Here is a 288,358-nt window from a genome sequence, read left to right as displayed (position 1 = left end):
CCTATGATTAGTAAATGGAGAGCGTGGACTTGAACCCTAGTTTTCCGATGCTTCTCATGCATCATGCTGGGCTAGGTGAGATTAATTGATTTCAAAGGTTGCTTCCTACTCTAAACTCTTTGAGAAAAAAGACTGAAGAAACTACATATAACAAGAAAACATGCATGTTTCCCCAGCAGGACCCAGGCAAACTCTAGCCTGGAAAGGCTGACCCCAGTGAACCTCCTCCAGGAAATTCTTGCCACAAAGGTCAGTGCTGAGAAAGTGATTTCATCAGGGACACATGAACCTGGTCCCGTGACTATGTGGCTGGGCCAAGCCAGAGGTCCCACCCCATGGCACACCTGATCAGGCAGGTATAAAACAGGGAACCAGCCTCAGCACTCACAGCATCTTTTCTCTGGCATCATGCATTACAGTGGCCTCTTCTCCCTTCTGCTGCTCCTGGTCCTTGGGACCCTGGTGTCTGAGGCCTGGAAAGGTTAGTCAAGGTGGTGGGCATGGGAAAAGGCAGACCTGGATGGTGTGGAGGTGGGGAGGAGTTCTAAGAAGTCAACTAAACCTAACTAGGGGCCTGACAGGGAAGTTAAGCTAGGGAGAGGCAAAAGAGTAAGTTTAGAGACAAAACATTGGGGGTAGGGAAGGAGAGGGGAAGTGATTTGACCAAACTCAAACAGGTAGTAAGTAATAGAATTAGATCCTCTGACATCAAAAGTAATACTTTTTTCTACTATCCTGCCTTACTAGGCCAGATTCCCAGCTCCTTTCTCTGGGCAGGCGAAACTATCAAAAGCTTCAGAGGAGGGAAATGATTTACTCAAGGTCACATGGATAGCAAGGGGCAAAGCTGGGATTTGAACCCAGGTCTTTAGGCTATTGTATTTTATTACTGTAACCTGCCTAGACTTTTACTATTACCCTAAATTGCCTTTTAACTCTGAGTCCTTTCAGAATAGGACCTGCCCTAGAGGTCTCCAAACCCTCCAGGTCTATGACCTAACCGCCTGGAAACAGACCTAGCTGGTGATAATCTTTCTGTCTTCCTTGCTCCTTCTCAGGTCCCTCATCTTGGAGGCCTTGGGTGTCTTTGTGGGAAGTAACTGGCATGGGATGGGGGGGATAAGAACTGGCAGGTGAAGGCAGCAATCTAAATGTGGGGCATTTCTTTCCCTTAAGGTACAACCCCTTCTAAAGGGCATCTTGATCATTACCCAGCCAAAATTCAAGTCACGAAGAGCCTCCCCACCAAGTCTCTTCGTATGGCTAAGATGCCTTCTTCAATCAAGCAATATGGTCCAAATAAAATGTATTCTTCTTCAACCAAGATGCTTCCTGTATCCAAAGGCTTAGTTTCTTGGAAGTCAGGTACTGACCTTCATGCTATCATCTGCTGTTTTATACCTAATCCCACCTCCATGCCCCTCAAAATGCCAAAAGAACTCTGGCTATCCTTGGTAGAAGAAGGGCTGCTGGAGATGAAGACCTAGTGAGGGAGAGGGGAGATTTGTGCAGGGAATATGGACAGGCATAATGCCCTACTCTCCAAGGAGAAAACAAAGAGAAAGGTGGTTGGAGACAGGAGATGGCCAGAACAGAGCAGGCTATAGCTGAGGAGGGCTAGGCGAAGAGACCTCTCCTTGAAATAAGCTTGGCTCTGCTACTTACTGCTTAGATATCCTTGGACAACCATGCCCCCAATCTGGGCCTCAGTTCTCTCTTTTGTAATATGAGGGGGTTGGGCTGCATGATTTCTAAGGTCTTTTCCAGTGCTAAATCCTTAATTGTGCGATCCTGCTACTAACAAGCTATACGAGTTTGAGTTAAAAGATTTCTCTCTGATCCTGTTGATTAATTCAACAAACATTTAAGGCCCCAGAGGATAGAACTAAGAACAGGTGGAAGATTTCACTGGGAGGCAGATTCGGGTTTAATACAGGGAATAACTTTTTGCTTGTTTTTGTGAAGGATTGGGGTTAAATGACTGCCTAGGGTCACACAGCTAGGGAATAACTTCTTAACAGTTATCTGTGTGAAAATGGAATGGGCTACCTTGCCAGGTGGTGAGTTCCCTGTAAGTGAAGGTGTTTAAATAAAGGCTGGATTATTCCCTCTCAGGGACTCTCTGTAGACACTTCCTTCTTCAGGTAGGAAGTGGATTAGATAAACTCTGAGGTCTCTTTCAGTTCTAAAGTGCTATGATTCTATGATTCTGGGATCTCCTTTGAACCTTCACAACAGCCCTGTGAACTGCATCACAATAAGGATTATTTTTCTCCTTGCTGGAGGCAGGGAAATTGTGGCTTAGTAAGAGTGAATGACTCGAACAGGGTCACATGGCAAAAATCATCAGTTTTCTGACTCCTGGCTCAGTGTTCTTAGAGGACTGAGCCTGGAGTCAAGGAAGACTTGAGTTCAAATCCAGCTTCAGACCCTTATTACCCATGCCTGGGCAAATCATTTAACTTCTGTCTGCCTCAGTTTCCTCAACTATGAAATATGATCATAGTAGCACCTACCTCCCAGGGTTGTTATGAGGATCAAATAATCAAACAACATTTAGAAAGCACTTAATAAATGCTCTTACCCTGCCCTTTCCTTTCCATTCTTCCTCCTGGACAGTAACATCTCTGGGAAAAGGCTAAGCCCTTGAAATTGGGCCAGGGACAAGGTGGGCAGCTCTTTCAGGGTTTGTGTATGTGGGTGGTGCTTTTTACAGCAGGACTCACTGGGTCTGGCCCCAGCGCTGTGTCCCTGGACTAATCTTTTTATCTCTCCTCAGAATAAATTCTTATATGAAGACCATGGAGTGCTAGAGCTGAAGTGCTCGTCCTTCCCTCAAGTCCCTGCCCTGAGATTTCTCCTTTGGACCTCTGAGTGGGAAAGATCGTCTCCCTTCCTGGGTTTTTTTCCTTCTAATCACCAATAAAGACATAATATCCCTCTGCATTTCTGTTCTGTGTTTTGTGACTAGGGAGGGGGTTTCCTAGGAAGTAGGATGGAGGGTGGGAAGGAGAGGAAGCCCCAGGGCAGCCCCTAAAAGCTTTTCTTGGGAATAATTTGAAATGAAGGCACAATTTTAGGGAGTAACACATTAGCCCTTCCCCCCCCAACCCAAAGAAAGGGAATATGGCACAGTTGAATGGGCACTGGCTTAGGAATCAGATGACCTGGGTTCAAGTCCTTGCTTTGACATTAAGGGGCATTATTATTATAGTTAGGGTTTGGGTTCAAAGCTCAATATTAATCCCCGCCCCAGTTGTCTTCCAGCTTTTGTGACCAAATCTCTCCTTTGTCTTAGAACCAGCAGTAAGGTCTTTCACACAAGTTCCTACCAGTTCCCAGCCAGGTCTCCACCTATTTCTCTTGTGAGCCCTTCCCTCGAACATCTTATTCCCCAGTACCCTTTCCCAGCTCTCTTGTAGAGAGGAGTCACCCCTGAGGGACCCCACAGTCCCCTTCTACTATTGTCCCCTGGTCCTTCACTTCAAGGTGACCTCATCTTTTAGCACAGGGGTGGGGAACCTCCTGTTTTAGCAGATGATCTTTGAAACGTGCAGGGAACACCACTCTCCATAACCTCTCTGCCAGGGATGGTTAAAATTCCTTTGTCAGCACTTAAAGGATCATAGGGTTACAGCTCTGGAGCTAGAAAAGGACCTTAGAGACCATATAGTCTGTCTCATTTTACTGATGAGGAAACTGAGGTCTAAGGAGGTTAAATAACATGCCCACAGTTCTTTGGGTTGAACATCTGCCCTCCTGGATCCTCTGCCACAATGTAGATCCCAGGGGAGTAGAGAACAGATGTCATATTCAATCCCTTGACATAATGATGAGAATGAGTTTATAAGAAGAAGAATATCTCAGTTTATATCAGGTGAATTTGTTTTGAAAAAAATACTTTGGGGACAGCTAGGTGGCACAGTGAATAGTTCACTGGCCCTGGAGTCGGGAGGACCTGGGTTCAAATCCGACCTCAAACACTTGACACATTTACTAGATGTGTGACCTTGGCAAGTCACTTAACCCCAATTGCCCTGATTCCCTTCCTGCAAAAAAAAATATTTTGACAATTGTATTTCAACATAACTGGTTTTCTTTGCAATTCCATGTATTTTATTTTATGTATCTTAAAGCTGCCTTCCCAGAAGGGGTCTATAGGCTTCACCAGACTGTCCAAGGAGTCCATGACACCCACGAAGCACTAAGATGCTCTAGTTAAGCAGGTTTCAGAGAGGTAAAGTAAGTTGTCCTAGGTCACATAGTTAGTAAGTAGAGGAATGGGGAAGTATGAAGTTGAGTACTAAAAGGAGGGGAAATGCATAGAAAAGGAAATCGAGCACACATTTTTCTGATTTTACTATTTTGCTGAAGCTTCTGTCTGCTCCTCCAATCTGGTTGAAAGAGAATTCTCAGGTAAGCCGACTGCCCCTGTACGAGCAAGGCAGTACTGTGCTATGAAAAGAGCAGGTGTCTGGAAATCAAGAGATTTGGATTGTTCTCTTTGGTGTGCAGCCTAATCAGTTCCTAAGTATTGATCAAGTGTCTCCCAGGTGCCAGGCACTGGCTGTGCTTGGGACCAGAGATACAAAGATAAAGAAGGATGAAACAATCCCTGCCCCAACTGTGAGACTTTGAACAATTCAATTAAACAAATATTTGTTGAGGAGCTACTACTGAGGACTTATGAGAAGTAAAGATGTAACATCTCAGGCTTCTAGGTGACTCTCCAAGACTCTAAATTGTAGAGAAAGTGCTGACCTGCATCTGTCCAAGGAGTCTCCTCATCAGAGAGTTCCCTATTCCAATGAAATCCCAGGTTTAGTTCCTATCACTATTCAAAGTCAACATGGTAGGAGTAGCTTATCTCTGACCCCTCCTGAACTGCCTTCTTCCCTCTTCTGTCTGTTTTTGAAATGTTTCGTTGACATTCTTTTCTTCCCTTTTTTATATGATTATCATTACCCCCCACTCCCGCCCGTAACTCCCCCTATCCCCAGCAAAAACCATCTCTGAATCAAAGAAATATATTCAAGCAAAACAAATTCCCACATTGATGATGCCTGAAAATGCAAGTCCCATTTCCTACCCTGAGTCTTCCCTAAGACTCAAAGTTACAGCACCCTTCTTCATTAGTAAAACGAATTTCTTTACTGGGAGTTCCCTATGCCAAAGAAATCAGAGGTCAGCCTCCACTCTGCCCCACAATGGCTAAGACCCTGTGCTAGGTTCTGGGAATATAAAGACAAAAAATCAACAATTCCGGGCCTCCAGAAATCTTTTTAAATTATTTTTTTCAGTCACTGAAAATTCACTTTCTCTCCCCTCCCCCATTAGAAAGAAAAATAAAATCCCTGTTACAACATGCATAGTCAAGCAAAACAAATTCCTTAATTGAGCATATCCAAAAAGAAAATTCCTCAGTCTACACTCTGAGTCCATCGTCTCTCTATGAGGAGGTAGGTAGCATGGCTCATCATGAGTCCTTTGGAATTTCTAGTTTTATCTCCAAAAATTCGCAGTTTGCTGGGGGTAGGGGAGGGATATGACAAACACAAATAATTGTTACAGGGTTACTGGTTATGAGTATAATACAATTCAGTATCTGATGGAGACAAAGTAATACTCCAGACAAAGTGTCCTTCTAGTGAGGATCAGTTTGCTCAACTGTAAAATGAGGGTTTTGGACTCAATGATTTCTAAAGTGCTTTCTTGCTTCAAGATCCTATGGTCTTCATCCTAATGGCCCTTCCAATGTTGGCATTCTATGTCATATCATTTTATTAATTACAATATTCTATGTTCTAAGGTCCCTTACAAACTGTTACATTTTGTTTTCTATTTTAGGCTCCAAAATTTACTACCATCTCATGTGACTCTTAGTATCTTCTCTTTAATGAGAGAAAGCTGCCTATTTATAACTACCGAGCTAGATATCATCAAAAGATGCAGTTTCAATACAGAAAGAATGACAGGAGGCATGCTTAGTAATTGGGACTGGGGGAGGGAGAGAGGGCAGTCCCCTCTGTGATATTATTGGTGTGGGAATGCTCTCCAATGCTAATGATCAATTCCTTTGAAACTTTACAATTTGGGGGATCATTAATGTACTATTGGTGGAGCTATGAATTGGTCTAGCCATTCTGGAGAGCAATTTAGAACTATGCCTTAAAGTCACTGAACTGTGTATGCCCTTTACTCAGCTATACCTCTACACTTCTTGGGCCTAAATTCCAAAGAGATCAAAGAGACAGGAAATGCACAATATATACAAAAGGCATCTTATACACAGGAGGAATGAGAAGTATGTATAGAAATACAAAAAAGAAATATGTACAGAAATATTGATAACAGCTCTTTTGGTAGTAGCAAAGAGCCCAAAACAAAGGGAATACTACCTATGAAGAATGGCTAAGCAAATTATGGTATGAATGTAATGGAATGTGATTGTGATATAAGAATGATGAAATGGATGGTATCAAAGAAACTTGGGAAGACTTGTATGAACTGATACAGAGTGATGTTAGCAGAACCAGGAAAACAATCTACATAGTAACAAAAACATTATAAAGAAATAATTTTGGAAGACTTGAGAACTCCATTCAATGCAATGGCCAACAACAGTTGCAGAGGATTGATGATGAAGCATGCTACCCACCTCTTGATATAAAGATGATGAACATAAAATGCAGGAAAAAAATATCCATTTTTGTACATAGCCAGTGTGGGGAAAAGTTTTGCTGATTTTGTATATTTGTTGGGGGGGGGCGGGGTTTGTTGTTGTTGTTGTGTTCTTTCTGATGGGAAGATGAGGGGCATGAGAGAAAAGTTGGAAGAAAGAAAGAAAAAAGAAAGAGAGAGAAGGCAGGAGTAAGGAAGAATGGAAGGGAGAGAGAAAAAAAGGAAGGAAGAGAAGAGGAGGAAAAGAAGGGGACAAAGAGAGGAAGAAAGGGAAAGAGAAAGCCAGAAGAGAAAAAAAAAGAAAAAGAGAGGAACAGAGGAAGATGAAGAAAGAAAAAGAGGGAGGAAAGGAGGAAAAAGGAAAGAAGGGAGAAAGGGGGGAGGAAAGAAGGAAAAGAAAGAGACAGAAAGAGAAAGAAATAGAACAAATGGAATGAAAGAAAGGAAGGAAGGAAGGAAGAAGGAAAGAAAAAGGAAAGAGTCATAGAGGCATCTTTTTTTATGCAGAAAACAGGACAGAAAAAAATCACAGATAAGCATGCTGTTCATAATAGACTTGCAGTTTCATATACAATCCTCTTTTTCGGTTGAACTGTGTATATAAAAAGGCTGATTTTCTTGGTGTTTGTTAAGTTCATAATAAAAATACGTTTAGAAAAAAGAAACTCTATGGTATTTCCAGAGCACTAAGAGGCTAAGAGTCTCATCAATGGTCCTATAGATAATCAATGGTGAAAGTAGAGCCTGAACACGAGTCTTTCTGACTTGAAGGTCAGGCCTCTATTCATTATATTGTACTGGCTGCCTCTTACTCAATCATTATAGAATAATAGAGCTGAAAAAGATTTCAAAATGCCATCCAAACCTCTCATTTTATAGGCTAGAAAAGGAAATGTGACTTGCCTAATGTCCTATAGAGGCAGAGCCAAGATGTGAACCCAGGTCCTCTGGAGCCAAGTTGGAATTCTTCTCACTAACCCTACAGTCTCTCTGCTATAATGGGAAGCAAACCCAGGAAAGGGATCAGCAAGAAAACTCATCACTTCAAGCTCTAGACAGATGCACAAAGAATGGGAACAGCAAAGTGAACTAGAGATTCTAAAGCAAGGAAGCAAGTTTGAGATCTGATGGGATGGAACTGGAACGTGGCTCTGCAAGGCTGCGCTTCATTCAAAAGGAAGAGAATATGTGAAAAGAGGCGGAGTAGAGAAGCATCGTGTATGACAAAGATCTATTCATGTGAAGAAATTGATCTTGTAAAGCAGGGCTGTCCAAAATGCAGCCCACGGGCCACGTGCAGCCTGCCTACAAACATAGAGATTTACATAAATTCTTTAGTAAACGAAGCTGAGCTACAGCAGAACTCTCCCTAGAATGGCAAATCAAAATATACTGTCTATTGTCTCAATAAAAACCTAAGGTTGGACAGCCCTGTTGTAAAGAAAGGGATCTTTTGACTGGAAAGGAATGGGGAGCTGAAACTCTAAGTAAGGAGATAGTAATAATGTTGGCAAAGTGCTTTACATATGTTCTCTAATTTTATCTTCGCAGTAGCCCCGTGGTGGGTCCTAAGGTATTGTTACTCTCATTTTACAGATGAGGAAACTGAGGCTTAGAAAGCTAGGTGACTTGTTCATGATGACACAGTGTCAGACTGTAGAAACTATCCAGGTCAACCCTCTCATATAGATGAAATAATATTATAGATGGGGAAACGCCACCACAGAAGCGACAGCTAGTAAATGTCTGAGGTGAGATTTGGGCATTAAAGGCTCCATGCCAACTTGGGGAGCTGTCTACAGGAGCTCATTAGAAATTTCATTTCATTAGAAATGACATTAGTAAATGATACAAAGCTGTGAGGGATGGATAGCATGTTGGATAACAGAGTCAGGATCTAAAAAATTTTAACAGACAAGATAAGTTAAATCTAAAAAGATGAAATTTAACAGAGTTCAATGTAAAGTCTTACGCTCAAGTTCAGAAGATCAACTTCATCTGTACACAACGAGGGGTGTGTAGCTATGCTGATAAAAGGTAAGAGGTGACAATAGATTGTGTGAAAAAGACTGGGAGTTTTAGTAGATTGCAAGCTCACTGTGGCTCGACAGTCTGTAATCAGAGTGAAAATATTCCTAATGCAATCTTAGGCTGCATGAAGAGAAGACTGGTGCCAAGGGTCAGGGTGGTGAGAGTCCTGCTATCCTCTGACTTGAACAGATGTTTTTTAGATTGTAAACTCCTCCATTAGATTGTAAGCTCCTTGAGGGCAGGGACTGTCTTTTACCTCTTTTTGTATCCCCAGCACTTAACACGGTGTCCAGCACATGGAAGGTATTTATTAAATGTCTATTAGTTGATTGAAGATACCACTTTTAGGACAGACATTAAGAAGTCTAGAGAAAGGCAAAGAAAGGGCCTTTGAGACCATGTCATATGGGGATAAGTTGAGGGAACAGGAAAAGTTTAGCCTAGAGAAAAGTCAAGAAGGACATGGAAACTGCCTTCAAGTATCTGTAGGCATTTTACAGAGAAAAAAAAAGATTAGATTTATTTTTCTGGGTGCTAGGGATAAGAATTAGGAGTAATGTATGTTGTAGAGAGGCAGATTTAGACATGGTAAAACTTGGTAGCAATTAGAGATATTCCAAAGTGTTGTGGTAGTACAGTGGATAGAGTGCCAGGCCTGGAGTCAAGAAGCACTGAATTCAAATCTGGACTCATACGCTAGTTTTGTGACCCCGGGCAAGTCACTTAACCCTGTTTGCCTCAGTTTCCTCATCTGTAAAATGAGCCAGAGACAGAAATGGCAAATTACTCCAGTATCTTTGCCAAGGAAACCCCAAATGAGGTCACAAAGAGTCGGACACAACTGAAGCAACTGAACAAAAAGGGATATGGGCTGCCTTGGGAAGGAGTGGGTTCTGTCCTCTCTCATTGAAGGGCTTCAAACAAAGATTAGATCATAGCTGGTGGTGATATTGCATAGAGGATATACAGCTTGGATTCATCTGTTCTGTGGATGTCTGTCTCCCAGAACCTCAATTTGAACAAAAAGGAGATTCAGTTCAGTTCAACAAGCAGGTTTTAAGCCTGTGCCTGGGCTGTCAACAACACCTGGAATGTTCTCCCTACTTTCCTCTGCCTCTTGGAGTCTCTAGCTTCTTAAGACTGTGAAAAATATTATACTATTTTATATGATTTTCTAATTTCAATCAGACCCAGAGCCTGAATTAATGAGTAACTGGATGAAGATCCAGGACCTGGGCTTCTTTGTTCTCTCTCAAAGTTTGCTCAGGAAATACCCTTACCTCTGTCAACAAGGCCAGATCATTAAGGACATTACCCTAACCCCAAGAGAGATTACCTTGCTTAATATTCTACAGGTATGTACTATGTTATGGAATGTAATGAGACACAGAGACGCTGGGCTGTAGTTTCAACTGACTTTTGTCAACATCCTTTACAACTCTATTCCATTAAGGAAAATCCTCTTCTTGTATCATGGTTAAACATACATGGTGGTCATAAAAATGAGGTCATACAGGCTTGCCAGCTCTGCTAAAATAACGTATATAAGTTTTCTCATTGCTCTGTTCAGGCAGCCAGAGTTTATGCTCTGACTCCTTGCACGTACAAGTAAGCTAGCTCCGCTATGCTTTAAGGGAAAATAATAAACAACATGGATTTTTCTATCACCTAGCTCTGTTGTTTCCTTCAACCAAATTTTCAGGTTTAACAGACTCAGATCAAGAACAAACTCCTTCTTCCCATCCCCAGTTATGGTTCTCCCCTGCCGAATCATTTTAGATTTCTTTTTACAGTTTTTGTATTCATTTATCCACATACATGTTCTCTCCCTGTTATTAAGTTCTGCGAGGGAAGGAATGATGTCATTTTGTCTTTGTATCCTCATTGCCTAGAGTAGTACTTGGCAGATAATAGGAACTTAATAAATGCTTGTTGACTTGAATCTAATTTAAGATCATGGAGCTAGCCCAGTCGCGGATGATGGTGGTATCTAAGATGTGACCATCTTGATGAGGGGTTGAGGGGAAGGGAAGAAGATATAGGTCTTTGGTATTGAGGAGGCTGATCAGCTTGGAGCCCAGGGTGTATGAATGGACATCAATGCTTATATTGAAATAGCCCTATATAAGGGCTGGGGTTGGAGATAGGGAAGAAGACTGTGAGCCAGGAAATGAGAAAAGAGGGAGAAGGCCTTGGAGGATGGTAGATGACTAAGACAAGGAGCTAGGCTGGATGGTATAGATGGATGGAGAGAACCTTAGAGGAGTAGGAGGGGTTGCTGAATGAATGGTGATGACTCAGGCATAATTTGCCCATGACAATGAGATGTGAAGAATATACCTATTCCTCTTCCCTCCCCACCCCCAGGGTGAAGGATCCCTGTTACCAGGGATACAGTGTTTTCTGGGAGGAGTTAGGTTTCCACTAGCACCAGAAGACAGAAAGAGAGAGAGGTTAAAAGGTCTAGAATGAAGGGGAGTTTATCAACAATATGACTGGAGTTCCAGATAACACAATGGAACAGCAAGGCAGGGAAGGATATGGGTCACACCCTCCAGCTAAGGAAGACTGGGATAGTGACATGGGGAGAGTTCTCAAAGGAAGGGTTGCCTTAGGAGATGATGACTCTGAATCAAAGGGATACAGGGAGCAGGAGATTTCATTCAATAAGCAATTATTAAGCACCAGTCAGTGTGACGTGTATTACCGATTTTTAAAAAGCGAAAAATGGGGGCAGCTAGGTGGCACAGTGAGTAGAGCACCGGCCCTGGAGTCAGGAGGACCTGAGTTCAAATCCGGCCTCAGACACTTGATACATGTACTAGCTGTGTGACCTTGGGCAAGTCACTTAACCCCAATTGCCCTGCCTTCTCCCTCTCTAAAAGTTAATTAATTAATTAATTAATTAATTAATTAGAAAAATGGGACTACCCTTGCCTTCAAAGAGCTTATATTCTACTGGATAAGGGAGGAAATACAACACAGATAAATAAATACAAGATATATACAAAATACTAAAAAGCAATCTGCTTGGCATTTAAAGTTCTTCCCAGTCAGGGTCCAGGTTATCCTTCTAGCCTGATGACACATTACTTTCCTTCCCTTTATGCATTCAGTGCTCCAGCCAAACTGGCCTCCTTGCTTTTCCACATATATGATACCTCATTTCCTGCCTCCATGCTTTTGCCCAAGCTGTCCCCCAGGCCTGGAATGTTCTTCCTACTCTTAGAACCTTCAAGCTCCCTTCAGGGCCCTGCACAAATGCTACCTCCTTCCAAGGGCCTTTCCTGAGTTAGAGTCACTACCTCTCCTCTCCCCAACCCCACCTAATCACTATGTATCCTGCAAATGTTAAATATTTACTTATCTATGAACATGTTGTATCCTCTCTGTTCTTTCTCCACCCCACCCCGCTCCCCACAAACCTCAGTAAAGTGCCTGGAACATAATAGGTTCTTAATATAGGTACTTGTTTCAATTTAGTAAGTCAACAAGTATTTATTAAATGCTTACTATGAGCCAAGCACTATGTTAAGTACTTGCTATAGAAAGAAAAACCCAAATATGTTCCCTGCCCTTAAGGAGTTCACATTATAATGGAGGAGATGACCCTAGTAAATAAAAAGATAACTATAATTTATATAGAAGGTAAGGGCAGCAAGATGGAGTAGAAAATAGAGTACTGGACCTGGGGTCAGGAAGACCTGAGTTCAAATTCAGCCTCAGACACTTACTAGCTGTGACCCTGGGCAAGTGACTTAACCTTGTTTGCCTCCATTTCCTCATCTGTAAAATGACCTGGAGATGGAAATGGCAAACCATTATATAGCACCTTCGCCAAGAAAACTCCAAAAAGGGGTCACAAAGAGTCAGACAGGACTGAAAAAAATCTTAAAGAAAGCCAGCAGGCAGAGGTGAAGGAAGAAGAACATTACAGGCTTAGGCACAGGGGACAGCCAATGCAAAGGTATGGAGGCGGGAGATGGAGCATTAGCAAGTAGGTCAGCGTAGGGGGATCATGGAGAGCATGGAGCGGATTTAACATAAGAAAACTGGAAAGGCAAGAAGGTGCCCTATTGGGAAGGTTTTTAAAGGTCAGACTGAAGAGTTTCTATTTGATCCCAGAGGGTCGCTAGAGTTTAGGGGGCAGCTAGGCGGGGCAGCAGATAGAGGGCTGGGTCTAGAATCAGACAGACTCATCTTCATGAGTACAGATCTGGCCTCATATTCCTCCTAGCTGTGTGACCCTGGGCAAGTCACTTCACCCTGCTTGCCTCAGTTTCCCCATCTATAAAATAAACTGGAGAAGGAAATGGCAAACCACTCCAGGATCTTTGTCAGGAAAACCCCAGCTGGGGTCATGAAGAGTCAGACAAGGCTGAACAGCCAGAGTTTATTTGGTTTGGAGTGCAGGGTGTTGACACAAACCTGTACTTTTGGAAAATTACTTTGGCAGCTGAGTTGGAGGATGAATTAAAGGGAAAAGAGACTTGAGGCAAGGAGACCAGTTAGAAGGCCATTGCAAAAGTCCAGGCACGAGGTGATGCGGCTATGTGAGTGGAAAGAAAGGGATATATCCAAGGCACACAGTGAAGGCAGAAATGACAAGGCTCAGCAATGGATTAAGTATGTAGGTTGAGTGTAGAAATTTTAAGGTCATCATATGCAAAACTTTACTCATTATCTTTCCCCCCCCAAACTCCTGCCCCTTCTAAATTTCCTGTTACTGTTGGGGACACTATCATCCTCCCAGCCCAGAAACCTAGGTGTCATCCTCCACTCCTTGCTATCTCCCACTTCCTCTCTCCCATATCTAATCTGCTGCCAAGACCTATCTATCCCCTTCTCTCCTCTGAGACTGCCGCCATGCTGGTGCAGACCCTCATCTTCTCAAGCCTGGACTATTACAATGGCCTGCTGGTTGACCTGCCTGTCATTCCCACTCAGTTCATCCTCCATTCAGATGTCAAATTGATCCTCCTACATATTAAGTTTTGCCATGATATCCCTCACCCCTCTCAATAAACCCAATGATTCTATATCAACCCCAGAATCAAATTCAAAATCCCCTGTTTGGTGTTTGAAACCCTTCATAACCTAGTCCCTCCTCCTTCCATTTTTCCAGTCTTCTTAGAACTTATATCAGCTCCCCAGTCCCTACCGTGCTCTCTCTGATGTAGTGACACTGGCCTTTTGGCTGTTCCTTGGACACACTGTCTCTGGCCCCAGGCGTTTTCAATGGCTGTCCCTCATGCTTGGAATGCTCTCCTTCACTTCCGCCTCCTAGTTTCCTTCAAGTCCCAGATAAAATCCCACCTTCTAGAGAAAGCTTTTCCCAATCCCTCTTAATTCTAGGGCTTTCTCTCTGTTGAGTGTCTCTAATCTAACCAGAATATAGCTTGTTTGTACATAGCCATTTGCATGTTGTCTCACCCATTAGATTATGAGCTCCTTGAGAGCAGGGATTGCCTTTTGTCTTTGTATCTCCCACAATTAGCACAGTACCTGGTACATTGAAGGCACATTATAAATGCTTACTGACTGACTGATTATGAGAGAAGAGTTAAGAATGACAATGAGATTGGGAACCAGGATGACTGGAGTCATTGGCACCCTTAGCAGTAGTAGAGGAGTTTGGAAAAGGAGAGGATTTTTCTTGGGGGAGTAGGGAGGTAGGTAACATGTTCTATTTTGGACACATTGAGTTTGAGGTGCCTAGTGGAATACATTTCAAGACATCCAAAAGTTAGGTGGCGGTATGCTACTATTCCTCAGGAGAGAGATTAGGGTTAGGTGTCTAGATATAGGAACCATCTGCACAGAAATAATAATTGAATCCGTTTAGCTGATGAGAACGCCAAGTTAGATAATATAGGGAATAAATGAAAGAGGGCCCAGGATAGACCCTAGGAAGATACTACAGGTGGTGGTTCTGACGTGGATGAAGATCCAGTGAAGGAACAAGGAGTTGCCAGGTAGAAGAAGAAACAGCAGAGATCAGTGTCAAGTAAACCTAGAAATAGAATATACAATGTCAAATGCTGCAGAAAGGTCAAGAAGGATGGGGATGAAGAAAAGCCAATGAGATTTGGCTGGATAGGAGATGAAGAGGAGGAGAAGTCTGCTGGAGAGGTCAGGAGGGGATGCAATCCAGGGTGCATGTAGAGGGTTCGGGTTTGGGTTTGGCAGGGAGAAGGGCCATCTTTTCATGTGAGATGGGGTGGAGGATGAGATAGTTGGGAAAGATGATCTGAATGATTAAGGGGAAAGGAAAAGAGGGAGCTCTTGATGAATAACCTCAGTTTTTTCAGGGAAATAGAAGTCAAAGTCCTCAGTTGAAAAGGTTGAGGTGGGAAAGTGTCATGGAAGGCTTGAGGAGGGATGAAAAGCTATGGAATAGCATCTGTAGTGAGTGAGAGATTGAATCCATTAAGGAGGTTAAAAGGATTGCCTTTCTGCAGTGAGGGCCCATCTGAGCTCATGTAACAAATTTTTAATGGTCCCATTTGTCATGATTCTGTGACTTCCTCCAGTTCTGTTCAGCAGCATATGAATACTGAGGAAAGATGGTGGGGGTAATCTAAGGTTGGAATTTGGCAAGGCATGATTGGCAATAGGACAAGGGGGCAAGGGATTTGCATGTGGATCAGAGCATTGGATTGAGTTGATTCACCAAGGACATACAGGGAATAATAATGATTTTTGTGGTTGTTCAGTTGTTTAAGTCATGTCCCACTCTTTGTGACCCCATTTGGGGTTTTCTTGGCAAAGATACAGGAGTGGTTTTGCCATTTCCTTCTCCAGCTCATTTTACAGATGAGGAAACTGAGGCAAGCAGGATTAAGTGACTTGCCCAGCTAGTAAGAGTCTGAGACCAGATTTGAACTCAAGTCTTCCTGACTCCACACTGTGGCACTCTATCCACTGCTCCACTTTCCCATATAATAATAATGGCTAGCATTTATATCACATTTAGGTTTGCAAAGTGCTTTACATATGTTAATCCTCACCACAACTCTGGGAGGTAGGAGCTATTATTATCTTCATTTTACAGATGAGCCAACCAAGGTTGTGAGAAGTTATGACTGGCCCAAGAGTCAAAGAACTAGGAAGTGTCTGAGGCTGGATTATAAACTCAGGTCTGGAGGAGGCAGAGCCAAGATGGCGGCTGGAAAGCAGGGACTTGCATGAGGTCCCCGCCAGGTTCCCTCCAAAAACCTATAAAAAATGGCTCTGAACAAATTCTAGAACTGCAGAACCCACAAAATAGCAGAGGGAAGCAGGGCTTCAGCCCAGGACAGCCTGAATGGTCTCTGGATGAGGTCTATCGGGCACAGAGCAGAAGGGAGCAGAGTGGCAGCAGGACCAACCAGACCAGGAGCCGGGCAGAACAGCCGCTAGCACCCTGAATCAGTGAGCTGTGGCAGTTACCAGACTTCTCAACCCACAAACAGCAAAGACAACAGAGAAGGTTAGTGGGAAAAGCTTCAGGGGACCGAGTGAAAAGAGTTCGCAGTTTGGCCACCGCCCTGGGGGCAGTGGGGTTGGTGCAGCTACAGAACTAGAGCTGCAGTTTCTTCTGTCCCCAGGCTCACTTGGTGGGAGGAATTAAGTAGCAGGTCAGAGCAGGAGTGCACAGCCTGCTTAAGATTTGTCTCTGGTCGGGGTTGGCGGTTCTTGGGGAAGGAGGAGTGCTGGTGTGGCAGAGCTGGCTGTATAGAAATAACTCTGAAATCAACGGCACATCCCCTCAAGCTTGGAACAAAGTACTCTTTGCTTTACAAGCAGTCATACCCTGCTGAAATACTCAAGGGTCAAGTAAGTTGGCTGGGAACATGGCCAGGCAGCGAAAACGCACTCAGATTCAGTCTCAGACTTTGGAATCTTTCTTTGGTGACAAAGAAGACCAAAACATACAGCCAGAAGAAGTCAACAAAGTCAAAGAGCCTACATCAAAAGCCTCCAAGAAAAACATGAACTGGTCTCAGGCCATGGAAGAGCTCAAAAAAGATTTGGAAAAGCAAGTTAGAGAAGTAGAGGAAAAATTGGGAAGAGAAATGAGAAGGATACAAGAAAACTATGAAAAACAAGTCAATGAATTGCTAAAGGAAACCCCAAAAAATACTGAAAACAATATTGAAGAAAACAACACCTTAAAAAATACACTAACTCAAATGGCAAAAGAGCTCCAAAAAGCCAATGAGGAGAAGAATGCCTTGAAAGGTAGAATTAGTCAAATGGAAAAGGAGAGCCAAAAGACCACTGAAGAAAATACTACCTTAAAAATTAGATTGGACTAAGTAGAAGCTAGCGACTTTATGAGAAATCAAGACATTATCAAACAGAACCAAAGGAATGAAAAAGTGGAAGACAATGTGAAATATCTCATTGGAAAAACCACTGACCTGGAAAACAGATCCAGGAGAGATAATTTAAAAATTACTGGACTACCTGAAAGCCATGATCAAAAAAAGAGCCTAGATATCATCTTTCAAGAAATCATCAAGGAGAACTTCCCTGATATTCTAGAGCCAGAGGGTAAAATAGAAATTGAAAAAATCCACAGATCACCTCCTCAAAAAGATCCCAAAAAGAAAACTCCTAGGAATATTGTCACCAAATTCCAGAGCTCCCAGGTCAAGGAGAAAATACTGCAAGTAGTCAGAAAGAAACAATTTGAGTATTGTGGAAAAACAATCAGGATAACACAGGATCTAGCAGCTTCCACATTAAGGGACCAAAGGGCTTGGAATACGATATTCCGGAGATCAATGGAGCTAGGATTAAAACCAAGAATCACCTACCCAGCAAAACTGAGTATCATGCTCCAAGGCAAATAATGAACTTTCAACAAAATAGAGGACTTTCAACTTTCTCAGTGAAAAGACCAGAGCTGAATAGAAAATTGGACTTTCAAACACAAGAATCAAGAGAAGCATGAAAAGGTAAACAAGAAAGAGAAATCATAAGGGACTTACTAAAGTTGAACTGTTTTGTTTACATTCCTACATGGAAAGATGATGTGTATGATTCATGAGACCTCAGTATCATAGTAGCTGAAAGGAATATGCATATATATATGTGTATGTATATATATATATACATATGTGAGTGTCTATGTATGTATATATGTAGGTGTGTATATACATACACACACACATATATATATACATATATATATAATATGTATATATAGACAGAGGGCACAGGGTGAATTAAAGATGAAGGGAAGATATCTAAAAAAAATAAAATCAAATTAAGGGATAAGAGAGGAATATATTGAGAGAGGGAGAAAGGGATAGATAGAATGGGGTAAATTATCTCGCATAAAAGTGGCAGGAAAAAGCAGTTCTGTTAGGAAGGGAAGAGGGGGCAGGTGAGGAAGAATGAATAAATCTTGCTGTCATCGGATTTGACCTGAGGAGAGAATACCATACACACTCAACTGGGTATCTTACCCCACAGGAAAGACGGAGGAAGAAGATAAAAGGGGGGGGGACAATAGAAGGGAGGGCAGACAGGGGGAGGAGGTAATCAAAAACAAACACTTTCAAAAAGGGACAGGGTCAAGGGAGCAAATTCAATAAAGGGGGATAGGTTAGGAACGAGCAAAACATAGTCAATCTTTCACAACATGAGTATTTTCACAACATGGAATGATACACATGTGGCCTGTGTTGAATTGCTTGCCTTCTTAGGGAGGGTGGGAGGGGAGGGAAGAGGGGAAAGAATTTGGAACTCAAAGTTTTAAAAACAGATGTTCAAAAACAAAAAAAAAGTTTTTGCATGCAACTAGGAAATAAGATACACAGGCAATGGGGTGTAGAAATCTATCTTGCCCTACAAGAGAAGAAGGAAAACAGGGATGGGAGGGGAGTGGGATGACAGAAGGGAGGGCTGACTGAGGAACAGGGCAACCAGAATATATGCCATCTTGGAGTGGGCAGGAGGGTAGAAATGGGGAGAAAATTGGTAATTCAAACTGTTGTGAAAATCAATGCTGAAAACTAAATATATTAAATAAATTCGATAAAATAAAAATAAATAAATAACCAAAAAAAATAAACTTAGGTCTACCTGACTCCAGTTCAGAGCTCTATCCACTGGGCCACCTAGTTGTCTAAGGGAGAAGAGAACGGCCAGTTCTGGGGTGTTGCTTAGGAAAGAACAGAGTGGGTAAAGATACTGCAAGCAATTGTGAGGACAAAAAACCAGGTAAGGCAGAGAGAAATATCAAGATAAAGGATTTGGATCAGGTAGAAGATTTGGGAGTTCCTAAATATGGAAGTAGAATGTTTGTAGTTGATGACAATATCAAGGATGTAACCATCTGTGTACAGCTGAGGTGGAGTGGGCTGTGATTGATATGGGGCCCCCGGGTGGCAATGGCTAGCACATTGGTGAAGATTCAGGACTGGAACTCAGGAGACAGCTGGTAATTTACTAGCCATAGCATGAGGGAAGAACCAACTGAATGGGACCCCCATAGATAAAATGAGTGATTTTGGTGCCAGGACCCCAGAAACAAAAAATGTGCTTGTATCCAAATGCATATCAGCATCCTTCTTAAGCTGTGGTTTGCAAACCTGAATGCAATGCTCCAGATGAGATCTGGCAGGGCAGATGTGAATTTCTTACTTTCCTGTTCCTGGAAGCTGTGCTCCTTTTAATGCAATCCCAAATCACATTAGTTTTTTTGGCTGCCACATCGCACTGCTGATTCATCTTGAATTTGCAATCCACTAAACACTCCAGATCTTAAAAAAAAAAATTCAGAGTAGACACAGTTAGAGCTATAGCTAGGAATTCTAGGCTCTGGGGAAAATTCAGTGGAGGGTGTGTACTCTAGGCTGCAGCTGACTTGAAATAGTCCCTTGGCAGGTCATACCCGGTACTGGAACAAAATGAAACACTCATAGTTAATTCAACAGTAAAGGTAAGAAAATTTACTTAGCCATCACATGGGAAAGATACTCAATGAGGACACTGTGAGATGATTCAGCTAGGCAAAGCTCCTCTGCCTCCGAGTCGCCAGGGTGGTCTACCAGCCAGCTATCAGAGATTCTCTCGAGTTCCTCATGGTTGTTTTGCGTTCGGGTGATGAGGAAGTGATATCAATAGCCAAAATCTCTGGTTCACTGGAGCCCTACCTCAGGACCATCACCATTGTTGGACTATCTTCCGGGGCAAATCTTTCATGATATCTTCCCTGCCTTCTCTCTCTCTCTGACAAACCTTTCATGATATCTTCTTGCCTTCTCTCTCTCTCCTCCTCCTCCAGGACAATAAAGGTACTCTAGTCTCCTGATTGGGTTCTTGCCTTCGCATGCTCTGGCCTGTGTGAGGTGGGCCTCTTGGGGTCTCACAGGACAAAGTATAGCCATCTGCCAGGAAGTTGAATCTCAAGGGAGGACCTTAAACAATCTAATCTCATGCCTCCCTCAGCAGATCTCTTTCCAACCAGTGATATTCTTCCTGGACTCACTCCTCAGTGGTTAGAATACTCATGAAGAGTCAAACACAACTGAAATGACTGAACAACAACACTCTTCTCTTCCATCTTAGATACACAGAGAGATGGTTTTATCCTGGATCTTGCCATCACCCATACATGTTCCACTTTCTTGTTCACAAACTTGGAAATCCTATGATCTAATTATAACAATTTATAATTCAATCTTTCCCTATGTCTTATGACCCATAACCCTGGTCCTCATCCTCAGAGTTACCTCCATTCTCTCCACTCCTCTATTAATTCCCAGACCATCACCTCTGTCTCCTCTCTGCTCTCCTCCCTTCCCTGCCTTGATTCCTTGAGTAACAAAATGCAATTCTACACTATCTTTTTCTCTCCAATCCCTTATCCCCTCGTCCTACCACCAATCCCAACTTGCCAAATACCATCCCTTTCATTCCCACCATCCACCTCCTTCACAACATCTCTTATACAGTATATATCTCCTTCTCTCCATTCACACAGCCACCACCTATTTCAGGCCCTTGTCGCCTTTCACCTGGACTATTGTGATAATCTAATTGGTCTCCCTTTCTCAAATCTCTTCCCACTCCAATCCATTCTCCACTTGGTGTCCAAGTGATTTCCCTAACGTGCAGTTCAGATCATGTCACCTATTCTCCTCTACTCAATAAACTCCAGTGTCTTCCTATTAGCTCTAGGGTAAAACAAAAATTCCTTTGTTTAGCATTTAAAGCTATTCCTAACCTGGTCCCTTCCTACCTTTAGTCTTCTTACACTCAACATCCCCCTGTGCTCTCTCTGTTTCACCTCACTGGCTCACTTGTAAGTTCTTTGATGGTGACATTCCCTCTCCCATCCTTGGCAATGGCCGTCCTCCATTCCTGGAATACTCTTCCTCCTTATTTCTGCCTTTTAGTTTCCCTGGCCATCTTCAAGACTTAGCTTAAGTCCTACCTTTTGCAAGAAGTTCCAATGCCCCCAGCTGTTGGTACCTTCCTCTCACCAACTACTTAGTATAGATTCTTGTATGTGCCTTATTATTTACGTGTTATCTTCCCATTAGAATGTATTCTCCCAGAGGGCAGGCTTTATTTTTGCCTTTCTTTGTATCCCAAGCACTTAGACAGTGTCTGTCATATAGTGAGCACTTAATAAACGCTTACTGACTACCTGACTGTAGGTGACAGACAGGGAGAGAGGCCAGCCTGGTCAGTGGGTGCTTCCTTTGCCACTGATCCCCACAGTCTAGCTGAGCCTTGGGGGGTCCCAGGTAGAATAGATTCCAAGGCCAAGTAGTGAAAGTTGGATGAGAGACAGCCAGCTTCAATCTGGTGGGATCTCAAGGGCATGAAGGTCGTGGGACCCAGGGGAGTTTCGGTCTGAGTGAGGAAAAGGGATAGGGATTGTTGGGTGGCCAATATTGGGTGAAGAAATGCAACCCTGCCTCCAATCCCAAGAGAAAAAAATCCTAATCTCTGGGAACAGGATATTGGTGTTTGAAGTGAAAATATACACCCTCTGGGGTAGGGACAAGGAGGAGATGAGCTGAGATGTGGTAGTATGGGAAAGGAAGTCATTTGGTAGCTTCTGATTTTAACTAATTATTCTTGCTAATTAGGTGCTAAACTAAATTGTTTCTGGATTACTGAAGGAGCGGAAGTGCTATTAGTGCCTTCTAATTTTCTGTGCCCTTGGGCAAAGCCCCAGACAGCATTGCTATGGCTCCACCTGATATCCTGGGGTATATAATGACTGAGATTGGTGAGGGGATAATGACAGTTTTACCATCAAAGGGGAGCCATGGGAATTAGTGGAGGATAGAGGCAGCTGGAAATTCTGCTTGGGTCAGCAAATAACTCCAGGCTGTGCTGAATGCACACTGGGCCCCAGTCCCTTAGTCTTATCCCAATATGGCAGAGAATAAAGAACCTTTAGAAGGTACCCTGCATGTGGATCTCGGTCTTAGTTCCCAGTCTCTGAGTCCTGGGATACAAAGGTTTTCTAGCAACTTTGGTGTCACAAGGTACCCTTGATGGATCTACTCAGGTTCTCAGATGCATGTGGATCCCCTTTATCAGGGGTGGGGAACCTTTGGCCTCAAGGCCACATGTGGCCCTCTAGGTCCTCAAGTGGAGCCCTTTGACTGAATCCAAACCTCACAGAACAAATCCCCTTAATAAAAGGACATGTTCTGTAAAACCTGGACTCAGTCAAAGGGCTGCACCTAAGGACCTAGAAAGTCACATGTGACCGAGGCCACATGTTCCCCAACCCTGGAACAGACCCCCTGAGACCTCTTGATAAGACTTACCCTATACTTTCCTCACAGGTTTGTTGTGAAGAAAGCGCTTTGTAAAGCTAGAATTTATAAATTTACAGCATTACCAAAAGGTGAGTGAGTTATTGTTACTGTCTCCTAGTTTTGGTATTCTGTGTGCCCAGATGTCTTACAACTCCAAGGAAGGCAGCAATTGTGTTAATGCTAGGAATGCAGGATAAAAATTTCCCAGGTCTCCCTCCTCCACCTTCTTTTGATCTTGCTAAGTGAAGTTCTCGGGGGATCTGCATGGCCTACAAGGGGCAAGATGGGAGCTGGAAAGAATCAAAAGGAATTTTTCCAACCCAAATCTGATGGTAGACTAGTATCAGAGGATGGCGGAGGCACAAACAAAGGAGTTTTAAAAGGCAGACTTAACATGAAACCAGGCATTTCTCCTGGCTTTTTCTGACTGTCCGTCTGAAGGCAGGTGTGGGCCAGAACTCATTAAAAAAAAAAAAAAAGGAAAGCTGAAATAGCTCAAGGCTATAGCTAGAAGCCCAAAGGCCCCTCCCTGTGGTTAAGGAGCCACCACACAAGTGAAGTTCAGCAGAATCCCAGCAGAGAGCAGCAGACAACCTGGAGAGAGCAGCCCAGTGGAGAGAACCCTGTGGGAGATGCTTTGAGCAGCTTGCCACACACCAGCCTGCTTCTAGAGGGCATGACTAGAGCAAATGATGCATCAGCAGCCATCGGCCAGGGTCCATGTCAGAGACAGAGGTGTGGTTTGCAGGAGATGCTATCAGAAGAGTGTGTTCCCATGGCTTTGCATGATCCTAGAGCAAGGCTCAAGGCCATATGTGGCCCTCTGGGTCCTCAAGTTCGGCCCTTTAACCAAATCCAAACTTTACAGAACAAATCCTGGATTCAGTCAAAGGCTGAATGTGGCCTCAGGGCCACACGTGACACTCTGGGTCCTCAAGTGCAGCCCTTTAACCAAATCCAAACTTCACAGAACAAATCCTGGATTCAGTCAAAGGGCTGCACTTGAGGACCTAGAGGGCCACATGTGTCCTTGAGGCCTCAGGTTCCCTACCCCTGTCCTAGACAATGTCTGTTACCTTTCGGGCAGCTAGGTGGTGCAGTGGATAGAATGCTGAGCCTGGAGTCAGGAAGACCTACATTCAGATCCAGCCTCAGACACTACTAGCTGTGTGACCTTGGGCAAGTCACTTAACCTCAGTTTACTCATCTGTAAGACAGGGGTAATGGAGCACCCACTTCTAAGGGGTTTTTGAAGATCAAATGAGATAATATTTGTAAAGGGTTTAGCACAGTCCCTGGCACATGGGAAATGCTATATAGATATTAGTCGTTATGCATCTTCTCAAGACATGTCACTGTGGCCATACTTGTTCTGCACATATGTTCCTGTTCACACCAGTGGTATAATCTGGGGGGGTGGGGGTGGGGGGAGAGCACACCCTTGTATGTATAATTCTACTTGTTATTTGGCTATTCTGTTTTAATTACTTTTTCTTTGAAATAAAGTGCCTTTTGCTAGAGATAGCTATGTGGCATAGTAGGTAGATCATTGGGAGTCAGGAAGATCTGAGTTCAAATCCAGCCACAGACACTTGCTAGCTGTATGACCTTGAGCAAGTCACTTAACCTCTATCTGTCTCAGTTTTTCCCCCCATTTTTCAAAATGGGGATCATAAGAGCACCTACCTCACAGGGTTATTGTGAAGATCCAATTAAATAATGTTTGTATAGTGCTTAGAACAGTGTCTGGTGCATAGTAGGTACTTATTAATGCTTATTCCCTTTCCGGTAAAAGGAACATTAATAGGGTATTGGAGCTACCCCAGATTTCTGCCGATCTACAAAGTGCCTTGTATGCATTTCATCATTTGATCCTTACTATAGCCCTGAGAGGTGGATAGTGCAAATAGTTACCTTCGTGGAGCATGGAGGCTTATGGAGATAAGGTGACTTGTTGGAGTTATGAAATGGCAGAGCTGGGACCCAGGGCCTCTGATTCCAAATCCAGTGCTTCTTTTGTTACAGGATGCTACATTCTAAGACACTTCCAGCTTTAGGGTTCTAGAAAGCAAGGCTTCTCCCCACCCAGCTCCACTCCCTGAATGCCCGAAAACCCTTCATTCCTGGACTAGGCTGAGAGACACCATCATGCTGCCAAGAGAGGAAAGGCTACACCCAGAAAATGAGGACAATCTGAATCTTACTCATCCTCACACCCCTCAGGAAGCATGCCCTGATTTATGATACAGTGGGGAAAAGATCCAGTTCTGAAATCAGAGGAACTGATGCAAACGTCATTTCTGAAGGTGATTACTATCCATGTGAACTTGGACAAGTCACCTAATCTCTCATTGTTACCTGCACAACTTCAGGCAAGCTGAGTAATCTCTCTGGGCTTTTGTTTCCTCCTCTCTAAAATGTGAGGGTTGGGCTAGATTGCCTCTGAGGTCCCTTCTAGCCCCTGATCCAGGGATTCCCTTGGGCCCTGTTTTACAGCTCCTCAGACAGATGTTAAGTGACTTGCCCGGGGTCAATGTCTGAGGCTGGATTTGAACTTGGGCCCTCCTGACTCTAGGTCCACTGTGCCACCTAGATGCCTCGGAGGAATCTCAGACCCCCAAGGAGAAAGCCAAGGGGACCCCATTGTTCTTTCCATACAAACTTCTTATTCTCTGACCCCTTATCCACACTGGACCAACAACTTATCATTTGAAGGGAAGGTTGGCTTATTTCTTATTTGTTTATAATTCATCTTGAGAGGGAGCCGAGGAAAGCTAGTAGAAGGATTATTGGTCTGGTAGGAGTCAGGAGACCTGGGTTTAAGACCTGGTCAGACCTTAAAGCCCTATGTAAATGTCAGCGATATTTACACACACACACACACACACACACACACACACACACACACACAGCCTTTATATCTCCCTTGTAGTTATAAAAACTACGATCCATGATTCAAACGTCAAGGCACAATATCTGTGTGAGTCATTGTGTGAGGTTGGGCAAAGTGACTTCCAATGGGACTGAAATTCCTCATCTGTGAAACAGGGGAGGAAGTTGGGCTGGATGATCTCTCTTCTGTCCTGTCATCTAAGGTTCTTTCCAGCTCTAAAACTCTGACTCAGTTCAGTCTAGGAGGTCAACAAACCTTAAATGCTCACGATATACAAGGGACTGTGCTCAGGAGCTAGAGACAAAAATGAGAAACAATCTCTGTCATCAGGGAGCTTAAATTCTACAACAATCTAGAGATAATCATTCTTCGGATGAGGAAACTGAGGACCAGAAAAGTTAAGTGTCTTCCCCAAGACTCTAAGCAGCTGGGATAGGCTTTGAACAGGTCCTCTAAACTCTAAATCCAGATTTGTTTTCCTATCTTGGCCCCAAAGGATATTTCAGCACTCTAACCTCCTATAGTCCTGCATGGGTGTACCCCTTATTGGGCATTTGTCCTTTATACTGAGGTTGTTGGTGCTCTTTCTGTGTATAAGTTTTTTGTCTTCAAAAACAGTCCCAGGGCAGCTAGGTGGTACAGTGGATAGAGCACCAGCCCCGGAGTCAGGAGGACCTGAGTTCAAATCCGGCCTCAGACACCACTTGACACACTTACTAGCTGTGTGACCTTGGGCAAGCCACTTAACCCCAATTTCCCTGCCTTCACCCCTCCAAAAACAGGCCCTTTCCTTCACCATCCTAATAGGAGGCATCCCTGACCACCAGGGAGAGGTCTTATCTTTAGCTCTGAACAATGGTGGAACACCTAGCAGGCACTTAGGTGGTACCGTCCAGCAGGTTGGTACTGTCCAACAGGTTTGGTCAGGTACCAGGCTGCCACCAGAGCCTCTGTTTCCTTAACCCTTTCTGTCTGGGTTAAAACACTGCCTTCATTACTTCGTTCCCCTGTATAACATTGGGCAAGTCACTTAGATTTTCCGGGCCTCAGTTTCTTCATGTGTAAAATGAAGAGGTCAGACTAGCTGGCCTCTGAGGCCTGTCTCTCCTAGCTCCAAGTCTATTGCGCTCTGATTCGGGCTTTCTCAGGGCTCTAGACCCTCTCTCTGCCTGATGGGGCTGATTTCTATCACTCCTCTCCCTTCTTCCCCCACTTTGGGGCCAGCACCTTTATCCCAAGGGAGAGCCCAGCGCAGGACAGCCAACTAGAACTTTGATATGAAGGATTTTTCAAAGTTAAAATATCAGAGCTGTAAGGAACCTTAGAATATAGAATGTTCCTAGCAGACACCTATAACATCCACAACGCAAAATGTGTGTATAGTAGCCTAAAGAGGGATCTTCACATGTGTTCATCTTTGAGTGATGTCCCTGGTTCAAAGCCTATTTGGGGGTATGCCACTACTAAAAACTGTAACCCACAATGCTCTATTAATAGTCCTTTTACTCAAGGTTAAGTGACTTGTCCAGGGTCACACAGCTCATAAGTATCTGAAATAGGATTCAAACTCTGGTCTTCCTGACTCCAAGTCGATCTGTACCCTTAGCTTCTCACTTGAGAGAAATAGTAGTCAGGAGGATATGAGTTCAAATCCAGTCTCAGAAGCTTACTAGCTGTGTGACCCTGGGCAAGTCACTTAACCCTGACTGCCACTCCCCCCTTCAAATATGTGTGTGTGTGTGTGTGTGTGTGTGTGTGTGTGTGTGTATGTAAAGTGCTTTACAAACTTTCAACTGCTATATAAATGCTAGCTAATATGATTATCTGAGATCCTGGGGGCTCCAGGTCTGGTGGTGAAAGTAAATTTTTCTTTTCAGGATCCTTTGGTATCTAAGGAAGGGATCCCAAGGGGAGGATGAGAGGCAGCCTTACTTGTCATCATCAGAGCCCAGGCTTGTTGACACTCATAAAACCTCTAAGGTTGGGGCACCTGAGCCCCACATGCATAATGGAAATGATCCTAATCTCATGTGTCCTTGGGAGAGCTGGTCCAGAAAGAAGGCATTTCAGGGTCACCTCTGTTGGCTACCACTTGGCGTGGCCTTAAGGTCAAGATCTCTAAGACGGGGAGGGAGCTGGAAGGTGATGGGGCTATGGATACAGTGGAATTCTCACTTCCCATTCTCTTGGCAGGTGGAGGTAGGTAAAGGATCTACCTCCTACAGCCCAGGAAGGAGGGGAGAATTCCAGAGCTTTGTCTCATTCACTCATTCAAGTCTAGCAGAAGTCAGTGTCGGGAAGTCCCACCTGTGGTCTAACCTGAATTTCTCGTAGTGCCATCTAATGGCTCACAATGACATATATAATATTTTAAAGTCTAGATCATATGTCATAGGACTTATAAATAGAAGGGAGACAAATACATATGTGTACATGACCATGATATATTAACAGCCCTTTGAGGCACAGATATTATTTCCACCCCTTTTTACAGGGGAGGAAATTGAGTCTCGGAGGGAATTGCCCATAGTTACACAGCTAGAAAGTGTCACTGGCAAGATTCAAATTCATATCTGCCTGATTCCAAGGGCTCACTATCCACCAGAGGGTCCTATACTATATTTAACAACCAGCTCTCTACAAAAAAAAAATGTAAACACGTCATACTTTTAAATTTTAATCTGCATTACCAACATTTTCTTAAGTCTAGGCAACCAATAAAACAATAAATCAAGCCCTGATTTATAGTGTTTGCTACAGATGTTCATGCTGAAGATTTAACAATCGACCCTCGTGAGCTGGGTAAGAGCCAGCTCCTAACATGTCATGGAGTCCAACCTTCTTATTTTGTAGGCACAACCTCACCCAGCTAGAAAATAACAACTTGAAATTCAAACCCAGGCTCTCTGACTCTACAAATATGACTACTCTTATTTTATAAAGGAGGAAACTGGGTCCTGCCTAATTGTCACCTAGCTAAAATGTATCAGAATCTAAATGGGAACAGGAGCCTGCTGAACTCGAGCCTAGCACACTTCCTGCTGTACAAATTACCTTAAGCTCCTCTACTAACGTCTTTCAATTGTGTCCTCTGGACAGATGGATAAAGGGACAAGGTGGCCACCTCCTTTGGCTTCCAAACCTCTGGGGTCTGCTCTCTTTTGGCAGAGATTGGGGGTAGTAACAATGGCGACAGAAGCAGAGAATGACAGAGGTGGAGGGGACAGAAGAGGTCATCTGGCCCAATCCTTTGTTTTACAGATGAGGAGAAAGAGGAAACAAAGCCCAGAGATAGTAGGTGACATGGTCGGACTGTGTAGCCCAGGGCCCCTGACCCTTGATCCAGAGTTCTTTCCAGGAGGCCAGACTAAGAACCCTCTTCTGCTCACATTCCCCTTTTCTTCCTTATTTCACTGTGCCCCCTCCTAAAGGCTTTCTCTTCCAAGCTGAAAATCTGGGTCTCAGGCAGGTAAGAGGTAGCTCTGGGGAAGCCCTGGAAGGGGTGGAGTTGGGACCGAGCTGCCCCTGGCCACATTCCCAAAGGCTTGTGTAAGTCCCTACTCTCCTGGAGGCCCAATATTGATCTCAGGTTTGGGGGTGAGGTGGGGCAGGGTGTGTCCCAGAAGGAGGAAGGTGGTATGTGCCCTTCTTCCCACTCCCCCTCCCTTGACTCAGCCACAAATCTAGACCTAAAGTTCTTTATTACCAGACACCCCAGGCTTTGCTTGACTCAGGCTGGCTCCCAGAGGGCAGCATGAGGGCCCAAGGCCTTCTTCTCTTGGCAGCCCTGTTGACCCTAGGCAGCCAGCTGCCTGGTACAGTAGGCTGGAAGAAGTATGGTAAGTCTGGGCAGCTGGGGGGTGGGGGAGGTGGTAGAGGAAGGGGCCATGCCCAGCTTTACCCCCATTTGCCTTCCCAGCCCTAGTCTTTGGGCTTCGATGGCTTACATTGGGCTACAAGACAAAGTGGCACTTGTCCCCTTAAGTGGAGGCCATGCCAGGGTATGTGCACATTTGGGTGTCAACTCATTGTGGTCCTATGTATTTTTGTACGTGATTGTATCTTTGTGTGTGTCTGTACATGGGGCCTGTACATATTGATTGATGTATACGTAGATCTGTGTTCCTCTGGGCCCTTCTGTCTGTGCTTGGACTTATATGTTTCCATGTGTTAGGGCACATATGTGAATGTCTGTAGATCTGGAGATGGAAGGGGGAGATAGAGACATGGGGGGACCTCAGGCCAGAGACACTTTTCCAGAATGCTTGGTGGTAGGGGGAGAGGAGAGACTGCCCTTGCTGGTGGAAATGGGCCAAGGAGGGGGAACCTTGGATTCCTTTATCAGATCCTGATCTGTGCCCGGGGGGCTCTCACAGGATTAATCATGTAGCTCTGGCTGGTGTCCGGTAGGGGGGAATATGGGATATTCTGTGGCTCTTGTAGGTTTCAGGGAGATCAGTCTAGGGGGTGTGGGGGCATCAACAATTCATCAGTGATTCTGTTTGGGGGTTGTGAGAAACTGAAGGATGTTGAGGAAGGCTGTGGGAGAATCGGGGACTCCGTTTGCCAACTCAGGAATCTTTTGAAGCTATGGGGTATGTCCCAGAGGTGAGGATAGAGGAATCTGAAGGCTGGGGGCAAATTAGATGGTTCTGTCTAGGGCCTGGGAGGGAAGGGTGGGAAACTCTGTTTGGGGATGATGATCTGGGGACTCTGGCTGGTGGAAGGCAAGAGGTGAGGAAGCTTTCCCTGGGGACATCAGGAAAATCATGGCTGAAAATTGATGGAGGCTGTGAAAGGAGATTTGAGTACTCGATCTGAGGCCTACTCTGGGGATTAGGAAGTGGGGGAAGATTAGGCTGAAGGCTGCAGGGTCCAGTCAGTACCTAGACCAGACAGGGCACTCAGCACAGCTAGCTGCCAAGACTTTTGGGGTCAGGGGAGTTGCTTGGTAGGTGACTCCCTCTCTGTGTAAAGGTTGGTATCCAAAGCTTTCCACACCCTCTTAGGATATTTTGACCTATATCAGAGGCTCCTAGAGCCTGAGCAGCACAAAGCCAAGTTTAGCCCCTTCCCCACTAGGCCAGGGAACCCTGCACAATTGGTGACTGGAGTGGGGGGAAGGGAGGTACTTCACTGAAGGGGACAGAAAAGCTCAGAAACTGAATGGCCGATACCCAGTGACTGATGAATTAGGTCATTCTCTAGGGTTGTGAGGAGCCCAAGGGATGGGACATGGCATCCCTAATGGGGATGACCCGTCTAGCAACCCTCTAAATCATTTGTGGCATCTGGGATATCCCTAGAGAGTAGAGGATGGAGCTTGGGGCTCTCCTAAGGTATATGAGGAGCCTTGAAGTAATAGGAGACTGCAGCCATGGCCAGCTTCTTCCTTGGTCCCCTCAGCAGACTGAGTGACTTTGGATGCCTGGATCCTCATCCTTACCCTGGATGAGTATGGGAGAAGGATGGAAGGGAGAGGATACGGTCTAAGGCTGAGTACCATTGAGTAGTGTCTAAGTGTGGAGTAATCATAATTAGGACAAACCTCAATGGCAGCCAGCTCTTCTTGGAAGGCAGGTCTGGTGCAGCATTAAAAACAGAACCAGGGACAGTGCAGGCTGACTGACTGAGCTTAGGCTACTTAGTGCCCTGGAAACAAATTTTGTCCTGGACATCTGTCTCTTCACTGTCATCTGTCTCACTCCCATACCTGTTAATGCAGTCAAACTACTCCAAAACAATGTTTGCATTCCCTCAGGAATCTCTGAAAGAACTAAAGGAATGTATTTCTAATGATGAAATGCCAAGCACTACCACAGGCCAGTGGGGGAGAATTTTGTCCAAGGTTCTCTGTCCAAGGTCCCTAACATCCTACTGCACAGACCATGGTATATATGTGTCTGTGGTTGTATATTATAATAATCTTCTAGTTGGTCCCCTTGCCTTCTCTGGTCCATCCTTCATGTGTCTGTCAAAACAACCCTAATTAACAAATCTGACTGCTCCAAAACCACCAGCAACTCACTATTGCTTTTAGAATCAAATAAAAACTCCTCAGCCTGGTATTTAGTGCATTCCATGATTTAGCTCCAACCTAATTGTACAGACTCAACTCACTCTATTCTCCTTCATACTCTTTTTTCCAGTCAAATTGAACTATTTGCTTGTCCCTAAACTCAGCCTGTATGTTGCATCTTGGTGCTTCCTCTCTAGCCACTCTCCATGCCTAGAATGCACTCCCTCCTCATTTTTGTCTTTTGAAATCTTCTCCTCCTTCAAAGTCCAGTTCAAATGCCACTTTCTTCATGAGGCTTTCCCCTATGCCTCCCAGATGAAAGGGATTGCTCTCTCAAATTTTCCCAGAGCATTCTGTCTGGATCTCTCCTTTGCTCCTAGTACCCCTAGGTCACAATTAAAGTGAGTTCAAATAAAGCAAAATTAAATTTAGCATGAATTATAAAATGATATCAGGCCACATTCAATGCAAACCAAAACAAATTCAACTAACTTGAGCTGGTTGAGGGTTTCAACACATCAATTTGTGCTTGCCTATCCGCCAGTATGGGTGTGGTGTGCTGCTGCATGCCATCTTACCAACAGTTATGTTAATTTTTTTTCAAAAATAACCCTAAACTCGTGATGAAAAATGCCATCCATCTCCAGAAAAAGAACTGGTGGAATCTGAATGCAGATCATAGCATATTAATTTTTACTTTTTTTTTCATTCTTCTCAGGGGGAGGGTGTCTGTGTATCCTTTGACAACATGACTAATATGGAAATGTTTTGCATGATTGCATATGCATAATCTATATCAAATTGCCTACTGTCTCAGGGAGAAGAGAGGGAAGGAGACAATTTGGGACTCAAAGTTTTTTTTTAAAAGAATGTTAAAAATTGTTTTGCATGGAATTGGGGAAATATTAATATTTTTAAAAATAACTTAATAAAATGGACAAAAGGAAGAAAAACTCAGATGGAAACATTGCCAGTGCAAAAAAGAAGAGGCTCATTATTACATTAGAACAAAAATTTTATGTAATTGAACAGCATGGACATGGTCATAGTAACTCTAAAATAGAATGAGATGTCAGAATTCCTGAATGTACAGTAAGGAATATTATAAAACACATGGGCAAAATAAAAGAAAAAAGGTAAAGTTCCATCAGCTTCTTGTGGTTTGCAAACAACCATGAGGAAGAGAAGTGCTATTTCAATGATAGAAATGGAGGTCTTTTCACTGTATGGATTGGAGGTCACAATAAAAATGCATTCCTTTTAGCAGAGCAACCATCAAACAAAACCTTTAAGTTTATTTAAGTGAAAGAGACTGGTAGTGAATTGGATAATGAAGAAACTTTCACTGAAGGCACTGATTAGTCTGATCACCTTAAAAATAAATTTTAATTGCCTAACATTAAAATTTACTGGGGCAGCTAGGTGGTGCAGTGAATAGAGCACTGGCCCTAGAGTCAGGAGGACCTGAGTTCAAATTTGGCCTCAGACACTTGACACATGTACTAGCTGTGTGACCTTGGGCAAGTCACTTAACCCCAATTGCCCTGCCAAAAAAAAACAAAAAAAATTACTGGGGCAGCTAGGTGGCACAGTGAATAGAACACTGGCCCTGGAGTCAGGAGGACCTGAGTTCAAATACCACCTCAGACACTTGACACTTACTAACTGTGTGAGTTTGGGCAAGTCACTTAACCCCACTTGACTTGCCTTCCCCCCTCCAAAAAAAATTACTAGAGAAGTGCCCAGTGCAGATGAGGATGAACTAGCTAAGTATCTAGATGTTCTGAAGACAATAATCAAAGAAGGTGGATACACTGATCGGGGGATTTTTAATGTGGATGAAACAGGCTCACTCTGGGAAAAGATGCTTTCCAGAATTTACATTTCAAACCAAAAAAAGCTCAACCTGAATTTAGTGTCACCTAACACTTAAATTGGGAAGTAATGGAGAAGGGGATTCAAAGTTTCAAAAAATGCTTGTTTGTTCTCAAAATCCTCCCACTTTGAGAGGCTACAACCTTCTAGTTCTTTGGTGGCTGACTACAAATAATAGCATGGCTGACTACAGCTGTTTTTGAAGACTGGTTTTTAGTTTATTTTAGTCTAGCTCACAAAAAAATCATAAGTACAACAACATCACATTTAAAACATTTAAAATAATGCCTCAGGTTGTCCAACTGTACTGGGTTCATTGTGTGAGAATGGCAGTATGCTCTCCAAGGTGTAAGCAGCTAATTATCAGTTGTTTCTGTCATGTCTGACTCCCTGGGACCCCATTTAGGATTTCCTTGGAAAAGATACTGGAGTGGTTTGCCATTTCCTTTTCCAGTTCATTTTACAGATGAGGAAACTGAGTCAAACAGGATTAAGTGACTTGCCCAGGGTCATACAGCTAGGAAGTGTCTGAGGTCAAATTTGAATGCAGGAAGAGGAGTCTTTCCTTGAGAATAGGGACTATAATTTTTTACCTTTGCATACTCAATCAATCAGAAAACATTTATTGAGCCCTTACTCTGTGCTAAGAACTGTGTTAGATGCCAGAGATACAAAGTCAAAAATGTAACAGTCCCTGCCCACAAGGAGCTTACATTCTATAGGATGTGACATGTACCTATACAAAGACTATATATGCAGAGGGTTTGGCAAAAGCAGGTGCTTGATGTTCATTAAAGAAAATGTGTTTATGTATATATGAGACTGAACACTGAACCCGTATGCGCATGTGCATGTCTATAGAGACAGCATGGTGTAGTAGAAACAGCAAAGAGTTTAAAATCAAAGTTCCTGGGTTCAAATCCTCATTCAGCCACTTGCTGCCTCTGTCACCTTGGGCAAGTCATTTAACCCTCTGGGACTGTACATAGGGATGAACTTTTGTGTGCCTGTTGCATATGGCTCCTCAGTCAGACCAAGGCTGTGTGATGTTGAGCGGCTCTTTCCTTCTCTGGGACTGTTTCCTATATGGTTAGATGTGAAGACCAAACTAAGTGACCTCTAAGGATCACACTCTTCACCACTTCTATCTAGCTATAATTGTCTGTGATTCTCTTGCAGAGAAACTAGGGGGCTGCCCACCAGATGATGAGCCATGCCTTCAAGCCATCCCAGACCAGTGCAAGATAGACTCTCACTGCCCATTCGGGAAAAAGTGCTGCTCTCAGGGCTGCTTCCTCCGGTGTCTGCCTAAAGTCATGGGTATTTCTGCCCTCTGCCTTCTTTTGATCCCCTCCCTCTCCTTGTTCCCCTGTTTGGCCTGGCTCGTTAGCTCAGGTCTCTCTCTCTGTTGTGTTTCAGTAAAGGCGGGCCGGTGCCCCCTAGATCCAATGGAGTGCCACAGCCGCATCTGGCACGTGTGCAGTTTGGACAAGGAATGTTCTGGCAACAGACGATGCTGTCTCACAGCCTGCGGCCGAGACTGCAGGAGCCCGGTCAGAGGTGCCTACCCCACCCCATAGGGGAGAAGGGGTTCTTTGCCTGGTTACTCCTTGTGAGAGCTGTTAACAATGGCTGGCCCAATATGGTAGCAAGGATAAATTTTCTCGCAGTCTGGGTGGGGGGGAGGGAGGGAGCAGTGGTGGGGAGTGGGATTTCTCTTGGGGGCAACGAGACCCATGTCCAGAAGCCTGGGGTAGGGGAACCTGAGCTATTAGCCATCAATGAAGCCATAGCTTGAGTTCCTGGGCCCTCTTATGGTGGAACAGGCATGTTGGGTGGATTGTTTAAGTTCTCTTAGACTCATTTCACCTTCTTTTTCTGAAAAATGAGAGGGTTGGATTAAATAGATTGCTAGAGTCCCTTCTAGTTCTGACATCCTGGAGCTCTGCCAATTGCAGATGGGTCCTGCCTACTGGGGGGTCAGGGCTAGATTTTGCTTCAACTCAAGTTACCTAACTTTTAATGAATAGCCATTATAGGTGGGACCCTATGCTAGGCACTTGATGGGGAAGAATGAAGGCAGGGTGCTATAGTAGGCACTGGATTTAGAGTCAGAGGATCTAGACCCTGCTAATTCTTAGCTGGATATTATTGGTCAAGTCAGTTTTTCTCAGTTTCCCCATCTGTGAAATGAGAAGGTTGAACCAGATGACATAAAGCCCCTTCTTGTCCTAAAATGCTATGTCAAGTGTGTGTGATGCCCATGTAATATGTGCATGTCCATATGGACTGTCTAAATGCAGCTTGTGGAGAGGCTTGGCTAGATAACTCAGGGATCTGGCCTACACCTCTCCAAGGGAGCCTTTGATTCCTGACTGGAGAGGAACAGCAAAGGGCTGGCTGCTCAGCTTTCCTCTGGGGGTGGGGGGCGTGGTGCAGTACTGGACATCTATCCTGTTGGTCTGGCTTCAAAAGGAGCAAAGCCGCTGACTTCATTGGTTGCTAATGCTTAAAGGAGGGTAACACAAATATACATGTGCAGGCTTAATTCTTTTCGACCAAATGCTAGTTAAATAAATAGTGAATAGTGAGTAACCCTATTTATCCAAGTAGATAGCAAACAGAAACAGAACTTCTATAGATCAGAATATACCTTATCAGAATAGACCTTAGATTGGAGAAAACAGATATCTCACTCAACCAAGAGAGAGGCCCTGGTCTCATCCAAGGGGAAATTCTTTGAAGTCTCTAGGGAGGCAGGCTGGAAATCAAAGCTATTTTGAGGGGTCAGCTTCCCCTGTGTTTTACACTTTCAAAGTCATTTTTCTCTCTCCTTCCCATAGTTGGTCCCAAAGAGATTCTGGAACCATATGTCCTCCCTCAAAGCAGGAATGAAGAGTCTCCTCTCCAAAATGATTATCCCAGCCCCTCCCCGTTCATCTCCCCCAGCATTGAGTCACCATTCTCTCTGTCAATTAGGAGGATCTCATACAAAGTGCACCAGGCTTGAAATATGCATTCCAACTCTGAAATTTGTGTGATCCTATGTTCTCAGAAAGTCATATCATACATACTTATTTACTTATATGTCCCATTATTCCCCCACCCCCCACATACATACTAGATTATAAATTCCCTGAGGGCAGGTACTATATTATTTTTCATTTTTATATGCCCGGTGATGAAAACAGAACCCTGTATGATAATAATTACTTTGGACTACTATGGATTTTTGCCACTGTGGATATTTGTTGAGTAGTCTGAAAGAGGCATATATGTGAGGTATATAACTGTGGCACAAGTCAGAATGTAATAAGTGCATAAAAAAAGACCCAAAGTCCAGATGAGATTCAGAGGAGAGAATGATCCAATAGGAGGATCAGGAAAGGCTTCATGCAGGAAGTGGTATTACTAGGGCTCATCTTGGAGAAAATCCAGAGTCACATAGAGTTATAGAATGACAGAAGGAAGTTCAGAACACAGAATGCTAGAGATGAAAGAGTCCTTAGAACAAAGAATGTTGAAAAGTTAGGAAAGACCTTAGAACAGGGGTGTGGATACCTGAGGCCTCAAGGCCCCATGTGGCTCTCTAGGTCCTCAAGTGTAGCCCTGTGACTGAATCCAAACTTCACAGAACAAATCCCCTTAATAAAAGGATTTGTTCTGTAAAACTTGGACTAGATGTGAAGACCTTGAGGCCTGCAGGTTCCCCACCCTTGCCTTAGAACATAGACTGTTAGAACTAGAAAGAACCTTATAGCATCTATTGTTATACCTGGAAGGCAACTTAGAACATAGAACATAGCATGTCAAAGTTGGAAGGAACCTTAGAACATAGAATATCACCCCTACTTAATTTCAGTCTTAGAACATAGAATGTCAGAATTAGAAGGGCCCTTAGAAATCCTCTAGATAAACCCCTTTCTTTTTATAAAGAAGAAAGTGGAGGCCTTGAGTCTTGGGCTCTTTCCCCAGATTTCCCAGTCACCTTGAACTAGCTATGTAATCCTGGGCATTTTATCAAACCTTTCTGGCATTTAGGGTCCTCCTCTGAGAGATGGCTAGAGCTGGTCTGATTATGGCCAGTTCTGTTGAGGCTACCCGTATTCTATTCAGTGACTAACTCCTTCTTTATTTCCTCAGGCTAACTCCTACTCCTTCTCAGGACTTCAGGACTGGGCTCGAGGCAGGACCGAAAGCAGGGTATGCTCAGCCCCTCCCTCAGCACTGCTAGGATCAGACAGCAGCTGCCCTGGGCATTCTTCCCCAGGGCCTCCCTGTATGCCACCTCTCCTGGGAGTGGAGGGACCCATCACTTGGGATCACTTACCATCTTCTGAGATGGAGCTGCCATTTTTTATACCCTTAAGTGGCTCCCTGATGAGTAGTGGGAGAACTAAAAGGATCCAGAACAGGGAATGGAAGGTTGTCTTCCCAACCCTCCCTGTAAACTCTGGGGCAAGTCCCCTAACCTCACTGAGGCCTAGTTTTCTCCGCTGGAAGATGGGAAAATTCTTTCCTCTGTCCACTGCTACAGTCTTGGGGCAGCGGGTATGTGTGTGGAGGTTTGAGGGCTTTTTAACCTGCCAATACTGTGAACTCAATAAATTCTGGCACTGTTTGTATCTCTGACCACAGATAACAAGATTCGATTAAGAACCTGTAAGTGGAATGATGGTGAAGAGGTGGGAGGCTGTGGGGGGCGGGGATGAACCCTGAAATTAGGAGTCAAGAGACCTTGCTTCCAGGCCCACCTCAGCCACTGATTACCTGCATGACTTTGGGCAAAAAATAACAATAATAGACAGCACTTAGGCTATGCTATCAAAGCGCTTTAAGGTTTGCAAAGCGCTCTAGATAGGTCATCTGATTTGACCCTCAAAACAACCCTGTGAGACAGGTGCTATTATCAGGAAAACAGGGCTCAGAGAAAATTAGACTTGCACAGGGAGAGGTTTTCAGCTCTGACTTTCCCACCTCCTCTTCTAGTGTTCTATCGATTCTGCCACCTCACTTTCTTTCCTTCTTTGGGCCTTGGTTTCTTGATCTGTAAAAACGAGGGCCTAGGTCCCTAAGACTGAGATTCGCAAAGAAGGTGACAGGAGAGAGGAGGGGGCTGGCACTGGGGCTGGGACTGAAATCTAGGGCTTTGACCCACCTCTCTTCCTGCTATCCCTTGACAAGGAGAGCCAGATGACACTTCATCATGGCACATTCCCCCCACACCTCTCCCACTGCCCTTGGAGGTGAGAAGGTATGTATGTAGTTTTGCCAGCTCTCTTTTTAGTCAGGATTTAGCCAGGGAGTCATCTAATAAAACACAGCATAGTATGCAATAGCAGATTAGAATCATCTGCTCCAACCCTCCCATTGTACAGATACTAAAACTGAGGCCCAGGAGAGGGGATATGTTGGGACTAGAACTTGGGGCTTCTGCTTACCTGGCCAGAGTGCTCTCTTCCTGGCATCTTGCTGCCTTTTTTCCCTCTCCTGGTCTTCTCTAGGGCCCAGCAGATAGATAAACAGATGCTCAAACCCTGCACACCAGGAAAGAGGATGCCCAGTGAATGCTGCCTATCTTCCCTCAGCCTCCTAGGCCTGGGATGTCCACAGCAGGCATAAGGGCGAGTGGGAGGATGAGAGACTGAAGCTGGGAGTGGACAGAGAGGCAGGGTGTGCTGGAGCCAGCTTCTAAAAGCTGTTAAATTTGGGCTGTGGATATTTATACCTCGGATATCAGCAAAACATAAATCAAGGTTTGATTGTTTTAGTGATTGTTTAAACTTGAGAAAGTAATGGAGAAAATACCAATGTTGTGGATTAAACCAGAGAGCCAGTTGTTAAACGTTTTCCAGTACATCCCATCAAAGTGGCCCTCCTTGGGTTTGGGGGGATCCCTGATGCTTACTATTTTGGTAACCTTGAGCAACCCACTTAACTTCTCTGGGCCTCAGTTACTTCATGTGTAAAATGAGGTGGCTGGACTAGAGGACCTCTGAAGTCCTTTCCAGCTTTAAATTCTATTAATCTACTCAAGGTCCAAGAATCTCTCCCACTAACCAGGCCTCCACAAATCAAGGCTCCCTCCACATTAGGCCAAGACACGCTCCAACTAATTCAGTTAAAAACTGGTTAAATGCCTAAGATATACAGAGGACTAACCATGCCCCTAGGACACACACACACACACACACACACACACACACATATATATGTAAAATACATATAATAGCGTATATGATATTAAATTATAATATATACCTATATGCATACACACATCCATCCATATTTGTGTCCATATGTGTGTGCGTGTGTATATATACATACATGTATATAATACACATATACACACATATCTATCTCTCTATTTATCTATACATATAAATATACAGGTATAGATGGATAGATAGAAAGAGAGAGAGAAAGATAGATGGACAGATAGGAAAAGAAAAAGAAAGATAGAGATGATAGACAGATATAGATGATAGACAGAGAGACAGAGACAGACAGATAGATAGATAGATAGATAGATAGATAGACAGATATACAGATAGATAGGCTGAAGCATTGAACAGTTAAATCCTGCTCAGGGATGCGGACATAGTTTGTTCTTGAAGGCTAGAATTGTTCTCTTATTGTTACAAGAGACCTCTCACAGAAGGGGAGGGGTTAATCTACAAATATTTGTAATATAAAAGCAAACCATCAATAAACAAAAAAAGAAAAAATAAATTGCGTCTGTGTAAAAGATAAGTTAGAATCCCGCTTCAAACATTTTCTAGCTATGTGACCCTGAGTGAGTCCCTTGAGTCCTCTGGGCCTCAGTTGCCTTATCCGTTAAATGAATGGGTTGGACTCCATGGTCTCTCAGGTCCCTTTCAACATTGAGTCTAGGATCTCGTGACTCCAAGCGTGATGCTGGAAGCAGAAGGTTCTCCCGGCAGAACTGGAAGAGTCAGAGGGGACATACCAGTTATGCTTGTCCTGGGGACTGGGCTTCTTATAAGGACATGGCACATCCCGGGGCTAGGATGGACCAGGCCAGAAGAGCCAAGAGTCTTGATAGCCTTGTCTACACTGCTAAGGCCAGTGAATCATTGGGTCCTGCATCCTTCTCCACCATCCCGCCTCCCACCCCTAGTCTCTCACCTCAATTGACTCATCTCTCTTCTGGGCTCCCTGTGTCAGCCACTGTCTGCAAATGCCAGTCATGACTCAGCAGCCAAGACATGTCCTCCTCTTTTCTGATGGCCAGCTGCTCCATTTGGTTCCCTCTTCCCACTGCTACCTCTCAGGGTGGTGTCTAGTTCTCAGCTCTGTCCCTCCTTCCCTGAAGGCCTTGGGGCTAGTATCTTGTAGACTCCCAGAGCTCTCTGAGGAGTGACCGTGGTTCTATGCAAACTAGGAGACCAGGCCCTGACACCAATCTCCTGTGACCTGTGAGGATTCAGCCGATAACTCACTTGGTGACTCTGAGCAAATCACCTCTCCTTCCCTGACCTCCCCATCAATCAAGTGAGGTTTAAAAGATTTCTAAGTTCCCTTCCTGCACTGAAAATCTAGCCCAATGCTACTGCATGTTTTGGGAGTGGGGAGAGAGTCTAGACCTGTGATTCCATTGGTGTGGGGAACCCTCATTGTAGAAAACTCTCTCTCCATTGCAAAATAGCAACTCAATTATTCTGCATTGATTTCTTTCCACCCCTCTCCCCCTAACCCCACCCTAGCAGCTCCCAACTCCGGAACCTGTGATCTCACTGATAGAGGGAACTCCCAGATAAGGAAATTCACTCTAGTAGTGCAGGTCAGCACCTTTTCGAGAGCTGTCTAGAAGATTTTCAAGTTAAGTAGTTCATCCAGGGTAACAGAGCTAGTAGGGGCAGCTAGGTGGCACCTAGAGTACTAGGCCTTAATTCAGGAAGAATCTAGGGCACTGAGACTTGTCCAAGGTCACATACCTGTATCAAAGGCTGATTTTTAAATCAGGTCTACTGCATTTCAAAGGCAGATGTTTATCCAATATGTCTTGCTACTTTGCATATAGTAAGCATTTAATGAATGACTGGATTTTAAATTGGATTGAGTCCTAAGTTCTCTCCCAGCTCTAACATTCTATGACTTATGTTCTCAGGTCCTTTCCAGATTGTTCTAACAATCTTAGAGTTTTTTCTTTCTAATTTTAAATTCTTTTTTTAAATTTAAATAGCATTTTATTTTCCCCCATTACATATTAAGAAAAATTTTTAGCATTCATTTTTACAAGATTTTGAGTTCCAAATTTTTCTCCCTCCCTCCTCTCCCCTCTTCTGAAGATGGTAAGCAGTTTGATATAGTTTATACATGTGCTATCATGTAAAACATATTTCCATATTCATCACAGTTGTGGGAGAAGAAATAGATCAAAAGGAAATAAAACCATGAGAAAGAATAAAGTAAGTGAAAAAAACATGCTTCTATCTGCTGAGTCCATTAGTTCTTTTTCTGGATGTAGATAGCATTTTTTCTTCATGAGTCCTTTGTACTTCTCTTGGATCATCATATTGCTGAGAAGAGCTGAGTCAATCATAGCTGATCATTACACAATGTTGCTAATATTATGTACAACGTTTTCCTGGTTCTGCTCATTTTGCTTTGCATCAGTTCATATGAGTCTTTCCAAGTTTTTTCTGAGATCTGCCTGTTCATCATTTCTTATTGTACAATAGTATTACATTACATTCATATACCACAGCTTATTTAGCCATTCCCCAATTGATGGATATCCCCTCAATTTCTAATATTTTTCCACCATGAATAGGGCTGCTATAAATATTTTTGCACATGCAGGTCCTTTCCCCTTTTTTATGACCTTTTGGGGTACAGACCTAGTACCTAGACCTAGCCCACCCTCCCATCTTTCCCTCCACTGTAACAGGTCTTTCTCACCTCTTCATGTGAGATAATTTACCCCCATTCTCCTTCCTTCTGTATACTTTGTACTCCGCTTTCTCATCCTTTAATTTTTTTATGTCATTCTCTCAAATTCATTGTATATCCATACCATTTGTCTATGTATATTCCTTTCACATGTACTGTTAGTGACATGATTTTTAAGAGTTACCAATATTGTTTTCCTGTGTAGTGATGTAAACAGTTTGGCTCTACTGAATCTCTTATGTTTTCTTTTCCCTTTTTACCTGTTCATGCTTCTCTTGGGTTTTGATACTGGAGGTCAAATTTTTGGTTTAATTCTGGCCTTCTCCTTTTCAAGGCTTGAAATCCTTCTATTTCATTGAATGACCATTTTTTTATCTTGATGTCTTATGCCTAATTTTGCCAGGTGAGTGATTCTTGGTTGCAGCCCTAGATCCTTTGCCCTCCAGAATATCATGTTCCATGGTCTCCAATCCTTTAATGCTGTAGCTGCCGAGTCCTGTGTGATCCTGATTGTGACTCCCTGATATTTGAATTGCTACTTTCTGGCCACTTGTAGTATTTTTTCCTTGACCTGATAGTTCTGAAATTTGACCGTAATATTCCTTGGAGTTTTTATTTTGGTATCTCTTTCCTGAGGTGATTGGTGTATTCTTTCAATGCCTATTTTGCCTTCTGGTTCCAGGACATCAGGGCAGTTTTCTTTGGTTATTTCTTGAAAGATGCTGTCCAAGTTCTCCTTTTGATTATGGCTTTCAGGTAGTCCAATGATTCTGATATTGCCTCTCCTGGATCTATTTTCCAGATCAGCTGTTTTTCCCATGATGTATTTTGACATTTTCTTCTATTTTTTCATTCTTTTGAATTTGTTTGATTGATTCGTGATGTCTCATAGAGTCATCAGCTTCCACTTGCTCAATTCTAGCCTTTAGGGTGTTGTTTTCCTTGATTAGCTTTTGTACTTTCTGTTCCATTTGGCCAGTTGTACTCTTTAAGGAGCTATTTTCTTCAGTAGATTTTTGTATCTCCTTTTCCATTTGGCCAATTCTACTTTTTAAGCAGTTTTCCAGGCTGTTGACTTTTTTTCCCCATAATTCTCTTGTATCACTCTCATTGCTTTTCCCAATTTTTCTTCTAGCTCTGTTATATGATTTTTAAGCTCCTTTTTGAGCTCTTCCATGAGATCTTTCTGGGCTTGAGACCACTTCCCGTTTTTCTTTGCGGTTTTGCCTGTAGGTGTTTTGACATCGTTGTCTTTTTCTGAGTTTGTATCTTGGTCTTCCCGGTCACCGTAATGACTTTCTATGATCAGGTTCTTTTTTATATTGCTGTTTTCTACTCATCTTTTTTATTTTTTGGCCTTTTTTCTTTCTTTTATATTTGAGCTCTGCTCCCAGGGTAGAAAGTGCACTGTCTCCGAATGCTTGTGCTGGTAGCTGCAGACCCTGACTGTTTACTTGGCGCTGCACTGATGTTGCCCTGATGAGGCCCACAGGGACCCTCACATCTGGTGCTATGCTTTGGGTAGGATGGGGGTTGGTTAGTGTTGCTGGAGGCTGTAGGGGTCTGGCAGCTTACCTGGTGCTGAGCTGGGGTCCTAGTGGTGGTGTCTGGTGTGTGCTGGGGTGCATTGGGGTGTTTCTGTGTTTCCCAGTGGTTACACTGAAGCACTTGCAGTCAGGCCTCTGGAAGTTGCCTGTTTGCCCTGAGTTATGCTGAAGCATGGTGGGATGGTGTTGGCTGGCAGCTGCCTGTTTGCTTACAAACCCGTACAGTTGGCATCTACCCATTTGGCTTGGGCTGTGCTGGAGCACGTGGAGGTCTGGCCTCTGGAGGCTGCCTGTTTACCTGGGGCTATGCTGAAGCATGGCAGGGCAGGACAGTGTGGGCTGGCAGCCACTGTTTGCTTAGGCACCCATATAGTTGGCATCTACCTGTTTGGCCCAGGCTGTGCTAAAGCATGTGGAGGTCTGGCCAGTGGAAGTTGACTGTTTGCCAGGAGCCATGCTGAAGTTCCCAGTAGCTTTTGGAGCTGGAGTCTTCTGGTTCCCTAGGCTCTGCTAAGGCATGTGGGAGTTCCCACATGGAGGGTGAAGCATTTGCCTGTTCTACCACACCGGGCTCAGGATCTCCCACTGATTTGTTGAGTTAGGGCTTGCTGCTGTCTCAGTGGGAAGCTTCCTGGGCTGCATTCCCTTTTCACCCAAGTGAGATGGACCTTTCTTGTGGATCCTCTAAGTTTCTTGGGCTAAAAGATTGTTTGACCCCATCTTTTTGCTGGTTCTGCTGTTCCAGGATTTGTTTTGGGGCTCTATTTTATGGTTGTTTGGAGGTGAGTATGGGAGAGTTGCAGCAGTTTACTATTTACTCTGCCATCTTGGCTCCCAGAAGTTCTCCCAGCTCTAACAATCTCGGAAAGGATAGGGACTACACCTGTGATTTCATTAGTGCAGGAAACTCTCTGGTGAATTTCTATTTGATTCTTTACTGATATTAGATGCAATCTTCTTTGCAACTTAATATTGCAACTTCTGTATCATTTAGAGAGTTGCCTAAAGCATAAGAAACAGCACTTGAACCTGGTTCTTCCTGGCTTCAAGACTGGAGCTCTCTCTCTCTCTCTCTCTCTTTCTCCCTCTGGTAGATGCCCTGCTGCTTCTTAGCAGTCTTGAAAAGAGGACTTAAGTCAGGAGGTAAGGATTTTACCCCTGACTTTGTTACCAATCTGTGAAGGCAGTGTTGGAGAGCCTTTCTTTTGTCATTTTCCAGACTGTTCATAAGCTACCCTTCACAGACAGTATCCTAGGTGTCTGTACCATGGTCATTCACCAGTAGACTGTGGGTCCTAAAGCTGAGGGTGGGTACTCAGGAATATTCTTCCACTGTGTATGGAGGGGTGATGGACAGGGCAGGCCTGGTCTCTCTTCTAATGCTCCAGGTTCTGTCAAAGAGGTAGTGTCCTTGCACAGGCCAACCCTCCCCAGCCTCCACCATTTGGGCCCTTGATCCTATCTCCTCTCATATCCTTTGAGCTCGCTCCTTCATTCAGTCAGCCTCTCTCTCCCTCCCTCTCTCTCTCTCTCTCTCTCTCTCTCTCTCTCTTTCCGCATCTCTATCTCCTGGCTTCTCCTTTGATGCCTACAAACACGGCCAGGTCTCTCCTATCCTCACAAAACCTTCACTTGACTTTGCCTTCCTCTCCAGCTGTCTTCCTATATCACTCCTACCCAATTCCAAGAAAAAAGATATCTATGCTCACAGCCTCCACTTCCTCACCTCCCACTCACTTCTCAACCACTTTCAATCTAGTTCCCAGCCCCATCACTAGGCTGAAACTGCCCTCTCCAAGGTTGACAGGGTCTTTTTAAGTGCTAAATCTCATGGGCTTTTCTCAGTTCTCATCCTTATTGACCTCCAGGCAGCTTTGGATGCTGTTAACTGCCTCCTTCCTAGATATTCTCTTCCCCTAGTTTCCAAGATGCTGTTGGTTCTCCCTTTGGACTGCCTTCCCTTCAGTCTCCCTTGTTCGAATCACTAGCAGTGGGTGTCTCCAGAGTCCTATCCTGGGCCCTCTTCTCTCTACATCCTCTTTCAGTGAGATCATCCACTCTCTGAGGTTCAGTTATCATTGCTATACAGATTAATAATAATAATAATAATAATGATAATAGTTTATGTGGCACTCTGAGGTTTGTAAAGCACTTTACATGTTATCTCATGTAATCCTCATAGTCTCAAGAGGTAGCTGTCATTACTATCCCCATTTTTACAGATGAAGAAACTGAGGTAAATGACTTGCCCACAGTCACACAGCTAGCATCTGAGGCAGGACTTGAACCCAGGTTTCCCTAACTCCAACTCTAGGCTCTTATTCACTATGCCATCCAGTTGCCTGAGTCTCTATATTCAGCCCTAATTTCATTGCTTAACTCCTGGTCTGTTTTGTCAGCTGCCTGCCCAACTGCTGTACCCAAACATTCATGGCAGCTCAAACTCAACAGGTCCAAACTAGAATTCATTATCCTTACCCTAAACTCACACATTCTTCAGACTTCCCTATTTCTTCTGAGGGTACCACCACCCCTCCAGTTATCCAGTTTCAAAAACACCTCTGACAGGTTCTATGATCTAAGGTCTCTCCCAGATCTAACATGTTCTAAGGTCCCTTCCAGCTCTGACATGATATGCTCTGGCCTTCCCCTTCCCCAGTCAATTGCCTAGTCTCATTAAATCTACCTTCATATTTCTCCCATAACTCCTTCTCTCTACCTACACAGCCTTCATCCCAGTCCAAGTTCAACCAGTCAGCAAATATTTATTAACACAAATTTATTATATGCTTACCACCATGTACCAGGCATCAAAATAGGTGTTGGGACACCAACAATGCAATACACAAACACAATACATAAAACAATGTCTACTCACAAGGAGCTGACATTTTAACCCAAGAGACAAGGACATACAAAAAATATGTGCAAGATATATGCAAGGAGGATAAATACAAAATAGTTAACCACAGGATGGTTTGAGAGGAATGGCATTAGCAGTTGAGGGGTGTAGGAAAGTCTCATGGAGAAGGTGGTCTTAAAGGAAGAGAGGTCTCCGTGAGATGGGGGCCAGGAGGCGGCAAATTCCAGACATGTGCAAAGGTATGGAAGTGGGAGATGTTGTGTCCAATGGGAGATACTGAGAAAGACAATCTGGATGAACTGAAAAATGCAAGACGGGAAATAACGTACAATGAGGCTGGGAAGATGGGTTAGGACAGTTGTGAAGGGCTTTAAAAGCTCAATTGAAGAGTTTATATTTGATTCCAGATGCAATAGGAGCCACTGAAGTTTATAGATGAAGGGAGTGACAAGGTGCAATCTGCCCTTATGGAAAATCACTTTGCCAGCAGTGTAGAAGAAAGACTGGAGTGGAGAAAAACCTGAGGCAATCAGGAAGCCATACTAGGCAAAAAGTGATGAGAGTCTCATCTAAGGTGGTAGCTGTGTCACTCAAGAAGGGGTCAGACTCAAGAGAATGTGGAAGAAGAAACTAATTGACAACTAATTGGATATGGGAGATGAGGGAAAATGAGAGGTCAAGGAGAATAACAAGGCAATGAACCCTTGAGACTGGGGAAATGGGTGCTGCCCGTAATAGAAACAAGGACATTTCAAAGAGGGGAGAATTTGGGGAGGAAAGATAATAAGTTCAGTTTTGGACACGTTGAGTTTGAGTTTGTCTCTAGGTTATCTAGCTTGAAATAGCCAATGGGCAATTGGTGACACGAGATTAAATATAGGAAAAGGCAGGCTGGATATATAGGTTTATGAGTCATCTGCACAGAGGTGCTAATTAATCCTATGGGAACTGATGAGGGCACTGAGAGAGAATGCAAAAACAGAATAGGGGACCTAGGCAGAGGCTTGGGAAATACTCACATTTAGGAAGGAAAGAAAGAAGGGAAGAAGAAAACAGGCATTTTTTGAGTACCTACTGCATGCCAGGAACTGTGTTAGGGCATTTTATAAATATTATCTCATTTGATCCTCATTATTCCCATTTTACAATTGAGGAAATGGAAACAAACAGAGCTTAAATGATTTACCCAAGGTCACCCAGCTAGTAAGTATTGGAGGCCAGAGTTGAAGTTGGGTCTTCCTGACTCTAGGCCCAATGCTCTGTCCACTGTGCCACTCGGCTGATTAGGAGAGCTTAATCTGCATGATGAACTGGCAAGGGAAAATGAGGTGCAGGTAGACAGGCAGGAGGAGAACCAGCAGAGACTAGTGTCATGACAGCCCAGAGAATGGAACCTATGAGAACAGGGTGGTCAATAACATTCAATGAAACAGATATGTCAAGAAGAGTGAGTATTGTAAAGAGACCATCAGATCTGGCAATTAAAAGAACATTGGAAACTTTAGAGAGAGCTGTATCAGTTGAGTGATGAGGTATGAAGTCAGACTATCAAGGCTTGAGGAAAGGAGAAATAGAGGTAGAGAAGGCAGACAGCTTTTTTTTTTCTAGTTTGGCTCAGAAAGGGAGGAGAGATCTAATATGATGGGTTGTGGTAAGGTCTAGTTAAGGTTTTCTTTTTAAAAGACTGGGAATATTTGGATATATTTGAAAGCCTTAGGGAAAGAAACAGCAAATTGGGAAAGACAGAAGATTAGTAAGAAGGGACAGCTAAAGTTAGTCTGCTGAAAAAGATAGGAGAGGGTGAAATCAAGGGTACACATGGGGGGGGTGTCATCTCATTGTCAGAGAAAGGAAGAGAGTTGGGAATAGGGTTAAGGGGTTTTGAGATGAAGAGAAGAAGCAGTTCACATTGAACAGCTTCATTTTTCTCTGTAAAGTAGGAGGTGAAGAGAGGGATGAAGGTGGAGAGTTTGAAGAGAGAAGAGGTTTGGACAAGCTTTTGTCAAGAACGACACAGATAAACAATGAGGAAGGAATACCAGGATGGCTTTGCTGCAATGAGGGCTCCATTGAAGTTGGATTGTATGCATTTATAATGTACCCAGTAGGCACAGTGTTGCAACTTCCTTCCGCCCTACTTAGAAGCACACGAATTGGAGAGAAGTTGGGAGTAATCCAGGGTGGAGGTTGCAATACCTTCCTAATTGGTCTTCTTAGCTGCCAAACTGACATTCCCAAGATACAGGTCAAACAATGTCACACCCCTGCTTGAAAATCTTTGTGGTTCTGTTGCCTTTAAGATAAAATAGGAATTACTCAGCATTGGATCCAAAGCCTTCCACAATGTGGCCCTAGCCTACCTTTCCAAACTCATTTCCCATTGCTCCCCTTCACGAACTGTACATTCCAGCCAAATAAGCTGATTTGCTGTTCCCTGAACTCCACATTCTATTTTCTCCCTCCACAACTTTGCACGGGCTCGCCTCCAATTTTTAGAATCCTTTGCTTTCTCCCAATCACCCCAGGGGTTACTTCCTTCCCCTTTAAAATACCTTGTATTTACTTCAATGCGTATGCTGCACTCCCTGGAAGAATATAAGCTCCTAGAAGGAAGAGACTATTTTCTTATCTCCGGTGCACAACCCAGTGTCTTGTATAGAAAAGGTGCATACTAAGTGTTAATTGAATTGAATAAATTTCTCTCTTTTTTTATAACCTAGACAATGTTCTTTGAGCTCTAACTGTGGACTGCCACAGTCCAAATCATTCTTTCTCAGGTTTCCCTTCAAATAGATTCATGGCTTAGAACTAAAAGGTGACATTATAAACAAATCATAAAAAGGAGGAAGAAACTACCTTCTGGATCTAAGAAAGGGGGAAGAATTCATGACTAAACAAGGGAGAGGATCAAAGAAGGCAAAACATACAAATTCTATTATATAAAACTTGAGTTTCTGCACACCAAAAAAACCAATGAAGTTATAATTAGAACAGCAAACTGGGTGGGTGGGAGAGTGTGTGTAAATCTTTGTAGCAAGTTTCTCTGCTAAAGGTTTCATATCCAAGATTATATATGGAACTGATTCGAATTTGTAAGAACAAGCGGTCATTCCCTAATGGATAAAATGGTCAAAGGATATGAACAGGAGGTTTTCAAAGGACGAAATCCAAGCTATGCTTAGCTTGGGAGGGTAAAAATTGGGAAGGGTCCCTGGAAAGCTAGCCATACTGTAGTGGATAGAGCCCTGGACTTGGGGTTTGGGAGGCTGTTCTCTATTTACTAGCCTTGTGACCCTGACAAAGCCATTTCCCCTCTGTAAGCCTGTTTCCTGTTATCTGTAAAATGGGGATAAAAATACTTGGACTACTTACCTCCTAGGGCTGTTACAAGGAAAGTGCTTTGTAAATTGTAACAAGCTATAGAAGTGAGCTATTATTCTCCTATGGAGGGTACAGAGTGTGTTCTGGGTCTGCCTGATGCCTCACCCACGTCAGGAGGGAGCCTTGGCCAGATTTTCTAGCCCCTGGCCGAGGATCTTCATCATGGGTAAATTGCCCTGAATTTTGCATCCTGGATCTAAGGGGGTCCCTGACCGTCGGATTTCCCAGTCACAGACATTGGGCAGGAGGTGTTGGTCAAAGTGAGCATCCTCCTGAAGCCAGGACTCCTTTCAGCCCCGGCCAAATCAGAAATAGAAGCCGCCTGCCTTCCTCCTGTCATCTCTTCCTTCCCCCGCAGCTTCTTAACCAGCAGCGATCGATGCGGCCCCGGCGCGGGCTGCCCTTCCCCTCCCACTCCCCCTTTCCCTCCTTGCTGCCCGGTTGGGGGGGGGGGGCGTGGGGGGCGCGGTTTACGCAGCGGCCGAAGAGTCCATTAAGAAGGCGAGCTTGGCTTCCCGGCTTGGGGAGGCGGGGCTCGAGCTCGGCTCAACCCAGGGAAAAGGCTGAAGCAGCCCCAGCCAGAACGCACAAGGAGGCACCCGGCATCCCATCTCCCCTTTGCAAAGTCAGGGTGCCCTCACCTCGCCGAGAGCATACAGTAAACAGGGAGGTCAGGGTCCGGTTTAAGCATCTTGGAACCAGTCAAAGGAGAGGGCACTGCACGCTGCTCTGGGGAAGTTCCCAATGTCAAGGGCGAGGCTGTGAGGCGCGTGCTCCGGTTTGGACAGCGGTAAGGGGTGCCGGCTTCAGCAACTGGGGCAGCACTCAGGGAGGTGGCTTGCCCCAGGCTAAGTCGCCTCATCCCATGGGGTTCAAGGGTGCAGGGGAGATACGGCCCAAGGTCTTGGGGCCACACAGCGCCTGTGCGGTTATAAAAAAAATCCCCGACGGCACAGGTGGAGCGCCTGGAAGGGGGCGGTGGCCAGAGCTGCAGTGCGAAGTTTGACTCCCTGGGGCTTCAGTTCCTTTCGGCTCAGAAACTCCTTTCCCTCTTCCAGTAGCCCCGACTTCTGGGGAAAGCCCTTGGAATTTGATTTCTAGGGTGAGGGAAGAGTGATGGACGCCCTGGCCTCCAGATCTCCTTTGCCGCGGGCGCCCAGCTTTCCTCCAACCGGCAGCTTCCCATTAAGGGAAGAGCTCTAATCACGGCTCTGACACCAGTTATCTAACCTTGGGCAAACCTCTCCGGGACTCAGTTTTCCCATCTGTAAAACTTTGAAAGAGTCGAACAAGACAACCTTGAAGGTCCTGTTCAGTACTAGCTCCTATAATCCCAAGCAAGGATGTAGGAAGTGGGGGCCAACTTGCCCATGGAAGGCTCTGTATGGGAGGTGGGGGTGGAGAAAAGCCCCTCGGGTGGGGAGTGTTGGGAGCGCGGCTGCGTCCTGGAACGTTTTCTTCCCCAGACTCAGGCTTTCTTTCTCTTTCCTCCGACTCCAGGCGCACGCGGCAGTACGTTCAGGGGCCACCATGGTCAGCGAATCTCCCGGAGGCCTCTGGAGGCCAGGGCTCCCCGGCGGGGCGCTCAACGTGAATGTGGGCGGCGTGCGGCGCCGGCTAAGCCCGCGGGCGCTGGCTCAGTTCCCCGACACGCGGCTGGGCCGCCTGCAGGCCGCTGCATCGGAGGAGCAGGCCCGTCAGCTGTGCGACGACTACGACCCCAGCAAGCGAGAGTTCTACTTTGACCGGCACCCGGGCTTCTTCCTGTGCCTGCTGCACTTCTACCGCACCGGGCGGCTGCACGTGCTGGAGGAGCTGTGCGTCTTCGCCTTTGGCCAGGAGGCCGAGTACTGGGGGCTAGGCGACTGCTTCCTGGCCGCCTGCTGCAGCGGCCGTTACCACGAGCGGCGCCTCGAGCGCCACCGGCGTAGTTGGGACGAGGAGAGCGACGTGAGCAGCGTGGACACGTCCCCCGACGAGATCTCCGACTTCAACCAGGACCTGCAGCGCTACCGCGCGGTGCGCTGCGGCCAGCTGCGTAAGCGCCTCTGGCTGACCATGGAGAACCCTGGCTACTCCCTGCCGAGCAAGCTCTTCAGCTGCGTCTCCATCGGCGTCGTGCTCGTCTCCATCGCGGCCATGTGCATCCACAGCCTGCCGGAGTACCAGGAAAAGGACGAGGACGTGGCCGTGGCCCACCCGCTCTTGTTGCGACTCGAATACTTCTGCATCGCCTGGTTTAGCTTCGAAGTGGCCTCCCGCCTGATGCTGGCCCCGAGCCTGCCCCGCTTCTTCCGGCATCCTCTCAACCTCATCGACATTGTCTCCGTGCTCCCCTTCTACCTCACGCTGCTTGTGAGTGTCATGCTGGGCCGGTCCTCGAAGCTGGGCAGTCTGGGCAAGGTGGTGCAGGTCTTCAGGCTCATGCGCATCTTCCGGGTGCTCAAACTGGCCCGCCACTCCACCGGGCTTCGATCGCTGGGGGCCACACTCAAGGTAATATTAATGTTATAATTAGCTAGAGGCAGCCCGGGGTGCTGAATAGGCGTGGACTTGGAGTCAGCCTTCAGCCTTGACACTAGCTACATGTGATCAAAGGCAAAGCCTGTGACACCTCACTTTTGAAGTCCCATAAATGAATGAGTTGTATCAGGTGTGGGATAAATAACACAGATGGGCCTTAATGTGTTGACATAATAGGATTTAGCACTGGAAGGAACCTTAGGAATTTATTTCAACAAAGTTGAATTTCTTTCTACTACACACAAGGCATTGTGCTAAAGAAAGGTACTGGACCTATGATTTCACTGAGATGGGGAACTCCGAGGTGAGGAAACTGACTCCACCAAAGCAGGTCAGTAACCTCTGTAATTAGGAGTTGCTTGGAGCACTGAGACATTACTTTGACTTGCCTAGGGATACACAGCTAGCATGTAACAGAGGTAGGACTTGAACCCAAGGCTTCAGGGCTGGCTCTGTAGCCACTAGATGAGGAGACAAAAAATGCAAATAGTCCCTGCTCTAAAAGAGCTTACTTTATATTGGAGTATATTGTTTAGTCGTTTTCGATGTGTCTGACTTGTACCCCTTTAGGGGTTTTCTTGGCAAAGATACAGGAGTGGTTTGTCATTTTCTTCGCCAGCTCTTTTACAGATGAGGAAACTGAGGCAAACGGGGTTAAATGATTTGCCCAGGGTCCCACAGCTACTAAGTGTCTGAGGCTAGATCTGAATTCAGGTCTTCTGGCCTCCATGCCTGGCACTCTATCCACTTCACCACCTAGCTGCCCTACACTGGGGTATATCCAAGGGTAATTAAGGAGAGGATAATAAGGAAGGAGAGAGCACTGACAGTTTAGGGGGGCCAAGAAAGACATCCTGTTGCAAACAGCATCTGAGCCTTGAAGGAACTTGCAAGGATGGTGGTGCCACAGTAGCAGAGGAAAGAGTGTTCCCTTACAGACATGGTGAACTCGAGATGCCAATGGCACATCCAAGTGGAGATGCCCAGCAGGAAGTTGGTGATGTTGGGCCAGGGAGCATAGTGAAAACAGGGTTGGATATATGGATTTGAGGGTCATCTGCTTAATGATGAGAATAGAATCCATGGGATTGGTTCAGATCACAGAGAAGATAGAAAGAAAAGAGAAAAAAAGGCTTTGGGGACCCCCCTGGGTAGGAGGTAGGAAATGCATAATGATCCTAATGAGAAGGAGCAGTCAGACCAAAAAACCAGGAGAGTATTCTGGAAGAGGAGATGGAGGGGGGAAAGCTGCCTATTAGTCTGAGAAAAGACTATCCCATTTAAGAATTCAGAGGCCACTGGTAACCTCAAAGAGAGCAGTTTTATTTGGTTGGAGAGAGGGGTCAGAATCCAGATTGTTGGGAGTTGGTGAAGTGAGTGGAGGTAGTGAACAGAGGTGCCTTTTTCTAGGATTCTAGATCTATTAGAGAGGACCTTGAAGCCAAGATGTTGGGTTCAAGTCCCATGTCTGCCATATACTAGCCGTGCAGGGTCAAGCAAGTCACCTTATCTCTCAGTGTTCTGTGAAATTTGCCAAGACTAAGTTGCAGAAAAGTCACTTGCCTGCATTAGTAAAGTGAGTTTCCTCATCTGGGGATTCCCTATGCCAATGAAATCAGAGGTTCAGTCCCTGACTCTTGGTTTTTTTGTTGTTGTTCTTCAGTTGTTTCAGTCATGTCTGATTCTTCATGACCCCATTTGTGTTTTTGTTTTGTTTTGTTTTGTTTTTGGCAAACATACTAGAGATACTCCAGCTCATTTTACAAATGAGGAAACTAGGCAAATAGGGTTAAGTGACTTGCCCAGGGTCACACAGCCAGCAAGTGTCTGAGGACAGATTTGAACTTGGGTCTTCCAGGCTCCAGACTCTATCCACTGTACCACCTAGCTGCCCTGTTTTTTGTTGTTGTTGTTGTTTTGTTTTAGGGAGAGTGAACATAATGATAGCTTGAGGAGATAGTGGGGTCAAGTGAAGATTTTTTAAAGGAAGGAGAAAACTGGGTCACTTTTCCAAGCCGCAGGGAAGGAAAGAAATAGGGAATGGAAAGAAGCATTTATTAAACATCTGCCATGTGACAGGCACTGTGAAAGAAGAGATTGAAAATGAGAGAGAAAAGGGATGAAAGAAAGAATAAACTTCTGGAGCAGATGGGAGGGGATAGAATAAAAGGCCTAAGTAGAGGTGTCTGCCTTGGCAAGGAGAAGGGTGACTTCTCCATCAGAGATCAAAGAAAAGGAAGAGAAAATGAGAGATGATACAGAGGGCTTTTCAGGTGTGCTGTAGGGGAAGAGGGTAGGTATGGACTCTTATTTCCTTAGTAAAGTAGGAAGTACAGGCTTTTGTTCAGAGGAAGGGGGAAAGTTTGCATGAAACGTTATAGAGAGTGTGATAGTTAATGGTGGAGAGAGGGAGGGAAAGGAGAGAGGAGGAAAGTGAAGGCCCAGGTGCTTTTATGTCACATAAGTCTGCAGTGGTCCCAGGCAGCTTGGTTTTATGACTTTCTCCATTGGTGTTCAGCAGAAAAGGCAAATGGTATGGGTAACCTAGGGCAGAGCTTCAGTGAGGCATGAGCAGTATGGAAGGACAAGGCATCCAAGGGCATAGTAGATAGTTTATTAATTAAAGCGTTTAGACTGTGAGGCCAGAGCAAAAGTGATGGCCTGGGAAGGGAGGTGAGTGGATAACACAGGGAGAAGGAAGAAGAGGCTTGGGAGAAGTCAGACAAAGGGAAAGATGGAAGGATGAGGTTATGGTTAAAGAGAAGAATTTCAGAGTTCAAGATCATGAGACAGCCTATCACAGTTTTAGGACGCATGTTCCAGGGGGTGCAGAGGCAGAGCTGAAGGACCTATTAACAAGGCTTTTTAACAGCCTTTGTCATGGAGCCCAGCCCTGTGGCAGTCTGGTGGAGCCTGCTGACCCCTTCTCAGAAGATTTTTAAATACATAAAATACAAAAGATTATAAAGAAAACTAGTGATATTGAAACACAGTTATCAAAATATTTTTTTAAATGAGTTAGTTCATGGATCCCAGGTTAAGAACTCCCATATTAAAAGGTCACTCCTCTATTAATGGATCACAAGGGAGGCCCAAGAAGGGCTTTAATGGGGTTGTCAATAAACCTGCTATGTGCCAGCCACCGTGCAAAGTGCTGAGGATACAAGGAAAGGTAAAAGGGTCCTTACTCTTGAGCTCACAGTCTAATGGGGGATTCCTTGTCCCCAAACTGAAAGTGGGAAAGGAGTCATCATTGGAAAAAACAGGGCAGCTAGGTGGTGATGGTGAGAGGAATGACCATTTTTTATGTGTGGATGAGGTAGAATGAAGGAGTTGGTCATAGGAATTGAGAAAATTGATGAAATGTGTGGCCAGGATGTTTGAGGGGATATGATAGTATATTTGGAAGTCCCAAGAGTAAGGACAAGGGTAGGGGGTGGAGAAGACTTTGAGCCAAGTACTGAGCTCCTTGAAAAAGGAAGGAGAGCTACTGGGGCTTACTTGGATAATTGCAACAAGGATTTGGAATTCATGCTATAGACCATTGGATCTCAAATGAGGAGAGGTTGCTGTGTGATAGCAATAGATAGGTCTGGAAGGGGCACTTAAGAACAAGGAGTAATCATATTGAGCATTTCTATAGTGCTTCCTATGTGCCAGACACTGTGTTAAACATTTATAATTGTTCTCATTTGATCCTCATTACCACTGTAGGAGGTAGGTGCTGTTATTATCCCCATTTTACGGATAAGGAAACTGAGGCAGGTAGTGGTTAAGTGGCTTGTCGAGGATCATGCAGCTGCTACTTGTCTGAGGCCAGATCTGAGCTCAGGCCAGGCACGCTATCCTCACTGCCTAGAATATGCCCATTTCTCCTATTTGCTCATTTCATTGGGAGCATGAGAGAAGGTACGTTCAATACTGGAGAATGGCCAGGGATGCAGTGTCTTTGCGGGGAAGGTCAGGTTCCCGTGATTTAAAGGTGGATAGTGTGTGAGAGGAAGAGACTGAAGATGAAAGAAATTTAACAACAGAACAGGAGATCTAAAGAGCAAACTGGAAGGTGGAGGAAAATGGGAAAACTCAGGATGGAGAGGGCTAAGATGGATGGGGATGGAAGAACAGTGGTAATAGGGAAATGGGATTTTCACAAGGATTAGGAGAGGAAGAGGTAAAGGTTTGCTAAGCCATGTGAAAACACCAGTTCAGCAGGGCTCTTACCCTCAAGGAGTCCTGCGATGAAGGAGATTGGACCATTTTGTTTAACACCAGCAAGAAGTGAAGTTGGTTAGGGCTTCTGGGTCAGCATACCTGGAGATCTGACTGCCAAGGGCCCGATGGAATCATCATCTAGCCCACCCTCCCTGAGGGTGAGGAGGATGAAACACGTCCAGAAATAGACAGTGGCTTGCTGAGCCTAATGCAGCTAGTAATTAGTAGTGTTGGGATCCTTGTCCATTATCCTCCAATGATAAACCCATCGATCTCCCTCCCTACTACACAGAGCTGTAATGAGAGCTCACATTTTTCTAAGGTGTGAGGTTGACAAAGTGTTTCCTTCATAAGAACCTTGTAAAGATAGTACAAGAATATGATCCCCTTTTACAGATGAGGAAACTGAGGCCCTAAAGTTAAAGTAACTTGTCCATAGATACACAGCTAATTAATTGTCAGAGCCAGGTTGTGAACTTAGCTTTCCCCACTCTAAACAGAGAACTTTTATCAGTACATCCTGATGAAGTAGCAGATACCCCACCTCCCTTTTCTCCTTCTCCTTTAATACATAACTGGGCTTTGATGAGGAGGAGAGGGAGGAGGAAGGACTAGGAATCTGAGGCTGGAGTTGGAGGTTTGGGAAGGAAAGTACAAGGGAAAAGGGGACAGGGACTGCCGGTCACTAAGCATTTTTAAAGCACCTATTATGTGCCCGGCACTGTGCTGAGCACTGGGGATACAAAAAAAAAAGGCAGAAGACAGTCGCCACCCTCAAGAAGCTCACAATCTAATGGGGGAGACAACAAACAGTACTGTGTAAAGGTACTGCCACCCCTCCCCTCAGTGGGAGTTTGGAACAGCTTCCACTAAGTAGCTGAAGAGCTGCTGGGATGCAGCATACCTTGCCCTGTGACCTTGTACCCATCAATGAACTTCTCCGGACTTTGGAGGAGCATAGATTTAGAGCCAGAAGGAACCCTAAAGATCAGCTAGGCCAATCTCATTCTGCAGATGAAGTAACCAAGGTCAAAAGAGGGGGGAAGGCTAGTTTACACACAGAATAAGCGGTATAAATGGAAGGAAGGAAGGAACTACTATGTGCCAGGCACTGTGCTAAGTGCTCTCTAGATGTTTTTTCACCTGATAGAACAACTCTGGGAGGTAGGTGCTGTTATTCCCCCCATTTTACTGTTGAGGCAGGAAGCGTTTAAGTGATTTGTCCAGGGTCAAACAGCTAGGAAGTTGAGGCCGTGGTTGAACTTGGGTCTTCCTGACCCCAGGGCCCAGTGCTCTCTCTACTGTACCACCTGGCTTGCCTCTGAGAGCTCAAGGCCTTGGATTCCAAATCTGTGCAATTTCTGCTATATCATGATGACTCAGGGTCTTTCCCCATAAAATGGATGAGGGTCGAAGATCTAGGGTCCTTTTCATTTCTGACATTCTATTCGATAAACATTTATTAAGGATTAGGGTGAGAGCTAGGTGCCAAGGATATCAAAGAGAAAAATGAAAGTCCCCACCCTCAAGAAGCTTCCATTCTATTTTAAGGATGTGACATGGTACGTAGACAAGTAGGTACAAAGTAATTTGGGCCAGGATAGAGTACTGAGGAGAAATCACTCTTGGAAAGTCCCAGAAGGATTCTCCTTGGAGGTAGTCCCTTAGAGTTGACCTTGAAGGAAGATAAGGATGTTGAGAAGTAGAGGTAAAGAGAATGCATTCCAAGCATGGGGGTCTAGCCTATGCAAATGCATAGAGGTGGGAGATGACATGTTAAGGTTTGGGGCTAGTAAGTTCATACTGTGCATAGTGATAGAGATAACAATACACTACTGACTTCAGAATGATTGTGAAGAAGCACTTTGTGAACCTGTGAAATGGCGTTAGATCACAGAGTTGTTTAGTTTTGTTCAGTTGTTTCAGTGGTGTCTGACTTTTTGTGACCCCATTTGGGGTTTTCTTGGCAAAGATGCTGGAGTGGTTTGCCATTTCCTTCTCCAGCTTATCTTCCAGATGAGGAAAACTGAGGCAAACAGGGTCACCCAGCTAGTAAGCGTCTGAGGCCGGATTTGAACTCAGAAGGTGAGTCTTCCTGTCAAGCCCAGTACTCTATCCACTGCGCCATCTAGCTGCCGGTTCTTTTTCGTCGTGCCTTCCTGAGGGCACCTTGAGAAATTTCAGGTCTACATTTCTCAGCATGTGATGTTTCTAACCTTGATTCCCTTTTGGATCTCATAGTCTTCTGTGTACTAACTGGACATTCCATGTGACCTCTTGCTGCACCTTTGGGCCTAGAACCTGGCACTATTATCTTTCTACACCCTCTACACAGAGGAGGTTTTATCTGGAGGAGAGAAAGGAGATAAGTACAAGGTTTCTTCCCATCCCTTAGAGCAGAAAACAGAAGGAGGGCCAAAGGAGTCACCGACAAACAGGACATCCGTGGAAGCTTCATGTTGTATTTAATGCATACTTTAGAAGAAAAGCAAGCTTTCCATAACAGAAATTCACAGTTTCGTGTACAGCCTTTCTTGTTCTATAATGTATATGGAAATGCTTGCTCTATTTTGGTATTTGCTGAATTCAAAATAAAACCAAAATGAAATGAAAAATAAAATAATTAAAACTACTGACCTTCTAAGTTTCCATTTAGCTCTAAACCTATAAACCTATGACCCTCCATGAAGCCAAAGCTCTTTCCCCTTATCTGAAAGTGATCTCTGTGTATTTATTCAACACTTTATCCAAATCCTGCCCCCTTTTGCCCTAATCATACTTATTTGTGTACAGTTTTATTCCTTCTATTAGATTGTAAACTCCTTGAGGTGAGGAGTAGCTGTGTTTTTTTTTGTTTGTTTCCTTTAGCAACCATCACTTGCACATAGGTATTTAACAAGTATTTGGTAGACTCAATATGGGGGAAAAAGGGACCCTAAGGTCACTTCAGTTCGGTCTCCTCAGCTTACAAAAGAGGAACTGAGGTCCACAGATTAGGAGGTTTGCTCAAAGCCACACAGCTATCCAGTGACAGACCTGAGCCTGGTCCCTGTGATGCCTCTAAGCAGGAGGGTGGGGGCCCTGGGAGCAGAAAAAATTCCCTGGGAATTGTGAAAATTATGAAGACCTGCTAGCCAGAGGTCCTGTGCTCTGCACCTTTTCAGAGAAGTGTTTCTCAGGCCCTGGGCCCTCCCTCTGCACTGTCTGCTTCCTGCAAGGCAGAGGGCCAGGACAGGCAGACACTGATGGCTCCAAAGAGGAGAGAAAAATATTGATCGAGGTGCCAGCCTTTAGTCACAGGTGTCGATTACTTCCTCCAAGGCAGAAGAAGGTCTAGTTTTGACCTCAGGGGGTCTAACTGAACCCCAGAAAGACTTCCGTTCTTATTTTCTCTTTGTAAAGGGAGGTGAGGACCAAGGAAGGACCTGAGGTCAGAGCTAGGACATTAGGATAGAGAATGTTGAAGGAGTTAGAAGAGAATTTAGAGATTATTCAGTTAAAATTCTTTTTATTTTACAGGCTGTATAATTGAGGCCTAGAGAGGAAATGGAATGGGTGTGAGGTTACCCAGCATGCCACTGGTGATGCTGGGGGCTCTGGAGAAAAGCAGGTTATAGGAGAGAGAGGGTTCAATACCTTTGCTTTCTCTTCCAGCATAGCTACCGGGAGGTGGGCATCCTGCTGCTGTACCTGGCTGTGGGAGTGTCCGTATTCTCTGGTGTGGCCTATACAGCGGAGAAGGAAGAAGATGTGGGCTTTGACACAATCCCAGCCTGCTGGTGGTGGGGCACGGTGAGCATGACGACTGTGGGCTACGGGGATGTGGTGCCTGTGACTGTGGCGGGCAAGCTAGCTGCCTCGGGCTGCATCCTGGGTGGCATCCTGGTGGTGGCCCTTCCTATCACCATCATCTTCAATAAATTCTCCCACTTCTACCGACGCCAAAAAGCCCTGGAGGCTGCTGTGCGGAACAGTGACCAGCGAGAGCCCAGCCTCTCTGTGGACCCCTCTAGCACTGAAGATGGGGCATCTCAGGCTTCAAATGAGACATCTCGGGAGGGGAACTTCCCAGAGCCCAGGCCCCAAGCGTCAGATGTGGTCTCTATGCCATAGATTGTAGATCAAAGAATTTAGAGTTTGGAAGGGACCTTAGAGACCAGAGGAGACTGGGGCCCTGAGGGGTTAAATGATTTGTCCTGGCAAACAGCAGAACCAGGATTTGAATCCCAGGTCTTACGGTTACAGTTTCATTGTTCTTGCTGCTTTTTCCCAGCTGCCTTCTCAAGTCTGTTAAAAGTCTATCAAAACACACGGATGTGTCTTTTCTACCCCGCTGCCCCCCAGCTGCTCACACCCACCTGGCTGAGAGCACGGAGATATCCCTTCCCAAGTGGTCTTGGAGGCCTGGAGTGGGAAGGGGTCATATCCTTCATCACCTAAGGGACATTTGCGGGCAAAGTGTCAAGCCTAGAATCAGAGCAGGAAGGGCTGGGATCCTGCCTCAATGGTACCAAGGTTGCATGAACGCCCCCTTTTTTGTAGAAGTCCATAGAGGCCTCCAACTGTTTTTCAGAGTAGCTCCCACCATGGTATCCAAAAAGGACAGGCAAGTATAAAGGAGACATTTTATGGGCTGAACCCTGCAGTGGAAAACCCAATAGAGCTAGGTAGAGTGTGGGAAGGTTGTCTTCATTTCTGAGCCTGAAAGCATCAGGTTTCATGGGACCATCCTGGGGCAGTGCTGCTTTGCTTTGATCCCAAGAGCATCCAGAGGATGGCAGCTAGGATGGTGAATGGCCTTCTGTTAATTATATATTGAAGGAACTGGTGATACTGAAAAGACCTGGGGAGGCAGAGGATCCCTGACTTTGGTGTTTGAAGGCCTGTCATCTGGAAAACGAATGGTCTTGTTCTGTTTGGTCCTACAGGGCAGAACTAGGGGCAGCGGGTGCCACTTGCAAAAGAGGCAAACTTTGTTTGAAGGCAGAACTTCCTAACCTCTAACCTCCCTCTTTGGAGGGCTTCCAAAATGAGTGGAAGAGCTACTTGGTCAAGTGGGAGTGGGGATTCCTTCTTAGGTATGGGTTGGACTGTGGTCTTAGGTTTGGCTTCTGAGGTCCTCCCAGCTCTGAAATTCTGCCAGAACTTCAAGCCCTGTGGGTCCCACAGGGGCAGGATTCTAGGCTTTTCATTTTCATCCTTGGTGTGGTTCTGTCTAGGACTCCCTTGTCCTCACTCCCTGGGTGTCCTCATGACCTGAAGCATCCGCCCCCCCATCCCGCCCGATTCCTGGGTTGAGCTGAGTCAGCCCTTCTAAAGCTAGGCCCTGTGTCTCTTACCATTGTCATTGTCCTCTTGGCCGAGCTTCACACTTGCACGTATCCTTCCCTGCCCACTCTCACACTCACTCAGACCTGCCCTTGAGCTCCTGGATAAGGCTCGGTCACTCCCAGTGAGCTGCTGCCCTCTCTCTTTTGGGACAGCACTGGGGGTGCCAGACCAATCAGACCCTGCCCAGTTTCAGAGCTCAGATCACCCTGGCTCCAGATTATAGCAGCTGTGGCATCAAAATGAGAAGCTTCATGGAGGAATGGAGAAGACATTGGATTTGAAAGGTGAACACCGGGGTTTGAATCCCGACTTTGCAATGTATTACCTGTGTCACTTTGGGAACTCACTTTGCTTTTCCATGCCTCAATTCCATATGTGTAAAAGGAAAGGGTTGGACGAGACGGTGTCTAAAAAGGCCACTCAACCTTTGGTGTGTGCTAGGATCACTTTCAGCTCTGTTCCTATAATCCTATCCTTAGATAATTTTAGGGATGCCCTGACCTTGGCCATTTTCAAGTCAGTGTTATTGCTTGGTAAGTAAGTGGGGTCCAGCTGTTGCCTGCCTTCCTGGTCTGAACTCGAGGTTCTTTAGCCAGGCCTCCTCCTGCTTTTGCTTCTGCCCTCCTATGGGTAATTCCAAGGGCCAGGCACCATCTGTAACTGCCCTTAAGTCTGAATAAAACAGCTTCTTTGTGCTTAGTCCCCAAGCTGGAAATGGGGTCATCAGTCAGTGTGTGGTAGAGAAAGGAGCCTGGGACTGGGAGATGGGATAGCTGGGCCCAAGCCTGATACTAGTTGTGTGATTTTGGGCAAGTCAATGCCCTCACTGAGCTTTAATTACCTCCTTTGAAACCTACCCCTCAGAACTTTCCAGAGTATCAAAAGGAGATAATTTGTAAAGTATTGTGTAATTATTAAGTGCTAGAACATACATCAGATGATTTTAACTACAAACACCATTGAGCCCTGACACATCTACCCCAAAGCCCCAGGCCTCCAGCCCTCTCCTTCCACTTGTACTTTGCCACACTCAAGCTCGTCTCTGGTCTTCTCTTCCCCGCCTCATCTCTGTTCCTTACTCTGTCTCCATTCCCATATGCTTGGTCTCATTTCTCTTTCCTCCCACCCACCCAAACTCCAGCCCAATGCGTCACTCCACACTACCATTAGCACAAGAAACAGGATGACTAACACAGACCCAAGGCCCATCTACAATGGTTAAATTGCCCACTATGCCCATGGATTCCCTCTACAGAATTTCTGGCAGGCAGTCTTCCATTTTCTGCATGAATTATCTCAAATGACAGGGAGCTATCATTGCAAGACTATTTTTACTTGTTAGAAAGTTATTCCTTCCACTGAGCCGAAAACTCCCTCCCTGTAAATTCCCTCCACTGGTCCTTGTTCTTTCCTCTGGGGCTAAATAGATATCTTCTCATGACAATCCTCCAGATACTTGAAGATGCAGATCGTGTCCTCATCTTATGTCTTCAGCCTGACATTTCCAGTTTCCTTAAGCAATCCTATAGGCACTGGTGTCCAGTCCTTTCACAATCTTGGTAGCCCTCCATCAGATTCTTAATGTCTTGTCTAAAATATGGCACTCAGAACTAGACACAATTTTCCATGTGTCTGACCTGGGAAGAGGTCAGTGAATGAATTACTTCTATTTTATAAAATGAGAATTTCCCTGTCCTTGAAACCATACAATCTATCTTGTGTAGAGCTATGGACTGATGGGAAAGCTGGCTGGGCCTTTCTGGTTTCTCTTCCTTAAGGTATCAGTTCCTCTGTTACCTGAAAACTCATTTACCTGAAAACTCATTTACTTTATCTGGTCTCTGGAGACCGATTAAAGCCCTTTCAGCCACGGTCTTAGGACGCATGTTCCAGGGGGTGCAGAGGTAGAGCTGGAGGACCTATTAACAAGGCTTTTTAACAGCCTTTGTCATGGAGCCCAGCCCTGTGGCAGTCTGGTGGAGCCTGCTGACCCCTTCTCAGAAGATTTTTAAATACATAAAATACAAAAGATTATAAAGAAAACTAGTGATATTGAAACACAGTTATCAAAATATTTTTTTAAATGAGTTAGTTCATGGATCCCAGGTTAAGAACTCCCATATTAAAAGGTCACTCCTCTATTAATGGATCACAAGGGAGGCCCAAGAAGGGCTTTAATGGGGTTGTCAATAAACCTGCTATGTGCCAGGCACTGTGCAAAGTGCTGAGGATACAAGGAAAGGTAAAAGGGTCCTTACTCTTGAGGTCACAGTCTAACGGGGGATTCCTTGTCCCCAAACTGAAAGTGGGAAAGAAAGGAGTCATCATTGGAAAAAACTGCCTTAGCCTGAATGCCTTGTAGGGATTTTGGGCAAGGTTGTCAGATTTTTGGATGCAGTTGATCCACAATATTTAACTATATTCTAGGTACGGAAGGAGACTCAAACCTGAAATAACAATAATAATAATAGCTAACATTTATATCGTACTTACTTATTACTTAGCACTGTGCTAGGCACTTTACAATCATGATTTCATTTGATCCACATAACGACCCTGGGAGGTAAGTGCTATTGCTACTGACCCATTTCACAGAAGAGAAAACTGACTCAAACAGCGGTTAAGTGACTTGCCCAGGGCCATGCAGCTAATAAGTGTCTGAGGTCACCTTTGAACTCAGGGCCTCCTGACTCCAGACCCAGTGCTCAATCCGCTGTGCCACCTAGCTGCACTTAAGAAGGTAAAGGGTGGGGGGGCGGGTAACGGGGGGACTGGAGATCTTTGTTTGCGTCCTGGCTCTGCAGCTAACTTGTTGACGTTGCCCAGTTTACCCATTCGTGAAGTAGGGCTAACAGGAGTGCTTCTACTCACATTTTTAAAAATAAATTTTTATTCATTTTTTTAATATCACCTGCACTTTCCAATCTGTCCTTGACCCCTCCCAGAGCACTATCCCTCATGACCAATAATTTTAAAAAACAATTCAGCAGAACTGACCACGTCACTGAAACAGTGTGCCATTGGATGCACTGTTTCCTACCCTATCTTGCAAAGAAGTGGGAGGTGCCTTCTCCAATCTTCCTTAGGGTTCACACTCCTGGAGTACTCTATGCTGTAATCTAGGTAGTATGTACCTTATTCCCACTTTACAGAGAAGGAAACTGAAGCTCAACATGAGGAAGCCACTTGCCCATGTTCACATGGCTGGTGTGGGAGCCCATACTGAAAGTCAGGTCTTCAAACTAACTGTTCAAAGCACTTTGAAATGCACCTTCCCCTCAGTTGTGAGCATCAAATGGAATCATTTACATGAATGCAGTTGTTCACTACAGCATTTTTATTATTAATAGATGGCTAATGGATGGATGGATGGATGGATGCGGGGGCTCCAGGTTGGAAGGGCTGCCTGAGATGAGTGTCCTTTGGGCCCTGTGCCCAGCTGCCAGGGCCAAGCCTGGGCCCCAGGTCAGGTGGAGACCCGAGGGTCTACGAGGCAGACTGCTGAAATGTTCAGAGGACTCACTGGCTCTGGGACCCCGGCATTCTCATTCTGAATAACAAAACCAAAAGATGGAAAATTCTGGTCTGGGCTGCTGGAGGGATCACACAGTGGAGGAGCCTTCCAGTCCTGGCAAATGAAGCAAACCCTTTCTGTGAAAACTTGAATCAATTAAAAGCATTATACAAATGAAGAACCTGAGCCCAGGGAGTCTTTTGTCTCTACAGCTGGGTCTCATGGCCCAGCTCAGAGGGTGGGGGAGGGGATGGGGGAAGTCAGGCTCAATTCTTCATTTTTGCGCATGTTGATCCCTAGGCTTGGAATGCTACCCTTTTTCTCTTTGCCTATTGAATTTCTATTCATCTTCAAAGCCCTTGATCCCACCTCAGACCTCACCTTTGCCTCTTTCATGCATTTAGCCTGTGACATGTATGTATGTATGTATATAGTCGTGTCTTACCTGCCATGCCCAACACCCTACTAGAGAGTGAGCTCCATAAGTCTAGTGACCATCATCAAACAGAACCTGATCTGCACCAAGTAGGTGCCCAATAAATGTTAAATTGAAATTCACCATGAGTGCAGCTGCTTCCTTGCTCAGCTGATGTTCTGACTAGGTCCTTCTCCACAACTTGGGGTGTGGGGCCCTTTGAACATCATGATCCTCAGCCTGCCCTAAGAACAGGTTCCATTCAGGGGTGCTGGCAGGCTTATCAGTGCCCTATCAAATGAGATATTTGTAAACCATTGAGCACGGTACCTGGCACATAGTAGGCACTCCCCCACCCCCAATGTTTTCATTTTTAAAAATTTATTTTAAACTTAAGTACAAAACAAGAAAAAAAAAACATTGTCATGTACACAACAGAACATAAGATTCAATATAAAGCAATAAATTTCCATTTCAAGTAAACCTATTTAATAAATACTACACACTGTTTTCAAAGCTGTGCAGCTTTTCTTTGCTTACTTGTAGGCTTTCTTTTGTTCTCTGCTGTTCACTTTTTGCTTTATCCACCCCCCCAGAAGGCTACAATGAAGCTCAGTGAGTACATACACAGATATGTATGTATATATACATATACATGTACATATGTATACACACATATATACACATATACAGTCATCCACATAGATTTAAGACGATACCATGCTTGTTTCTACTTGTCATCTGTTTCTCTGAAGATGGACAGCATCTTCCTTTGTAAGTCCAAGTCTTTCCATGTTTTTCTAAATCAGCCAACTCATCATTTCCTACACTGCAGCAATATTCCAACCTAGTCATCTTCTATCTGAGAGATTGTCTATGAAAGTTTTCCCCCAATTTTCTGCCTTCCTTCTATTCTTGCCTGCATAGGCTTTATTTAGAGAAGAAAAATTTAATTTAAAACGATCAAAATTCTCCATTTTACACTTCAACAATTATGTTACCTTATAATATGGTTTAAGGTCTGACACTATTGAATCTGCTTCCTTTACATCTTTTTTCCCTGTTTCTTTGAAGTTCCAGACCTTTTGTTGTTCCAAGTGAAGTAGGTGCTTAATAAATGCTTATTCCCTTTCCTTCCCTTCCCCTTGTGCCTTTGCTTTCTCATACACTTCCTGGAGCCCAGCAGCAATGATTCTAGTGCAAAGAATTCCCTTCCCCCATAAATTTCCCACAGCAGGCTTATTAATAAGCCAAGGAACAATGACACCGATTTGCCTAGGGAGGCTACTATAGGACCAAAGGATTTAGAACTGGAGGAGAGGGCCTGAGAGAGAGTATGATCATAGGATTTCGAGCTTGAAGGAACCTCAGAAGCCATCAAATCTGACTGCTTCATTTGACAGATAAGAAAACGGTGACCCAGGGAGGCTGTGACTTGCCCACAAAGTCCTACTGAACACACCTGCTTCCGTCATTGTCATATAGCCAGGAAGGGGCAGAAACGGGATCTGGGTCTGGGTCCTCTTAAGGCCAAACCCAATGCTCATTTTACCACACCCTGCCTCACTTACAAGCAAGAAATCAAGGGAACCTAGAACCAGAGAATGGGTATAATACAGGGAGTTCCTAAAGTCTGGACACATAGGCGAAAATGCATATTTTCAAGAAATGAAATCAATGAAATTTTCAACATTTTATTTAATTGGAATATTAACAAATAACATCTTCAAAATGATTTCCATCATTTGTGATGCAAAGGTTGATGCACTTTGCAAGATTCACATGAACTCGATGCAATAACTCCACATTGCCGTCGATTTTAGCACATTCACTCTTTATGCATTTTATTCGTTCAATCAAGTGTGTTGCATTTTCATTGAGTACACCATCTCCTTTAGCATACCCCAGAAAAAGAAGTCAAGGGGGATAAGGTCTGTTAATATTCCAAATATTTCAAAATATGCATTTTTTTCCTATGTGTCCAGATTTTAGGCACACCCTGTAGTTGTAAAAGACACCATTATACTTTGATAAACTCACTTTCCTGGCAGTGCTGGTCCAATGGTTGAGATCAAATTGCTTCCACCTTGTGGCTTAGCTGATCTTTCTATTTCCCAGGGCATTAGCTCCTTGGACAAAGCCTATGAAAAAGATCATAGATTTAGAGCCAGAAAGGGCCTGAGGGGCTATTGAGTTCAACCTCCTCATTTTTACAATGTGGAAAATGAAGCATAGAGTGAGCAGTTAAGTGATATGTCCAGAGTAAACACAGCTAGGAAATGTCTAGGATGGGATTTGAACCTGGGTCTTCCTGATTTCAGGTCCAGAGTTCTATCCATTTTTCCATGTTGCCTCTCTGATGTAGGGCAGTGGTGTCAAACTCAAAAAAAAAAATGGGTCAGGCGGTGGTGGGGGCACTACACCATTCATAAGGATCCCCAAGGGCTCACATATTAATGTTATCTCTACTTTATTATATTTTTATTTATTTCATTAAATATTTCCCAATTATATTTTAATGTTTCGTGCAGCACTCAGGGGTGTTGTGGGCCTCATGTTTGATGCTTCTCTTGTTCTTGATCCTGGAGCTATCATCTTTCACTAGTTTCTGACCTTCCTCCAATCTCTGACACTAGGCCCAGAGCTACTTGACCTTTGGTCCCTGAGCATGGCATCTGTGCATAAACAAAACAAAACAACCATCTAGCCCTAGACTATTGGTTCCTTAGTCTCTACAGCTTCAAGCCTATGATACTCTTTGTTCCTGGGTATACCACAATGATGCATCTATTTCCCTTGTGGCATCCTCTGCCTCAGAACACCCACTTTCCCACTGATTTTAGGTTAGTCAAGTTCGGTGTCAGACTCCTTGGCTTAGCCAATCAGAAAATCTCTTGCTTGCCTGGTGGGTTTTGGGTGTGTTGCCCTTGTGTTTCAAGGAATGGAAATTTCATTAGTGTGGGTACTCCCTCCAACAGGCCATCGAGTCCAACTGTCCAAAGACAACCCCTTAGATGACAGTTTCTGAGTGTTGCTGTGGCTGAAAGTTGCACTCTGCAGACAACCTGATGATAACTGTAGCAGGTCTTTGGACAAAAAACTTGCACTATATCAGTGGGCTTACACATGAAGCCTTCAAGCTTGGGAGGACCTGGCCCAGCGATGGAGAACCAAGGAACCACCCCTATGTCATGGTGAAGCAACTCAAACCAACCTTCTGCAGGAGACCGACCTATTACTCTGAGATTGCCTTCCACTTATATTGTCTGTATCTTGTATATGCATAGTTATTTGCATGTCTGCATTAGACTGTGAGCTCTTGGAGTTCAGGGACAGTGCTTCTTCAATTCTTGGTATCCCTAGTGCTTAGCGCAGTGCCTGACACATAGCAATCACTTAATAAAGCTTTACAGACTGATATCAGTGGAGATTCTATCCAATTCTCACTAAATTCTATGCTTTGTGATGGAGCAAAATAAAGGTAAATGCAAATACTTAATAGCTCGAAACTAAATTCAGCACTACTCCAGAAGTGCCCATTCACTAAGCCAAAACCTTCCATCACTGCTATGTGAGGAAACTAAAGGGAACAAAGACTGCAGTTTTCAGAACAATTTATTTAGAACAAATAAGGCCAATGCTGGATAAAGAAGAACAATCCAAATATCAAAGAATCGTCTTAGATTTCAAAGATCCCCCCAACTGCTTCACACATATACAGATAAGGGACCTGGGCCTATTATGTACAACCAGGTATGACAACAGCACATTTCAAGACAGAACTTAGATCGGCGTCAAAGTCCTCTGGTAGAAAAAGTTAAAGCTACTTCTTGGGCTTGCATATTGCACCCATGGTGTGAGCTTTCCCTTCCTGCTTGGCTGTAGGGAACGAAGCAGGCAGGAGTGTTCTCCCCCTAAACACACAACTGAACATAGAACCCAAAGACAAAAGAAAGCAATGTGACAACGTGCCACTTGAAACAGAGGCTGTGGTCAATGTTCTTGTAGCTAATGAATTAAACATGTGGATTCAGAAGCACAGAATGTCACAACTGGAAGGAACCTTAAGCTCTGGTCCAACCACCTCATTTTACAGATGAGGAAACTGAGGCTCAGAGAAGTGACTTGCCTAAAGTCACACATCAAGTTATCAGAGCTGGGAGGAGCCCCCAGTCCAGTGCCTTTTCTCTTACATAAGGACAATGAATTTCCTTTTTTGGGGGGTAGGGGGCGGTGGCAGAAGGAGGACGTGTGAGAAGGAGAACATGTGAGAAGGAGAGGAGACAGAAGGAGAAGTCTGATTACCAATTATGGATGGGTGCAGAGGCAACAGTGAGGGGGTCATGGGATGTGAGGGGGCCTTAAGAACAAAGAATATGAGAGCTGAAGATGGCCGTAGCAATCATACCGCCTAAGCTCTTCCTTGTTTTACAAGAGGGGATGTTTAGGCTCAGAGCGGGTAAATAACTTGCCCAAGGCCATAGAGCCAAGAACATGTGAGTTTTATGATGTCTCAACCCAAGCCAGACCAGGGCTTTCTCTATTTAGCCACCAGTGTCTACAGGGTGTCTGGCAATGAGACTCAGACAAAGGAGGAGCTGGTGGGTGACAAGCTTTAAAATGATCTGCAATGAAGATGCCGTGAGGCAAGCTTCTTTCTCCCTGGAGTTCAAATAGTAAACAAAGATTTACTCTTTACTAACAGACAGTGATAAGTGCTAAGCAAGCGCCAGGCTCAAATCGCCCTAACGTGATTAGGCTGAAACTTAATTTTATAAGGCCCCATCAAAGAACAGGCTGGCTCCCCCAGAGTCCTGTTCTTTTTCCCAGTGGCCTCCCAGTGACCCTTGCTAACCCACTCTACAGTACCGTAGTCATATGAGGGTACAGTTAAACTGTTTCAAGCTATACTTGTACCAAGAGTACAGTAGTTCAAATGCCACACGATGTGTGGACATATTTATAATTTACATATTTAAAAAACTTACCAGTAAGAACTACTGAAAGCTATTTGGGGAAAAAACAAAACATAAAACATTCCCAACTCTTACTGGCCTAGGGATTTCCCTATTCCTTGAGTTAAAAACCGTGAGTTTAAAAATGCTACCATGGATCCTGTGAAATAAGATCCTTCATTATTTTAAATACATAGGACATCAAAATGGAGCCTTGACTGTCAAAAATGACCTTCGTGCTCACTTGCATTCCTGAAGTTCACAAAGGTGCTTATGGGAACATGAAAGGGCAGAACTGTATGCCCCTCTATTTTGCTCTCAACATGGAGCAACCTGCAGGGTTTGTGGGAAGCTAGGAAAAGAGCATCCTTGAGAAGTGAACCAAGCCCAGTCCTGCCACCAGGCTGGGATCTGCTCAGAAATTCTGCTGCCGCCGTTTCTTAGCCTCGATAGCATCCAGAATTGGCTGTCGTTTGGACTGGTACTTCTGCCGAATCTCTTCAATCTCTTGCTCCATCATGGGGTCAAGTGCAGACAGCCTCTTCTGAAGGTCTTCTACACTCCAGCTCTTGAGCTAGGGGAGAAGAAAAACATAGAACCAAATCAAATCACATAATCTACATCTGGAAGGGAGCTAAAAAGATCATCTCATTCAAAACTCTTGTTTTAGAGATGGGAAGAAATAACTTGTCTATTTTTATACGAGTTAGTAAGCATGGGCACTGGCGAAGGTATTATAAACCCCCTAGGCTTTGATATACTTTTTTGATTATGATAAGAATGGATGGGTGAGAGAAAAACAGAGAGCTCCTGTGATTAAACTGAAGAGTGACTAGACTTAGAGATTCTACAGCTAGGCATGTGCCCCAAGGACATCGATGACAAAAGCAAAGGCTTTGCAGCCTTAAAAATATTCAGAGTAGCACTTGGTATAGCTGCAAAGAACCAAAAACAAAGCAGATACATAATGACTGGAAATTTGCTTAAAAAGAAAAGAAAATATGGCCATGAATATATTAAAAATGATAGCCATAAGAAATGATGAATATGAAACACTCAGAGAAGTATGGGATGATTTATATTAGCTGATAAAGAATGAAGCTAAATAGGAAAATAATATACATGACTACAACAATGTAAATACAAAGAAAAAAAATGAACACTCTAATTATTGTAATGACCAAGAAGTGTGATGCCAGGGAAAATACATTCCTCCCCTTCCCTGCCCCTTCTTTGGAGAGATGAAGGGCTGTAGGTATAGAATAATGCTTACACTGATATGTTGCTGAAGTGCCTTTTTTTAATTTAAAAAAAATTTTTATGTGGAATGGCTCACCATAGAGAGGAAGGGGGAAGAATATTACTGAGAAATTAGATGACATAAAAACAAAAGATAGGACAAAGAATAAAACAAACTGAAGGATGAATGATCAATTTAAAGAGGGATAAGGGGCCTATTCTACAGTGGTCTAAGCCTATTTAAAGAAAGCCACTGGGCCCATTCTGTACCACTTCTGACACTTGTGGGGTTACTTCTTTTTCTCTATTCTTTAACTAAATTAAAAACCAAAACCATTTACTAGATGTACAGAGCACCAGAGGATATAAGAAAGTTCAGTTAAAACTTGATCCTCTAGCACAGGGATATGACACAGACATAAATAACTAACCGAAAGTAACATAAGGTAAATGAATAAGAGGGATACAAAAGGCTATGTGAGATCTAAAGGGAAAAGGAGAATTACAGGGAGGGTTTCTTGGTGAAGGTGGCATCTGAGTTGGGCTTTAAAGAATGGGAAGGATATCCTACGGATGTGTGGTGGGGTAGAGGATTTGCATTCTAGGTACAGGATACCTAGGATGTGAACAAGGGCAGGGCAAAGAGACAAGAATGCCCAGGGTGTATATTTCAAGTAGTCCGATTTTGCTAAAATTGGTTGAGAAAAACAGTCTGAGATAAGGCTGGAAAGGGATAGTACAGCCAGATTATGAATGCTTTTAAATGCCATGGTATAGAATCTGAGTTTTAATTCATAGACAAAATGAATCTATTGAAAGTTTCTGAATACAGAATTGCTATAACCAAATCTATGCATAAATAAATTTGGCAGCACGTGAAGGACACAAATGAGGTAGCATTTGAACCCAAGTCTTCTGACTCCAAATCAAGTGCTCTTCTACCACATCACACTGATTCTTCAGTGCATCAGATAGGAGAAGAATAGAGGTGATGAGACCTGTTGGGTGGCAAGAATCCAGGCGGAGGGTAACGACAGACAAGACATCAAGTTCATCAAACTGTGGCACAGGAAAGGGACACACACTTACTTGGCATTACCTGGTGACAGGAAATAACAGCAGAGCTACCCACATTAATTCAGAACTAAGTGAAGACTGAACAAAGAGACGTGTTCCTTGGATGAAGTGGGACCCAAGGAAGGTGGACTTGGTCAAGTCCTATTTATTTCAGGACCTTCTAAGTCCCTCATTGGTGAGAAGTATTGTGGAGGCAGGCATCCTGCTAACTTACTGAACAGCAGATTCTATTCTTAAAAGGGACACATCTCCTTTCATACCATCTTTGTACAATAACTAGACGTCTGCCTTTGCCGATTAGCCAGAAAGCTCACTCTGGTTCTATTAGCCTTTTTTTCATGATAACAAGTCTTTCCTTACAGTCCTATATAATGAAAGATAAGGGTTAAACTAACAGTATCATGGAATCATAAAGAGGGAAAGGATTTCGGAGGTCTAGCCCAATCCTAGGCAAGTCACTTTTCCTTTATGAATGTTTCCTCTTTTATAAAATGAGGTTGGATTAGATCATCCTCTAAGGGTCCTTCCAGAACTACATTCTAACAATCTATGATTTTACAGATGGGGAAACTCAGATCAGGAGAGGGATGGTATCTTGCCCAGGGTCACATGGCTAGTAAGTGTCAGAGATGGAACCTGAGCTGAGTCTTTGGATTCTAAACCCAATGATCTTTGCTTCATACTGTGCTGTCCTTCATCTGCCTTCTAAATAGAACACTTAATTTATGATTTACCGTCAGAAAGCTGAAAAAAAGGCAAAAAGTACAGAGCTGATTTTCTCTCAACATTACCTGGTAAACTTTTTTCCAACTCAACTTAACAAATGTTTCTTAGAGCCCCTAATTCCCATCTAAGCTTCAGCAGCGAGACGATGTTATTTTTCAGTTCTCAAATTACAGTGGAAATTTATTCCCCAAGCATACAGAAGACAACAAGATTAATTCTGTCATACATCAATTCACAGCCTCCAAAGACTTTGGTTTGTTTAAAGTGCACAATTAAAAGTGAGGACAACAATGAATTAATTAAAATCATAAATATAAGCATGATCTTCCAAGACTAAAAAACAGATGAGTTATCATCATCATAACTCATCTCTGCATGGTTTACTCAATTTTGTGAGTAAGTGTGAACTAATGACAAGTTAATTTATTGGGAGACCTGGGGTCTAGTCCTGACTCTGACATTAGCTAGGTGTGCAAAGCTACTCCCCCTCCCTCTGAGTTTCCTATAAAATAAGGGGCTGGATTAGATGGTCTCCAAGGTCTTAATAGCCTATTTTTACTATACTCCTTCCAGAATTCTATATTCTATGGTCCTCCCAACTATGACATTCTGGGTTCTAAGATTCCTTCCAGCTCTGACAACCTAGGTTCTATATCTGAATGTACTCTTCAGCTCTGGAATTTGTGATCCTGTGAAAATTAACAGTAAGGCTAGTCCTATATAGGGGAAAGAAGTTACCAAGGACTGTGTAATAGTTAAGGTGGATGGTGAACAAAGGCCCTGCTAAGAACAAAAGCTCAAGAATCTCTTAGGAAATAATGCCTAATTCTGAATCAATGAAGTTAGGATTAGTAAGGCAGTTAATTGGAAAAAAAAAGTTTTGCAGCAAATACCTTGGATAAAGCCATGATCATCAAGATACATAGCAAACTGATAGAAATAACATATGAACAAAAAACATTTGCCAGAAAATATGACCAAAAGGAAGGAAGTTAGCATTTGTTAAGCACCTACTATGTGTCAGACACTGTACTAAGTGCTTTATAAATATCAGCTCATCTGATCCTCACAATAATCCTGGGAGGTAGATGCCATTTTGTAGCTGAGGAAACTGAGGCAGACTGAGGTTAAGTGACTTTCCCAGGGTCACAAAGCTAGAAAGTTTCTAAGACTATATTTGAACTTAGGTCTTGTTGACTACAGGCCCAGTGTTCTACCCCACTGGAGCACCTAGCTGCCTGGGTGGATTTTTTTATAGGCAATTTTCAAAAGAAGAAAACACAAGGCATCAACAACTGCATGGAAAAATGCTTGAAATTATTAGTAAGAGAAATGACAATTAAAATAATTCTAGTATTTCATCTCACATCCATCTTATTGGCAAAGAGGGCAAAAGAAAAAAATGGTAAACGTTAGAAGAACATTTAGAAGACAAACACGCCAAGGCAATGCTAAGTACAGTTGTCAACTGACACCACAATTCTGGAAAACAATTTGAAATTATACTAGAAAATGTTTCTCTGAATCAAAGACACCACTACTAGGCATATACTCCTAGGAGATGTTGCAAGTAAAATTCAACAAAGGTAGACTGAGGCATGTATTCTCCAACCAAGATAACAGTTATAATCAGGGCTCAAATCTGGTAATAAATCAGATCTAATGACTGCTTCAGTCAGCTAAGAGACCCTGAATTGAATGCGCAGTACCCTTTTACAAGCACAGAACAGAGAACAGAACAGGCTAGATGAGGAAATAACAGAATTAGTGACAGGGTCGGCAGAATCATGGGGGTGAGGACGGTGCTGAGGTGTGGGGGATAATATGATTGGTTGGAAATTGGGAACAAGGGGCTAGCAACAAACCTCCTTCCCTTCTGTGACTAAGAAATGTTCATTGTTTCAGTCTACCTGCGAGGTTAGAGATGGTAAACCAGACTTCGTCGGACAGCAAACCAGACACTTCTGATGTAAAAGCCTTAAATCCTGCTATCGTGATTCTTATTCTCTCTTGAACCACTTGGGAGCATACTGCTCTCTTGGGAATCCACAGTCTCCTCTGACTCATCCAGAGTTGACTCATTTTTCTTGTCTTACAATATTTAGTCAGATATGACTGGGATCCTTTAGATGATCTGGAGGCCTTCAGTTATTCCCTTCCCTTATTACTATCTTCCTTTTTCATTTATCTGTGTTCAAGGTTTTTACCTCAGTTTCCTTCCTCCTGAAATCTTTGGTAACCACAGTCTTTTTTCTTCATATTTCTCTACTACCTACTTTCTAACTCCTTCCCTTTTGATGATGGTTCCCTCAAGTGCTAGAACTCATAGCTGTCTGTAGCCAGAATGGCCTTTGTTTTCTTTGAATGACTCAGCTTACCTCATTGAGCCTCTGGACACTGTGGCTTGCTCTTCCGGGGCAGGAAGCCCAAAGAGCATTCCAGGAAGCAGACAACTTCCTGTGTGATGAGTCATGGGGCTGGCTGAGGGGAGGTGTTAACGGCTACGCTAGGGGGAGGGGCCAAGTCAAGAACCAATCGGCCCTGGTCGTTCAGGCGGTGCTTGATGATGTCAAAAACTCTATAAGAGGGGAGAGGACAGCTTGAAGATTTTTTTTTTTCCTTTTCCGGTTGGAGCCAGAGACAGTTACAGCGACAGTTACAGCGACAGTTACAGCGACAGTTACAGCTACAGTTACAGCCACAGCCACAGCTGAAGCAGGAGCTGCCAGTAGCAGAGCTGACCTACGGGAGGAAGCTGAACAAAGACTTCAGTCCAGTGGGTAATCTTATTACCATAGAGGGGGAAACATGATTTTGCTTTACGCAATCATGCTTCTCTGTAGCCTCCTGGTTACTCTTTCAAGGCGTACTTATTGGGCCTGGAAGCTTTTGATCAATATATCAAAATGGGGTTGCTGGTTCATGGGTTGGTTACTGTGGAGCCTAAATAAATGTTTTGATTCTTCTGCCTTCTACTTTGAGAGTTTCTTATATCCGGCGGTTCCGAACGTTTCAGACATGTTTATGATCCTCTTTGAGATTATAAACTCTGCCCTCCTAATACATTTGGCGACGAGGATGGGATTTTTCTGGATTTTCCAGAAAGAAATATGAATTTGACTGGGGACTTGAACAAAGTAGAGCTTTTGAGGAAGCAAAGGCTGCTATTCAATTAGCTCTAGACTTATGGCCTATGCAAAATGGGCCAGTGGAGTTACAAGTGACTGTACAAGATGACTATGCAAATTGGAGTCTGTGGCAAAAACAACAAAGCCGAAGTGTACCTTTAGGCTTTTGGTCAAGGAAACTGCCCTCATCTGGAGTGCAATATACACCTTTTGAGAAGCAGCTGTTAGCTGCATATTGGGCTTTAGTAGAAACTGAGCAACTAACTCTGGGTCATGAAGTGGTATTAAGGCCTGGAATTCCAATTATGACTTGGGTAATGAGTACCCCAGCTTCTCACAGAATTGGACATGCACAAGAGGCAAGCATAATCAAATGGAAGTGGTATATTCAGAATAGGTCCAGAGCAGGCAAAAATGGAGTTTCTGCTCTACATGAATCTGTGGCGAACATTGATACTGAGAGCAATGAAAAGCCCCTTGAATCTAAGCAACAGATGGTACCATCCTTAGTGAAATGGAATAATGGATATGACGGACTAAATGAAGAACAGAAGAAACATGCTTGGTTTACTGATGGGACAGCAAAATATTTAGGACAGAAGAGACATTGGAAAGCAGTAGCCTATAACCCCTGTACAAGGAGAACTCTGGAAAGTTCTGGGATAGGTGGAAGTAGCCAATATGCTGAACTGATGGCAGTGCATCAGGCCATCAGAGCAGAGAAAGGAGGACAGTGTCATATATTTACTGACTCGTGGGCGGTAGCTAATGGATTAGCTACGTGGATGCCTATATGGAGGAATCAGAATTGGGAGATTCATGGCAAACAAGTTTGGGGTAAAGAGTTATGGGAAAATATATGGGACATGTCTTTGGTTACAGATCTGTCAGTTTTTCATGTTGATGCTCATGCAACCCTGACCACACCAGAACGTGAGTACAATGCACATGCGGATCGACTAGCAAAGATTGCTACTGAATGTATTGTCCCTACTCCGACTCCAACTGATGACCCAGCCTTAGTAAGATGGGTCCACCAGACTGCTGGCCATTTAGGGGTCCAGGCCACCCATCGATGGGCACAGGATCGAGGTATCAGTATTTCTCATGCGTTGTTAAAACAAATAACAGAGGAGTGTTGTATATGCCAATTAGAAAAAGAACGAACTCTTCCTAGGATAGTTACTGGAGAAATAGCAAGGGGAAAAGTTCCAGCCCAAATTTGGCAGATAGATTATATTGGCCCACTACCCCAGGATAAAGGATGTAAATATGTATGTACGTGTGTTGACACCTATTCAGGTGTACTAGTGGCTTGTCCTTATAAAGACGCAACTCAGAAAAACACCTGTAAAACTTTAGATATTGTAAGTTTATATTATGGAACCCCAATGCAGATTCAAAGTGACAATGGGTCACATTTCAAGGGCAAAGAAGTGAAAAGATATTGTGTGTTGAATAATATAGAATGGATATATCATATTCCATATTACCCACAAGCATCTGGGCTAATTGAAAGAATGAATGGATTGTTGAAAGAACAGCTGAGAAAATTAAGCTCAAATAATTCATATCGACATTGGAAGGATAATTTGTCTATTGCCTTACGTAATTTGAATAATAGGCCCTTAGGGGGGAGTACACCTCTAGCCAGAATGATGACCCCAAATCTGCAGATCAGAGAACAGCAAACATGTGAGATCCAAAACATTGAATTTTGGACTGTGAGGGAAGATGTCCCACTACCAAGTCCAGGAACACCTGGTTCAGCAGGATATGATTTACATTGTATAGAGAATTTTAGGTTAAATAGGAAAGAGATAAGAAAAACCCCTACTGGAGTATGTATGAGAATCCCCAAGAATCATCTTGGACGAATATTACCTAAACCAGGATAAGCGGCTCAAGGAATACATGTATTGGCTGGAGTGATAGATTCTAATTATCAAAAAGAAATTGTTGTGACACTCCAGAATATGGGTAAAAAACCTGTACAATTTTGTAGAAATGATAGGATGGTTCAAGTCATTATTATCCCCTGTGAAAAAATACCCTTTGTGAAAACTGACCCTCCTCCCAAAATAACTACTAGAGGGGCAAAAGGGTCTTGCTCCATTGATAGAATAAAGTCAGGAGCTAAGGTATGGGTAAAACGGAAGCCAGATGATATTCCAAAGGCTGCAGAAGTTATAGCCCATGGGAAGGACAACACTGTAACAGTTGTCTATTCAGGGGAAAATAATTACCAAATCGTACCCCTGAACCATATATTTTACCGTGAATAGGTTATAATAATAGATTCACAGACTCCACAGGTATGGCTGATGCTGGTAAATGCCATAAGCCACTCAGAGGAAAGGTAACTTTGTGTGATTAACGGATGAAAACTTGTACATTTGGGGAAAGGCTGGGAGGACAATCTTAGTCTATATCTAGGGTGGGATCCTCTTGGCTTCCTCATTATGTTCCTTTTGAAAAGAAACATTTCCCACCTGAGTTTGGCTCTGATGTTGGATCTTTGCATAACTGAAATCTCAACCAAACTTGAGATGATTTTATTTGAAGAATTATAGTCCATACTTGTCTATTCTTTTTGTCCTTTGTTTTGGCTAACCTTGTTGCTAGTTTTGTTTCCTTCAGGCTTAAGCACCTTGCACTTTCCGGTGACTGCCTAAGCATGTAGCATTCTTGGAATTCCTGCCAGCTCGTTAAAGAAATGACCTCTGGAATGGGACTTTTGGGGGCAGGGCCATCTCTACATCCAATTTCAGCATGAAGAAGCTATGGAAAATGAGACCTTCACCCCTCACCCCAAGATTTTGAGCCCCAATCGTTCAAGGGGGGTGGAAATGATGATAGTGTTCTGTTTACTTATTTTGTGTTATCCTTGCTGTGTTGTTTTATTGTTATGATATTATTGATCCTATGTAATGGATACAAGGATTTAGGGGTGGACATTTGAATTATTAATAATTATTTTGGGGATGATTGATTGAAGAGATTATCTTGCTGGGACCTAGGGGTGGATCACATTTGAATCGTAAACCAATATTTAGGAATGTCACCAAATGATATGTTTTGCTTTATAATGAATGATATGTTTTAGTTTCCTTTGTAATTGGATCACAATGTATGTTCTAGGATACATGGCTGATTAGATTATGTATCCTATAACAAGGGGTGGAGTGTAGCCAGAATGGCCTTTGTTTTCTTTGAATGACTCAGCTTACCTCATTGAGCCTCTGGACACTGTGGCTTGCTCTTCCGGGGCAGGAAGCCCAAAGAGCATTCCAGGAAGCAGACAACTTCCTGTGTGATGAGTCATGGGGCTGGCTGAGGGGAGGTGTTAACGGCTACGCTAGGGGGAGGGGCCAAGTCAAGAACCAATCGGCCCTGGTCGTTCAGGCGGTGCTTGATGATGTCAAAAACTCTATAAGAGGGGAGAGGACAGCTTGAAGATTTTTTTTTTTCCTTTTCCGGTTGGAGCCAGAGACAGTTACAGCGACAGTTACAGCGACAGTTACAGCGACAGTTACAGCCACAGCCACAGCTGAAGCAGGAGCTGCCAGTAGCAGAGCTGACCTACGGGAGGAAGCTGAACAAAGACTTCAGTCCAGTGGGTAATCTTATTACCATAGAGGGGGAAACATGATTTTGCTTTACGCAATCATGCTTCTCTGTAGCCTCCTGGTTACTCTTTCAAGGCGTACTTATTGGGCCTGGAAGCTTTTGATCAATATATCAAAATGGGGTTGCTGGTTCATGGGTTGGTTACTGTGGAGCCTAAATAAATGTTTTGATTCTTCTGCCTTCTACTTTGAGAGTTTCTTATATCCGGCGGTTCCGAACGTTTCAGACATGTTTATGATCCTCTTTGAGATTATAAACTCTGCCCTCCTAATACACTGTCTCAGCCACCTCTTTTAACTGAATGGTAGTCTCTTTTCCTTCAGCCCTACTGGTATCCCACACACATGCTGATTCCTTGCCACCCCAGGTAGTACAAGCTTCCCTCCTTCCTGTACCTCCACTTCTGCCACAGGAGTGGTGGGTAGAGTTAACTTTTGTTGCTTGTTGTCTCAGAATAATAGAAAGAGAGCAGGGAGATTGGCAGTGGTTGCTGCTGTGTTAGCTGGCAGAGAATGCGGCAACAAGGAAAGTGCTGAACAGATTCCAGAGCACAAGATGATGGGTAAGGCTGTGCCCTCCTGCCACTATGGTGGCCAGCAAGGGAGGGAATGATGACTGAGCACATTAGAGATCAGCCTTTCTTGCTGTTAGTTCATTGGGTTACCTCACTAGGGGTCCTTGGGTGTCTTAGACTGTAAAGACTGATAGTTACTTCTTGCTGATCTTTATCATTCTGGAGAGGTTTGAGAGGTAATGACAATTAGACAGAATGTTTAGTCCTCCATCTTGTGAGTCACATAACCAAAAATCCAGAAGAAAAATTTATATGATGACCGCAATAATGTTTCTCCCTAATAAGAGACAAATTGAAGGACAAACCCTTAATTTAAAAGGGGATAAGGGTCCTGCTATAAAGTGGTCCAAGTCTATTGCGTGTAAGTTTGAGGGACAGATTTTGCCTTTTTGTATTCCAAACACTTAGCACACAGTGCCTGGCACATAGTAAGCACTCAATAAATGCTTGTTGGTTAATTGAGATAAAGGAAGACAACACTAAAAGACTTCAGAACTGTGATATGTACTGTCCAATTAAAACTTCAAAATACTGAGAGTGAAGCATGTTCCTGCTTCTCAGCAGAGAAGTGGTGGACTGCAGGTGTAAGATGAGGTATATACTGTTAAAAATTATACTCTTTTTTTTTTTGCTTGATTGTATCTATTTCTTAGGTTAGGGAAGGTTCTGGGGACAGGCAATGCTCAGGAAGTAAAAATGATGTAAAAAACATTAATAAACATTTAAAAAGAAATTAAAAAAAAAAAGATCTTCCCACTTCCAGGTGATAGTAGAATTAATAATCTGGTTATATCTCCTTGCAACTTCTTCCCATTAGTCCTCGTTCTACTTTTTGGAACCAAACAGAACAAGTCTAATTCTGAGAAGTTTTCTTGTATCATTTCTTGCATTTTGGTGGTCAGGTTTTTTGACTTGTGTTAGTCTGGGAGATCTAGAATCCTTGTATTGTACAATGTAAAAAGAGGGTAGAAATATGCTCAAACAAATGAAGTTCCATGGAAATAAAAGTTAGCTTAATCTTGGGACAAGCTGACAATTCAAGACATCTAAAAATGGAATGAGCTTTTTTTATGAGAAAGTAAATGCTCCAACATTGAAGGTCTTCAAGTGAGGAGAGAACGATCGTTAGTTATAGATGACACAGGCAAGAGTCACATGGGATAGGTCTCTTTGAGCTTGGAAAATTTAAGATTCTATGTATATGTATATGTATATGAAGAGCTTTGGAGAGTCTTTTTTTGGTCCTGGATGGAAAGCTAATACTCACTTGTCTCTCATGTCTTTATCAAGGGGCTTTCCCGAAGACTGGGATTGAGGATGGCGAGAACAGTACAGCCTGACAGAGGTCTAATTGCTGGTCTCTCTGACTAAACAGCATTTAGCACAGTGCCTGGCACATAGTAGGCACTTAATAAATGTTTACTGATTGACTGATTAAACAAACTGATTTTATCCAGAGGGAGAAGAACTAGAAGGAAGAAAGCATATTTCTCTGTAATCAATGTGATCAGATGAAGTAGTAATGAACCAAATTAAAATATTTAACTTAAATGTTGGGCTGAATGATGATGTTTAATGTTCTCAAACAATCATGCCAGGTCAATAAGGCCACAGTATTTCCCGAAAAGCAAAATAAAACCTTCCTCCAGTTTTAGCTACTTCATAGAATCACAGAATATTAAAGTTGGAAGGGTCCATAGAACATGAAGTATCAGATATAGAGGGGCACATAAAATACAAGGCACAGAACATGCGGCTTTAGAAATTATTTAGTCTGATTCCCCCATTTTACACATAGGAAAATAGGCTCTATGAAAACAGGGAGACTGACTTGCCAAAAGACACATGGACAGTTTAACAAGAGAACCAAGACTAGAACCCTGATCATGGGACAGTTCAGTGGTTTTCTCCCCTCACTACATCATTTCATATTTGCAAATAAACAAGCCAAGCAGGATGTTGGTCAGATACAAGTGGAATGAAATATGCAGATCCAGGAAACACAATATACATATTAGACATTTGGTTTTTATTATATATTTATTCAACCAGCCTGCTTTCTGAGGGAGATTCTTCACTGAAACCCAGCAGTAAATTACTATTCAATGTGTATGTGCTGCCATCAGGCATGATGCTTCACTGTTTCATGGAATGTTACAATTTGTGGAAGAAAATAAATACACTAGCAAAATATGAATGAATGAAAGAAAATATTATCCATGGCAGCTGGTGAGAGTCCCAAGGTTAACCTGGCTAGTAACTAATACTTGATTCTTTCATGAGCTCAAGATGGGTTTTAAATAGACACAGTGTTACTGGGGAATGGCACATAATGAATTTTACAAGAGAGGTATTGTATGAAGTTGAGCCAGACTAGTAAAATCATCACCTCCTTTCAGCCCCATCTTGCTTTAAAATGAAAATGGTACAGAGGTAGGGAGGGTGGTGGGACTCTCCTGGCAGGCAGTCAGAAATGAAGCAGTTTGTCCATTAATGGGACCTGGGTTAGGGTACAAAGGGGAACAAGATGCTATGTAAGAGCTTGTCACTCCTAGAAGCTCGACTTTGTGGCCTGGCACCATAGGAATTTTCCTTGGTCTGTTTTGTGAAGGTCATCTGAGAATGCAGAAAGGGCCAAAAGTATAATAAGACTGAAAGCTTTTTGTAATTTGTGAATAGAAGAAGTTAGTACAGAAGGATGGAAAGTTGAACTGAACAAGGCACATAATTTTTTCAACCTATGATCCTACATCTTCATCAGGGGCCTCAGTGCCACCTTCTAAGTTGGTATGCTCAGTTCATCTTAACATCATAACTGCGGGCCTGGGAAGTGCAGTGTCTCTTTAATTTTGCTTGTTGTAAAGTCACTACTTGTAGACTTAGAAATAAGGAAAAACAGACTCCCAAGAGAGATCATGCCAATTACTGGAAGCCAACAGAAGTGGACACTGTCAGGCCAGTATCTGTCTTAATAAACATGGTCCCTAATCTATCATCTACAAATAAATGGTTCCTGTCACCCTTAAACTGGGCCAGACACAAAGGACAAAAAGCCTTAGTCAAACTATCCTTACTCTTCTGGTTAACAATTCCACTCTCTCTCCTCCTCAGTCCATCCTTCACAGGCTGCCAAATTAATCCTCTTAATGCACAAATCTGACCATGCCACTTCCCTACTCAAAAGAGGGAGGTTCAGGGGCTCCCCACTGCCTAAAGAATAAACTACAAACACATCAGTAGGGAACATCTGCTCTTTGAGGATGGGGACCATTCCACTTTTGTCTTTATATGCCCAGCATCCGGCATGGTGTCTGGCACAGAACAGGTGATGGCCCTCCATCAGGTGGCTCCAACCCATCTTTCCAGTCTTTTTTTCACATTACTACCTTTTGCGAATTCTAAATTCCAGGCTAAACTGAGCCACCAAATGTTTCCCAATCTTGTCCCACCTCCCTAAGTTTGCACACGCTACTTATTCCCCAAACCTACAGTTCATTCCTTCTTTCTTTTGTTTAAATCTTTCTCTTACTTTCAGGCTCAAATGGATTGCTTCCTCCTCCATGAAGCCTTCCCTATCCCTACAGAAGAAAAGTATTCTCTTTTCTCACATCTTACAATACCCTGTCTAGCTACTGCCTTTGCCCTTATCAAATTCTTCTTTGTATATTTATTTGTGTACACGCCATGTTCTCTTCTTCCCACCCATTATTAAAATGTACCACAGTGAGGGCAGAAACTGTTTTCATTTACTGTATCCTCAGTGCCTTTCATGTAATTGGTGTACAACATTTTAAAATTCTCATCTCAATTAATTTCTAGCCTAATTAAAAATATATCAAAAATCTATTCTTTACTGGCATAACAGAAGACAGTTAAGATATAGAAAGGAGGTAATTGAAATTAGTGGACCTGTCCAGTCTACTGTTCTCAATATTAATTTTTTGAGGCAGTTAGACTAAATGGATTCTTGGTTCTTATTCAACTTCTATAAATACGAGCCTGAGCACAGCTGCATGACCCTGGGTATATTATTTCCCCTCTTAGTCTCAGTTTCTTCATCTGTAAAATTAGAAGTTGGCTAAGGTCCCTTTCAACTCTAACACTTTATAGAATCATAGAACAAGGAAACTGAGACCCAGGGAAATGACTTGACCTGTCCAAGGTCACATGGCTACTAAGTTGCCGATGTATTTGATTTTTATCTCGGGAAAATATTCCTAAGTAGCTGCTCCCTGTTACCGGTGGAAACCTTCTTCCTAGTTCTCAAATTTTCACAGCTGCACTGCTGTCCTTGAACTTGATCTGGGGGTTAGTACCAAGCAAAACCTTAGCATCCCTTCTCTATCTCAGATGACTTCAGTTTGATTTATTTTCTCTAAAACACTGGGCTCAAGTTACACCTGATCTATAATAATGTAGCCAGCCAGTCATTACCGGGGGTTTAGCCACATAATCAGATGGGGATATTCTGAAATGCAAGTTCAGAGAACAATTATGAAGTCAAGTGTAAAAATTTACCTTGTGACAGAAATAAACTAAGCAGACATGTTAAAGAGTAAAAATAGTACTGCTTGCTCTACTTGCTTTGTTGTGGCCATGAGTTTAGTGTTAACTAATAGACTAAAACGGAGCTCTCAAACCAACCCCACTCCTTTTCTTGTTCACTATAAAGGTCCCTAGTGGCTTGGGATGATTTTGGAAGGTAATAACTCACATTAATATGGTACTTTAGTTTACAAAGTACTCTTCTTGCTGTAACCCTGAGAGGTAGGCATGGCAAGTAGTATTATTCCATTTCACAGATTTGGGGACTAAGGTCCAGAGAGGAAAAGTTAATTGCCCACAGTCACAAGTCATTTGAGAATCAAGACCAAGCCAAACAAGAACATTTCTTTGTGATGTGTGAATGGCAGGACAGACAGTGAAGTACCAGGGAATTAAAATTGGATTGGATAGTGCATACATTATAAGATTTAGAGGTGAAAGGAATCTTGGAAAGAGCACTAGCAGTTTGAGGATATCAGGAAAAATTTCAGGAAGAAAACTTGGTGCTTAAGCTTCATCTTGAAGGAGAGAGCAGCATTCAATGAGGTGGAACATTTTGGGCATAAGGGGAGGGAGATGGGAGTGCTGTCTGTGAAGAAGAGAGAGAAGACCAATCTGGATTGTTGAATACAGGAAGGGAAGTAAGTAATAATGAAGCTGGAAAGACAGGCTGTTGTGAAGGGCTTTAAAAGTGAAAAATAGGAGTTTATGCTTTATCCTAGCAGCAGCAAGAAGCCACTAGAGTTTACTGAGTAGGGGAGGAGTAACACGGTGAATCTGAGCTTGAGGCAATTACTTCGGCAACCTTGTGGAGAACTGGAGGCTCTCCTCACTCAAGCGGGGAAAGACATGAGGCAGAAAGACCAATTAGATTGAGATCAATAGTCTCAATCAGAGGTGATGAGAGAAAGAAAAGGGAAAGGAATGTCTCTCTAAGTCTATCTCTTTAAGTCCCCACTTCTGTGACTTATTAAAAAAAAAAGTATTCCAAATAAAGAGGGCACTTGGGCAATTACTAGAAGCCAAATGACAAAAGGGACTCAAATAAGCCTTGTGTTCTCTCCACAGTACACACTGACTTTCAGACTTTCATTCTGGTAAAGCTAAGAAAAGAAAGCAGTCTTACGCTTCTGTTTTGGAGAGGTCCTTTTCAGATTTCTTTACAAATCTGTAGGAAGAATTTTTTCGTCGTATAATTTCTGTGACCAATACCTACTGATCAAAGAGCAATTCAAGAATGCTTGGATATTATTCATTTCCAAAAAGCATGTCCCTCTTTTTAAGTGGATGAAAAATACCTTTTCACTAGACTTATGATAAGAAGTGCACTTTGGAAACAACGGAGAATTTCTTAAAAAATCACTTTCTTTCTGAGCAGTATAAGAATTATGAGCTCATTACAAAAGACCTCTTATAGTAAAGAACAGACAAAAACAAGATTTCTATGCTATTTCTTGTTGTTGTTTAGTCATTTCAGTTATGTCTGACTCTTCATGACCCCTTTTGGGGTTTTCTTGGCAAAGATATGGAGTGGTTTTGCCATTTCCTTCTCCAGCTCATTTTATAGATGAGGAAACTGAGGCAAACTGGATTAAGTGACTTGCCCAGGGTCACACAGTTAGTAAGTGTCTGAGGTTAAATTTGAACTCAGGTCTTCCTGACTCTGTGTGTTGGCAATCAAAATGGGCTCTTAGCACTCAGTTCAACCAAGTGCCCTTGTACAGTTTGGCCTTTGTTTCCTTAATTAGATTGGGAGTCCTTGGTGATCTCCTTGCCTCAGGGGAGGGCCTAGTTTACATGGGTTTGAGTGACATGTCTGGGAAATCAGAGGCTTTTAGACCATGTGGGTTTAAGTTGCCTCTTTGTGAGGATTTTAGGTCACGTGGCTGAGTCACAGATATAAAACCAGGGGTTGGCTTTCTCTTTCTTAGAGCTCTTACCCACAGCCATGGTGGCTTGAGTGACTCTGGGCCAGCCCTTGTTATGAGCTCCCAGGCTGAACTTAGATGTTGGTAACTATGAATTGCATTTGGTCTGTCAACATTTTTAATTTGTTTGTATTTGGCTTTGAAGTTTAGGGTGCTGGCTTTTTCCCCTGAACTAAGTGAATGGTATTTGTATGCTGGATTAAAGCAAGCTTGTCAACCCCTTAACGTTGCTTTCCATAGTAAAGCAGATCAAAGAACCTGGGCTTTGGCAGCATTCTTGTTGTTGGGCTTATGTTAGTCTTTCACCCCCACAACAGCTGCTAGCCGGATTGCTGAAACACTCTGGGCCTGGTATTTTGTCTACTGCACCCCCTAGCTGCTTGTATGTTTCTTAGTGAGAGGAAATGGAAAGAGGGGTAAAGAAGAGAGCTTTCCAATGAGCACCCACTTACAATTTTCTAACTACTTTATTTAGGGATGGTTCAGGAAGATTTCAATAAACACAAGAGATAAGCTTGTGCTTATTCAGACCTCACACAGGCAAGGTGGCACTCTTCAACTTCACATTCATGTCTTTGCTGTCTAATAAACATGTGTACTTCCTCTTTAGTTGCCTTGCCTTCGGATCTCTTGTACATTCCTACTTATCAGCTGGTAAAGAATATTACTTCAAAGGTTGGAGAATATCCAGAGGTAGTTGACCAAGATGAAGCTGGGATAGAGGCCCATATGGAATTAATTGAAGAAACTAAGGACATTTAACCTGGAGAAGAAGATCTTTGGCCAGGCAGGTGGGGGAGGAGAGGGAGAAGAGGGAAGGCTGGAAAAGACAAATATTCTCTTCAAATACCTAAATGTCTGCCATGTGGATGAGGAAGAGTTAAGTGGAACTGGTTATATAAGATTCAAAAATGCAAGACTAAGACCAATGAGCAAGTTAGAGGAAGAAAGATTTGGCTCCACGAAGAACTACTTAATAACTGCCAACAATGAAATGGGTCTCCTTGGGAAGGAGTGGGCACCTTAACCTAGTAGGTCTTTGTGAGGAGGCTGAATACTCATTTGTCCAGGGTATGGTAGATGATCTTCTACCTCTTGGACTAGGTAACTTCTGAGATTCTGTCCAGCTCAAAGATTCTATGGTAAGCTTATGGCACACATGGTATCATGAGATATATTTCAGATAAACATTTTAAGGAAAAGTTTCATCTACGTTTATGTCCCACCTATTTACTTTTTCCTCACTAATGTCATAGCCATGATTTTTCAAACATGTTATCATTTCAGGAAAAGTATAATTTCATTCTTCAGGATGAATCACAAAAAGCCCTTGTCACAGGTAATATTTCATGAACCCAGAAAATGAAGACAGACTTTACCTTTGGCATTTAGTGGAATAATGTTCAAACTCTTTAACAGCTAAAGGGATGAATGAAGTCACTAAAGTATAATTTTATGCCCTCGAAATCTGGTCATCTAAAGAGGTTAAAATTATTTCTGATAAAGTATAGCTTAAGTAAGAGTGATAACGGCTTACCTTGCTATACTGTTTTACAGTTTACAAAGACCTTCTTTGCTCAGAGTGACATGACTAATAAGTATGAGAGCCAGAATATAAACCCAAGTCTTCTGACTGGTCCAATGCTCTTGCCTCCTATACCATGCCCCTTCTTTAAGTACAACCAAACCTCCCTAAGAAGGCATCTAGTTTCTTCTAGCAAAGCTTATCCTTCTCACAACAACCCTTCTTTACCCTAAAAGGAGATTTTAGGTTAAGAGAAAGTGATTCAAGATTCTTAATGATGGGGTGACTTCTCTTCTGGAGAAGAAGAAACTAAGTTTAGAAACCAGGAAACAAAGCATTGAAAGTTAGAACTCTACTGCTAAAGTTAGATGCTACATCATTCAGTTTCCAATGGCCTTGGCTCCTAAAACAGTCCCTGTCAGCAACTCCATGAGAAATTTCATAAGCATTAAAATCAAGAGAAAGGTCAAAGGCTTTACCGCATTCTGTTTTCTTTCAGTCTCCTGACTGAAATGTCAATGTCTGCCTTATCTTGCTGAGGCCCAGCTTCCACACCACTTCTTGCCCATCCCACAATATCTTCTCTCCCGCACAGCTCCACAGTATGCACAGTTTCCCCTTGTGAATATACACTTCTTGAAGATAAGGATGTCTTTTCTGATTATGGTGGTATCTTCGGTGCTTCACCCCAGTGTCTGGACCATAGAGCAAGCACTTAATAAATGGTCTTATCGATTAATCTATCTCCTCCTGTCTTTTTAAAATCCTTTTCTATAACCTTCAGTTTTATTTTTTTCACTTATTTGTGAATTCTCTCTTTTTCTGAATTATGATCATTTCAAGTTTAATAGTTAGAATTTATTTACTTACTGGTTTTAGCTCTGTTTTTACACTTCTATATGAATTTTAGTCTCATCTATAAAATGAAGATACTGAATCAGATGACATCTAAGCTCCCTACTTCTGAAATTCTTTGTTCTCTATTTCAATGCTCCATGTTCCACGTTCTATGGGACCCTTTCGGATCTTATTATTCTATTTTATATTCCAACATTCTGTGTTCCTTTCAGTTTTGCCATTCTGATTCTAGTACCACTCCTTCCACCACCATTGCCCCTTACACAAACCTAATTCTCGTATACTTGTTAGGATGTCAAATAAGTTCATTTTCATTACTGTAAAGAGAGATAGAAGAGATCACAAACAAAACTTGGGTTTCTTCTTGAGCAGTCATAAAACTTAAGTTGTACTCAGTAGTCTCAGAAATACAGCACAAATGAACATTTAATTTCAAATTCAAAATCAATTTCAAGGAAAATTTCTTAAAACAAAGTACAATAAAGCAAAGCTGAAAGAAAGCAATTTAATTCCTTTAAATACATTTACATAAATTGCTTAGAATCAACAAACTATATATGCAAATTGACAAAATAAACAACTTGTTCAGTAAAAAGTAACTACAAGAGGGAAAAAGGACAACAATTTCTTTATAGTCCAAAGCTTTTACCAAATATCTAGTCCTTGTTTTAGAGATGAAGAAAGAGACTTAGAGAGGGGAAGGGAACTACCCACGGCCACACGATAGGTGAGTGGCAGGGCCCAGTCTAGAGCTCAGTTTTCACATACTCCTAAATCATAGAATCATAGACTAAACTGGAAGGGATCTCAGACGGCAAGCCTAACCTTCGTCCCTGGAACCCCTCTATAGTATCCCTAAGAGTTGGCCATTCAAACCTATGGTTAATTAGCAGAAGCTCAATCTTCCCAAGTGATTCCACGGGGAGACACGCAGTCTAGTCCTTTGGGGCTGTTACTCCTTAGCAATGGGGTATCCTAGGCAAAGCCATATAACTACTCCCTCTGTGCTCTGTAAACTACCTGACCACTGGTGTTAATGTCACAGATAACTTGTCTCTAGAAGAGCCCTCTTCTAACTGCCAGAAGATTAATCCAAATGTAGTTGTGGTCAGGAGACAGAGGTGGGGCAAGACACTGTTTCATAAAAGCTCATTAGGAAAAGCCCTACTTCTAAACAGGTTGCTTTAAATGGCACATGTAAAGTTCACCCTTCTACACGGTGAATGAATCAGAGCTTAAAAGTTTCCCAGGCAGTTGGTTTACATATACCCCACCTCTTCTGAGTACCTGAATTACCTTAAGAAATCTGAGTTCAAGAATAGGTCTGAGGATGGAGTTCTTAATAGTCACAGACACCAAGGATAAGAAGAACACGATGGTCTTTCTTGTTGGGGAAGACATTAATCTTTCAGGGGGTATGAAAAACAATGCATCAACAGCGCCAAGCTTCTGTTTTAATGTAACTTAATAATTCAAGGGCAGCGCCCACAGGAACACAATCGCACACTGTGGTTTTCAGCATTGCTTCAGCTGGAAATTTCCGAGATAGGGGAAAGTCCTGGCTTCTGCACAACCTTCAAGAAAGGTCTGAAGAAGTTACCATTGGTGACTGAACTACAAGTTTATCTTGCTTTACTTAATAAAGAGGATACCTGCACTGGATGGAAAGCTGAACTAGGTAACCTTTATGGTTCCTTCCACCTCAGATATTATATGTTCCTGGAAACTTGTGTTTTACCCGGAAAACTGGCAGAGGTGACAAAAGACGAAAATATATTGTGGAACTGTGGGAAGACATGGACACTAATGGAACAGAATTACAAGTTGGTCCAACCATTCTGGAAAGAAATATGCAGTTGGACTAGAAAAGTGTCTAAAATGTTCATATCCTTTTGATCCAGAGGTATATAAGAATAGGTTTATGTCCCAAGGAGCTCAAAGACAGAAAGAAGATTTCTTCTACATACACAATGTTCACAGTGGTACTTTCTGTAGTAGCCAAGACCTAGAAACAAAATTATTACTCACTTAATGGGGAACAACAGTTAAACATATTGTTGCTTAATAAATTGTAATATAGTTTATAATAAATTACAACTGTAGTTTACAAACTCTAATATAGTTGACTATTACTGTGCCATAAGATGGTAAGAAGGTATTCAGAAGCATGGGAAGATTTGCATGGACCATTGTGCAATTACAATGACTAAACCTGACCCTAGAGAAGAACTGAGAAAATATACCTCTCACAGAGAGGATCTATGGATGTGATACACTGTGTTACTGTCAGACACAGTCGATGTTTATTAGTTTTGTTTATTTGCTTCTCTTCTTTTTAAATGTCTTTATCATAAGGGATGGCTTGCTGGGGAGGGGAGGAGAAATACATTCAGAAATGAAATCAATTACAAAAAGCTTGAATAAATTGAAAATATTTTTTCAAAGTTGTTACATAAATCTGGATTTTTAGATACTATATTAGCCTTTGTTAATGTGAGAGAAAGCCTATAAAAAGCTAGAGTTGGGAGGGCTCTTAGAGATCTTGTAGTCTGACTCTTTCACTTTATAGAGGAGAAATTTTCAATTGAATCATAGAATCACAGATTCTTAGCTCTGGAAAGTCATCCAATCTGACCCTTACATGACACATGAGATTCCTCAAATCACATAGCTGGTTGTTGGCAGAGCTGAACTACAGCCCAGGGTCTCTGACTGTTCTTTCCACTGCATCACGCTGCCTCTCAATTTTAAAATACCTCTTTTGTAAAGGATATTTTTTTTAAAGCCTGACTTGGGGTTATTTAGGGCAGGCTGGGAGAAGAAAGGTTTATCCCATCTATATGACAATCTATAATATATTTCCTTCTTATTAATATACTTTAGAATCAAATATAATGCTACATTTGAATCACTGACCACTTATTAAATATCTAACCCCAGGCTCAGGTTCCTTTTCTGCAGTCAGTCAGTAAACATTTATTAAGTGCCTACTATGCGCCAAGCATTGTGCTAAGTGCTAGGGATGAAAAAAGAGGCAAAAGACAGTCCTCATGGAACTCACAAGCTAAGGGAAAATGAGGGGATTGAATGAGGCAGTCTTTTAGGCTCCTTCTAGCTGTAATGATCTAGATTTTAGATGCAGGGTATTTTGCAAGGTGCAATGGATACAATGATTAAGCGAAGCATAATCTCTGCCTTCAAGGAGCTTGCAGTCTACTAATTAGACATAGAAACAACTGTAATACAAATGAGACTAAAAGGGAGGGGTCTGAACAAGTGCTCTGATTCAAGAAGGGCAAAATCACCTTCTAGCCATGAGGCCTAGGAGGAGATTGGGGAAAGCATCATAGAACAGAGCTGTCAAACATGAGAACTTTGACACTTCTGAGTGAGTCTTGAATTAAAGATTAAGTTTATTAAAAATCAAAATGTAATTGGGAAAGAACTAACAAAATAAAAATACAGTAAGACATAGATAATATTACATTTGTCAATACATGGCCCATAGGGAGCCTTACGTATGAATTAGTGGCCCCTATTTCTAAATGAGTTTGATACCACTGTCATAAAGGATATGGCACTTTCTTAAAAGAAGAGTATTTCAATAAACTAAGACAGAGAAAGGAAGAGGGAAAGGGAAGACTACAGCATAGCCTCTCTTGTTTGCTGTAGCACATCAGAAAAGTTACTGAGGGAGATATTTATATGCCAGAAGTAGTTTCAGTAAAGTCACAGAGAGGTGGCTCCGCATACCCTCTCTGAACCTTTATGATTCTATAATAATGGCTTACAAATTATTGGACCCCCTCCCCAAATTCCTTAACTAAATCATCTATGTTGAAAGTTACGAGTTACTATTTACTACACTGCCTCTACCACAGCACTTGGTACTGTCACTCTTAGCAACTGGATCACCAGAAGTTTATAATCTGAAACACAGAACAGCTGTGAAAAGGAAACTTTAAAAGGAGAAAACAGATAAGTATGCAAGAGTCATGCGTGGTATCCTGAACCAAAATGATGTGAGCAATCCAAAACCAGAGTGGGCTGCTCTGGGAGGTAATGTGTTCCTTTTCAAATGGAGGCTGAATGGTGATTTGCTAGAAATGGTATTGAGGGGGGAATCCTGCTTCAGGTAGGGATTGGACTTAGGTGACCTAGGAGGCCCCTTCCATGTCTGATATTCTGTAAGGAAATAGGGAACAGTGTCACTGGCTCAATAGTGTTTAGCTCATCCTTCCAGGACAGCAACCACAAACATTTTAGGGGCCCCTTACAGTGCCATTTCAATAAGTGAATTCAAGGCTAAGGTGAAGTCAGCTGGTACGGACCACCAAAAAAACCCAAGGCTCCTGTGGTACTCAGACAAAGGAGGTATTCACTTTCTGTTAGTTTTTTTCCAGAAAATACATCTAAGCAGCATGCTTCTCTAGTGATTTTGGATGCATAGTTATTTTTCAGACTGTTATTTCTGGCTGGTTCTAAAAGCAAAAAGTAGAAGATCTCGTTACAAACCAATACACCAGTGAATTAGGCTTCAGCACATCTGAGGGCCAGAAATCAACCCAGGGAAAATATGCCAATCTGATGGATGAAAACAATCAGAAATATTTTTCTTTATGAAAACCTGTTGCATAGACTGCTCAGCACACTAAATATGATAAACAGCCATTAGCCAGCAGCTGCTGGTGACACAGGCAGAACCAGTTAAGCTCTCCTGCAGCTAGCCATACGTTGTTTCCATTCCCCTCTCTCCCAAGGCTGAGGAGTGCAAAGAATGTCACCAAAAACAAGTCAAGCTACTCACACACAAGAAGATGCTTAGCACCTTAGATTTCCCAGTTTAATAAATGAGCTGATCTATGACCATCTATTATCTTACCTTCATTCTTCCATGGAGTCTATTAATGAGAGTGTTGTATTTTTTCAAAGTAGAATCACTGAATGTTAGAGTTTGTTTGGAACCTTAGAACACAGAATACTAGAGAATAGTGAGAGCTCCTTATATCTAGCACACAGACATGCTCTGCATCATCTTGTCACGTTCATCCTCCCTTCCACCTCCTGCTCTAGCAGGGTTAATCAAACCAATCCATTGCTTCTGGAAAGGCTTAGTCATTCCACAGCCCTTCTTGGCCAGCCATCTTATGTGCGTTGTCTTCTCCTGTTGAAATGCATGCTCCTTCAGGATAGTGAAGCTATTTGTTAACTCTGCTGCTTAGCACAGTGCCTGGTTCATGTGAGCACTTAATAAATGCTCATATATTCACGTGCAGGACTTGGAATTAGAAATCGTTTAGTTCAACACTTTTCCCCCACAGAAGAAGAAAGTGAATCCCTAAAAGGGGAAGTGATTTGCTCAAAGCTCTACAGCAAGTCAATGCTGGATATAGTATTAAAATCCAGGTCTTGTCCTTCCTGGTCCAATGCCCCACTGAGTCCCTTCACAAGGCATTTTGTGTGGGGATTTTTGTTTTTGAGAAGAATCTCTCCAACTTCAAATGGGGAGAAATAAAGTCCAAACAACCTCCCAAGAGCAGAAGCAAGTCCTAGACTGCTGAGTAAAAGCTGAAGGGTGAGGGGTTTTCAATTGCCACAGCTGAAACAGCTTTGAAGAATCACTAAATTGAACAGCCACAAAGAATGAGTGGTCAACTCAATTCTGTTGATGACAGTTTATTTAACAAGATAATCAACCTCTTTAAAGTGCCATAGCTAACTATGCCCACAAAGACTATGCCAGACAGAAGGAATGTCAATTACAAGAGAGGGTACCAATGAAAGGAACAGTAACGATCCAAATGGCAACACTCATACCTGTCAAACTCATCTAACTGTGAACACAAGCACAACTGCTGAAAAGAGAAGGTCTCTATAATGGCTATCCCTCAGAGAGGAAAGAAGAGTTCTCCCTTCATTAGCAGCAATGGGGGCGCTACAGGAATTGTGGCATAGTGGATCAAGAATTAGCCTTGGAGTCGCAAGAACTGGGTTCCACTTTTGCCTTTTATACACACCAGCAGTGTGACCCTGAACACATATGTTAGCTGACATTGCAGCATCTTAGTTAATTCTCCAAGGCTGCTCCTGAGTTATTCTCACCATTTACCTCCTCTGTACCTACTCACATGCTGTTGAATGTAACTGAAAGAACTGTGCTAAGAGGGTGCACTACAAATGTATGTTACACAATCCCAATGGGGCCCTCAGCATTGCAACACAATCTACTCTGTCTACCCATTACCCTTTACTAACCCATCTTTTTTTTCAAATAATTCCTTGGTGACATTCTTTACTCGTGTCCTTCTCTGGAGTTCCTTGTTGGCTCTCTGTTGCAATCTACTCATACCCGCCATATGACTTTCCACTCTCCTCTGTGTGATACTTGTATAGTGCCCAACACAGAGTGGGCACTTAATAAATACTTGATTGACTAAACTATATATTGCAGATGAGCTGCTGGTCTTCAAAAGTGAGCTCCTTGGACCAATGAAATCACAAACTTGGAAGTCTCCCTCACAAAAACGTTAGTGAGACTGCTCATGTCAAGCTGAAGGTCAAGAATTACTGCCTGCCAACATGAACAAAGATGAGTAAATACACGGTCATTTGTGGAGGAAGAAAGCACCACCAACTGTCAGGTTAGGCTTCACAGAGGAGGTAGCACCTGAATGAATTCTACATATCTGTCTTACTTATCATTGTATCTCTACCAGTGCTACATACAATGCCTTCCACAGATTAGAGGCTTAATGTTTGTGAACTTGAACGGAATTATTAGGGGGGGAAAACCCCTTGGCATACTCATTTTCTCATGAAGCACTGTGATATAGGGAAAGAGCAATGAATATGAAGGTGGAAGGTCTGGGTGGGAGCCCTTGCTCAGCTGCTTACAGACTTATGTTAACTTGTCCAGGCTATTATAGAGAGGAATTCATACTTTAGCTCTGGGTTGAACTCTACGACCCCTCAGATTTCTTCTAACCCAGATTCCATTAATCTAGGATAAGTTGCTTCCGTTTCCTCATCTGTATACTGGAGATAATGCCTGTGGTTCCATTTCACAGGGTTGTGGTGAGGACTAAAAGGAGAGAACATATGTGGAGTGCCTTGTATACCATAATCAGTCATATAAATGGAAGCTTTTAATGTTATGACTACTACTATGAGTGAGGAAGACCCTGGAAGTTCTGGGGTCTTTTCTGGGAAAGTTTTGCTCTACAGAAATGAATAGAAGGAAGTACAAACAAGCAGGACAGTTTTGAAAGTAACTTGTAGAACTTATTATATACTTTTTAAAGAAAGCAAGCAGAATGAAATGAAAATTCAAGGTTTCATATAGAATGTTCTTTTTGTGTTCTGCTGTGAGTAAGGAAATGCTCTTTTGGGTGTGTATCTTTTAAGTTCAAAAAAGGGAAGAAAGCTCTGCTCCCTGGGTGGAGGGGTCCTAGAAAAGTGCCTTTCAATTTTCTTTCTACTACCCAGGTATGTAACCTGCAATGATAGCTGAGGGAATGAAGGCAAAATTCAACCTAGACTCAGCTTATGAAAACCTAAACACCTCAGTGAGCTTCTAGAGCCAGAATTGGTACCCACATCTGTTACTGTTCAATGAAGACTTTGTTCAGCTGATTTTGACTGGAATCAGATTACATCCAAGTAAACACTCCCAGGATCATTTATCACGGAAAACTTCATAGGCTCATCACTCTTGTCCCCACGGCAACTCTCTAGAGGACTCTGAGCTGTCAGCTGCATATGATGTTTTTTCCTCTTCAGAAAATGCTATTTTTTCCCAAAATACATTTCCATTTCAGTATTCTGTATCCTACAATCCATATTTTTATCCTATATCTCAACAGCATAAATAAGTCTGAGTCACAGAAATCAGAGTTTACTAAACTCAGGAAATGATGTGGTAGTTCAGGATTCTTTATTGGTTGTCAAAATCCTATCTATCCTTCAAGCCCTAGCTTAAGTCTCTCCTTTTCCTATAGACTTTCCCAATGCATGAAATCCCATAGTGATCTTTCTCTCCTTTGTACTGACAGCACTTACTATACTGACTATACCACTTGGTACTTGATCTTCCATTGTTTTGTGATTAGAGATGTTAAAAATTTTTTAATAATTAATTTATTTTTAGTTTTCAACATTCAACTTCACTTTTCTCCCTCTCCCTCTCCTCCCCCCTCCCTAAGACAGCAGCAATCTGATACAGGCTCTACTTATACATTCACACTAAACATATTTTCACATTAGTCATGATGTAAAGAAGAATTAGAACTAATGGGAGGAACGATGAGAAAGAAGAAACAAAACAAAACAAAAAAAGAAAAGGAGAGCAAGTAGTATGCTTCCATCTGCATTCAGACTCCAAAGCTCTTTCCCTGGATGTGGACAGCATTTTCATCATGAGTCTTTTGGAGCTGTCTTAGATTAAGGACCTATCAAAATCAGTCATCACATAATGTGGCTGTTACTGTGTACAATGTTCTCCTGGTTCTGCTCATTTCAATCAGCATCAGTTCATCTAAGTCTTTACAAGTTTTTCCGAGGTCTGCCTGCTCATCATTTCTTATATCACAATAGTATTTCATTACATTCATATGTCATAACTTGTTCAGCCATTCCCCAACTGATGGACATCCCCTGAATTTCCATTTCTTTGCTACCACAAAAAGAGCTTCTATAAATATTTTTGTACACATGGGTCCTTTTCCAGTTTTTATGATCTCTTTGGCATACAGACCTAGAAGTAGTACTACTGGGTCAAAGGGTATGCACAATTTTATAGCCTTTTGGGCATCGTTCCAAATTGTTCTCCAGAATGGTTGGATGGGTTCACAACTCCACCAACAATGCATTAGTGTTCCAATTTCCCCACATCTTCTCCAACATTTATCATTTTCCTGTTTTGTCATGTTAGTCAATCTGATAGGTGTGATGCGGTACCTCAAAGTTGTTTTGATTTACATTTCTCTAATCAATAGTATTTTAGCACATTTTTTCATACGACTATAGACAGCTTTAGAGAAATATAAAGATTTTGGAAGAAAATCAAAATGTTTTCCTATGGAAGTCTCACTTCTTTGGGTGTCCATTTCCATCTTTGTCAAATAAGGGAGGTGAACTATAGGTTCTTTAAAGAGTTGTAAAGTAGAAGGGTCAAATACACACAACTTCCTTATTATTCGGTAACCACAGTCCACACTAGAGAAATATGTAACTGAAATTTGTATTATTTTTCACCTATTTTATATTGTGTTAAAAATTCCCTATGCATCAGAAAAATACAACTGTTAATACTGTTGAGTCCCACCAGTTTTAATCCTCACTGTGCCATTAATTCAGTGTGCGACCTCTGGACTTCAGTTCTCTTATTTGTAAAATGGAGGGACTGGATGAAATGGTTTCTAAGGTCCCTTCTGGCTTTGAGTCTCTCTCCATTCCAGTCCATCTTCCACTCAGCAGTCAAAGTGATCTTTTTAAAGTGCAGGTCTGACCATGTCACCCTTCTGCTCAAAACACTCCACTGGCTCCCTGATCACCTCCAGGATCAAATATAAAATCCTGTCATTCAAAGCCCTTCCTAACTGACTTCCCCTCACCTTTTCAGTCTTCTTGTACCTTACACACATACCCCACCCCCCATACTCTATCATCCAGTGACTCTAGCATTCTTGCTACTTCTCACTCAAGACACTCCTTCCCCTGATATGGGGCATTTTCACTGGCCACCGCCCCACCCCTGGAATGTTCTCCTTCCTCATCTCTACCCCCTGGTTTCCCTGAAATCCTGGCTAAAATCTAACCTTCAAGAAACTGATCTTCCCCACCCCCACCCCTTAATTCTAGTGCCTGCCTTCTATTGATGATTTCAAATTTATCACGTATAGATTACTTGTATATAATTGTCTGCATGCTGTGTCCCCCATTTCACTGTAAGGTCCCTGAGAGAAGGGACTGTTTTTTTAACCTTTCTTTGTATCCCCAGTGCTTAGTACAGTGCCTGGCATACTTAATAAATGTTTACTGACTAAGTGACTGATATTGTAGACCAGACTACTGCTAACTAGCTGTGTGTCCTTATGCAATTTAATTAAGGTCCTCTAGACTTCAGTTTCCCCATTTGTAAAATGAAGATGTCACACTTCCAATTTCATGTTGCTTCTTACCTCATCAAAGAGGAAAGAATCTATGCAAAATTAAATTCTCTAAAGTCTTGTCTAGCTGCACTGGTTTACAATATGTAAAGCTAGTCCTAACGTCAAGCTAAAAGAATCTACAGTCATCCAGCTTCAAGGTACATTAAAACAGAAAAGGTTCTAAATTCAATCTATTTAAAGAACAGGTGATAGCTAAACAAAGGAAACTGGAAAGTAGTTACTCAGATAAACACTCATCCTATTTCCAGTGATCAATAAACAATAAACCTTTTGGCCTTTTCTGAGTTCTCTCCCAATAAATCATTTCAAAGGAAGAAATAAAGATCATGTCTCTGTATCCTCTGAGTCCAATAGACCACTTAAAGTCTTCAATCTTTACTATGATGGAACTGATATTTCTAAACCTTTCCGAGTCTTGGTCCCTTATATATAAATAGAGGGCTTTGGGCTAGATGGCCTCTATGTATTATCCAGCTCTAAATCTGTGATTCTGTGGTCCTATAATAAACAGGTGCAACGTTCTAATTCACAAGACAATACTATTCTGTTTCCTTTTAAAATCTGCCCCAGCATTGAGCACAGGGAAAAAAAAAAAGGCTAAGTAATCCTAGCCCATAAGCAGCAGAAAGTGGTTCTAGGGGTGAGCTGCTCCAAAAGGATGAGCCCTGTCTGGACTAGGCTCAAAAATAAATCTGCATCTAGATTTTCTAGTTTCTCTAGAAAAAGCCCTGTTCAAATACAGACACGTGTTTGTGAAAAATATTGCATTTCTTCAAAATAGAAACATTTCTGCATTTTCAAGTAGAATTAAATGGCAGGAAAACCCCAAGTTTCATAATTACTATACATACCTTTCATTTGTATACCTCTTTATAAAAGCTTTTTGATTGCTTCCATTTATGTTATCTCATTTAAACCTTGCCACCACCTTGTGAGGGCAAGTATTTCAGAGGCCTAGTCCACGGTCACTGGGAATAGCTGGATGAGACTTTGGGAGACCATTTCGTAAAATAAGAGAAAACTGAGGTCTATGGGGGCAAAGTGACTCTTAACAGCTAGTGGAGGAAGTGAGATTAGAATGCCAATTTCCAAATTCTTAATCCAGTGCTCCTTACATTTTATCATTACCACTTATCACATGAAGAAAATGAGCTCACAAAGTTCCTTGAGATGATGTGGCCCATTAGAACTAGGGACTAGAAGCAAGAGGACCAAGTGCTGTCATGTGTTACCAGGATGCTTTGGGGGTCATCATTAACATATGCAGATACTCTGCTTCTGGCTCCATCTTCCTTCCTTCTATTGGCTCTCAAGGCCACTAAGCTCAACAAAGAGCACCCCCTCTCCAAAGGCATCAAACTCAAAGAATGCCACAATACCCAGATCAGAACCACTAATCTCAGAATCACCTTGCCACTCTAAAGCCTGCCTGGTGGGAGCTAAGTGCATGTCCCACAGGTGGTGTATCTTCTGCTGATCCTACTTCCTCTGCTCCCCACCCTGCCTCTCCAATCTTGGGGGAGATGCTTAGTGCTTCAGGTGATTTTGGTCTGATACCAAGAGACTCAAGTCACCAGGAACTTTCTGACCAAGATACTTGTCTTGAATCTGAACATTCCCTTGCCCTAACCTCCAGGTTTCCTGTGATAGGAAAAAAAATCTTAATGTTTTGAGAAGTAGAACTTCAAGCTTATTTATTATTTGAAATGTCAGATGGAAAACATGCTAACATTCTATTTTCATATTCTTTTTCTCTCTCTCTCTCTCTCTCTCTCAACAAAATCAACTAACATATCAGCCATGTCTGAAAGTACATATATTTCACACCTGTAGAACCCCGCCTCTACAATGAAAGGAAGGAGGTACATTCCCTTCTTTGGAACCAAACAACTGGGTCATTATAATTACAGAGCAGCCAGTTTGGGTTTATTGTTCTTTTCTATTCACACCTATAATCATTCTGTTTTCCTAGTTCCACAAATTACCCCTCTACTTTATTGCTAACTTTCTTGGGTTCAAATCCCCACTCTGCTATTTACCATGTTTTGTCACTTTGTTTCAGTTTCCTCATTTCTAAGATGAACGTTATTATCCTATGATGTTTTCTCCTCATTCTCCCTTCATCTTCTTACGTTCATGGAACCCGGCTCACTCCAGAATTCAGGCCCTGCTCCTGGATACGCACCAGGCTAGGAGGAGATGGACTATTTCCTGGAGAACCCCTCCATCCATCACTTTACCATCATCACTTCATATCTTCTCCTCCATCAATTTCTATCCCTCAGTCCAAATCTTTGTTGCAGGTATCTACCAGTGCTCAGGTCATTCTCCTTCCTTTTGGGGAAGTTCTGTTCCTTGTTTACAGTCTTCTTCTCCACCACCCTCTGTAGTAGTCATACTTGGGTACTTAATAAACAAGTTGATATCCCCTCACAAATGCTGGCTTCCAACTTCACTAACCTCCTCAGTTCCTATAATCAATATCCTAATTTTATCTGAGCCATTGACGGGGAGATGGCACTTTAGATATTACTATGACTCATCTCTATGATCTCGAACTTTGAAATTCTCCTCTAAAAATAACCTCTTTTTCTTCCATCTTTCCAACTGCTTGAAGATCTCTAATGAAGGAAAACCTAGTACCGGCCAAGGCCATTCATTTTGCTTTTGGATAATGCTAATAACTGGGAATTTTCCCCTTATATAAAGCTTAAATCTGCCTCACTGCAACTTCTACTCAGTGCCCCAGCTGAATGAATGAAAAAATATTTATTAAGCACTTATGTGCCAAGTACTGTGCTAAGGCTGGGGGTTCTTGCCCTCAGGGATTCTGTATAAGAGACAGCTCAAGTGGCCAGAAAGAGCTATTTTGGTTTGGAAAATTACAAGAATGGATAACAGAATTATAGTGGGCTAGACTGATACACTCTTTCCAGAAACAATGGCAGAATTGATTTAATTATATTGGGGGTGGTGGGGGTAGAAGAGGCTCTGTACCACTGGCAAGGCAAGGCAGCTGGTGAGAAGCACAGACTAAAATAGTGAGCCAGGTTAGACACTCACCAGTCAGAACACGGCAGCCCTCGGTCAGGAGATGCCCTTGGAAGTCAAGCAGAGTTAACTCTAATCACTGTCAACATGACAACTTTTAAGTATCCTCTTCTCAAGACCAAATGTTGCTACTTCTTTCAACTTATCCTTCTATAGTATAGGCAATCACTTGATCAGCAAGCTTTTTTTTATTAAGCACGACAGCAAGAGGGTATCATGAGAAGCACCAAGATACACAGACAAACTGAAACACTCTCTGTCCTGGAGGAGCTTCCGTTCTACCCAGGGAAATGGCAGATTCTGTCCTCTCACCACTCAGGTCAGCTTCACCTGGTCATGCTCTAGGATGTCTAGGTATGCTTAAAATGGGGTGCCCAGAACTGAGCTGCATTCCAGATGCAACCCGACAAGAGCAGAGAATAGTCTCTTGACCCTTTCTATCTTAATACAGTTTAGGACAGCCTGTGTGTATCTGGCTGCCCTCTTTGGAGTGTGAAGTCCATTAAGTCCCCATGTCTTTTCCACATATGTCACAGTAGTCCAGACATACCTTCCCCATATTATACCTGGGAAGTTAGTTTTTAAAATCTCAACTACAGGTCTTTATACGTATCCTTCTACAGTTTCCCTTGATTCCTTTTGGCCTATGTCTCCAACCTCCTGAGATATTTTTGGATCAGGCTCTCATCTAAAATGTTGTACTAAGACTTCCAATCTGCTTGTAACCTGCAAATCTGACAGAAAGGACAACTATTCCTTTATCCAGACTGGTAATAAAAATGCAAAAGGTCAAGGACAGATTTCTCTGACGCTCCACTGGACATCTCCATTCAAGGTAAGATCTACCTGACTTTTCTTTGTGTCTGGTCATTTCACAGTCTACCAGAAGGACAGCCAGGCGTGCAGTAGATAGAGCATTGGGCTTGGAATCAGTAAGGCTCATCTTCCTGAGACGAAATCTAGTCTCAGACACTTCCTAGCTGTGTGACTCTGGGAAAGTCTGTGTTTGCCTCAGGTCCTCATCTGTAAAATGAGCTGGAGAAGCACATGGCAAGACACTCCAGGATCTTCACCAAGAAAACCTCAAATGGGGTTGTAAAGAGTTGGACAGGACTGAAACAACTGAACAACAACAACAATCTATCAGAACGGGCCGCATCTATCTCTCTATCTTGTTCGTAAAACAAAACAAAAACGCAAGCATGAAATGCTGTCAAATTCTTTGCTGGGGCCTCAATATACTGAGCACCCCCTAATCTATTGGTCTAGCTACCTTGTCAAAGAGAGGAAAGGAAGAGAGCCAGCATCTCCTGTTCTTGATGAGTCCATGCCAGCTTTCAGTGACCACCAGTGTCCTTTTGAGGAGCTCATAAACCAACCCCTTAATATAACAAGCTCTAGGATTTTGCCAGGAAGAGAAATTGACTCAATTCACGAGTTGAGTCTGCAGGCTCAATTCATTCTCTTGGCTCCATCTGAAACTTGAGACACTTGCCCTTTCTGGTCCTGTAGCACCCCCCCGGTCTCTACAACCTTTCATTTTAAAGAATGCGGACGTTGCTCAGCAATCACTTCAGTCAGTTCTTTCGGGTCCCAGGATAAAGTTAGTGGAGCCTGGGGCCTTGCACTCACTGATGTCAGTGACCATTTTCTCACTTCCCTTGGGCTTCCACTCTTTGCTAACCATTTTTCAACCTATCTTTCCCTGCCTAGGGGTCATTCCTACTGGAAGAAAAGACAAAAAAGAAAATAAGAACTGAATAGTTGAACATTCTCACTGGCATTTGATACCCTGATACTGTCCATATATACTGAGGCAGCTAGGTGGCATGGTGGGTAGAGTGCTGAGCCTGGAAAAGGAAAAAGCTGAGTTCAAATTTAGCCAAGACATTTACTGTGTGACTGTGGGCAAGTCCCTTAACCTCTGCCTAGCTCAAGTTTCTTCATCTGTAAAATGTGGATAATAGCAGCACCTACCTCCCAGGGTTGCTATGAGGATTAAATGAGATAATATTTGTAAAATGTTTGGTATAGTGCCTGGCACACAGTAGGTGCTTAATACATGCTTCTTCTCTTCTCTTCCTTTTCCCCATCCACCTGAGCAATGGTCCTTTCCTTGCTTTGATCTTCCTCTTCTTCTGAACATAGCTTTAACAACCTATCCCTTTTTTTGCTGTCCTTGGCACTCTGCTCATTCTGGATTCCTGATATGATTCTTTACTAGGGTGTTCTTTTTTTTATTTATAGTCATCAGCCTTTGTCTCTCTTCTCTATGTGTCTTTTTAATAGCAGGAATTTCCTGTGCATCCAACATCTCTTTAGGTAACTTCCTTTTTGTCCTCAGTCATTTTTCCTTTATATTCAGAATATTCCATTTCTTTAAAAAAGAATTAAAATCATATTTATACTGACATCTTTTGTTTTTGTACCATATTCATTCACACCTATATCCTTCTCCTCCACAATCCAAAGAACCATCTTTTGAAACAAAGATGAAAAAACAAAGAAAAAAGCAGTCCAGCAAAACTAATAAGTACCCAAACCCTGTATGATGGCACAGGCAATATTTCATAGCTGTTAGGGAAGGACATGCATTTCTCCCATTCTTCCCCAGGGTCAAGCTTCATCATTAAAATCTAATACAAGTTTTGTTTTTTTTTTTGGGGGGGGGGGGTTGGTGGTTGTTCTGTCTCACTGACACTGCTGCAGTCACTGTGTGCATTGGTTTCCTGGTTCCCCTTACTTCATCCTGCAGCAGTTCATAACAGGCATCCCATGCCAGAACTAAGTTCTCAAAGCTTCCCAGCTCTCTTGTGTCAATTTCTATTTCAAAACAGAAGATCAAAGGATCCTACCCAGACTTCTTTAAATCCTCTCTAATTTGCTCACTCCCAATCTATGGTGAATTTCAGACTTTGCATGGTGTTTCCCTCCTTTATCATAAATTCTATGATGGAGTGGTTTGCTTGCTTCCAATGTTCATGTCATTTCTACTTCAGCAACTATGACCTTCCCTTGTCAAAAACCCTCCCTGGCTCCATATTTGAACTAAGATAAATCTAAACTCCTGAGCCTGGAATTTAAGACCCTCTGCAGTCTTTGTCTTATCTATGTTCTAGCCAAACTGACTTGCTGCCAGAAGAGGACCATTTTCTGCTTATGTCCACCCACCCACCCATCCATCCATCCATCCATCCATTCATCCACCCAAGCTGACTGCCCTTCCTCATCTCCACCTCTCAGAATCCTAATCACCTCCCTTCAAGACTCAGCTCAGTACCACCCCCGCCATGAAACCTTCCCAGATGCCCTCTACTTTGTTGCTGTGTTTTCTCATTGTTGTTACGGATCCATTTAGTGGTCTGGTGAAGCCTATGGGCTCTTCTCAGAATAACATTTTTCTTTTGAAAATTCTTAACTGAAGGAAATGTGAAATTCAGTTAGAAGTAAGGGGAAATAAGGATGTAACTTTTTATCACCCAAATTTAAAGATCCCTGAAATCTATTCATAGGCTTGGGGGGGGGGGGGCGGTGCTGCAAGCACCCCAGGTTAAGAACCCCCGCCATCTCACCAGACTTCCCAGGGTCTTACATCTGCCTGCTCCTGCCTTCTGTGAGGCGGGCCTTCCAGGGCCATGGAACACAAGTCACCACCTGTCAAGAAGACAGATTTCCAGAGAGGCTCTTGAACACTCTCATCATGCCTTCCTCAACTGATCTCTCTCCATCCACTGGTACTCTGCCGCCACTGCAGCTGCCACTGCCACCTTGACCACCATCTCCCTTCAGATCCTGATGGAAACAGTCCAGGACCCTGAACCCAAGAGCCTTGGGAATAGCAATGCTTCCAGCCCAGTGCCCACAGTCAACATCCTGGGAAGTAACTCCTATGGAGATGTAGCCTGGAGACAGCTACTGCAGGGTGCTACAGCCACAGCTAGTGAAGATCCAGAAAAGAAAGTTCTTGCTACCAAAAACCTTGGCCTTGTCAAATGATTCAAAATCAGAAACTGAAAGGATATTGCTGGTGGAAATTATATTAAGAAGAGGTATTGCCATCTGCTTTTGTGCTGTATATTAAGGACCATTCCATCTAACCAGCCACTGAAACCTTCTACATGCATTGTTTCTCCCATTAAAATGAGCTTTTGAGAGCAGGGGCTGTCTTGCTTTATGCATTCATTCATTCATTCATCCATTCAGTCTTCTGTCCAGGTTTCCATGACACTCCTCTCCCTGTTTTCCTCCTGCCTGCCTGGTCCTTCTCAGTCCCTTTTGCTGGATCCTTCTCCTGGTTCCCCCCACTATAACCATGGGTGTCTTTTTCTCTTTTTATGTGCTACCTCTTTTAATGTTAGTATCAGTCTCAGTGGATTCAATGATCATCCCTACGCAGAAGATTTACACCCAGTCTGAAGTTTTTATCTCCAGTCCCACTTCACCAAATGGCTTTGGGACATCTTGAACTAAGTATCCCACAGGCTCCTCCAATTTAACATGTCCAAAACAGAACTCACTATCTTTTCTGCCAAACCCTCCCTTCTTCCAATTCTCCCTATTATTTTCAAGTACCACCATCCTCCCAGTCTCCTAGCCTTGTGACTTCAGCGTTATCCTCAACTCCTGGCACTCAGTCCATATATTCAATCTGTTGTCATATCTTCTCATTTTTATCTTCACAACAGCTCTTGGATATGTTCCCTTCTCTCTACTCATAACTACCACCTTAACACAGGCCCTTACAAACCTCATGACTATTGCAAATAGCTTTAATCTTTAATAGCTCCCCATCTTGTCTCAACTTACTCTAATCCACATGTTCTAGCTGTGTGACCTTGGGCAAGTCACTTAATCCCAATTGCCCTGCCCCCCCCCAAAAAACAAACAAAAAACCCTACTCTAATCCATCCTTCACTCAGCTGCCAAATGATTTTCCTCAAGCCCTCATCTGACCGTGTCACTTCTCTACTCAATAAACTCCAGTGGCCCCCTATTACTTCAATGATCAAATATAAAATCTTCTGTTCAGCCCCTTCCTGCCTTTCCAATCTTCTTATACTTTACTCCCCTCCACATCCTCTGCAGTCCAGATATACTATCGCTTGCACACTTCACCTTCCAATTCTGTGTCTTTGAAATGGTTTGGCCCGTGCCTGGAATGTTTTCCCTCCTCACCTGGCCCCTTACCTTCTCTAGTTTCCTTCAAGATTCTAGTTCTGGTACCTTCTGCAGGAGGCCTCTTCTGGTTTCTCATGCTACTAATGCCCTCCCTTTGAGATTACTTTCCAGCTGTTCCATATACATCTTAGGGGCACATAGTTATGTGCATGATGTTTTCCCCATTAGAATGTGAGTTCCTAGTAATTTGGAATTTTGCAAATTAAGTTAACTAAATTGCCCATATGCTCTGACCCAGAGATTCCACTACTGGGAATATACTCCAACGAGGTCACTGATAAGAAGGAAGTCCCTACATAAAGCAAAATATTTATAGCAGTGCTTTTTGTTGTAGCAAAGAACTGGAAACAAAGCAGATGCCTATTGATTGGGGAATGACTAAACAAACAGTGGTATATGAATGGGATGGAATAGTACTGTGTTGTAAGAAATGATGAATATGATGAATACATGCTTCCAGAGGAACATGGAAAGACGTACAAGAACTAATGCAGTGAAGAAAGCAAAACCAAAACAAACAAAACCATACACACAATGACTAAAATGATGCAAATGGAAAGCACAAACCTCACAAAACAAGTGAAAGTGAATGTTCGAAATTAAAAAGAACAAGCATAACCTCAAAGAAGAGATATGAGAAGACACCTCCTTCCACTCCTTGGCAGGGGTGGAGGTCCAAAGATATGAAACACTGCTTACCTTTTCATACTTTTTTATTGATTAGTTTTACTAATTTCTTTCTCTCTTTCCTGTAAGAATATTTTATGCTCTATAGAATGGCTCTCTACAAGTGAGAAGAGAAAGAGAGGGACACTGGGAGAAAGTTAGGTGATGTGAAGATCAATGTCATCAATAAATATTCACTTAAAAAATATGAGTTCCCTAAGGCAGGCACAGTCTTTTTGCTTTTCTTTGTTTCCCTAAGGCTTAGCACTGTGCCTAGCACATGGTAAGCTTTTAATAATGCTTGCTGACATAAAATGTCAGTGTTGGAACAGAACGAGGAACACAGAATACTGGAGCCTGAGGGGCCCTTAGAAATCATTAAGTCTATCCTACCTCATTTTTCAGATGAGAAAACTGAACAAGATACCTTTTGTTCATCAGAGAAACACTATGTTCGCAAACCATTAAGAGTTTGCTTGACTGCAGCTCCCTCACATGGGGATTTTTAGCCTGGAGAACAGAAGACTTGGGGGAATAGGATAGCTTTCTTCAAGTATTTTACGGGCTGTTATGTGATGGAGGGATTAGACTTGTTCTATCTGGCCTCGCAGGGGAGAACCAAAAGTAATAGGTAGAAGTTACAAAGAAGCAAATTTGGGCTTGATGTCAGAGAGAAGTGTCTATCAAAGCTGTCCACAAGTGGGATTGGCTGCCTGGAAAGATGGCAGGTTCTACCTTGCTGGAGGTCTCCTAGCAGAAGCTGGACAGCCACGGGTTAGATATGTTACAGTGGGATTCGTCTCCAGCAGGGGTCAAGCCCAATGGCCACTGAAGACCCTTCCAGTTCAAATTCTGGGATTTGGGTTAGCAGTTTCATTTGTAGTAACACATAAAGCCAGGTACTTTACAAAGCTGAAGGATACAAAAACTGGTATGGCACCAACTGTCACAGAAACACAGAGTGGCTTCTGAAAGGAACCGAGGATGTGGTGCTCTTCAATTCCTGTCAGAATTAAGTTACGTGGAACTTTGTTCTCAATTTGACAGCCCTAGAGGTTTTAAAAGCCTAGCTGGACAAATCTGGGCGCTTTTTCTTTCTTTTAAGTAATGCATATTTAATAAGTATTAAGGTAAAACAAAGCAAAATAATCAATATTTTTTGCCAGGCTATTTCATCTTTCCAGTGTTTCTAAGGGAAATTGACAGAACTCATATATGTGCGTGTACATATATGTATGTATATACACATATACACATACATAACATATATGTACATATACATCCCTAATAACTACAAAAATGACATTCGAGGTTTCCTCACAGTTATTTGAATAGAATGCTGCATTTATATAGTTTTATCTTATATAGCCACATCCTTACCTGGATATTTAAGAATAGGTACAATTCTGGATTTCAGGTCATTAGAGAAAGCAAAATCTATCTGTACTCCTCACTCCCAAAGACAGTAAATGCTATCTACACATATATGTTAAAATTCACTAAACATCTCTGTAAGTATGCTTAACCATTCAACTGTAGCATAGTCATTCAGCCCCTGAAGCTGTTGCTTCTTACGACTGGAAGGATAATGGAAAATAATACTTTCACTATCCACCTCACAGGGTTGTTGTAAGAAAAGCATATTATAAATGATATGAATTTTAATGTGCCATAGAAATGCCAACTATCTGTGAAGTGGCCCCATCACCCTGGGAAGCAATCTGGAATTATGCTAAGAAACTGCCTAGGGGGCAGAGCCAAGATGGTGGCTGGAAAGCAGGGACTTGCCTAAAACTCTCCCCCAGGTCCCTCCAAACACCTATGAAAATGGCTCTGAACAAATTCTAGAGCTGCAGAACCCACGAAATAGCAGAGGGAAGCAGGGCTCCAGCCCAGGACAGCCTGCATGGTCGCAGGGAAGGGTCTATCACACAGAACTGGGAGCCGAGTGGAGCAGAACCCAGCGTGAGCCGTGCCAGGACCAACCAGACCAGGAGCCGGGCAGAACAGGCCACAGGGCCCTGAATCATTGAGCTGTGGCAGTTACCAGACTTCTCAACCCACAAACACCAAAGACAACACAGAAGGTTAGTGGGAAAAGCTGTGGGGGACAGAGTGAAAGGAGTGCACGGTCAGCCCCAGCCCCAGGGGCACAGAAGTGGTGCAGTTCTGGGGCTACTTCCAGCTGCAGTTGTTTCTGGCCCCAGGCCTACCTGGTAGGAAGAATTAAGTGGTGGATCAGAGGGGGAGTGCAGAGCCTGCTTGGATCTGAGCTGCGGTCCAGGTTGGAGGTTCTTGGGGGAGGAGGAGCGCTGGTGTGGCAGAGCTTGCTGTGCACAAGTAGCTCTGAAAACAGCAACACAGCCCCTCAAGCTTGGGACAAGGTAATCTATACTCTACAAGCAGTCATACCCTGACAAAAAGCTCAAGGGTCAAGTAGTTGGCAGGGAACATGAACAGGCAGCAAAAATGGACTCAGATTCAGACTCAGGAATCTTTCTCTAGTGACAAAGAAGACTAAAACATACAGCCAGAAGAAGTCAACAAAGTCAAAGAGCCTACATCAAAAACCTCCAAGAAAAACATGAACCAGTCTCAGGCCATGGAAGAGCTCAAAAAGGATTTGGAAAAGCAAGTTAGAGAAGTAGAAGAAAAATTGGGAAGGGAAATGAGAGTCATGCAAGAAAACCATGAAAAACAATGACTTGCTAAAGGAAACCCCAAAAAAACACTGAAGAAAATAACACCTTAAAAAATAGACTAACTCAAATGGCAAAAGAGCTCCAAAAAGCCAATGAGGAGAAGAATGTCTCAAAAGGCAGAATTAGCCAAATGGAAAAGGAGGTCCAAAAGACCACTGAAGAAAATACTACCTTAAAAATTAGATTGGAGCAAATGGAAGCTAATGACTTTATGAGAAATCAAGATATTATAAAACAGAAACAAAGGAGTGAAAAAAATGGAAAACAATGTTAAATATCTCATTAGAAAAACCACTGACCTGGAAAATAGATCCAGGAGAGATAATTTAAAAATTATTGGACTACCTCAAAGCCATGATCAAAAAAAGAGCCTAGATATCCTTTCTCAAGAAATTATCAAGGAGAACTGCCCTGATATTCTAGAGCCAGAAGGTAAAATAGAAATTGAAAGAATCCACCTATCACCTCCTGAAAAAGATCCCAAAAAGAAAACTCCTAGGAATATTGTCGCCAAATTCCAGAGCTCCAGATCAAGGAGAAAATACTGCAAGCAGTCAGAAAGAAACAATTTGAGTATTGTGGAAACACAATCAGGATAATACAAGATCTAGCAGCTTCTACATTAAGGGATCAAAGGGCTTGGAATATGATATTCCAGAGGTCAATATAGCTAGGATTAAAACCAAGAACCACCTATCCAGCAAAAATGAGTATCATTCTTCAAGGCAAAATATGGACTTTCAATAAAATAGAGGATTTTCAAGCTTTCTCAGTGAAAAGACCAGAGCTGAATAGAAAATTTGACTTTCAAACATAAGAATCAAGAGAAGCATGAAAAGCTACATAAGAAAGAGAAATCATAAGGGACTTACTGAAGTTGAACTGTTTTGTTTACATTCCTACATGGAAAGATGATGTGTATAATTCATGAGACCTCAGTATTAGGGTAGCTGAAGGGAATACATTTACATATACATATACATTAAACTATTAAAATTTAATGTCAACCCTTCTTAATACTTGTCATAATAGAGCAGTTGCTTCTCATGAGAAAAAGTAACTTTAAATCTCAAATGAGCTGAAAATGAAAAGCTGGACTTTCCTAATCAAGTTAAAAATATGAAGTCTATCTTTTCGAGTTTTCTTATTACAACTTATAATATTGTTTAATTTTGCAGGAATTTGAATGTAATAGAGAGAAATAACTCTTTTAGATCTGTGGCAATATATGATATGAATTATGTATCTTGTTATAATGCAATTCCAACAAGGAATTTAAAATTTTGATTTGAGCTATTAGGAATCCTGTCCCCAGGAATTCTTCTTGGTTACAGCCCACAGCATTTGCACACATTGCACCGCTCGTCTGGATGGTGAGTTAATAGACTTCAGGTTACACAAAGGCATCATTGCTGAGTTTAACCATTCAGATAGAAACACTGAAGAACTTGGCATGGTGGCACTTCCTGAAGTGTTTATTCCTTGTCCAAAATGGCACTGAGGGCTCGCCAAGCCCAGGGCCTGTTAAAATATGTAATCACTCCTCTCAAGATTCCATGTGACTCAAGTATGTGTGTGTGTGGGGGGATGGAATATGTGAACTTAGACAAATTACATAGGCCTCTCTGAGACTAAGTTTCTTCATGGCAAGGTGGGGAAAAGCAAAGAAGGTTGGACTAGACTATCACTAAAGTCCCTTACTACTCTAATCTTTTGATCCTTTGAAATTGACATACCAGTTCAAGTCTGCTGGTCACTGAGTGTCACTAGGCAAATTCCTTTGCCCCTTTGGGTCTCAGTTTTGTCTATAAAAATAAGAATAACACTTCTCCCTTCCCTCACCATCCCCTCCCCAAACTCACAAGAATGGTTGTGAGGCTCAAACAAGGTAATGCATAAAAAATGCTTTGTAAACCACAAAATGCTATGAGAATATGAGCTACTGATAACTTGTCTCAATTTTCTATGTGTATCCACAGTGCCTGGCACAGAGAAATGCTTAATAAATGCTTTTCTACTGCATTCCATTTGAGGGTGGTCTCTTTGTCCATTACCAAGACTGGAGAACAAAAAGACAGACATAAGAACTTCAGAGCTAAGTGTTGACTGACGCAAAGTTTCTATTCTCTATTTTTGCTTAGTTCAATAAAGCAGTGAGCTTTAAAACCACTATGTAAGTGGAAGCTGGTGTATTTATGGATTTGTCCTGTTATTTTTCACTCACCTTGCAATAAATGGACAATTAACTCAAGGGCTGAATGTATTTTCTTTCCTGACAGATTGGCAAACAGCACATAACTCATAGCTGTCTGGTGATGAGTTTCTGTGTTCCCAAGAAACATCAAGATCTAGCCTTGGAAAATATTGACTTATAAATGAATAAGTGCAGTATTTGTGTAACTATATCATCATGATTTTAAATTATAAATATAATAGTGACATTTCTCACCCCCCTCCAAATATGTCCAGTTTCCAAAGTGGACAGCCAGATAGAAATCTAATAGAAAAATGAATAATTGACTATTCCTGAACAATACAGAAAGGGTTCTTTAGAGAAACCTGAAAAAAGTTCTCCCAATCAGCTTTGGAGTTCTATTTTAAAATGCAGAGCAGAAGATAAAGTTTCATGAAGTCATAGGATGTTGTCATTTGCTTGGGGAAAGAGTAATGCTAAAAATTATCTTCTACCACAAAAGACCAGTTGCCTGAGCTTATAATTCTCCACAGAATTAGTAATATCAGTAAGATTTCATAGATCATTAGGTTGGTTCAAACTAACATTAGATTAATAGTTGTATGGTTTTGTACTGTTTGACCCTGTCACCATTAGTTTCCCAGGAAGAATATTATCTCTTCCTACAGCATTAGGACTATATTGGAGGCAGTTTCATATCGTAAAAAGACCTGAAACCAAGTTCTGACTTTGCTATGTGGCCTCAGGTACAGTATAGAGTGAGTGAATAAATAATAGATGGATAGCCCAAGTACTGCACTAGAAAGCAGCAGAAAGGTCACTTACTCTCTTTGGAGTCAAAGGATCTGAGTTCCAATCTGTCTCTATTTCTTACTGAGTACCATGGGCAAGTCTCTTAATCTCTCTGGTTCTTAATTTCCTCACCTGTAAAATGAAAGGGTTGTGCCAAGTGACCTTAAGTTCCTGCCAGTTCTATAGCTATGATTCTATGAAGTATTAAAAACCCGAGGAAAAGGTGCCCAGTACACTGGACAGACTTTCTATTGAGGATTTATGAAAGGACATAGACAAGGGTTATGTACGATAATGAGAAAGTTTGAATGGGTTGCAATCTGTAGTGGTAGAAGGAGTGCCTACATAGATGGAATTGCCAATCCACAGACAAATCCAGACATGTTCTCGACCTCAGAGTCTCAGTTTCCTTCTCTGTAGGACATGAATGCTTGCACTACCTCAGATCCAAGAGTACAGCGATATTAAATTCTTTCCTAAACACTATATAAATATTGTTTCTCCGTTAAAGCCTGCATCATAACATGTAGGTGACCTAGGACTCTCTCAAAAGCAATGCCATCAGAATGGGAACTCTGGCAGGCTCTACCAAGGGGGACAAGCTTCAAGTCTGGTTCTGACAATGAACTGTTGTCTAAGGATCTGCTCAGTTAAGGGCAGAGAAGCTCATTACCAGAGCCTGTGACATTGGCTGATAAATTATTTTGATTATAGGAACTCATGAAACTGTCTAAGGAGCAAGTGGAATTATCTCATATGACTGAAATCAGAGGTATTTTAAAATATTATTGCTAATAATAAGAACTAAACCCATTACAGTTTATCGAAGAAACTTAGAAATGATGACAAATTACATGTAAGATAGAAACATACTGGGTGGTAATTTATTTCCCCCAATTTATCCCCTCTCCAATATGTCCTCTACGTTACTAAGATTGGGTTACTACTATAGTCATAGACTTTTATTAGCTCCCTATTGCCTACCAAAGAAACTAAACTATTGATCCTGGCACTGATGGTCTCCTGCAATCTGTCAAGTCTTATGGTAAACTACTTCTCTTCATTTGTCCTATAACCCGCCAATCTAAACTACTACTTGTCCCTCCTTTTCTTGCCCTCATCCATTGTTACACCTTCTCCCCACTACCCCAACCCAACAATGCTGGGAATAGGTTCCATCTGTTGCAGTCAGTATTTTAAGAGGATAATTCAAGTCCCATTTCTCTCTATGAAGCCTTCTCTGGCACCCCAAGAAAAATGACCATCCCCCTCAAATTTCTAATAATGCACAGCCCAGGCTTCTACAATGAACTTACTGTACTCTCCCTCGAATCAGTTACTTGTGTACTTAGAACATAAGCTCTTTCACATACAGTCCACTTCATAGCTCATCTATTTTTTGTATGTATTACCAGTGCTGAGCACAGGGTTCTATACCTAGTAGACGCTTGATAAACATGAGCTGAATCTGTTGTTACACGGGGGGTAGTAGTGTCACAATACACAATCCACAATAAGAGCAAATGAAATATGTTTTTGTCTCTCTCACCAGCCCATCCCCAAATATAACATGAATATGGCATCCATCAGAGAAGCAGTGTGGTATCAATAGAGGGATGGCCTTAAAGTTAGGAAGACCTACGCTCAAGCTCTAATTCTGACACATACTAGCTATGTTTAAGCTCAAAATGGCCCCCCCAAAACTCCCTAAACTTATCAGTTACAGCTAAGTTGCTTGTCTGTATTAGTAGAGGGAATTTACATACCAAGAGTCTTCCACATCAACAAAATCACAGTTCAGGGTCAAAACAAAACAAAATATAAAAGTATCCAGCTCTACCCAATCTCCCATCCACCTGGTCTAACATACTACATGATTCTTTACAGAGTGCAAAGATTCAGATTCTCTGAACTGGAAGAAACCTCAGAGGTCATTTATCGAGCTAGACCTGACTGATACGTGAATCCCCTCCACAAAATCCCATAAAACTGATCATACAGTCTGCTTAAAGACCTCCAGTGATAGGGAACTCACCACTTCTAGAGGAAGTCCATTATACTGGTAGACAACTCTTACTGTTATAAAGTTCCTTCTTATGTATAAGCTTAATTCATCTTTATACCAGCTCTTCAGGATGCTGAAGACACAGGTAATTTTCCTCTCCTCCTCTATCTCCCCTTCCCCTCCCAATCTTCTTATCTCTAGGCTTAATATCTGTAGTTCCTTCAAGTGATCTTCTATGGCATGATCTCCAGGCCCTTTCCTTTCATGGTCACTTTCTTATGGCAGGCTTCTGTTTGAACTGACAAGCTGTCTCTCCTAAAATATGGTGCCCAAAAGTGAACATAATACTCTAGATGGGATATGCCCAGTCTTAAACTGACCTGTTTTGGACAAAAAGGTAGCACTAACTTTGTTTACCAAGTTATTAAGGCCAGTAAAATGCTACCATTTATATTCCTCTACCTAGTGACTGGTTCTATCAAGGACTACCAAGAATGAGCCAGCATGACAATGTGATTTTCACCAGAGGGCTTAGGCTTTCACCTTAAAATGAAGCTCTGGCTGAAATACACATCTTTCCATTTTTTTTCACAGATTCCAAACTTGCTTACTTCACTATTTCTGGGATATGTTATTTTACCCAGTAAGGTCCTCCCTCTATCAGTTTAGTTTACAGCCTTTCCATGCCTTGGTAGTGGGTTGTTTAATTACTGTGACCAAAAAGAAAAATGTGCCATCTGAGAGCCAACCCTCTGGTGATGCATTTCTCTGCACCTACCTAGGAGGGATCTAGGATGATCTAAGCTCCTGTTATTTTATAAGGCACTGTGCTAAGAATATAAAGATAGGGTCAAAATTGCAAAGATGGAATAAAGAAGTCAGAGGAGGAGTGAAGGACTGGGAAAAGAGGAAGACAGGGATGGAATAACCAGAGGTTGCAATGAATAAGTTTAGGAGGAGCAAGGCAGAAGGAAAGATGAAAGGATAGGAGATTATGATCAGAGAGGAATTCCAAAGTACTGAATGGTTATGAAGGATAGCAAAATTAAGGGTATGGCTATTCCTACTGAAGTGGAGTGGAGCCCAGGGTGTTTGAGGGGACCTTGACATGTATACTGAAGTCCCCAAGTATAAGTGCAGAGGTTGAGGTGGAGAAGAAGACTGTTAATTAGGTGTTCTTAGGAACTCCTTGAAAAGAGAGAAAATGATCTTGGGGTTGATAGATAACAACAACCAGCCCCTGGTAGGGTAATAAAGATGGATGGAATGAACCTCAAATGAGTAGAGGATTCTGAATGATGATGGCAGAGGGAGGGGCTAGAAGGGGCAGTGAGGAAAGCAAGGAATATTTCTAATTCCTCTTAGAGCCTCAGTTTGTCAGGGGACCTAAGAGATGGTACATTCAGAGATGCACAGTGTTTTCTGAGGGAAGTCAGGTTTTCATTATTACAAAAGAAAAAAAAAGGAAGAAATCTGAGAAAAGAAGGTCTAATATGAAAGTCAGTTTGCTATTAACAGCATGGGGTTCTGGAGGATATGATGGCATACAGTGATAGAGCAGAACAGGGACACAAAAACAACTATCATAAGCCCCTTAAGTCTTTTCTCCAAGCTACACACTTCCAGACCCTTCACCTGTTCTGTGTCACCCTCGTCCTGTGGAAGAACTCCATATTGTCAACATCTTCCCTACAATGTGGAACCCAGAACAACACAATACCTGTGGTGTGAACAACAGTCAGGAAGATTATAGCCAGCCTATCATCTCCTTCATTATAGACCCTATGCCTGTCAGAGATTCCTAAGAGCACACATGCTCTTTCAGCTGTAATGGTGCACTGCATACTGAGCTGGGGATGTGAAAACTGAGCTACTGTGAGCAATCTCTGAAAGATTACAAAGAACGGGAGAGGCACCAGAAGGTAAGAGAGGGGCAAATGTCCCAATTTCCAAAAATGGGAGGAGGAAGTCTACAAATTATAGGCCAGTTAGCTTGACTACAATTCCTGACAAAATCCTAGAACACATAATTAAAGGTATGGTCTGTGAGTACTCAAAAGTGATGACTAAACACCAGGTTCAAAAGACTACACAAATGCTTTCTACTGTCATCAAGAACAGGCTGTGCCACACTACGTTTGTTCCTTTTTATGACAGGCTTTACTAAGTGGCAGATCAGGTAAAGACTATGTAATGTACACAGTAAACCCAGATTTCACTAAAGCATCTGACAAAGTCAATTCCTGTGGACAAGATGGAAAGACATGGGGCAAGGCATAACATACTTAGGCAGATTTGTAACTTGAAAGACTAGACCCAAAGATGAGACATTAAGCAGTCAAAACCTCCTTAAAGCAGGTATCCTTTACCTGGGAACTGTGAACTTGTTTTGAAAAATAATTTGATAATTGTATTTCAAAACAATTAGTTTCCTTTGTAATCCTATGTATTTTATGCATTTAAAATCATTAATTCAAGAAGGAGCCCATAAGGTTCACGGACTGCCAAAGGCATCCACAACACAAAAAAGAGTAAGACCCCTGTCTTAGAGGGAGACTAATAATAGAGTGTCCCAGGGATCTGTTCCTGGCCCAATACTATTTAACATTTTTATCAACTACTTTGATAAAGGCATACATGGCATGCCTATCAAATTTATGAAGGACACAAAACTAGGAAGGTTGGCTGACATGTCAAACAGATATAGGATCTCTAATGATCTGGATGGGCTAGAATAATGAACTAAAGATAAAATACAAAATGGATACAAAAATCTTTCACTTGTCGAAACAGCAATTCACAAATCTAAGTTGGTGGGGGGGTGGGGAGGGAGGCACACCTTAACAGTTCATCAAGGGAAAATGAGGGCCCCACTCTTGAGTAGCTCACAATCTAATAGAGCAAAATACAAATATCCTACAAGGGATGGTGAAACAAGTACAAAGGAAAGGTCTAGGAAAAGCAAAATGAGAAATCTGAGGAAGAAAAGATCACATTCATCTAGGGGTGGGAAGAAGGATCAGGGAAGAATTTTAGGAGCAAGTTAATATCTGAGTTGGATCTTAAAGGAAGAGAGACTCAAAGACTTTCCATCTTCATGGGTCTTGCTAGAATTTATGCTCCTGGCATAGGCCTCAAGAACCTAAAAGCATCCTCCAAGTTACAAGGAAGCAATAGAGGAAGACTTTAGTAAGTGATTGAGGTTATATATGCATCCAACATAGAAAAGGAGGCTATCTAAATTTGTATAGGAGGTATACACTTGCTTCCACAAATCTGATTTATTTCCACTGGATGAAACACCAATTTTAAAGAAGGTGTTGATGGCTGTTGCTATATTTCTAAAGAGGTTTCAAGGTTTCAATCACTACATATCTTAAATGTTAAAAAGAACTTCTGTTGCCATTTGAATCTGGCAAACAAGGCAACTCAGTTTTAGGATTGGAACTTATACTCACTCTGGATGGAAACAGGGAGCTGTATGCCAAGATGAAATGTTGCCATTACTGATTAAATAACTTCCCGTTTGCCTGCTTTGGGCAAAAAGGTCATTTCAAATAGAAATTTGCTTCAGGGGAGGGAAAAGAGGCTCTTTTCTTGTAATTAAATATTGTTTCATTGGAAACCAGAACTCTCTGTTTGAGGTAGCATTTAAGGAGCAAGGAGAAGTGTAAGATATCCATGGAAAAATGTTTAGCCTGTTAGACTGACACCTCAAACTGAAGAACATTTAAATCTCACTCCAAGAAGCCTGACAACATAAGTATGCATATGAATCTTACTCTTTCAATAGTTGAGTTTATGACTGTCTGCGTGATTTCACTAACAAATATGCTTCTTCAATAGACTGAGCTAGAAGGCAGGAGCTGCTTTGTTTTTCACACTATTTTCACATTGTTAGCCACACAGGAAGTACTGGAAAAATGCTTGCTGATTGATTAATTTCTTTATTTTGATGGCCACATTGGTGTATTCAATAAATATAGAGTGACTCCAAGGACGAACAGAAAGGAAATCAGGGATTTGTACAATATTTGTGGACTATTAAGTCATTTACCTATTTGTTAATGTTATAGAACCCATTACCAAAGAAACAGGAAATTTGCTCTAAGATGAACTCTACCTGTCTGAATGGCATTTGGACTAGTGCTCTCAATTATCTGCTTTATAATTTTGAAAAAAGATATACAACCAGAAAACTACTTTAGAGCTGAAACAGACTTTAGAACATGGAATAATGGTGATGGGAAGAACCTTAAAACACTGAACACAACTGTGTGGATGGAACTGCAGAATAACTAATCTAAAAGGAACCTTAGAACATAAAATAACAACTGAAAGGGACTATTTTGCATTTACTTAATACATTTCTCCAAAGAACTCTACTAGGGAGAGAATATTATTATACATAATATTCTTACTTCCACTTGCAATGCCTATTCAAAGTATATGAATTGGATCCATAATTTAATAAGAAGAGAGCAGGATGAATTGAGTCTGGGAAATTATATAGCATTTTCAGATCCCAAGCTGCTCCCTGACTCCTCCCGACCAAAAAAATCATTTAACAACAGTATTCCACTGATGATGCTATATGACTACAAATAAAAACACCATCACAATCTCTGAAGAACCAAAAACATGGGTGACCCAAAGGCCAACAGAGAGATGCAGAGTAGGCTACAGCAAATTACCAATGAAAAATTGGGTTTAAGAAGCAGCATTAGGGATCTGTTCCAGGAAATCTTTAGTTGGGAAAAAAGGTAGGCAGGTTTCAAATAGAGAATGAGGGTTACCAGACAGCTTGAGTTATGGCACTGGTACTCACAAAATATTGAAAAAGAAAGAGAAAGCTCTTTATTAAAAGACAAAAGCCTACATTAACTCTACCCTCTATAGAAGATTTCTGGCTATGCGAGGACAAGAAAGCATGGATGGATTATGATCTGCATCAATGGAAGAAGCATAACCATCAATGAGATCAGAGATCCATTGAAATGCTTAAGTAAAATATCCTTAAGAGGTAGTTAGGAAGCAAGCAGCAGCACTGCACCAGTAGGAGGGCCACTAGCTTAGAGTCAAGAGGTTTCAGTTAGAGCTCTGCCATTAAAGCACTCTGGGATTTAACATCTTAAGGTCTCAGTTTCTCCTGTAAAGTGTGAAGATTGGATGAGACGATGTGTCCTTAAGGCCCTTTTTTAGTTCTATAATGTATAAATTAAAAGCATTACTACTTTTTTACAAAATGGAATACTGAAGCACAGATCAAGGTCCATTCAAGGTCACTGTACAGGTGAGCAGAAGCCCCTGGAAGAGAATTTAGACTGCAAGACCAAGTTTCATGTAAATATCAAAGGGATTTCGATATTTAGCTGTGAAATACCAGCAAATTTCTATGAGAATGTTTTAAAAATTCTGGAACCAAAAACTCTTTTAAAAATACCCAGAAAAGGAGAGGCCTATTTACAGCCTATTCCCACCCTGATTTTATTACTCATCGTTCCCCTCGAGTATAAATTGAGTTTATGGTTAGAAAAGGTACCCTATAATTGTAATTACAAAACCTCAGAGTCTGAAGGGATAGGAAGGAATCCCCTTTGCAACAAACCAGACAAGTGGTCTCCCTGACCACACCCTACCAGATTTTGTTTAGTTCCTTACAAGGCAGCACATGATACCTTCCTGCTTCTCCCCCATGGGTCCTTCTTTCCTATTTCTAGGGTCTCCTTGATAAGTTGCTTCTACTCCCCTATTCCTATCATCTTCAGAAGGCAACTTTTAGGGTATAGAGGGCACAGAGGGTGGGTGTGAAGGCTCTTGGCATTTCCTGACATTTCTATGACACTCACTGGGCAGATGTTTTGACCGAATACCTGGCCAGTGCAAAGCACCTGTCCTGAAAAAGAGGACCAGGAGACTGTCATGATATGCAGCTTTCTACACAAAACTTTGAAATATTCTTTCTTCTTCTAACAAAATTCAGTAAAACTCTCTCAAGGAAGCTAAAATGGAAAGAACTCTTGCCAAAAGAGTTTCATTTGCTGCTACCACCTCTCTTCTACTATTATAGGAGAGTAGTTCATTTGATAGCTGAATTGGTCTTTTGTCAGTCTAAAATTTCAAACTGGACTAGAAGTATTATTATGATGAGTGAAGGATTTTTGAAGTGCAAAATACTCACAACAAGAAGACAGAATAAAATCCAAATGTCAATAAAAATGTACACCAAACTCATGAGGCACCTTAGAAGCTGCTATTAGTACTAGAGAAAGTATAAAGCAATGGCTCATGGGAAAGGATTAGAAAGCTTCTGGCTACATACATCATTATGGATGTGGAACATTTCAAATAACATTTTTTAGAAGCCAGGGTTTCCCTTGTAAATGCAAATCTACTTACAAATTCATAGTCCCCATCTTGTGGTACTTTCCAATCTGAAGAATTCTTCAACGGGCCTGGGGCATTTTTGCCAAAGCTGTTGACCTGATTCTCTTTTTCCTTCTGTTCAAAGTACTCAAGGAAAGATGGCTTTGCAGGTTGCATAGTTTCATCTCTTCCTGAAAACACAGAAAAGTAGAGAAGATAACGTAAGTCATTTTGTGGGATCATACAAAGTTGGACAGTATGATGGATGAAAGAAACAATGGATCTGGAGTCAGAGGACCTCAGTGCAAATCTGGTTCTGCTCTTTTAATATCTATGTGACTCTGGGCAACTCACTTCACTCCTTGGGGCTCAGTTTTCCTCATGTGTAAAATGAGAGAGTTAGACTAGATCAGCAATTCTCAAACTTTTTGGTCTCAGGAACCCATCACAATGTTTAAAAATCATTGAGGACCTTAAGAAGCTTACATGTGGGTTTTAACTGTTGATATTTACCATGTTAGAAATTAAAACTGAAATATTTACAAAATATTTCTTTATTAACTCATTTATAAATAGCAATAAACCCAATACATGTTAACAAGATAACATTTTAAATGAAAAATAACTATTTTCCAAAATGGAATAAAAAATTAGTGATAAGAATGGTATTGGTACTTTTGCATATTTCTTTAATGGATGGCTTAATAAAAGATTGTTGGATTCTCATATTTGCTTATTCATTCAATTTGTTGTAAAATGCTGTTTTAGTTGAAATACATGAAGAAAAACCTCACATAGGTATGTAGTTGGAAAGAGAGGGGGTATTTTAATAGGCAAATAAGTTCTGAGTATTATTATGCAAATAGTTTTGACCTTACAGACTGCCTTGAAAGGGTCTTGGAAATCCCCAGAAATTCTTAAACCACACTTTGAGAACTATTGGACTAGATCACTGAAGTTCTTTACAGTTGTGAAGCCTACAACATTATGGCAAATCCTATCCTCTGAGGGGCTATAACTTGCTTAAATAAACCGATGACTTTTGGGAGATTACTTGATGTAGTAAAAAGAGTTTGGAGTCAGAAATGATAAAGGGGGTTCAGTACTGCACAAGAAATTATGCCTTCATTATTCTCTCCTGCCATGTCTTTCTATTTCTGGGCTAGGAAAGTTGTTTCCACTTACCTATTCCTATGTCATATTCAGAAAGCAACTTTCCCTCCCCATGGGGCTCTTGATCTTCTTGTTGTATCTCCTACACCATTTATTCACTGTATGGGTATTTTTACTACCAAGAATCAGAAGACCTACATTTGAGTCCTGGGCTTCTCTCCTTACTGGCTGTATTACTGTGGGCAAACCTTTTAAGGTCTCTGAGTCTAAGTGTTCTCAAAATTAGAATAATTAACACGCACTGCTCACCACACAGAATTGTGAGAAAACTGCTTTGTAAATAATCAAGTGCCATAGAAGTATGAATAACTATTGTGATGGTTCCATCTCTCGGGTTCTTAGAAGGTTCTCCATGAAGTGATGGTTCAAGATGCAAGGCAATCTAAATCTGTCTGGCAATCCATAGAGGCAAGAGAGACAATTCTCGCTTATGTGCAGAGGTGGGAGGTCCTCAGGTGTGGAACACTGCATATAATGTTTGAATATTTTGATGTAGTGGTAGGTTTTGTTAAATTTTTTTTAATCTCTTCTTTTTTTATTGTAAAAATTATTTTGCTATATGGGATTCTCTCTAGAAGGGGAAAGAATTCAGAGAAATTTTAGCAATATACAAACAAAAGATATGAATAAAAATCTATTGAAAGATTTTTAAGAGTTCAGAGAGGAACACAAATGGAAATTTTGTTACTACTTTGTTAAATTTAATATAGACTTTTAAAAAATAAACTGTACGTGACAGAAGTCCATAGTTTCATATCTAAATCCATGTTCTTTGTATAGAAAACGTTTCTTTTTGTGATTATTACATTTTATAATAAAAAGAAAATTTAAAAATATTTGGGCTATAATTTATATAATACTTTCTTCACAATGACTCTGTGAGGTTAGTGGTTCGAATATTATCATCTTCTCTCAGCCACATCGGTAAAATGGGGATTAGTGACTTGCTAGTAAGTAGCAGAACCAAGACTAAATTCTAGGTCTCCTGAGGAACTCTTCCACACTATCCACCAGAACTGGCTGGTGAAAAGGAGGCCTTCAAATATGAGGGCCAATTCAATGAGAAAATACTCAATTTGGAGACTGCCCTGGTCCTTCAGGATTTTTTCCCCATTCCTTTTTTGTCTACCTCCTGACCATTTCGGGGTTCATTAGAACATTCAAGTGATGGTATGTAATAATATTGGAGGAGACAAAATTCCACTTAAGCCATTTATCACCTATGGGAAAAAAAAAAAAGGCTAGTTATATAGGAAAGATAATGCCATTGATTAAATGAAAGTTTGCAGTTATCTAAGGATTTATTTCTGTTGAGCCAATCCTCCCATAGCATTTCCCCTCTCTCTGATCCTAAGTATTCTTATTGTAAAATGGGGGATGATCTTGTGATCTCATCAACCTCTGACACCCTTTGATTTTCAGGAATAACTGACTGTTGGCTATACCTGGACATTAGGGCCATGGCAACTAAAACAATTCAAGTTTCTAAACAATATACAGAAAAGCAAAAGGTATAGTCAAGATCCTTTATATGAATCTAACTGGCACAGCTTTAACTGCTAAAACATATTTGTGTTCTTACAGGTGTGACATATTTCAATTTTTACAAGTGTGAAGTTTATTTCCCTCGATCTTGCTTCTCCTCTGACACCTATGGATATTCTCCAATGCTTAATACTTGAACCTTTTTTCTAGAAAATTTCAATTTAATGTTTCATTCTCAACTTGAATTCATGTCTAAAACCAAAATGAACACATTTCGTGATATTAGTCCTTCTTGATTCTCCTTCTATTTGTTTGACCACTCCTCAGTCTTACTGGCTTTTTATCCATTTCATACTTCCTAACCATGGGTATATTTCCAAGCTCTCTCCTGAGCCCTCTTTTCTTCTTTCTCTATATTCTCTCACTTGGTGACCTTTTCAGATGCCCTGGCTCTAATTATCATCTCTATGCAGATGACTCCCAGACATATATAAAACCTTAGTCTCTCTCCTCAACTCTAGACTCTTATTGCCATCTATCAGAGATTTCAAATTGGCTATCCCATGGACAGTTCAAACTCAACATGTCCAAAACTGAACTATGTATTTTTCTCCCAGAACTAACCCCTCCTCCCAACTTCACTTTTTCTGTCAAGGGCAATGACCCTTTTCAGTCACCCATGTTCACAGTTTCAGCACTGCTTGACTCCTCAACTCTACTTCACCCCACATTTCCAATCAAGCTGCCAGATCTACTTCCACAACATCTCTCACATCCATTCCCTTCTCACTATTCATGAAACCACCAATTTAGTTCAGACCTTCAACATGCCTTCCTGGTCTACTGCAATGGCCTTATAATTGGTCCCCTTGCTTCAGACTTCTGCCAGCTCCAATCCATCCTCCACATATAGAGCTGCCAAAGTGATTTTCCTTAAGCACAGGTCTTGCCATGTCATTCTATTTAATACACTGGTGACTCCCTAGGGCATCTAAGATCAAATATGTACTAGGGCTTTCATAGCCCTTTGCAACCTAGCACCAACTTATCTTTCTGGCATCATTATACATCACTCCCTTTCCTAACTCTACTGTGTAACTGTGACCTTGCTGCCATTCCTCTCACAAAGCACATGCCAAGCTTTTGCCCTGGCCATCCACCATGCCCGAAGGAATCTCTTCCTCTACCCCTTCAGCTCCTTTAAGATTCAGCTCAGACAATACCTTCTCCTGAAGCTTTTCCTCAGCTCACCAACTATTAGTGTGCACTCTCTTCTCCCTAAACCATTTTGTATTTATTTTACATGTACTTATATATAGACATGTTACCTCCCCTGATAGAATGTAATCTCCTTGAAAAGAGAGATCATTTCATTTTTCTCTTTGCACTCCCAAACCCTAGCACAGCACCCAGAACAAAGTAAGCACTTAATAAATGCTTGTTGATACATAACCTAGATACAGACATGACCACATCATAAACACAGGAGTAAGGAAGGGGTAACTTTTCAAATCTATAGATAGAAGAGTTCTTGATCAAAAAAAAAAAAAAGATGAGATCATAGAAGAGATCAAATCGACAATTCTGACTGAATTTTAACAAAATTGAAAAGTTTTTGTATAAACAAAACAGGAAAGTTAAAATTAGAAGGTAAGGGGAGCGGAGCCAAGATGGTGGCTGGAAAGCAGGGACTTGCTCCACCCAGGACCCTCCAAACACCTATAAAAATGGCTCTGAACAAATTTTAGAAATGCAGAACCCATGAAATAGCAGAGGGAAGCAGGGCTCCAGCCCAGGACAGCCTGCATGGTCGCGGGGTAAAGTCTATCGCAGGGACCTAGGAGCGGAGTGGAGCAGAGCCCAATATGGGCCATGCGGACCAAGCAGACTGGGAGCCAGGTGGAACAGTCCCTAGAGCCCTGAATCAGTGAGCTGTGGCAGTTACCAGACTTCTCAACCCACAAACACCAAAGACAACACAGAAGGTTAGTGGGAAAAGCTGTGGGGGACAGAGTGAAAGGAGTTTGTCATTGGGCCACCACCTTGGGGGCAGCAGAGGTGGTGCAGCTACAGAACTATAGCTGCAGTTGCTTCTGGCCCCAGGCCCACCTGGTAGGAGGAATTAAGTGGTAGATCAGAGGGGGAGTGCAGAGCCAGCTTTGTCCGGTCCAGGTTGACGGTTCTTGGGGGAGGAGGAGTGCGTGTGTGGCAGAGCTTGCTGTGTAGCTCTGAAAACGACAGCGCAGCCCCTCAAGCTTGGGACAAAGTAATCTATACTCTACAAGCAGTCATACCCTGACAAAAAGCTCAAAGGTCAAGTAGTTGGCTGGGAACATGGCCAGGCAGCAAAAATGGACTCAGATTCAGACTCAGACTTAGGAATTTTTCTTTGGTGACAAAGAAGACCAAAACATACAGTCTAAAGAAGTCAACAAAGTCAAAGAGCCTACATCAAAAGCCTCCAAGAAAAACATGAACTGGTCTCAGGCCATGGAAGAGCTCAAAAAGGATTTGGAAAAGCAAGTTAGAGAAGTAGAAGAAAAATTGGGAAGAGAAATGAGAGCCATGCAAGAAAACCATGAAAAACAAGTCAATGACTTACTAAAGGAAACCAAAAAAAAAATACTGAAGAAAATAACACCTTAAAAAATAGACTAGGGGGGCGGAGCCAAGATGGCGGCTGGTAAGCACGGACTGGAGTGAGCTCCATACCCGAGTCCCTCCAAAAACCTATAAAAATGGCTCTGAACCAATTCTAGAACGGCAGAACCCACAGAACAGCAGAGGGAAGCAGGGCTCCAGCACAGGACAGCCCAGATGGTCTCTGGGTGAGCTCTATTCCACACGGAGCTGGGAGCTGGGAGCTGGGAACGGAGTGGAGCAGAGCCCAGCCTGAGCGGCGTGGACGATCCAGACCAGAAGCCGGGCGGAGGGGGCCCTAGCGCCCTGAATATGTGAGCTGAGGCAGTTACCAGACCCCTCGACCCACAAACACCAAAGACTGCGGAGAAGGTTAGTGGGAAAAGCTGCGGGAGTGGAAGGAGTTCGCGGTTCGGCTTCCAGCCCCGGGGGCAGCGGAGGTGGGGCAGCTACAGCTGTTGTTACTTCCGGCTCCAGGCCCACCTGGTGGGAGGAATTAAGTGGCGGATCACAGCAGGGGTGCACAGCCTGCCGAAGATCTGAGCCCAGTCTGGACTGGGGGTCCTTGGGGAAGGAGGAGTGCGGCTCTGACAGAGCTGGCACCTCCCCCCCAAATGTAGAACATAGAACTCTGTAATCTACAAGCAGTCATACCCCACTGAAAAACTCAAGAGTCAAGTTAGTTGGTTGGGAATATGGCCAGGCAGCGAAAACGCGCCCAGATTCAGTCTCAGACTTTGGATTCTTTCTTTGGTGACAAAGAAGACCAAAACATACAGCCTAAAGAAGACAACAAAGTCATAGAGCCTACAACCAAAGCCTCCAAGAAAAACATGAACTGGCCCCAGGCCATAGAAGAACTCAAAAAGGATTTGGAAAAGCAAGTTAGAGAAGTAGAGGAAAAATTGGGAAGAGAAATAAGAAGGATGCGAGAAAACCATGAAAAACAAGTCAATGACTTACTAAAGGAGACCCAAAAAAATACTGAAAAATACACTGAAGAAAACAACACCTTAAAAAATAGACTAACTCAAATGGCAAAAGAGCTCCAAAAAGCCAATGAGGAGAAGAATGCCTTGAAAGGAAGAATTAGCCAAATGGAAAAGGAGGTCCAAAAGACCACTGAAGAAAATACTACTTTAAAAATTAGATTGGAACAAGTGGAAGCTGGTGACTGTATGAGAAATCATTATATTATAAAACAGAACCAGAGGAATGAAAAAATGGAAGACAATGTGAAATATCTCCTTGGAAAAACCACTGACCTGGAAAATAGATCCAGGAGAGATAATTTAAAAATAATTGGACTACCTCAAAGCCATGATCAAAAAAAGAGCCTAGGTACCATCTTTCAGGAAATTATCAAGGAGAACTGCCCTGATATTCTAGAGCCACGGGGCAAAATAGAAATTGAAAGAATCCATCGATCGCCTCCTCAAATAGATCCCAAAAAGAAATCTCCTAGGAATATTGTTGCCAAATTCCAGAACTCTCAGATCAAGGAGAAAATACTGCAAGCAGCCAGAAAGAAACAATTTGAGTATTGTGGAAACCCAATCAGAATAACCCATGATCTGGCAGCTTCTACATTAAGAGATCGAAGGGCTTGGAATGCGATATTCCGGAGGTCAATGGAGCTAGGATTAAAACCTAGAATCACCTACCCAGCAAAACTGAGTATCATGTTCCAAGGCAAAATATGGACTTTCAATAAAACAGAGGACTTTCAAGCTTTCTCAGTGAAAAGACCAGAACTGAATAGAAAATTTGACTTTCAAACACAAGAATCAAGAGAAGCATGAAAAGGTAATCAAGAAACGGAAATTGCAAGGGACTTACTAAAGTTGAACTGTTTTGTTTACATTCCTACATGGAAAGATGATGAGTATGATTCATGAGACCTCAGTATTAGGGTAGTTGAAGGGAATATGCATATATATATATATATATATATATATGTTTATGTATATATATAAGTGAATGTGTATGTATGTATCTATGTGTATATGTATGTATGTGTATGTATGTGCATATATATATATGTAAAAGAGAGAGAGCAGACACAGGGTGAGTTGAGGTTGAAGGGAAGATAGCTAAAAGAAATAAAATGAAATTAAGGGATGAGAGAGTAACATACTGAGAGAGGGAGATAGGGAGAGATAGAATGGGGTAGATTATCTCGCATAAAGATGGCAAGAGGAAGCAGTTCTATGGGAGGAGGGGAGAGGGCAGGTGAGGGGGGAATGAGTGAACCTTGCTGTCATCAGATTTGGCCTGAGGGGGAATACCATACATACTCAGTTGGGTATCTTACCCCACAGGAAAGAAGAGGGAGGAAGATAAAAAAAAAAATAACAGGCGGGGGGATGATGGAGTGGAGGGCAGATGGGGGTGGAGGTAATCAAAACAAACACTTTGGAAAGGGGACAGGGTCAAGGGAGAAAATTCAATAAAGCAGGATGGGTTGGGAAGGAGCAAAATGTAGTTAGTCTTTCACAACATGAGTATTGTGGAAGGGTTATACATAATAATACATGTGTGGCCTAGGTTGAATTGCTCAACTTCCTAGGGAGGGTGGGTGGGAAGGGAAGAGGGAAGGGAATTTGGAACTCAAAGTTTTAAAATCAGATGTTCAAAAACAAAAAAGTTTTTGTATGCAACTAAAAAATAAGATACACAGGCAATGGGGCGTAGAAATTTATCTTGCCCTACAAGAAAGGAAGGGAAAAGGGGATGAGAGGGGAGGGGGGTGATAGAGGGGAGGGCTGACTGGGGAACAGGGCAACCAGAATATAAGCCATCTTGGAGTGGGGGGGGAGGGCAGAAATGGGGAGAAAATTTGTAATTCAAACTGTTGTGAAAATCAATGCTGAAAACCAAATATGTTAAATAAATAAATTGCATTTAAAAAAAAAATAGACTAACTTGAATGGCAAATGAGCTCCAAAAAACCAATGAGGAGAAGAATGCCTTGAAAGGAAGAATTAGCCAAATGAAAAAGGAGGTCCAAAAGACCACTGAAGAAAGTACTACCTTAAAAATTAGATTGGAGCAAATGGAAGCTAGTGACTTTATGAGAAATCAAGATATTATAAAACAGAATCAAAGGAATGAAAAAGTGGAAGACAATGTGAAATATCTCATTAGAAAAACCACTGACCTGGAAAATAGATCCAGGAGAGATAATTTAAAAATTATTGGACTACCTCAAAGCCATGATCAAAAAAAGAGCCTAGATATCATCTTTCAAGAAAATATCAAGGAGAACTGCCCTGATATTCTAGAGCCAGAGGGTAAAATAGAAATTGAAAGAATCCACCTATCACCTCCTGAAAAAGATCCTAAAAAGAAAACTCCTAGGAATATTGTCGCCAAACTCCAGAGCTCCAAGATCAAGGAGAAAATACTGCAAGGAGCCAGAAAGAAACAATTTGAGTATTATGGAAACACAGTCAGAATAACACAAGATCTAGCAGCTTCTACATTACGGGACTGAAGGGCTTGGAATATGATATTTCAGAGATCAATGGAGCTAGGATTAAAACTAAAAATCACCTACCCAGCAAAACTGAGTGTCATGCTCCAAGGCAAAAATATGGATTTTCAATAAAATAGAAGACTTTCGAACTTTCTCAGTGAAAAGACCAGAGCTGAATAGAAAATTTGACTTTCAAACACAAGAATCAAGAGAAGCATGAAAAGGTAAACAAGAAAGAGAAATCATAAGGGACTTACTAAAGTTGAACTGTTTTGTTTACATTCCTACACAGAAAGATGATATGTATAATTCATGAGACCTCAGTATTAGGGTAGCTGAAGGGAGTATACATATATAGAGAGACAGAGGGCACTGGGTGAGTTGAATATGAAGGGATGACATCTAAAAAAATAAAATCAAATTAAGGGATGAGAGAGAAATATATTGAGAGAGGGAGAAAGGGAGAGATAGAATGGGGTAAATTAGCTTGCATAAAAGTGGCAAGAAAAAGCAGTTCTGTAGGAAGGGAAGAGGGGGCAGGTGAGGTGGAATGAGTGAATCTTGCTCTCATCGGAATTGACCTGAGGAGGGAATAACATACACACACAGAAAAGAAGAAGGAAGGAGATAAAGGGGGGATGATAGAAGGGAGGTCAGATAGGGGGAGAAGGTAATCAAAAATAAACACTTTCGAAAAGGGACAGGGTCAAGGGAGAAAACTGAATAAAGGGGGATAGGATAGGAAGGAGCAAAATATAGTCAGTCTTTCACAACATGAGTATTGTGGAAGGGTTTTACATAATGATATGCATGTGGCCTGTGTTGAATTGCTTGCCTTCTTAGGGAGGGTGGGTGGGGAGGGAAGAGGGGAGAGAATTTGGAACTCAAAGTTTTAAAAGCAGATGTTCAAAAAAAAAAGTTTTTGCACGCAACTAGGAAATAAGATATACAGGCAGTGGGGCATATAAATCTATCTTGTCCTACAAGAAAGTAAGGGAAAAGGGGATGGGGGGAAGTGGGGTGACAGAAGGGGGGGCTGACTAGGGAATGGAGCAACCAGAATATATGCCATCTTGGAGTTGGGGGGAGGGTAAAAATGGGGAGAAAATTTGTAATTCAAACTCTTGTGAAAATCAATGCAGAAAACTAAAAATATTAAATAAATATTAAGCACCAAAAAAAATTAGAAGGTAAACAACTCACAGGGAAAAATCTTCTCTGATAAAGATCTGATCTACATCTTTGAGCCCACATTCTCCCCTCTAATATCCCCTCCACACAGCTGCCAATGTGGCATTCATAAAGCTTGAGTTTGACCATTTCACCCCACTCTTCAATAAATTCCAGTGGCTCCCTACAACCATTAGATTCGAATATCAATGCCTCTACTTAGCATTGAAAGCTCTTCATCAACAGGCTTGAACTTACTTGGTATACTGGATGAGAGTGTTGGACTTAAGAGTTAGAGAGACCTGAGTTAAAACTGTGACTCAGACACTTGCTGCATGACCCTGGGGAAGCCCCTTAACCTCCCTCCAACATCAGTTTCCTCAAGTACAAAACAAAGGAGTGGGACTTGTTGGCGCTTCAGGCCCCCTCTAGCTCTATCTGACTCTGTGTCTTTCCAGATTTATTCTACATTATTTCCCCCTTCAAACATTTGACAGCACAGCCAAACTGGAACATTTTCTTTTTGTCACATTCCTCCCAACTTCCTTCTCCGTGCCATCGCACTGGCTGTTCCTCACACTTGAGATGCACTGTCTCTTCATGTCTACCTCTAGCTTCCTTCAAAGATCGATTGGAGGGCCACCTCTTAGTAGAAACTGTTCTTGGATCGCCCAATATTTTTTTAAATTGAAAAAGGAACTTGTGACATAAATGTAACTCTAGATTTAGTGACAGATTGACATACAGAATTTAACAATTTTATAAAGTAATGGCCAACTCTGTAAATTTTTCCACGAAAAGTCATCAAAATATAACGATCACCATAAAAGTTTCTCTGTTCAGAAGACTACTAGGCACTACTATTAGATGCTGTTAACAAAGGAAACAGAAAATATAGGCAAGGGAAAGTACAAATCCTTATTTCCAATATTTCCCATCAACCTGGATTATTTTTAAATGTACCAAAGCACACAGCATGACACATTTGGATTATATTTAAACTTACTCATATTCTTCAGTATAGAAGCCATACTTCTCAGTCTCAAAACAAAACCAACAAATTCCCGCCCCTTCAACAAGGTTTTCATACAACTATTATCAGAGGTCAGGTGCTAATATAAATGTCACTAAAACTGCTCACAAAAACCAGGCCTGAACATCATTTATGGGAACTTGAAATACTGGAAAACATCTCTGAAACCAAATATTTTACATCACAGAATCACAGAACTCTAGAGTTAGGATGAACCTGAGAACAGAGACGATCAAACTAATACAGAGTTGTTAGTATTTGGAACCAAAAAGTTTAGACCCCCAAATGTTAGAGTTAGAAGGTACATTAGGGGATACTTTGTACTAGCTTCAGCCCCCCTTTCTCCCTACTTTACATATGAGGAAAGAGGATCAGAGAAGGGAGTGGCTTGCCAAGGACACACACCTAGCAAGTAGCAAAGCAAACACTAGAACACAGGTCTTCTGAATCAGTCTATTGCTCTTCTCACTGCCCCACTGTGCCTTTTACAGAAAATGAAAAACTAAGTTATCTAACAATTTATTATTTGCAAGTGAGTCACAGGAAGATTGCTAATGAAAAATCGTTAGAGCACACAGACATAAAAAAGAAATATCACCAGTATCTGAATTTCCTTAACCACGTGATATAGGTTGAAGCTTAAATTTTACTCAGTCCAGACTGAAATTTAATTCTGAACTCAAGAAAAATATTCACCAAAATGCATAGATTTCTACTGTAGAATAATTAATATTTGTGGAATTTGGGTCTACTTTCAACTATCCAAAGGAGAGCAGTGACCATGAATCAGGTTCTTTTAATAATAAAAAACCTTTTATGGCTGTTGAGAGAGCTATTAATAGAAACCCCTGAATAATCAGCCTTTATAACACAGCACATGTACATTGCGGCAGAAAGGGTGTGTCCACCACCAAGTTGGCAAACCAGCGATTCAGCGTGGTTACTAGTTCTTTTTAGTAGTTAGCAACAAGAGCTCCATTTTTTAAACATTCCAGTTCATTCAACAAGCATCTGCTTAACACGTATGATACGTAAGTCTTTGTGCTAGGTACTACTGGGGATAGAAAGAAGGACACCAAGAGGGTTAAGAAGGGCTACAAACAATGGAGCCGTTTCAAGGCAAGAGCACTGGGATGATAGTGGGGAAATCTCCTGTCCCGGTCCTATCCTGCCTTGTTTTGTGACCTTAGGTTGGTAACTTGAGCTCCCTGGGTCTCACTTTGCTCATCTGTAAAACAGGTCTAATAATAACTCACAGCGCTGTTGTGATAATCAAATAAGACGATGTACATAAATCATTTTGTAGCCTGAAAGTACTATATACGTGCTATTTTATTCACTGTTCAATTTCTGTCCGCGTCATGGTGAAGCAGTGAGGCTGTTCACTTCCATGTTTGAACTCTTCTTCTGCCTGGTAATTTCCCTTTCCGGTGACATTTAAAGATTAATGTCTTTTGGCCCTGGAAATGTCAGTTGCCCTTTTTATCTCGTCATGCCCTAAAGGCCATGGAAAAAAGATCGCATCCAAAATGTCTATGATTTAATTTTCTATGTGTTTACTTGTGCACAAATGTCAGAGATTCAGAAAATGCTTGATATATTTATTAGCAATGAAAATCCCTCCACAACTTGGTGAATCCCTCTACCAACAAAAGTTTCGCTAAGGAATTATATATTTAGGCAATGCAACATTAGGTTGAAATTCAAAGATACACTTAAGGGAAGGGAGATGCCGGTCTGCACTGTATGAATTCAACTCTCCTACGGGCGGTGAGATATGCTCTAGTGGCACTAAAAGCCACCTTATAAAGTGAAGAGAGAAAGACTGAGAGTCAGGAGATGTTATTTCTAGTCTAGGCTCTATCCCTAACTCACTTTGTTACCTTGGTCAAGTCACTCTCTGAGTCTTAGTTTTCTCAACTATAATGTGAGGGGCTGGGATTATATGATAGCTAAGTTCCCTCCTATCTCTGATATTTAATGATTCAATGGCCTGGCATTCAAGGATTCTATGAGTTGGCAGTAACTTTCAAAAATACAATTGTGCTCCAGATACTGCTAATCTTGCAAGGTAGCCGTGTCCCCTGAGGGTTGTGTTATGTGATCTCCACCAATCTATAATAAACCACCAATTAGGTTTGTGTAATCACAAACTGAAGGGAAGGCCAGAGGGAAAAATGTGCAAGAATAAATTAACATATCAGTCTCAGGGGTGTTTCTTACTCAGCTTTTAAAAACAGAATAAAATGGTAACCCAACCTGCCTCAGTCCCAAATAACAAAACAGATTCTACAGAAGAAAGCTCTAAAAATATAGTCTGTAATTAAAGCTGGTCATCCAAGAATGCCAATTAAGGGGGGAAGGGGAGCGGAATGTCACAGCAACGTGGAACACACAGAGTCAAATCATGATTGCTTCTTTATAACACTTTCTGTTTGTAAAGGATCTTTTGTATATTATCTATTATCTAATTTCATCCTCAAAACATCCCTTTGAGATGGGAGTATTGTCTCTATTTTACAGATAAGGTTCAGAAATGAGAACTGATTTGCTTAAGTTCACAGGGCTAGTAAGGGATTGACCTCAAGCCTAGGTCTCCTAGTTTTAAATAGGAACCTTTTTACTATGCCAGGAGAACAACCTTCTCCCTCCCATAGCGCTTTCTTTTATACCTCATTTTGGGGGAGGGGGGTGGTGTTATAGCTACCTGGTATGAATCTTATCTTCCTATTGGGCTGTAACTAAGCTCCATAACAACAACTCTTAACTATCTTCCCCAAGCTAAGCACAATGCAGACCCAGACAAGAGACAGTTTGTTGAGTTGAGCTGAAGTATGTCATCATATAACACAGAGGCAGAATGGTATAGGAAAAACAGCACTGGAATTGAAGTCAAAACCCCTGGGTTTGAATCCTAGCTCTGACACCAGCTATGTGACTGTGGGCAACACACTTCACATCTCTGAGGCCCGATTTTCTCATTAATAAAATGGAAATAATAATACTTGCATTACTTAACCCAATAGGTTTCTTGTAAGGAAATAGCATAGTAAATCTTAAAATACCATGAAAATCCAAGGTATCTGTTATAATAATTCTGATGAGAAAAAAAAGGAGAAGGGAATTAAAGGAACTGATACAGATACACAGAGGACCCATTAGCAGATACGTTTTTTAAAAGACCCACAGTGAAGATGAAAGCAAAAGCAGGTAACTTTGAAGGAAGACTGAAATTAAAAACAAGGGAAGCAATGATAAAAGGGTATTTATTAGGTCAAAGATGGGCTAGTACCACTTGTCTTGAGAGGATAGGGCAATGGAGAAGAGGCAGAACTCAACTCTTACTTTGCTTCTCTTCTCTATTCCAAGTTAATTTTTGGACGGGGAAAAACTGAACAAAAAAACCATCAAGGTGGAGTTTAACTGAAACATACTAGTGTTTGTTCCAGTTCCTTATTTTAATTCTGTATAAATCTTAATGCTTCAAGTGTTCTTATAAACAACACATTGTTGAAGTCTGCTTTTTAATCCATTTTATCCTTTTCCATTTTGATGGTTGAAATAATTCCATTCATATTGTTATGACTGTTAATTGTGTATTTTTCTCTATCCTATTCTCTTATACTTTTTCTTCTCTTTGCTTCCTGCCTGCTATAAAGAAGAGGATAGTCAAAGAGAAGTGGACACAGCACCAACACTGTATGCTTGATGAAGGCTGCTTCTCTCCTCTCACCGATTAACCACAAGCTTCCTTCTTCCATTCCTCCCTCCCTCCTTGTCTCTTTCCTTCCTTCCTCTTCATGATTGGACCTCCTAGTTTAGATCTCTCCCTTTTTCTTCCCCCTTGTCTTCCCTCTCCCCAGTTCCTGTTTTCCTGTTCACTAAAATGTATTTCCGCACCCAACTATGTGTACGTATATGTATTCTATACTTCTCTGATCAGTGCAGATAAAAGTGAGGTTTGAATGTCACCTCTTCCCTCCATCCTTTCCTTCTTGTTTGTAGTCTTCTACAGGTGCATCCTATGTGAGCTGATTTCTCTCCCTTCCTTCCCCAGTGCATTTCTTTCTCTTTCCTTTCATCTTTTAAGATCATCAAGACATAACAAAACCACTGCAGGCCCTCTGTCTTATTTAACTCTTCTTGTGACTCCTAATAACTTTTGGGCTTGGAGGGGGACACTTCTATCATAACTCTTTTAGAATGTAACCACTTCATCCTTGTTTGTCCCTTCCGATTTCTTTTTATGTTTCTCTTGACTTCTGTGTTTATATTTCAGAGTTCCTACTAAGCTATGGTCTTTGTATGATCTTTATAATGCTTACAAGTTCTCTATTTCATTAAAGATTCATTTTTTTTCTCCCAAAGGATTATAGCCAGTTTTGCTGTGTAAGTTATCCTTGATTGCAAGCCTATATCTTCTGCATTTTGGAACATCATATTCCAAGCTCCCTATTCCTTTGTAATCAAGCTGGTAAATCTGATGTGATACTGAGTGTGCTCCTCTGCACTTGAATTCTTTCCTTCTGGCTGCTTTCAGTAGTTTTTCTTTGCCCTGGAAGCTTTGAATTTTAATTTTGTCATTCTTCAAAATTTTCATTTTGGAGTTTCTTTCATGAGGTGACCAGTGGATTCTTTCTATAACAGTCAGTTCTATTAACTTATGTGCCCCTAAAAATCATCATGCTATGCAAAAATCTTGCAATAAAAACCAAGGGCTTATGGGAATAATAGGGTTAGGGGCACAATACTCAAAAATTTCACTAGTGACATAAAAAAGAAAGGAACTTAAGAAAAATGATAGCATAATTTTATACATGGTTAAGTGTATTTTAAATTTTATCCATGCTGTGTTTTTCTTTGAGGTTTTGCTAGATGTTTTAGAATCATCCTCTTCTAGGTTTGTGTCTTGGGTATACCTGTCACCATAATAGATATCTTTATACTGGGAGAATGTTTTCGTTTACTCATTTTTCCAGCCTTACTTCCTGGGACTTTGTGTTAGAGCCAGGCTCAGTGCACTTCTTGAGGATCATGCCCGGACCTTGCTTGGTCTTGTTTTGTATTCTCTTGAGTCCTGATTCTTCTTTCTCTGGGTATTGGATAATGTATTCTTCATGAACTTAAGGGACAGCTCAGGGTAGGAATTTGAAGTGAATCCAAAGTGATCTTATATAGAGAGAAGTCTGATTGCTGCTCTCCTTTGTCTGAGCTTTGCAAGCTCTTAATTCTGGTTTGGGTCTGGGCAACACAACTGTAGGCTTGTCCTTGGTTGCAGTTCCAAGAGACTGCTGCTGGTTCAAACCCTGTCTGCTAGCTGGAAGTCTCTGCAGATTCAGAGCAATGGAAATAGGCCCCTGCAGAGCTCTTGGTTTAAGCTCCCTGCCCTGCCTACACAGTTACAGGCCTTAAGCCGAGATGGAGATTAAATCTGCGATCCTGCTCCAGGTTTGGAGCCATAGAGCTTCTGTTCAATTCAGTTCCTGTTCCTTTTGTAGGATACAACCTTAGGTGTTTGACATTTTTTTTGCCATAGTCACTCTGAGACATAGGGCCCCTTCTCAGTTCACACTGTACCTGTGCCCCAGAGTTCTGGGGTATGAGTAACAAAGATGCTATGTGGTTCCTGTTCCTGCTCCCTGCACAATGTCAGACCTGTACTTGTTGGATCTAGGACATCAGACCCCAATTGAGTTCTCATGCTAAAAGGCTCTGCATTGCCCTCTCCTGACTAGACTTCTCCTCAGTGTCTACAGACCTCTCTCTTATTTTCCTATGTCGGAATGGACTGGAAAAATGACTCACTGTGATTTTGTCTTGGATACCCTGATCAAAATTTGATGTTTCTCTTTCTAAGTCTTTGCTGGAGTAAGTTGTGGGAGTCAATTGGGCAGTGCTGCTTCTTCCTACTCTGCTATGTTTTCTGGTCTTTTAAAAAAATGGACAACATGTCAGGATACAGTAAGAGAATATCTTTAAAAGTCAGGAGACAGTAACAGGGTACTTAAATTCCCCAGTAATTCCAAGTTACCAGGTCTAGAAGGATTATAAGCCAAGGTGCTCAAAAAATTTATAGATGTCACTGCTGAGCTTGGAAGAATCATGCAGAACAAAAGAAGTGATACAGAACTAGAGATAGGTAAATATCCCAATTTTCCAGAAGAAGGGAAGAGGATGAAATCCTTTTTAAACTCTAGGCCAATGAGGGATTTTTCCTTAATTAGTGGCAAAATTCTATAATGTATTACTCAAAGGATGGCTTGTAAGCATTTTGAAAGGAAAGAGTTACTAAATGAATAAAAAGACATTTATTAAGCACTTACTACATACCGAACACTGGATTCATTAAAAAAAAAAATAGTCTGGCTCATTTCCTTTTTTGACAGGCTTACAAGATTATCAGGTCAGGGGAATGATATGTATATGTGTGTGTGTATATATATATATATAGAGAGAGAGAGAGATGTAGATATGTATATATATGTATATATATATATATATACATTTGTGTATATGTTATTAGATATGTAAATGTAGACAGGCAGATAGGAGAGAGAGGGAGGGAGAAAGGGGGAAGGGGAGGAAGGGGGAGAGAGAGAGAGAGAGAGATTAAGATTTTGATGCCATTAAAGCATACTGCAAATTTTCTAATCATTTCTTTGTGGGCAAGATGGAAGGATGTGGGCTAGATGACAGTAATTAGGTTACTTCATAAATATTTAAATAACCAGAGATAATAAATTTATTATTTGATTTATGTTTAAAGCTAGAGAGAGGTTTCTATTGGAACTCCCTAAGGATCAGTTCTTAGCCCTGTACTGTTCAACATTTTTATCAGTGATCTGGGCATAAGCATAAATGAAACTCTTTATAAAATCTGCAGATAGTACAAAGATAGGAGGACCAGGTAATATGCTAATTGACAGAGGCAGCATCCAAAAAAAACTCTTAACGGGCTAGACTAGGTTTAGGGAGCCTGTGGCCTTAAGGCCACATGTGGCCCTCTAGGTCCTCAAGTATGGCCTTTTGAGTCCAAGTTTTACAGAACAAATCCTTTTATTATTTATTTATTATTTTATTAACAAATCCTTATTAATCTTTCTGTGAAGTTTGGATTCAGTCAAAGGGCTAGACCAATGGGCCATACTACACTATCCTCTTCTCCCAAGTCCCTTGCTGTACCTGTACCTGTGCCCCAATTCTGGGGTATGAGTAACAAAGATGCCATGTGGTTCCTGTTCCTGATCCCTGCACAACTGCAATCTTACCCTGCTATACCCCAGCTTTGGAATACTTGCATCACCTACTGCCTTGGCTTCCATTCACATACTACTACTGAATGGAGCCGGAAAAAACTCAAAACTCTGCTGACTGGATCCACTACAAATTTGTTACATAATCTCAACTGGGCCCTCTCCATGGGGTGGTAATCCTTTAATACCGCCTTAATCAATTCAGTGAGGTAGGTAGGTGGTACAGGGGATAGAGCACTGGACTTGGAGTCAGGAAGGCCTGAGTTCAAATCTAGCCTCAGAAACTTCCTAGAATGTGTGACCTTAGGCAAATAACTTAACCTCCATTTGCCACTGGAGAAAGAAATGGCAAACCACTCAAGTATCTTTGCCAAGAAAATGCTATAGATAGAGGTCCACAAGGTCACAAAGAGTTGGATGTGATTGAAATGACTCCATAGAAACATGGTATCCAAGATGTGTGATGTGAAAACCCAATGATTCTATCATGAACAAACTACTTTTGGAAGACTGCTTAGTTCTAGACGTCACATATTAGACATAGTTCTAGGAGTCACGTTTTAGAAAAGACACTGACAAACTCCCCCACAAGGGTCCTACTTCAATGCTCCATCACAGAATAGTTATAACCCTAGGTTCTCAAAAGATATTCCAAAAGGATGTAAGTTTTAGCAGATTCTACCAAGCTAGAAAGGCTTCAAGTAGGATCCTGGCAACAGACTCCCTCTGATTTTTGTAGACTAGTCTAGGTAATTATGGAAAGTTTCAACAACAGGTTGACTAGCAGGTGGAGTTAAGGTGACAGAAAATTAGCATTTTGCCCAGCTCACCCAAGACATCTCCCCTCCACAACAATATAAAAAAATACACCAGAACTTACAGGGATAGCCAAGAAAAAGTCATAAGGAATCATTTTTTCAGTCCAGGGCAGCTTAGGAAGATAGAAAAGCCTGTGGACACAAGGGTAGGGGCTGGCCAGAAACGAAGGCACAGCAGCAGTGGAGACAGCAGTGGCGGCAGCAGCAGTCAAGTAGTGCCCAGGGATGGTAAGGGGGCTGTGATCAATCACAAGGGCTAGAAACACCAGGGCATCTCTGAACCAGCACTGGGAACAGAAAAAAGTCCCAGCTGGCAGCTCTGTCACCCATTACCCAGTACTGGGTCACAGTTCCAGTGTGGAAAGAAGTGGTCGTGGCTACAAGTGAGAGAGGCACTAGCTATATATGGAACAAAGAACAAGTTCCAAAAACTTAACTGTGTGGTTCTGTACCCAAGAGCTGAGGGGAAACTCAGTTCTAACCTTTAGCCCTACACATAAGCCTGAAGTGGAATAATCAGGGCATGAAAGCAACAGCAAAGGGAAATCAAGCAGTTCATTCTGAACCTGCAGAACCTCCCAGTGAGCCAAAAGTAACTTAGTTCAGCAGAGGCCTACTGAAACTCAACCATACACAAACCAACAGACCCAAAAGCTGCATCAGGAACTTGCAGACGTCATACTATGAGGGAAGTGTACAAATCTCTCCCCAGATCACACTACCTTGGAAGCACTGAAACCTTGCATGCTCCCTGACTGAGTTGTAAAAATAGGAGAAGAACTAAAAAGACAGAAGCTCAGGCCAGACATCCCCACCAGACCCTGACACTCACATAAAGTCCAAAGTCAAGAAGTGGGCTGGAAAAATGAGCAAAAAAAGAATCCAACCACAAAGAGCTACTGTGGTGACAGAGAAGATGGAGACATAAACAAAGAAGACAAAGACTTGAAAACAACTACAAATTGTTTTCATGGAAAGAATTTTTGGAGAAATTAAAGAGGTAAAAAAGAGCAAAAAAATAATTATTTAAAAAACCAAATATGAGTGATAGGGGAGAAAATGGGAAAAGAAATGAAGGATATGACAAGAGAATGAACAACTTTATTAAAACAAAGTACAAAACTGAAGAAAATAACCCCATAAACATTAGAACTGGCTGAATGAAAGCTAATGAGTCCATGAGACTTCAAGAAATAATAAAGCAAAGTCAAAAGACTATTAAAAATAAGAAAATGTGAAATATCTCAAAGGAAAAAAAACTGACCTATAAAATAGATCAAAGAATTTAAGAATCACTGGGCTACCTGAAAGCTATGAACAAAAAAAGCAGCTGGACATCATTGTTTCAAGAAATTATAAAGGAAAACTGCCCAGATTATTTTAGAACCAGAAGGCAAAGTAGAAATAGAAAGAATTCACTGATCACCTACTAAAAAAAACACACAAAATGAAAAAAATAAGTTGATTATGTAGTGATTCTTTGGCCACGGTTATCAGTGAAACAAACACAAATAAAATATGGCAATCAGGCCTGTGTAGCCCCTTTCCACCTTTGCAATAACAACGTCAGAATGGCTGAAAAGGGGGTAGAACATGCTCAAATTCAGACATGTTACACTGTACACAAATATCTTAGCTGTGAGTACTTCAAATGTGACATCCTTGTCCAATGACCAATGAATGGACATATTTTTGGAGGAACTAAATTATTAGCAATCTTGACATTCTTACTATGAATTCTTACTATAAATGAAACCAGAAAACAAAATGAAGTTAGAAATAAATGGAAGGCTAACTCTCCTTTGAGAAGCAAAGGGGTTGGTTTCATTGTGCATCCAAAATACTTCATTTTATTTTGTAGTACTTGTGTTAAATATTTGTCAAAAAAAAAAAAGACCACCATAAAAATAATTTCAGTTTACGCACCAACATTTGTTGCACTAGAGAAGTTGAAAAATTCTACAAAGAAACTGACAAAAGAATTGGAAAGTGCTGAACATGTCAAGCACCAAATAATATGATAGAAATGATAAGATTATATATTATGGTGGACAAAATGTAACAGATTTGTTGATCAGAGAGTTATTCCTGGATCAACCACCTGCATATGTAGTTAGACCACTGAACAAAGTCAGTTTAAAACTAAGAGATTAAAAATGAAAAAAAAAGTTAAAGCATTCAATTAAGTTATCTTCAATGTGACCTATTAAAACAAGTTACTGATGATTACAAAAGTAGGAAAAGCATGGAGAAAAAAGACATTGACAGTAGCAGTTTCATAAAGAAGCTAACTGATGTCAAGCAGCTGCCACAGTGAGTCTAAAAAGGACCAAAAAAAACCCCACTTTAGTCAGCAAATAATTAATCAGCTTACCAATGGGGGCATATGGAGGCCAAGGGCAATATAAGTTTAGAGTATGAACTTATTTGTAAAGTACTACAGAGAAGGATAATGGAGGATCATGTCCCCTCATAAAATGAGAAACAAAGGAAGGAAAAACAAGTACAAAGAAAGCTTGGCCAGGGAATCAACTAACCAAAATCATCCCCCAGGACATATAAGGAGGAAACCAGAAGGTAGGCAATAACCACATGAACAACGGAAGAGATTTACAAAGATTCTTATAACAAAAACAGTGGAGCCACCACATATGGACTCTCACATCACAGTACTGAATGTACTGCTTGAAAAAATAGAAATGCCAAGGAAACAAGGAAAGAGAAGCCAGTATAAACCAAGTATATACAGAAAAGGTCTGTGAAACAAAATTTTTAGGACCTTCAAAGATAGATCTTCAAGGTATTTGAAGGAGAGGAAGATAACAAAGGCTAGCCAAAAAGCTCAGACTTTATTGTTTATTATTACAAGAAGACAACCAAGATAATATCAATAATTGACCCATATACTTCCCTCTCTTCTATGTAAAATTTTAATGATAACAATCTCTGTACACATTGAGGACTTCCTTGACTAGGATATTGGAAAGGAACAGACAGGCTTTCACAAGTGATATTTCACAGTTGCCCATATCCTTGCCATTATACAACATTGAATTATCAAATGAAAGTACTTTGTAAAATATAAATGTTAGCCATGATGATGATGGAAAGATGTAGAAAATACAAGTCCCAATATATTTACTGACTATACAGAAATTTGGTTCTCCAGTAGATAGTCAAAGGGTATAAACAGTTAGTTTTCAAAAACAGAAATGCAAGCTATCAACAACCACATAAAAATGCTCCGAATCACCAATAATAAAAGACATGCAAATTTTTAAAACCCTGAGGTTCCATCTCAGATCTATCAGATTAGCAAAGATGATGAAAGAGGAAAATGGCAATTGTTGGGAAGGAGAAAAGAAACATTTATATACTGATGGGTAGAATTGTGAATTGGTTTAATAATTTTAGAAAGCAATTTGGAACTATGCCCAGAAAGTCACTGAACTGTGCACACCGTCTGACATAGTGATACCCCTGCTAGACAGAAGCAAAGACCCCATATGCCCAGAAATAATTATAGCAGCACTTTTGTATTTGCAAAAACTGAAGAGGAGGTATCTCACACCCATCAGATTGGCTAAGGTGATAGAAAAGGAAAATGACAGATGCTGGACAGGACATGGGAAAACAGATAAAGTACACCAACACTGTTGCTGGAATTGTTAACCAGTCCAACCACTCTGGAGAACAAGTTGGAACTATGCCCAAAGGGCTATATAAAACTGCATACCTTTGAACCAGCAATCCCACTAACTAGGTCTATACCACAAAGAGATCAAAGGAAAAACGAAAAGAACCCATACATATAAAGATACTCTCAGACGCTCTTTTTGTAGTTGCAAAGAATTATAAATTGAGGGGATGCCTATCAACTAAAGAATGGCTGAACAAATTACAGTAAACGATTGTGATGGAATGCTACTGTGTTATAAGAAATGATGAAAGGGATGGTTTCAGAAAAATCTGGGAAGAATTCAACATGAAGCGAGGAGAAATCAGGAGAATATTGTGTATAGTAACTGCAATAATGTACCAATGATTGACTGTGAAAGACTTAACAGCTCTGACAGTTCCAAAGACTCGAAAAATGCTATCCACCTCCAGAGAGAGAAATGATGGACTTTAAGTCCTTATTGTCACATTTTTTCCCTCTTTCTTTATTTTTCTTGCTCCTCTCCCCTGCAACACAGCTAATGTGGAAATATGTTTTGCATAAATTCATCTATAAAATGGGCATCATATTTCTTGCCTTTTTGATGGGTAGAAAAGGAGGTGGTGGGAGGGAGAGAAGTTGGAACTAAAAATAAAAATAATTTTAAAAAGGAAACTAGGGATTCTAAAACAAATGAATAAACAAACCAAAAAACCCCTCCAAAGAACCAGAAATAAAAGTAGATACTTGTCAATTGGGGAACGGCTACATAAATCATGATATGTGAATGTTATATAACGTTAATTTCTACATCATAAGAAATGATCGATGTGAAAGATTTAATGAAAACTGGACAAAAATACATGAATTGATTCAGCGGGAAATGAGCAGAAGCCTGAGAATAATTTAAATAGTGAGCACAATAATGTACAGGAAAACATTTGAAAGGCCTCAGAATTCTGGTCAATGTAATGATTAGTTGTGACTTAAGAAAACTGATACTGAAGCAGGTTTCCCAACTCTTGGCACAGAGGTGATGGGCTAAAGGTACAGAGGGATGAGACACACATTTACAGACATGGTCAATGTGATGATTTGTTTTGCAAAACTCCTGCCATAGCGAGTCTAAAAAGACAGAGAAAGCTGTCTATACCTTCTCTCATAACTCACTTCTAAACCCTCTGCAATCTGCCTTCTGATCTCATCATTCTACTGAAATTACTCTTTTCAAAGTTACCAATATCTATTTAATTGCCAAATTTCATGACCTTCTTTCAATATTTATTGTTCTTGACCTTTCTAAAACATATGACATTATTGATTGTTTTCTCCAGGATACTCTATCCTCTTTAGGTTGAATGACTGACTTGGTAACAAAGAAAGGCTCTTACAGGAGCAGGCGTGGAGGGATTGATAGGCAGTGACAGTAACAGAAAAAAGAAAAAGGAAAAAGAAAGAAAAAAAGTAAATCAATGAAATATTTAAAAATACACAGAATACAAAAGGAATTTCGAAAGGACGTATGAATATATACTTTCTACCAAGAGGTTCCATAGCTAGGAATAAACCCCATAGGAAATCATTGACAAAAATAAAGGCTCCATATAAACCAAAATATTTATAGCAGCCCTTTTGTGGTAGCAAAAAACTGGAAATAAAATAGGTGCCCATTAATCGGGGAAACATTTATGTAAAGGGATATTATGGGGAAGCATGGAAAGACTTACATAAACTGATGCAAAGTGAAGTAAACTGATGCAAGAGAACAATATATCCAATAATTATAACAATGTAAGTGAGAAGAACTACCACAAAACATTTGAATACGAATGCGGCAAAACAAAAAGCATGGCCCAAAAAAAAGACATATGAAAAGACACCTCCCTCGCTCATTTGTAGGGGTAGGCAATCTACAGGTGCAGAACACTGAACATAATGTAAGATTGTTTTTGATGTACTGAGTGGTTCTACTGAAATTTCTTTTTATTCTTATCTCCTTTTTCTTTAAAAAAGTTTCTTTGTTACAAAGGGTGAGTCTCTGAGGCAAGGAAGGGCACAGGGAAATTTAAGTGGTGTAAAAACAAAAGATATCAGTAAATATATATACATATGTGCATATATGTATACATATATATATGAATATACATTTTCTAAAAGAAAAACCCTTACATAATGACAGTTCAGTTTCATTCTGGGTTTTTTTATATACTAAAATGCTTATATTTTCTCTTAATATTTATTAAGTTCACAATAATAGATATTTGTAAAAACTGAAGAAAGTATTTGATTTGGTAAAACAAAATGCCCTTCCTCCAACAATACATTCAAATTACAGAATTCTTTGAAAGAGACAGCAATGGCTAGGATTTATACAGTGCTTTAAGGTTTGCAAACCACGTTATGTACATTATTCCATTTGATCCTCACAATAACCCTGTGAGGGAGGAACTATTATCTTCATTTTACAGATGAGGAAATTGAGCCTGAATAGTTATTATAATAGTTATTATTATTAAGATGAAATAAGGTTAAATAACTTGTCCTAGTAATTGTCTAAGTTGGGATACAAACTCAGGTCTTCCTGAGTCCAGCACTCTATCTACTGCATACCACCTTGCCTCTAACAACATAAAAATAACACCTTGTCTAATAATGCAGGGATTATTAATATTAAACAAAGCATGAAACATGGGAACATATGCTTGCTGAAGGTGTTTGCCACTGTCATAGAAGAGATCCAGCACAGATGAAGTCAAATAGCGATTCTCTATTTATAATGAACTTCTCCACATGCTCCTATTTGCAGATTCCACTGTGCTAATTGGACCAAGCAATCTGAAGAATTGATGGAAACACTGAAAGATCTGCCGAGATTCAGAATTACTCTCACGTGGCAGGTTCACCCACCACATAGGAAAAACCAAGTGGATAAAGAATGTTGTTCTATGACATGCAGGGAGATGAACAACCTATAGAGCTTGCCTATCTGTGTGTATGTTTGTGTATATATACACATACACAATCATATAGAGAATGTGCACATACACATGTATGTGTATATATGTATGTATATATGTGTATATGTATCCGACAGATACTATAAATGGAGCATGAGGTTGGTCCAGAAGTAAACAATGGGAAGAGAGCAAGCTGCCTTGTCTCTGGGAAATTGCAAAGTTCTTCAAACAGCCCCAAGTTTCTTCCTGAAACAAAGGCCCATTTTTTTTATACCTATAGTCTTCCAGTAATGTTTTATGGCTGTAAGTCCTGGAATAATCATTTAGAGTCTCTACAGAATTGAAGATGAGGTTCGCCCAAAAGGCAATGAAAGGGCACACTAAGGGTGTGAACAGGTTGCAAACACTATCAATAAGAAATTCTGATGGAGAAGTAGCATAAAGGATGTCAAAGAAATGTACCATCAAAAAAGAAAACGAGCTGATCATACGGTAAAGGGAAGAGATAATCAGCAGAGAGCTGGTATGTGGAGCACTGCTCCCAGACATGGAGAGAACCTAAGGAAGGCCACAACTCCTTGGGTGGATCTTCTAGGATGAACTTATGGGAGGACATGGGCCAGAGATGCTAAGGATGGGAAGTCATGCGTAGTTTTCAATCTGTATCATTGGAGAGAATACTAACATCAGTCAAATCACAGATTCATTGGAGTGGAATATTGATAAATTAAGGCATGTCCAAAGGAAGGTAAGGGAACTGGAAGCTGTGCCCATCAAGAATCAATGTAAGCCTTTGGAGCTATTTAGTACAGTTGAAAAAAAAGCTTGGTCTTCAGATTAAAGGTTGGTACAGAAGAGCTATATGTGATCACGTGTTCAAGTATTTGAAGGACTATCATGTCAGAGGGATTAAACTTTTTCTGTCTAGACCCAAGGAAGAGAGCTAAAACTAATGGGTAAGATTTACAAAAAGGCACACTTTGGCTTCATGTGAAAAAAAAAAACAACTTCCTAACAACTACGAGTTATCCAAGAATGGAAGTAGTAGATTCCTTTTTAGCAGAGGTCTCTGAGTACAGGCTGGATGACCACTTGTCAAGGATGTTACAGAAGAGATTCCAATTCAGGTAGCAACTGGACTATATGACCTCTGAGGTTAATTCCAGTTCAGACTCAGTGATAATTGATTCAACATGCCCTGTTGACAATTTGTCTATTAAAACATAGCCACAGTATTCAGCAAAAGCTATTTCATTCAAACCAGTTGCAAGAAGTCTGCAATGTACAGGATTCTTGATCCAACATTTTGCTGCCTAAGGGTACTTTGCTAGAGCTGTCAGAACCACCATTAGGTTGAATGTAGGAGTTGGAAATGAAAACTTTCCAATGATCTAGTCTCTTTTTTTGTCCCAGTTCCACTGAACTAGTTAATCGTGTGCTCTGAACAAAGGCCTATCACTATTGAAATACAGGAGAAAGTCATTCAAAGTTGTTAAAATCAATGATCCCTTCAAGAAGCCAACTGACGCCTGTAACATTATTCTGAAGGGATAGCATGTTCTCTAATGTGTCTCAGGGAAAGGAGATGTTAGCTGTGACTGGTAGGAAAAAGAAATGAAAGCAATTCGTGTTGCAGAGAAGATAGAATAAGGGAGTTGTGTTCTTAAAATAGTCACATAAGAGTTTCAGTACAATGAATGGACCCTGTTCCTTTGCAACCTAGCATTACACTGTTTTGGGAAAGTCTCAAAGGGCAGCTCTCCAAGCCAATAGATGGGCTGAAACGATGAGCAGCTGTGCCCTCTGCTTATTTTATCTGGAAAAAAGACAGGGGGAGGAAGAAGTTTCCTTTTTTGCCTACTGTTTGCTTTTATCCGGGGATTAATATGACCTATAATTCAAATTCAGGGCTGCTATTGCAGAGCAGTGTCTCTGGAATGCTCATTTGCCATCCCTTAAATGTCAAGCATTTTTATTTCTTACATATCTTCCCTCTAGCACCTGTCCCCTCCTGACCATTCCACTGCTACCAGGTTCAGGCCCTCATTACCTATCATTTGAACTGTGATATTAACCAGCTCCCCTGTCTTTAGTTGCTCCCTTCTACGAACTCTCCTTAACACCACTGTTTAAAGTTATCTTCTCAAAGCACAGCTCTGACCATAACACTTCCCCATTCCAAATATCTTCACCAGCTTCCCAGTTGCTTATAGAATGAAATTCAGATGCCTTAGCTTGGCACTAAAGGTGTATCACCATCCTTCACTTCAACATTTAAGTACTTTGCATCTGTACAGTATTATTCTAGGTGCTGGCAAAAATGTAGAATAAATAAAACAAAGTCTTTCCTGTCCTCAGGAAGTTTATAATTTGGTTCCAATCCACCTTTCCAAATATATCTTAGAATACTTTCCTACTGTAGTCTATCATCCAGGCAGACTGGCCTACTTATCATCTTGGAACAAGTCTCATTTCCTACCTCTTTGCCCTAGCTGTGTGATCCTGGGCAAATCACTTAATATCTGTCTGTCTCAATTTCCTGACCTGTAAAACGGGGATAAAAATAGCATGTATCTCTCAGAGTTGTAGTGAGAATCAAAGGGGATACAGTTTGTAAAAGTGTTTTGCAAACCTTAAAGTGCTATCTGAACGTGAGCTGTTATTATGAGCAGCAACAGGGTCGCGATAGTATCTTACTCCTTTTCCTATCTTCTTGACACCCTACACCTAGGCAGCATTTAATAAGAGTTAGTTCTATGAATATTGTTCATGAAATAAACCTCCTGTTTGAAATCTTCACTTCCTTCTTCAATTTTTCATGGAGTAGAGTACAGTAATCAGGGCTCTAAAACACAACAAACCTCTACCACTTGAACGAAGATGTCTCTGTGACTTAGTCTTTGAGTTTTAAAGATATAGCCCACTTTTTATTCTTCATCCTAGATAAATGCCCAGCAGAAAAATTTTTATTAGAGAGTCACACGCTCTCCCCTAGCTCAAAGGACGTCTTAATGTGGACATTTTTTAAAAATAAGAACTGCTATATGCAGTCATGAATATTCAAAGAACGTCAGGCCTAGAAAGATCCTTGAAACATGAAATGCTAGAACTGAAAAAGAACTTAAAGAACACACAGTTTAAGCGCCTCAGTTTTAGAAATGAGGAAAATAAGGTACCAACATGGGAAATAGCTTGCTCCAGATCACACACAGCAGTGCCACAAGAAGAACCCAGGGCTTCCAACTCTCAGCCCAGTGCTCTCTTTGAAAGCTCTGTCAAGCCACCAAAAACATTCCATCTTGTTTCTCTAAACAAACCACAAGTTTTGTATAAAATTATAGGCTTTTCTGGGGGTCAAGGCAAGAATCACTTAAAAAGATTGAAGTGGGGACCTGAGAATACCTATTCTGTGCTTGATTTCTAAGCAAAGATTCTTTTACTCTTCCCAATGCTTGTAAAACATCAAAATCCAAATTTCATAGAGTCACTACAAATTGTGAGAATGTCTGAGCTGAATCTAGGCATTACTCTCAAAATTCCGTCTCACTCTTCAAAATCTTTACGACACGTTCATTCTAGCATGGAGTAGATCAGAGGTGACAAACTTTGGCCCATTGAGAACAGCCAAAACAGACTAAAATAGAATTGAGAAATTTTTAACAAAACAAATAAAAATACAATATAACATAGATAATGTTAGTTTCTGGTTTGTCAATCTGTGGCCTACAGGAATTCATTTCTAGTCAGCTAGACTAGATGATCCTCTAAGGGTCTTTCTAGCTCTAATATTCTATGATTTTATACTTCTTTTGTATCCTAATGTACTTAGCAGGCATTCATTCAAGAAACAGTCACTGGTTCACGTGAAATAATGTAGGCATGTATTAGGTACCAGTTCAGATTTGCTGCATCTAGGAGAACTCAGAAATTTTGGTAAAGAATAATCTTCTCTAGGGAAGGATTTATGACCAAACAAGAAATAGAGAACATTATGAAATGCAAAATGGATAATTTTGATTACATTAAAAAGTTTTTGCACAAAAAAAGCCAATGCAACCAAAATTAGAAGGGAAGCTAGAAGCAATTTTTACAGTCAATGTCTCTGATAAAGGCCTCATTTCTAAAATATATAGAGAAATTAGTCAAATTGCTAAGAATACAAGTCATTCCCCAAATGATAAGTGGTCAAAGGATATGAATGGGCAGTTTTCAGATGAAGAAATTAAAGCTATCTATAGTCATATGAAAAAATGCTCTAAATCACTATTGAGTAGAGGAATACAAATTAAAACAACTCTGAGGTACCACCTCACACCTATCAGATTGGCTAACATGACAAAACATGAAAATTATAAATGTTGGAAAAGATGTGGGACCCAGCAATACCACTTCTAGGTCTGTATCCCAAAGAGATCATAAAAATGGGAAAAAGACCCAAGTGTACAAAAATATTTATAGCAGCTCTTTTTGTGGTGGCAAAGAATTGGAAATTGAGGTGATGCCCATCAATTGGGGAATGGCTAAACAAGCTGTGGTTTATGAATGTCATGGAATACTATTGTTCCATAAGAAATGGTAAGCAGGCAGACTTCAGAAAAACATGGAAAGACACTGCATGAATACACGGTAACAGCAACACTGTGTGATGACCAACTTTGTCAGACTTAGCTCTTCTGACCAATGCAATGATCTAAGACAATTCCAAAAGACTCATGATGGAAAATGCTATCCACATCCAGAGAAAGAACTATAGAGTATGAATGCAGATCAAAGTATACTATTTTCTTTGGTTTGTTTTTTGTTTTTCTTTCTCGTGGTTTTTCCCTTTTGTTCTGATTCTTCTTTCACAACATGACTAATGTGGAAATATTTTTAATATGATCGTACTATGATAGCCTATAGCAGATCACATGCCATCTTGGGAAGGGGGGAAATTTAGAACTCAAAATCTTATAAAAGTGAATGTTGGAAACTATAAATTTTTTAAAAATTAAAGAATAATCTTCTCTTCTAGATATAGAGATCTAGCCTCTCCTTTCCCTTCATACTGATGCCAACTTAATCTTCCTCATGTTATCCATCTACACAGATAACTCCCAGATCTATATATCCAGCCTTAAGGTTTCTCACGAGCTTTAACTTCACATCTCTCAGTAATGCTTGTTTGTTTCAACGGTCAGCTCAAATACCAATTCCTGTATGAAGCCTTTCCTGACCCCCTAACACTGCTAGTATTTTCCCCTTCCCTCAGCAAATTTGCCATTTATTAATTTTCTTTATATTTTGTATTTAATGTGTACATGTTGCCTCTTCAGATAGAATGGAAGCTCCCTGAAGTCAGGCACTATTTCATTTTTTTGTTTTTATAGCACAGTGCCTGGTATATAGTAGGTACTTAATAATACTGGCTGACTGATTCATCATGCATGGATCTGTTCGTTCATTTAACCAATCAGTATTTATTAAGCATCTGCTATATACAAGGAATTGATTAGGCTCTGGTGAAAGATAAAGGTTAGATAAGATACTACTTAGATAAGATCTAGGACCTATAGTCATCCCTCTTCTGAAAACCCTCTTATTGCTCCCCATTATAAGGCCAACTTCTTGGTTGGCTTTCCAGGCCCTATAACCTGGGGCCTCCTTGTTACTACCATCTTATCTCAAACTACTTTCCCCAACATGAACTATGTACCAGCAAAATCATCTCCCCATCTCCAGCTTTTAAAATATTAGCCCCCTTTTGGAAACTGGTCTTTTTTGTTGTTGCTCCAAAGTTCAGACTGCTGGGTGACAGTTTAGATCAGTGGTTCTTGAAGTGTGGTCTGGGACCCCCTTTCGATGGGTCCATGAGGTCAAAACTATTTTCACAATAATACTAATATGTCATTTGCCTATTAAAACACTCCTCCTTTTTCCAACCACATAACTGTGTGAGGTCAGATTTTTTTATATACTTCAACCAGAACAACATATTAAAACAGATTAAAAGCAGAAGTAGATATGAGGATACAGCTGTCGTCTATTAAACTGGATATTAAAGAAATTTCCAAAAATATGTAAAATGATGTCACTCCTCTTGCTAATTATTTTTGAAAGTAATTTTTTAGTGTTATTTATGTTAACATGTAATGAGGTTATTATTATTTTAAAATGAATGAATATTTTTAAATTTTGTCAGCTTTAATTTTTGATATGATAAATATTGATAGCTATAATTCATATAAATAAAAACTCTTTGGGATCCTCAAATTTTTAAGAGTATAAAGAGGTTGAGACCAAAAAGTTTGAGAACTGTTGGTTTAGGGAGTACTATGTAGAAGAAAGAGCAGATGTCCAGGAGTTCCAGTCCCAGCTATTGCATTAATCAGCTGACTGAGGCAAATCATTTCATCTTTTTAGTTTCTAGGTTTGGTTTCCACTTTGCAAAAGTAAATTAGACGACTTCTAAATTTCCTTTCTGTTCTAATAATCTGTGAATCCATAAAATCTAGTTTGAATGCCAGTTCCCAAATAATCAGAAATGATCTTTCACTTAACCTTTTCAGGACTGTTTTCCCTTTGTAAAATGAGGAGGTTGGATTAGATGACCTTCAAAGGCCCCTCTCAGCTCCACTAAATTATGAATCTGTGAAACCCAGTTAGAATGCCAATTCCCAGATGGTAAGAAATGATCTTTCCTTTTTAGTATTTCACATGGTTTTTATACTTATCTTTCTCTATTTTATGACACTGTACAATTATTGTATGATTATCCTAGAATATTACAATGTATGTGCATTCTATATTCCCTGTATTCTAAGTATTGAGGACAAAGACCATGCTTTTTTCCTCTGAGTGCCTAACAGATGCTTAATAACATTCCTGAAAGACTGAATTAATCTATTTATGACAATGTAATTGCCATTTTCTTATTGGCAAAAGCAAGCAGGTCAGAACAACTTACTGCCACGCAACCAATGTCTCTAACTCATTACATCTAGTGTATAACCTACCTTCCCTGGTCATGGAGGTCATATTGTATAATGGTGAGAAGCTATGACTTGGAATCTGAGAGACACAAGACTAACTCCTGCCTCTTGCTACTTACTACCAGGTTCAATTTCAAGTAAAGCTCTTGCTCCTCTTTGGGCTTTGGCTTCCTCATCTGTAATATGAAGGGACCGCATTACATTTTCTTTAAGGCCTGCACTGCCCAGCTCCAAATTCTATGATGCTACTGCTTCTAGGGCTCTCTTGTGCTCTTCTTTATTATTACACTACTGCCCTCTCCTGGAAAAATTGCCTCATAATGATTTTTAGCTCTCCAGTTACCAGTGTAATTGCTAGAAATACAGATTGTAAACTCTAGTTCCAATCACGATGAAATTGTGAAAATTCACAGTCTAATATGCAGCTTGGAGAGATTTTGTGAATATATTTTCAGGCACCAAGAGCCTGTGGTTTTTAGCTTATCCCATAAAGACTGAGAATAGCAACAGCTTCCAAAGATAAGATGAGGCCCAACATCTGGATATAATTAGAAAAAACCGAATATACAATTTGGATTTGGTCTCTTCACTGGGAAGGTGACCCTGAATTATTTGTGCAACTGTTAAGAAAGACCGTGCGCCAAAATATCTACTCTTCCATAAACCTTACAAAAGGGAGAACATTCAATAACCACTAGTTCACTAAGAATTTTATTTTTTCAGAAAGGAAAAGATGAAGACAGCCTTATTGTGACCAAAAAAACCCCAAATCCAAAACAAAAACCATTCCCAAAAAAGCAATGGATTCTGCAGGCATAAGATAAAGGTATTAAACTTGACAAAGAAATGCTCCTATGTGTCCCAAATCTGCTCTCTTCCATTACAGGATGCTTAACAGATTCTGCTTATCCCCAACACGTTTAGGTACCCACTACCTTGCTGCCAAGGAATTTCTCAAAAAATATAGCACCTTGTCAACACATTAACAAAATAGTTACACTGCCTTTATTTTGGCTAACAACGATAGGTCATAATGTAGTAGAAAGAGCATCAGACTTGGAATCAAGAGACCAGGGTCTGAGACCAGTCTTAGGCAAGCATCTTCAACTCTCCTGGCCCTGGTTTCCTCCTCTGAAAAATAGGAGATTTGAAGTAGATGATTTTTAGAGTCCATTTCCATCTCTGAAATCATAAGACAAGGTACATGCTCAAATGTACAGAATATGCTTACACAATGAATGCTACTTTTATCAAGGGAGAGGAGTAAAAATCTGAGTAGCAGGTTCACAGGAATCAGAATCTACTCTAATTAACAAGCAGCTCCAAATGAAGAAAGTTTCAAAGTCTAAAAACGAATTACTTTTCATAAATAACTGCATGCAAACTGAGAAAGGATATAAATTCAAGGTCTGTTCCAGCTCCTACCCTTCTGTTGCCTTTGTGAATTTCAAAAAGATACTGACTTTTATATATGTCTGCACCAGCCACTTGAATCTCTTATAGGACAGAAAGATTATGGAGTAGCAAGTGCACAATACTTTGATAATTGTATAAACTTTAAAACTATGTCATGAAAATCCTTTCAAAGAACTGGGCATGACAGGAATAATTATTCATCATTTATCCAGCTCTTTCCATAAGGGCAATTTCCTCATAACACTCTGTGAGTAGTACAAGTATTTTCAGATGAGGAAACTGAGGTTCACCATTAATATGTCAGAGCCATAACCCAAAACCAGGCTTTCTGACTCTCACAGTCCAGTACTCTTCCTTCTACATCATATTGCCATTCCACTTAATTTGGGCAAAATATAAGACATACACGATCATAATCTTAAAAAAATATTAATAATAATTCTTGTTTATATTGAATTTATAGCTTACCAAAAATTTCCTCACAGAATCCCTGAGAAGCAGCATGTAGTAGTGAAAAAAGTGCTAGACTGAAAAGTAAGACGAGCTGGGTGTGAAATCCAGTTTTGCTACTTAGTGCCTAGATGACCCTTGGGATCACAAGCTCTCTGGGCCTGAGTTTCCATATCTGTAAAATGAGGGAGCAGATGGGATAATCTCTAATGTCCCTCCAGTTGGAAATCTTCAATTCTATAAATATATAATTCTTGAAACACAAGCATGTGGAAGGAAAATGGATCAGATTTACTCTATTTGGACCAAGGAGTCATGGATAGAAGGTAAAAGCAGGCAGATTTTAGTTCAATCTAAAGAACTAACTAGTGGGATCAGCTGTCTCCTTGAGAATTAAGTTTCTCATCAGTGGAAATGTCCAAGCAGAGGCTGAATTTGCCAGAATTAGTGTAAAGGGAATTCATGCTTAAGGTAGAGGTTGGACAGGATGGCCTCTGAGATTCCTTCCAGTTCTAAGATTTCATGAGAATCAAAGAAATTAGAAACAGCACAGTAACGGTATTGTGGTGAAGGAAGTGTTAAAATACCAGTAGTACTTTATGTCCTAATTACTTGCAAATGCTATAACCGTGAGCTGGAGAGAATATGATAACACACAAGGGAAGTAGTGTTACAACAACTCTCTTCAAACAACTGCAGTTAGAGGGAAAAAATGGGCTGATGGTCAAGAATTCCTGTACTATGCAGCAAAGAAATCAGTATCTGATGAAGAGTGTTGAAATAAAGAAATTTCAACAGGATCTGTGCCTTTGGTTTCAATACAACAAAACTACACATCAACAATAGCTGTCTTATTAGAGTCAGTACTTTCTGTGAACGACACAAATACCTCACTTTTTTCATCTTGAAACATTAACATTGATTCACCTAAAACATGCCTGAGTTGTCCTTTATTAGATGTGTTGTTATGTTCCAAATTATCATTTTTAAAGAGATTAATGTGGCAACAGTTCTAAAGGGGAAAAAAATTAGAGGGATACAAGAAAAATAGAAGTTACAATTAATGTCCTTACAGGAATTCCAGTCTGGTAGAGGAGACATATCTTTTGATTCTTTGAAAGATCTGATTTCACTGGTACTCACTGCACCAAAATATACTGAAATTCCTCCACATTTCTTAAGTTGTCATGGCTAAAAAGTTAATTATGTGTTGGAGGTGGCACAGTGGATAGGGGAGCTGGACTTAAGAGTCAGGAAGACCTGATCCTGTCTTGGAAACATTAGCTGTGTGACCTAGGGCAAGTCACTTAATCTCTCTGCACCTCAGTTTCCTCATTTGTAAAATGAAGAAGCTGGCCTCAATGGCCTCTAATGTCCCTTCTAGCTCTAAATCTTATCCTCCTACCATGGTGAGCATATTTTGCTAATCTGGTCCTTGGATGGCACATACACTGTCTACCATCAGGACAGCATTTAAAGCTTTTTCAGCTTGCTAAGACAGAAAGGCTAGAGCTTGCCTTCTCTTGGCTTAGCCTTCAAGAACTCATGGCCATTTCTACTTCATGAAGATGCAATGGAAAAAGACTACTGAAGCAAACATATAACTTTAAAGTGACAGGAGATGAGTGGCAAATACCAAGTGACATCATGTGGCGTGACTATGATTATGTATGAGTCTGACAGAGAGGGGAGTAAGGGAATATAAAATGAAGCACCATGTGTTGTTTGTACTCAATAGCACGGTCAGTGAACCAGTGAACAAATGGTTTAGTGACTGAACCTTCTGTGGTAGTAGAATACCAAGAACCAATTAGAAGTGGGGGAGGAGAGAGGTCCCTTTTCAAAGGTGGAATGGGCTGCCACAGGAGGTAGTAAACTCTCTGTCACTTAAGGACTTCAAGTGGCAGCTGGAATGACTTATCAGGGATGAAATGGAGGGGATGGCTAATTAGTTACAGGTTAAAATAGAGGCCCTATAATCCCCATGATTCAAGGAAGGTAGAGAGAGGGAGAGAAGGCCGAGGGGGGGGGGAGGGAGGAGAACAACTCATTTACTTTTTATCTCACTAAACTAATTTTAAAAGCCTAGGTCATATTTAACCTTTCCAAACTGGCATATAAAAGTTCTGATCTCTGTCATTCTGGACAGCCAGAGGCTGGGGAAAAGGTGACAGTGAGGCAGCACGCAAGCCAGGACTTTCATAAAAAGGGACTGTCAAGCTCTCTGTAGGAAGCAGCTCTTAACTGAGAGAGGGAAGGTAGCAAAGTGGCAGCAGTAAGTGTTCGCCAGTTTTAGTTGGCTATGACTAGTCTAGGCAAAGCAATGACAGTTGTTAAAATGATACAAGATAGGAGAGTTGAAGGATTCCTAGCTGTTCTTGGCTTTATTTCTGTCTATGCCCTTGGACAAATCATATGCTGTTTCTACTGTGAGATTAAATAGCAAACACCACAGCAGCTTTGGGAAGATCAATTTCCCTTGGAAGGGTGTCTGAAAATCCTTGGAAGAAAAGTCTTAAGACAAACAAGGAAAAGTCTGTTTTCTATACTACTTAACTAGAACAGAAAGAAGACTGAATTAGTAGTCAGAAGACTAGGGTTCAAATCCTAGCTCCATCATTTATTTTGTCATTTCCTCCCTCTGAACCTCAGTTTTCCCAATATGTAAAATGAAGGAGCTGTACTAGATTATATCTACTATCTCTGCTAGGTCATGTCATGTGGTAGAGAAAGGTCTTGTAGTGCAAGACTGAGGTTTGGCTCTGGGGTCTGATACTTATGAGTTCTATAACCTAGGGCAAATCACTGAACCCCTCTGAACTTCATCTATAAAATGAGGCTCATACTACTTAAACTACGAACTCACAGGATTGTTATAAGGAAAACGAAACCTTAAAGCAATGTGTTATTTTCTTTTTATGTTCTAAGATCCTATAGCACTCCAGTACCTTCCAGTTATACCTATGTTCTAAGATATCTTCCTGACCTGACCTTATATGATTCCTCTAAACAAGTTCCACGGCAGAGTGTATTGGCAATGAAAATGGGCTCTTAGCACTTAATTCAACCAAGTGTCCTTTAAGAGTCTGGCCTTTATTTCCTTGATTAAATTAGGAGTCCTTGACAACCTCCTTGCCTCAAGGGAAAGCCTAGATTACATGGGGTTGAGTGACAGGTTTGTGACATCAGAGGCTTTTAGACCACGTGGGTTTGAGTCACATTTTTGTGATGATTTTAGGTCATGTGGGTGAGTTGCATGTGTGACTCACCCTTGACCCTGAAAAAGATATAAAACCAGAGGTTGGCTTTCTCTTTTTCTGGAACTCTGACCCACAGCAGGAGTGCCGTGTGACTCTGGGCCAGCCATTGTTATGAGCTCCCTGGCTGAACTCAGATGTTGGTAAGTATGAATTGTATGTAGCCTGTCTGTTGATGTTTGTAATTTGTTTGTATTCGCTCTGAAGTTCAGGGTGCTGGCTTTTTCTCCTGAACTAAGTGAACGGTATTTGTATGCTGGATTAAAGTAGGCTAATGTTGCTTTCCTTAATAAAGCAGATCAAAAGGACCTGGGCTTGCAGGGAGCTAGGTGTTGTTGGCATTACAGCCCCACAGCCGTTGTTAGCTGGATTGTTGAAACACAGAGCCATCATTTTCCTTCAAGTCAATCCAACCAATTCAACAAACATTTTCTCACCAAGTGAATTAAGGCTTGGGGGCCATTTGATTAAAGTTATTAAATTGCAGATGTAGAATAATTCTCTTAAAAAAAAAACTTTAAGCTGTATTTACACACTACTAATAGGAAAGAGTTTTAGGAAGGGATATCAAAAGTTTAGGGAATCTTCTCATATTCTTGGGTAGATTTCCTGACAGAAGTTATTTAATTTCCTCCTGGAACAAAATAAAATCATTGTCCTGGTCTTGTTGTGGCCATAAAATGCTTTTTTTTAAGACCACGTTCCTACAGTAGTACCAATGTTGCATTATTTATCTGCAATAATATAAAAAGTTATTTAAATTCTCAGTTTATGAAAGAGCTCCCTCTACTGGTCCCAGATCATTATATACTTCAAAGAAAGCACAATGGTCTCAATATTACCTTAGTGCAGGGGCTTTTAATCTGGGGTTCATGAGCTTAAAAAATACTTTGATAACTGCTTTACTTTGCAAGCCTGTACATTTTATTGTATGCACTTAAGAACAGTATTCTGAGAAGGGATTCACAGACTTCAGAAAATGCCAAAGAGTCCACTAACACAAAAGAACCCCTGCACTAGCAAGGGATAGCATGGCAGCATGAAAAGATGACTGGGAATCAAGAGACTTGAACTTCAGTGCCAGCCCTGCCACTTTCTATGTAATCTCAGACAAGTCACCTCCCCTCTCTGGCCTTCAAGCACTTCATCTGTAAAATGAAGGGGCTGATGTAACAAAGGACATTACAGAATTAGGTGTTATAGATCAGAGGGAGCACATCGAGAGCAACCTAGGTGGAATAGGTTTATTTTATTTATGAATGATTTTTAATGAATGCAATATTAATCCTTGCAGATAAGCAATAATCATTAAAGTCCATTAGAAAATTCACCAAATAAATAAATAAATAAAACGAAGGGGCTGGCTAGACTACTTTTCAGGCTCCCTCTAGTTCTAACATTTTATTAAGTCAAGGAAACATAGAAGGAAGGATATAAAAGCAGTATCATTAGAGAAGTTAGAAGAGACTGGGAGAAGAAACTAAGACTTAATATATTAGGAGGGTTCTCACCAACCTTTTTTACCCTATGGATAGAAAGAGAAGACAGACAGGCAACCAGGAGCATATTTGATAAGGAATAACTCTTTACAGAAGCACTTACATAGCTTGTTTTCTGAGTCATTATGTCTATCAATCACTTACTTTTCATAGTCCCTTCCTCCTCCTCCTCTTCAGTGTTGATCACCATTGTGCCCAACTGTGATGGCAAAGTATCATCGTGCTCTATCATGGTATTGGCCCCATCGCTCAGGGTACTGGCAGCTCGTACTGTGCCGGTCTCATCTCCAACAGCACGAACCATCGTGCCTGAATCAGTTTCATCCTCTTCCTGTAAGAGTGCAATGCCCAGAAAAAAGCTGATTTACATTACAATGAATCATAACTGAGCTCTCACATCTGACTAAACAGGGTATACCATGCAAAAAGATGACAGCTAAAGGACTGTCTGACCTCATGGGACTAGGAGCATAGCCATTTCATCTCATTCGGATTTGGTACAGTAAAACGAGCATGGACTGAGAACCAGAAAACTAGGGTTCTAGTCCCAACTCAATGCATTGCCTCAGAGAAAGAAGTCTCTTCCCCTCTCTGGGCCCTGGAATCCTCACTAAAAATGAAGAGGTTGGATCATATTCTTCAAGAACCCATGTTTTAGCTGGTGTTAAGTATTCCTTCCACTTACACAGGATCCAAACTTTCTAAGGTTTGGTGGCTGGTCTTTGAATGTTCCTGTGGCCATAACCATTAGTACTCTGCAGTCAACCTGGCGAAGAGTCTCTTGGACCTTAACTATGTTTGTCCTTGATGACAGATACACAGTTATTTCCTGGGCCTATATTAGAAATGTTTTCAAGTTGGTAAGACCTGCTGAGGTTTGTGCATAACGGATGGATAGCCTTCCAGGGCCCAGAGTCACCTCCATGCCCCAATAATTTATAAGAGAGAATCTTTACTGTATGAGGCTTAGTATGGGGCAGCAAGGTGACACAATGGATAGAGCACTGGGCCTGGAGTCAGGAGGACCCAAGTTTAAATAGATTTGAGGCCAGACCTCAGACACCTACTAGCTGTGTGACCCTGGGCAAGTCATTTAACCTCTGTTTGCCTCAGTTTCTTCATCTGTAAAATGAGGATAATAATAACACTGAACTCCCAGAGTTGTTGTGAGAATCAAATAAGATAATAATCATAAAGTGCCAAAAAAGAGGAAAAAAAACAAAACCAAAACAAAATAAAAATAAAGTGCTAAGCAGTGCCTTGCACATAGTGAGGGCTACGTCAGCTACTGATATTATCATTATTGTTATTACTAAGTAAAAGATAAAGAAATACCAAACAGTTATTTCCTAAACAATGAACAGGCAAAATATAAAATTTATAAAATGTATTTAATCACACGGGGGCAGCACATGACATCTTGGAAGGGTATTTTAACAAATACCACTGAGAAATAAACAAAGCTAGCTAAGTCATCTGGCATGTTTGGGAACTAGTTTCTTCATTTGTAAAACAGCAGGGAGGAATGAGGTTGGGGATGGAGGGCCCTTTCAGCTCTAAATCCTATATCCTCCACTGGTTACAGAACACAGAACGTTAGTGCTGGAGAAGACCTGAGAGACCAATCATCTCATTTTACATATAGGAAAACTGAGGTCCAGAGAAGTGAGGTGGTGTGTTCACCTTATTACCTGTGTCACACAGGTAATAAGTAGTAAAGATTCCGTAGTGGCCCTGAAATGCAAGAAACATATGACCTTCTGCACGTCAAATCTTCCTCTCACTAGGTCACAAGAACAGCCAGATCACAAAGCCAATGGGACACTGTCATAGGAAGTCTTTAAACACAGAACTGAATGACAAATTGTTGAGATATCACAGAAGAGATTCACAATTTAAGTAAGGGTTGGACTAGACGGTCTCCAAGGTCCTTCCCAACCGTCAATCAAGGAAGAGGGCTGGGGGAGACAGGAGTCCTTGGGCCCCCCAAGGAGAAGGGCACAAAGAAGGGGTACCTCAGAGGGGTCTGGAGGGCCAGAGAAAGTAGTTTTCCAAAATGGTGTTGTGGTTAGCCATAGAGGTCTGACATCATTCATTCAGGTACTAAGAAGAATACCAGAACACAGAGAGACTCTCAGGACTTCAGATATCTGGATCATAGATATGGCTGGAAGGAAACTCACATGTCATCTGGTATAACCCTCTCATTATACAGATAAGAAACATGATTTGTCCAGGTCACAGGGGAAGTGTTAGAGCCATAAGCTCTAATTAATTGAACCCAGATCCTCTGACTCCAGATGCAATACTCTTTCCACTGCACCATGATCAGAAACGGAAGATTCAGGGTCCTATGGTTTGGGTATTCACCATTATGGCCAGTTTACCTCAAAAGTTAAGCTCTTTTGGCCTCTTGAATAAATACACACATACACATACATACATACACACACACACACACACACACACACACACAAAACTTCTGAAGTGATGCCTGTCTCCTGCTAATTATAAATAGGATCTGGTAAACAGAGTCAGTATGGCACAGTAGACAGTGTTGTCCTTAAAGTTAGGACCTGGGTTCCCATCCCATATTTGACAAACACTGCCCAGTGCCAAGTTCCTCTCTAAGACTAAGTTGCAGATAAGTTGCTGATTTTCATCTATGGAGCTTCCACATTGGAAGTTCTCCCTTGGGGCAGCTAGGTGGCGCAGTGAGTGGAGCACCAGCTGGGGAGTCAGGAGGACCTGAGTTCAAATCTAGCCTTGGACACTTCTTAGCTGTATGATGTTGGGTAAGTCACTTAACCCTAATTGCCCTGCCTTCCCTCCTCCAAAAAAAAAAAGTTCTCCCCTACTGAGAAAATTACAGATCTGGATCATTCCCTTCTTCCCACCAAATAAATGGGTCTAAAGAATTCTGAACTGGGAGCCCAGAGACCTGACTCTCATTAGGACTCTGCTACTAACCCTGGGAAAAACACTTCCCTTTTCTGGATCTGTTTCCTTCTGTCCATGGATATGTACAAGATAGGAGGTTCTCCGAGTATGTTCCAGGAATCCTTGGGGGTTTCCAAGATCCTTTCAGGTAATTTGAGAGGTCAATACTAAAACTTTATTTGCCTAATAAAATACACTGCTTTTTCCCAACTACATATTTGGGTTAGGCCAATTTTTCTTCATTTACTTCAATCAGAACAACATAATAAAACTGAATGAATGCAGAAGCAGATGTGAGAATCCAACTGTCTTCTATTAAGTCACTGAAGAGATATGCAAAGATATGCAAAACAATACCACTCTTCTTATTAATTTTTTTGGTTTTGGAAAGTAGTTGTTTTTCATTAAAAATGTGTTATCTATGTTAACATGTAATGGGTTTATTATTATTTTTAAATGAGTAAATATTTTAAAATTATATCAGTTTTCATTTCTAATTCAGTAAATGTTGATAGATAGAGCTCATATAAATGAAAGCAATTTGGGGGTCTTCAATAATTTTTAAGAGGATAAAGGAGTCTGGAGTCCAAAAAGTTTGAGAGCCACTGGCCTAGATGATCTCTTAAGTTTGACTCCTTTTCTATAATCTAAAGTTTCTTTCTAGTTCTGTCATTGTGTGACAGCTAAAGCAGAAGTGCCTCAGGGGACCAAAAGAAAAATAAAACCAGTCACAATTTTAGGAGAGATAGGCCAAGAAAGGAATGAGGCCAAACTGTGGTCTCAGACGAAGGATAAGCCACCTGCCCAAAGTCCCTCTCCACCTCAGAGGCAGATCTTAGAGGGCCTAACCATAGAGCCCAGAGGCCTGGGTCTTTCTGCCACTCACAGAGTTGTCATCGTCATCCTGATCCAGCTCTCGCTGCTGGGCTTCTTGGCGTTTCAGTTTGACATCCATAGCTTCATTAATCAAGTCCCGTAGTATTGACACTCCTTTTGCACTCTTAACAAATGGATGCTTGAAAAAAACAACGGCAGCACACCATCAATATGATGCTGTCGAGAGCACGTAAGCTCTGCTTACCACACGGTCCTGGATTGTGGACAGGCATATCTACCTCTGTCCAACAGCTTCTCTGCCAGGATGCCTCCCTCCCCCCACATCTGAGCCATCCTTCAAGGCCCAGGTTAAAGCCAGCCTTCTTCAGGAGGATACCTCCAGTTGATGATGAGCTCTCCCTCCCCTGAACTTCTGTACACTTAACATCAAAACCACTCACCAAAGACTTAATCATATACTACTGCCTTGGGATAGATAAAGTGTACGATAAATTGCCACTCTGCATGATTATTTAATATTTCTTTGTGTATCTGGCAAAAGCCTTAGCCTTGGAGTCCGGAGACCAAGATTACAGATTCAGTTCTGCCACTGACGTACCTTGTGTGACTATGGTTCCAGTTATTGTCTTTCTCTGAGCCTCAGTTTCCCCATGTATATGTGAATTGGGGAGAATAATATTGGCACACCCTCCCTCAGAGGGCTAGTCCTCCATAAATGTGAGCCCTTGTTATTGTCTCCTCAAAGAGACTGTCTGCTGATTGGGTATAAAGCGCATGTCTCATGCTACTATGAACCTCCCCGCAAGCCTAGCACAGTTACTAGACATATTGATATCAGATCTTGAAACAGAGGTTCACCTTTGGGCTCATAAAATTAGCAATTATGTAATTATGGCAAGTCACTTAAACCTCGTGAACCTCTCAGTGTCTCCACCTGTAAAATGGGGATCACAGTACTATTGTGAGGCAACTATGAAGTACTAGGTAAGTGTGACTCCCTCGTACCAAGAGTAGTATTGGATGCACCATAAAACATTTCTCAACAAATGAATGACAATGATATGGAAGACTGATAAATAATCCTTGAAATAAAAGTAACTGCATCTTACAAAAGAACTGCATGAGAAAGGCAAATGGTAGTACAGAGAAAATTTACTATACATGTACCATTAGACTCTAAGTTCCTTTGTATACCCAGTGACCGTACACCTCCATGCACAAAGCAGGCATCAAATAAATAGGAGTCAGGAAAGCTGAGTTCAGGCTCTGCTCCAAGCTGGCCTATGACCCTGGGTACGTCCCTGCTTCTTCCTGGGTCTGTTTCTGCATCTAGAAAATGAGGGTCTTGATCTCAATGACTGACAGGTCCTTTCTAGTTCTAACATTTGATGGATTGTAGAGTTATAAGAATTCACCTTTTTGTAAGCAAGAGTTATTTTATTCAACCTCATAATTAATTATGAAACAATTAGAAAATAAATTATTTTTATGCCAGTTCACTTTCTTTCCAACTTGTAAGACACAAGCTAAAGGCAATAAAATCAACATCACTTATGAATTTATGATTAACAGTCATATGTTCCACATGCATAGGCACAAAATAGCAAATGAGGCAGGGTGGTTCTGTGGGAAAAGTGCCAGTTCTGTGATTACTATCTTACTCAGGTGATCATGGGCAAATCCTAACCTCTCTGAGATACAGCTTCCTCATCTGTAAAATGGGGATAATAATCTATATGTTATAAGGAAAGCATTTAGTGAACAAATTATTGTCCTTTTCAAAGATGCTCTAAGGAAGAGCCCTTGAGAGGTGCTGGCTTGCCCACAGTCACCTGGCTAGTAAGGGCTACTCTAAAGTACTGGTCACTTCTTCCTTGATTATTACACCCCAGACTTCTTCAAATATCACTTAAGACTTTACCTAATCTCTTCAGCCTTAAGGTACTTCCACACTGCCGAGAGAAATTACCACATTTATCTCCATCACATGTTCCAATCTGTCACTAGGGATCCTAGCCAGGTGAGTTTCATACCTGAAGGAGCTGAGTAGCTGTGGCCCGGTGCTCAGGGCTCTTCACAAGACACTGCTTCACAAAATCAGCAAAGCTGTCAGACCAGAGCTCTGGCTTTCGGAAAGTGGGAGGGGGATTCGTAGGAATCATGAAGATGGCCTGAAACAAAAAGGTTTTCAAAGGGGAAAAAAGTGGTATCTCATTAGAAATCTTACTAGGGAAGTTGATGAAAAATGAAACTTAAAATTGAAGGCAGAAACCATGTATCCTGTATCTGTGCCTACCCCTGCACCTACCAAGTACGGCATATTACATATACCAGGCATTTCTACAATGAATCATAGTAAATAAATGAATGAATGAAAAAAGACTTCATTCTTTCCACTAACATGCCCCTCTAGATACTAATAAAAGTCTGAATATTTCAAAACAGTGAGACTGTGGAGTCATTTTCTGAAATCTTCCTTGTTCATGTCTTTCTGAAACATACTATCCCATCCAGCATTATTTTTGGTTCATTTCAGATGCTCTGCCTCCTAGTAGTCACTACTAGTGGCCCCTGACAGTCAGACGCCAATTCCAAAGGTTATGAATGCTCAGAGGATCCCCAGAGTACCTTCTCACCCACAGCCACCACCACTTACAGTGCCCACTATCCATGGAGTAGCGGAAGAGAACTCAGGACTGGAATTTGGGTTCTAGCTCCAGCAGGACTACTAACTCACTAGGTGGCCTTAGCCAGGTCACTTCCTTTTCCAATTTTAGTTTCTCCATTTGCCAAACTAGAGAGGTTGCACTAAATGGCTTCTAAGGTCTCTTCTACTTCAGAATTTGCCAAACTAGAGAGGTTGCACTAAATGGCTTCTAAGGTCTCTTCTACTCCAGAATTTTATTATTCTACAACCTTTGGCATTCACCAAAAATGCTAAAGGGCTGGTTACATTTCAAGTTGGTTCCCATACCACATTCCTTAAAAAGAATTAATGAGATTAGCTGAACATTTTTAAACCAATCTGAAATACTTGAACAAAATCATGACACAGCATAGTCATGGAGTAGTGATGTTACATGCTGCAGTTAAATTCTTCAATATCAAAAATAATGTTATCCTGTGAGTTTCCAGGAAAGGGAAAGTTATAACTTTTCTAAAATAAAACTTCCGGCAGAAATGATCAAAATTATTTAGTTTTAAATCACATTTCCACATAAGTATAAACCTCCCCTCCCATCTACTCATGTGCAAAACACCAAACTATGAAAAACTCTTTACTTAGACACATAGATACGCTGGGAAAAAATTAGGGAAGCTGACTAGCACCAATTATTCCTTTGGTGTGCTACTCAACAGTAAGAGTACAATGTATAGGAGATAGGTACCTACAGGACCAAAGCCAAATTTTCAATGTAAAACAGAGTTAGGCATCTGTGCCAGCTAGGAATCCAAAACATTTCCCTCTCCTGGCCTTCTACCCACTTCCATCTGGCTCTAATACTCATCTGTAGTAACTCAACATGTGAGTTGGAAAATTCACTTATCCACTCTAGACAACAGTGTCCTCTCTAAAACGAAGGCATGGGATTAAATGTTCTCCAAGTTCTTTTACAGCTTTGATAGTCTGGCTTCCGGTCCCTTCCAGCTCTGACATTCATGAAACTATGAATCAATTAGAAACTATCTCATTAGTTTTCTCAATTTCCTCACTCTCATTGGATGGATATCAGCGTATGGGGGTTTTCCTTCTGCCATTTCAATAGCAGTGATGCCCAGTGACCAGATGTCTGCCACACAGTTGTATCCAATTTCCTGGATCACTTCTGGAGCCATCCAGAATGGTGTTCCTATCACTGTATTCCGTTTTGCCATTGTATCCTAAATAGGAAGCAGAAGAAAAAACATAAAATAATAGAAGCAATAGCAGAAATGGAGTTGCAAGCAGAATGTGAGGGTTTTTTTCTCGTTTGTATTTTTATTAAAAAAAAATTCATTTAATAGCTCTGGCTGAAGTGTAAAAGCTTTCGCATCCAAGCTGAACTCCCTCATCTGATCTCACAATACTCTACACTCCTTTTAAGTATTTATTCCATTCTAAATGAAATTATATTTATCTGTTTCCATGACTAACCAATTTTATAGGACTGGTATGGGTAGTAGAAAGCAGACCCACCTAGAAGTTAGGAAGTTTGTCACTAAATTATTGTGCTGACATATTACTCATTCTTTATCTATCTAGTTTATTTTAAATTTGCTTTTAGCATTTATTTTTCAAAATTTTGAGTTCCAAATGCTCTCCCATGATAACCAAATACCAACTTGTTCTGCCATTCCTTAGTTGATGGACATCCTCTCAGTTTCCAATTCCTTGCCACCACAAAAAGAGATGCTATATTTTTTACATATAGGTCCCTTTCCCTTTTCTTTGATTTTTTTGGGATATCTAGTAGTGGTAATGCTAGGTCAAAGGGTATGTATAGTTTTATAGCCCTTTGGGCACAGTTCCATATTGTTCTCCAGAATGGTTGGACAAGTACAAAAATCCATCAACAATGTACCTCTTTTTCCATAATCCCTCTAACATGTCATCTTCTTTTTCTGTCATTCTGTCAATTGGAAAGGTGAAGTGGTATCTCAGTTATCTTAATTTGCATTTCTCTTATCAGGAGTGATTTAGAACATTTTTTTATGTTACTATTGATGGCTTTGATTTCTTCTTCTGAAAACTGCCTGTTCATATCCTTTGGTCATTTATCAACAGGGGAATGGGCTCTTATTTTTATAAACTTGGTTCAGTTCCCTATACGTCTGAAAGATGAGGCCTTTATGAGAGAAATTTGCTGTACATTTCCCCTCTAGTTTCCTGCTTTCCTTCTAATTTTTGGATCCACTGGTTTTGTTTGTGAAAACCTTTTTAATTTCAGGTAATCAAAATTATTCATTTTGCTTCCTGTGATCCTCTCTATCTCTTGTTTGGCCGTAAATTTTTCCCTTATCCATAGATCTCACAAGTAAATTTTTCCATGCTTCCTTACTTTATTTATATGACATGTTTAAATCATTTATCCATTTTGACCTTATTTCAATATACAGCTTGAGCTGTTGGTCTGTAACTAATTTCTGCCAAGCTGCTTTCCAGTTTTCCCAGAAACTTTGTTCAAATGGTGAGTTCTTTCCCCAAAAGCTTGGATCCTTGGGTTTATCAAAAATTATATTACTACAGTCATTTACTACTGTGTATTATGTTTATCAAAAATTATATTACTATAGTCATTTACTACTGTGTATTATGTACCAAATCTCACCCATGATTCACCACTCTATTTCTTAGCCAGTAACAAATTATTTTGATGCTTTGTAATATAGTTTGAAATCTAGTACTGCTAGGCCAGCCGCCTTCCTTTATTTTTTTCATTGATTCCCTTGATATTCTTGACCACTTTGTTCTTCCAGATAAATTTTGTTATTTTTTTCCTAGCGCTATTAAATAGTTCTTTAGTAGTTTGATTGGTATGGCATGGAATAAGTTAATTTAGGTAGAATGGTTATTTTTAATATATTGGGTTGGTCTACCCATGAGCAATTGTTCATGTTCTGTCTTTGTATGAAAAGTGTTCTATAAAAACTTAGAAAGATTCACATAAACTGATGCAAAGTGAAATGAGCAGAACCAAGTGAATATTGTACATAGTAACAGCAACATTGTGTGATGATCAACTATGATTGACTTAGTTCTTCTCAGCAATACAATGATTCAAGACAATTCCAAAAGGCTCATGATGGAAAACGCTATCCATATCCAGAGAAAGAACTGATGGAGTTTGAATGCAGATCGAAGCATACCATTTTCACTTTATTTTTATCATGGTTTTTTCTTCTTGAAAACTGTAATTGCCTTACAAACTGTTTCTTCTTTCACAACATGACTAATGTGGTAATAGGTTTTACAAGACTGCACATATATTTGGAACTCAAAATTTTATAAAAAATCAATGTTAAAAATTGTTTTATATGTAATTGGAAAAAAATAAAACAACTCATACACAAAGGAAAGGGCTCTGTAATTTTGTTCATATTGTCCCTATGTTTGTCTCAGCAAACAGACTCCCAAGTATTTTATATTGTCTGCAGTTATTTTTAATGGAATTTCTTTATCTCTTGCTGCTGGGTTTTGTTGGTAGCATATAAAAATGTTGATGATTTAAGTGGGTTTATTTTATATTCTGCAACTTTGCTGAAGTTGTTAATTGTTTCAACTAGTTTTTAAGTTGATTCTCTGGGGGTTCTCTGAGTATACCATCAGATTATCTGCAAAGAGCAATAGTTTTGTTTCCTCACTGCCTATCTTTATTCCTGCATTTTTTTTTCTTGTCTCATTACTATAGCTAGCATTTTTAGTACAATTTTAAATAACAATGGTAATAATGGATATTCTTGATTCACCCCTGATCTTACTGGGAAGGCTTCAAATTTATCCTCATTACGGATAATTCTGCTCTTAGTGTTAGATAGATACTACTTATCATTTTAAGAAAGGCTTCATTTATTCCTATGCTTTCTAATGTTTTAATAGGAATGGCTGCTGTATTTTGTCAAAAACTTTTTCTGCATCTATTGAGATAATTACATAATTTTGTTATTTTTGTTATTGATATGTCAATTAAGCTGATAGTTTTCTTAATACTGAACTAGCCCAGCAGTTCTAGTATAAAACCCACCTAGTCATAATCCCCTTGTTAGTATTTTAAAATTTTGCATCAATATCTATTAGGGAAATTGGTCTATAGTTTTCTTCCTGTTTTGGCTCTCCCTGGTTTAAGTATCAAAAACCATATCTGTGCTATAAAAGGACCTTGGTAGGACTCCTTCTATACCTATTTTTTCAAATAGTTTATACAGTATTGGGATTAATTGTTCCTTAGATGTTTGGTAGAATTCACTTGTAAATCCACCTGGTCTTGGGGATTTTTTCTTAGGGGTTTTATTTATGGCTTGTTTAATTTCTTTTTCCAAGATAGGGTCAAGTATTTTATTTTTTCTTCTGTTAATGTGGGCAATTTTATTTTTGTACATATTCATCTTCTTCATTTAGATTGTCAGTTTTATTGGCATATAATTGGGCAAAATAACTCTTAATAATTACTTTAATTTCATCTTTACTGGTTGAAAGTTTTCCTTGACAATTTCTCGAAATATGATATCTATGATTTCTGAAAATATGATTTTTTCATCATGGTTTTCAGGTAGTCCAATAATTCTTAAATTATTTCTCCTCAATCTATTTCCAAGTCAATTGTTTTTCCAATGAGATATTTCACATTTTCCCCCTATATTTTCATTTTTCTGACTTTGTTCTATTGTTTCTTGATGTGTCATGGAGACATTAGCTTCCACTTGCTCAATTCTAATTTTTAAGAAATTATTTTCTTAAGTGAGCTTTTGTACCTCTTTTTCATTTGACTAATTTTACTTTTTATTTTTTGGGCAGGGCAATTGGGGTTAAGTGACTTGCCCAAGGTCACACAGCTAGTACATGTGTCAAGTGTCTGAGGCCGAATTTGAACTCAGGTCCTTCTGACTCCAGGAGCGGTGCTCTACTCACTGTGCCACCTAGCTGCCCCTAATTTTACTTTTTAAGGTATTATTTTCATCAGTGAAGTTTTGTACCTCTTTTACCATTTGGCCAATTTTGTTTTTTAAAGTGTTATTTTCTTCAATATTTTTTGTACCTCTTTTGCCAAGCTGTTAATTGACTTTTTATAATTTTCTTGTATTGCTCTCTTTTCCCAATTTTTCCTCTACCACTCATATTTGATTTTTAAAATCATTTTTAGCTCTTCCAAGAATTCTTGTTGAGCTTATGTGCAATTCATCTTTTTCCTCCTTTGTCTGTAGCTGTTTTAACTTCGTAATCCTCTTTTGAGTTTGTGTCTTGATCTCTCCTGTCACTATAGCAACTTTTTGGTCAAGTTCTTTATGTTAAACTTTTTGACCTATGTCAGGCACTGGAGAAAGAGGAACTGGAAATGTGTGGGAGAAGTGGTTGAAAGCCCACTCCTGGAAGGTGGAGTATAGGAATGCAGGGGGGTTGGGTGAACTGTCCTAAGCTGTAGACATTTTTGTGCTACTCTTTTCAGGGTTAGTTCTGGGTTTTGGAAGTTTTTAGTATTTCCAAGGTGGTGTGATCCACAGAGAGGCGTGGTCACTGTTCACCTGGTCTGTACTCTGGCCCTTATTCAGGAGAGGTCCCTGAACCTTGCAGCCACAAGTGCTACTGCCCCTTAGAGCCCATATTCCCTTGTGACAGAAAGTGCTCCTCTCTGCCCTGGAGCTGTGAATCAGAAGTGGATATAGGCAATGGAGATGTCAAACAGTGCCAGTCCTTCGCTCAGTGCTAACATAGGGGTCTCCTGTAATTTCTTTCTGATCAGTTTCCTGATCCCCTTACTGCCTCTGGCTTATAAGCTCCTGAAGCTGCTGCTGCTGTTGCTGTTGCTACCTCCAAAGCCCAAACCTGGTGGTTGCCACCACTTTGCGTCAGCCCCCACCCCAGTGTCATAGACCTTTCTTTCTGACTTCCTATGTTGTCTTGGGCTGGAAAAATATCTCACTCCAAGCTTTTGTTGGCTCTGCCACTCCAGAATTCAATTAGAGGTATTAGTTCTAAGTTGTTTGGAGGGGAATGTTGGAAGAGCTTGGCTGTAAGTGCTTCTTCTTCTCCACTATCTTGGCTCCACCACTACCAGTCCTCTCTTATTCATTCTTGAAAAGCCCTATCCAACAATCACCTCTTCCAAGCTTTCACTGACATCTTCTAGTGGTGAACAACCATTTCTCTCAGATCTCAGAGGCTATACAGAAACTTTCTCACTGTAATATTATTTTATAGTTATTTGTTTTGCTGTCTTATTCCTTACTAGACTTTAATCCTAAGGTCAAGGATTGTAATTTATCTAAAATCTGTATCCCCTCCTATGCCTGGCTGGCAGTGTATATCTAGACAGTATACACTTAAATAGCTGCTGTAGAATATAGCTGTAGAAATAAGGTCTATCAAAACAAATAATTTCTATACTCACTGTAAGTTGACCGGCTACTCCAAAATCTGCCAGCTTTGCATGTCCTTCTGTATTTAGCAAGATATTTCCAGCCTTAATATCTCGGTGTATTTTTCTCATAAAATGAAGGTATTCTAGTCCTTTAAGAGTTGATTGTAATATTGTAGCTATTTCATCTTCTGTCAACTATGAAAAAATGAGAAAAAAAAATTTAAATACAGTACTGTAGTATAGTCTCAGTACATGAGGAAAGTGAAGAAAAATGAGATTAAAGTCACTGTAATAAATAAAGTATTATCCATTGTAAATTGTCCTAACAAGTCCTTGATTACAGAATTACAGACTCAGAGCTAGAACGAAGATGAAAAATCATCTAAGGCAACTCCCACCTCTCAGAGATGAGGTAACTGACTGAGGCCTAGAGAGATTAAGTGCCTTGTCCCAAGTCTGCCCAATAATAACTGGCAGTTAGCATTTGAAACTAGGTCCTCCCCTTCCAGAGCCAGCATTCTTTTCATTATACTACCACCATGTCTTTCCAAGAGCAATAAGTGAGAGACTCCGAAGTGCCAAGCAGCTATATTTACCAAAGCCTCAGTTTATCCAACACCATCTCTTACCCCCCACTCCTGACCTATGTCAGGCACTGGAGAAAGAAGAATTGAAAACATGTGGGAGGAGAGTTGAAAGTCCACTCCTGGATGGTGGAAACAGAAGGGCTAAAATTCATAACACTCCACCACCTTCCCCTCCACATTCCTAACTTCATTCTACAAATGGGGCCAATACCAATGCCTATTTGTCAGGAGACATGGCTGATGGCCACAGAAGCCATCTTTTTGGATGTTGCCACTGCACCTTAACCATGGTCGGGGAAATCTGAAACCAGGTTTCTCCTCTTTAGAGGACCACCTACCACAGCCAACCCACAGCCAAGGCAGGAAGGAAAGACAAGGTTAGGAATATTGGCTGGGCCCTGAATCTTCAAACCTCTATGCCATGACACAATAGGTAACGAAAAGGTTGAAAAGTCCTTTCAGCAGTATCAGTGTCTAGCTAGATCTTAGCCATCTGGAGTCTTGACATTCTTGGTCCTAGCCTGGGACTTCCTCCTGGAGTGCAAGAAAGCTTAGACCAGGTAGGAATCAGAAGACTCATGGAGCAGCAGTGGCCTAGTGCTTAATCTCATTTCAGCAGGGATAGGAGGGGCCCTTGTCCTCCTCACCATAGAGGATAAAGGGGTGTCAGATAAGCTTGAGGGGGAGTAGGATTTTGTTGCCATAAGCTCTTACCCCCTCACCTTGATGGAGGTGGAAAGGCAATGCAGCAAGAATAAAAGAAAATAAATAATAATGGTACATGGGATCCCATGAGATGTTAAAAGAAGGATGATCAAAAGATCCTCTATGGAGGATCTATAAGAAAATACGGCAAAAGGTTATAGAGGATAAAATAGGGCAAAAGGTTATAGAGGATAAACAAGCATGGCAGGGCTACAATTTGCAATGGTGAGAGCCCACACCAATAAAATAGATGATTGTTCTGGAGCTAAAAAGCATTTTGGAGGCCATCTAACCAAACTATCTCATTTTAAAACGAGGAAACTGAGGCACAGATAAATTAAATGACTTGCCCAAAATCACGCAGGATGCTAAGTAGCAGTGGTAGGATTTCAACTCAGATCCTCTGACTCTAGAACCAGTGTTTTTCTTGCTATATTACATGATCTCCTACACTACTTGCACACAAGTCAAAGTTGCTGTATGTAACATGATGCCATCTACTTATGTCTACCACATGTCTCTCCACATCAGTCCTTTGAGTGACCCATTATTATGATTCTTCAGAGAATGAGTATGATTGTTTTATTCTTTTTTCTTTTAGACTTAAATGCTAAAACTTAAGTACATAGTAAGAAAAAATATATTATAAACTTAAATATTAAAATGAATATAAAATAAAAAAAGAAAAAAATGTTTTATTCTTTGTATCCTAGGCTGGGGTCTAGCACAGTGCCTGCCACATAGCAGGTATTTAATTAATGCTTGTTGATTAACTGACCAAATGAAGTATTAAGATAAAGTTATGATATTTGGGCATCAGCAGGATATTGGACTTGGAAATCAAAAGCCATGGGTTCATGTCTAGGCTTTACACTTACTGGCTATACGGCCCTGGGTTAATTTCCTTAACTTCTCAGCCCTGGTTTCCTCATTTGTAACGTGAAGATAATGCTATTAAGCAGACAAAGTGGGAATTATTGTAAAGATCCAATGAGATATATACAGTTTATGTAAAGCACTCTGCGAATGTAGCTATTATTATTAAACACTGGAAGGAATCCCCAGGTTCCCTAGGTATCCACAAATGTCAAGAGATCCAGAGGAAGGCCCCCAGCATATAGGTGAATAACCTAGGAGGATTTGCCAGAAGCTATGGACGAGTGTCCAACAGGATGAAAGGGTAGTGAAGTAATCTGTACCACTGAAGGGAGTACCCACAATAACGGATCACCAATCAGTGTAAAATCATGGATGGAGAATAGCTCTGGAAAAGGTGTGTAAATGGTGTGATAGGCACTGCTTAAAGAAATCGTGTTCATCAGTGAGACCAGTTTTAAGTATCTTACCAAGTACTACTCTCTCCACACACTCACCAAGGACCTCGGAGGCCCAGGAGCATGCATTTGTGAGATGTGGTCAGGGCTCCCAGCTGTGGGTATTAAGGAGAACAAAGAGAACTGGTTCCTACAAGGACCAAACCCATGATTTTGGCCTCATTAACTCTATCTTCTTAATTAAGTCAGCTATCAGATTGGAGAATTTCTTAAATGTTTACATTCTATACAAAGACATTCATTTTAAAATTCAGAGTTGCCCCAGATCGGATCAATGTGCTGTCTTGCTTATGTAACTGTAATTTAATGGAAAGAATATCAGGCAAAAAAGTCAAAAGACTTGGCTTTGATACTTGGCTCTATTTACTGGCATGCCCAACATTGTAGGAGATCCCTTCACCTCTCTGAGCCTCCATTTCCTTAACGATAAAATGGAGATGGTTACACTTGTACTGATAATTTCTCAGGTGTGTTGTAAGCCTCAAATGGGACAGCATATATGAAGTGCTTTATAAACTTTAAAGTCCATATGTTGCCATTTATTATTACTTCAACTGAAGCCCTACACAAGTGATTGGGGGGGAGGGATAATATTACCTCATATAAACTGATCAAATATCTGTCGTATTAAAAAGAAACTTGGAACAAATTGTTAAAATCAATCATTTTCTCAGACTTTTGGAATGTGCTTTTAAAAACTTACTAGGATACTGCCCCATTCAATGAATTTACACTTTGAATAAAGCAAGCATTATTGCTGCTAAAAGTGCTTTCAATGAGATGGCAGCAGGGTCTAAGCAATATAAAATTTCTTTATATTTAATTCCTACCTATCTCAACTACCACTTGGTCTGTGGAGTGTTTCCTAATTGCCCCAGCTGGAAATGATCTTTCCCTCATTAGACCTTAAACAACATAGTTTATGTATTTTTTTTGTTCTGTTTTAATTAATAGTTATTTGTCAATGTCATATCATCCCCTCATATCACCCCTTCATGAGAGGGGCAGTGGAAAAATCTCAGTCCAAGGATATGTGTTTGCATATATAACCTGAAGCAATCAATCAAAAAGCATTTAAATGGCAAGTCCCCTAAGCTCTGAAAAAGGAGTTGGAGGCGACTTCCAAGGTTCCTTTCAGCTCCAGATATGATCCTTTTATAATATAAAACTTAGTACAGGGTTTTGTACAATTTTGTGTTTAATAAAAATCTGCTGAACTGACTTTATTCACTTAGAATGAAACACAAAACGATAGTTTGGGTAGCAGTAGTAAACTAGCCATCCCCATTACATTTTGTTACATTGAAATTACATTTCATTCCTTGACCACATACTGTTTAGGTGGTAGAGAGTTGGCAGGAGGAAGCCTGGCTAAAATTTAACATTCATTACAGATTTACAAAGCAGATTAAGACTTGCTCGTAACAGTGGAGTGGAAAGAACACTGGACTTGTAGAGACACAGCAGGAGTCCTGGCTCTCTGCTGCTCACTACCTAAAGTGAACAGGACAATGGACTTGGGAGTCAAGGAGACCTAGGTTCAAATACCACCTCAAGACATTTAGTAGCTGGACAATGCTGGGCAAGTGAATTAACTTCTCTGTATCTAAGTTTTCTCATGTATAAAATGACGGGGTTGAGTGCAGTGGCTTCTAAGGTCTCATTCAACTCTAAATCTATGATCCTGTGACCTTGGGCAAGATATTTCTTTATTCTTTAAAATAAAGCGATTAGAACACATGAAAGTGTAGATAACTTCAAATTTGAAAATTCCATGTTATAAAATCCCTTCCAACTCTAACATTCTATGATTTAAAAAAAAATCAGGAAGACCAGTGCTAAGATAGATTATGTAAAGTGGGTATCTAAACAGCCACATTTGTGAGACATCAGAAAATGTGGAGGAGGATAGTGTGTGGGGACAGCCAGAGATGGAGTTATGGAAAAGAGCCAAAGAGAAAGAAGAGAAATTTGATGGTCCTCTTCATAAATATGGTAGTCATAGGCATGCAAATCAACAAAAAGCTCCAGAGAAAAGAAGGTATCAGAAGAGCGGGAACAAATTGCATTGTTCTAGGAGGAAAACTTACTGTTTTATTTCGTAATCGGATGATATCAGACACAGAGCCAGCACCACAGTATTCCATGACTATCCAAAGATCCGTGTTCTTAAAATAACTGCCATAATATTTCACTACATGAGGGCTGGGGAAGTCAGAGAGAATAAATCAGCAGCTGTCTTAGAACACCACCTTTTCATTATGCTGTCAAACATACAGAGGGCAATCACACAGCTCCAAAGCTCAACTATTCAAATTCAGGATCAGAGACAGAATGTCAGGTCTTAAGTTAAAAAAGAGATTTATCTCTCAGAATTTTCAGGGAGTTGTTAAGACTCTCATTCAGAGGAAACAGTCAACTCTGAGTGCAACCAGGTCTAATTTTAATTGGTCTAAATAATGTTGCATGGTAACAGAAAAGTAGCTAACATCCAGTCTCCTAATTCAGAGTTATAAATGACAAGGCGTTCCTGGGCAACATGCCAGTAACAACAGAAAGGATCAGAGTAAATACTAATTAAGTCTTTTAACATTTTATTCTGGCCTATTTGTGTCACAGAAATAAGGGTAGATCATCACATTAGGTGCTCTTTCTCTTCCCTGAGCTCCAATCTAACCTAAGCATTTATTCAGCTCATGCTATGTCAGAGGCACTGTGCTTCACAGGACACTTATCAAAGACCACCACCCTGGACTGTTAGTTATCTTTTTGTGCATGTTTTGTTTCTCCAGTTAGACTGTAAGATCCTGAAAGGGAAAGGTGTTCTCTGCTTTTTTATATCCATCGCAAGGCCCTGTAATTACTCGAACACCTACTGATTACATGCCCTTAGATATATACTGTCTATTCAGAACAGACTCTTAGGCAGCCTAATAATAAGTACACGGAAACTCAAACAGGTACCCTGGGAACCAGTTCAATAATCTGTCTTGGGAAAGGGGATGAACTGCAGTGATCTATTTGATTAAATGAAATTTTTTAAATGTGAGTTTTATATGGCATTGAAGCAATAACAGGAAAAAGTAAATAAAATCAGTGTAACTGTAGCCTCTGTTAAATACGTGAGGAAAGGAGAACTGGACTGAAAGTCAGAGGTCACCGTCCTGACTGTGTGATTCAAACAAGTTGTTGAACCCCTATGAGTCTGTTTCTTCATCTGTAAAATGAGGACAATAATATTTATCGTGGGGTGGTTGTAGTTGTGACAGTAAGGTGGTGCAGCGGATAGAGTGCTGGGGATGGAGTCAGGAAGGCTTTAGTTTAAATCCAGTCTCAGACACTCCTTAGCTCTATGACAGTGGGCAAGTCACTTAACCTATTTGCCTCAGTTTCCTCTTCTGTAAAACAGGGATAACAATAGCATCTAATTCCCAGGATCAAATGACATATTTGAAGGAGCGCATACTACAGTACCTGACACACAGTAGGTACTACATAAATGTTAGCTTTATAAGTGCTATTATTATCAACATTATTAGCATAGTGGAAAAAATGTAAAGCACGAGCTATTATCATGAGTCTCTCAGAACCTGTATTCTCATCTCCAAATGAGGATCATAACCTCTGCCCAGCTAACCTCACAGGGCTGACAGAAAGATCAAATGAAATAAAAGATGTGAGAGTGAACTGCAGCTCTGAAGTAACACAAACTATTAATATTATTTTAGGTTTTCCAAGAAAACTCCTCTTCCTCAATGCTAATGGCAAATGTACTCTAGAAGGCTAAGTGGAACCAAAGGCACAAGGTTTCCACTCCTGGGATTAGAGTTCTCTCTCACAGCACCTTGGAGCCTGACTCAGAGCCAACCCAAGAAGTGACTGCTATGGCCAACTTCAGCATGAAAGCACTAGTGGTAATGGAACTTCATGACAAGTCATCTGTTTTCTTGTGGTTGCCTGTGTGGCTGACTTCCTGCCTGTAAAATTTGACAAGTCTTAGTTCCTCAAAAAAGAAAGAAGCACTCACTACTTAATGCTGGAATTTAAAACAAAACAAAAAAACCCCAAAAGTTTAAGGGCTGAGAAAGGAGAATAAGCAGGGAAGATGGTAGTGTTAAATGTTTTCTTAATCTTTCCACCTAAGGGACTATTTTAACAACCTCCCAACTCAAAACTCAGAAATGTTTTTCCCCCCCATCGGAAATGAAAGAGATCATTATCAAAAAAGGCAAGGCGTGTGCACACATATGCCCCTGACCTTTCTTCCTAGCTCTTAAACAGGCTCCCTTCTTCAACTGGCTAAATATTAAAACTGAATTGTGCTAGGTTGAGCACTATTAGACAATTTCAGCTACTGGAACATACTTTGAATCCTATTTCAGTGCAACAGAATGTGCAATATGGTGCCACCAAGTTCTTACTTCCGCAAAACATGAGTGTTAGCTCCAGGATTCAACAGTGGTGCTTTCCAGACCCATACCCTGTTGCCTTTACCTGTCACACTGCTGCATTATAGAAATTTCCTTGATGATCTCTTGAAGGTCGGACTCCACAGGAACTTGCTTAATTGCAACCACTTGACCAGTTTCTTTATGAATAGCTTTGAAAACACTGCCATAGGACCTGTAATAGAGTGTGGAAGACCAAAGTCAATCTGAAAAGCTGACATTAAAGCAAGGCAGGAGACAGGAAAGGACCAAACACTAAAGGATAAAACCACCTACAATTTCTGACTTTATAGCCCTTCCATTTATTCAGGACTCTGCTGTTTTCTACCTCCTTAACCCCAGGTTCTACTTAGGGATGCCCATATGCATGCCCAACACACACACACACACACACACACACACACACAATGTTGGTCAGGCACCCCTCAAAAACCTGTGTGAGAGCTGAAGTGCCACAAGGAAAGTCTTCATTAAAAAGATCTGTTACAGTGCTGATGTTTAAAAAAGCCATATGCCTAGGCTGTAGAGCTAGTTCCTTGAAAATAAATTATGTAAATGTAAAATTAAGAGATGACTCCTCCACAGTCTCTGTCATTCTCCACTCCACCCCACCCCCAACCCCAGCACTGGCAATCCATGTGCAACAATATTTAAATGTCCCTCGAGTCATAAAACTTTGTTATCCAAAATCTGGACTCAGAGTAGGAAGAGCCTTAGAGGTGTGATCTAGCCCAGCCCCCACCGGGGGAGGAAGTCCCTCCACAACATCCCTGCCAAGTAGTTCTCTAGCTTCTGTGCTTAAATATTTCTAGGTTCCCAGGTCAAACAAAATGTGAATGGAGCTTACCTCAGCCCATAGCCAGAGGTAAAGATAGCAAACGCAAACTCTTCTCAGAGCATTTTCCCTTAAGAACTTGTGTTTAAACAGTCTTGCACATAAGTAGATTACATTTTCAATGAAAGCCAGAATGATAGAAGAGAAAATAACATGCATTTCATTTTAGGGCCTTTTTTCAATACATGTTTAATAATGACTTTGAGCAAAACAAACAAACAAAAATTCCAATTAAATCCCAAGCTATTCTGTTGGCAATCAAAGCAAGTCAAATGCAACAGGGAAGGAGAGACAATGACTACTCTAGTGAGATGTATCCTTGCAGACAGAGCAACATATTTTCATTGTTCCTAGAACATCTTTTCATGTTGACAATAAGAATCCTATGCTCTCAAAGCTGGCAGGGGCCTTAAAAGGTCTTCCTTTACAATATCCCCCACAAGTGATTATCCAGCCTCTGCATAAAGATCTCAGATGATGGTAACTCGCTCTCCCTCAAGGCAGACTACAACATGACTGGACAACTTCATTTATTAGGAAGCTCTTCTTTATGTGAAGTCAAAATCTGCCTGCTTAGAAGTGACATGGCACGCCTTCCACGTGACTCTCTTCCAATATCTCAAGCCCACAAACATGAAAAGAGTTCACTTCATTCTGAACAGTTGTGGATACCTCTATTTCAAAAACTTTTACAGAAGAAAATGATGTGGTATGGTAGAAAGACTGTTGGACTTGAGCTCAGGAGACTAGAGTCTAAATCCCAGCAAGACACTTCATTTCCATGAGTACCAGCTTCTTTATCTATAAAGTGTGGATAATTTCACATTACATACTCAAAGGGAGAACCTGTAAAGACCTTAGTCTAAAAGGGCCAGGGTCTCCCATTACATCCTGGGCCATCTCCAGTCATCCTGATGAATATCTGGCCACTGGACCCAGATGGCTCTGGAAGAGAAAGAGAGGCCGGTGACCTTGCACAGCCCTTTCTCACTCAAATTAAAGTCAACTGTAACTCATGTTATCATCTCCCATGTCATGGTTCTCTTTGAGAATGAAGGACAAACACAACAACAATTTTACATGGTTGTTGCTAGGAAAGGGCATTGTAAAACTAAAAGTACTATAAAAACATGAAGTAATGTTAGTAGAATTACAAATTATTGTAATTAAGTTTGGCTCCAAATCCTTGTCTGCCTACTATGGAAAGATAGACAAGGGAACAGTATTTTAAAAAAAAAGAAGAAAGCTCCTTCAGTCTTGAGAAATTTTCAGCTCACATCATCAATTCAATAAAGTTACTTGCAAAAGGGAGAGAACAGACAAACATTATCTTAGCTTTCAAGTAATTAGTTTTAGCCTAGAAAGGCTGAGCATGACTAAATGTAATTGGCTTATAAAATTAGCTGAACTGACAGGAAGTGTGGAAGATGGGGGAGCAAACACTTGACCATGAGAAAATAAGGCAACGATCTAGTAGCAAGACTTAAAAATGTAAAACCTTAAACATAGGGAAAAAAGATGATTTCCATTTAACTTGGTTCAGGTCTAGATTTCAGTTCAGGCCTATAGAAGATTTCCATAGACCAAAGGGGCTAGAAGAAAATTTAGAGATCTTCCTTTCTAATCCCCTTGTCTTTCAGAAGAGAAAACAAAGGTTAAGGAGAGGTAAAATGCCATAGAACATACCCAGAGGAACATCCCCAGTTCTTCTGACTCCAAGTCCATAGACATAAATGTCCCCTGGAAATCAATCATTCCAAACCCTTGATCTCAAGGAAGAGGAGACCACAAGTCTGTGCCAAGTCTGTAATGCAGTTGGGCCTAAAACTCTGCCCACAGGCTCCCAGGTTAGAGCTCCTTCCACCATGCCACACTCCTAGACCTAAACTTCCTCAAACAATAAAACTGCTATAATCTTCAAGATCTAACTCCAACCCTTCAAACAGGGATCTTCATGTAATGAGATAGGAGTCAATTAATTAGTTTATATACATACATATATATATATATACACGTATCTATATCTATAGTCCATTCATTTTCTGAGCAAGCCACTCATATGCGAGTAACTCCAGTTTGTAGTGGAATTCCAGATCAAGTCTATATTTAGCAATTTCCTAAATCTTGCTTGCCTATTGCCAGCAACAGAAATCTCTGCATTAGTAGCAGTCTGACCAGTGGAAGAGAACAGCAACCTTGGTTCTTCATTTAAAGAGCAATCAGGCTATAGCAAGGACAGAAAGGGCTCAAGTTCTCTATTTTCTCCAGGACAGCTTTTGTAGGAGGAAACTTCTAAGTATTCTGCTAGAAACATTTGAGGATCTAAACCAAAATAGAGAAAAATCTTCATTTGAATTCATATCATGGATAATTCCTGGTACATTCTTCTTCTATTATCACTTTTTTTTTGAGGGAAATAAGTGGTACTTCCCAACCTGTCTGTTGCCAGACCACCTAACTAGGCCTGATCAATCTTCTTTCATGTTACAGCCTCTTTGCCTTAAATATGATGGCCCAAATGATGACCACTGCTTGAGGATGCGTGAGTTTAACCTATTCAAAAGATACAAGCACATTGCACTTTTTATGTGCCAGCCATTGTAATCATGGCTGCCTTTTATATGTTCTTTAGAGTTGCAAGGTACTAGCTCTAATTTATCTCATACACTTCATTATTGGTACAGGCATAGGTTTTGCAAGGATTATTATTCTCTCCTTAACTTGGGCAGAAGTAGTTAGTTGAAGTATCATTATCACCTTGACTACAGCCTATGAGGTAGGTTGTATAATCTCTATTTTATAGGAGAGAAAACTGACTTGTAGAGGTAAAAGGTTTTCTGACTCCACATCCAGTGCCCCTTTTACAACTCTGTTGTGCTCTTATTATACACATGCAGCTACCGCCTCAGGCCCAAACTCTAAAGTTATCTCCTCCCACAAGCACTACTTAATTAACAAATGTCTTGCTTGGGACTTGAAAAGGACAAGATGTCCAGCTGAAGTTAGGACAAAGTTCTCTTCTCCCATGGCCAGGCAATGATAGTCTTCCAGACATACTGGTCTTCCCTTTTTAGCCATGTGGCTGGGCACTACCTTTTGTTTTCTTCTTGTGCTTCATGTTCAAGAGACAGCCATTCAACTTCCAATAAGAGGCTTCTTGGAGCTCCTTAAAAAGGGGCAGGTGCTCCATCAAGAATAAACAGAAGGAAATCCAGGACTCACTCTACCATTAAAGCAGAGCTGTGTCCATCACTTTCAATTAAGTCTGACACCCAAAGAATCATATAATGAATATGTTTATCACAAAGGGCTGATTTTAAAGGGAAAATGGCAATTCGCTCACATTTCTGGTACTCAATGGTTTACAAAGCATTTTCCTCACAACAACCCTGTGAGGTGGGTTGTGTCAAGATTATCTCCATTTTGCAGAGGAGGAGACAGATGGATGAAGTGGCCGCCTACATTCCCACAGCTAATTAGTGCAGGAGCTAAGTCCTGCACTCTAAGCCCATGGACTTTCACTTGTCATGCTGCTTCTCGCAACATTTAAAAATTTAACCCACTGGGTCTTCTCACAAACCACAATGCACTTCAGGGGTTTATTATCCTAGCTGTGATTACATTTTATACAGACGCGGTAAACAAATGACCAAGGTGCCCTTTGTTACATCTCAGGCTTATATTCCATGAGAACATCCCTATCTAGAATGAAAGCTAACCTCATCAAAATGTATCACAAGGTTTTGCAAATCTCTGCTTTAGTCTATGCCACATGCTATGTGATATCAACATACTGGGTGGCACACTTACCCTTCTCCAAGTTTCTCTAAGACATCAAACACTTCTTCCGGCTGCTTGGTCAAACTATCTTCATCCAGTTTTTTCAGCTGCCTGAAAGCAGAATACAAAAGTACAGTGAGAAGCTGTTTGGTTTCAACATGAATTGTGCTGTTTGGTTAACAATGTTTAATAGTCACTAGGCTTGCCTGTGGCTAAGAGAAGGTCAATTGTGAAGTAAAACATAGAGTCTCTAGCTTTCTGAAAGTAAAGGTTCTTCCCAAAGACTATTAAAGAAATTGTCCCTATCCACAAGCATTGTGGACATCAGAGACTACATTAATAACAGTACACGTTTATACAACACTTTAAGGTTTACAAAGCATTTCCTCATAATTTTGTGAGTTGTATATGGGATAGAAAGATTACTATTCTCATTTTCTAGGTGAAGAAACTGAGGTTCAGTGGAATAAAGAAACTTGCAAGGGTCATCTGACTAATAAGCATTGAAGCCAGGATTCAAATCTAGGTCTTCTGCTGCTAAGTCTAGCTCTCTTTACCCTATATTAAGCTGCCATATAAGAATAAAGAGAGGAAAGTATACCCTTAAGTACTCACTAACCTTAATGTCCCAGCTCAGGTATCACCTCTTCCATGAAGTCTTTTCTGACACCCTCCCAGGTAGAAATGATCCCTTCTTCCTCCAATCTTTTATAGTACTTTGTTTAGAATAGTCTAGTCTGTATCAGAGTTGTGCTCTTCTCTCATAGATTATAGGCTCATTGTGGGTAAGAACACAATCAAACAGGAGAAGCTCTGGAGTGGGAGTCAGAAGACTTAGTTTCTAGCCTCAGTTCTGGCCCAAGTTCACCATGTCACCTTGGGAAAATCTCCTCCCTTCTCTTTGCCTCAAGCTGTTCATCTGTTAAATGGAAGGATTGTGTAAAGTGACCTCTAAGGCTCCTTTACACTCCACATGGTCTATGTCCATGACTTTTATTCATCTTTGTCTCTGGGTAGGGCCATGTACCTAAGAGGAATTAAATGAACATGTTTAACTGAATTAATATATCATACATTTATCTATCATCAGCAGGGAAAATATCCTGGCAGCTCAGAATTTAAGACCTCTTCAGAACAAATTCTCCAAATGTACAGACAATTGAAAATCTTCTGTTGGTTTTTTTCCTAATCATAACTACTTGAGTATAAATATACTTGAGTATAAATTATAAATGTAAAAAAAAATTTCACGAGCCTAAAAGTCCAAAAAATTCTATTCTTTTTTTTTTTGGTACCTTTAAGCATGAGAAAGGAGCATTTAAAAATAGATTAAAATGGAGAATATCAGGGGAATATTTCTTTTGTGTACATTAGGTCTTCTACACAATGGCTTCCTGAAACTAATGAAACACGACAAAGAAAAGTAAGCTCCGGAAGTGGTGAAATATGGAAGTAGTTACAATGATTTTTTTTTTCTAAAAGGAAAGGTTTAAACTGGTTGAAAGGCTGCTACTAGTTCTGACAAGAAAAGAAGGGAAAAAGAGAAAAACAAACAGGTAAATTCCTAGAGAACAACACTGGAAAAACCAGAAGAGGCAAGTGGGGTGGGGGGGGAGCCTAAAAGTGTCAAATATATCTACTAGGAGTACTGGCTGGAAACATACAAAGATTTTAATCACAGGAATAGTAAATGGTATTTTGTAAATGACTGAAAAGTCATGGAACCCTACTGTAGACTGTAGCAGATAAGGGACCTTAACACATAGAATATTAGAGCTGGAGAAGGACTTAGAACAAGAGTTTACCTTTCTGTGTCATAGACCCCTCTAGCAATCTGGTGAAACCTGTACATTCTTCAGAATAACACTTTTCCAATAGGCTTTCCGAGGAAATAAATTATCAAAAATGAAAACAAGCAGCAGCAATAACAACGACAAACAAACAACTAATTTGCCAACCCTAGGGTAAGAAATCCTGCCTTAGAACATTAGACCTGGAAAGAGGCTTTAGAGAATAGAATTTTAGTAGATGAGCAGTCTTAAAATTCAGAATGTTTGCAATAAAAAGGACCTTATAAAATCCAACTCTTTCATTTTACAGATGAGAAATGAAACCTGGAGAGGGGATATGACTTGCCTCTGGTAACATAGCTCACTAATGGTGGGGCTGGGACTGGAATTCACACCTTCTGACTCGGGTCCCAGATTTGCCTCCACCACTTCACACTGTCTTCCCAAAACAATTCCTAAACTAAAACTTTAACAAACAGAACAGAAATACCACAGTGACCTTTTAAAACCAAAAACCCCTAAAGAATAATTTCTATTGACATCACAAAAACTCCCAAGCTTCAACAATGAAATGAAACTTCTCAGGAACTTGTATGGTATATGTAGTATTTATGAAATGTGGAATTACAATGAGCACATCCCCATACTCCAAACAGTTCTTATCTGCAATGATAAGGACATTTATTTTAAAGCTCTGTGCAAACAATGGATAATACTTCATAGATCGAGTATAATTAAAGTTGTATAAACAGCTTATACAAAGAAAGATGAAACAAATTCTCTTTTGAAAGTCTGACTGACTCTGTGGTTTACAAAAAAGCAAAATTCACTCTTTCAACTGTGGTAGATACCACCACATAACAAAGGAAGTTGACATTACTGTGGAAGAAACAGCTGCAGGTCTCTGATAATATTTTGACAGACAAATTTTATTTGATTGCTTCGATGTTCCTAAAATTCTAAGGCATTTCATATTAGGGACTGTCTGAAAACAGGTTGTGCTGAAATGATAGACAACTGGTTATATGAAATAACAACTATGAAAAATTCAGAGAACCATATGAAGATTTATAAGAACTGATATAGAGTGAAATGTAGAACACCAGAAATGCAATATACACAAAGACTGCAACAATGCAAAAAGGAAGAACAGGAAAGTGAAACTGAATACCAAGATTAGTACCAGAGAAGAGTTGAGAAAATGTACCTCCCTCTTTTCCTCACAGAGAAGGAGGAACATTGCATATACTGTCGGATAGAGGTGGTGTGACAACTGGTTTTGCTAAACTGCTTTTGTTTATCTTTGTTACAACAGGAAGTCTGGGAGGTAGGGATAGATTCTGGATTGATAGTAATGAAGAAACAAAACATATCAACAATAATAAGGTAAACAGTTATTTTTAAAGGATAGGCAACTATCGGTTTCATCTATATTTCCCCCAAAATTTTCAGACTGAAGCTTTTATACGTGGGCATTACTAGATCATCGATAAAGATTTCAATCAAAAAAGGTCCTTAATAATTCAATTTAATGCTGTTTCTCTCCCACAAGTTATCTTTGGCAAATGTTACAGCTTTACATGCCCCATGCATCTTTCCATTGACATTTGGAGTACCTTCAACTTTGATTTTCCTGAGATAGCGGAGCTTGATGACTTGAATACAGCATTGATGGCAGCATTTTAGCATTAAAGACCTGTTTGCTAATAGGGAGGGGGAAATTCCCAAATGATTTGATCTGATCTTTTCTTCCTACTCAATTCTAAGTTCATCTCACTATCCATTTACAGCACCTGTCCAAATTTATATGTAATGATCAATTATCACAGTGAACTTCACATTCCACTAAATGTTACCTGGGCAACATACATTTTTTTCAGCCAGTTTTGCTTACACATCTACACAGGGGGAAAAAAAAACAACCAAAACAATTAATGACTACAGATCTCATTATAGCATTCTGGAACTCAATGTAAAATGCAATCAGAACAATGTTATGTATAAACATTAGTGGTATCTGGACAACCTTGCTACTGACAGGAAATCCTTCTTCTATCTGGGATGTATGTAGGTCAGCTTCTATGACACTTGTAACAATTTACAAGAACATATGTCTTATTTGTTTCTTGTGATTAATACGTGGTGGATCGACGAAATGATCTCCCTAGTAGTGACTATCATAGAATCTTGTATGATTTTAACATTTCTGTAACATTTTAATATTTGTATGGAAATTCCTCATTTGAGTAAAGATGTTAGGAATGCATTTTTTTCTACCAATTTTTTTTAAATGATAAACATGGTGGGATGTTATATTTTCTGTACTTCTTAATCAACTGCATTATTATGAAGATAAAAGTCTACCTGTTCCCTTGTCATGTTTTCATCAAGTATCACTTAAGGTACCCATCAACAATTCTCAAAAGATTTTAGAAATGAGAAAATAAGCAAAAATATGTTGACAATGACTGATGTCTTCTTAATCATCTTTTTTTTTCGGTAAATGATCTATTACTTTTTTCTATCCTTCTGGAAACAGATGGACAGACCACATACTATACTGTGATATTCAGAAAACTCCAGGAAGGCCTTAAGCATATTGAGCAGGTCCTTCATGGAGAAATTACAGACAAGATAAGAATCACACAAGAAGAGAAGGCATCATCAATTTATTCTCTGTATTGGTAAAAGAGACCAGAGATCCAAAATATCAAGAGAGTCCTTAAATGCCTGTGTGTAGTCTAAGTGACAACCTGAAAAGTTATACACATGGCTTTTCATATATATTGTCATACATACTGTCACCACCAGAAACCAAACTACCAGTCCTTTAAACTACCCCTTGCCAAGTTCTCAGTGATCACTAAGTAATTCTCTAACTCGTATCTGAGTGCTCTTTGCCAACATGAACAAAGTGTGGGCACATGCCATTCAAAGAATCCTAAAGGTAGTATCAACAGTATCCTGAGGACAAGTTCTGAATCTTAGTCCACTGTCAGCATCTGTGAAGAAATTACTTTCAAACAAATGACCACTCTAAGCAAAGTAAAGGTGACTTTGCTTTGTCATTTTATAAATCACAACTTTAAGCAAAGTAAGAATGCTCTTATCTCATTATCCATTACACACGTATGAGCATCTAACTCAAGATGGCAAACAGTATTTACTTTGTTACTAACAGGGCATTATTATTTAAGATCTAAAATTTCAGAAGTGGAAGGAACTTTAGAACACAGAGAAGGGTCCTTAGAAATGACAGAATCATAGATTTAGAATTGCAGACATCACTTTCCCTTCTGTCCATCTCTGTCCCCAATGTGGTAGAGACTGAACTTTAAAAGCCTATGCGGAGAATATAAAGAAAATGCTTGTGTGTCACTTCAAGCTCCAGATCTGAAGGATAACTGTCATTATGATGGCATTCCTCTTAATACAGAGTGCCCATGCCTACACAGATCACCTATATGCTTACCTAATAGGGAAACCAGCACAGATAAAACTAAGATTAACTCTTTACACAGGCTCCTCCTGCCATCCCTGATCTCATACTCGGTCTCTCCTTTTCACTCTTAACCACATACACAGCTCTCCACCCCACCGCGCTTATAGACCTGGACACAGCTTTCTCCCGCTCACAAACACCCTGTCTCCTTCACTCACACACATGCACACACACAGCCCCTTCCCATTTACACACCTGCACTCACACCCTTCCTCTGTCACTCACACATATACACACACAGCCTCCCTTCTCTCCTCTTACACACATACACTCTCCCCACCCCTCTCACCCACATATACACAGCCTCCCCATCTCACGTACATGCATGCACACACTGGTCCCCCTCCCCATTCACGTAGAGCCTCCCCTCTCTCTCATACAACAGCCTCCTCTTACACACTTGCACATGTAGTCTTCCCCACTCTCTAACACACACGCACCATCTCCCCCTCTCACACACGGCACACAGAGCCCCCCCCTTCTCTCACACACACACACACATCTTCCTCCTCCTTACACACATGCACATGTAGTCTCCCCCCACGCACACACATCCTCCCTAGCCTCATCCACATACGTGTACCTACACACTCACCCCCTTACGAACATGCACGCAGCCTCATCTCAAGCACATCCTCCCCACTTACACACCTGCACCAGTAGTCTCCCCCTGACACACACGCACACCCTCCCCCCATTCACATATACAAGTGGTCTCCTCCCCCTTACACTTCCACACACACATCCTCCCCCCTCTCATTCACACACATGCACACGTAGATTCCCCCTCTCACTCACACACACATCCTCCCCTCGCTTCTCTCACTCACGCTTATATACACTTACATACACACACACACACACACACACACACACCTTCCCCCTCTCATACACACACATTCCCCCCTCACGCTTACATACACATACACATACACACACACACACACACACACACACACTCCTCTGCACTACCCGTCTCCAGCCCCGGGCTGGGTCCCTTACCGGCGCGGCGGGTTCCTCAGCTGCACCGTCTCCATAGCGCGGCCGCCGGCAGCTCAGATCTGCTACTGCCCCATCCCCAGCCGGTCCCTCCGACACTTCCGCTTTCCGCCCAGGCCGGAAGTGGGGCTGGTGGGGCCGCCGCGGAGGGGAGGGGAGGAGACTAAGAGGCTCCCAGTGGGCGGGGCCTTAGTCACGTGGCTCCAGCCTCCTGGGGGCGGGGCAGGAAGGGTGAGTATGCAAGTGCCAGAGAAGCCCCGCAAGGGGGCAGCCGCGGCACTGTAATAGTGCCTGCCACCTGCGCAGCCCTGGGCGCCTCAGCCTGGGTTTCAGTGTTCATCAGTCTTCTAAGGCACCCTGGCGGGGAATGATAGATAGAGGTGGCACGGCGGTCACGTGGCAGCGACCCACGCGCCCATTTTACAGAGGAGGAAGCTGAGGCCGAGAGAGAGAGAGAGAGAGAGAGAGAGAGAGAGAGAGAGAGAGAGAAAGGTCACATAGCTAGTAAATGACAGAGTTGTGATTCGAACTCAGGCCTTCCTTTATCGTTCCTAAGCCGGTGCAATTTCTACTGTGTGACCGTATACCTTATCGCAGCAGGATATAGTCCTGGCAGGACGTTTGGTGGTCACGTAGTTCAACCCCCTCGTTTCACAGAACACTTACTAGCACAGCTAATAAGTACCTGAGTCCCGAATTGAACCCACGTCTCCTGGTAGTAAAAACAATGTTTTATTCAGAAGGGACAGAGCTCCATAATATTTTTTTACACTATCCCCCTCACAGGGCTGCTGTAGAGAATGTATTTTGTAAAATGTCAAATAAGTTTTTATTCCTATCACTAATAATAACTCATTTCTATAACATTTCAACGTTTATTAATAGCTCTCCGCAAAATACCCTTGGGAGGTGGGTATTGAAAGTATTGTTCAGTCGCATCGGATTCTTTGTGACCCCTGTATGGAGTTTTCTTGGCAAAGATACTGGAGTGGTTGGCCATTTCCTTCTCCTGTGGATCAAGACAGAAAGAGTTTAGTGAATATCTGAGGTCAAATTAGAACCCAGGGCTTCCTGACTCTAGGCCCAGCAGGATATCCACTGACTCACGTAGCTGCCTCTATTGAAAGTATTATCTATTCCCATTTTATAGATGAGTAAACTGATGTTCAGAGATGTGAAGTGAGCTTCCCAAGGCCAGTATCTAGGAAATAGGGGGAAGTTTCACTTCAGGTTCAGACAAGACCGCTCTTGGAATGTTGGATCTAAGAGAACAGTAATGTTTTCTTTAAGGTTATTGTAGCCTTTGGCTTTTATCTGATTTGACTTTTTTTTTCATATTTTAAAAAATGTATTTATTTATTTTTAGTTTGCAACATAGTAGTTCCAAGCTACTACTTCCAAACAAAAGCTAGTTCCGCAAGATTTTGAGTTCCAAATTTTCTCCCCCTCTCTTCCCTTCCCCCTCCCCTAGATGGCATGCAATCTGATATAGGCTCTACATATACATTCACATTAAACAGATTTTCACATTAGTCATGTTGCAAAGAAGAATTATAAGGAATGGAATGAACTACGAGAAAGAAGAAACAAAAGAAAACAAAAAAGAGAGCAAATAGTACACTTCAATCTACGTTCAGACTCTGTATGTGGATGTGGATACCATTCTCTGGATGTGGATACCTTTTTTTCATCAGGAGTCTTTTGGAGTTGTCTTGGAAGATGAAAAGAGCCAAGTCTATCAAAGTTAGTCATAGCACAATGTGACTGTAACTATGTACAATGTTCTCCTGGTTCTGCTCACTTCATTCAGCATCAGTTCATATAAGTCTTTCCAGGTTTTTCTGAAGTCCACCTGCTCATCATTTCTTATAGCACAATAGTATTCCATCATATTCATACACCAAAACTTGTTCAGCCATTCCCCAGTTGATGGGCCTCCCCTCAATTTCCACTTCTTTGCACCACAAAAAGAGCTGCTATAAATATTTTTGTACATGTGGGTTCTTTTCCCATTTGTATAATCTCTTTCGAATGCAGAACCAGTAGTAGAATTGCTGGGTCGAAGGGTATGAACAGTTTTATAGCCCTTTGGGCATAGTTCCAAATGGCTCTCCAAAATGGTTGGATCAGTTCACAACTCCACCAACAATACACTAGTGTTTCAATTTTCCCACATCTTCTCCAACATTTGTCATTTTCCTATTTTGTCCCGTTAACCAACCCGACAGGTGTGATGTGGTACCTCAGAGTTGTTTCAATTTGCATTTCTCTAATCAATAGTGATTTTTGTTTTGTAAGAAACCAGTGTTTATTTTCCATCAGCATTTTTCCAACACTTTTAGAGCATCTGGGGCAAAACTTAAGACCACTCTGTGGTAGTTCCTAACCGCTCAGTGGCCTGAGCAGTAGGAGCTGCAGACCAGTCCTCAGTAACCGGCTGAGCATTCCAATCTTCCATGGGGAACTGCTGAATGGGCACAGATGGCGCCTGTACTCCCTCAGACCAATCTGCCACCTCTGGTTGAATAGCAGTGAATTCTGGAGCCGGTGCGGTCCATTCACCCTGAAACTCTTCCTTTGTCGCTGCCTTCTCAGCTGCGGCCTGCTCTTCCTTTTCAATCTCCTCTGGATCCCTGTAGAAGTAAAGATTAGGCATAACCCCCCACGGGTGTTCACGAGAGATAGTACCACACATATGCAGGACTTCACAGGCCAGCATCCACCACATCAGACCCACTGAGTGAGCCCCCTTGCTGTTACATGGAATGGCAATACCCACATAGCGAAATGGGGAGTCTGTGTTGCACAGTGCAATGGTTGGAAGGTTAACATACGATGCTTCAGTCAAAGGCTGGTGATCTGCCCAAGGATCAGCGACCACCAAGAGGCGAGGCTCCCTGAAAGCTGCCTGGATCTGGTGAGTGAAGGTGCCCAGTGTGGCACCAGTGGCAGCAGCAAATTTCAGAACAGCTCGCCGGTCAGTGTTCCTGGATGAGACGACACTAACGTCGGCTCGGTTTTCAATGGCAGCAATGACACAAGCTGCCAGCAGAAGCTTTTCCCAAGTTCCCTTCAAGTCAATGACGTAGGCGCCATCACTCTTTCTTTTGTAGATATACTGTTCCATCTAGAAGTCCAAACTGGTGCCACCCAAATGGGTTCCTGCAGCAAGCAATTCGAGGACATCCTCCTCCTTCATCTGCAAGACATCCAGGGCTCTGGACATTGTGAAAGTTTCCCTTTAAAGTTACGAGGGAAACCGAGAACAACGCTGTATGGAACCCTCTTCAGGGCAGCGCGGAAAGGGAATCAGTAGTGATTTAGAGCATTTTTTCATATGACCATAGATAGCTTTAATTTGTTCCTCTGGAAACTTCCTGTTCATATCCTTTGATTGATTTAACTTTTCCCTCAACCTGGAGATCATCCTTGGTTCCAAGGTCTACTCTGCCACCAATGAGCGAAATTGATTCACCATATGGTCTTGGCAACTAACTTCCTTGTTCATGGCCTCAGTTTCCTCTGTAAAATGAGGGGGTCGGAATATATGACTTGTAATGTCCCATTTACTTCTGTTATTCTGGTATTCCAAGATTCTTTTGGACTGTTTCACTTTTTCCACTGTAACAGTTCCCCTCGGATCATTTTGGAATTGGGCAGGAACACAATGATTATTACGCAGAAGGTGTTGTGTTTGTCCTTGGTTGTCAAAGAGGAAGGTGAGGCCATGACTTGTTAGTGAATTGGATTTAAGTGAATGAGGGTTGTGCAAAGTCAACAGCCTCACTTTCTCCTCCCTAGCCGTCTGGGTCCAGTAGCAAGATATAGATTAGGATGACTGGCGATGGCCCCGAGAAGGCTAGGTAAGAAATGAGGCAAAAGATTGCCTAGTTTACCTATTTTGAAAAAAGGTCAAATTATGAGAGGAAGACCCTCAGGGTGTCTGGCCAGCACAGAAACAATAAAGATTTAGGCTCACTCAGAGCCATCAAAACCCAAACAATGACGTACCAAGTAAGACTTGGACTAGGACCTGGCCAATCTGTGAGAGCCAGAATGATTTGGGTTTAAAGGCATAGCCAGGTAGCTCTATTTGAATCACATTGGGCTTTATCAAAGCTTGGTTTTTCAGAGCTCTGTTTCAAGAAATCATAAATAAAACTATACACAGAGGGTAATTAATAGCACACAGAGGTGTATTGTAGGTGTAAATAGGCTGCAGCATATGACAAATAATGAACTTTACAAGTGAAAAGGTGTAAAGAATGTCATAAGACAAATATGATTGGGGAAAAAATGGCCCTATCTTGAGGTGAGATTGAGGGATGAAAAATTGGATCCTCTGAGGGCTCCACTGGTAGGTACATATTGTTATGATGTCTGGAGAAATGGAAGAAGGCCTGCCTCCCTTTGTGGAACTTATAAGAGGACCTGAAAAAGAGTCCTGTATAGTTTTGATCCGTATCACTGCAGGGACTCTCTAAAAGAGCAAGCTTATTGATCTATTTGAGTGAGTGCTAAATGAATAATAATAACTGATATTTACAAAATGCTTTATTAAGGTTTCCAAAGTACTGACATATATTATCTCACTTGAATCCAGCACAATGGCCGTAACACTGGGCCTGGAGTCAGAAAGACCTGAGTTCAAATCCAGCCTCAGACCCTTCCTTAATTTTGTGACCCTGGGCAAGTCACTTCACCTCTGTTTGCCTCAGTTTCCCCATCCGTAAAGTGGAGATAGTAGTAGCACCTGCCTCCAGGGCTGTGAGAAACATTTGAGATAATAATTGTAAAGGGCTTAGCACAGTGCCTGGCACACAGGAAGTGCCATATACATGTCAGCTGTTATTATTAATCAGCTACTATTATGTTTTAAAAATAGCCCAAGAAGGGGATCTTACAAGTATTTTTACCCATTTTATAGATAAGGAAACCCTGAGCAGGGTCGAAGCTAGTGAATGCCAGGGATGGAATTGGAGCCCTGGTGTCTCCTAACTCCAGCGCGGGACTCGTCGAATAAATAAATCATAGCGTACCGTTTAGACTCACGGTCTAGAGTTGGAGTGGCCTAATTCAATTCTCTCCTTGTATGGATGAGGAAACCGAGGCCTGCGGAGGTGAAATGAGTTTCCCAAGGTCACACAGAGCCAAGGTTCCAAGGCAGATGCTCACGCTCCAGATCCAGCACTGCCCCTCGGCAACAACAAACTGCATCTCCTCCCCGGAGCTCTCCCTGCACCCTCTGATCTTTGGACTCCCGCAGCATTTGATTGATACGGCCTGAGTGGTGTGTTATCACCCACTGCCTTTTATTCTAAGCATGAGTTTACAAGCCCTATTTATTTACTCCTCTGGCTTGGAAGCTGGGGGAGTTCGGTGACCTCGTCCCGTCTAAAAGACTTTTTTTTTCTTTGTTTTTCAAGCATAGGGTACTGCACGTAAATACAACAAACATTTGCTGAATGATTGCCTTATTTGCATTTTTTTCTAGTGCTTATGTCGGTTCCATCTTACAGAAAAGTAAACTGAGGCCATCTTATGGCCAGCTACAAAGTGTGAGAGGCAAAAAGTTCGGGGCTCTTCTCGAGGCTGTGAATGAATGAATGAATGAGTGAGTGAGTGAGTGAATGAACATACTAAGGATCGGAAGTACAACTGGCGGGATTTTAGCCGTGAACAAGCAGATACTACGAGGACCTAGCCACCCCCCCTCCCCCCCCCCCCCCGCCCCCAGGCCGGATGAAGGATCTAACCGGACCCGGCACTCGGAAGGCAGCCGCCAGAGCACACGCAGACTCTGCGGTTCCGGGGCCGCGGGGCCACCCGGACGCTGTTGCGCGCGGTGACGCGCATTGTAACGGGGCGGCCTCCCCCTCCCCGCCGCAACCCCCTTTGTGCGCGCCCCCGCCCGCCCCGCGTGCGCGCGCGCCAGCGCCCATCGGAGGTTCTGGGCGCCGGCGACGCTTCCGGCCCGGAGGTGGGGGAGGGGGCGGAGCCGGAGCCGGCGCCACAGCAACCGCGGAACGCGGACCCCGGCCTCCAGCCTCTGGTCGGCTCCGGTCCCGGGATGGCGCCCAAGCCCCCCGGCTCCGTCCTCGAGCTCCGCGCCGCCGGCAACGAGAGCTTCCGCAGTGGCCAGTACGCGGAGGCCGCCGAGCTCTACGGCCGGGCCCTGGACGCGCTGCGAGAGACAGGTACGAGCGGCCCGAGGACCCCCGAGACACCCCCTGGGCCCCGGAGATACCCCAGACTCACATAGAAACCCCCGGGGTCCCTGGAGACCCGCCTCCAGCACCCTAGAGACGCTCCCGGATCCTGAGACACGTCCAGGGTCGCAGATAACCCCCCCCCATCGATCCATTAGGACTCCTGAGACATTCTCAGGACCCCAGAGACGCCCCCAGGGGCCCTTGCTGCCCCCCCCCCAGGATCACGTAGACATGGGGGCCCATAGACCCTCGAGGACTCCACTGATACCCCCACCCCACTGCAGAGCCCATAGTCCCCGCCAGAATCCCAAAGGTCTCTCCCAGAACTCCACAGACACCTCCTAGGACCACAGAGACACCCCCTCCATCCCATAGATACCCTTGGCCCTGTGGGGCCCGTAGACTTCACAGACCACCCCCAGGACCCAGTAGACGCCCCATACCACCTGCTGAGCCTATGGACCACCCCCAGGACTCCAGAGACCATTCCCCATCACAGAGAACCTATGGCCCCTCCCCTCCCCCCAGGACCCCATAGAGACGCCTTTCAGAGCTTTAGACCTTTTAGACCCCATAGGCCCCCTCCCTCCAGCTCCAGACCCCTGTGTACTCCATTGACCCCACCCAGGACATCATAAGCCACCCCCTCTATAGGGGGTCCAGGTTGCCATAGGCTGTCAGTAGATCCTCCCTTTGGAGGCTATAGAACACCCCTCCTTTCCCCGCTTCCTAGGACCCCACAGACCTCATCTGTCTCCCAGGACACCTCTGAACCCCACGGACTCCACAGACCACTTCTCCCACTTCCTTCAGCCCCCAGATCCCATGAATCGACCCCCTCCCCCTCAGATCCCCTCACTCCTACTGGCTTCCCAGCCATCTTGTTGCCCCTCAGACCATGGACCTGTCTTGATTCTACCAGCCCCACAAAACCTGTCCCAGTGGTCTGTTATGACTGGGAAAACCTAGATGACTTTCCCACCTCCCTCCCCCCATCCCACTCCCTTGAAGACCTCACAGAGTAGGCATCACCAACCTCAGAACCTGTCCCCCACTTTAGGTACAGGGAACTGCCGACCCAGGACTTTGCTCCCCCTGTAGATGCTGCCTGTCCCCCCGGAGTGGAAGAGGCACTGAATCTGGAGTCAGAGCACCTCTGAAGCTTACTGTCCCTGTGCCTTGGGCACCCATTTGGTCTTACGTTGCTCGCCTAGAAAATAAGGGTTTTGGAAAGATTCACTGAAATAAGCATTTATATAGTGCCTGCTATGTGCCAAGCTTGGTGCTAAGCAACTATCCACATTTTACAGTTGAGGAAACTAAGGCATACTGGTTAAGTGACTTACTCAGGGTCACACAGCTAGTAAGTATCAGAGGCCAGATTTGAACTCCACGCTCAACACTCTATCCACCGCATCACCAGGTGGAAGGTATCTTCCAGCTCAAGATTTAAGGTTGTTGACTTCAGGGGGCTTACATAGCCCCTGATCCCACAAACTCCTATCTCTCCCCACTCCTTCATAAATCTCACTAGATTGTCCCTAGGGGCTTCACCTGCCTGGACCAGCATGCATCCCGCAGCCCTTGATTTCCTTCAGCCCCACAGACCTTACCCTCCATTTGGATTCCAACTCCACAGACTTCATTCTGCCACCCAGCACCCAGCTTCCTAAACTGATATCACAGCCCCACCAATTAACATCCCACAGATGGGACTCCCAAGAGTCCATAGCTTGTATCTCCACAGAATTCATCCTACATCTGTTCCAACCCTCTCAACTTGAATTACACAGACCCCAGCCTGCCTCACACACTCTACCCCATAGGGGTCCAAAGACTTCCCAGAGACTAATTCCACACATTTTTATCCCCCGTTCCTCCACAGATCTCATGGACTCCAGTTCCATCAAAATATATTCTCATAGACCCAAAGCCACATGGACTGTAACCAATGGACTGTAATTCCTGAAAGCTTCAGTAACTCCAGTTGAGCTGGTCCCACAGCCTTCCCCCAGCCCTGACCCCACCATCTTCACCTGACCAGCCCCACAGCCTGTCTACATGGACAATGGCGTAATGCCCCTGTCCCATGGACACCCAGTCTGGCTAAATTCGCCCCCGATTTTCCCAAGAAGCTCTTCCTGAGCTCAGAGATTTGCCCAGTTCCACAAATGACCTCCCTCAGTCTCCACAGACCCTGTTTCTTGGGTCTTTATTAATTTCTGCTGTCAGAGCTAGAAGCAGCTTTCGAGGTCATCTAGTCCATTGCCTTAGCCTTTTCTCATTTTTATTCCTCTAGTTTTATATTGGTCTTTGTAGTAACCGGTCTATGGTTTGACTGTACATAGACAGGTATGTTCAAGGCTGACTCCCAGATGAATAAGGAATCATTTCCTGTCCGTTAAACTATAATCAATTTTATCCCTCCTGCTTCCTGAGCTCCCTTAGACTAGGAATCCTCATTTCTTACCTGAATGGATCTAGCCCATCTACCCTTGTCTGCCCTTTTGGAGACACCCTACCCTTGTTTAATTCTTCTTAAAAATGTATCATTGGTTCCATTTGTTTTTACAGTAGTAACTTTCTTCCACTCCACCTGTTGGAACTGTCCCTTGTAACCCCCCCAAAATGCAAAAACACCCACTTATAGAAGCCACCTGACAATGTTAGTGATACTCCACCCTTGCGGTGCCCGCCCCCTTGCTGTGAGGGAGGGGGTCTTTTTTGTGATCTCTGGGACCTTTCTTGATTTTTTCCCCTTCGTTACTCAGTTCAGCTTCCTTTTAGTGATAATACTAATTTACGTTTTTGTAGTCATCATGTTAATGTTCTCTTGGTTCTGCTTATTTGCTCTCTATCATTTGATAAAAAATCTTCCCCCATTGGCCTCAGTTCCTCTTCTGTAATGTGTAATATCTTCACTGTACAATATTCCATTATGTACATATAAGCACATACCAAAGAAATAGGAGGTCATCAAGGAGAGCAGGCACTGGCAGTTGAGGGGACCAGTTAGGACCTCATGTACATGGTGCTGGTGCTTGAGTTGTCCATCCTGAAGGAAGAGAGGGGTTCTGTGAGAAGGAAGTACATTCCAGGTGTGGGGAATGGTTAGTACCAAGGCCTGGAGATGAGCGATGGAGTGCTGAGTATAAGGAACAGAGAGAGGGTCAGCTTGTCTGGATAGTAGAGTGAGAGAAAGGGAGCAACGGAATGGAGCTGGAAGGATACAAGGGGGCCACACACTCAGACTAGGCCCCAAACTATCTCATTCTATCCAGACACCTTCCCACCTATCCCCACTAATCCTCTCTTGACTATTGGCCCTCGGTCTTGGTCTTGCTAACTACACTGGACTTCTCAACCTGGCCCTTTGGCAACCTGGTCCTCATGAATTCTCTTCAGTCTTCCCAGCTTCTAGCTTCTTTCAACTTGACAACACACGTGACCTCACTGTACCTGCTGTGAACCTACGAATCTCCCATAACTGCCACTGACTTAAGTGACTATGGAATATGAGGGAGAAGCTGGCAAACTATTCCTGCTACACATTCCTGCCAGAGAAAGAGAGAAATCATAGTAAGAAGCATTAGGTGGTGACATCAGGAGGGGAGCAGGCGCACCGATCCCAAGGCACCGCAAGCCGACCTGGGACTGAAAGCATCCTCAGGGGGTTTACATCAACCGATGGCCTCATGCCTTGACAAAGGGAGGCTGATGGTCTCAGATTCCTGCCTGTACTTTCCTTAGTGCTAAATAAATGACCTGTAGCTCTTTGGCATCTCAGAAGAAAATATAAGCAAACTATAAAGGGGAACTCTCTTGCAGAAGATGTTTGGACAGTTTATGAATTACCGGCATGGATGAAAGTATGGTGGAGGGAAGGAAGGCATGAAAGAAGGAGCAGAAATGGCCTGGTATCCTGGGGAACTTACCCTGACAGCTCAGTGGAAGTTAGCCTGACCTAGTGCCCAGATGTGCATAAGCCAGGCTTTGGCAGCTAGGTGACACAATGCATAGAGCACTAGGCCTGGAGTCCAGAAGATCTGAGTTCAGATCTAGCCTCCTACACTTCCCAGCTGGGTGACCCTGGGTGAGTCATTAACTTCTGTCTACCTCAGTTTCCTCAGCTGTAAAAAAGGTGGTAATGATAGCACTCGCCTCCCAGGACCGTGGTGAGGATCAAATGAGATGGCTGCACTGGACAGATGCTTATTCCCTTCCTTCCCTTACTGTGGGCCTCAGTTTCTTTGTGTGTAAAATTAGGAGGTTGAACTTGATGCGCTTCGACAGTGTCTGATCTCTCTGATTTTATGGCATGGTTGTCATTTCCATTCTTCCTCTTTTTTTGTTGTTGCTGCTCAGTCATCTTCAGTAATGTTTGACTCTTTATGGCCCCATTTGAGGTTTTCTTGGCGAGATACTGGAGCGGTTTGCCATTTCCTTCTCCTGCTCATTTTACAGATGAGGAAACTGAGGCAAAAAAGTGACTTACCTAGAGTCACGCAGCTAGTAAGCGTCTGAGGCCAGATATGGACTCAGGAAGATGAGTCTTCCTGACTCCAGGCCCAGCACTCTATCCACTGCACCACCTAGCTGCCTCCTCCCTTTCCTCATACATTATGCCAGTCCTTCGGACTCCAGCCAGAGTAAAGTTTCTAGTGCGTGCTGCCTCACTAATGGTATGCTGTTCAGTGTTGGCTTCTCGGCTGGGTGGTGAGGCTCTCCTGTGAGCATCCTTGAAGTGGTGAGTGCTCTTGAGAAAGAACCAGTGAGCTCCTTCATCTGACAAAGGGTTCTGGAGGCATTCACCCAGAATGCCTTTACCAGAACATCCCCTCCTTAGCCTCCTTCACCTGCTGTGTGCCTCCCTGCTGGCATTTTTGACCAAGTGGGTGACTTGTAGTCAGAGAACCTGCATTTGAGTCCTGGCTCTGCTGTGTAACCTTGAGCCAATCACTTCCCTGGGCTTCAGTTTCCTCGGAGATAATCACCCTGACCCTGCCCGCTTCCAAGATAATGTACATAAGGCACTTTGGAAGCTATTATTTGGAATGTAATCAATCCACAGAAATTTATTAAACAGCTACTGGATTGCAAGGACTGTGCTAGACGCTGGGGATTTAAAGACAAAAGCAAGAGAGTCCTTGCTCTCAAGGAGCTATGATTCCACTTTCTTAAATTTTCAGCAAAGAGCCCAGAGCTAGGAGCCAAAGACCTGTGTCCTCACCCTAGGCTGGACATTGAGTAGCTGTATAACCTGACACGAGTCACTTCATTTCTGAGGATCTCGTTTTCCATCTCTCAAATGGAGATGATCATTTGTACACTGTGTGTAGCCTTTCAGAATGAAATCAAATTAAGGACCTGAAAGTTAAAGGTTAAAGCTCTATACAGCTGGAATGGGGCATCCTTACAGGTACGTGTAGTGCTTTGTGACTTGAGCACTGTTATGAAGTTACCTGCCTTTGTGTGCTTCAGCACTTTGATTCAATGTGTGTACTTCCTGAACATGTTAAATATTGGGTTCACAGTAAATATTATGGGCTCCTGAGATTTGTAGCTCTTAGAAAGAAGGCCATCCCCAGGATGTATTTTTTCAGTAGTAGTTGGGGCCCTTTTCCTGAGTCAGCAGCCAGTGAGAAAATGTGCAGTAAAAAGTTCCTATAACTTTCCTCCAGTGCTTCATGGATGTCATGGAGATGACTTTAGGTTCTTATCGGTGGGGTGTAAACTCTTTTAACAGATATTACCAGCCCGGAAAATTACAGGCCTAGTGATGAGGTACATCTGTCTGTTCAATAAAATTCAACAAGTATTGACTTAATAACTCCTTTTTACAAAGTGCTGTGCCAGGTTCTAGAGATACAAAGTCAAAAAGATAAAATTGGTCTTGCCTTCAAGAAGCTTATATTCTGCTCTTGTATACAATATATACACAGATAAGCAGAAAAAAAAATTTTAAAAAGAAAAGCATTAACAGGTGGTGGCACTTGACTGTGTCCTTAAGGAAGAAGCTAAGGATTCCAGAAGGCCAAGATGAGAAGGGGCCCATTCCAGGGACACAGATTGTGCCAAGGTACGGACCAGAATCCCAAAAGGTCAGAGAGTCATCATCAGGTTGACAAAAAAGTAATGAATCTTTTGACCGTAACATTTAGGACTTCGCTAGATCAAGAAGGGGTCATGGTTTGCATTGGACTAAATTGTGGATTTTTAGCATCATTACTCACAATTGCTATACTGTTTTAAGGTTTACAAAGTGCTTTCCTCAGAATATCCTTGAGAGGTAGATAGTGCAGGTATCGTTTCCATTTTATAGAAGAGGGAACTGAGGCTCAGAGACGTGCTGTGATTCATCCAAAATCACATGGTTAGTGAGTGAGTGGTAGAAGTGGGCCTCTGTTTCTAAGTCCAATGTTTTTTCATTTTCTGAAGGGTATGGAATCTGGGGTTCATCGATGGCAGAAAACACGTGTGTGCATGTGTATGTACAGGCATGAAATAGAGATTGACTGGCCTGTGGAGCCAACCCACATTCATGTTTCTTTTGCCTTCAGCCATGTTCTGAAGAGCCCTGGGTGTGGAAGGACAGTGTGAGTAGCCTCAGGCTTTTGTTGCTCAGTTTAACACCTGCTTTGTGTATCTCATTCCCTCCCTTGACAGGTCCAGCCAACCCTGAAGAAGAGAGTGTCCTCTATTCCAACCGAGCAGCTTGCCACTTGAAGGATGGAAACTGTACACATTGCATTAAAGACTGCTCTTTGTAAGCTAAATGCAGCTTTGAATATCTTTCAGCTCCAGGGCCCCCAGCATGATTCAGACCTGTGGGTGACTGGCAGGAGTCATTTCCTCTCCAGGGCTAACCCTGCTGAGTACATTGTGACTAATCTCAAGGAAGCATTTCTACCTGAGCCTAGAATAGGAGAGGACCAAGAGGTCCTTTCTCCCTCTGGCTTTGGTGGTTAGGGACTCCAGTTTCTGTAACCAGGCTGTGGAAAAGCAGATGATGGGGTGGTCTGAGCTGGATGGGGCTCTCCTAGGAGAGCTGTAGAGGAAGGGGAGCTGTAGGCCTAGAATTGCTAGAGCAATCCCTGTTCTGATAGGGGGAGAAATTGGGGGAGGGGGCGTTACTGTGATGTGTAGTTGGGAGCCCCTGGCCTCAGATGATTGGGAGTGTTCCAAAAGGCCATTTAGTGTGGTGTGGTGAAAAACATGCTAGACCTGGAATCTGTTGGCTTACATTCATGTTCTTGTTCCACCCCTTATTAGCTGTGTCACCTTCAGCTGGTCATTTAGCCCCTCTGTGCCTCAGTTTCTTTACTCTTAAAGTGGACATAAGATCATAGCTGGAGGAAGCCATCCAACCCCCTCCCCCCAACCCACTCCCACTTTACAGATAAGAAACTAACTTGCCTAAGATCACAGATAGTGGTAGTAGGTTTTAACCTGACTCGTCTGATTTCATCGCCAACGCCCTTGCTCGTCTACCAAATTATTTCCTGTCATACTCAATACATCCTCCACCTTATAGGATTATTGTGGGTCAAGTGCTTATACACCCAAAGCATGATAGAAATAAGATGTTAGACCTTCTCCTTCATTTCTTCTCTCTTGACTTACCCCAGCTAGTTAGACCCTGTTTTGTCTTTTATTTTAGTTAGCATCATGTTGTCATGGATAGAGGGCTGGTTCAAGTCTTGCCTCTAACAGGCTGGCTATGTGATCCTGGGCAAGTCATCTGTCATTGCAGAGAAGGTCATCTGCACTATGCCAGTGAATTCACAGGTCCTGACCCAGGCCCTTTAAAATTTAAGAAACACTTGCCCCACAGCAGCTCTGTGAGTTAGGTGCTGTAAACATCATTATCCCCATTTTTACAGATGAGGAAATTGAGGCTTAGAAAGGTGAAATGATTTGTCCAGCCCTAAAAGGTGGGTGCCAAATCTGTCTTGTGATATCACACTAGAATACTCTATTTTTGATACTATACAAGAAAAAGATGTTATGAAGCAGGGGGAGTTTTTTCCGGAATATTCTCCTGATGTTCTGTACTGACCACATATTGTCATTATAGTGGTCTCTGGGTTTGAACTAGCCAAAGAGCGATGGGTAGGATGGTGTTCCATTGACTCAGGAAGCCACACTGCTTTTTCTTCCCACCTCTAGTGCATTGTCTTTGGTTCCTTTTGGCATAAAACCCTTGCTAAGACGGGCAGCAGCCTATGAAGCCTTGGAGAAATACCAGCTGGCTTATGTGGATTACAAGACAGTGCTGCAGATAGACTGTACTCTGCCAGCTGCACATGATGGAGTCAACAGGTAAGCTTGCCATGTTGCGTGTGATCGCCATTGGACACTTTTCCTTTGGTTGTCTTCTGGCACAAAACTGCCAGCTTAAGACTTAGCTAAGCCTCAGGGAAGAGAGAGGTGCATCGTTATTTGTACCTTCTGTTCTTAAAAACCTGCTCAGTCAGAAAGCTAAGCAAGAATGAGGTTCATAGAAATTTGCATGGTGTGTCTATTGTGAGGAAAGCTCTGTTTAGAGCAAAAGTGTGTATAGTCAGATCATCCTTAGGGGGGAATGATGTGTCAAATCTGACATTATTAGGTCCTTTCCAGGTCCATATCCTGAATTTCTAACTTGTGCCGAGTCCAGGAGACAAATTAATCTTCCTAATGCATGAGTTTAAGTAAGACACACCACTGGTCCTCACAGCCAGACTTCTCAGCCCTCTCTTCACAGTCTGGCTCCAGCCTATTTTTACAGACTTTTTTCCCACTACTTTCCTTAGAATTCTCTAGACTTTAGCCAAAAGTTCCACAAGTTTTTGGGGTACAAATTTTCTCTCCCTCCCTCTCCTCCCCTTCCCCCCCCCCGTAAGACAGCATGTAATCCAATGTAGGTTCTATATATACCTTCACATTGGACTTATTTGTGTAATAGTCCAGTTGTAATGAAGAATTATAACCAGTGGAATGGATCATGAGAAAGAAGAAATGAAACCAAAAAAAAGGAAAAAAGAGAGCAAATAGTTTGCCTCAATCTGCATTCAGATGCCATAATTCTTTCTCTGCATGTGCATGGCTTCTCTTTCCTTTTTTTTCACACTGATCCTTATTCCTAGAATTCCTTCCTGGCTGTTCCCTACCCTATCAAAATCTTGCCTGTTCTTTGGGGCTCAACTGAAATTACACCTCTTCCATGAAGATTTCCCTGATGACCCCTACTAAAAGTATTCCCAGCCTACCTCGAAGAGGGTACATAGTAAGGCAATGACTGCCTCTTCCACACCCCCTGCCCCTGCCCCAATCTTTACTCCAGGTTAAACATTTCCATTTCCTTTAACTAATCCTCATGACATAAACTTGAGACACTTCACCATCCTGGTTACTCTCTTCAGAACACTCTCCAGCTCATTAACATCGTTCCTAAAATGTGGTACCCAGAGTTCAGTGCTGTACTGCAGATGTGGACTGACCACATAAAGTGGCTTAGCTCCCTATGGGGATGTCCTGATTCGTCTTTTGAGATACAAGATACCCTAATGTATATGAAACATGAAACAAATCCCCTGAAGGAATGTTAACTTGTTTATTGTTCTTATATGGAAAGCAAACTTGAATGTCTGGAGACCAGCTTAGGAGAGTTACAAGTTTGTTTAGAAATTCAGGCCTTGAACAAACTTAATGACACGTTGGGAGGATTTGCTAACTTTCTTTTCGCTGAGCCATGAGGCTTCTCCAAGTTCTCAGTGAGCGATAACTTTATAGATAGTGGCCATCTGTGTGGAGTGAGGAGGCTCTCGGATACAGGGAAATAGATGGATAAAGTTTCACAGACCATAGCCTTCGCTGAAAGAGTGTGCCCTGCCTTCCCCCGATTCTTTATCCCCCAGTTTGCAAAGTCAGCCCCAGGACGATCCAGAATATGGATTTTTCCCCCTCTACCCACTCAGTTAAAATGCTCAAAGCTTTCTTAGCTTCTGTATGATTCTGTTGATTGCTTCATTTTGAACCTGTAGGCCACTTAGACCCCACATCTTTTTCAGACAAATTGTTTTCTAGTGATGACTCCCCAATCTCTACTTGTAAAATTGATTTTTTTGAATCCAAGTGTAAGACTTTGTATTTATCCCTATTAAATTTCATCTTACTGGATTCGTCCCTGTGTTCTAGGTTGTCAGGCCTTCTCGAATCTTGACTGTTATCTAGTGTTAGCTGTATGTCATCTAAAGAATTGATAAGTGTTTGTCCAAGCCATTGGTAAAACACAGAACCCTCAAGCGCTCTATCAGAAATCACCCTCTAAGCTGATGTTGAACCATTAATGACAACTCTGGGTCTAGTCATTCAACTGGTTCTGAATCCATCTAACTATGCTGCAGTTTAGACCAGAGGTGTCAAACTCAAAAAAAAAAAATCAACCCCTGCAGTGGCATATTGACTTAGAAAACCACCAATTAACTTTATCTGTGGTGTGTTTTTACTTATGCTGTTAAATATTTCCCAGTTACATCTTTAAATTTTTTTTGGAGGGGGGAAGGCAGGGCAACTGGGGTTAATTGACTTGCAAGGTCACACAGCTAGTAAGTGTGTCAAGTGTCTGAGGCCGGATTTGAACTCAGATCTTCCTGACTCCAGGGCCAGTGCTCTACTCACTGTGCCACCTTGCTGCCCCATCCCAGTTAGATTTTAACCTGATTCCTCAGCACTAGGGAATTTTGCAGCACTTCTGGACTAGACCATATCTCATCATGTTTTCCACAAGAATAGCATGAGAAACTATTAAATCCTTTGCTAAAAATCTAGGCAAAATATATATCCCTATCTATCAGTCTAATGACCCCACAGACAAACACTTAGCTAAAACCAAAAAACCAAATAAGCCTGTTGTGACTTGGTTTTTTTTTTTAAGCCATGCTGGGTCTTTGCGATCGATAAGCATCCTTTAGTATTGCATTTTAGAGTTTTTCCAGTTTTATATGAATTTTACATCCCAAACTGTAGTTCTGAACTATTCTATAAACTGAACTATAGTTTATAGAATATGTTTTCTAACACTTTGGAAAATTGGTAAATTCACCCTTTTGTAATTCTGTAGTACCTCTCCTGGACACTGTGACCTTTCAAAGATAAATGATAGTTACTCAGCCATCCCACCTGCCAGTGGTGGGGTTTTTTTGGTTTTTCTTTTTTTTAGTACAGGAAGATGTCATTAATCTGAGCCAGGTGATTTGAATTCATTAAGAGAAGTTTGGTCTTCTCCTTCAATTGCTTCACTTATCTTGGGTTTCAGTTTCCTATTATTCATTTTTGTTTTGTCCCTTTCAGCCCAAAGATCATTCTGCTTGGCAGAAAAAAGAGAAGCAAAATGAGCTTGAACAGCTTTGCCTTTTCTTCTGTTGGCTATTATTGTCCCATCCATCCTCAGCCGTGATCTGGTCCCTTCTTTGATTCTCCTTCCTCTCTTGTCTTCCCCAGACAATGTAGCTAAAAAATCTTTGTGTTTTCCTTAGCTTTACCTTGACGGATTTAGATTATTTTAGTCGTAGGGTTCTTGCATTCTTTAGGGGCCATATTTTGCTTTTATATTCATCCTCCGTTCCCTGTCTTTTCTTCCATCTTTTATACCTGTCTTTAAAACTTACGTAGGTTGATGATTCACATCAGCCCTTTATCATATTGATTCCCCCCTTTTTTAACCTTATCGGAGTTGTTTTTCTTTGTTCCTTTAGAATTTTATTCCCCATCCCTCCTGGGGAACACATATAGAATTTCAGGCAACAGGATCCTTCCTCTCCTTTCCCTGAACACTTTGAAATCTTGTCTCCTAAAATTCAGGGTGCACATCAGACTTTCTGGCTCGCCTCTCCTCTTCACTCTCAGATTCAAAGATGGAATTGTTACTCTGCTATGAAGATTCATATTATTTCCTCTACAGTAATCAGCCTCCCATTGTTGGTGAGAATCAGATCAGAATAGAGTTCTCTGTTGTTGATTTCTTCATTTTTTAAAGGCAGAAATTATCATTAAGACAAATCAAGAAATTACCAGTCTCTCCACTTTTGCCAAAGAGAAAGCTCCAGCAGATGTCTGAATAATTTGAAGTCTCTCATTACTACTATATTATGGCACATTATCAGGAATGTGATCTTTTTCTTGAATTCTTCATCAATTTCTTTTTTTCCAGGTGCTCTAACATATTCTGCTGACTATCATTTCTCTTTCTGCTTCCTTTGATCATCTAAATGTTCTCTACTCTGCTTCCCCTCTCTGGTTCCTAGATGTCTTACAAGTATAGCTTTTTAAAACAAAATGCTACTTTTACGATGCCCTTCCTCCTTACCCCTTTCCCCTTTTAGAGCCATATTCCAGTTGTGAGTCTCACATACCAAATTTCAGTGATACCTATGAGGTCAAATTTGTCTCTTTAATCTCTGACGTATCTTGCGCGTTACTCAGATGCTCCACATTTGTATATAGGCATCTAAGATCAAGAATTTTCACTGCTGGCTCCTTTCTTGGATTTTAGTCTCTGGTGAGCCCTGACAGGTGTTAACTGTGCCTTCCTTGTACCCTGCATACTAGACGACAGAAACATTTGAGTGGCTCAGGCGAAAAGCCTCTTTCTAATACCTTGCCTTTTGTTGTAGAATGACCAAAGCTCTCATGGACACAGATGGGCTTGAGTGGCGTCTTAAGCTGCCCCCCATTCCCTCAGTGCCAGTTGCAGCTCAGAAGAGGTGGGAAGCAGCTCCAGGGGGTGACCATGAGAAGGCAGCCAAAAGCAAACTGAAAGAAGCCGATACCTTAAAGAACAAAGGTGAGCCTTTGGATAGTGACCTAGCTGAAGGAAGCCACACTTGAGTCATGGTGTACTTAATTTAGTGTCACAAACCAAGGAAAATACATCTTTCTTGCCTGCCTGGCTTTCAGCCCACCAGATACTGTGAATGCAAGTCCAGAAGAGATCTGAGCCAGAGCCCTCCTGGACTGGTAGAGCCAAAGACCAAGAAAGAAGATGTCACCTCTACCCCCATGGATGTTCTCCACCCCTAGGATAGCATGTACTCCAGATGCATGGGGACCACTCCTCTCAGGCCCCTTACAGGCAGGCCAGTCTGGTGACTTGCTTGCCAGTGTGACAATAGCAACATTCCTTTATATAGTACTTTAAGCATTTTCCTCTATTGGTTACAATGATCTTGTGAGGTAGGTAGTGTTATTATCCCCTTTTACAGATGGAAAAATTGAGGCAAAGAGGTGAACTTATTTGCCCAGGTTCACTGCTAATATTATAGCTGGTATGAGAGTAACTACTTATGTTTCTATGCTTTTTTTACATGCATTATCTCATTTGATTTTAACAAAAGCCCTGTAAACTTGGCAGGTTAGGAATTTTAAATTCCAATGTAGAGATGAGGAAACCATCGAAGAAAGGTCCGCTGACTTACGTAAAGAGTCCCCCAACAAGGCAGTGGCAGACCTTACAGGTGAACCTGGGTCTTTGTGTCCAACGTCCGTCTGCCTGCTGAGTGGGGCTGAGCCAGAAACAGCTGCACCTGGTGGCAGATCTTCCCTTCTTGGTACAGACAGGCTGGGCTGTTTTGTTGATGAGCAAGGACCCGAGTCCCAGAGAAGGTGGAAAATTGCTCAAGGGCCTGACCTTGTTCATTATTCTCCCCTCCCCCCCTCTTTTAAAGCAGAGATCAAAGAATTTTCTTTATTGGGCAGCTGTCACCCCTTTTAGCACCAGTGCCACCTGACGCTGATGGAAGAGTTGTAACAAACACCAAATAAAAGGGGCACTTTCATAGACACAGCAGAACAGAAAAAGAGGGTTGTACATGGAAATGCAGGTCTCTGGTATGAATACTTACCTTCTTATGGGTGTGAGTTCAGCCTGTAGCTTTCAAAGTTACTCTGCTTGTCTGTCATGTCTGGCTTTGCTTTCTTCTCTACATTTTAAGAACAGTACTTTAATGACCCTCTTTCCCTTTCCCTCCCCCCACCTTCTGCCGGTGGTGGGGGGGTGGTGGTGGTGGAGCCTTTGTAACAAATATGCCTAGCCAAGCAAAAAAAAAATCCCCCCATGGACTGTGCCTGAAAGTGTGTCTCCTGCATCTTGAGTCTGTCTTGTCTGTGTCAAGAGGTGAGTAGCCTGCTCATCCTTGGTCCTCTAATCTCGTGGTGGATCATTGCACTTATCAGCATTTTCAAGCCGTTCAGCGGCTTTTGTCTTTAAGGTGTTGTTACAGGAGTTGTTGTTTTTCTGCTTTCTTTGCTCTGCATCAGTTCATCTAAGTCTTCCCATGTTTCACATTTCAGCCTCTCTTACGGTGAAAACTATTCCCTGACTCCATATGCTTTGCTTAGCCATTCCCCAAGAGCAGGGTGCCCTCTTAGTTCCCAGTTCTTGATGGTATAACTTTCAAAACACTTTCATGACCATTGTTTCATTTCAACCTTAGAACACCGCTGGTGGGGCAGTGATCATAACCCCATTTTAAAAGACGAGAAGCTAAGGCTCAAGATAGCAGCGATTTGTAGAAGGTCACATGGCGTCAGTGGCTCTAGGACTAGAGCCCCGGATATAATGCATCAGTCTGAATAGAAGCCATGTTTTGGTGTTGTTTGTTTTTTTTGTCAAATCTTAGTTCTACACAACTGTCATGCAGCCTATAAAAAGTGGCATTTTTCAGTCTGTATCTCTATACATTTTTTCCCTTCCAAGAGATGTCATTTTAGGGGTGCAGCCTATATTTTAAGTAGTTAGGTATGCCGATACTCTTTTTCTAGTGCCTACTGTTGGAGACATCGAGCGAGCCCGGGCCCTAAAGGAAGAAGGCAATGAGCTGGTGAAAAAAGGAAAACATAAGGAGGCTGTAGAGAAGTACAGTGAGAGTCTTATGTTCAGCAGCCTGGAGTCTGCAACATACACCAACAGGTACCTGTAGTGGCCTGGCTTAGGATTAATTTTATTCCACACTGGAGTCCTCCTAAGTGCTCACCGGTGGGGAGGGCTCTCTATGTCTCCTTCTGGCACAACACTTAGCTTGTTTCTCTGCTCCTGGGACACAGTGTAAATTGCTCTCCTGTTAGGAGAGGGAGAGACCTGGCAGGAATACCTACTGAGGGAACCCTTTAAATGCTTGGTCGAAGCTGAGAGAAGGGCACATCCTTCCATTTTGAGAATGATAATCTGATTTACTCTACCATTGACAGTTTACAAAGGGCTTGACATATTCTCATGTGATTCCCACAGAAAACCTGTGAGGTAGATGGTATCATCACCCCCATTTTATAGCAGAGGAAGCTCAAGTAGAGACAGGAAATGGGACTTACTAGGCAGTGGCAGAGCCCAGATTCAAACTCAGGACTCCCAGTCCGGTGAACACAACTCCATCTATTCAGCCTTTCCATGAGAATAGTAGCTATTCCTACTTTTGTTGGGCTTTGATGTTTACAATGGACTTTCTTGACATTGCCTCTCTGTGGTAGGTATGATTAAATTATTTATGTAAAGTGATTCCTTCCTTTATAAGTGAGGAAACTGAGACCCAGAGATGATGGCTTGCCTAAAGTTACATAGCTAGTCAAGCATCTGGCAGAACTGGGATTGATCTGATGGAAGGAGCATTAGATTTGAAGTCAGAAGACCTGGGTTCTTGTGCCAGCCCCGGCACTGAGTTGCTGCATAATGTCGGTCAAGTCTTCTCCAATCCATTCTCCTCTGTGGATGAGGGGGATTGGGCTACATGATTTCCAAGGTCCCTGCCAGGTTCAAAGCATCTGAGCCTGTGAGTCAGATTCCAGTACCCTTTCCACTTTACTTCATCTGCCTCTCAACCTGCAGTTTTCTTAACAAGCCCTAATCCTTTGCACTCAGGAGGGAGCACATGATGTCCCCTTGTGCTCCTTCCTAACCAGCTGCTGCAGTGTTGTTGAAGGGATAGAGTCACTGAAAACAAGGGGGCCCAGTTCCATTGACCACATAGAAAGCTTTGATTCGTGGCCTTAGCTTCAACTTCAAAAACTTAATTATTAAGTATGTCCTCTGTGGACCTGTGCTTAGTGAGTGCTGTGAGGGATGACAAATGGTCTCTGCCCTAAAACATCTCAGTCTAGTGGAGAGAATAAGGCTATAAGAATAAGTGCTTAGGACACACCCAGAGAGAGAAGATCCCTTCCACTGTGGAGTGGTGGGTGTGTTTTCCATGGTGTGTAGGGGGGAAGAGAGGGTCGAGAGTTTTCTGAGGTAGGAGATGAAGGTATTAGCCCTCATGCTGCGGGATAACCATTTCTTTTTCTAAATTCTGTCTAGGTCTGAGGGTTTGAAAGGGAATGTGACAAGAGAATTCTTTTTGTAAGCCCGGAGCCCAGAGTTGTATTTCTTTCCTTTTTCACCCTTATAGTAGTACTGTAGAAAGAACACTGGCCTGAGGCAGGAAACCTGATTGTTACCTACACAGTCTAAGTAACTCACTTCCCTCTCTGAGTCTCAGTTTTCTCACTTGTAAAACAAGCTCTTGTGCAATCAACATTTATTAAGCTTCTACTATATGCCAGGCACTGTGCTAGCCACTGGAAATGCAATTCCAGCTCTGACAGATGTACCCAATCCACTCTGGCTCTGACCATTTCAGGAGACCCTGACATTCAGTGCATGGCCAGTCTTGAAGTAACTGGAGTGGCTCTGGGGACAAAGAGAAGTCCAGATACTTCCTGATCACATCACTAGCAACTACCACTTACAAGGTCCCATAGTAGCTTCTGGACTCCTGTAACAACATTACCTGCAGCTACTGTGGCTGTGTAAGACCTACAATACCAGCACACAGGAGGGCTGCTAGCACAGGTTCTTTGATCTGCTTTGCTAAGGAAAGCAACTTTAAGGGGTTTACAATCTCACTTTAATCAAACATACACATATCATTCACTTAGTTCAGGGTCCTTCCCTGTTCTCACACCCTGAACTTCAGAGCAAATACAAACAGAAATTAGAGAAAATATAAACAGAGCAAATAACACAAATCAACAGACAGGATTCTAACTGTGTGACCAAAGCTATATATACATAGTTACCAGAAAGAGAAGCACCAACATCTGGATTTTCAAAGCCAAGGGTCTCCTTAACAGCTACCCAGAGTCTTGTCTGGTCAAATCACAGGACACTCTTCCAGTGAGAGAATGCAAGCAAAATCTCTCCTCCCACAGTTCTGAGAGTTCTAGCTTAATGGCTACCCTCAGAGTATCTATACCCTTTTTCAGGGCCTGAGGGCTTCACAGTTCTAGTGACCTAATTAGCAAAAGGGTGTGGGCCTTCCTACAAACCGAGGTGAGACTCAGTCAAAGGCACTTGATTGCCTTAGTGCTGAGAAGCACTCCAAAAGAAAAAACAATAAAAGATCCCACTTTGCTTGCCCTTATAACTCCTTGGGTGAGGCTCATCTCTGCACCACCAGTTTTCATCTCAGAAACGTGGCTCCCCTTGAGTGGCCAGTGTCTAAAGGGAACCAACTCCATTTTCTGTGATCACATTTTCCTCAGAGAAGACGAAGGTGTTTTACCATCTCTTCTTTCTAGATTAGTTTGGCCACTGAACAGTAGTAAAGTTTGTGCTTAGAAGGACAAACTGTGGTTAAGGGGAATGGGCCTGTTGTCAGGCCACTCACACCCGCCATTACGAGACCACTAGCTCCTGGGCCTTGGTTGGCTTCAGCTGCTCTTAGGTAATTAGGAATTCATATTTTTAGAGTGCTCTTAGATATGCCCTCACCACAGTCCTGTTCCCTTTCACAGATGCAGATTGCAAGCCCTTAGTAGATGGTTTTCATAAGTTACTGTCTTGGTGATTAGCCTTTCAGAATTTATCCAGGATGGTCCTGGCAGAGTCCTTCGCCAGGCCTTATTCAGCTTTGAGGGAACTGCCATTGTTTGTGGCAACTCCAGGTGTTAATTTCCCCAGTTTACAGATAAGGAAACTTAGAATCCGATAGTGCCAGGTCTTTTGACTCCAAAGACAGCACTTTCTGGGACATCATGCTGCTCTGCAGGGCTGGCCCATGGGCCTGGGACTGGGACTCGGTCCTTCCCTGTTCTCACACTTGTCTGTCTGCCTTCCAGAGCCCTCTGCTACTTGTCACTGAAGAAATACAAAGAAGCTGTAAAGGACTGCACTGAGGCTCTCAAATTAGATTCAAAGAACATCAAAGCATTTTATAGGCGTGCCCAGGCATTCAAAGAACTTAAGGTAAGTGGAAGTCCCCTGCCCTACCCTGACCAGGGCTCTGTGAAGCCCAGGGGCTGCCCCTGCTGCTGGCCCAATTCCCAAGGCTGGCCCAGCAGGCCTGTGCCTGCATCTGCTCACCCCTGCTCATTACTCAGACCCTGTAGCAGGTGTGCCAAGTATGTACTGACTTTAGGCCCTAGCCTCCTGCCTTCCCTCTTCCCTTATCCCTGCCCCCCACCCCCCAGGACTATCAATCCAGCCTTGAAGACGTCAACAGCCTCCTGAGTATTGAGCCAGAGAACAGCGCGGCCGCCAAGCTGAGGCAGGAAGTCAACCGGAGCTTAAAATAAATAAAGTCCAGGAAGGGGCAGCAAACCTGCCTGATTTCACTTGGAGAAGCTGAGGGCCTCTTTGTCTGCTCCAGGGCCAAGAAAGAGAGCGAGTGAACCCTTTGACCCAGGCCAGGTCATGCCCTGGGCATGGCATCCCAGCTTCTCTCCTTGTACCCATCCACACTCTGCTTCTTTCTCACTTAGAATCTTTGCTCACTGGAAGTCAGTTCAGGTTAGTGAGCCAGGCCTCCCCTTTTTCGTCTACAAGGGTTCCTTCTTCTGCTGATCCTTTTCAGGGAAGCTCTCCTGGCGACCCCCCTTTCTCCCAGTGGTAAACACATATACTTCTTCATCCACTAAGCATGTTCCAACACTGGTTCCTGGCCCTGCTAGGCAGCAAAATCCATGGTGAATGGGGTCATGTATTAGTTGGCAAACCAGGCTCAGGTCCTACTCACCTGCTTGTGGCCAGAATATGTGGTGGCTTCATTAGGGATGGAGCCCCTGGCAATCTTTGGTCACAACTTGTGTCCCTGTGCAGTGCTAACATCTGACAGTCATTCTGGGTACTGGTTTGAGTACTTGACTTCTCCTAAAATCTTGTATCTTGTTTCAAGTTACTCAAGTGTCTTGCTTCCCCCATCTCCCCTGGGCTGGAGCCACAAGTCCTGGTTTGGAAGTTGGCCTGTTGCATGTTTTGGGTGGGGAGGCTATTCTAGCCCCAGTTTAAGAATGGCAGCTTTAGGACACCTCTGAGAGTCCTTATTCCTCAGTCCCTCTTGGAGTGATTCTGAATGGCCTCATGGTTTCAGTCACCCCGTGTTTAAGCTACTGCATAAAAAGTAACATCTGCTACTGGACTTCAGTCGTACCTTCATTTACAAGGGGACCATGAAACCTTGGCTGGACACTGCCTCTTGTAGTGCAGGCCAGGGTCTTTTATAGTACCCTTACCACAAAACAGGCTGTTCTCTCCTCCCCCAATACAGGAAAGGGGTTTCCCCTTGGGGGTAGAAGGTAGCTTTGCCTGGCATACAATACGAGCCCTTAATATTAGCACCAGTTCTGTTCGGGGACACAGACCATGACTCTTAACCTTACTCCAGTAGCTGCTGCCAGGTATGCATGGGCTCAGTGCAACCCATTACTGAAAGAATTAATGAGTATTTAAGTGTCTACTGTGTGTCAGGCCCTGGGGTTAATGAAATGTCTTAAGATGTGCACATGTCAGTCTATACAAAACGAATATTCCAAGTTCATTTGGGAAGGGGGTACTGGCAGTGGTGACTCAGGAAAGGCTTCACATACAAAGAAGTCACTGAGCTCATCTTGAAGAAGTGAGATGAGGTGAGATGGTCAGCGTGAAGGCCCACAGATAGGAACTGGAGTGCTGGTTAGAGTCAGATAAAGGAACGTCAGTTCTTACTCACCTAAGTCATCAGGGTATTTGCTCATGCTAGATGAGCATGTAAAGTACCCTGACAGGAACAGTTGTCTCTCAACCCTGTAGCTTGCAAAGGCAAAACTAATCATTTTTCTGGGAAAAAAAAAAGCCACTATTTTACACAAAACCCTTCCTGATTCCTCACGAATGCCCTTCCTTTCTAACTGACATTATGTTTATGGATGGGACTGTGGTCAAGGCAGAATATAAGGGACAAGCCACAGAACTGAGGAGAGGAGGGCAGGAGCACTGGTAATCTTACAGCAGCATAGGTTCTGAGAGCCAGGAGTGAGCCACCTTTATACCCCAAACCAAAAAAGAGCAGCTTATGTATCCTGTGGCCACAGTGGAGTGATTTGATCTTATGTTCCCGAGAGTAAAAATGCCCTTCCATTTACCCAGGATTCTGTTGCTCTCTACCTCCTAATCTCCAGGCTCTACTTAGGGGTGCCCATATGCATGCCCAACACACACACGCTCACGATGATTCTGGGTAGAGTCCATGAAACTTTTTAATGCACATACAAAAAAGCAAAGGCTGTTTGACCAGCTTGCTGACTGGCCTTCTATGTCCACTCACATCACATTGTGCAGGTACACAGACAAATAAGGAAATAAGTTATGGTTTATGGTTCAGAGGGCCTCAGAGAACTGGAAGGGCTGGTCTCTCTTCAAGAGCCATGAGATTTCAGTTTTCTGGGAAAGAAAAAAAGAAATCGAGTACACAGTGTTTGATGGTAAATACCAAGCACTCTGGGATCCAGTAAAGTTCCAGCTATCAGGTATCATTCCTGTAGCAGAAAGAGAAGTAGAAAGTGTCTCCCAAGAAAGGACAGCTTCAGTACAAACTCTCAAAGGACAGTGGGGCTGTGCCTGTCTGACAGAGGGACATAGGGGAGGAGGTAGGGCATAGCCAAAGACTCGAAGCCCAGGACTTCTGGACCCACAGCCAACATGGAAATATGTGACCCAAAGGAGGATTCTACAGAAACAGGATTAGAATGGCTTTAGCTAAATGCCTGGATAAGAGAGCCAGTTCTTATGGTGCACATGCAGGAACCCTTGGCTAATCCAGAAAAGCATAAATTCTTCCAAACTGGAAAGGCCTCAGGATGGGTCCAGAGACAAGACTAGGCCTCTGTATTTGGAGGACTAGCCTAGGTAGAGAAAAGCCCTTTATCAGCAGGTGTATATGTGAAACCTAAGGGCCACAATAGTACATTGGGGGCTTCTTCCTAACTTTGAGAGTAAGGTCATGCAACCCTCAGTGCCGAAGGTCAGAGCAGGAAAGGCTATAGGACTGACCAGGGATGGACAGCAGAACTCTGAGCCCACCCTCATAAACTCCCCTCCCTTCCTGGGTTCTATCCCTGGCAACCACGTTTGATTGGGCCTAGACTCACAGGGGCCTTAGTGCACATATGTCTTGGGCAGCTCCGAGACCTCTTGTGCTTGGAGTGCAGCAACTGCTTCTTCAATCTGGGGGTGGGAGAGGAAAACTAAGATTATCCAGTCCTGGCCCAACCCACATACCTTCCTGGGAAAGCTGCTGCTAACTTCCCCTGCCTTTGGCTAACCATTAAGGACAGATTCCCATCGTATGGTTTAGTCACATACCCTAGGCATCTGGTGGTGCAGTTGATAGAACACTGGGCCTGCAGTCAGGAAGACCTGGGTCTCAAGATACTAGCGATGGGACCCTGGGGAAGTTACTTAATCTTTGCCTCAGTTTCCTCAACTGTAAAATGGGGATAACAGCACCCATCTCGCAGGGTTATTTTTGTGAAGTGATACGTATAAAGTGCTCAACACAGTGCCTGGCATGTAGTAGGTGCTATATAAATGCTTATTCCCCTCCCCATCTCACAGCCAAAGAGACTATCCGGAGGCCCCTAAAATCCTTGAGTGAGACATTCCCTTCCAGTAGCACAGGCATCATCTCGACTGCTACATGCTGGTTCATGCACAAGACGTTAATGGACACCCACTCTCTCACAGCCCCACACACCTACCTTGGAATGGAGGGATTCTGGAGACTCCAGCATTAGCAGCAGCTCTGAGTTGTCAATCTCCAGCAGCATGCCGGTGATCTTGCCAGCCAGCTGAGCATGTATCCCATAAATGAGTGGGTAGAGTCTGTCACCTGCTCAAAACAGCAGGGGGAATAATGCACAGACCTGGACTGGCTGATACCCAATGCATACTATACCCTTCATCGGCCGGCCCTGTCTTTGCCTCTTGTTCTTCATCTGTAAAATGGGGGCAGTGGTTGTACTGTCTCAAAGTGTTGTGTAAAACGCAGTGCATAAGAATCATCTATGTTATTCCCATTCCCAATTCCACAGTCCTTTTATGGAGCCAGATTAGACCTGAAGCTTGTGACCTTCACTGGAGAAGGGTGGCGGAACTCGACCTGCACTGCGAATGCAGCAGAAACAGTGCCTGTAGTAGTTTCTGATTATTGACAATAGGGGACTTCCAGAATCAGTCTGTGCGCACTTAGGATAAAGGTGAGAAGGCAAGCTACAATGGAAGGAGTCCACTTGGCCTATTTAAATAAGGTACCAACTGAAAAAAGTGATGATCACTTTGTTAGAGACATTTACCCAATCTAAAACAGTTGCTACAACAGGGAAGCTAAGAGTCCAGAAACTGTCTTAGCCCGCAAACACTTGGTTTCTTTTCCAAATACAAACACAGCAGCTAGAGGACAACATGGGTTTGGAGTACAAACTCCTTTAGAGAACATTAGAGAGGAAGCTAGTAGGTGAATAAGAGCATTAGAAAACCAGCAAAAGTCAAAAATGCTTGGCTAAGGCTCAGTTGTCCCAGCCCAGGCACATTTATCAACGAAACTGAGGAAAACAAGTGGACATGAAATATCTGCCAGTGTTTACTTGGTAATCTATATTCATAATTGATGAAAATGAAAGCATTACTTTTGGACTCAACCCACCACCTCAGACCTGAGGAAGGAGCGACGAAAAGTTGGAAAGAATGTAGAAGAAATCCACCTGAGGGGAAAATTTTAGAGTCTCGGCTTGGTTTGAGTTCTTGGAGGGAAAGATTTCCTAGAGTGTAAAAGATTGTAGAATGCTGTTACCAAAAGCTAGCTGCCAGAAAGCAAGTCAGTATCCACACCATCTGCTTGTTAGCGAATTCATTTCCTTAGGGTATGTTTGATAAAGAGGAGGTGGGAACAGGCAAGCTTTTGCAGATGAGTCTTGTTTGACAGAATGCGTTTTCAAGGTCATGCAATTGATTGTGAAGTGTAAAGATTATATAGTTTGGCTGTATGTGTCAGAAAAAATTCTATTTGGCAGATCAAAGTCCAATTCTCCTTAAGGTTTCCTCAACAAGATCATACAAGACTCGTGGAGTCTGAGTTAGAGGAAACCTCAGAGGCCATCTAATCTAATCTGAAGATGTCAGCTTTTCTGACTGTGGCTAGTCAGTGTCTTGAATCCACCTCACTACCCCACACATTTTCAATAAATATAGTAATGGCTCAGTATTTGCCATCTCTGAGGCCACACCCATGTCCTGGTATATGTAGTTCATCTGTCACAGCTAGGTAGTGCAAGCAGGCCTTGGAATCCATCAGGAAGACCCAAGTTCAAATCCTGCCTCAAACATACTTTGTGACTCTGGGCAAGTCAGAACTGCTTTCAGTTTCTGCTGTTCCTTTTGCCAAATGGGGATAATATAAAGTACCCACTTCACAGAGTCATTGGAAGGACCAGACGAGATAACAGATGTACACTTTGCAAACCTCTAAGTGCCATGTAATGTTAGCTGCCATAAGCACCTTGCACTGGTGATCTGAACTAATCCAGGGCGGCTAAGGAGTCTCTTACTGTCTGCTCATTTGAGGTTTCCTCTTCAGTCCAAAGATCGCTGTGCTTAAAGACAACTGAAAAACAAGAAGGACTGACCCCATTTTCTGTGCTGTCAGTCATCCCCTTCTTTCCCCCCTTTCCTCCGGTGTAGCTTTGAAAATCCCTTTTTGTTACCCTCCGCCTTCCTCCACAGCCTTAGCTCGTTCCAGGCTGAACATTCTAGACATTATTCTTGTGGAGCCACACCATGGGATCCCTCACTATGAGCCATTGCGTCTATCTTTAGTACATGCTTTCAAGGGCTTAACTTGGTTGATGTGACTCCAGCCTTGTCTGTCCACTTTGAATAGTTCCTCTTCCTCAACAAAATTGGTTTTCATCTTTTTTATCTTTTCATTCCTGAAAGCACTCTGTTGCTTCTGGGCTGCCTTTCTCTATGGAATTTTTGGCCTTGGAACCAAAATTACTTAGTTCTTAGAACTCTAAGGTCTAGGGTTGTCACACGTAGTGGCTTTCTGCTTCTGCTAAATAACCGCTTTCCCCAAAGCCTTATCACTCTAGCTAACCATCTGACATTTTTAGAGTCTATATCACCTGTAAACAAAAACAACTAACGATTCTGTGAATAGCAAATGAGAAATAAGAAGACACATACTTATCAAAAACGTGCACTATTGTTGGAAGGGTGTGCTGGGTCAAGTCAAAATGGAAAAAGGATTCTCTATAGGTGGCAAGGTCCTTCAGATATCCATTTGTGGATGACATTGGGCCAATTACACCAAACGCAAGATTACCAGTGACTTTGCAGCGAAATTCAGTTACTCAAGAGAATGGCCTAGCTCCACATAGGAAAAAGCAAATAGATTTTTTAAAATACCCGTTGCCCAAATTATGACATGCATTTAGATGGGCAGCCATTAAGCTGGTCATCAGAGCATAGATCTTAGGTATCCGTTATGGATAGTGACCTGGGCTTAAAGTTTAATAAATGGAAGAAATTGGGCCAGATCACATTTAGGAAACTAGCACCTTCCATGATCCCAAGCTACTCACTGCAGCAGAAGCCCATCTTTATAATAGCAACAATCTCTCAGTAATGCCTTGAATCATGGAATGCCACAATCTCAAAAGCATCAGAATTGCAGATGACCTGAAAGGTAATGAAAGGCACATGGTGGTGTCAGGGTATAGCATATTACCAACTGTGACTTATGTTTGAATAGCAGTAGTGAAAAAGACCAAGGAAATTAAAGTGTAGTGCCGATCATGTAGTAACAGCAAGCTTGGAACAGTCTTACTATTGTTATCCATGAATTATCAGAACCAGAGGGCAGGGTCCATATACTTCAGGAAGTTCCACAGAAAAACCAAGACAAGAGTAAGACAGGAGCAGAAGGCATAGTTGGGTTACAGCCTGCACCAGTGGTGGAAGTACCTGTGTTTATGAAATCATGGATTCATGGAAGCGATAACCTTAAGGTTGATAAAAGCATCTTCCTCAACAACCTTCTGAAGTGGAGTCTCTTCTTTTTGGCCTGGATCTGCGGTTTCATCACTAAAGCAGAGAAGGAGCTCCCTCTGACTACAGATAAAACTGTTGTGTACCTTAGACTTAGTAAGTGTCCAGGGGTCCTGAGAAGTTGGAGTAACTCATCCCAAGACACCCAGCCAGTATGTGACTTGGTGGGATGTGAACCCAGGGCAGCTCTCCAGCTACCACACCATGCTTGTTTCTCTGTGCTGATGATGTTAGCTCCTCTTTACACACGTGAGCACAGGTGAAGAGACTTGCCCAGTCAGTTCAGCTATTAAGTGTCTGAAGCAGGACTCCAGCTTGGGTCTTCTGATGCCAAGACCAGCACTTTCCCCACTGCATTGACCTCCCCTCCCTGGAATTCAGGGAGGCGGGAGCCAATATCATCACAAGCCCAGGGGTGGGTTCTCGTCCACTCCCAGGCCCACTTTGAAAGAAGGCCAGATGCTATTTAAGGAGAAGGCCTTTTATAATAAAGAACAAAAACAGTTCCTCTTTCCAGAACACTTTCCTCATAGCAGCCCTAATAGGTAAGCAGTATCCAGTCGTTCAGTCAATAAACATTTATTAAGCATGTACTATGTGCCAGGCACTGTAGTAAGTGCTGGGGGATACAAAAAAAAAAAGCAAAAGACAAACCTGCTCTTAGGGAGCTCACAATCTAATCGGGGGTGGGCGTAACAAGCAAACGGATATGTACAACAAGGTACATATAAAGGATAAGCAGGCAATAAGGGGGGAGGCACTAGAATTAAGGAGGACTGGGACAGGCTTCCTGTAGAAGATGAGATTTTTAGCTGAGATTTGAGGGACGCCAGGAGGTAGAGACGAGGAGGGAGAACATTCCAGGCATGGGGGACAGCCAGAGAAAATGCCCAGAGCCGAGAGATGGAGTGTCTTGTTCGTGGAACAGCAAGGCCAGCATCACTGGATCGAAGACTACATGTCGGGGAGTAAGGTGTAAGAAGACTGAAGGCGGGGCAGGGAGTAGGAAGGGGGGGAGGAGATAGGTTATGAAGGGCTCTGAATGCCAAATAAAGGAATTTGGTTTTGATCCTAGAGGTGATAGGGAGTCACTGGAGGTTACTGCTCAGGGGGTGGGGGGGGTGAAACGGGGTCAGACCTGAGCTTTAGGAAAATCAGCTAAATGGAGGATAGATTGGTCTAGGGAGAGAATTGTGACAGATAGACCCATCAGCAATAAATAGCACCCCGCTCTGCAACTGAGAAAAGCGATCCACCTAGGATCACACATAGCCCAAACTACCTCTAAAGTAGCCGAGATAGTGACAGGGTACAAGGAAAAGCTGCTACCATTACAATAATGAAAATGATGCTGCTCAAAATGCAAGTAGGAAAATACAGGAGGTATGGGAGACTGGATCCAGAAGGGACTCTAGAAATACTATAATTCAACCCCCTTGTTTTATAGGTCTAGGTGGCCTGGGTAATAGGTAGCACAGCTGGGATTCAAACCCAAGCATTTGGTTTCTAAATTCCATGGTGCTAACAAGTCCAGAAGCTAAAGGTTTTTACGTTAATATCAAGGCAAGTTTCCCACTCAGGTCCAGACCCAGGCCCGAACTGCTCCCAACTACCAGGCAAGAGCTGCACACATACCAAGCATCTGCTTCTGTTCCTGGGGTGGGGCTGAGGCCAGCATAGATGCAGTTAAAGGCTCTTGCCCTTGGATATGCACAGCTGGCTCCATGACCTGGAAATAAACCCCCACACAGATATGTTACTAAATACAGACTAACATCAGAACTACCTGCCTGCAAAGCCTTGCCTACCATCAGGAACAAGGAGACTGGGCAAAGTTCATACTATGTGTAATATGAAAAGATTCACGAAGGATGACAATGTTTTAAAAATCATTCCATACATAGTGTCCCTCATTTTAAGAGAAAGGAAAAGGACCAATGAGTAGAAACCAAACTATGGAACTGCAAAGGCAGCATGGGGTTGAGAAAAGAAACCAGGTTCTACACGTAGACCTCAACAATAACACTGACTTTGGGTAGGTCCACTGAGCCTTGCAGCCTCAATTTCTCCTCCATAAGAAAAGTGGGATGAGACTAAAAAACTCACTCTTAAGCTGAGGTCCATGAATTTAAAAAAAAAAAAAGGTTAAGAACCTTTGTTCTAAAAGGTCCTCCTCTGCTCTTAACATTTATAATTACTGGGGACACAAAGCAATGAGAATTCCTAGAAGAGGCAACTTTTGAACAAACTAGCTGGGAGAAACAAAAGCTGTGAGAGAAAGGGTTATACAAAAACATAATGGCCAAATTGCCTATGTGGAAACTGAGGTACCAAGCAAGTAAGCAACCCAGCATGCCTCTGGAAGCGTGCGCCCAGACCAGTCTGAGGAGCCTGGACAAACCCTTTACCTGATGTGCACTAGGCACAGCTGAGGAGTACTTGTATTGGGTGAAGGCGTGGCCCGGGGAGCCTGGACACCCAGTCCCCATAGTCTGGGTCCCAATATTGACTGTAACACATAAAGAGAAACATTAAGAATCAAAACATCTCAGATTTGGAAAAGGATGGACTTTGAAGCCAGCTAGTCTAGTGCCTAAATAGAAATCCTCTTACAAGTTAGGTCAACAAGTATTTATTAAACACCTACTGTGTACCCCAGGCACTGTGCTAGGCCCTGGTGATACAAGGACCAAATGAGGCAGCTCCTACATTCTTGCCTCAGGTAGCTTATATCTTAGTTTCCTGACAAGTGGTCATTCACTTGTCCAGGCCACCCACAGTGACAGGAAGCTCTCTACCTCCCAAGACAGACTTCTACTTTTAGCTCCAGGTAAGGTTTTCCTTACATAGACCTGGCAGCTTGTGGTGAGTATAGGGAGGAGGGTGCAGATTGGAGGAAGGGAGCATAAAGAGGGAGGATCTGGGGGACCATGCCATCTACACCAAGAATGCCAAAGAAAGCCAAGCTCCTTCCATCCCCACGGGGAGACTTGTAGGTGAGGAGCAGGTACATTCTTGTTACCAGATAAACACGAAGGGCAGATGATCCGGCCCTTCTCAGTCAAAGAATACCACATTGACCTTTGGGAAAAAGTGAACCTTCTTGCTGACCCCCCTACCTCCAAGGGGGTCTATACAAGATCAGGATGGGAGAAAGTGACAGTCCCAACTTACCCACTCTTTGCGTCTGGGGCCCTGCCCGGGGCACCTGAGTAGAGGCCTGACGGACAGTACTGATGTTGGAGATGGACCGCCGGGGTGTGGCTGGCAAGAAGAGAACAAACAATTAAGGCAGGCACTTCGTACCAGGCCAGAAACCAGAGACTCCTGGTAGAAGTCAGTGATGGGGAAGGAGAGAAGTGAAATAACAAAGGGAAGAACTGAAGAATGGCTACACTAGGGACACAGGTTAAAGAGGATAAAAAGAGATGGGGGTGGAGAAAAGAAGAGGTACAGGTGGTAAAAAGGAGTGGGGGAAACACTCACACGAAGTCCTAGGAGAAAAGCTGTTCCACCTTGGGGCAGGCTGAATGGGGGCCACGGTGCTGGGACCATAGAAGGTTGCCCGGGTAGGAGACTGGAGACAATATAAAACACAGGAGACTTCAGAGATCATCTAATCCCCCTGCCCAGCCTGCACTTATTTTATAGGAGAGGTAACAGACTGAGGAAGCTAACCAGCTTGAAAAAGGTTACGTAAGTAATAAATGGCAGACCTGGAATTTGAAACCAAGTCCTGATTCCAACCAAACCCACAGCTCTTTCTTGGTGAGTCCAGAGGCCACAACACAGAACAGGAGTTGGGACAGGGACTCTCTTAGAGCAGGTGGCCAGAAACAAGTGAGGAAAGGCCAGAAGCTCCAGAAAGGAAGGAGCCCCTGGAAGCAGAACTTTAGGTTTTCCCCAAAAGAGGGAAGTATCCTGCAGAATACAAACGACACAAATCCCTATCTCTCCTCACCCTTCGGGACTCTCTTCTTCCTCCTATCCCTCTTGGTTAAAGTAGGTAGATGGGTGACTCAGTCCACTCTTGCCACCTACCCTAGGAAGAGGCCTGTACCCACCTGCCTGCTGTTTCAGAGGGTTCTTAAAATGAGACAGGTGGCTCAGCTGCCCTCTAAAGCCAGAGACTAAAAAACATGCATCACACCCCCTTAAAGTTTGGTTTAAACACCATGATACAGGGTGCCAGAAAGGAAATAACACCGGACCAAGAAGAAACTTGGGTTCTCATCCTGACCTGGCTCTACCAATAAACTGCTGCATGACCCTGACCAATTTTTTAAAAAAATTTGGACCTTAGTTTCCTCATTATTGAATTCACTAGATCATCTTTTAAGGTCTCTTCCAGCCCTCATGTTTTATGTTCTAAGAGAGCCTGGAGGAAACAGTGAGTTCATGGGGACAAAAAGAATATATGACCACGGTCCCTGGGGAAGGATAAATACCTGGAAGATTGCAGTCACCTGGGGGATGGCAGGCAGGAAGTAATTGGTGGGTTGGGGAAAGATGGGGCCATTCATGTTCCGGAGGATGGAGATGCGTTGCATGTACTGGTTGGTGAGGATGGCCTTCCGCTCTTCTTTGCGTTGGGCCAGAGCCACATAGAGGGGCTTGGTGCTAACAATTCGCCCATTCATCTCTGTCACGGCCTTCGTAGCCTCTTCTGGGGAGGAAAAACACACAAAGCCAAACCCCTTGCTGTGGCCACCCTCTGTCATCACCTAGAAGCAAGACAAGACAAGGTCCACTGGGGGGGTGCCGAAGGGACAACGGATCCCAGGCCACGCTTCCCTCCTCCCTCAGGTTCACCATATCAGCCGTGAAGTTTTACTAAAAAGCTACCGTGGGCAAAGCCTTGGGCTGGGCACTGAGGGCAAGTCAGATAAAGTCCCATCTCTTGCCCCCCAAAGGAGCTCCTGATCTAGCTAAGGAAGCACACATTAACTCATAATCCCAGGCTGACTTTGCTCATTGCCCCCTAAATGGCCCAAGAACCAAGACTGAAGGAGTCAGGGTCAAGAGAAAAGCTGAACACAGGCTGGGGTGATGCTCAGAGAATGGGGTCCAAAAGAGACCCTTCGAGCCCTCCCTTCTGTGATTCACCCCAGTGTGTGCATGAGATAAACCAATGTTTAGCGACGTCTTAGCATGCCTTGGTCTGTAGGTCTTGCCCCAGACTCAAAGAATGTCAGAGTCGGTAGTGGCCTTAAGAGTCTGATCACCTAGGTCAACTCCCTCATTTTATAGAGGGAAACCGAGGCACAGAGAATTTAAGTGACTTGTCCAAGGTCACACATATTAAGTAAAAGAGCTGAGATTAGATCTTAGGTCTCCTGACTCCCACTCTGTAAGACTCAGAATGAAGCCTTTTTAAAAAATAGCTTCAGCCTTTCCTTGTCAAAAAGATTAAAAATGACAATTCTAGTTACATGAATAACCTCTCTTTTAATCTGGTTCCAATCCCTTTGTCTGTAATGGCTGTGTCAATACCATGGATTGTCAGTGTGTCAAACTTGGATAGAAACAGGGACCACTAATGTGCAGAGAGAGATCCCTGTGAGTCACATACTGACCTGTTTTAAAAGGTAATGTTATCCACGGTTTATCATACTTTTGTTTACTTTGTTAAACGTTTCCTAATTACATTTTTATCTGGTTCAGATCACAGTGTTGCAAGCTATGCTTTCATGCCTATTGCCTCACCTGATCCTCCCAACAGCCCTCAGAGGTTGGCAGGGATCATTCACTATCTGTGAACTTGCCTGAGGCCGTAAGACCGGTGACAGCCAGGAGGAGAAGCCCAGGTAGATCTAAGTTGAGCTCCTTTCCAGTTCTACCATACTGCCTCCTTATTTAAGTGACTCTCTATACATTTTGGTTTGAAAATTCTTATACTAATCCCATTTTAGCTACAGCTATAGTGAAAGGCAGCATGGTGGTGGAAAGAGTCCAAGGACTGGGAGTCAGGAGAGCTGGGTTCTAGTCTTGGCTTTTTCACTAACTAATCAGTCATTTACCCAATCTAGACCTGTTTCCTCTATGACATAAGCACCACCAAGTCCCATGACACTGTGGCTCTAACATTCTGTGAATCCGCTATGAGCTCCATGAAGGCACAGGCCTTGTGGCAGGCTTGTTGTCCTTTCCTTTTCTAGATTTCCTACAACATCTGGCACAGGGCTGAGCATGTAGGAGGCTCTGGTTACATGGGTGTTAATAAGCCAAAAGAGTTGGAGACACCCTGAGATATCAACCTGTCCTCCTAAGAGAAGGGGCTATTTCTACTCTGTGGTAATTAAAATGTTCATTTGGAATCGGGAGGTCACCACTCACAGAATGTCACTATGAAGAACCCTCTACCCCTCACTCCCCACAAAAAGTGGGAATGTTTCTTTCCTAGCAATCTACATCTCTGGCCTGGTCCCTTGAATACACAGATAGATTTTGCTTTAAGCAAACAATATATAATAAGCCAGGACCCCTACTTATATGGTACCTAGCCAGGTTTGGGGGCCTAAGGCCACAAGAGAGCAGACCCACATAAATAGTTATAGGACTGATCAGGAATCAGACTCACTGAAATGTAGATTATTCCCTCTTTAGGGCAAGGATTATTCATTTCCCTTTTACTATACCAAGTATAAGGTTCATGGATGAATATGATCTTTGTAGGGTATAAGCCACAGCCCTTATTGCCTTAAATCCCCAAATTATCCCCATCCTCAATTTGGAAGTGGAGGGAACGGTGGCCTCACCTCCCCACTGTACCCCAGTCCTAAGGTCGCCCTTACTTTGGCACTGGTGATCACGCCATATGGAGAGAACTCCTTCCGCAGCTTCTCATCATCTATGACATCATCCAGATTCTTCACATACAGGTTCACACCCTGGAAAAGTGAGGACAGGAATTTTAAGGAAAGCCTACCAGCCACCAGCTCCCCTCCCTCCACACTTATCCTCTAGCTTCCTAAGTGAAGTATTTTGGCTACATTTTTCCTACCCTCCCTAATGCTGTATTTCCTCCCTTGTAGAAGCCTAGGCATAAACCTAAAATCTCCCTTCTTCACCTGCCCGATGCATAGGAATGCAGATGCCTAAGATGCCTAACAACAAAAACGTTCAAGGTTGGTGTTAAGGCATTGTGTCTAGACAACACCTGCTAAAAATTTAAATCGCTTGTTGGCAACTCTTCAACCAGTCACTGCCAATATGCTTGTGACTGCTGCCTAGCTAAGGAAAACAAATGGACAGGTAAGCTTGGATGGGAAGAGTACAATGTAAAAAAAAAAATGGACTTGCAGCTGAAAAAATCAGGGTTCAGATACTGCTTCTACAACTTCTGAGTGGGAGGATAATAACTTCTATACCATCAAACTCACATGGTAGTTGTGAGAAAAATCCTTTATAAACTGTTAAAATTCTCAGAAACTTTTAGCTACAATTAGGCAGGTGAGGGCCCATTACATCTGAGAGAAGCAGCAGAGGGGAAGAAATTCTAGAGATTCCACAATTTTGCTTCCTGTCGAGCCCCAAACCCACTCCCCGACCCCCAATATGTACTCAACGCTGCTGAGAGGAAAGGACAGATCTCAGACCATCCTTTTTCAGGCTGGGCCAGCTCACTCCATATCCCAGTTGGGGACATGAGCCAAGGTAGGTATAGAGTGGGCAGGTTTGGGGGGCTGCTAATGGAGGGAGGTATTGGGATTTCTGAGCATTTAGACACAAAAGCAAAGCATATGAACTATATACACAGTCCTGGTGGGTGGATCTGTGCATCTATCAGAACCAGATGTGCCATGGAAAGATTCCCTGCTTGAGCCCTCGGGCTTCTGTACCACCAGAAAAAAGGCAGGTCCCTCTCTTAAGGAAGTAATCTTGGAAATCATCCAATTCAAATGCCCTCATTTTGCAGAATAGAAAATTGAGACCCACAGATAATGGCTTGTCCAGATCCAGAACCCCCTACTCCTCACTCAGGCAGACCACATGCTGGGCTGGTTTGGAGAATGAGCAAAAGGCCAGAGAGAGGTAAAACTCGAATGATCTGTGCTCTCATCGGTGTGGATGGGGTATTCTCCCCAACGGTACAAAATGTGACCATGCCATGTATTCTCCACAAAGACCTGACATGCTGGATGGAAGCCTTTCTCCAGGTATTTATTTTAACATTATATTTGTATAGTGTAGCTTCTGAATGGACCATCGGGTGAATCTCAATCTCACTATGTGACTGGTTTATCTCGTATTTCCTAGAAGAAAGATTTCGTATCACTTCTTGAACTCAAGTCATTCCTGGAAACATGCCATAGGCTATTTATGCCCACTGTGCATTTCTCTGCTACACTCTGGGTCATCCAAAATTTTGATTCTGGCGGAAGACTAATGGTCCATGATTTACAGTCATACAGCATCCATTACCAAGAGAATATTGGTGTTAAAAAAAAGTTTCTGAGGCAATTTGGGTTGTTTGGAAACATTACACAATTTCCAAAATAAAATACTCTCTGCTCTTACTGTTCCTCTCTGAATCCAGCTCATCCTCCAACTACAGGCCCTATGATGTAGGCTGATGGGACCAACTCATCATTCTTCTTTCAGACAGTAGGCCTTCTATATCCATTTGGGTTTTTCCATGTAGATGAGGGGCCTACAGATCTCATTAAGGAGGCCCTATGGTATTCTAGGGCTCGAGGCAATCAGATCAATGTCTTCCACAAACAGGAGCATCTGGAAGACCTCACCATTTTTCCACAGAAGCCTTTTTCCATTTGGCCAGCACCTTGGACAGTCTCCCTGATCACACTTCACATTTGTTTTATGCTTTGCTGCCCAACAAACAGCCATCTTTCTCTCTGTGGTTGCAGAGATTAGAGAATCTTGTGTCATCTTATTAAACGGAGAGTTTTGGGGGCTACTTTGCTTAATGAGTGAAACACTTTTTTTTGTAACCAAATACACCATTTTCTTATCTTTCATCCAATTGTTTGACTGAAGATGTAGCCTGCTGCAGAAAAGTGTCTGCACAGAACCAGGAGAACATTGTACACAGTAACAGCCACAATGTGTGATGATCAACTATGACTGACTTAGCTCTTCTCAGCAAAACACTGATCCAAGACAGCTCCAAAAGACTCATGATGGAAAATGCTATCCACATCCAGAGAAAGAACTATGGAGTCTGAATGCAGATGGAAGCATACTATTTTCACTTTTTTTGGTTTTTCTTTCTCATGGTTTTTTTGTTTTGTTTTGTTTTCCTAATAGTACTTTCCCCCCAATTACATGTAAAGTTAGTTTTCAACATTCATTTTTATAAAATTTTGAGCTCCAAATTTTTCTCTCTCTCCTCCCCACCCAAGACAGCAAGCAATCCGATATAGCTTATACATGTATGATCATGTTAAACATATTATACTTTAAACATTAGTCATGTTGTGAGAGAAGAATCACAAGAGGGAAAAATCACAAGAAAGAAAAAACAAAAAACAAGTGAAAAAAGTCTGCTTCGCTCTGCATTCAGATTCCATAGTTCTTTCTCTGGATGTGGATGGCATTTTCCATCATGAGTCCTCTGGAATTGTTTTAGGTCCTTGCATTGCTGAGAAGAGAGAAGTCTATCTTTCCAGGTTTTTCTAAAATCCATTTGCTCCTCATTTCTTATAGCATAACAGTATTCCATTATGTTCATATACTACAACTTGTTTAGCCATTCCCCAATTGATGGGCATCCCCTGATTTCCAATTCTTTGCCACCACAAAAAGAGCTGCTATAAATATTTTTGTACATGTGGGTCTTTTCCCCTTTTTATGATCTTTTGGAGACACAACAGATTTGACCCAAAGGGTATGCACAGTTTAGTTGCCCTTTGGGCATAGTTCCAAATTGTTCTCCAGAATGGTTGGATCAGTTTATAACTCCACCAACAATGCATTAGCATTCCAATTTTCCCACATCATCTCCAACATTTATCATTTTCCTTTTCTATCATATTAGCCAATCTGATAGGAATAAGGTGGTATCTCAGAGTTGTTCTAATTTGCATTTCTCTAATCAATAGGGATTTAGAGCATTTTTTCATGATTATAGATAGCTTTAATTTCTTCCTCTGAAAAATACCTGTTCATATCCTTTGACCATTTATCAATTGGAGAATGACTTGTATTCTTATAAATCTGTCTCTATATGTTTTAGAAATAAGGCCTTTATCAGAAATACTAGCTGTAAAAATTGTTTCCCAGCTTTCTGCTTTCCTTCTAATCTTGTTTGAATTGGTTTTGTTTGTGCAAAACCTTTTTAATTTAATCAAAAATATCCATTTTGTATTTCATAATATCCTCTCTCTCATTTGGTCATAAATTCTTCCCTTCTCCACAGATCTGACAAGTAAACTATCCTTTGCTTTCCTAATCTGCTTATGGTATCATCCCTTATATCTCAATCATGTACCCCCTTTGACCTTATCTTACTATAAGGGGTTTTTCCCTTTTGTTCTGATTGTCTTTTTCACAACATGACTAATGTGGAAATATGTGTAACGTGACTGTACATGTATAACCTATATCAGATTGCTTGCTGTCTTGGGGAGGAGGGAGGAAAACTTGGAACTCAGATTCTTACAAAAATGAATGTTGAAAACTATCTTTACATGTAATTGGAAAAACAAAATACTATTAAGTAGAGGCAGGGGGAGTGTCTGTCAAAGTCTGTCCCTTCCCATTTCACGTTTTCTTCAAGAGTACCCTAAAGACATGTGCATGTGACGTTGTATAGAGTGCTGAACTTGGCATCAAGGAAGTCTGGGTTCTGATCCTGCTTCACTTACTACTTCTATGACTACGGTCAACTCATTTCACCTTTCCTTTTTCTTATCTGTAAAGTGAAGGTAACACCTGTAGGCCACCTACTTCAATATGCTGTTAAGAGGTTCAAATGAAATGCATGTTCATCTTGCAAATCACAAAGTGTCACATAAAAATGTCTACATAGAGATCAACAGAGTAAGTGTCTGGGTAAGGCACTCACTGGTGTTTGTTCAATTACTTTTTGGGTATATATCATGCTGCTTCTTACCCCCAACATTTCCTATCTTCCCTTCTTCAGATATTTTGAAAGCTGATCCCTCAAAGTTTTCAAAATTGTCTCCAGCATGGATTTTTTTGCATGTACTTGGTCTAGACGCCCTTCCTGAATTCATCTTTTTAGTTACTTTCTATGCTTCTTCATATCAGCATTGAGGAGTTGAAATGTATTGGTTCTAGAGTTACCGACCAAAATATAGTCACTGATACGCTGGCAGAGCTTATCTGTTGTATATCTGCTGTCTTCCTTTCCATTTTCACTGGAATGCTTTAGGGATAGCCTAGCTCAGTCACTATGCTTTCCACAGACAAGTATCTTCTTCCCACATTGTTCCTGGCTAATTTGTGAGGAGATATTAAGCATTATCTTCCACCAAACTAATGTTGCCAAATTTTGTGGATGAGTTCTTAAATTTCTTTTGCTCTTGGCCGCCATGTCTTTCTGACGAGTAAAGAACTTTGGTCTCTGCTGGCCAAGGTCTGGGTTTCTGGGTGCTTCTTGGTGTCGATGGAAGAATTGCTGATACTCTTAGAACATGTCAGCGTTTAATAGGAAATAGTAATTATCAGAGTCCGAGTCTTTTCCTCCATCTCCCATTCCAAAAAACCAATAGGCCAGGGTGAAGCTGTTACAACTTCATGCTGTAGTTTTTTTTCTAATTAAGTATTGATTTTGACCTTTGCTGCTAATGATATAATTGCATTAAGGCAACTGATTCTAAGATGACTCCCATATAAGCTAACCAATTATTTCCTTTTAAGATACAGTTCATTTTCTTTCTTTTTTTATTAATACTATTTGGTGCTCACCACATTCAGTTTCTTCTTGAAGAAATTATTCAAGATATGTAAGTATGAAACTTTTGAGTGATCTAAAACTCCTCTATCTCTTTTTCCTATTCATAGGGCTACCATTCTAGCTCAGGCCCCAAATGTCTAGACCACTGCAATATCTCCTAAATGGTCTCCTTACCCCCATCCAGTTCCTCACCTCACCAATCTACCCCACACACAGCTGCCCAGTTGATATTTCTAAAGCATAGATCTGATCACGGTACTCCCCTCACAAGGCTTCAGTGGCTCCCCACCGCTATTATACATATAACATATACGTAGAAAATATAAATTGCTGTTTGGCTTTTAAACCTCTTCATAATCTGACCTCAGTCTGTCTTATCTAGGCACATCAGTCTCTCTTACATACTCCATGCTCCAACCAGATCGGCCTGCTTTGCTGTTCCCTTACCCGTGACACCACTCCCATCTTTATGCTCCCTCCCTACTTATCACCCCTTCTTGAAACCCCCAGCTCCCTTTAAGGCTCAGCCTAGTTCTCCTTTCTCTTTCCTCATTCCCTTCTCCCCTCTCTGTGCAATCATTTACTCTGTAAGTATTTCCTTATCTGTGAATGTGTTTCCTCCCCAGTAGAAATATAAGCGCCCTGAGGGCAACAATTATTTTCACTTTTTGTGTTTATATCTCCAGTGCATACAATTGGTGCCTAATAAATTGCTTGTTGATGGGTTATAAGCCTTTGGCTCCTTTAGTGTTTTAACCCCCAATATTTTTTCCAACATATCTTCACGGGTAATCTTTTTCCTTATGCACGTCAAGAGGCAGTGAGGGGGTGCACTAGATAGAAGACTACACCTGGGAGTGAGGAAGCCCTGAGTTCAGATCTTCCCTCAGAAACTTACTAGCTGTGTAACCTTGAGCAAGTCATTTCACTTGTCTGTTTTCTCATCTGTAAAATGGGGGTGCTAACTGCACCGACCTCGAGTTGTTGTTGTGAGGTGAGATGTTACTTGTAGAGCACTTTGCAAACTTTAAAGTGCTACATAAAAGCTAGTTATCACCATTATCACTAGTAGTGAAAGGGGACGGGTACACCAGCTAGGTTAAAGGGAGGGTGCTGAAAAGTCCAAGCATGCAAGCTGACTCCTGACTTCCGACATGGCCAGGCTGCCTCTCAGAACTCCACTACAGCTTCCTATCAATCAGCCCACGTTCCCGACCCACAATTACAGTATTTCCCCAACCCCCAGCCCACTGTGTCTACACTGAGAGGAAGAGGCTGACTCCTCACCCAACACGCATTTTTTGGGTTGGGTCTCCCAGGCCAAAATCTGTCCAAATAGTTCAAGTTATCCTTTCCACAAATCCTTCTCAATCATTTCTGGTGAAGTCCCCTCCTTTTAGCAGTTTTCCCTTACCTGGTAGCGGTTCACTCTCTCCTGCTTCATCTGCTCGAATCTACGCTTCAGCTCACTCTGCCTCTCTGCCTTCTTCTGGGCCCGGGCAACATAGAGGACTCGACCCCCGAGCTCCTTCCCATTCATGCCACTCACAGCCTGCGGAAGAGAAAGTGGTCAGTACCTAGGAACTGGACAGGTCCATGGCAACACCCTCCTCAGGTCCCTGCTGAAATCTCTCCTGGAGAGAGGGAGGGGCAAGAGTATATCTACCTTGGTTTCTGTATTACCGGGGAAGCAGCTACAGGACAGTAAAAAGAATATGAGACAAGAAGTTAGGAGACTTAGGTTCTAGTCCCAGCTCGGTCACCACCTCAGTCATTTTCAATTTTTTTTATATATTTTTTTAAATTTATTTTTTTACTTTAGTTTACAACACTCAGTTCCACAAGTTTTTGAGTTCCAAATTTTCCCCTCTCCTTCCGCCAAGACAGCCGTGTAATCCAATATAGGTTCTACGTACACCTTCTCATTAAACCTATTTACACAATAGTCAAGTTGTAAAGAATTATAACCAATGGAATGACTCATGAGAAAGAAGAAACAAAACCTAAAAAGAAAAAAAAAAAGGGCAAATAGTTTGCCTCAATCTGCATTCAGACTCCATAGTTCTTTCTCTGGATGCAGATCATTTTCAATTTCTAAGTAACCCTTCCCTCCTTTTAAAAATCCCTCTGAGAGGCTGCAGGACACCGTAGATAGGGGGAACAGGCCTGTAAGTCGGGAACACCCAGGGAACCACAGCCAAGTTACTTGACTTCAAGGTCCCCAGGCAACTTTCTAGAACCCTAGTTTGCATGTGAATTCGTAGGCTCACAGCATGACAGTTAAAGGAACACCTCAGAGGCCATTTAGTTCAACCCCCTCATTTTACAGAAAAGGAGACTGAGGTGTACAGAAGTGAAGAGACCTGGCCAAGCTCACACTGCTAACTAAACATTGGAGGTGGGATCTGAACCCAGATCTTGGGACTCCAGTGCTCTTTTCACTGTCCCATACTTGGAGGACATTTTCACACTGAATTCCCTACAGTGAGAATGACAGGACTGGATCCCCTCCAAAAAACAAAATGGTACCTTTCCAGCTCTGCCACTCAAGGTTCTTAGGTGCTATCCATCTGATATTCCAGGAGTCTATAGAAGCCAAGGTAGAAGATATGGAATATGGGGAGAGACCAATACCTAGGCTACATCAGTGGTCACCACGGAACAACTGCCAAGTCCACCACCTCTCAAAAGGAAATTCAGGCTGAGCATCTAATACTTGTATCTTCCAAACCTCATCAGCAGGGCCCCCATTGGGGACCTCCTCTTTCTACTCCTTCCCCCATCCCATCCCAGGGAAGGGAGCTCCTCACCTTCTGAGCTTCCTCATGCTTCTCAAAGTTGACAAAACCAAAGCCTCGGGAATAGCCATGTTCATCGACCATCACCTTCACACTTAGGGTCTTTCCTGAGAATAGGTTAATAGGGAGTCAAGTACCGTGGGCTGGTTGGGCCCAGAGACTTCCCCCCTGTTCAGCCAGTCCCAGGCTCTTACCAAACTGGGAGAAGAGCTCCTGAAGGCACTGATCATCCACATCTTCCTTGAAGTTTTTGACATAGATGTTGGTGAATTCCAACACTCGTGCCCCCAGCTCTGCCTCCCGTTCCTGCCGAGACTTGAAGTGGCCCACGAAACTGCCAAGGGGGAGTCCTCAAAGTCAACCTTGCCTCCTCTAGAAGCCTGGACCTTCATAATTCTTCCCCATCTTTCAAGGCTCCTCCCCTCGGGACACCTTCTCTGACCACCCCCCTCTCCCCGCCCCACCTCATACTCTCATAGCTTTCAAAGTTGCAGGAGAGGCAGGAAGGAAGGGACCAACATTGGCCCTCCTTCCCATAACATCCCTTACACCTCTTCTGCCAATCTCCCACTAAAAGATTGCCTGATCCATTGGACAAAACGATTCAGGGATTTCCTCTGCATGGAATCCACAGGGGTTAGAGGCAAATTCAATGAACTCTTAAAATACCTGGTATGCCCTTCCTCATTCTATTATTCCCTTTCCTTTAAGGCTCAGCTAAGATATCACTTCTCCCATAAAGCCTTGTCTGATTTCCCTCAGTCAGAAGGGTCCACTTCAGGGGTGGGCTGGAGCCCATTGATACCAGCTCTCAAGAGCCTACTATTAAAATGATCAGTTTACATCTCAGAGATCAGCAAATACTACGAATCAGGGCTTGGTTTATTGTTCTGCTCGTTGTCTAGACTTAAGAAAGCAAAAGAAAAATTGGTAATAATGCAGATTAAAGTTAAAAGTGTATCAGGTATCCATTTCTTTCTTCCTTTTTCTTTGGGAACCTGATGTTAAACTTTTACCAGCACACTCCTCATCCACTCCTCCTCTCCGCCCCAAACACGTATTAATTGTGCTACCACTAACTAACTTTTCACATCACCTCTTTTATATATCCTTTACTTCCTCATTAGACTAGGCTACTTGGGCAGGGACAATGAGAAGCACCGTGATACGGTAGAAAGAGCCTTGGATTTGTAGTCAGAAGACCTGGGTTCAAAAGCTAGCTCTGATACTTCCTCTCTAAGCTTTAGTTTTCTCACCTGTAATATTGGGACTAATACATATCTACTCTCGGAGTCTAATTATAAAGAAAACTCTTTATAAACTAAACCTTAAAAGCTATCAGTCAGCTAGTATTTCGGTTTTTTTTTTGGGGGGGGTCACACAGCTAGTACATGTGTCAAGTGTCTGAGGCCGCATTTGAACTCAGGTCCTCCTGACTCCAGGGCCAGTGCTCTACTCACTGCACCACCTAGCTGCTCCCATCAGCTAGTATTTTTAAGGGCCTACTATGTACCAGGAAGCTAGGTGGTACAGTGGATAGAGGGCCCAGCCTGGAGTCAGAAGACCTGAGTTCAAATGTGGGCTCAGACACTAGCTGCCTGACCCTGGGCAAGTCACTTAACCCTGTCTGCTTCAGTTTCCTTATCTATAAAATGAGCCAGAGAAGGAAATGGCAAACCACACCAATATCTCTGCCAAGAAAACCCCAAATGGGGTCACAAAGAGTCTCAAACAACTGAACAAAAAATGTACCAGAGACTCTGCTAAGCACTGTGGACTTAAAAAAAAAAAAGTAAGAAATAAACAGTCCCTGCCCTCAGGAAGTTTGTATTCTAATGAGGGAGATAACATGCAAACACTACTAACAGGATACACACAGGGTAAATTGGAGATAATCACCGAGGAAAAGCACTAAGATTAAGGATGTCAGAGAAAAGTTTTTTCAGAAGTAAGGACTTTAGCTCAGACTTGAAGGAAGCCAGGAAAGGCAGGAGGAGATTAGGAGGGAGAGCATTCCAGGCATAGGGGACAGCCAGGGAAAATGCCCCAAGTTGGGAAATAGAGTCTTGTCTGAAAAATCGGACCAGGGGATAGGAGGGCTTTAAAAACCAGAGGATTTTATATTTGACCCTGGAGGTAACAGAGAGTCACCGGAAACCATTGAAAAGGAGAGGATGAGGTAATATGGTCAGACTTGCACTTTAGGGAGATCAATTTGATGGCTGAGTGGAAGACAGAATGGACAGGGAAGAGACCCGAGGCAGGGAAACCAACCAGGAGTCTATTGTAACAGTCTAGGTGTGAGGTGGTAAGGGCCTGGACCAGGGTCAGCATCATGTCAGTGTTGGAGGAGAGAAGGGATCATCAAAGAAGAGAGGTTATCAAAGTAAAGTACAGGACTAGGCGACTTATTAGACAAAGGGAAGGAAGCAGTACTCAGGAGTTAAGATGACATGTAGATTTCAAGCTGAGGTAAATGGTAGGATGGTGGTACCCTCGATGCTAACAGGGAATTGAGGGAGAAGGAAGGTTTGGGGGGAGAAAAAAAATACTCTAGAAATGTGAACTCTCTCTCTGAAAAATGGCCTCAGAGGACCTCACACAGAGGACAGAGGAAGGTCTTGGGCTCAGTCTCACCCTCCAAACCCCCATGGGCTCCTTGTTTCACAGGCAGTAGGGGGAAGATCTTCTGTAACTGGAGATTCCACATCAAGGCTATGACACGCCCATCTCCCTTCAAAGTCCAAGCTTGGCTTCTTTTCTACCATCAATAGGGTAGGACTCTGACTACAGGACTGCTCTGGCTAAGGAAGTCCAAAGCTGACTAAGGAAGGGCAAACTGGCTTGGGTCAGAAATCCAGGGATAGACATAGATTCCAATCCCAGCTTTGCCAGGCAGCAATGCCTGCTTTTCCCCCTCTGTACCCTCAGCAGTGCCACCCTTCCCCCAAGGGCTACTTACACTTTCCGTTCATTAAGCAGCATCCCGTTCATAGTGCTGATTGCTTGGCTTGCAGACGCCTGAGTCTCAAAGTGGACGAAGCCAAATCCTCGGGAGCCATTCTCATCACACACCACCTACCACAGGGAGGGGACGGAGGGAAGAAAACTCAGCCCAAAAGCATTACCACAACCCTTGGGGCCACCCACAGTATAGCCTCACTCTCATCCATCCCTTGCTCTTTCCATCTCCACCCCCCTACCCTAAATCCAGTTTGGTAGCAAGAAGTCATTCCTGCATCAGGGGTCTGACTCAATCTCATTCTGGCTTTACCATTGACTTGTATAATTCTGATTAAAGTCATCTACCCTCTGAGCCTCAGTTTCTTCATCTAACTGTATAACAGGAATATTGCAGGGATCAAGAATGGCTTCAAGAGTGCTTTGCGATGGGGGCAGCTAGGTGGTGCAGACACCTGGAAGACTCTAATCCCACGGCTATTTAGAATTCCCACACTCAGGTGATCCACTAACTGGAAACCTCCCCTTGGAGGGATTACAGGTTGAGCACCCACACCTGGAGGTGTTTACAGACTAATGAGGGCGACACTGTGTAAATAGGTAAGTAGAAGATAAGACATAGCTAGGGTAAAAGGTGATCTCATGAGTTTTTGGGTGTAGCCTATTGAGAGTCCAAGTTTTACAGAACAAATCCTTTTCTTTAGGAGATTTGTTCTGTGACGTTTGGAATCAGTCAAAGGGCCTCACCTGAGGACCTAGAGGGCCGCATGTGGCCTCCAGGCCAAAGGTTCCCCACCCCAGTCACAGGGGAATGCATTCGCAGCCCAGGGGCCTGGGGAAAGTTTTATGGAGGAAGACTGATGCTCGAAGCCTTATATTGGCTGTTTAAACAGTAAATAGCAAGGCAAGGGAAAACAGGTCTACAGAAACCTGGAACCTTACAATTAAGCCATATCACCCCAAGAGAATTTAACAATAAAAGGAAGGACAACGAGCAAAAGAAAAAAAATAACAGACCAGATCTGTCTTTTGCTATTACTGTTTTTTAAAATCAGTATCCCCTCTAGCATCCTCCCCTTTTTTCTAACAGCCACTAGGTTGTCATCGCCTCTCCCACGGACCACTGCAATGGCCCCCAATGCCTCCCTGTCTCTAGTCCCTCTCTTCTCCTCTCCTCCACACAGCTGCCAAATCGGTTATTCATCAAGGATAGGTCTAACCCCATCACTATCCTTCTCAAAAAGCTCTAGCTCCCTCTAGCCTCCAGCATAAAATGTAAACTCCTTCAGGCTAGTTCCATTCTACCTTTTCAAGTGTGAGGGAGCCTTTGATTGTGGAAAAGTGGGGAGGATCTGGGTTCAAATCCTGACTCTGTCACTTACCACCACGGGCTTAACCTCCCCAAGCCTTAGTTTCCTCCTCTTACAGATAAAAAGATGAGAGGAAGGGGAAGGAGGAGAAACAAGCATTTATTTAAAATGCCTACTATGTGCCAGGCACTGTGCTAAGGGCTTTACGAGCATTAGCTCCTCACAACAACACTGGAAGGTAGGTGTTACTATCACTCTTATTTTCAAATGAGGAAACTGAGGCAAACAGAAATTAAGTGTCTTGCCCAGAGTGACAGGGCTAGTAGGTAACTGAGGCTGGATTTGAACTCAGCTCTCCTTGACCCCAGGCCCAGCCCTCTTGTCTACTGTGCCACCTAGCTTGGTTGGAACAGATAATCTCTAGGGTTCCTTCCAGCTTATGATTGCAGCCACCCTGGACTACTTGGTAGAGAATGCCATGGCATTCTATTCCACCATCCTCATGCGTCTAAACATGCACACACGTGCACTCTCTCCACACATATGCATGTATGCATTATATATTCTTACATGTATGTAATATATACATGTCATATGCTCCTATATTCCACTTCTATTTATCTATGTACACAGTAATGTATTACATATGTAAGTACATATGATATATATATTATATGCATAAGAAATATATGTAAACATATATATGCATATATATATCGTGTGTGTGTGTATGTTGTATTTACTCTTCTAAGTACATGCTGTTTCTTCCCACTAGAATACAGGTTCCTTGAGGGGAGAAACCATTTCATTTTTGCATCCCCCAGGGCCTAGCATGTAGTAGGTATGTAAAGGATTTTTAAAAATAAATTATACTTTTTGTCTATCACCTGCATTTTCTACGGTATCCCTCTCCTCTTCTCCTCCCAGAGTGCCACCCCTTATAAATCATAAAGGATAAAAAAGGGAGGGGGAAAAACAGCTCAGCAAAACTCAGTTATCAACAAAGTCAGACATTCTATGCAGCATTCCACAGCCAGAGCCCCCCACCTTTGTGAAGATGCCGGGTGAGGAAATAAATATTTTAAGATGATGCAGACCAGTGGTGAGCAGTAAGAACAACTGAAACAGATCAGAAACTTGTGTGGGAACCAACAATTCTAAAAATGCAGGAAGCCATAAATGGTACTACAACTTTAAAAAAAAAAAGCGATGGAGGACACTGGTACCAGTGATCACTGACCCGTGAACTTCCTTCCCATCACTATAAAGCTTTCAGTAGGACCCCTATTAAAAGGAGGTGGTTTTTTTTTGGTGGGGGGGGAGGCCTATTTTCTCTAGCAGATACCTTAAACGTTACACAATTGACAAAAAGATACAGCGAATATAAGAACCTGCTGTTTGCTGATTTTTAAAAATTGACTTGGTAGAATAAAATGCAGCCTTAAAAGCTCTCCTCCAAAAAAGTGTCTCCAGACCTCAATGAATAATTAAGTGGGGATCAGCTTGCAAGCTTACCTGCATATCAGAACATTCTAACAGAACATCAGAGCTGGAAATGTTCATAGAACACAGAATGGTAGAGCTTTATCGAGATCATCTAATCTGATGCCTTATGTGAGTGGAGAAAAGTCAATCAGGGAAAGGTCACAAAGCTAACCAGGGGAAGAAGGGCCAGGCTTGATATTTAGCTATAGGGTCAGACTAATGTCCCCAAAGTCAACCCCACTGGCTAAATTCTCCGGCTATCAGACCCTTACCGTGCTACTCTCTCCCTCCCACCAACCCCACAGGTTAAATGCCCAAGTTCCCTCAGGGCTACCCCCCTCCAAGATTCCAGCCCCATGGATGGTTGGGGGCTTCACTGTTAGGGTAGCATGGCCCAGGCAGCAGCTAATGTCATCAGAACCTAGAACCCACCTTACAAGAGAGGATGTTCCCAAAGGTAGAGAAGGTGTCATACAACGCCTTGTTGTCAATGGAGTCGTCCAAGTTCTTGATAAAGATGTTGCCGATTCCTGATTTCCGGAGCCCCGGATCCCGTTGGGACCACATGATACGGATGGGCTTGCCCTTGATTACCTCAAAGTTCATGGTGTCCAAGGCTCGTTCAGCTAAACAGGGAGGAAAGAGTTTGGGGTTCCAGGGAAAACTTGCCTACTCCCTCTGCCTAGAGTAAGAGGGTCAAGCACAACCCCGAGGCTCAGGGGTAGGGGAACCCAGAAGGAGGCTATTCTCAAGTCCAACAGGTCTCATTAACTTTCACTCTAGACAACTGGAAGGAACATCAGAAAGCAGAATATTAGAGATGGAAGGTGGTGTCAAAGACCATCAGGTCCAACCCTCTGATTTCAGAGGAGAAAACGGAGGCCAGGAGAAAGAAAGGCCAGTGTTTGCTTTTTTCTACTTCACCACGTCATCATAGATCTTAGCAAGGCTATGGGGCAAGAACACAGCACATGGAGTCAAGACTGATGCCCATCAGGCTTGAATCCTAGCTCCAGGGGTTTCAGAAAGTGTTTTGCAAACTGTAACACACTCTAGAAATCTGAGTGGAAGTGGGAGTGAAAGATGAGAATGGGTTCTAAAGGGACAGAAGGGAATTTAAACGGGAATGGGAAAAGCACATGTAGGTACTGGATCCTGTGGGGAGAGGTATTTAAAATAAGTGAAACAAGGAGACTCAGGGACTGCCTGCCATACACACTTCACAATTTGATCTCAGGTCAGCCTACTGTCTCCCAACCATTTCCATCTCACTCTTCATGGGTAAGATAATATCAGTAATAGCTAACATTTATATAGTGCTTATGATGCTCCAGGCACTGTGCTAAGTGCATTAAAATATTATCATCTCCTGTGATCCTCAAAACAACCTTGGGAGTTAGGTGGTAACGCATAGCCCTTTTCCTCTCCAAAAAATGCACCGTGTATACACAGCGAGCATTCAGGACAGCACAGCAGATCGCGGACTCCGAATGCCAGAACTGAGGCCACCTCTTCGACATTCAGAAGTCTGTTCCAATGCTAACATTCCCATGTCTGATGTTTCACGGAGTCTCTCGGCTCTAATATTCTCCAACCTATCTAGGACCTACAAGAAATCCTGCCAACCCTCTGAACAAGCCACGACTTTTATTCAGCCTCCAAGGGGTTGTCTTCTCACACAGTAGGGAGAGGCTGAGGGCGAAGGAATTCCCAGACCCATCTACCACTACCTACTAGGGCACCCGGCAGGAAGCAGGGGTGATGCTCCTGTGAACCACGGCCAGGGGCCATTCGGCCTCTCATCTTCTTTTCTTTATCTGTGCAAACCTACCTCATAGGGCTGTTCTAAAAGTTATTATTATTGTTGTTAACGGTAATAATAGTGCCTATGTGCCAGGCACTGTGCTAAAGCGCTTTACCAGTGTCATCTCCTTTGATCCTGTGAGGAACAAAGGGGATAACAACAGGAACGCACTCTGCCAAGCTCTCAGCGTTAAATCAATGTTATTAGGTATCAGTCTGATCTTGGACAAATCACTTCCACTCCTCACATTTTCCCCACCTGTAAAAGGAAAGGATCAGACTAAAAATCTGTAACATTACAAAGGGAAATACGGACTTCATAATAACCTGAAAAAACCCACACGACATAATGGTGAGTGAGCGGAGCGGAAGCAGGAAAACATTACGGACAAGCACAGATACATGGCTTGTGCCATGACTAACTGACGGACTTGGCTCTCCTCAGCAACACAAGGCGCAAAGACAGCTCCACAGGACGCATGATGGAGAGAGCTGTCTACGCCAGAGAAAGAACTATGGCGCTTGAATGTGGATTGAAGGACACTGCTCTCCTTTTTTTCTCTTTTGTTTTTGTTTCTTCTTTCTCATGATTCACTCCATGGGTCATAATTCTTCTTTACAACCTGACTATTGTGTAAATAAGTTTAATGCGAAGGTATATGTAGAAGACATATGGGATTCTATGCCGGGGGGGGGGGGGAGGGGCGGAGGGGAGAAAGTCTGGAACTCAAAATCATGCGGCACTGGGTGTTGTAAACTAAAAATAAAAAATCTTGATTAAAAAAAAAAAAAACTACTCCTCTTCCCCAGGACAGTTGATCTTGGGCCTCTTTCTCTTGGAGGAGAGCACCCTTTAAGACAAATTTCCACGGAGTAGAAGAGGCTACCTAACTTTCCCAGACGATCAATGAGACTGGTTAATATAATTCTCCCAAACACCCCCCACCCCCACCCGGCAGCAGCGGCCACGGCACCCCTCCCTCCCCAAGAGTTCTCTCGGGGGACCACCTGCGTTTTTGGATATTTAAGGGGAAAGTGCCCAGTAGAGTTTTACTAAGCCTGGGGCCACGGACAGAAAGGGCTTTTACACGGGAGGATGGTTGCTGCGGTGGGGCTGGACGGCCACGTGGCGGAACCACCGCACAAAGCAGATCCCCGTTCACAACACGGATCCGGCCCCTTTCCCACTAGGAGATACTACGCCCCAACCCGACGTTGATGCGGCATGGATTGGTCAACAAGGGTCCCTACGCGCGACGACGCGGCATATTCCGGGGCCCCTTCCTGCCATTTTGGGTGGACAGACAACGCGACCCCGAGGTTATCACTCCGAGCCCGGGCTAGGGCAGGAGCATGCACCTTTGGAGGGCTGGGTGGGGCCAAGAAGGGAGGGAATGCTGAGAAGCCGTGCTTGCCGCCCCCCCTACCCACCGACACCGTGCTTCGTGGGGAAGGCGGGAGGTAACCGCGGGGCTCCCCCGGGTCAGGGGCTCGGCGGATCCCGCCGGGCTCACCGTCTGCAGGCTGCTGGAAGTTGATGTAGGCATAACCCAGGGAGCGGCGCGTGGCCACGTCGCGGCAGACGCGGATGGACATGATGGGCCCCGCCACTGAGAACTTCTCGTACAGCATGGCCTCGGTCACGTCGGGGTGCAGGTCGCCCACGTAGAGGGACGCGATGGGGTACCCGGTGCCACTTGCGTTCATGGTGCAAGGAGAGGAGGGCCGTGGTCTAAGGAGAAGGCGAATGGAAGGCTCTCACCAGACTGGGCTTGAGCCCTCGGCACGTGGAGACCTGGGCGGCCCCCACGAGGGCACCGGAGCAAAAGAAGCCAGAGTCCCGGGGACTCCGTCCAGCGGCCCACCTCCCACCCTTCACCGCCCCTTGCACCCCGCGCCCCCAGGCCCGGCCCCAGGGCTCACCCTGGCAGCGTCCCGGGAACGGCAAAGAGCGGACGCTTCCTACCACGCGGGAATGAAGAAGCTAGTGACTGCCTCCCGCTGTAGATGGCTTAGGCCCCGCCCCTTCCTTTACGCCCCGGGGGGTGGGGTGAGCCAATCCCAGGGGTCGGGGCTGGGAGGCCCAGGGGGCGTTGCTGACTCGTCCCTGGCACGGGGCCAATTCCCAGGGCGGAAGGATGCGGAAGATGCTCGGGGAGTCTCACCTGCTTCTCCGAATGGGTGGCCCCCCAGGTGCACCCTTCCCGGCTCTCCCTCCCCTCCTGGGGGCAGTTAGGATGTTAAGCAGGCCGGCTGGTGATAGAGACGGGGGTGGGGGGTGAGGGGTGGGGGTGGGGGGGGAGTTGAAGGAGTCCCGGAAGACCTCAAGGTCAAGTACTCCCCCTGCCTCTTCCTAGCAGTATGATCTTGGGCAAGTCACTTGCTCCATTCGGGCCTATTTCTTCAGCTGCAAAATATTTGGTTTAGACCACGTGACATCCGTCTGCAGCTATAGTTTCTTCCCTCCCTGACACTCATTGGCTCTTTGTGTACTCAGATAATGGACAGGCCTGAGCCAAAGCCTATTAAACCAGTTAAGACGCTTTAGTCTCCGAATTTCAAGAGACACATCTCTCCCAAGCTGGACACGAGTTCTAACCCCAGCTCTAAATACTTTGTGCAAGCAGCATTTTGAGTTGGCATATTTACTGGTTAGCTGTAGGTGACCTCTTGCCTCTTCTAGGGGCCAGAATTTGAACCCCTCTTACTGATCCTAAATCTAGTTTTCTATATGAATACACCAGTCTAGGAAGGAAGCTTGAAGGATGGGTGGACAAAGTACCAACTGTGTGCCAGGCACTCTGCTAAGTAAGTACTTTACAAATATTATCTCATTTGATCCTTACAACAACCCTGAGATGTGGGTGTTCCAATTTTATAGTGGATTGCTTGGGGTTACACATCTGGTGTCTGGGGTCATATGTGAATTCAGGTAGTCTTCTCTCCAGCACTACTACTCTGTCTACCTACCTTACTATCAGACTGAGATCTGGGAAAGCTTTGGGGAAAGTTTCAGAAAGTTCTAGGGAATTCTGTCCTTTTATGAGCCTAAGTCCCCAGAGTTACCAGGTGTTCCTCCCTAAGAGTAGAAGCAGGCCTACTGCTTCCCATTAAATAGTAATTCCCTCAGGTATCCCTCTGAATAATGGAGAGTGGAAAATCTGTCTAAGGAAGGCCCCCAAAGCAAGCTATCTCATTTCCCACTAGGCTTCACTACTTTAGACTTTGTTGGGGAAGAGGAGGGGACACCTTACTTTTCCAGGCTTCTTTTCAAATTCCTTTTGCCTATCTTCTTCCCTCTTTACAGAGTAAGCTCCTTGAGGTCGTTACCAATCTTTTTCATGTTTCCCCAAGTGCTTAGCACATAGTAGGTGCAATTACAGGTTTTTGAGCTGGAAGAAACCTACCAAACCACCTGATCCAACCCCCTTTTGGAGGCCAAAAACAGGTGTCAGGGCAACGTGGCATAGCAAAAAGGCCAAAGGACCATAAAAATCTTGATTTGGCTGGGTACTGAATGATCTTGAGCAAAGCACTTCCCTTCCCTTCTTAGGCTTTACCTCTTTGGTAAAACAAGAGGGTGGGACTATTGTTCAGTCATTTCAACCAAGCCAGACTCTTCATCACCCCATTTGGGGTCTTGGCAAAGATTCCACTATACCAGCTAGCTGCCTTTTTTTGTGGGGGGCCCAGGGGGAAAGGGACTAGATAACCTTTAAAGTCTCTTCCAGCTATTAAACCTATCATCCTGAACTTGCTGTTGCAGCTAGTAAGTAGCAGAGCTTGGACCGGAAACCAGGTCTTCCGATTCCAAATGCTCTTTCTCATAGAGAAGCTCCTACCTGTAGGGGCAGACTATGGCAAGGAAAGTTTCTTTGCGAGTACAGCTCTGAGATCCAATGAATTTTTAAAGACCACCCCCCATCATCAGAATTATTTTTGCCTGCACTCATAGTTGAAGGAAATGCTAAATTTCAGTTAGAAGGTAATGAAGATTTTTTTTCCATCTAAGTTCATGGACCCCCTATTAATCTTAAGAACCCCAGTTACAGGAGGTAGGTTTCAGCTACATTTTTGGAAGAAGAGTCTTGCTTCAACAAAAAGGCAGATGAAAAGATGAGCTCCCTTTCCAACTTCTGGGTGGGAACGAAGACACGTAGCTCCCACCTTGGTTTAGCACTTGGTTTACAAGGCACATTCCTCATGACAAACCTGCTGTGTTCAAGGCAGTGCAAGTATGGTCCCTACTTTACAGATGAGAAAATTCAAAGTCAGTGACTTGGTCGAACACCTAAATAAATACAGATTACGATCCCCATCTCCTGATCCCAAAGTCTTTTGACTTTATCTGGTTTGTTTTTCTGAAGTTGCTACCTTTAGGAGGGTACAAACCTGCCAGGAAGGAGAAAGATTTCTTTGGGATGGTCTTTGCAGCTTTTGTTGTAGATGTAGGCACTGTGTAGCAGATTAGTCCACATGGCAAGGGGCAAATGCCCTGGTAAGGCTTGAACGTCATTATATCACCTTTTTGGGGGGAGGGTATTAAAGCTAGCATACAATGCAGAATATCAACAAGTAACTCTCCAATCACTAATATGTTTTTACTACTATTTGGAAGGCCAAGAAGAAAGTAAAAAATGAAGATAGGTTGTGTTCTAAAGAAAAATTCCTTCTTACTTGCAATAGTAACAAAACATCAGAACCTCAGAAAAGGTGTTGGATCACCTTGTCCAACCCATACTTAATTGGGAATTCACTGTTAACCTACCTTACAAGGCCAGTGGAAGGAATAAATGAAATCGCAGATATCAATTTATAAATTTTAAAAACTACTACATAAATACCAACTCTGCAAGGCAGCCCATCCCATTTGCAACAGCTGTAATTATCAGGGGAAGGCCTTCACTTGTATCATACCTACTCTAATACTACTTCTTCCTTTACCCCCTCCACTAGAGCCCTTCAGAACAAGTCCAATGCCTCTTCCATAAGATAACTTTTCAAAGTTATGAAATCTCTTTCTAAAAATCTTATCCTAGCTGATTATTTTGAGTTTCAAGTGACCTTCAGAGATATTCTTAGGCCTCCTCTCCTGGTGCACTTCCATTCAGGTACAGATTAGATAAAGTGACCTTTTGATATCTCATCTGAGCTTCTGGCACATCCTTACTATTCCAGGTAAGAAGCAAAGGGGGAACTTTTCATTAGAGCAGAGTGGATTTTCACTTCTAATTTCCCTTCCCACCTACTGGTCAAGCTCCTCTGGGCATATTCTAGTCTGTCAGTGTCCTCCCTAAATACAAGAGACCAGATGGAATCAGACCAAGGCAGTGGGGCAGAAAGACTATCACTCCCACTCATTCTGGACAACTTGCCCCTTATTAATGCATATTCAGTTCAGTATTAGTTCTGTGGCTACATCATACTGCTTATCTTAGCACTGTCCACTTTTTTTCCTGATGGCACAGTGAGGTAGGTATCATCTCCATGTAAGAGATAAGGAAAACAGAAGTGAAGAAGGGAAATGGGCTGGCCTAGATGAGTTCTGAAGTCTTTCAGGCCTTGAGGTTTTTTTGTGCCTCTGGTCACATGGCTAGTTAGGTGGAAGAGACACGTTACTCAAGTTCTCGATGTTTCTAGAGATGACTTTTTTCAGCTAGAAAGGAATTTCCTAGGAACCCCCTCACATCTATTAAATTGGTAGTGCTATCCCTATTTTACAGAAGACTGAGGTCCCCAAAGGCAAAGTATCTGGTCAAAGGTCATACAGCTAACAAGTAGAAGCATTTGGGCCTCTTTTTCTTCATATGTAGAATGAGAGGGTGTGACAAAATTTCTAAGGTGCCTACCAGCTCATAATGAATCACTGAACACAACTGTCTAGTCCAGCCTATACCTAACTTTACCCTAGATATCCTGACTCCCAGGAGTTAAAGGCTATATAAACGATAATGCCCATGTATAAGCCAATGTTCATTATGGAGAAATGAAAATGGCAACCCTCAGTGGAAGAAGAGAAAACAGGTTCTATGAAACCAAAGGCTGGGTACTGAAAATAACCAGCTAATTCAAGCAGAAGTACAGATCTCCACCAGGAAAAGAACAAAACAATTATTCACAGACCTGATTTAACTGATAAAATTTTTTATTTCACTTTTGAATTCTTTTACACTCTTCCTGATTATTCCATGTAAGGTGAAACTAGAACTGTTTAAAAGACAGACACAAATCTAGTACATCAATAACCAGGGATTTTGTTTTTGCTATACTATTTTCACAACCACATGTGTGCTACGCAATATACCCATCACAGAAGCAAACGTTAGGCAGAATACTGGTCAGTAAAAACAAAGCAAAAAAGAGCTACCAGATATACAGACAGGCTCGGTTCCACATTCACTACTGTGTTGATCAAGCGCCAAGGACTAACTGCACAATGGTTCAGCTGGGGGGGAGTGTTTTTGTGGATTTTTCTCTTTTTTTTTCTTTTTTTTTTTTTTTAATCAGTGCATGAATTTTACTTGTTTTAGCAGACAATGGACAAACAGATGGTATTGACAGCTCAGTGGAATGTTAAGGTGGCGAGATGGTGCTGTGAGACGATAGGCCTGGATGCTTGGAGTCCTTTCCTGTGCATGGTTCATGCAACATTCTGTAAATTACGGGGTCTCATTTGGGCACGCCTGATGTCAGGTACTAAGAAGTGTGTTGGGGCTGCATTCCAGGAGGAAATAATGGGAACTGTTAACATACTGACTTAAGCCAGATCTTGGGTATGACTTAAGAGCAGTATATACTCAAAGAACTGGAGGAAGACTGAATGGTGGCACCTGCAGTTCTGGCCTGTCCACAAGTCCTGGAAAACTCCCCTTCCCCCCTCCCCCCTCCCCTGCCCATATATTCACAAAAAGTGAAGCAAAAATATACAGGAGGACAGAATTCACAAAGAAAAAAGAGATAGGTAAGAGGAGGCTGAAGGAAAGAAATCTAGGAAGGAACAAAAATTACATTAAAGGTGGACAGTGTGGAAAGAATGGCTGGGGACTGCATTTTGAATTTTAGATTGGGAATGCCCTAAAGGTTTTTTGTTTTAAATTTTCCTAGAGAAAGGCAATCTTGTAAGTACGTTATTCCTAAAGGTAATATCCAGCAAACAGATAAGGCCATTCGTAAAAATATGCATCTTGTCTTGCTTCAGCTCACTTGTCACAATGAAAGGATGATTCCACTATTTAAGCATAAGTCACAAATTGGTAACTTATTGCTGCGGGAAAGGGGTTTTGTCACATACTTGATAGCTACTGAGAGGTCCTTCCAACTCGGAAATTCTGTAATTCTACAATTCTAGGTTATATGTACATTAGATCTTATTCTGCTTCAAAATCCAGGTGACTATCATAAAGGAATTTGGATGTCAGGAGTCCATCTTCCCCAGAGGAGAAGGAAACTGTGACAGTGACTTTCACCAGTTCTGGACTGTAAACAGCCCAAAATGATGAAGAATCTGAAGCCTCGAACAGTAGGTGGAATCACTTTCAGTTGTCAATGAGCTGGAATATTACCAGATGGGTGTTTCATTCCTTGTCCCAGTGTCACAATATAATCTCTATAACTTTCTGTACAGCTTTACAACAGAATTGTACTTTTACTATTTGGATATCAGATTTAACTTTCAAAAAAGTTACACATAATTCAGGTCTACTTTTTTTTTTTCTACCAGTAAGAGAGAGTTCTGCTAAGTTACAAAACCCCATAATCACAGTGTTCAGTTTAAAAAAAAAGAGAAAGAGAGAGAGAAAGAGAAAGAGAAACACTCAGTAATCCTAACTGTCAATGTTAATCAGAATCAAACTCCAGAATGCCATCGTTATTTGTTTTACCAAATCTCAGTTTTTGAAACAAACACCAACTGTTCACCCTACGGACTGTTTTTGCTATGCTGAGGTTGTGAAAAGTCGACGTACGATTCTTGGTCGCACAAAGGGATATATGTGTAGGGTACAGAGTGATATTGAACAGACACTGAAGCATGATAGCCATTAGTTCTCTCCCTCGCCAGCATCCCCTTCGTCACCCTGGTTTTCTGATGTCCATAACTGTAAGAAGAAAAAAGAAAGCTGTTTGCACTCACTTAGGCAATTACCTTGCATTCATGGCTCTCTACAAGCTAGTACCGACTTACTCTTTCTAATCTTTCTTCTGCTACTCGCCACCCTCATGCTCTATACAAGTTATATTCTCTTGAAAATGCCTTCACTCTTTTCTACTTCCACACCTTTCTGTGCATTCTATTCCATCCACGTAGAAGGTCCTTCCCTACCAATCTACTTGTTGGTCTAAATCACTCTTCAAAACCCAAAGACCCATCCCTTCAAGAAGTTTTTCCTTGATTCTTCTACCCCTTCAATCTGGAAATAATTTCTCTCATTTGATCTTGTAGCATATTTTATACTTCACTGATGCATTGGCCATACTCTTAATTTGTATTAAGTCTGTACATTTCTTTTTCCTCCATTAGATGGCAAACTCCTTGAAGGCAAGGAGCATGTCTTATCTTTTATTTCACAAGAAGACATTTATTATGTATCATTTATTTATACCTTTCTTTTATTTATAATAGCACCTAGCACAATATATGGAACACACAGTATTTTACAACTGTTTGATGAATAAATGAACCACCTAAAGTACTGCCTTTTCAGCTGCAGGTGAGTGAAAAGGGAAAAGATTTTAGGTAGGAAATGTATAGAACTAGAAAATTTTATAAGGTGACTTGGGAGATAAATGAACACCTACACGAGCATTTGTTAGATGGTACTACACAAAATGTAAACAGATCATGCTAATATAATGTGAATAATATTTTTAGGATTCCAGCTCTAGAAAAAACAGTGATAAAGAAACTCAGAGGAAGTGGCATCAAACAGAGTTATTTGGGGGTAAAGTGTTCTAAAGCACAGTACAGATGAGATAAACAGAGCCATAATACTTACAGTGAGATTGTCCCTGAGTAACTGCATGATCAGAGTACTATCTTTGTAAGATTCTTCATTCAGTGTATCCAGTTCAGCTATCGCTTCATCAAAGGCCTAAAACAAACTACAAAGATTTAGCACAGAATTCCTTGGCACTCATTCCCTTAGTTAAATTCATTTTTCTCCTTAGCCAAATGGGAAAGAAAATAGTCCTCCATGATCCTGCTTACTATGTTAGCAAATGTCACCTTATGCACATTTACAACCATCATTCCTCTAAAGATAAAAGACACCTCTAAACCACAAAGTTCCTAGATGAGAATATTCCAAGCACTAGCTTCTTGCTTGCAGGCCATCATGTGTTTTCTGCTAGGTCTGAGTCATACAAAATGTTTTCTATTTATTTTATGATCTAATGCTCAAAGGCGTGGATAGAAACTGTGATGAAGTTAAAATCTTTGAAGTGTTGAAGAGAGAGGGAACAGCGGTTATAAAAGTACTACTCCTAAAACTAATTAACAACTGAGCTACAAAACATTTTTCAAGACTCATTTTAATTCCAATTTCCATTTAGAAAAGTTCTAAAGCAGCAGTGTACTTTTGGAAGAACATCTCAACTACATGGAAAGGGCAGTAGGTTATTTCAAACAGAACACAGGAGGCAACAAAGGGAGGATGCAAAAACTAATTAGACTAGCTTAATTTGACTTCAGTTGTTAGTATGATGAAGATCATGCCTTTGACTGAGCCCCAGTCCCAATAATCAGGATCTGATCCATTTGAGCTTCTACCCCAATAGTCCCAAATGACTCTAGAAGACACTATGATGAAAAAATAAAGAGAAGGGAATTCAATGGCCATTCTACAATACTCAGCCCCAAGGTTGTATACATTTCCTTTCCAAAGGCCTAGTTCTCACGGAAGACTAGGTCAATGAAATAGCTCAAACAAATTTCAGGTAGAAAAAACTAGTTAGGAAATAATCCTTCCTGCTGGTCAGTGACCTATTCAGAGACACAAAAAGGGTTCACTCACCGTTTTTGCCAGACTGCAAGCTTTCTCAGGCGAATTTAGTATCTCATAGTAAAAGACAGAGAAATTGAGAGCCAAGCCAAGTCGAATTGGGTGTGTGGGCTGCATTTCTTTCTTACTAATTTCAAATGCTTCCTGGTAAGCCTGTTGGGAGTTTGATACCGTGGCTAGAAAAGATTAAAAAAAAAAAACCCTTTTTACGCTGCATTCACTCACAGGTTAAAAGTTTTATAATTTCTCATTTGGTCTGATAAAATTTTGTCAAAACTATTTTAGCCAAGTTGGTGGCATGTTTCTCCGCCAAGTGTAACTGTCCAGTGACATCCAGCACAGCCTGGTGCTGGTAGAACTGGTTAAACTAGAAAGCCTAGGGCTCTTCTTGCTACATATCCCTTTCAAAAAGAACAGGTGAGTGGTGGGGCCACATTAGCCAAGTTACACATTCATGAGATATACTTTATATCATTTTTGAAAGGCCAATCCAGAGAAGTCCAGAGAGAAAGGCTCACTGGCTTCCAACAGCACAAAACATGACTGAGGATCAACAACCAGAATGATCAACATGGTTTTATTCCCTAAAAGAAGCTCCCAAAACAAGTAAAGATAAATTTTCAGCCAACACAAGATCATTAATTCTGGGATTCTTTGTGTTTAGTTTTTTGGGAAAATATCAATTAGCTTTTAGCCTGAGATTAAAATTTAATAGCAGCTTCAACTAGCCTCAGACCCACTGAAATGAGTTTAGCAAAAAATGAGGTATTTCGGACCTTAGGGATACTGTAATTTCTGGTTCCCAGTGGCCAAAAACACCCAACAGTCTACTGCATTTCCTCAGTGTGTCCAGAACAGTTAAGGGGTTCTTATACTACCATTACTGTTGCTGCATAGTTAACAATGGTGGTGTTCTATATCGCTAACTACCTGGACTCATTCTGGACATTAGCATTTCAGTTCCTTAGGGAGCTTTCTCAGCCATTGGGGGGCTATGGGGTGAGGGTCAAACAATCACTTCTATCTTCCTTTCTGGGTATTTCTGGATAAGGGATTCAAGAAAACTTAAATTGTAGTTTTTGCTTTGATGTAGTATTTAAAAAAATGGAATCAAGTTTTCAAGGTCAGAGATGACTAATCTTTTGCATTTTTAAATGCTTTTAAACATTTTCATATTAAATTAGTTAACAAATATTTTTTGTTTGTTTTCAATGTGTAATTTGTGTATATGTAAAGACAAGTATTTAAACCTTGCAGTTTACTTCTGACACACAAAAAATACATGTAGAAGCTACAGAACTATGATAAGACTTTTTGCTGGGCTTTAGCATGACCCAACTTAACATTATTTATATAGCACTTTGAGCTTGCAAAAAAATTTACAAGTTGTCATTTGAGCCTCATAACGATACCATGAGGTGTTATCATTATCCCCAATTTACAGATTAGGAAACTGAGGCTGAGAGAGGTTAAGTGCCTTGCCCAGAAATCACCAAGTCAATAAATGTCTGAGGCAGGATTCAAATTCAGGTCTTGACTCCAAGTCCAACATTATCCACTGCGCCAACCACGGGCATCTGGCCTGTCACATCCCTGTCCAGGATACCATCACAGAACACAAATCCCGTGATGCAGATCTCAATATCATTCTTGATAGCCCTTATAAGAGACTAATCATTTATTTTAAGTATTAAGCTTAAAAGTTTTAACTGACTCTTTGAGGATGGCTTCAAATTTTTTTAAGTTTTGTGGATTGCATTTAAACAATTCCAGTACGTTTCTTGATTTTGAGATGCTAAGTGATGTTGTACAATAGCCACTCTACTGAATGTGTACGATAGTTCCATGAAACCGATAAAGTATATACCCTCACATGGCTTCAGGTGCTAGAATTAAAGAGAGTTTGTTATCATACAAAAAAAAAATCAATTTTGAAATTTGATGGATTATTGCTCACATCCCATGCAGCAAGGATAGAAGCAAATGAATTAACTTTAGTTAGCTAGCACAGTTAGGAGTCTGACCCGGCGAATGAGGTCATAGTATCACTACCAGTTAAAAACAGACTGGGTCAACATCTTAGCCATCACTGATGGTTTCAAGCTATCAAAATAACACACTCGAACTCCACTTCTAAAAAGAGATGCCCCCAGATATTCAAGGGCAAGACTTTCTGAAAGTAGTGTTACTAACTAAATTAAATTTTAACTGGTAAATTATGGTATCTGAATGTAACAGAATGATATTTTGCTACAAGAAATTATTAAATGGATTCTTTCAGAGAAACTTGGGAAAATTTATATGAAATGAAAAATAGTTAAGTGAATAGAACCAGGAGATCAATTTACACAATAACAGCACATGAAAGATTTAAGAACTTTGATCAACACAATGTCTGACCACAATTCCAATGGGCCAGAGGACTGATGATGAGGTATGCTCCAAAGGAACAGAGAAGTGACAGACTTAATGAATAATAAGATATACTTTTGGGACATATCCAACGCAGGAATTTGTTTTGCATGACTATGCATATTTATTGCAAGAATTTTGTGGGTTTTTTCTCCCAATGAGGAGAGAAAATAAGATTTAAGAAAATATAATTTTTAAAGATTTTAACCTTACTTATATTTCATCAACAATATATACTTTTTGTCATTTCTGAAAAATTAACAGTAGACTAGCTTAATTAATCCTCTTAGCAGACATTTTAATGTTTTGAATATCTTCTAATATATATTCAAGATCATTAGAAATTCTGCACACTACAAGTGTTAATGTTGTAACAGCAGCTCACACTTTTAGTGCATTTGAATCAGTTAATAAACAAATATTATTAAGCATCTACCATATGCCAGGTGCTACGCTAAATGTAAGTATACAATGACAAAACTAAAACAATTTTTGCCCTCAAAGGAATTTTCAGTCTAATATTCCTCAAAATAACAATGGGAGGTGGGTGGTATATTTTTGATCCCACTATATAGTTAGGAAACTGAAACTTAGAAATTTTTCACTTGCCTAAGGTCAAATGACTAGTGAGGGCAGGGTATATAAGGTGTCTAAATTCTGGTCTCTCTTGACTCCAAGTCCAATATTTCCCCACTAAACCACATCTTAACACATTGTTTTTAAATCACATAAATTTCCCTCTGTATCTCTTCTCCACTTCCAAAGAGCCATCCGTTATAAGGAAGAATTTTTTAAAAAAGAGGAAAAGAAAATTAGCCAAATCAGTACTTTAATAAAAAAAAAAAAATCTAACAATATATTCCATATTCTATACCTAGGACCCCCACCCCTTAAAATTCTGTAAACAAATACATACTTTCTCCTAAAACCAATATAATTCAAACTAGGTCCTAAGAATCTATCTGATAAACACACTATATATTCAAAGTAGTTCCAATCTTGGTTATTTTTCTTTAAAACATTACTTACTTTGTTTATTGTCTCCGGATGCCACCTCAGATAGATATCTGAAATAATCACCTTTCATCTTTAAGTAGAAGACCTTACTTTCTGGTTGTGTGGCATTGAGAATAAGGTACTTGTCCAAGAGCTCCTAAAAAGAGATTTAGGATTTGAAGTCATTAATTAATGAGGTTATTTTAATATAGAGTTAGCATATTTAAAAGCAACAAATCACTTGTTATAGTCAGCTTTGATGATTTAGTTTAAAGATACACTTTTTGGACAAAATATAGGCTAAAGCACTATTAATTAGGAATACCGTAGGGAGGATTCATTTACCAAGCAAGGGATTTACTGACCTAAAAAAGGATCTCTAAAAGTCCCTTCCAACTTTGAGATTCAATGAATCTTTTATCCCAGATCAAAACATAGTAATATACACTTTTCATTAAAGATAATTTATAAATTTCTTTCAATATTTCCTTTGCCATGTGAGGATTCTGTAAGGAATCCAAACCTTATAGAGAATAATAATCCTTCCTGGAATATAAGTGCTAAAATACTCAAGATCAGAGCTGGGAATAGGGGCAGGCAAGGCAGGCATACAAAGGAAGTACAAAATGTCAAAAAAAAAAATTCCATTCTTCCCTACCCAAAGGCAATTGGTTTGTGACAAGTCAAGTGGCCTGTGTTATAATAAGGTCACAACTCCTTCAATGAACTACACAGGGATGTGTGATTTCCAAAAGTCAATAGGAGGGGAAGTCCACAACTTTCAAGCCTGACTTGGGCAACACAAATGCCTGATTCAGGTTGTTCAGACATGACTCTCCTAGCTGGAAAGAAAAGAAAGGGCAAATTGCAAAAGTTCAACAGTAACTTTAATGCCCTATATTGAAGATACATTTTTTTTTTACACATATACATGTATATGTTAGAATACCATGGAGGGCAAGGAAAAAGAATATTGCCTTTGTGAGAGTTTTGTACAGTTTCTCAAAAGGAAGCTGTCATGGGCAGAGCTGTCCCCAGGATACAATAAACTGGGGCAGTTCCCTGAGGCCCTGCCCTGCTCATAACTGGACAGTGGGACAAGACCGTCAAGGGAGGTGATGACTTCTTTTCCCTTCAGGGGAACCCAATTTCACCCTTTACCAAACATCAACTAGATGGAAGGAACCAAAATACAGACAAAACCAAAACAATTCCTTTTATCAAGAAATTTACATGTATAAGTAAATCTAAGGTAATGTGAAAAAGGAAGAGAAAAACAGATTATGAAAGGCTTCACATAGGAAGTGGTACCTGATCTCAGCCTGGGTTCTAAGAAGCAGAGCTGGGAAAAGAGCACATTTCCAGGCATGAAGGACAGTCTGTGCAAATGGCATTAAGATGGGAGATAGAATGCTAAATTCAGTCAGCAGCTAGTATGTTGGTTTGGCTGGAACATAAAGCACGCAAAAAGGAGTAATAATAAGTCTGGAAAAGAAGGTGGAAACCAGACTGTCCCAAAATTCAAATGTCAGGCTGAAGTATTTGTTATTTTACCCCAGAGGACACAGGGACCACTAAAGATATTTCAAGAATGACTTGGTTAGATTTATGTTTTAGAGATATTAATTTTGCACCTGCATGGACTGAAGAGAAGACTAGAAGGAGGATAATAAATTAGAAGGCTACTGCAATACCCTAGGTAGAAGGTTTTTGATAAACCCTGAACTAGGGTAAAGGAGAGATTGATATGAGAGATGTTATGGATATCAATTTGACAAGATCTGGCAACTGAAAGGATACGGAGGATGAGGGAGAGAAGAGTAAAGTATCCCTCTAAAGTTGGGAACCTGGATATCTGGAAGGAGAGAAGTGACCTCAACAGAAATGAGTGGTTTACAGAGGCAAGTTTAGTGGGGAAAAAATGATTTGTTTTGGACATCCTGAGTTTGAGATACCATGGGATGTTCCAGTGCAGGTGCCAGCAGCCAGCTGATGTATGTATGACTGCAGTTCAGGTAATAGATTAGAGCAATAGGTAGGTTTGGGAACCATCTTCATATAGAGATGACCACTGAACCTATGCTAAGACTTAGCACACTCATAAAACTGTTCTCACTGGATATGTGGGGCAATATTTTCTTCAGGTCTTATGCTTCTATCAAAGGCAGTACTGTCTGTAAGTAAAGAGCACTTTATAGTTATCACATGTTACATATATTAAGTATAACATGGTTATTATAGTTACTTCATATTATAGTTATTACACCATTTGTGTTCGTGACACATTCTTCTACTGAACTATGAGCACTATGAGGGCAAAGAAAATGTCTCAATCATCTGTCTTCTTTAGTGACTTGCACAGTACTTTTTACACAGTAGATATCTAACGAAATGCTGAACAGATACTCAGTGACCTATACCAAGAGCATAGACATCAACAACTCCCTAAGTAGGCAGTTCCTCACATCATTTTTATTTGACTTTGGAATGCTTTTTGGCATTTCAACTTCTCACTCCATGCTGGGGGATAACATTACCAGTCTAATGGTAAGCAAACAGCTTGTTATTTTTTTCTCTCCTGACTCCTGTCTATTTAGTTTGATTCTTCACTGGGGAGGAAGAGATGATGATGATGAAAGGCTGCTTTTTCTAATGGATAAGCCTAAGCTAGGAAGGAAAAAGAGAACCTGAAGTGTAAAATCAAATGTACCCTATAAAGCAGACATAAGGTGGGGAAAAGATATAGTTCCAAACTTGGTTGCGAAAGCTTCCATAGGTTTCTAATATAATCAGAAGCTTAAATCTTACTAAAAACCAGATCACTACCAGGGAAGACAGCACGACGTAAGTGAAATAACAATGAACTTAAGAATCAGAAGATGTGGGTTCAAGTCCCAGTTTTGATATTTAGCAGCTATCTGATTGTGGCTACTAATTAATCCTTAAGAGCCAGTTTCCTCCTTTGTGAAAGGGGGACAATAAACCGTGTACCAGGTACCCCAGTTTTGTGGTGAGATAACACACTCTATACACTTTCATTCTCTATGGAGATGTTAAACAGTATTATTATTACCAGAACATCATTGCAGATATCCTGCAATTCTGCTTCGATTTTCTCACGATACTCTCTGCCCATCTGCTGCTTCTTCTCACTTCTCTCTGTCTTCTGCTCAATGCTGGAGATCACGCGCCAGGAAGAGCGTCGGGCGCCTACCACATTCTTGTAGGCCACTGAGAGGAGGTTCCTCTCTTCGTTGGACAGTTCATGTCCTTGCTCAGTGACCGCCTTCATGGCAGCAGCCATATCATCATAACGTTCAGCCTGCTCAGCGAGTTTTGCTTTCTGCACAAGCTCACTTTTATCCATGGTCATTCCCTAAAGTAAAAAGATAGAAGACTAAATGTTAGATGGCCAGACACCCCAGGGAACACACCTCTCAGCCAAAAGATTTCATAGAATGCTGGAGCTAGAAGGGACTTTCACATATAGAACATAGATAATTAGAGCTGGGAACCTCAGATACAAAATTTCAACACCAGATGGAAATTTAGAATAAAATCTTGGGAGCTCAAAGGAACCTCAGAGATTTAGTTGAACCTGTCACATTTTACAGAGGAAGGCAATGAAGTGACATGGCCCAAGGTCACACACAAAGTCAGTGGCAAAACCAGGATCAAGGTTCTAAATGCTGTCCTATCACCTATGAAGTAGTTCTAAGCATCTTTCACACAAACTTTCTCAGATAATGACAAAAGCAAGATAGTAGAGGTATCCAAATATGCATTTCTCTGGAAACTGACCAATGACACGAGATCCATTCAACTTGACCCATTTAGCAATGCCAATATCCTTGTTTCCTGATAACTTTAGAGAAAAGACTGAATCTGATCAAATCTGATACAAAGCAAAGACTATGAAGATAAACCTAAATATATTTATTATACTTAGATTTATGGTTCAATCTAAATGGAAACAAGGGTATGGTGACAAAAGTTTTCAAACAGTGTTATCTTTCTGTAACTTTTTCACACATTTCAATGTTGATGAGTACTGTGGTATAGTGAAAACAGCACTAGACTAGGAGTCAGACCAGTCAGGTAGGACTACAGGCAACTTACTAATCCAATCTGGGCCTCAGTTCCTCAAATACAGAATGGACTGCATGGATCTTCTATTTAATCTTAAATATCAGGGAAGAAATTCTATAGATAGTATCTCTATCATAAAATGCTTAGCTACTAAACTATCTATACCTTATAATCCCAATTCATCTCTATGTTCCAAATAAGTCTCAACCTTTACCCAAACTGATTCCATTTGTATCTACAGTCACTATACATAAAAAATAGCAATTCATGATATATCAAGTGTTGTGCAATCACTCAGCAAGCACTTATTAGGCACCTACTACATGCAAAGCACTGAACATACAAAACCAAAAATGAAATACTCTCTACCCCTCAGGGAGCTTACATTCTATTGGTTTACAAAGTACATGCTCCACAATCACAGATGAGGCAGGTTACACAAACATTTAAGACCAATCTTTTGTAGATAAGGAAAGTTCATAGTGTAAATGATTTATCTGGTCAGAAAATGAGGAGTGAAGAGAAGACTCCAAGACAGGTCTTCTGACCCTCCCCCCCCATATCTTGTGGTCTTCCCACTACACAAAGTTGTCTCTTGCCAATTTTACATAAAGTATAACATCTCCACATCAACTATAGAATGTGAGTTCCCTAAGCGCAGGCACTATTATTCCTTTTTTGGTTATCTCTGGCACTTAGCACAGTACTTAGTACGTAGTTTTAAATATATATCATAATATAATATAGCATTTAATAAATACCTGCTGATTGACTGTGACATTTACATCTAAACACAATCCACTGGCAGTAGGTCTACTTGATTTGATAAATTTTTTCATTATGTTGCACTGGGAATCAAGACGGGCTCTTAGCACTTATTCAACCAAGTGCCCTTGAAGAGTTTGGCCTTTGTTCCCTTGATTAAATTAGGAGTCTCTGATGACCTTCTTGCCTCAAGGGAAAGCCTAGTTTACATGGGTTTGAGTGACATGTTTAAGACATCAGAGGCTTTTAGACCACGTGGGTTTAAGTCGAATTTTTGCGACGATTTTAGGTCACGTAGGTAAGTCACACGTGTGACCCACCTTTGACCCTGAACAAGATATATAAACCCAGGGCTTGGCTTTCTTTTTTTTCGGAGCTCTGAGCTGCAGCAGTAGTGATACGTGACTCTGAGCCAGCCGTTGTGGAGCTCCTGGCTGAACTCAGATGTTGGTAACTATGAATTGTATTTGGTCTGTTTATAAATGTATGTTTGTAATTTGTTTGTATTTGCTCTGAAGTTCAGGGTGCTGGCTTTTCCCCCTGAACTAAGTGAATGATATCTGTATGCTGGATTAAAGTAAGATTGTTAACCCCTTAACGTTGCTTTCCTTAGTAAAGCAGATCAAAAGAACTTGGGCATGCAGCGTTCTGTGAGCTGGTTGTTGTTGGTTTTACACCCCCACAGCATCTGCTAGCCGGATTGTTAAAACATATGGCTTAAAAGACTTGGAGTTAGAAAAGATCTAAGCTTGAATCCTGCCTCTAATAACTGAGCTGTGTGACTATAGAGAAATCATAATCTCTCTGAGCTCAATCCCTCATCTGTAAAACGGGGCTACTATCTTACTGGGATGGTTTAAGAACCAAATGACAACATATAAAGCATTCTGTAAGACTTAGAATGACATACAAATGTCAGCTTTAAAAAAAATCCTTATTTTTTACCCTAGCAGAAAGTATTCTGTATGTATATACTACTAGTCTGTGCTACTAGTAACTGAACCAAAGAACGTTTATTTCTAGCACGAAGACCACTCAGTTAAAGGATGCTGTAAGCCTAGATCTCAAGCCAAACAGGCAGACCCATATCAGATTTCTGGGTTTTATTTTTTTTTAAAACCTTCTGTATCCCACTTCTGTCTCCCTCCCTCTCATCCCAATGAGATATAAACTATGAGATAACCTCCCACCTCCCCAATAGGGACATACCAAAAGTTTACAAGTCAGAGTTAGGGTTAAAACCCTAGGTAAAATGTCAAATAAGATTGGATGCCATATAATGTCAAAGCAAGAAATGCTTTTGAAATCATCTAGTCCAGTGATCTCAAAGTGTGGTTCATGTACCCCCTGAGGGTCTCTGATACCCTGTCAGGAGGTCAGCAAGATCAAAGCTACTTTCTTAATAATGTTAAGATGTTGTAATTTCTAATATGGCAAATACTGATAGCTATAACTCACATAAACTCTTTGGAGTCCTCAATTATTTTTAAGAATTATTTTTAAGAGGGAGTCTTAGGACCAAAAGTTTAAGAACTGTTGATTTGAGAACTGTCCTCATTTTATTTTTAAAGCTTTTAAAAAATATCAATCATAACCACTTAACTGCCAACCTCTGCCCAATGAACCCTCCCTCAATATAAAGAACAGCATTTAAGTAAAACCAACAAATATAGAAGATGCATCTGATGGTATATATCCACAGAATTCCCTTCCCCCTATGCCATACACATTTTTACTAAGATAGAGGTGAGATTGGTTATTACATCTGCCTTTTAGTGTTATTTTCATTTACATTACTGCTGTCATTGTGTATTCTGTTCTAGTTCTCCTCATTTCATCCTGCAATGATTTATATCAGCTTTCCCATGTTTTTCTGCATTCCTCACATTCATCACTGGGGTGATAATATTCCCTTACATTCAATTCCCCCCAATGGATGGGTACTCACTTAAAATCCAGGATTCTTTTTTCTACCACTACAAATCCTATCACAAATATTTTGGTAAAAGGGACATTTATTTAAAAACAACCCTCCCATTTTACAGATCAAGAAAAGTGACTTGTCCAAGGTCATGTAGTTTTATAAACAGCAGAACTGAGAGAAGGGTCTCCTAATGCCCAATCTAACACTACTAATACCATACTCTCCTGGAGGATCACCAGGTTACAAAATTGGGCATATGCATGACAGTAAGTTTAAATGATTGTTACCTTAATTTGTCATTCCTAAATAACTGATAATCATGCTAGATTGGGGGCAGGGAAACACCCCCAAATAAGAATCTATAAATACTACAGTTTTGACTAGCTACCAAGTAATTTCTTTTTTTTTTTTGGTTTGTTTTGTTTTTGAGGGGGGAAGGCAGGGCAATTGGGGTTAAGTGACTTGCCCAAGATCACACAGCTAGTAAACGTGTTAAATGTCTGAGGTTGAATTTGAACTCAGGTACTCCTGACTCCAGGGCTGGTGCTCTACTCACTGCGCCACCGAGCTGCCCCTCCCAAGTAATTTCTAACAATTCAACATCCATTCTTACTGGAATCCTGAAAAATTTATACTACTTTGCCCAGGACCCAATTTGTCTATCACAGCACTCATGGCAACAAGATAGTATGGGAGAATGAAATTATAGTATTTTACATTACTTTCTTTTTTTTTCTGAGGATAATAGGGAAATCTGTGATTGCATCAGTGTCCAGAACTCTTGGAGAGGAAAACCTCTTCTACTAATACAGATCATTAATTGGTGTGCATCTTGTGGTTTTATAAAGTTGTCTGGAGCCCTAAGAAGTTCAAAGACTTATCCGGGGTCACACAGTCAACATGTATCAAAATACAGGCTTAAATACGGGGAAAAAACTGGATGCAAATCAAGTGCCCACCAAATCTAACCCAGGGATAAATCTTATTCTATTTGGTCGCAGTGGAAAGAACTGGGCCGAATGGGTAAAAGTTGCTAAGAGGCAAATTTAGGCTAGATATCAGGAAAAACATCCTAGGAATTAGAGCTGTCCAAAAAGATAGGCTGCCTAGAAAGGTGGTAGATTCCCCCTCACTTAAGAGCTTCAAGCAGAGGTTAGATGACCATTTGTCAAGTATGTTATTTATAATGGAGATTCCCTTTCAAGTATGGGTTGGGCTAGAATAGCAGCTAGGGTCCCTTTTAAATCTCAAATTCTGCATGTAGTTTTATCTTCCTGATTCCAAGGCCAACCCTCAATCCACTAAGTCATACTGCTTCTCAACTTACACAAAGTGGAGGCTACTATTAATTGAACAAATTTCAAATGGAAAGAACCAAACTATACCAGTCATACCATGCACAACTCATTTCTTTCAAAAACAAAAACTCAATGCACCTATTCTTCAAAAACATATTATTATAACCTTTCTATACTCAAGTATTCTCCTTGTATTTCAATTTTCTTATAAAGCTCCACTATGTACAGTATATGCCAGATTAACCTTCCTAAACTGTTTTTTTTATGCTGTCACTTCTCTGCTCAAAAACTAGTAAGAATCTCTATTTCCTTCATATATTACATTTGCATATGCTTTAAAGTGAACAAAATGCCTTCATGTTTGTAATCTCATTTAATCTTTACAACAACCTCATGGTGGAACATGTAGGATCATTTCCCATTTTAAAAATGATGAAGCTAGGCTCTTGCAGGTTAAGCAATCTGCCCACAGTCAGACAGGGTCAGGACTAAACCCCAGGCCTCCTGAACAGAAGTCCAGTGCTCCTCCCTTCTCCCTGCCCCCAAAAGCATAACAGCAAAACAAAAACACAAGAGGGAATCAAGCAGTAGATCCTCAAGTCTCCCATCGTACAAACGAATTTACTCTCGATACAAGGGTAGAATAGTTTAATTCTCCCCAATCACCTGACTGAGAGGACAGTCACTTTAGAAATCATAGCCTGGTTGCTTTGACCCAGCAATACCACTTCTAGGGTTGTATCCCAAAGAAATCACACAAGCAGGAAAAGGACCCATATGTACAAAGATATTTATAGTGGCTCTTTTTGTGGTAGCCAAGAATTGGAACGGCTGAACAAGCTGTGGTACATGAAGGTAATGGAATACTATTGTGTCTTAAGAAATGGGGATGATACGGACTTCGTAACAACCTGGAAAAACCTACACGACATAATGCTGAGTGAGCGGAGCAGAGCCAGGAGAACATTGTACACAACCACAGATACATGGATCTTGTGAGGACCAACCCTGACATACTTCGCTCTTCTCAGCAACGAAAGGTGCAAGGACAACTCCAGGGGACTCACGATGGAGAATGCTATCTTCATCCAGAGAAAGAACTGTGAAGTTTGAATACAGATTGAGGCGTACTACATGCTCACCTTTTTTCTTCTCTTTTGTTTTTGGTTTTTTTTTTTTTGGTTCTGTCTCTTCTTTCTCATGATTCATTCTATTGGTCATAATTCTTCTCCACAACTTGACTAGTGTATAAATTAATTCAATGTGAAGTTATACATGGTAGTTATATGAGATTCCATGCCGTCCTGGGGAGGGAGGGGGGAGGGAGGGGAGAAAATCTGGAACTCAAAATTATGTAGAACCATGTGTGGTAAACTAAAAATAAATTTAAATAAAAAAAAAAGAAATCATAGCCTGGTTGGCAAAAACTTATGACGTTTTCTGCCTCATGGCATTCTATAGACCTCTCAACTTAGCACAGGGATCACAAAGATGCTGCCAAGCGTGCCAGGCCCAGGGATACCATGGCTGTACCAATCCATATACTCCCTACTTCACTGCTCTTTCTACAATACTATATTGTCTCACACCTAAACTCTAGTTGACTTCAGTATCTTCTATCCTCTGGTTCCAATACAGCCACACAACTCTTCTTCCATCACTCTCCAACACATTTTCTTCTAATGCTTCCTCACGGTCCCATGAACATGCCAAGCTCATACCTACTTCCGTTCCTTCGCTTATATATTCTTTACATGGAATCCCCTGTCCCCATTTCAAGTCAATGACTATTCACTATGTGGAAAGAATCATATCTACCCTAAAACCAAGTTTAAGTTCCACTGTCTACTTTCTCTGACATTTCTTCCATACTCCCTCACATCAATCATCACCGGACAAGCAGTAGGCACTCAGTTTATCAAATAATCTTGTCTCATATCATAGAGACCATCAGTAATGCGCAAAGAGAATGCAGGTTAACTAATGTTCTATCCTTCGGCTGCCTAAGACAACAACAGAAATCTAGTTTGGACCTACTGGTAAAAGAAATAGCTTACCTTAATCTGATAGAAAACCTTAATCTGTGACACTACCACTTTGACATAAACAACCTGAACTGACAATCCTCTCCAAAATGGATGCACATGTTGGTGATTATCTGCAACTAAGTCCTGTTTATCTGTTAAAAAACGAACTTTCAGGAGAAGACAGACTGTGATGGTTCCAAACCAAGGCCTTGTTCACTCTTGGGGCTTTGACCCAAAGACGTCAATTAAAAAAAATCAACAGGGGAGCCCTAATTTGCTTCCTAGAAAACTTTGAAAGGCTCAAGCCTCATCAATCATCAGGACTGGTATTAACACACAGCGTACCATCAAGAAACCAAAGCAAACAAACATACTCATTAGAGGCAGCAGGATTCTAGCTCTGCAGTTGAGTCAAAAGCCATTTTCCATGTGAGTGGGATACTTATGTATATGTTTAAGAGTAGGACTTATCTATAGTTAATATACACCCACCTGATGGGCATCAATCTGTTCTGAGTCATTGGATTTGTCAAGTCAAGAGGGCTGGGAAGTATTTGTTACTACAAGAAGTTATCCTATTGAAATGTTACTACAGAAAAACAGAAAGTCTTGGTTCTAGTGATATCCTGTATCGATACAGTAAGACTTCCTTGAAATACAAACTAGTTCAAAGGACAGAACAAATGTGCCCCTAAGTTAAATTTCTCCTTTTCCTAACCCTTCGCCAATGTTTTCCAGGTGAGATATAGAATTTTGAAGCATGAAATTACATCACATTCAATCCATTTTTCAAGTTGCCAACAAAGGAAAAGTCAACACAGGATGAACATGAATTGACCTCACATTCAGGAGAGAGTAAAGCAATACATTCAGGGGGGAGAAAAGGACACTTGAGGATAACCTGAAAAAGCTTCATCATATGAGAGATAAATCTTGGCAGAGGTCTATGGGACAGGAGCTTTACAGTTTGGAAGAACTGAGAAACAGAAAGATCCAAGCAGGGACAGTTCCTCAGAGACAGGAAAAAATGACTTATGTATTCAAATCAGTCATCCATTATCCAAGCACAGATTCAATAAACATCAGAATTGATGAACTTGAGTTGCACCTTTTCCATCCCTATCCAAATAATTGTATCATTGGCTCATCTCACTGAACTGCCCCAGTCTTGACTGTCAGTTTATGGTCTTTTGTGGTTCAGTTAAATGACTGAAATATAATAATAATTAAGCAACTTATATTTGTACAATGTTTTATAATAAGCAAGAGAACAGAATTAAGGGAACATAAGTCATAAGACAAAAAAGAGAAGAAGTAAGGCCTGTAAGTTTAAAAGACTGAGAGAGACAGGAAAGAAAAATTGGTGGTGGGTGTAGAATCTTTGATGATCAAGAGGTCAATCTGGTGAAAGGCAACTGGCTGTAAATCCTGAGTTGATTAAAAAACATTCTTATTATGTACTGTCCTCAATTATCCACAGTATTCTAAATCAAAGACTATGGAGCTGAAATTCAAGATATTGAGGAAAAACTGGTGCCATGCTACTGCAAAGGGTACAAGAAAGTCACAAGAGCCAGGTGGTTTGTGGGTGTTAGCCAGAAAAAGTTGAAGAGTTTCTGGCTCTTCTGTGTGCTCTTGGGAGAAAATCACTCATTGAAAACACCCACTCTAAAAATGTCTGTGTTCCTTTCTACACACAAAATTAAAAAGCTAATAATGATTGTTACTCCATTCAGATTTTAAAAACATTATTAGAAACAGAAGTTAGTCATCTAAAACACAACGTTCCTTGTGCTGTGGATTTCTCTAACCACCACATACAATGAACACTGAGAATCTGGGAAGTTCTCCTCAGCAGGGAAGAGGCTGTCTCCGAACACTTGCCTATGTTCTAGCGGGTAATAAATATCATTACTAAATGTGTGTTCAATTAGAAAAAATTAACTTAAAAAATAAAGGATAGGGGGTTAAATGATTTGCCCACAGTCAGAGTGAGTCACTGGCAGAAATGACAATAAAACCTATGTCTTTTGCCATTAAATGCTCTATCCATTAAGACTACATGCTGTTTTTAAAAACACCATCTGCTGATTAACTAGAGTTTTTTCAGACATATATTTAAATATATTAGTCCTACAAATAGGTGCAAGGAGCTTGAGGCATATAAAAACATCTGACAGACTGTAAGAAATGCTTTGACCCAAACTCATATATGTCTGCCCAACATCAGAGCACAATAGGCTAAAAATGACTCAACAAACACATTATCAGTACCTTCTACATGCAAGGCAATGTGCTAGGCACTAGGGATACAGACAAAAGCAAAACAGTTCCTGACCTCAAGGAACTTGCATTGTACTGAGAAAATAGATCATATATAAAGGTAAGGACAAGGAAAACGGAAGAGACAGAGAATACTAACTGGGGAGAAGAGGATTAGGGAAGCTTTTATGGACCTCCATACCTGAAATCTGCCTTGAAAGGAGCTAAGGACTCTAAGAGGTAGAGGTGAGGAAGGAAGGCATTCCAGGAATGGGAAATAACCTATATAAACCTATGGAAACGGGAGGTAGAAAGCTGAGTTCTGGAAACTGTTGGTAAAGCTGGTTTAGCCAAAATGCATAGCAGGCAAAGTGTGAAAAAATAGCTTGAATTCAGATTGTGGAAAGGTGTTAAATGGTAGGCTGAAGAATTTGCATTTTATCCAGGAAATAGGGAGCCAAGAAAGATTTATGAGCAAGAGAATATAGTGGTCACACCTTTATCTTGGTAATATTAATTTAGCAGCTATGCAGAAGATTAATTAGAGGAAGACTGAAAGGAGTGAAACCAATTACCAGGCAATTATGTGAGAAGTGATGGTGATCTCAACAGGGTAGCAACCATGTGGAGAGAGAAGGGAGTGTATATGAGATTTTGTGGAGGTAGAAATCCAGTTGGAAAAGGGGAGTGGGCTGCAAACAAAATTGTGACCAGAAGGATGATGGCAATACCAACAGAAATGGGGGAATTTAGAAGAGAAGTTTGGTTAAGAGAAGATAGTGAGTTCTGTTTTGGACATAAGTTTGAGATGCCAAAGGAACATCTGATATCCAGCAAACGGGTGACAAAAGACTGGACTAGACACATAAGTTTAGAAGTCATATATATACAGATAATTGAACCCATGGAAATTGATGAGATCATCTTGAAAGAAAGAAGGGCCCAAGACAGGGTCTTAGAAGACAACCACGCTTAAATGGGAGATAGATGACAATCCAGCAAAACGAAACAAACAACAAAACAAAGGGAAAGAAATGGGAGAGCAAGGCCGTAGAAGGCAATGGAAGAAAGAATATCTAGGGAGTGATAGTGATAGTTAACATTTATATGGCATTTTCAAGACTATAAAGACCTTTACCCACATTTTCTCTCATCTCTTCCTCCTAACTCTGTGAGGTAGGTATTACAGGTATGATTACCCCCATTTTACAGATAGAGAAACTGGTATCCAGAGATTAAAAGATTTGCCCATCATTGTCCATGAGCACACAGGTAATTAATTAAATGCTGACTCTTTCCAGTGTACTAACCTACCTCTAAGGGTAATTTCTGTCTTTCGCTGTGTCTCTCATCACATTCACATGGATGCATACACCTAGTTCCCATGTTTATGAAAATCTAAAAAGCAAAGACAAAAGTGGCACTTTGTCCTTCTTGAGACCCATTCCTATCTTATTTCAAATCCAACATTCTTTTAGATTTTCAGAATACAGACATACTGTCTTGCACATCAATGTGAAATTTGTTTGCATTTATTACCCACACATGGACACAACTGTTAACTTTTCACAACAAAGATTTAATCCCTAAAGCAAACAAATATACCCAAATAGACCATATGACCCATGAAACCTCGAGATTGCAATTGTAATCAGTTCTAGAGTTTAAGCATCGTTAGAAATGAAATATTGTTTGTCAGATGGATCAGGTGGATCACAGATCCAATCCAATTCAACTAGCATTTATTAAGCATCTTTGTGCTAAGCACTATGCTAGGTACTGGATATATAAAGAAAAAGAAAAAAAAAACAGTCTCTGCCCTCAAGAAGCTTAGATTCTGATTCAAACAGTTTTAAAGTGTCCTTGGAAATGTTCCTGATGTCTGTTCTTCTATGTCCATCCTTCTCATTTTAAAGACAGCTACACAGAAGCCTGAGAGTAAATGAACAACCTAAAGTCTAATAAGTAGTAGAGTCAAGACTAGCAATCGTCTATTTCCATGACACAAGGCAGCCATCTACAGAAAAAAGGCAGAGGTAGTTCTTAATAATAAAAGAACAACAAATGCTATAAATAGTCAAAACAGTTTAAGGTAATCCATCTGGGGGCAAACTCTAATACCTGATAGTATTCATACCTGCTCTACAGTTGCTTTTGAATACCTTTAGCAGTTCAAGACATTTCAGAAACAGCTTTCCCTGTAGAAACTTGGTGGAAGGGGAAAAAAACCCACAAAATAAACTAATTAACTAGCACAGAGGTTAAAAAAAAAAACTTACATTATATATAGAAAACTGGCAAGATTAAAAAAAAACTAAGCCGTCTTCACTGACCTGCAGTCTGCTTGGAATGACTTGTTCTCTGGATGCTAAATAGGTCATTGATCCTTTTCATCTCTTTCCAAGTATTAGAACTAGATATATGTGTCTACATTAAAAGACATTTTAGGAGAAAAAGCTGTGAGATTATTGGTTTTTAACACAAAAGTCACTAAGGGGACAGGCAGGAAAAGTGGACTAAGGTACTAAGTATTCCTCTTAAAAAGTTAAGTCCAGCTTAGTCACAAATAAAGCGAATCATTTACAATCAAGTTAGCAAAGATTATATATTTCCTATTATAAGTTACCATACAGATTACAAATGATATAATTAAGACCAAAAAATCATTTTAGGTTCAATTATTAAAGATTGCCAAAAACATGGCTAGATTTTCCGGGTCTCTCTGGCTTGGGAGGAAGTTCTGGTAAGGTGGAAAGAGTACTAGTCTTGGGATTTAGAAGATCAGAGTTGAAGTCCTGGCTCTATTTATTAACTATGTAACCTAGAACAAATCCCTTACCAACTAGGCAGCTAGGTGGTGAGGTAAAGTACTGGACCTGGAGTCAGGAAGAAGTGAGTTCAAGTATAACCTCAGACACTTCCTAGCTCTATTTCCCTGGGTAAGTTGCTTAACTTTTTTCTGCCTCAATTTCCTCAACTGTAAAATAGGGATCATAACAGCACTTACTTCATTGGGTTTTGGTTTGAGGATCAAATGAGATATTTATAAGGTGCTTAGCACAGTGCTTGAAACACAGTAGACAATTAGTAAGTGCTAGTTCCCTCTCCATACCATCTCCATCCCTGCCTCTAGTGGCTGTTAGGACTAAACAATAATGGATGAAAAGAGCTTTAAGAGTTATTCAAATGTCAATTAATTCTATAAACATTAATATACTGCTTAAGACTGTGGTCTTGGGAAGGGTGTTTGACTGGAAGCCAAGAATACTGATTCTTTTACTATGCAAGTCACTACCTCAAAGGGATTCAGAGCCTCCTTTTTAAACAGGGGATGTGACCTGATGATCTTTAAGATGCCGCCCAACTCTGACATTCTGTGATTTTAATGTTATGTTACAAGCATCATTCTTTCTCTGAGGAAGGTAAGGGATAAGAAACTAGATCCTTCCTTAGGTACTACACAAGTAAATCATTTAGTCTAAGTGAGTTTATTACAAAGCTAAGTACATCTTAGAACTCAATGCTCTTAATCCAACGCACTTTCCACTAGATGACAATGCTTATTGGGGTATCTACTCCAACAGAAACATCTGTAGGAAATTTAACATGAGAAAAAATATTAAGCCAATACAGAAAAACTGATGCTGAGAGTCCATACCTTCAAAATCCAATAGAAAAGAACCTGGGATTTCTGCGGCTGAGAAAATAAACTATTAGTCTCTGATAAGCCAGGAATTGCCTAAAAATAACTGACAAATTTCTAGCTGCTTTATTACACATAATATGGTGCAAAAAAGAGAAAATTACAGTATTTAAAAACTGACTGCTAGTAGATGCTGCCCCAGATTCCATTCCTAGTACAACCAGAACCCTTCAGGAATCCCCATGAAAGACAAAGCCCATATGTCCCCCATAGATTCTGTCTTCATAATCACGATTTCTTGCTTAAACACAATTCTGTATTTTAACAGAACACAAGAAGAAGACCCTAAACACTGAAAGCACTTGCTGTTCATTGTGAAGTACTATACAATGCGTTGAGCTATAGTGCTTATTCAGTTGGTTCCTTGTCTTATTTAATGAAAGGTGAGTGACTGGACAAGTCTGATTTTCTGATTCCTGGAACTGATTGATCACGAAGATGCTATTTTCAATACCACTTAAAACAGGATGTATGCCAAAAAGTAAAGTGATATTCCAAATATTTTGTCCTTTTACAAAACAGTAGATTTTTTTTTTAAAAATCCTACAAGTAGAAAGAAAAATGCTATTCTTATGTCTAATTACTTAATTTGACCATATGACTTGTTGGCTAAATTGAAGATCCAAAACATGGTTTCCCTCCAATTAACTATTATCTACAATAATAAGGGTTTAGGATTTTTTTTTAGTCCAGACTTGTGATTTCACAGTGTAGTGAGCTCTTGGGAGGAAACTCTCAACCAATGCTGATGACTAGCAATTATTAAACAACTTATAGCTTTAGAAAACCAAGTAGGGCAATGGGAGCTTAAGTAACTTGCTCAGGGTCACACGACTAATGTCAGAGGCTGGACTTAAACCCAGGCCTTCTAGACTCAACAGTCAGTCCCTGTCTCAAGAGATAAGGTATTACAAGCAGAAGAAACATCTGTATTAATGCACAAAAGTACCTGAAATTCCTGATTAAGCCACTGTGAAAGCAACATGTTTTCAACTGGGCTGGATCATAGCTGAAAGCAAGAAGGCATCTGATATATAACCTCCATTTTTTTTTTTTTGCTGCAAGTGACCTGAGCTCTGGATCTCTATTAGCCTGACTACTTAGGAATTTACCCAGCCTGCTTTGTGGAGGTTGTTCCACCTGATCTACAATGTTCTAGTTCTAGAATACAATCAGTACCCATAACTATTGTATGATAGGCCAATTTCAACTATAACTCTAGGGATGAAACTTGCTGATATGAATACTTAATTATGATTCAGGACCATTAAGGCTTGAGGTGTGGTCTAGGCCAAATCACACTTATGAATTCGTATCCTGTAAAATGGGTTAATGGTGTCCAATCTCACAAGGTGAGCTGAGAATTATAATCCAGCGGTAGTTAGTGAATTGGCCTTTTGAGTCTGGAGGTCAGACTTCAAGTCCTAGCTTAAGCCCAGTAAGAATTCATATGGTTTTATAATCTTGTGCTCAGCAGGAGTTCAAGAAAAATGACAAGACTTGGGAGGAAATCTTCCAGCTGACAGTGAGGTACATATACTGGGAAAAATCTGTAGCATATAGCACAAGGCCACAATCCATACAGACTGAAAGGAAAAATCCAACTTTCAAGCTCCCAGGCTGCCATGTATTCATAATGTCTACGTAAATGGTTTTTACATGAAGTTTCATAGATTTACATGCGTACTTACCTATCTGCTTGGGCTCAGCAGCTTTCTCTCTGGCTTTCCAGAATCACAAAATTTGGCCAAATTCCATCCACCCACACAGGGCAAGTAAAATCGGAACCTCATGCTATCTATTCTTTACAAAGAGAATGCAATTAGGGCCAGGAGGAGTGTAGGTTTTTACAGGTGGGCTGATAACCTTAATAATTCTGCCACCACAAACCATTACATATTAAGCTTCCATTTGCCAAAGGCAGTGCCTTTCTGGGGGGAAAGGGGTGGGGTGGGAAGAGCTGGAGGTGAAGCTACCCGCTTCACACACTCCCCTCTCATCGATCCCACAAATCCCAATCCCAAAATGTGACTGGGCCCTGAATAGGTAGGTGCCCGCCAGGCAAAAATTAAAAAAAAAAAAAAACCTATCAAATTAGAATTCCTCAGGAAGAACGTTCCGTTTTCTTGTCTCAATTATTTTTTACTGGAAACACGTTTGACTCAATCGCCTGAAAGATCTGCATTTTCTTAATTCCAATCGTAATTCTGAGCTTTGCACGACATCAAGTGCACTGGCAGAACCCCATAACCACCGAACGATGAAATGGCTTTACTGCAAAGCAGAGGGTGGGAGCTCATTTCCGTCTGCGCTTCCCAAGGTTAAACCCCTTACTCACCAACAGCGGGCCGAGCAAGAAGCTGGGGATGAAGAAAACACCCGTATTTTATTAAACAATCTGATTTATTTCGATGCAGAAAACGTGGGGCTCAGGCAACAAGCTGCACGCAGCCTGACCTCGGGGCCCAGCTGGTCGCTGGGTACCACGCCAGGTTCGAAAGGGGACGGCCGGGGCAGGAGGCCCGGGCGGGGGTGGCTGCAAGCAGGATGCTGGGGCACTCCGGAAGAGAGTAAAGGATGGATGGATGGATGAATGGATGGATGGATGGCTAAACGGGAGAAGGGGGCCAGGCGTGGGCCCCCAAGAGGGAGGGGAGGGGAGAGGAGGGCGGCCCTAGCGGGAGGCGCGGGCCCAGGCCGGAAACAGGGAGGGGCCGGCCCGGGCCAGGGCATGGCAGGGGTGAGGGAGTTGGATCCGGCCGAGGGCAGGACGGGCAGCCAGGCCCTAGACGACCCCGCCCGTCCACCCGCCCGCAGGGACCCGGCCTCCCTGAGGGGAGCCACGGGCTGGGCCCCCGGGGGCCCCCACACTCACCGTGCAGCAGGCAGCGAACGACAACACACTTCACGGCAAGGCTTCGAGAGCGGCGACCGCTTCCTCCCCAAACCTCTCCTCTGGCAGCTACGGCGGCGGCGGCGGCAGTTCCCCCGGGGTGCGGCAACGGCAACGGCGGCAGCGGCTGCTCCACTTCCGCTCCGGTCACCGCTTCCGCTCCGACGGACGCTTTGCCCCGCCTCCTCCCCCCCCTATCTTCTCATTGGGCCCGGGAGAACGAGAGCGGCGCGCGGGGGCGCCCGGCCCTGAGTGCAGGGGCGCTTTGGGAAGAAGGAGGAGGAGGAGGAGGTGGCTGCGAGAGGGGGAGGGGAGTTGGGCGTGGGGGAGGGAAGATCAACGGAAATGGGGTGAGGGGGCCAAGAATTGGGAAATAGGCCGAAAGGTGGGAAAAGGGTATGAGATGGAGGGAGGGGGGCGTTGATCTGGCTCTTTAGCTCACAAGGAGCTGGAGGAGACCATGGTGCCTCTTCGTTTTCACCGAAAGTCTGCGCTGCTGCTCCCAGATGGACCTTAGAACAGAAAATGTCAGAGCTGAAAGAACATAGAATGTCAGTGCTGGGAAGGCTCTGGAAAACAGAATGTCAGAGCTGAAAGGACATAGAACATAGAACATCCGAGATGAAAGGACATAGAACGTAGGATGTGAGAGCTGAGAAGGGCCTTAGCACATAGAATGTCAGACCCGGGAGCATCCTTAGAACATGGAAAATCAGAGCTGGGAGGATCTTTGGAACACAGAAGGAACGATTTAGGAGGGAATTCTGAATGTAGCATGTCAGACCCGGGATCTTAATACAGAGAACGTCAGACCTGAGAGAGGCTTTAGTACATAGAATGTTAAAACTGGAAGGGATCTAAGAACGTATGATGGCAGAGCTGGAAGAGACCAAAGAACACGAAGCAGCTAGGTAGCTTAGTGGCTAGCATGCCAGACGTGGAGTAAGGTGGGGGGAGGGGGTCCTAGACTTAAATCCTGCCTCAGGCACGCACTAGCTGTGTGAGTGGACAAGTTACATAGCCTTTCAGCCTTATTTTCCTCATGTGTAAAAGAGGGATAATAAGGGTGCCTATCTTACAGGGTTGTTATAAAGATAAAAATGAAATATGTTTAAAGTGTTTTGCAAACCTTAAAGTTCATGATTATTATTATGATTATGAAAGTATCCTAGAACATAGAACTGGGAAGGACCTTAGAGAACAGACCCATCATTTTACAGAGAGGTAACCTGGGCCCCAAAGAAGGAAAATGGTTCATTTCTCCATCCAGCGGGCCTAGGTTATACATAAATCACAAATGTATTCGTATTTTAAATTACAAAATAAAACCTGTGTTCTATGACCCAAGTCCTCCCTTACTGGCTTACCTATTACAGACTGTGCAGACTAAGTAGGGTGTTTTAGGAAGGCAACCATGATTCCCTAAGGAAACACACTCATGGCTTTGTTCCCTCATGAGAACACATTCTGTTCCAGTTAAGAGTAAGGAAGTATAGTGAAGTTCTCTGAGATGATTAAGCCAAGTCAACAAGCATTTGAACATACTAAGCTCCTCCTACCTTCCAGGCACTGCCCTAGGTGCTGAGCATACAAAGAAAGTGGGGTGGGGGACCCAGTCCCTCATCTCAAAGAGCTCCCAATTATTGGGGGAGACAACATGCAAAAAACTATGTACAAAGCAGCTATATATATACAGGATAAACTGGAAATAATTACAGAGGGAAGGAATTAGCATTAAGTCTGATATTTGCAGGTAATGGGATTTGAGCTAAGGCTTGAAGGAAACCAGGAGGTAGAGAAGTGGAGGGAAGGAATTCCAGGTTTGGGAGACAGTCAGTGAGATGGAGTGTCTTTTTTGAGGAATAGTAGTGTAGACAGTGTCAGTGAATCATAGAGTAGGTGGAGGGGAATAAAGTGTGAGAAGACTGGAAGAAGTCACAGAACAAAAGAGAACCAGCAAGGAAGCAAAGAAAAGCTGGGCAGCTATGAAAACAGTGTGGAGTATTTATTATATACATTTTCTTGAAATAAAAATTTATTGTTTTATATTGAATCCTCTCTTATGGTCTGCTGTATATATGGCAATTTTTTTCTTTTCTCATTTTGTATTTAAGTTTAACATAAAAAGATTTACCAAAAAAACCAAAGAGGATGTATGTGTATGTATGTTATATATATATATATACACACACATACGCATATATGTATATGTGCCTATATACACACACATGCATATATATTAATATATTAATCATGAAGGTAATAAAGTAATCATTGGAACTTATTGAATAGTTGAAATGACATGGTCATACTTGTGCTTTAGGAAGATCACTTTGATAGCTTACTGGAGGATAAGTGGTTGTGGGGAAAGAGGCAGTGAGACCAATGACAAGGCTCTTGCAAAAATCCAGGCATGACTGGGTAAAATTGAATGGGGATAGAAAGGAATATACTTTTTTTCTCAGCAGTACATGGCACCTACACAAAAATTGACCATATATTAGACCATAAAAACCTCACAATCCAACGCAGAAAGGCTGAAATATTAAATGCATGCTTTTCAGATGATGGTGCAATAAAAATTACATATAATAAAGGGTCATGGAAAGATAGACTAAAAATTAATTGGAAACTAAATAATCTAATCCTAAAGAATGAGTGGGTCACATATGTACAAAAATATTTATAGTAGCTCTTTTTGTGGTGGCAAAGAATTGGAAATCAAGGGGATGCCCATCAATTGGGGAATGGCTAAACAAGTTGTGGTATATGAATGTAATGGAATACATTCCTATAAGAATACAGTCCTATAAGATATGAGGAGACAGACTTCATAATAACCAGGAAAGACATATGTGATCTGATGCTGAGTGAGGGGAGCAGAACCAGGAGAACATTATACATGATTACAGACACATGGTATCTGTGATGACTAACTTTGATAGACTTGGATCTTCTCAGCAATACAATGTTCAAAGACAGCTCCAAAAGACTCATGATGGAAAAAGCTATCCACATCCAGAGAAAGAATAACGGAATCTGAATGCAGATTGAAGCAAACTATTTGCTCTCTTTTTTTCCTTCTTTTTTGACTTTGTTTCTTCCTTCTCATGATTCATTCCATTGGTTATAATGCTTCTTTACAACTTCACTATTGTGTAAATAGGTTTAATGCAAAGATATGTGTAGAACCTATATTAGATTACATGTCATCTGGGGAGGGGAGGGAAGAGGAGAAAATTTGGAACTCAAAAACTTGTGGAACTGAGTGTTGTAAACTAAAAATAAAAAAAACCTTAAAGTGCTATATATATAAAAAAAGAAAAAATTAGATCTCAAAATTTTTTAAAAAGTGAATCTTGAAAATTAAAAATAAAGAAATACATTTTGAAAAAAAAAAGAATGAGTGCACTGGTCAAACAAATCATAAAAAACAATCAATAACTTCATCCAAGAGAATGACAACAATGAGGCAACATACCAAAACTTATGGGATACAGCAAGAGCAGTTCTTAGGGGAAATTTTATATCTCTAAATGCTTACATGAATAAAATAGAGAAAGAGGAGATCAATGAATTGGGCATGCAACTAAAAAAAGCTAGGAAAAAGACAAATTAAAAATCCCCAATTAAATACCAAATTAGAAATTCTGAGAATCAAAGGAGAGATTAATAAAATTGGAATTAAGAAAACTATCACACTAATAAAACTAAGAGCTGGTTTTATGGGGGGAAAAACCCAATAAAATAGATTAACCTTTTGTTAATTTGATTTTAAAAAAAGAAGATAGCCAAATTACCAGAATCAAATTTGAAAAGAGTGAATTCACTACCAATGAAGAGGAAATCAAAACAATAATTTGGAGCTATTTTGTCCAACTGTATGCCAACAAATCTGACAATCTATGTGAAATGGGTGAATATTTACAAAAATATTAATTGTCCAGATTAACAGAACAGGAAATAAAATGCTTAAGTAACCCCATTTCAGAAAAAGAAATTTAACTCCCTAAGAAATGATCAATGAATCATTGAAATCACTGAACTCCTTAAGAAAAAAAATTTCCAGGTCCAGATGGATTTACAAGTGAATTGTACCAAACATTTAAAGAACAATTAATCCCAATACTATATAAACTATTCGGAAAAAAGGTGAAGGAGTCCTGCCAAATTCTTTTTATGATACAAATGTGGTGCTGATGGCTAAACCAGGGAGAGCCAAAGCAGAGAAAGAAAATTATAGACTGATTTCCCTGATGAATATAGACGTAAATATTTTAAATAAAATATTAGCAAAGAGATTACAGCAACTTATCACAAGGATAATACACTATGACCATGTGGGATATATACCAGGAATGCAGGGCTAATTCAATATTAGGAAAATTGTCACCATTATTGACCATATCAATAACAGAATTAACAGAAATCATATGATTATCTCAACAGATGCAGAAATAGCTTTTGACAAAATGCAACACTCATTCCAATCAAAAACACGAGAGAGCATAGGAATAAATGGAATCTTCCTTAAAATGTTAAGTAGCATCTTTCTAAAACCATCATCAAGCATTATATGTAATGGGGATAAACTAGAAGCATTTCCAATAAGATTGGGGTGAAACAAGGATGTCCATTATCACTACTGTTATTCAATATTGTACTAGAAATGTTAGCTTTAGCAATAAGAGAAGAAACAGAAATTGAGGGAATTAGAATAGGCAATGAAGAAACAAAGCTATCACTCTTTACAGATGATATGATGGTACACTTAGAGAATCAACTAAAAAAATACTTGAAATAATTAACGACTTTAGCAAAGTTGCAGGGTATAAATAAACCCACATAAATCATCAGAATTTCTATATATTACTAACAAAGCCCAACAAGAGATAGAAGGAGAAATTCCATTTAAAGTAACTGCAGACAATATAAAATATTTGAGAGTCTGTCTGCCAAGACAAACCCAGAAACTATATGAACACAATTACAAAACACTTTTCACACAAATAAAGTCAGATTTAGATAATTGGAAAAATATCAGTTGTTCATGGGTAAGCCAAGCTAATATGATAAAAATGACAATTCTACCTAAATTAATTTAATTATTCAGTGCCATATCAATCAAACTACCAAAGTGTTATTTAATAGAGCTAGAAAAATAATAACAACATTCATCTGGAAGAACAAAAGATCCAGAATATCAAGTGAATTAATAAAGAGAAATGCAAGTGAAGGTGGCCCAGCTTTACCAAATCTTAAACTGTATTACAAAGCATCAGTCATCAAAACTACTTGGTACTGGCTAAGAAGTAGAGTGGAGAGTGGATCAATGGAATAGACTAGGTACACAAGACGCAGTAGTCAATGACTATAGTAATCTACTATTTGATAAATCCAAAGACTCCAGCTTCTGGGATAAGAACTCACTCCTGGACAAAAACTTTCAATAACCCTCTATTGTCTTTAAGATTATATTCACATATTGATAGAGGTGGAAGGGATCTTAGAACTTTGAACTTCAAAGCTAGAGGAGACCTTAGAGAGTGTCTAATGGTTGATAGTAGACTATTAGACTGGGTGTCAGTGAACACACCTCTCCTTAGATCATACCACCTTGGAAGAACTGAAAAAAGGTGGAAAATAGTATGGCAGAAACCAGACATAGACCAATATCTTATACCATATACCAAGATAAGCTTAAAATGAGTACATGCTTTAGACATAAAGGGTGATATTATAAGCAAATTAGGAGAGCAAGGAATAGTTTGCCTATCAGATCTATTGAGAATGAAAAAATTTATGACCAAACAAGAGATAGGGATCAAGATGAAATGCAAAATGGATAATTTTGATTACATTAAATTGAAAAGATTTTGCACAAACAAAGACAGTGCACCAAAGATTAGAAGGGAAGAAGAAATCTGGGAAACAATTTTTACAGTCAGTGTCCCTGATAAAGGCCTCATCTTCTAAAATATGTAGAGAACTGAGTCAACTTTATAAGAATACAAGTCATTCCTCAACTGACAAATGGTCAAAGGACATGAATAGGCAGTTTTCAGGTGAAGAAATTAAAGCTATCTATAGTCATATAAAAAAATGCCCTCAATCACTATTGATTAGAGAAATGCAAATTAAAACAACCACATCACATCTATCAGATTGGTTAACATGACAAAACAGGAATATGATAAATATTGGAGAAGATGTGGGAAAATTGGAACACTAATGCATTGTTACAGGTGGAGTTGTGAACTGTTCCAACCATCTGGAGAGCAATTTGGAACTATGCCCAAAGAGCTATAAAACTGTACATACCCCTTGATCCAGCAATGTCACTTCTGGGTCTGTATCCCAAAGAGATCATAAAAAAGGGGAAAAGACCCATATCTACGAAAATATTTATAGCAGCTCTTTTTGTGGTAGCAAAGAATTGCAAATTGAGGGGATGTCCATCAATTGGGGAATGGATGAACAAGTTGTGGTATATGAATGTAATGGAATACTGCTATTGCATAAGAAATGATGAACAGGAAGTTTTCAGAAAAACCTGAAAAGACTTACATGAATTGATGCTGAGTGAAGTGAGCAGAGCCAGATCATTGTACACCATAACAGCAACATTGTGTGATGACCAACTTTGATAGACTTGGCTATTCTTACCAGTGCAATGATCTAAGACAATTCCAAGGGACTCATGATGGAAAATACTATCCACATCCACAGAAAGTACCATGATGCCTGAATGCAGATTGAAGCATACTATTTCCTTTTTTGTTTTGTTTTGTTTTTTCTTTCTCATGGTTTTTCCCTTTGGTCTGATTCTTCTTTACAACATGACTAATGTGGAAATATGTTTAATATGAGTGCACATGTATAGCCTATATCAGATTGCATGCCATCTTTGGGAGGAGGGGGAGGAAGGGGAGGGAAATTTAGAACTCAAAATCTTATAAAAGTAAATGTTGAAAACTAAAAATAAATAAATAGTTAAGCAAACAAACAAATAGATAGATAGATAAATAAACAAATAACTAAAATAAACCAGACATGGATTATTTTATAAGGGCCTACACCAGGGTGATGGTAGTGTCAGAGGAGAAAAGGAGATGTATAGGAGAGAATGCTATCAAGGTAGAATCAATAGGGTTTGGCAAAAGATTACATATAGGGAGTAGAGAGAGTGAAGAGTTGACGATGATACCTAGGTGTCATACCTGAGTGATTAGGAGAATAGCCGTGCCCTTGTAACAGTAAGGCAATAATAACAATGTAGATGATAATTGTCAAAATGCCTATGTAATTCTATATTGCAAAGTATATGAGACTCTCCACATAGAAGGTAGAAGAAGTAAACCATTTATTCAGACACCAGAGAAACATATCCCACAAGCCATTTATCCAGTCAGTCCACTTCATCATAACAGCAAGGAACTCAAAACATTCAATATACAATATAACAACCTGGAGCTTTGCCATCCCAAAGCCTCTCCAGCCCCCTGCTGGGGTCTTCGCCAAAACAAACTCACAGTACAGCTAAGTCAACCTGTTCAGTTCTAACAATCATGAGGGCAGCCATTAGTGGCCATAACATCTTTCTCTCTCTCTCAGCATTTCCTGTGACATAACTTCCTTTTCCTGTCAGGAAGCTCCTCCCACCACATGTAACTTAGGCTTCCTGTGATGTAAACAGGTCACATGGCCTATTAATGGGTGGGAAAGATGTTCAAATTTAAATTGCTACTACAACCCTGAATAATAATATGAAAGTTTGGAAAAAGGAAAAGTTTTGGGTTGAAGATAATGTATATTCACAGATGTAGACATGTTGAGTTCAAGATGTCTCTGGTACATCTCATTCTAAGTGTTCAGTGGGCAGTTGGAAATGTGAGAGTGGTGGTAGGGAGAAGTTAGGGCTAGATGTATGGATCTAAGAATCATCTGCATAGCGATAATTGAACTATGGAGGCTGATGAGATCACCAAGTGAAATTGTTTGGAGGGATAAGAGGGCATTGGGGGACACCCACAGTTAGTGGGAAGGACCTGGCTGAAATCCTCCCAAAGGTGCTGAGGAGTGGTCAGATAGGTAGGAGGAGAACCAGGAGAGAGCAGTGTCATTAAAAACCTGGAAAGAATAGATTATCAAGGAGAAGAAGGTGATCAACAATGTCAGAACCTGCAGAGAAATAAAGAAGTTTAACAATTGAGAAAAGTCCCTTAGATTTGGGGATTAAGGGATCACTGGTAACTTTGGAGAGTTAATGTTGAATGATGAGGTGGTCATCCCAAGGCCAGAGTTCTCCTGTCTTGGTCTTGCTCCACATGCAGTCAGTTGATGGAATCTTGTTTATCTTTATTTTTCTTAAACTCACATTTCTTTATCACCTTAATGATTACTAAGCATTTTTCTCTCATTGGGATTGTGAGGTAGGTTATATAAGTAAATTATCATCTCTTTCACAAATAAAGAAACTAACGCTCAGAGGTTGTGACTTGCCCAAAGGTCAAACAGCTAGCAATTATGTGAACTGGGACTTGAACCTAGTTGTCTTGTTATCCTGCTCAGTGCTCTACTACTCCTGCCACCATCCTAATGCAGGATGGTGAATTCATACCTGGATTACTAGAGATGCTGCTTATTATTTTGTTTCCCTCCCTCCAATGTCTCTCCCTCAATCCATCTTACATACCCTATCATCCTAAAACAGAACTTTACGTGTTCCACTTCTCCTTCCCTGAAATAAGAACTTTCAATAACTCTCTACTGTCTTTAAGATTATATTCACATATTGATAGAGGTGGAAGG

At 41.8% G+C, this 288,358-nt stretch overlaps 6 protein-coding genes and 1 pseudogene across 6 annotated transcripts; 3 read left to right on the top strand and 4 right to left on the bottom strand.

Moving 5' to 3' along the window:
• The first annotated feature begins 29,140 nt into the window (after nt 1-29,140).
• LOC118842370 (WAP four-disulfide core domain protein 5-like) lies at nt 29,141-34,860 on the top strand. Its single transcript, XM_036749910.1, has 3 exons — nt 29,141-29,225; nt 34,460-34,600; nt 34,700-34,860. The coding sequence occupies exons 1-3, from the start codon at nt 29,141-29,143 to the stop codon at nt 34,858-34,860; spliced, it is 387 nt and encodes a 128-aa protein (XP_036605805.1).
• Nucleotides 34,861-50,645: 15,785 nt separating this feature from the next.
• Nucleotides 50,646-60,835, top strand: KCNS1 (potassium voltage-gated channel modifier subfamily S member 1). The gene is made up of 3 exons (XM_036752466.1): nt 50,646-50,777; nt 51,488-52,483; nt 60,377-60,835. Exons 2-3 carry the CDS (start codon nt 51,518-51,520, stop codon nt 60,833-60,835), a joined length of 1,425 nt encoding a protein of 474 aa, XP_036608361.1. The 5' UTR covers nt 50,646-50,777; nt 51,488-51,517.
• Nucleotides 60,836-69,579: 8,744 nt separating this feature from the next.
• STK4 (serine/threonine kinase 4) lies at nt 69,580-193,483 on the bottom strand. Its single transcript, XM_036751874.1, has 11 exons — nt 193,362-193,483; nt 187,098-187,178; nt 182,499-182,627; nt 180,095-180,209; nt 175,409-175,573; nt 170,040-170,207; nt 168,359-168,496; nt 166,375-166,503; nt 162,693-162,879; nt 123,324-123,481; nt 69,580-71,511 (listed from the first exon to the last, which is right to left on the bottom strand). Exons 1-11 carry the CDS (start codon nt 193,394-193,396, stop codon nt 71,353-71,355), a joined length of 1,464 nt encoding a protein of 487 aa, XP_036607769.1. The 5' UTR covers nt 193,397-193,483; the 3' UTR covers nt 69,580-71,352.
• Nucleotides 193,484-195,717: 2,234 nt separating this feature from the next.
• On the bottom strand, nt 195,718-196,584 carry LOC118844061 (annotated as a pseudogene).
• A 2,612-nt stretch (nt 196,585-199,196) lies between these two features.
• On the top strand, nt 199,197-224,925 carry TOMM34 (translocase of outer mitochondrial membrane 34). Its single transcript, XM_036749543.1, has 7 exons — nt 199,197-199,555; nt 206,237-206,336; nt 207,740-207,892; nt 212,227-212,396; nt 214,373-214,520; nt 217,700-217,826; nt 218,051-224,925. Exons 1-7 carry the CDS (start codon nt 199,429-199,431, stop codon nt 218,153-218,155), a joined length of 930 nt encoding a protein of 309 aa, XP_036605438.1. The 5' UTR covers nt 199,197-199,428; the 3' UTR covers nt 218,156-224,925.
• On the bottom strand, nt 220,992-248,887 carry PABPC1L (poly(A) binding protein cytoplasmic 1 like). The gene is made up of 14 exons (XM_036749542.1): nt 248,695-248,887; nt 245,810-246,003; nt 242,584-242,699; nt 239,816-239,955; nt 239,634-239,728; nt 238,238-238,375; nt 231,734-231,829; nt 229,388-229,663; nt 228,426-228,516; nt 228,114-228,203; nt 227,348-227,448; nt 226,575-226,668; nt 221,594-221,724; nt 220,992-221,060 (listed from the first exon to the last, which is right to left on the bottom strand). The coding sequence occupies exons 1-14, from the start codon at nt 248,885-248,887 to the stop codon at nt 220,992-220,994; spliced, it is 1,824 nt and encodes a 607-aa protein (XP_036605437.1).
• A 4,420-nt stretch (nt 248,888-253,307) lies between these two features.
• Nucleotides 253,308-280,067, bottom strand: YWHAB (tyrosine 3-monooxygenase/tryptophan 5-monooxygenase activation protein beta). The gene is made up of 6 exons (XM_036750436.1): nt 279,530-280,067; nt 263,660-263,962; nt 260,620-260,743; nt 257,191-257,354; nt 256,174-256,269; nt 253,308-255,276 (listed from the first exon to the last, which is right to left on the bottom strand). The coding sequence occupies exons 2-6, from the start codon at nt 263,957-263,959 to the stop codon at nt 255,220-255,222; spliced, it is 741 nt and encodes a 246-aa protein (XP_036606331.1). The 5' UTR covers nt 263,960-263,962; nt 279,530-280,067; the 3' UTR covers nt 253,308-255,219.
• Nucleotides 280,068-288,358: the final 8,291 nt, after the last annotated feature.

Source organism: Trichosurus vulpecula, chromosome 3 (genome assembly GCF_011100635.1).
Source record: "Trichosurus vulpecula isolate mTriVul1 chromosome 3, mTriVul1.pri, whole genome shotgun sequence".
NCBI classification, from domain to species: domain Eukaryota; kingdom Metazoa; phylum Chordata; class Mammalia; order Diprotodontia; family Phalangeridae; genus Trichosurus; species Trichosurus vulpecula.
This window is presented reverse-complemented; position numbering and strand designations above follow the sequence as displayed.

Bases quoted from the DNA above. Each gene is read 5' to 3' on its own strand.
- LOC118842370 (XM_036749910.1), top strand. From the start codon at position 29,141: ATGAGGGCCCAAGGCCTTCTTCTCTTGGCAGCCCTGTTGACCCTAGGC. The intron at 29,226-34,459 runs GTAAGTCTGGGC...ATTCTCTTGCAG, and splicing joins AGTAGGCTGGAAGAAGTATG to AGAAACTAGGGGGCTGCCCA. The intron at 34,601-34,699 runs GTATTTCTGCCC...GTTGTGTTTCAG, and splicing joins GTGTCTGCCTAAAGTCATGG to TAAAGGCGGGCCGGTGCCCC.
- KCNS1 (XM_036752466.1), top strand. From the start codon at position 51,518: ATGGTCAGCGAATCTCCCGGAGGCCTCTGGAGGCCAGGGCTCCCCGGC. The intron at 52,484-60,376 runs GTAATATTAATG...TTTCTCTTCCAG, and splicing joins CGCTGGGGGCCACACTCAAG to CATAGCTACCGGGAGGTGGG.
- STK4 (XM_036751874.1), bottom strand. From the start codon at position 193,396: ATGGAGACGGTGCAGCTGAGGAACCCGCCGCGCCG. The intron at 175,574-180,094 runs GTAAGTTTTCCT...ATTTTTTCATAG, and splicing joins TCCGATTACGAAATAAAACA to TTGACAGAAGATGAAATAGC. The intron at 166,504-168,358 runs GTATGAAACTCA...GTTTTTTTCAAG, and splicing joins CAGCTACTCAGCTCCTTCAG to CATCCATTTGTTAAGAGTGC.
- TOMM34 (XM_036749543.1), top strand. From the start codon at position 199,429: ATGGCGCCCAAGCCCCCCGGCTCCGTCCTCGAGCTCCGCGCCGCCGGC. The intron at 212,397-214,372 runs GTGAGCCTTTGG...CTCTTTTTCTAG, and splicing joins CGATACCTTAAAGAACAAAG to TGCCTACTGTTGGAGACATC. The intron at 214,521-217,699 runs GTACCTGTAGTG...TCTGCCTTCCAG, and splicing joins TCTGCAACATACACCAACAG to AGCCCTCTGCTACTTGTCAC.
- PABPC1L (XM_036749542.1), bottom strand. From the start codon at position 248,887: ATGAACGCAAGTGGCACCGGGTACCCCATCGCGTCCCTCTACGTGGGC. The intron at 229,664-231,733 runs GTAAGGGCGACC...TCTTGCTTCTAG, and splicing joins GCGTGATCACCAGTGCCAAA to GTGATGACAGAGGGTGGCCA. The intron at 228,517-229,387 runs GTATTTATCCTT...TATTGTCTCCAG, and splicing joins AGGTGACTGCAATCTTCCAG to TCTCCTACCCGGGCAACCTT.
- YWHAB (XM_036750436.1), bottom strand. From the start codon at position 263,959: ATGACCATGGATAAAAGTGAGCTTGTGCAGAAAGCAAAACTCGCTGAG. The intron at 260,744-263,659 runs GTAATAATAATA...ATCTCTTTTTAG, and splicing joins ATATCTGCAATGATGTTCTG to GAGCTCTTGGACAAGTACCT. The intron at 255,277-256,173 runs GTAAGTATTATG...TTCTTCTTACAG, and splicing joins TACTCAGGGACAATCTCACT to TTATGGACATCAGAAAACCA.